Source organism: Orcinus orca, chromosome 8 (genome assembly GCF_937001465.1).
Source record: "Orcinus orca chromosome 8, mOrcOrc1.1, whole genome shotgun sequence".
NCBI lineage: Eukaryota > Metazoa > Chordata > Mammalia > Artiodactyla > Delphinidae > Orcinus > Orcinus orca.
In genome coordinates, this window is record NC_064566.1 from 9,470,565 (window position 1) to 9,747,040 (window position 276,476).

The 276,476-nt window shown below is 55.8% G+C and overlaps 10 protein-coding genes across 23 annotated transcripts in view; 5 read left to right on the top strand and 5 right to left on the bottom strand.

Annotated features, from left to right (window-relative positions):
* The first annotated feature begins 3,414 nt into the window (after positions 1-3,414).
* FTH1 (ferritin heavy chain 1) lies at positions 3,415-6,374 on the top strand. The gene is made up of 4 exons (XM_012537246.2): positions 3,415-3,755; positions 5,368-5,514; positions 5,829-5,954; positions 6,051-6,374. The coding sequence occupies exons 1-4, from the start codon at positions 3,642-3,644 to the stop codon at positions 6,213-6,215; spliced, it is 552 nt and encodes a 183-aa protein (XP_012392700.1). The 5' UTR covers positions 3,415-3,641; the 3' UTR covers positions 6,216-6,374.
* Positions 6,375-6,420: 46 nt separating this feature from the next.
* On the bottom strand, positions 6,421-15,086 carry BEST1 (bestrophin 1). The gene is made up of 10 exons (XM_012537782.3): positions 14,905-15,086; positions 13,587-13,681; positions 12,774-13,007; positions 11,995-12,149; positions 11,524-11,601; positions 11,072-11,224; positions 10,772-10,852; positions 10,336-10,487; positions 7,956-8,597; positions 6,421-6,846 (listed from the first exon to the last, which is right to left on the bottom strand). The coding sequence occupies exons 1-10, from the start codon at positions 15,054-15,056 to the stop codon at positions 6,828-6,830; spliced, it is 1,761 nt and encodes a 586-aa protein (XP_012393236.2). The 5' UTR covers positions 15,057-15,086; the 3' UTR covers positions 6,421-6,827.
* Positions 15,087-20,555: 5,469 nt separating this feature from the next.
* RAB3IL1 (RAB3A interacting protein like 1) lies at positions 20,556-62,531 on the top strand. 5 transcript variants are annotated; one of them, XM_049713121.1, is made up of 12 exons: positions 20,556-21,123; positions 52,933-53,179; positions 53,579-53,674; positions 53,766-53,843; positions 54,512-54,730; positions 55,320-55,466; positions 55,968-56,096; positions 56,191-56,303; positions 56,580-56,603; positions 57,777-57,876; positions 60,590-60,656; positions 61,484-62,530. In XM_049713121.1, the coding sequence occupies exons 1-12, from the start codon at positions 21,095-21,097 to the stop codon at positions 61,564-61,566; spliced, it is 1,332 nt and encodes a 443-aa protein (XP_049569078.1). In that variant the 5' UTR covers positions 20,556-21,094; the 3' UTR covers positions 61,567-62,530. The 5 variants fall into 5 exon arrangements, with proteins under 5 accessions (XP_049569078.1, XP_049569079.1, XP_049569076.1 ...); XM_049713119.1 differs by lacking the exon at positions 20,556-21,123 and adding an exon at positions 44,494-44,782 and having other exon boundaries at positions 57,777-57,989; positions 61,484-62,531; XM_049713122.1 differs by lacking the exon at positions 55,320-55,466 and having other exon boundaries at positions 57,777-57,989; positions 61,484-62,531.
* A 7,467-nt stretch (positions 62,532-69,998) lies between these two features.
* Positions 69,999-85,567, top strand: FADS3 (fatty acid desaturase 3). 2 transcript variants are annotated; one of them, XM_004264201.3, is made up of 12 exons: positions 70,002-70,437; positions 79,543-79,653; positions 80,151-80,348; positions 80,731-80,832; positions 80,965-81,087; positions 81,352-81,412; positions 81,970-82,046; positions 82,530-82,627; positions 82,978-83,074; positions 83,186-83,265; positions 83,450-83,575; positions 85,242-85,567. In XM_004264201.3, exons 1-12 carry the CDS (start codon positions 70,231-70,233, stop codon positions 85,291-85,293), a joined length of 1,332 nt encoding a protein of 443 aa, XP_004264249.1. In that variant the 5' UTR covers positions 70,002-70,230; the 3' UTR covers positions 85,294-85,567. The 2 variants fall into 2 exon arrangements, with proteins under 2 accessions (XP_049569073.1, XP_004264249.1); XM_049713116.1 differs by lacking the exons at positions 83,450-83,575; positions 85,242-85,567 and adding an exon at positions 83,326-83,404 and having other exon boundaries at positions 69,999-70,437.
* Positions 85,568-90,374: 4,807 nt separating this feature from the next.
* On the bottom strand, positions 90,375-155,580 carry FADS2 (fatty acid desaturase 2). 4 transcript variants are annotated; one of them, XM_049713117.1, is made up of 13 exons: positions 125,086-125,216; positions 124,674-124,791; positions 115,859-115,969; positions 114,139-114,336; positions 113,918-114,019; positions 107,625-107,750; positions 99,092-99,152; positions 98,605-98,681; positions 93,805-93,902; positions 93,446-93,542; positions 93,059-93,138; positions 92,474-92,599; positions 90,375-92,119 (listed from the first exon to the last, which is right to left on the bottom strand). In XM_049713117.1, the coding sequence occupies exons 1-13, from the start codon at positions 125,091-125,093 to the stop codon at positions 92,068-92,070; spliced, it is 1,254 nt and encodes a 417-aa protein (XP_049569074.1). In that variant the 5' UTR covers positions 125,094-125,216; the 3' UTR covers positions 90,375-92,067. The 4 variants fall into 4 exon arrangements, with proteins under 4 accessions (XP_049569074.1, XP_033270097.1, XP_004264245.1 ...); XM_033414206.2 differs by lacking the exons at positions 124,674-124,791; positions 125,086-125,216 and adding an exon at positions 155,116-155,580; XM_004264197.4 differs by lacking the exon at positions 124,674-124,791 and having other exon boundaries at positions 125,086-125,857.
* Positions 155,581-155,592: 12 nt separating this feature from the next.
* On the top strand, positions 155,593-167,192 carry FADS1 (fatty acid desaturase 1). The gene is made up of 12 exons (XM_004264199.3): positions 155,593-155,784; positions 157,706-157,816; positions 158,385-158,582; positions 159,251-159,352; positions 159,456-159,584; positions 161,271-161,331; positions 162,449-162,525; positions 163,435-163,532; positions 163,701-163,797; positions 164,048-164,127; positions 164,236-164,361; positions 164,715-167,192. Exons 1-12 carry the CDS (start codon positions 155,593-155,595, stop codon positions 164,764-164,766), a joined length of 1,323 nt encoding a protein of 440 aa, XP_004264247.1. The 3' UTR covers positions 164,767-167,192.
* A 1,927-nt stretch (positions 167,193-169,119) lies between these two features.
* On the bottom strand, positions 169,120-171,986 carry FEN1 (flap structure-specific endonuclease 1). The gene is made up of 2 exons (XM_004264196.3): positions 171,714-171,986; positions 169,120-171,017 (listed from the first exon to the last, which is right to left on the bottom strand). Exon 2 carries the CDS (start codon positions 170,997-170,999, stop codon positions 169,857-169,859), a length of 1,143 nt encoding a protein of 380 aa, XP_004264244.1. The 5' UTR covers positions 171,000-171,017; positions 171,714-171,986; the 3' UTR covers positions 169,120-169,856.
* A 58-nt stretch (positions 171,987-172,044) lies between these two features.
* Positions 172,045-175,525, top strand: TMEM258 (transmembrane protein 258). Its single transcript, XM_004264195.4, has 4 exons — positions 172,045-172,171; positions 174,099-174,208; positions 174,675-174,811; positions 175,419-175,525. Exons 1-3 carry the CDS (start codon positions 172,169-172,171, stop codon positions 174,799-174,801), a joined length of 240 nt encoding a protein of 79 aa, XP_004264243.1. The 5' UTR covers positions 172,045-172,168; the 3' UTR covers positions 174,802-174,811; positions 175,419-175,525.
* A 554-nt stretch (positions 175,526-176,079) lies between these two features.
* On the bottom strand, positions 176,080-209,595 carry MYRF (myelin regulatory factor). Its single transcript, XM_033414179.2, has 28 exons — positions 209,440-209,595; positions 197,184-197,271; positions 196,732-196,995; positions 194,235-194,296; positions 193,081-193,339; positions 191,762-192,012; positions 191,545-191,668; positions 189,777-189,890; positions 189,423-189,504; positions 188,025-188,101; positions 187,731-187,841; positions 187,245-187,335; positions 186,690-186,890; positions 186,330-186,441; positions 185,731-185,840; positions 184,883-185,043; positions 184,738-184,810; positions 184,374-184,462; positions 184,014-184,082; positions 183,498-183,578; positions 183,257-183,342; positions 182,968-183,147; positions 182,461-182,712; positions 181,041-181,146; positions 180,721-180,795; positions 180,246-180,351; positions 178,798-178,872; positions 176,080-178,617 (listed from the first exon to the last, which is right to left on the bottom strand). The coding sequence occupies exons 1-28, from the start codon at positions 209,483-209,485 to the stop codon at positions 178,537-178,539; spliced, it is 3,426 nt and encodes a 1,141-aa protein (XP_033270070.1). The 5' UTR covers positions 209,486-209,595; the 3' UTR covers positions 176,080-178,536.
* Positions 209,596-214,395: 4,800 nt separating this feature from the next.
* The window catches only part of DAGLA (diacylglycerol lipase alpha), a 62,448-nt gene continuing 367 nt past the window's right edge, over positions 214,396-276,476 (bottom strand). Inside the window, exons 2-21 of one of the 6 annotated variants that reach the window (XM_049713403.1) lie at positions 250,297-250,435; positions 241,217-241,355; positions 240,600-240,811; positions 239,120-239,221; positions 238,186-238,324; positions 234,280-234,367; positions 232,252-232,386; positions 231,573-231,650; positions 229,560-229,684; positions 225,745-225,898; positions 225,075-225,158; positions 224,883-224,960; positions 224,333-224,413; positions 223,342-223,484; positions 222,953-223,021; positions 222,545-222,617; positions 221,147-221,343; positions 220,208-220,337; positions 219,506-219,693; positions 214,396-218,069 (exon numbers count right to left, since the gene is read on the bottom strand). In XM_049713403.1, coding sequence (XP_049569360.1) covers positions 217,118-218,069; positions 219,506-219,693; positions 220,208-220,337; positions 221,147-221,343; positions 222,545-222,617; positions 222,953-223,021; positions 223,342-223,484; positions 224,333-224,413; positions 224,883-224,960; positions 225,075-225,158; positions 225,745-225,898; positions 229,560-229,684; positions 231,573-231,650; positions 232,252-232,386; positions 234,280-234,367; positions 238,186-238,324; positions 239,120-239,221; positions 240,600-240,811; positions 241,217-241,311 — 3,123 coding nt within the window. In that variant the 5' untranslated portion in view covers positions 241,312-241,355; positions 250,297-250,435 and the 3' untranslated portion in view covers positions 214,396-217,117. Of the gene's footprint in view, positions 218,070-219,505; positions 219,694-220,207; positions 220,338-221,146; positions 221,344-222,544; positions 222,618-222,952; positions 223,022-223,341; positions 223,485-224,332; positions 224,414-224,882; positions 224,961-225,074; positions 225,159-225,744; positions 225,899-229,559; positions 229,685-231,572; positions 231,651-232,251; positions 232,387-234,279; positions 234,368-238,185; positions 238,325-239,119; positions 239,222-240,599; positions 240,812-241,216; positions 241,356-242,453; positions 246,645-246,688; positions 246,941-250,296; positions 250,436-276,476 lie in introns of those variants that run through there. The other 5 variants (XM_049713404.1, XM_049713405.1, XM_004264193.3 and 2 more) reach the window with 5 other exon arrangements.

The window sequence follows — 276,476 nt, forward strand, 5'->3', positions numbered from 1 at the left end:
ACCAAGGCACTCTAGTAACATTCTGTTTTGCAATCTTGCTTCATTTTGGAGCTCTTTCAGGAATTGTAGTGTCATCGATTTTCTCTGCTTTGGCATATTCTTTGTTTTCTGAAGACTTGGACTTTACTTTTGCTTTGGTGTAGTTCAATAGTTGGTCCTTCTTGCTCTGCCATCGTCCAGATTTTCAAGTAGTCATATCTGCCAACTGGCTTCTTTTTTTAAGGCAGCCTCAGAAGAACACTCCCTACCCCCTAATTCTAAAAGATAATTTTCTATACATTCTTCTAATGACTTCATAGGTTGTTGTGTTTTTTTTTTAAGGCAGCCGCAGAAGAACACTCCCTACCCCCAAATTCTAAAAGATAATTTTCTATATATTCTTCTAATGACTTTATAGGGGTTTTTTGGTTTTGTTTTTTAAGGCTTGGATCTTTAATCCATCTGGAACGTATTTTTGAAATGCTGAGTCATTTTTCACCACATGACTATCTATTGTTTCAACATCATTTGTTGAACCCATTCTCTCTCTCTCCTAATTGAAATGCCACTTTAGCATGTACCAAGTTCCCATTCATATGGGGGTAGGACTGTTTAGTTGCATTGATCTACTCACCTTTTCCTGTGCCAGTACCAACTGCTTTATAATATTATATTTATACTACTGTTTTTTTTTATATCGGGGAGGACAAATCTAACCTCATAATATTTTTCCCCCCAAATGCTTATCAGCTTTTCTACACACTCTTCCAAATGAACTTTAGAATCATTTTGTCAAGGTTCCAAAAGACCACTGAGTTTTACAGAAATTGCACTGAATTTATAAGTTAATTTGGGGAGAATTGACATCTTTGCAAAACTGAGGTTGGCTATGTAGAAACATGGTGTCTCTTCATTTATGCAAGTTTTCTTTTCTGTCCAGCAGTAAACATTTATAGTTTTCTTCACACATTTGGTAACTTTATTCCTAGGTACTTTAAGCGTTTGTTGCCATTGTAAATGAAGAAAATTTTTCTCTCATTTCATTGTCTAACTGGTTACTGACACATAGGAAAACTTTGCATCTGGTAACTTTGTCATACTCTTACCCTAATAGTTTTTCTGTTGATTCGGTGTAAGATTTCTAGAAACAAAACTAACGTGGTTATTTCTCTGGCTAGAAATCCTTTAGGGTCTCCATGTCCTCCAGGATAAGATTTAACCCCTTTTTACGACACACAACCCTTCCTGACCTTGCCCCTATACTACCCTCCCAGGCTTCACCAACATGGACTCTACTTTCAGGCCAACACATTTTCTTAAGGTGCCTTGGATAGGCCATGCATTTCCACACCTTATACCTTTACATATGCTGCTCTCTCTGCTTGGAATTCCCTCCTCATCTCCCTCCTCCCTTTCACCTTTCTTTTACTTTTCTTTCTTTTACTTTTCCTTGAACTAAGTGACACTTAGTTCAAGTGTCACTTTCTTTTCTTTTTCAACATTTATTTTCCTTTTTTGTGTGTGTGGCTGCATCGTGTCTTAGTTGCGGCACACGGGATCTTTGTTGAGGCATACGGAATCTTTTCATTATGGCCCTCAGTCTGCTCGGGTTTCTCTCTAGTTGCGGCTGTTGCGCTTCTCTCTAGTTTTGGCAAGCGGGTTTTCTCTTCTCTAGTTGTGCTGTGCGGGCTCCAAAGAGACTGTGCTCTGTAGTTTGTGCCATGCGAGCTCAACAGTTGTGGCACGTGGGCTTAGTTGCCCTGCAGCATGTGGGATCTTAGTTCCCTGAACAGGGACCGAACCTACATCCCCCGCATTGGAAGGTGGATTCCTTACCACTGGACCACCAGGGAAGTCCCCCTCAAGTGTCACTTTGTTAGGGAAGCTTTCCCTGACCTCCTATCTCAGACTGGGTAAGGCACTCCTTGTCTGTATTCTCCCACCACCCTTCTGCTTACTTTATCTTATGTAGCTCTAGGCCCACTAAAAACTTTTTTCCTTAAAGTAACACATGTTCGTTTTGAAATGAATAACAGATGCAAGACAGAAACTGCCATAATTCCATCAGCAACTTAATATTTTAGTAAAGTTCCTTCTTTAAAGTTTTTAAAATTGAAATATAGTTGATTTACAATGTTGTGTTAATTTCTGCTGTACACCAAAGTGATTCAGTTATAGAGACATACATTCTTTTTTTTTATTCTTTCTTTTAATTGAAATTTTTAAAAAAATGTTTTTTAAAGGTTTGTAAGTCCAGCTTCCAGTTGCATGTTTGTGAACATCCTGAAAAGGTTCTTGGGTAGGTCTCCCACCCATGCGTTGAAGAACCTGGCTAAGAATAGTGACCCTGAGGAGTGCAGACTGGGGCGCAGGCGCTCGGCCTAGCTCCGTCCAGTTCTGCCATCCATGAATTCACACCCATTCAGTGCTGGGGACACTGCTGCAAGCCACACGCAGTGCCCCTGTGTCCCCCCCCCCCAGGGTCCCTGGCATCTGTCGCGCACATTCGTTCAGTGCCATTAGCTTCTCTCCAAGGACAACCTGGGGGTGGCTCCCTGTAGGGCCTGCTCAGCCCGAGGCTCCTGGGACTGGGGCCAATAAAAGAGGCCTTTTCAAAATGGCCTCGCAGCATCCTTTCCAGACCCAAGCGGCTTCTTCTCTATTTTCTAATCCCTGGTCTCTGAGCTTTAAGCTACCGGCGATTTCCTCAGAATTCAACGGCTCATCCCCACGTTTCCCTCGGGAAGGCGATCACCGCAGTCTCTCGGGAAACACGACCCGCCCAGCCTTTGTTGTATCAAATGCTGCACGAGGAGCCATATTTGCTTTCAGCAAACGGCGGACCAGGTCGCCGGAGCCGGAAGAGGGGCCGACCCGCGACGGGCCGTGGGCCCCACCCGGCCTGCATTCGGTCTCTTTCTAAGCTTTGAGGAAGAGAAATTGAGCCCTTTCCCAGCCCGACCTCTGACTCACTCGGCCTCCTCGGGCCCACGTTCACCCTCCAGGTTCCCTATTTGCATCACGAAGTAATCACCTCGGGGTGTGGCAACTGCGGCTCTACCGCTCTGATTTTTAACATGCCCTTGGCCAAGAGTCTCAGGGTGCCTTCTGGGACCTCGCAATCGCCCTGACGCCCCCGGCGCCAGGGGCAGTTTCCTGTCGGTTTCAAGACCCAGGACGCCACCGGGGTCAGGGCTCCGAACTGGGCTTCCTGCCCCCGCTCAGGTTTTCTCTCCAACCCCACGAAACGAGCCCCACGTTCCACGGAACAAGCTGCACCCTCCAGGCCACCCAGACCCCGCACCGCCACCCCCACCCCTCCTTCCCCACCCACCCCCAGCGGGGCGGAGCCGCGCCTCCACCGGAAGGGGCGGGGCTCAGCTAGGCGGGCGGGCGGCGTGATTGGCCGCGGCGGGCCTGACGCCCATTCCCGCTATAAGAGCCGGGCAAGAGTCACCTGCGCCACAGTCCTCGCGGAGAGTCGCCGCGGTTTCTTGCTTCAACAGTGCTTGGACGGAACCCGGCGCTCGTCCCCCGCTCCGGCCGGCCGCTCAGAGCCAGCCCTCGCCACCACCTCACGGCGCCCTCCGATCGCCCCAAGGTCCCCGCCGCCGTTACAGCGCCGCGCAGCCACCGCCACCGTTTCACCTCAGCCGCCCGCCATGACGACCGCATCCCCCTCGCAGGTGCGCCAGAACTACCACCAGGACTCGGAGGCCGCCATCAACCGCCAGATCAACCTGGAGCTCTACGCTTCCTACGTCTACCTGTCCATGGTGAGCGCGGGCGGGCCCACGGGGCACGGGCGCGGCCTCCCTGGCTGCAGGGTGGGGGTGTGGCTACCGGGAGGGCCCTCCCGCCTCCCGCCTCCCGCCTCCCGCCTCCCGCCTCCCGCCTCCCGCCTCCGTGCGCCCTTCTGCAAAATGAAGGGTGCTCGGGGTCCTCTAGAACTCCTGCGCAGAAATTCTGAGCAGTTGTCCCCTGGGAGTGTTCCCTCGCGGGCCAGGGCCGCCTCTGCGCACCCCAGTTTATTTAAAGAGAGCTGAGTTTCTTCCCGGGGTTGCCACACTTGCCACCAGTACGACCCTGCAGTTAGGAAGGTGGATTTTCGCATTTCCATCCCTTCTGCATTCGATCACGTGATGGGGGCGGTGCTGAGGAGGTCCGGCTCCCATCCCCCGAGTCAGGCGGAGCCTGCTGGGTAATGGTGTCCAACTGTGGGGGCTGGTGCGAAGTGGTTTATTTCTCGTGGGCCGAACAGCCGACTCCACCTCTCCGCTCTGTTTATCTCGAAGTCTCGCTTGAATTGAAGCATATCTCTAGAAATCTCCCTTTCAGTCTCACCGAGTTGTCTGCCACCCGTATTCTTTATCTTTTTTGTGTCTAAGGGTTGTGGCGTAATTAAATCTTTAGTTCTTGGATATAGTCCACCAACAGTTACGGGGCCTGAAAATTTTCCATGCAGTAATCGGTGGAATCAGTTTTCCAAAATCCTGGTTTTAATCGGTGTGGTAGGAGTTTTAGTTATAATTGTCTTATTACGTTTTGCAAATCATCCAAGAATAAACGTGTTCCGGATGGGTTTGGAATACGCCTGGATTTCTATGACTGTCACTCCATTTCAGGAACAACTGAATACAGCAGGGGTGTAAAAGGGACTAAAATTTTTGCTTTCTACTGATAACATGTTTACATGGTAAACAAGGTAACAACTGTTACCTTGCCTAGTGGGTTAATTTTACACATCCATCAGCCTGCTGCAAGCTGGCAGCTCATGTTTTTTGTTTTTGTTTTGCTTTTTTTGCGGTACGCGGGCCTCACTGTTGTGGCCTCTCCCGTTGCGGAGCACAGGCTCCGGACGCGCAGGCTCAGCCGCCATGGCTCACGGGCCCAGCCGCTCCGCGGCATGTGGGATCTTCCCGGACCGGAGCACGAACCCGTGTCCCCTGCATCGGCAGGCGGACTCTCAACCACTGCGCCACCAGGGAAGCCCGCAGCTCATGTTTTAACGTGGATTACCCAGGGAGGAGGGGGAGAAGGCACTACTAACAGTGCAGGGTAAATACTCCCAACATCTCTTCAACCAGATTTCACAGGGGCTGTAAGAACTTTACTGTGCACTTAAACAGATGCTTAAGATGTTCCATGGTGGAGGCAATTCCCATGATATTCTAACGGTTCCTTGTAGCAAACTTCCAGTTTCAAGGACCAAGTTTCATTTTTGTGTTTCAGAGTAGAAACTAATTACTGTCGTGTTCAATCCGGGAACACACCTTGCTCTAGTCTTCCTGTGCTCAGACCCTTTCTTGCTGGGCTTTGAGAAGGAAGCCTAGACTAGCCGACTGCCTTTCTTTGGGAATCCCTAACATGTTCATGTACTGTTTTCAGTCGTACTATTTTGACCGCGATGATGTGGCTTTGAAGAACTTTGCCAAATACTTTCTTCACCAATCTTCTGAGGAGAGGGAACATGCTGAGAAACTGATGAAGCTGCAGAACCAACGGGGTGGCCGAATCTTCCTTCAGGATATCAAGGTGAACTGGAGATCCTAGGGTCGGCATGCCTCATCTGTCTAGCAGTCCTCTGACGTCAGAAATCACTGAGCTCAGCAGTTGCCCTTATCAGATGAGGATACTTTGGGTTTTTGTCTTTTGCGCTTTTTCGGGCCTACCATCTAAGCTAAAGTTGGCAGACTGTAATGGGCAAGGATATTAAATGGGAAGCGGTTGTCAGGGGGAACTTGGCTGTTCCTTTTGCCAAGCGCGGTTGTTACACATTAGATGCTTGCTGATTTGTGGTTTAAGTGGTAGAGGTTGCAGATGCACTGACTTAACCTCCTCTCATTCAGAAACCAGACCGTGATGACTGGGAGAATGGGCTGAATGCAATGGAATGTGCGCTACACTTGGAAAAAAGTGTGAATCAGTCACTACTGGAACTGCACAAACTGGCCACTGAGAAAAATGACCCCCATGTGAGTATTGGCAACCTGGGAGTAAATGGAGGAAATCATTTGTCTTAGGGGCTGGGGAAGCTTCCCAATAACTTTTTTCCTTGTTCTCTTTTCTAGTTGTGTGACTTCCTTGAGACTCATTATCTGAATGAGCAGGTGAAATCCATTAAAGAATTGGGTGACCACGTGACCAACTTGCGCACGATGGGGGCCCCCGAATCTGGCATGGCACAGTATCTCTTTGACAAGCATACCCTGGGAAACAGTGATAATGAGAGCTAAGCCTTAGGCTGGCTTCCCGTAGCCACAGGGGTGACCTCCCTGGTCACCAAGGCAGTGCATGCATGTTTGGGTTACCTTACCTTTTCTGTAAGTTGTACCAAAATATCTACAAGTCCTTTCCTTAGTACCGTTCCTTCAAATAAAGTAATTTGGTACCCAGCTGTTGTCTTTGAATTCTCGGGGTGGGCTAGGAATGTATCCAGGCCATCTTTATTAAACTTGTAAGTGCCACCATGGCTCAGTCACACTCACCAAAGTGAACCGCTTAGGATCTGTATTTCCGTACGAAATTCCTTAGTTTGCGAAAGATACCAAGGCTTGGGTGTTTAGAATTCAGACAGGACTTAAGGATTCCTGATTCTGAATTAGGTGTTTTATACGTTTCCAGCAGTTCTGGCTTTCACAATTTATATGTACGGAAAGCATTTTGAGGCTTAAAGTAGACTGGAAGCTACTGATTCTTGTTCTTCATTAAGGTAACCATTTAATTCAGGCTGTCGTAGGGACATGTTCTTCAGTGTGGACAGCTATATGGCTATGACTGGATCAGTGTCCTGCTGGTGTACACGCAGGTAGGACCAGGCCGGTGAAGCATCCCCCTTGGGAAGCAGGCTAGGAATGTGCTTCATCCCTAGTGAGAATTTGAGGAAAGTTTACATGAGTATGGAAAGAGACCTTCGTTTCAATAGGAAAATAGCTGCAGTAGGAGGGAAGAGGTTGAGACATCTTGAATGTTAACCAGTGGGGAGCCGTCTGGGTCCTTGCTAACCAACTACATTAACATTGTTTCCTAAACCAGCCACAGTGATTTGTAAGTTTCCAGCTAGCCCTGAGAAGTATGACAGGTGGTAGGCCTTTTCAGCCTTTTCAGTTTTCAATACAAAGCTAGGTATTCTGACCTCAGAATAACTGCTTGAGAATAATAAGAAATGAGAAGTTACACTTCCCTTTCACATCGTGATGGGGGGCTGGGGTGGGGGGCTGGGTCTAATTGGGTGAGTGAGCATCTGGGGAATCTGGAATAAAGGCAAACATCTGGTGGTACTGTGACAACTTTAGGTTGACCTCAAAAATGCATGAAGAGCTCATTTAAGTTCAGAAGTCTTGGTGAGGTCCCCAAAGCAGTAAGATGCCCCAAGGGACCTGGATTGTCCCCACCTTACCATCTGCCAGTTCCCAGGAGTGTGGCACCCTTCCCAGGAGGGCTTCAGAGCCACCACTGGTTATGGGGGAGGGCTCATGCGACCTCCCAGCTAAGCCTGGCCAGTAAGTCGAGTTCTTGGGCTACAGTCTAGAGCCCCGAGTTCTGCCTGTGTTTCTGTGTCTGCCACCCCTGCTTAAGGTGAGCTGGGCCCACTGGTATCGTCAGCCCATGTAAGCCTGGCCTAGTGGCCCTTCGGCGTTACTCTTGCCGGTGCGAACCTCGTCTTCCTATCCCTGGGGTGCGAACCTCGTCTTCTATCCCTGGGGTGCGAACCTCGTCTTCTATCCCTGGGGTGCGAACCTCGTCTTCCATCCCTGGGCTCCGAGGAGTGTTGGTGAGTCAGGCTCCCGGGTGAAATATGCAGAAGTCGCCAACGCTCCCCTAGAGCCCCTGCTGTGGCGGCCAGCTGTGTGCCCCAAGCCATAGAGCCATAGGAGAACTGGGAGTAGGGTGGGCTTCAGAGCAGGGGAAGCTGGCGGGGACCACCCCTGGTGGGCTGGGGGCTTCAGTGACCCTGGTGTGGGTAGAGGACAGACCTGTTGTTTTCCAAGGCCCAATAGGGATCGCCACGATCTTTGAGTATAGTATGTATGTTGCTTGTCGACTGTCCCAAATGCGGTTCTCTGAGATGTTCAGGGGCCTCTGACATGTCTGTTAGGTTAAACTCAACAGTTTTCCTCCTCGTGTGACTCACTTCCGGGTGGTCCGTTGAGGCCCCAGCACTCTCTGGGAGCAATTCAAAGCTCTTCTTGGACCTGGGAGTTGGAGGCTGAAGGCTTTGGTCTTTGACGGTGTCATCCATGCCTGAGACTTTGCGAAGACTTGAGGGTGCTGACTGTCCAGGTGGGAAGACCATAGGGGTGTGGCTGAGGGGTGTCTGGGGGGCACTGTGGTAGCCTGACCTCCCATATAGCACGGTGGACTTGAAGGCATCCTCCCCTTTCCAGGCCCTGACGTCTTCCTGATCACTGGTGTCCTGGCCGTCTCCCCCGAGGTTCTTGGGCTGGCCCTCATGGGAAAGGACTTCTGTCTTCGGCCACAGTAGTTTGGTCTTTGAGTTTGTCCTGGGGGGCTGGCGGTCGTGGGATTGCAGCCCTCGGAAGCGGCCAGCGATGCCAGTGTGAGCACTTTCCTCCTCCTCCGGATCTGGCTGGAACTCCAAATCCTCCTTATCCAGACTGGAAAGAAACAGGAGACTCGGGGGTCAGTGGGCGGACAACGGCCTGAAGCCTGACTTGACTTCTCCCTTACCCTCTCTTCTCCCTCTGGCCCAAGGCCCAGGACACAGTCTTCCTCGCCTCAGCTTTGACTCGCCTCTCTGCTGATCCATCTTGTACCTCTCAGTTAATCCCTCCTGGCCAAGCTTGCCTCACTGTTCTGTGGCTCCCTCTTGCCCATGTTAACATCCAAACTCCCTAGCCTGGTATTTAAGGGCTTCCTCTTCAGCACCCACATTTTCCCTCTGAAACCCCTCACTCCAGGCTGTCTGAACGGCTCTTCCCCAGGTATGGAGGGTCACGTGAGGCCCAGGAGTGACTGAGTGAGCCAGGGGTTTGTGGTTCCCGCTGGGGAGCAGTATCCCCCCAGAGAGAAGTCTGGCTTCCTGGGAGCCTAAAGCCTTTACTCTGCAAGAGAAAGCCTACCCACCCGTGAATGTGGCCACCTTTGCCCATGTCCAAATTCTCCCCATGCTTCAAGGCCCAGCTCCAGGTACAGCTGGAGGCCAGCTCTCAGGCAGCCAAAGGTGATCTCTGTTCTATACTCTGTCCCTTGCCCAGGCATCGAGTACTTTGTACCTTGTATCCAGAGTCTGGGCCCTGGGTTTGAACTCCCTCACTAAATTGTGTGTTTCTTGGAGGCAAGGTCTATGTGTTACTATTCTCTGTTATCCTCCTTCCCCAGCAGCTGGGCTACCAACCATGGAAAACTCAGAGGCGACCTCCAGCAATGTTTCTGACCTAAGCAAGCCTCCATCCTTGATCATTTGATCTCTTATCCAAACCTTCCTCACACCAACTAGAGACTCTAGCTAATTCTAATTACAGCTGAATAGGATATTCGGTTCTTAAAAAGAGAACAGCGCTTTTAATACTGTGGAAGAACACCTTGATGGGATAGACCCCGAGATGCAGCAAACACTCTCCGAAGTCCTCTCCACTCTGTCATCCTAGGGAGAGAGAGCTGTCTGGGGCGCCTCTTCAGCCAGCCATGGCCCAGCTACAGCTCAAAAGGGATTCTAACCAAATCAGGGAAAGAGGACCCATGTGGGGGAAAATGTGGCTGCTGTGGGCTGACCTGAGGCCCGTACTCTGTAGCAAGAAGTCTGCTCCGAAGGTCCCTGTGATGACCCAGCCTCTTGCTCGCTCCCTTGCCCAGGGAGCCCCACTCCCACTCCCCATGCCAACACCCTGGCTTATCAGGACACATAGCTCTGAACCAGAGTCAGGAACCAGGCCCTGACATCCCAGCTGCATCACTAATCACTGACTGCCCTTGAGTAAGTCCCTTCTCTCTCTAAGCCTCAGTTTTCAACTCTGGATAAGGGGTGGGGCTTAGATTGGAGACTACCTAAGAGCCCTTATAGCTTTAAGAGTCCTTACACAGCACAAGGTAAGGGTTAAGGGTGTGGAGTTGGACCCAGACATACCTGGCCCACCTGTGCTGCTTGCTAGCTATGTGACCTTGGGTTGGGCAACTGACTTAACCTCTCTGAACCTGGACTTAATCATCTGAAAACTGGAGAAAACAAACCAAGTTTATTGGAGGGGGGGGAAATAGCTAATATATGTAAAGAGCTTAGTACAACGCCCAGCACTCAACAGGAACCCAATATGCATTAACTAATATATTCTAAGCTCTCAGGCCCTTGCACTTGGGGTTTTCTACCCACCGAAGTGGTTCCCTGGCACTTCCCACCTGATGTTGAAGGTGGAGCCGAAAAAGGAGGGCCGACGGGACTGGGCAGAAGCGGCTGTGTAGGGGGGATGTGGTTCTGGCTCATTCCAGTACATATCTCGCTCCATCGGTGGCAGGTCCTGGTGCATCTCATCTACAGCCAACAGGGACACCTGGTCATCGGGGACAGAAGGAGAAGTCCAACAGGTCAGCCCAAGCAGGACCATGAATTTGCCAGGTGACTTGGAGAGGTCACTGCTCTCTCTCTGGGCCTCAAGTTTCCCTTCCTGTGAAATGGAGAGACTGATGCAGCCTGTAGCCTCAAAAGTTAGGCTGAGAATCCTGTGAGTAAATGGTTGGGCAATTCACTGTGAGGCCTCCCTACAGAACTGTGGGCCCCCCCCCGGGTCCAGTTTGGGGAGGGACTATGGGGCAGGCTCTCTTCCTCCCGTCATACCTGCAAACTCCTGTCGACAATCCAGTTGGTCTCAAAGTCATCATCATCCTCTCCGAACGGGTTGATGAGCTGCTCTGCCACCTTGAGGGTAGGTGAGGCTCTGGAAATCCTCAGGTGGAACCCCTTGCAGCCTTGCTCCCACCCTTAAACCTTGGCTCCTGCCATGTTCACCTCTCCACCCCCCTCAGTGATGCCCTTCTCCCCTGACCACTGTCTCCAAAGCCACTATGTAGGGGCCCTCCTCTCCTAACTGGCCATGACTCCCTGGGCCACAGCTGGCCTTGTCCCGGGGAGGCCTACCTTCAGCCAGCCAGCATAGAAGAAGAACTGCAGGAATGTGAAGAGGGGTACAACGAGGTCCATCTCGTGGCCGGGGTAGGCCTTGGCTGGGTTCAGAAACTGCCGTCCCACCAGGCAAGCCAGGAAGAAGCTGTACACCGCCACGGTCACCACCTGGGAGGCAGAGGTGGCGTCGGCAGAGATGGGCTGCGTGGGGACCGCGTGATCAGGAAGCTCCCCAGGCTCTGTGGTCTCCCCTTTAGAATGGGGATGATCACACTGCCTCCACCACCTGGACCAGGCAGGGACCTGGACTCTTTGAACTTGGCACTAGAGACAACCTGCAAAGTCCAGACCTGACTCCCCAGGGTGAGCCTCTTCTTCAGCCTCTGAGTGAGCCCTTCCCATCATAGGCTGCTTCCCGGGTCCTCCTCAGTTTCCCAAAGGGGCAGCTTCACCAGCCTAGTCCTCACCTGAGTGTACACCAGTGGGATACTGATCCAGTCGTAGGCATACAGCTGTCCACACTGAGTACGCAAGGTGTTCATTTCCTAGGGGGGCAGGAGGGAAGGTTGGGCCTTTGACCATCACCTGCTCTCCCAGGCTCACCCCCCAGCTCTTCCGCAGATACCAGGGTCTCGTGCTCATGGTCCAGCCCTGGCTGTGTGGTCATGGACAGCTCACTTAACCTCTCTGTGCCTCAGCCTCCTCAATATCAAAAAGGAACCAGGATCTCAGAGGTTCACTTTAGAGAGGGGAGGGGAGGGGAAATTGGAAAGGGGCCACCTTGGGCTATGGAATCCTGTTGGAAAAGATCCTACAGTCCCAAGGTAGGCTCTGGGAAGACCCTCAGAGGCTCAAACTTCCTCTTTGCAGAAAACCTGTTCCACGTGGGGCGTGACCCTCCCCGCGCTGCAGCAGCCCCATGTGTGTAGCGGGCTCACGTTGAGCAGGCTCTGGAGCAGGACAGGGTCCCGGATTCGACCTCCCATCCAGGCCTTCGTTGACAGGTTGGCAAACCACACCCAGGGCATCCAGAATGAGTTGTGTGCCAAGCTCAGTTTTTGTAAGTGCTTGTGTTCCGAGGGGGTCATAAAGCCTGCGGGGTAGAGTGGAGAAGACAGTGGGTAGGGGAACCTGCAGAAGGGGTGGCTGGCCAGGCCCTGCTGGGTGGGACCCAGAGTTCAAACCAAGTCCCTGCTGAGCCCATAGGGACCTCAGAGCTCCTTTGCGATCCTCTTTCTTTCAACAAATGATCACTGCGTCGTATCTACTATGTGCTGCTCTGGGCTGAGTACGTGAGAGGGATCTGTCTTATTAACCAGGATCAGGTCAGGCAAGGCCAGAGAGTGAGACTGCTGACGTACAGACTGGAAACCGGAAAACAGGAAGGGGAAGGGCAGTTGCCAGTTCCCAAAGCCCCACTCTGGCCCTCAACCCTCACTCTTCCCTCATCCCTCAAGAGGCCTTAGCCCTATCTCAAAGCCCTATCCTCCTAGAGTCTGTTCCTGGCCTCTCCCCACCTTTGGACCCCTGACTTCGCCCCGCCCAATTCAGGTCCCCGCCCCCCACCCCCACCCCGCCATCCCAGGTCTCGACCCCACTCCGCTCCTGGTCCCACCCAATCCTCAGCCCTGGGGCCTCTGACTCCTCCCATCTGCAGCTCCGGCCCCGCCCTTGTCAGCCTCTGGCTCCGCCCACTGCTCCGCCAGGCCCCGCCCACCTGCTTTCACCAGGTGTTGGGGACTGGGAAAGCGTTTGTAGACCGCAGCACTGACGCTACGCAGGATGAGCACGTTGCCCAGGTTGGCGTAGCGCATGAGCGTGCGCCGCAGCAGCCGGCCCTGCTCGTCCTTGCCCTCGACGAAGCACGACACCAGGTTCATGAGGCGGTCGGGCCATGGCAGGTTCTCGTATTGGTTCCACCAGCGGGTCACGACCAGTGTCACGTAGAAGCCTGGGCGGGAGGGGGGCGGGGGCGCGAGGGGCGAAGGCCCACGCTGCGACCAGAACCCAGCGAGGGCGACGCCTCGGTTTCTCCATCTTTCTAATGGGGCTGGGCCCAGCACCAACCCTCCTGGAGGGCGCTCGGGAAGGGGAGACCATCAGAGCTTCGCGTGAAGGCACGAGAGACTTGAGTTCTCTCTCTGGCCCCGCTTGCTTTCCCAGAAATCCGCCAGATACCTCCCCTCCTGCGCAAGGCTCCAGAGACTACTGTAATGTCGGCGCTGCCCTCAGAAAGTGGGGTCTTAGCAGAAACTAACACAGCAATGTAAAGCAATTATACTCCAATAAAGATGTTTAAAATAATAATAATAATAAAATTTTAAAAAAGAAAGTGGGGTCTTGAGTGCTAACAGCAGGACAGCCTTCCTAATGTCTAACTTCAGTCCCTCTGGCTGCAGGCTCCCCGTTTCCCTGAACCACCGAGAGGCGCTGACATGCCACTGGCCTTCCCCAGCTAGCTCTTCATGATCTGCCTGTCTGGAGCCTGGAGCAGCCACTGGGACCCCAACACGCGGAAGGGGGAGCTCACCCAGCACGAAGGAAATGGGGATGAGCTGGATGTAGCTGTCGCAATATAGAGTCAGCTTCTCAAAAATCACCTGCTGATCGTCCGTGAGGGCCATCCTGGGGGAGGCGGGGGGTGGGGGGAAAGGTGTGTAGATACTGGGAGGGGATGGCTGAGACCGGTCCCAGGTCCAGCCAGGCCCGGGGTAGGAGAGTGGCAGCCTCACCTCCCTATCCCTTTCACTGGCCTGCCTGGGGCCCCTCCTCTGGCCTGAGCCAGGTCCCCCTCTTTCTCCCGCCGCCCTGAAACCCCAATGGGGCCCTCTGCTCCATGCCTGGAGGAGAAACCCTCAGGAGGTTTTCTATAAGGTGGAGGAAGGAAGGTCCTGCTGAAGGGGTCAGCTTTAGGCACCACTGACCTTTTTAAAGGATCCAAAAGACAGTTGTTTGAAAGCAGGTTGAAATGAGTGTTTGGTCTTTAAAAAAAATATCTGGTAGGGAGGGATGAATCGGCAGAGCACAGAGCAATGAAATTGTTCTGTACGACACTGTAATGGTGGATGCAAGTCATTATGCATTTGTCCAACCACATAGAATGTACAACACCAAGGGTGAACCCTAAGGTGAACTATGGACTTTGGGTGACAATGATGTGTCCGTGTGTGTGGGTTCATCTGTCATCACAAATGTCCCACACTGGGGTGGGATGTTGATAATGGGGGAGGGCTGAGTGGGTGGGGCAGGAGGGGTGGGGTATATGGGAATGTTCTGTACCTTCTGCCCAGTTAAGCTACGAACCTAAAACTGCTCTAAAAAATAAAGTCTTAATTTTTTTTAAGTATATTGACACCCTAGTAACAACCAAAGGAAATGAACATGCTTTGTTATTAGTATTATCATTATGAACTCAAGAGGTTTATGTGTTTGATATTTGTCAATGCATTGCCATCATTAATGCTTTTTCCATTAAAAATGCTATCATATATTCTGTGGTTTTAGCTGTCTTTTATTGTTTAAATACACATTTTTATTGGGAAAAAAAAAGTATGATATGGGCCTGTGAGACTATGTGGGATTCAGGGAAACAGGCTGACTGAGTGGGACTAGGTAAGGCCTGGGTTCCCATGCCCCTCCCTCGATTTGAGGAAAGGGTGTTTGAGATGCTCCGACCTACACTGAGCTGCCCCCCAAGGCTGCCTCCTTTTCTCTCCTCCCCAGCCCCCAGGCCTCAGGCCCCACGGTTTGACCACAAGCCCAGTTCAGCCTTATCTGTCTCGTGCATTGGCCGCCTAGATGGCTGGGAGGCACCCAGGAGCTCCAAGCCCTGGCTTGTCCCCCCGTACCTGTAAATGAAGCGGATGATGTAGTAGCAGATGAGGAAAATGAGGAACTCGCCATAGAGCAGCTTGTAGATGCTGCCTCGCCAGCACAGAAGCAGGCGGGAGAAGGAACCTAGACGGGCATTAGCCACTTGGCTCGAGTAGGTGACGGTCATGGCCAGGCACTGAGCTGCAGCAGGTGGGCTTGGGTGCTGGTGAACAGACAGAGAGGGATACTGACGGGGGGGCCAGGAAGGAGTAGGGACCTCTTCAGAATCTGTCCAGGACACATGAGTGACCTTATCCAGGACCCTTCTTCTCTGGGCCTCAGCTCTCCCATCTGGACACTGGGAGGGGGGCGGTGAGGTGACCTCCAAGAATCCAGGAAAGTGAGCTCAGGGACCGTCCATAGCCTTGGCACAGAAGACACAGAGAGGTCTGTGCCCTTAAATTGTACCACAAAGGCAACAACAGAAATGTCCACACGCTGGGCTCCTTCCTGAGTTATGAGCCCATCATGTTCAGTAGCTCCCCCAGCTCCATCAACCACCCTGGAGTGAGAACTGGTAAGGGGCGTGGTCAGCCTTGGCCACCACCCTGTTCCCCGTGCCCAGAACAGAGCCTGGCTGGTGGAGATGTTTACTGAATGGTTGCCCCAGGGCCTTTTCATATGCTGATCCTCCTTCCTGGGGGATGCTCGTCCTAATCTAACTGTATGGCTCACTCCCACTTCAGATCACCTCCTCAGAAAGGATACCCCCAGCCACCCTACCTGGAAATAACATCCTAGTACCACTGGCCTGCTCTTCCCCTCGCCTTGCTCCATTTTTCTACATAGCACTTATCATGTTATAACTGCCATTATATTTTGCATGTTACGTGCTTGTTTACTGCCTATTCCCTCCTGGGAATGGAGCTCCTATTGTGTACTCATAGGTGGTGCTCAATAAAAATTGACTGAAGCAATGTTTGGCACCCCATCCTCCCCCTACCTGCTCTGATGCAGCCACACTGGCTGTCTCTGTGCCTGGCGTTCCCTAAGTTCATTTCTACCTCAGGGCCTTTGCACAGACACACGGGTGCCCGCACACCTGCACGTGTGCTGCCTGTGTGTATCCATCATGTGCACATGTACAGGTTATCTACCCCAAAGGCTCTCAATGTCCCAGCCCAGCCTTCTGGGGTAACCCTTACTCACAGTTGGGGCTCCAGGCTGGTCAGGCGATCCCACAAAAGGTCTGGCCACAGGACTGGTGGGACTCTCTGGGGTCCTCTGGCCAGTGCCCCTGCCCACTTAGGGGTTGGCACTGCCCACGTGTGTGCTAAGTGGTCACTTGACTCCCTAAGCCAGGGCCTCCACAAAGGAACCCTTGTCTTGGCCCCCTTCTCGTAATCTGCCCATTAAGCAGCAGGCAGCACAGTCAGGCCTCTAATTCCTTCCGGGGGTGAGGGGCATTGAGCTGAGACCAGGGCTGAGATGGGGGGCAACCCCCCTCCACCGTGGGCCCTGACTACCCTGCCATTTCCTCTGGGCCCTAGACTCCGGAGACTGAGGGATCTGTTTCTGACCCCTGAGGTCTTGCAGGGAGAGCTGTGGGGAGGAGGGGCCAGGGCCTTGGACCTCACCTCCTGTGCCAGGAGCCATCCAGAGAGGGGAACCTCCGCCCAGGCCCTGTGGGCTTTGGCAGCACTCTGGGCACCCAAAAGAACATTGGACCACAGGCAGAAGTCCTGGCTTCTAGTCCTGGCTCTGCCACCTGGTGAAGTGACCCTGCGTGGGCCTCTTCTCCTCTCTGTGCCTCAGTGTCCCTCTGTGAAAAGCATAGCGTTGCTTTAGAATTCCATCACCTCATTAAGATGACAGAATTCAGCATATACTCGTGAGGAGCTCTGATTGGCTGCTGGTGACATCATAGGTAATTCGGGCTGTGATTGGCTGGCAGGATCCAGTGAGGTTGGTTTATAGTTATGGAAGGAGAAGGGGGGCAAGGGGGCTGCTGCTTGGGGGCCGGGCCTGGTGTGGGATGACACAGCAGTGTTTCTGCATTTCCCAACTAGCCTGTGCAATAGGGAAGTATGTGCCCAGGTCCCCAAGGACAGCTGGTTGATATCTCAACAGTGGGTTTCATACATTTTAATACATCAGTCCATATGTGAGAACCCTCCCCTAAGTCGCTAGAAGTGATGGGGGTCTAGGATGTATTTCCTCTTGTATTAAGTGAAAGCTTGAAGCAGCAGTGGCTCTTGGTCTTCAGTGGCTGTAAGAAGAGCCTGGAATATTTGTTAAACATGCAGCTTCTCAGGATCTTTCTCCAGAGTCTGATTCTGAGACCTGAGGGATGCTGCATTTCTCACAAGCACTGTGGAGATTATAATGCCAGTGGTCTCTGAGCCACACTTCCGCAGCCCTGATTTACAATGTGACCTTGAGCCTTACAATAAATCCGCTCCTTCCCTCCTCCCTCCCTCTCTCCTTCCCTCTCCCCTTTCCTACCTGTCCCCACACCCCCCACCCCATACTCCTCATGGTTAACAGTGCTGAGATTGCAGGCGATTTTTGTGCACAGTATTTTGCCTTTATAATTCTCTGTCTGGAAAAAAAATTATTTGACAACAACCTTGGGTACTTTTCTTATCACAGCAAACAATCACACCATTATTGTTATCAGGGAGTCTCTTCAGAGATCAGGGACCATCTTTTAGGAGTATTTGCTGCATCCCTGCTGCCTGTGCTGTGGGAGACATATTCCCCACAACTGTCCTTAACTGAACTGGGGAAAGGGGCAGGTTCACTTGAGCCTCAGTCTCCTAATCTGTGAAATGGGAGAATAACACCTACCTCAGCAGCTGGGTGAGAATGACGGACGGGAAACGTTTTAGTCAACTCTCCAAACCAGAGAGTTCTCGTGCCTGTTCACTCTTCCTGGGGAACATCTACAAACCCCTGGTGCCTCTGCCCCACCCTCCAGAGTCAATTGGTCTGGGTGGGGCCCAGTGGTTGGTGTTTTTTCAAGTTCCCCAGGTGAGTCTAGTTGACAGTGTAGGTTGAGGATCGCTGCTGTGAGGGAATTTCTCCCTTCCTTGTATTCCCTCTTCCCCCACCCCACCCCAGCGCATATCAACGCTCAAGAGAGAGCTTTCCATTTACCAGATGATTAATAAGTATATTTTATTTTATTGTATTTTTTTAAAATTTATTTTATTTATTTTTACTTTTTTGGTTGCACTGGGTCTTCGTTGCAGCGCACGGGCTTTCTCTAGTTGCAGCAAGCGGGGTCTACTCTTTGTTGCGGTGCGCAGGTTTCTCATTGCGGTGGCTTCTCCTGTTGCGGAGCACGGGCTCTAGGCGCGCGGGCTCAGTAGTTGTGGCTCACGGGCTTAATTGCTCTGCGGCATGTGGGATCTTCCCAGACCAAGGCTCGAACCCGTGTCCCCTGCATTGGCAGGCGGATTCTTAACCACTGCGCCACCAAGGAAGCCCAATAAGTATACTTTAAAATTAAAATTGAAACATGTGCCCAGCACCAAACCCGGCATGAAGATGTTCAATTAGGTGGAATAAATGAACCACCTGCCTTTGTGGAGTCAGGTTCCTGCCTCCCCTGTGGTGGCCACTGGAGGGCGCCCTTGGCCAGCTGGCTTTGTCCTGGAAAGCCTGGTCCACTGGTCAGGGCCTGGGTGGACGGTGGAACTGGCACTGGATGGCACCTTCATCTCCTTGAGCCTGACAAGCAGCTATAGAGAGGGAGTTGGGGGACACTGGAGTCCTCCCTCCCTTTTCCTGAACCACAGGTTCCTTGGCAATTCCCCCAAATCCCAGCAGGACCGGCTGACTGTGCTACCCCAGCCCCCTTCCCTCCCAGATGCCCCAGGATATCCCCAGAGACACCCCATGAGCAGCTGCTCCTGGCCACACCCCACTGCTAAGACAGGCACACCCCAGGCATGCCACTGTCTTTCCCACTGGGTCTTGGCTGTGAAAATGTCCCCAGCCAGTCAGGCATGGCTCAGGCACACAGAAAGGCCACAGCAAGCACTGATTGACTCAAGCCATCTCGGACAAAGGCCCTAGGATTCACCCCTGCAAGGATGGGGCCCAACCCCATCAGTGTCGGTCTCTTCTGCTTTCCATTCCGCAAAGTAGTCAGTCAACAAACTATTTCCAGCAACAGAACTGAGCCTAATCTGATTCCTGCCTCCAAGAATTCACGCTTAATGAAGCAAGTCAGACAGAGAAAGACAAATACCATATGATATCACTTATATGTGGAGTCTAAAAAAAAGGCTACAAAGAACTTATGTACAAAACAGAAATAGTGACAGGTGTACAAAACAAACTTATGGCTACCAAGGGGGAAAGGGTGGGGAGGGATAAACTGGGAGATTAGGATTGACATATATATATAACTAGATATAAAATAGATCACTAATAAGAACCTACTGTATAGCACAGGGAACTCTACTCAGTACTCTGTAATGACCTATATGGGAAAAGAATCTAAAAAAGAGTGGATATATGTATATATATATAACTGATTCACTTTGCTGTACAGCAGAAACTAACACAACATTGTAAATCAACTATACTCCAACAAAAATTAATTAAAAATTAAAAAATAGGGCTTCCCTGGCGGCGCAGTGGTTGGGAGTCCGCCTGCCAATGCAGGGGACGCGGGTTCTTGCCCGGTCTGGGAAGATCCCACATGCCGTGGAGCGGCTGGGCCCGTGAGCCATGGCCGCTGAGCCTGCGCGTCCGGAGCCTGTGCTCCGCAACGGGAGAGGCCGCAACAGTGAGAGGCCCGTGTACCGCAAAAAAAAAAAAAAAAAAAAAAAAATTAAAAAATAAAAGAACTCATGGTTAAGTAAAAACCAGGAAAACACTTAAATAACTAACACAGAGAGGCAAGGCCTAATATCTGTGCCAAGTACACAGAGGTCAGGGAAAGTTTTTCAGAGATGGGAGCATTTAAGTTGGGTAATGAAGCATGAGTAGGAGTTTGAGTTGAGAAGGATGGAAGAGCACAACACATCAGGGGTACAGCCCATGAAAAGTCACAGAGGCATTACTGAGGGACAGTTAAGTATGGCATTATTATCCACATTTTATAGAGGAGGACACTGAAGTTCAAAGCCCACTTTTTTTTTTTTTTTTTTTTTGACCTTGGCCGTACGGCTTGTGGGATCTTAGTTCCCGGACAAGGGATCGAACCCCGGGCTTTTGGCAGTAAAAGTGCAGAGTCCCAGCCACTGGACCGCCAGGGAATTCCCAAAGCCCGCCTTGTCCAAGGTAACGCGGTTATAAAGGGCCAGGTTGGAATTGGAATCTGTGTCTTCTGATTTTGAATCTGTGCCTTTTCCACCACCCATCATCGCCTCTCCAGTGGAGGTCAGTTTCTGAGGGGGAGAGTCTTACCAGTTAGGGTAGTGGTCTCTGTTGGGGTTGAAGGGAGGTCCAAGGGATGGGGGATGCCTGGAAGAGACTTTGACTGCAGTAGAGCCCGTGCTCTCAAGCCCCCCAACAGAGAGCCATCTCCGGCGGCAGGCAGAGCAGAGCTGGTCAGATGGGTGGAGGTTCCAGAGGCAGAATGTTATGGCCTTCTTATCTAGGATAACCATGGCAACAGGAGCATCACAGACGGCCTGCCACTGTGCCCTTCCAGGCCCTGTCTCAGCCGGGCAGGAAGGAGGGGACCCAGCTTGGCTGGGGGCAGTGACAGGGGGCCCTGGGGTGGGCCAGCCAGGCCTGGATGCTGCCCAGGCTCTGTGTAGGGCACCTGCCAGCCCACAACCCTCTCTTGGGCCAATCACAGTACAAACAGGACAGAAGCCAAGAAAGAAAAGAAGAGGTCTTGGCACAGTTGGACAGGGGTGGTGAGGGAAACTGCCAGCCTGGGGCCTGGAATCAAGACAGACAACACCTCTACCCTGGGGCCAGGCAGCCCTGATCCCTGAAGGGCCACATAGACTCAACATACAAAGATATGAACACGTGAGCTCTGATTCCTGCAGGAAGACGACAGAGACCAGGAGAGGCAGAGAGAGGCTGGGACACGCCCAGGTCCAGCTCCACCAAGCCCAGTCCTGCCAAAGACAACAGAATAGCCCGAATAGGAATTCTGGGATAGGCCAGAGCTGGCCCAGCTACAGACACAAGGCGAGAGCATTCACCACAGCCTTCGGGAGAACACTGGGATCTCCAAGCTACCCCGTCCCCATGGACTCTACCCCCCTGAGGCCAGCCAGGTGAGGCACAGACGCCAACCACACCCCCAGCCCACCAGCTCAGGACCGGGGCTAATGGGCAGGGGAGGAAGAAGAGGAGCGTCCCAGGGCAGGGCTCCCCGAGGGTACTGCACTGGGTGTGAGAGCACAGGATGCTGTCATGCATTCACCACAAGTCAGGAGCCTCAGCTTTCCTCATCTGTCCAATGGGCATGTTAGCAGTTTCACATGCTGTAGACAAAGAAAGCAAGGCATAGAGGCAGAAGTCGACTTGCCTCGAGTCACAGAAATTAGAGTTGGAGCTGGGAGGTATAACACATCATGGTCTAGGTCAGAGCAGTGTGTCTTTTCACTGTTCCAGCAGGTTCCTGAGTTTCAGTTCCACAAGCAAGCACTAAATACCAGCTGAGCTGAGTGCTGTGCTGGGTATCGTGGGAGGAAAAGGGAACAAGAAACAATGGCTTCTCCGGTGACTCGAGCACTTACTGGGTGCCAGGCAGTGCACTAAGTGCTTTTTAGAAATGATCTCAGCTCGGGACTTCCCTGGTGGTCCAGTGGCTAAGGCTCCCAATGCAGGGGGCCTGGGTTTGATCACTGGTCAGAGAACTAGATTCCCCAATGCCACAACTAAGAGTTCACATGTCCCAGCACCCTCAGCTAGGACCCAGTGCAGCCAAATAAATAAATATTTAAAAAGAAAAGAAAAAAAAAAAAGAAATGATATCGGCTCATCGTCAGAACTGGGGAATAGGAAGTGTTTTCTACCTGTGACAGGTGGTTGTCGAGCCCAGAAAGAAAGTAAGTAACGTGCCTAAGTCTCCACTCAAACCCAAGTCTGTGTGGTCCCCAGCCCTAGAGGTAATGACTGTGAAAGCTGTCTCCTGGCCCGAGGTTGCTGACCACCGGGCCGCCTGGGGTAAGGCCGCCTGTCAGGGTTGCCCTGGAGGGGGATTCCTGTACCAGGTGGGCGACTGGACCAGGCAGCCTGCTCTGCGTCTGCGTCTTCCAGGGGAGCCTTCCTCAGGAGACGGCCAGACCCAAGGGCAGCGGGGGAGGACAGCACAAGGGCAAGCCGTCGAGGAGTGAACCACGGGGGTGACTGTCTGCTGGGCCAACAGGACGGCCAAGCAAGCGGCCTTGAGTTGTCTTGATGGGCCTCAGACACAGGTTGCCTGGCGTCCGCAGCTCCAACCTCTCTCTACCCCAGGCCAGGGCTCCAGAGTTAGCAAGTAAAACTACAGGACAGTCAGTGACATATGAATTCCAGATAAATAATGAATAACTTTTTAGTGTAAATATGTCCTGCACGACATAAGCTCCCTGGGGAGGCGTCCAGAAGCAATGGTCCTTTCTGTGCTAGCCCTCCTGCAGCTGACTTCTAGAGCCTGGCTGCCTGGGGCGTGGGAGTGGAGGGTTGGGAGGTGTCTATGGACCAGTTGCAAAAACATCATTTGGAAGCTTTTTTTTTTTTTTAAACAAACTTGTTTATTTTTGGTTGCGTTGGGTCTTCGTTGCTGCATGAGGGCTTTCTCTAGTTGAGGCGAGCAGGGGCTGCTCTTCGTTGCAGTGCGCGGGCTTCCCACTGCAGTGGCTTCTCTTGTTGCGGAGCACGGGCTCTAGGCGTGCGGGCTTCAGTAGTTGTGGCTTGCAGGCTCTAGAGCGCAGGCTCAGTAACTGTGGTGCACGGGCTTAGCTGTTCCGTGGCATGTGGGATCTTCCCAGACCGGGGCTCGAACCTGTGTCCCCTGCATTGGCAGGTGGATTCTTAACCACCGCGCCACCAGGGAAGCCCAGAAGCATTTTTAGAAATTAAATAAACTAGACTCCCAGAATCCCAGGCCCCACCCTGGACCTACTCAATTAGAATCTGTATTTTAACAAGGTCCCCAGGAGATTTGTGTGGACATGAGAGTTTGAGAGGCTAGCTTCAGACGATGACAACAGAGATAAGGGAGATTTATTATTGTACTAAGTGTTTATTGTAAACACTTAGGAAAATATAGAGCAGCAAAAAAAACCCGCAAATCACCAAAGGTATCCTTTTGATGTATTTCGTTCCAGTCTTTTTTTTTTAATATTGAGGTAAAATTCACATCCTATAAAATTCACTATTTTAATCATTTTAAGTGAACAATTCAGCGGCTTTTAGTTTATTCAACCATCACCACTATCTAATTCCAGGACATTTCTGTCATCCTGAATGGAAATTCAGTACCCATTACTCAGTCACTTATTCATCCTTCTCTCCAATCCCTAGCAACCATTAATCTGCTTTCTATCTCTATAGATTTGCCTATTCTTGACCTTTTATATAAATGGAATCACACATATTTGCCCTTTTGTGTCCGGTTTCTTTCACTTAGAGTAATGTTTTCAAGATTCATTCATTTCCTAGCATGGATCAGTGCTTCATTCCTTTTTGGGTTGAATAACATTCAGTTGTATGCATGTATCACAATGTATTTATTCATCAGTTGCTGGACATTTGGATTGTTTTCATTCTTTGTCTATTATGTATATTCATGTACAAGTTTTTGTTTTTAAACTTCCGTCTTCAATTCTTTTGGGTATGTACCTAGGAGTGGAATTGTTGGGTCATATGGTAATTCCATGGTTAACTTTTCAAAGAACTACCAAACTGTTTTCCACAGTGACTGTATCATTTTACACTCCTACCAGCACTCTATGAGGGTTCCAATTTCTCCACATCCTCTCCAACACTTGTTATTTCCCCTTTTTTTTTGAAAAAATAAAGCCATCCTAGTGGGTGTGCAGTGGTATCTCATTGTGGTTTTGATTTGCACTTCCTTAATGACAAATGATGTTGAGCATCTCATGTGCCTGTCATTTGTATATTTTCATTGGAGAAATGTCTATCTAAGTCCTTTGCCCATTTTTCAATTGGATGATGTTCTCATTGTTGAGCTGTAAGAGTTCTTTGTATATTCTGATTACTAAACCCTTATAGGATGTATATGTATCTCATAAGATTTACAAACATTTTCTCTCATTCCGGGTTGTCTTTTCGTCTTCTTGAGAATGTCCTTTGATGCACAAAGATTTTAACATTTTGATGAAGTCTAGTTTATTTTTTCTTTTGTTGCTTGTGCTTTTGGTGTTGTATCTAAGAAACCATTGCCAAATCCAAGGTTCTAAAACTTTACCTATAATAAGTCCAAAATATTTATTTAAAAAAACAACAAAATTATCCTTAAGTTTTTTTTGAAGAGTTTCAAAGCATTAGTGCTTACATTTAGGTCTTTGACCTATTTTGAGTTAATTTTTGTATATGGTGTGAGGTAAAGGTCCAACTTCACTCTTTTTTTTTTTTTTTTTTTTTTGCTGTGTTGGGTCTTCGTTTCTGTGCGTGGGCTCTCTCTAGCTGTGGCAAGCGGGGGCCACTCTTCATCACGGTGCACAGGCCTCTCACCATCGCGGCCTCTCCTGCTGCGTAGCACAGGCTCCAGACGCACGAGCTCAGCAGTTGCGGCTCACGGGCCCAGCCGCTCCACGGCATGTGGGATCCTCCCAGACCAGGGCTCGAACCCGTGTCCCCTGCATTAGCAGGCAGATTCTCAACCACTGCGCCACCAGGGAAGCCCCCAACTTCACTCTTTTGCATGCAGATATCCAGTTATTCAAGCACCATTATTTGAAAAGATTATTCTTGCCCCATTGAATGGTCTTGAAACTCTTGTTGAAAATCAATTGACAGTAGTTGTATAGGCTTATTTCTGGACTCTCAACTCTATTCCTTTAATCTAAAAATCTATCCTTATGTCAGTACCACACTGTTTTTATTGTGTAGCTTTGTAGAAGTTTTAAAATCGAAAGCGTGAGTCTCCAACTTTGTTTTACATTTTCAAGAATGTTTTGACTATTCAGGGTCCCTTGAAATTCCGTATAAATTTTCAGATCAACTTACCTATTTTTGTAAAAAAGGCAGTTGGCATTTTGATAGAGATTGCATTGAATCTGTAGATCACACTGCTTTCTTTTCAATATTGTCTTCCACTCCATGAGCATGGGATGTCTGTTATTAAGATCTTCTTTAATTTCTTTCAACACTGTTTTCAGTGTATTTGTTAAATTTATTTCTAAGTATTGTATTATTTTGATACTATTTTAAATGGAATTGTCAATTTTAAATGGGAATATTGTCTTAATTTTAAGATTGTTCATTGCTAGTATAGAAATATAACTGATTTTTGTATGTTGATCTTATATTGTACAACTTTGCTGAATTCACTTACTAGGTGTAATAGTTTCTGCGTTAGGATTTTTAAAAATAAATTTATTTATTTAACTTATTTACTTTTGGCTGCGTTGGGTCTTGTTGCTGTGCACTGACTCTCTCTAGCTGTGGCGAGCGGGGGCTACCCTTTGTTGCAGTGCCCAGGCTTCTCATTGCAGTGTCTTCTCTTGTTGCGGAGCACAGGCTGTAGGCACACGGGCTTCAGTAGTTGTGGCACGTGGGCTCAGTAGTTGTGGCTCACGGGCTCTAGAGCACAGGCTCTGTAGTTGTGGTGCATGGACTTAGTTACTCCACAGCACTTGGGATCTTCCCAGACTAGGGCTCGAACCTGTGTCCCCTGCATTGGCAGGTGGATTCTTAACCACTGTGCCACCAGGGAAGCCCTGAGTTAGGATTTTTTTTTTTAATATTTACTTATTTATTTTGGTTGCTTTGGGTCTTAGCTGCGACAGGAGGGCTCCTTAGTTGTGGCATGTGAACTCTTAGTTCTGGCATGCATGTGGGATCTAGTTTCCCGACCAGGGATCGAACCTGGGCCCCCTGCATTGGAGTCTTAATCACTGTGCCAACAGGGAAGTCCCAAGGATTTTTTATCCATAAGATCATGCCATCTGTGAATAGAGATAGTTTTACTACTTCCTTTCCAATCTGGATGTCTTTTAATTCTTTTTCTTGCCCTAGTTAAAACTTCCAGTAAAATGTTGACTAGAAGTGGCAAAACCAGACATCCTTATATTGTTTCTGATCTTAGGAGGAAAGCTCTCAGTCTTTCACCATTAAGTATGATATTAACTGTGGGTTTTCAAAGATGTCCTTTATCAAGCTGAGGAAGTTCCCTTCTAGTCCTAGTTTTATGAGTGTTTCTATCATGAAAGAGTGTTAGGTGTTTTTTTCCCCACCTTTTTTTATTGTGGTAAAATATCTTTAACATAAAATATACCATCTTAACCATTTCTAAGTGTACGGTTCAGCGGTGTTAAATATATTTATAACGTACAACCATCATCACTCTCTATCTCTGAAACACTTTTCTTCTTGTGAAATGGAAACTCTAAACCCATTAAACAATAACTCCCCACTCCCCCAGTCACTGGCAAACACCATTCCACTTTGTCTCTCTGATTTTGGCTACACTGAGTATTTCATATAAGTGGAGTCATACAGCGTTAGTCTTTTTGGCACTGCCTTATTTCACTCAGCATAATATCCTCCAGCTTCATCATAAGGGTGTTGGGTTTTATCAAATTATTTTTCTGTATCCGTTGAGATGATCATGTGGTTGTTTTTCTTCATTCCGTTAACACAGTACATTACATTGATTAATTTTTATATGTTGATCCATTCTTGTAATTCCTGGGATAAATCTCACTTGGCCGTGAAGTATGATTCTTTTAATATGTTGCTGGATTCAATTTTCTAGTATGTTGGGGCATTATAGTGGTGGTGGGGGGGGGAAGCGTTATTATGGGGTTATATGAAACCATATGTGTGAAACTTTTGAAAATTGTAAAGCACTATAGAATTTAAAGAATCTTTTATTCAATTAAAAAAAGAGGGGCATCCCTGGTGGCGCAGTGGTTGAGAGTACGGCTGCCGATGCAGGGGACGCGGGTTCGTGCCCCGGTCCGGGAGGATCCCACATGCCGCGGAGCGGCTGGGCCCGTGAGCCATGGCCGCTGAGCCTGCGCGTCTGGAGCCTGTGCTCCGCAACGGGAGAGGCCACAACGGTGAGAGGCCCGCGTACCGCAAAAAAAAAAAAAAAAAAAAAAATTTAGAAGTTTTCAGCTATTATTTCTTCAAATATTCTTTCCCCCCATTTCTCTTTCTCCTCTCCTTCTGAGACTTCCTTTATGCATATGTTAATAACATATGCTTGGTGGTGTCTCACAGATTAGGCTCTATTCATTTTTTTCATTCTTCTTTTTTCTGCTTCTCAGACTGGGTAATCTCAATTGACTTATCTTCAAGTATGCTGACTCTTTCTCCTACCTGCTCAAATCTGCTGTTGAACTTCACTAGTGAATCATTTCAATTAGAATTCTTCAACCTTAGAACTTCTATTTGTTTCCTTTTTATAACTTCCGTCTCTTTATTGATATTCTCTATTTAGTGTGATGTTCTCATGGTTTCCTTTAGTTCTTTGCACATGGTTTCCTTTAGGTCTTTGAAAATATTTTAAATAGTTGATTTAAAGTCTTTGTTTACTAAATCCAATATCTGTGTTTCCTCAAGGACAGTTTTTTTTCCCCCATATATAGGTCATGCTTTCTTATTTCTTTGCATGCATCATAACTTTGGTTCTAAACTGGACATTTTTAGTATTATAATGTAGCAACTCTGGAAATCAGATTCTTTACCATGCGAGGCCTTGTTCTTGCTGCTTGTAGTAGAAATTGTTTGTTAGTTGATTAACTTTTCTGAACTAATTTTGTAAAGTTTATTTTTTGTTGTCTGTGGCCACCGAAGTCTTTTCCATTAGCTTAGTGGTCAGCTAGTGATCTGACAGAGATTTCCTTAAATGCCTGAAACAACAGGCATGAAAGTCTTTGCAGATGAGCCTGTATGTATGTTGGGACATACCTTTAAATACTCAGCCAGGCAGTTTACAACTGCTTCAGCCTTCATTTCCTGCTTGCTCAGAGCCTGAAGATCAGCTAGACATGAGATCTTAGAGCCTTCTCGTGTCTTTTCTGAGCATGCTTCCAGCCCTGGGCAGGCATGTGGACTTCTAGTCCCATGAATAGGTAGGTGCTTTTCAAAGCCCTTATCCCTAGAGCATCTCATTCTCCAGCCTTTCTTCCTAAGCTTTTTGGTTTGTTTGTTGTTTTCTCCAAATGTTACCCAGATGACAGCATCTAATACAATAGACTTTGTATACGTTCAATAAACGCTCCCAAGGTAACAGAGAGTTCTGAATTGGGAAAAATAAGGTTAGCCCTTTGAGCCAGACGTCCAGGGAACCACCAGAGAGGTCAAAACAAACAACCACAGTTCTTTCAGTAGAAGGTCCATTCCACTCCCTCTAATGCTAAGAACAGGAATGCAGGCTGTTGTCTTCAAGGCTGCCACAGAGCTGGGGAGTGGGGGATGGGCCAGGGTGAGTTAAAATATCATAAAGTTCTCTTACTGAAATTCAGCTACTTATTTCTTGATTAAGTGTTCACCTGGTTGCTGTAAACTTTATTTTGTTTCCAGAGTTCTGATAAAGTTGATTCTGACAGTTTTGCAGTTTATTAGCTGCTTCTGTGAAGAGATGAACTCTTGGAGTTCCCTACTCCATTTCCACTGACCTCCTCAGTCTTTTTTTTTAAACACAGAATATTTTTACATAAAAATAATTATTTGGTATTTCAATGTTTTGCGTCTTTGTCACTTAATGTTATACCATAAATATTTCTGTTTACCTGTATTATTCTTCATTATTATCCATTTTAGTAGATCATTTAGCAAATAGTTCTTGGGTACCACTTACCTGGTGGCCACTCTATGGAGACTGAGTATACAAAAATGAGTAAAACAAGGCCCTGCTCATATGGAGCTTATATTCTAGAAGGGAGAGAAATAAGAGTCATATAAATATTCATTCTTTTGAATGCTATATAATATTCCACCATAAGAATATAACTCTGATAGGATGAAAAATGTCCCCCACCCCCGTAATATCAGGCCCTAATCCCAGAAACTTGTAAATGTTGCCTTATATGGAAATGGGGTATTTGCAGATATGATTAAGTTCAGGGTCTTGGGATGTGGAGATGGTCAGGATTATCGGAGTGGGCCCTAAATGCAACCACATGTGTCCTTTTAAGAGGGAAGAAGAGGGAAATTTGGCACGTACAGAAGGGGAAAAGGCAATGTGACAATAGAGGCAGAGACTGGAGCGAAGCCAACAGATGTCTGCAGCCACCAAAAGTTGGAAGGAGCGAGGAACGTATTCTCCCCTAGACCCTCCAGAGGAGCACAGACCTAGCAACATCTTGATTTTGGCCTACTCACACTAATTTTGGCCTCCAAAATGGTGAATCAATTTCTGTTGCTTGAAGCCACCTAGTTTGTTACAGTTACCATAGAAACTAATACAGATGTTTGGAACTGAGAGTGGGCTGCTGCTGTAACAGATAGCTAAAACCTGGAGATGGCTTCGCAATTGGGTAATGGGTAGAGGCTGGAAGAATTTTGAGAACCATGATAGAAAAAGCCTAGATTGCCTCGAACAAACTATTGGTAGAGATATGGATGTTTAAGGCTCTGCCAGTGAGGGCTCAGACCAGAATGAGGAAAATGTTACTGGAAACCGAAGGAGAGGTGATCTCTGTTATACAGTAGAAAAAGTCTAGCTGAATTGTGTCCTACAGTGGTGAAGAGCAGCATTTTAAGTGATGAACTTGGATTTTAGCTGAGGCAATTTTGAAGAAAAATTTTAAAGATGTGACCTGGTTTCTTTTTGCTGATTATACTAAACTGTAGAAAAAAATATATTGAGAAAAGAACTGTTATGCAAAAAGGAACCAGTACTTGATTTTGGAAATTTGCAGCCTATCCAAGTTGCAAAAGATGTTAAATTAGGTGATTTACTGTTAGAAAACTGTGCTCTAGAGAGAAGGCCATGGGTGTGGTTGGACAGCCTTCTGCCAGTGCTGAGGATATTAGGTGTATGACCCGTGGAGCCACTCAACCATCTCAGCAGAAGCCAGGGATAAAAGATGATACTTTCCAGGAAAGATCTGTGGGAGACTCTAATGATGTGAGTCTCTGTGACATACAAAGGCGACCCATAAGGCCTTGGAGAATGTTATACCGGCAGAAATGCTGCCAGCTTGAACTGAAAAGAACAGAGGCAATGAAATGAGGGAAGGCCGTTGGACTCCCAAAATTCTATAGGCAGGAGATGGGTTTATAAAACTACTCAGCTTCAACCATTTGCTTGCCTTTAAGAAAAAGGAAAAATGACTCAAAGGGAAGAGCCTCAGGCCCAGAGGGCAGAGCCTCAGGCCTAGAAATCAGAGTCAAGGATGCAGAGGCTAGAACTGTGAATGACAGATTCACCTAGGCCTTGAAAATACTAATGAAATTTGCCCTTTATCTCTTCCATTTTCTTTCTTTTGGAATAGGAATGTCTATAACTGTTATACTGTGCCTGTCCCACCATTGTATTTTGGGAACAGACAACTTATTTCTAGTGTCACGGTTCCAGAGATGGAGAGGAATTTTTTCCCCAGAATAACTCATACCCAGAGTCTCACTTATTCTCGGTTTAGATAATGAGATTAGGGATTCTGAGCTGATTATAGTTAGATGAGATTTTGGATTTGAGTCGATATTTTGATGGATTAAGACTTTCGAAGATGTTGGGATGGGTTAAATGTATTTTGATTGTGTGAAGGGAGAACGTTTTGGGGTTGGGAGCAGGCTCTAAATGCAATCATGTGTGTAATAAGAGGGAGGCAGAAGACAGACAAAAGAGAAGGCAATGTGAAGGTGATGGAGAAATTGTGAGGCTGTGAGACAAGGAATGCCAGCCACCACCATAAGCCAGAAGAAACAAAGAACAGGTTCTCCCCTACAGCCTCCAGAGGAAGCATGGACCTACTGACATCTTGATTTTCGTCCAGTGATACTAATTTTGGACTTCTTGCATCCAGCATGGTGGAGGACGAAATTTCTGTTTTAAGCCTCTGTAACTTTTTAGAGTTGCTATAGGAAGCTAATATGATACCACAATGCATTTATTCAGTCTCTGTTCATTGGACATTTGGATTGCTATTATGAATAGCCTTGTACACGTCTCCTGGTGCAAATGTGCTTGAGTTTTACCAGTTTACACTCCTACCAACGCTATAGTTCCTGTTGATCCACATTTTGTGTATCATTTGATATAATCAGATTTCTTAATTGTTGCCAATCCTAGTGAGTATGAGATAGTGTCTCACTGTGGTTTTATTTGAATTTCCCTGATTACCAGGCTTGAGTATCTCTTCAAATCTTTATTGGCCATTTGTAATGACTCTTCTATGAAATGCATGTTCATGTCTTTGCCTATTTTTCTAATGAATTATTTTATGTATTTTTATTGACTTATAGGAGTTCCTTTTATAGTCTAGATACTAAAATTTTGTTGGTTATGGCTTGTCTTTTTACTAGCTGTTCCTTCTGGGCTTTACACATTTTTATATTGCTAAATAACATGTGTATACTGACAACTTTTTAAAAAATTTATTTATTTTATTTATTTATTATTTTTGGCTGCATTGGGTCTTCATTGCTGCACGCGGGCTTTCTCTAGTTGCGGTGAGCAGGGCTACTGTTCGTTGCAGTGCGCGGGCTTCTCATTGCGGTGGCTTCTCTTGTTGCAGAGCACGGGCTCTAGGCACGCGGGTTTCAGTAGTTGTGGCTGGCGGGCTCTAGAGCGCAGGCTCAGTAGTTGTGGCGCACAGGCTTATTTGCTCCGCGGCTTGCGGGATCTTCCCAGACCAGGGCTTGAACCCGTGTCCCCTGCATGGGCAGGTGGATTATTAACAACTGAGCCACCAGGGAAGCCTGACAACTTGTTATTAATTGTTTAACCTATTGACTTATTTAGTAGATGAGGATTTAATTATCTGATACCACTGCGGGTTAAAAATTAGTGTTTAAGTGAACATTTGGCGTTTACATATTTATGCCTACTCAAATATTATTCATAGCTGAGCACTAATATGACTATATTTTGTACTTTTAGTTTTCTCTAAAGTTAGTAACTGTCATTTTTTAAAATTGTTCAGGTTTCTTTGTACCTAGTGCTCATTCTTCCCACACCTTCCAGTATTTTCAATCACATCAGTTAATCTATCCATTCCAATGATTTTTCCTTGGAGACATTATTCCTAGTGACCATGGTTCTCCTCTGTCTAGGCGGGTTACTCTCCATACTGCTACACAGCCATTGTCCTGGGGCTTTGCCGTCGTCCTTGGAATAATCTTCCCCATTCACCTGGGTTGGAGTCCTTGTTTCCCTGTATCCTCTTTCTTTCTTATGGTTTTACTCTTCTGTTTTGGTGGAACACACCCTGTAAGAGTTCATGAGTTCAAAATAGTGGTACAGTGGCAGAAGGCATGGTGATGATTGCTCTTAACATACCGACTTCTTGATCTTCTCTCTTCCAGTTTGGTCTGATTGCCGTCGTTGCCTACACAGAATCCCAGCATCTGCTCTCACAATCATCCTGAAGATTCCCTTCCCTTTAGTCCTTTGTTGGCTTTCCAGTCTCCTGACCTATAGGGTTTTTTCCTTGGTTCCCCCCTCATTTTGCTGAAGTGCATCCTTCAGTGGTTCTTGAGAAAGAGTACGTGAAAGTTAAAATTTTCAAGACCTTGCACGTGAACTTGAATGATAGTTTAGTTGGCATAGAGTTCCAGGTTGGAAATAGTTTTCCTTCAGAATCTTGAAGGCATTTTTCTCCATTGTTTTCTTGCTTCTGGTGTTGCTATTGAGAAGCCAAAATCCATTCTGATTCTAGGTCCTTTGTTGTGGTTATTATTGTGTTTCTGGAAGCTTGTAAAATCTTCTTTTTGCCCCCAGTTTCCTGAAAATGTACAATGATGTATCTTAGTGTTTTCATTGACTCTACTAGGCACAGTGTGGGCCTTTTCGGTTTGAAAAATCCTATCCTTCAGTTTGGGGAAGTGATCTCAAATTATTTATTTGATGTTTTTATCTCCATTTTCTTCTGTTCTCTCTTTCTGTAGTCCTTGTAATGCAGATAGTGAGTTTCCTAAATTTCGCCTTGAGTTTTCTAATCCTTTTTCTATTTCTTTATTTTTATTTTATTTCTTTATTTTGGGGGGATATTCCCTTAGCCCCTCTTCAGAGTTTTTCTTTTCAGCTGTCATATTTCTTTTAAAAAGGTTAATTTTTTTTTTTTTTTTTTTGCGGTACATGGGTCTCTCACTGTTGTGGCCTCTCCCGTTGCGGAGCACAGGCTCCGGACGCGCAGGCTCAGCGGCCATGGCTCCACGGCACAGGGGATCTTCCCGGCCCGGGGCACGACCCCACGTCCCCTGCATCGGCAGGCGGACTCTCAACCACTGCACCACCAGGGAAGCCCACCAAGAGTTCTTTTTGTTCTCTCAACTTTCATTGTATAAAATCATGTTCTTATTTCATGAATGCAATACCTCCTTTTGCTCTCTCTGAGGGATATTAATGATAGGGGGGATTTTTTGTTTGTTTTTTGAGGGTTTTTTTCCTTCTCAGAGTCTCTGTTTCCTGCAAGTTGCTTTTTTTCTGCTTACTAGGTTTGACTTCCTTCATGTTAGAGGTTCTCCTTCGTTGTCTTATAGTCTTTGGTTGTCTGCTCATTATTATTTTTTTTTAATACTTTCTTTCTTTCTTTCTTTCTTTCTTTCTTTAGGGCTGCGTCAGGTCTTACTTAGTTGCAGCAAGTGGGCTTCTCTCTAGTTGTGGCGTGTGGGGTTTTCTCTTCTCTAGCTGTGGTGCGCAAGTTCCAGAGTGCACGGGCTCTGTAGTTTGCAGCACGTGGGCTCTCTAGTTGAGGCGTGTGAGCTCAGTAGTTGTGGCGCGCTGGCTTAGCTGCCCTGCAGCATGTGGGATCTTATTTCCCCGACCAGGGATCGAACCCATGTCCCCTGCATTGGAAGGCAGATTCTTTACCACTGGACCACCAGGGAAGTCCCTGTCCGTTCATTATTAAGAATGGGAGCTTAAAAATTGATGGGAAGCTCTAAGCATGTTGACTTTGACCTTCACAGTATGGTGTTCCGATGGGGCATTTCATGGGTAACACTAATCTTAGGGTCTTTAGTCCTCTCTTCTTGGGCTGGCCTGAGTCCCCAGGGAAGGTTCATCCAACCTGCTGCCTGGAGGGTAAAAATCTGGCTGCCAGTATTCTGACTGCTTGGTAAGGGAAGAGGGTTTAGGGCCAGGGAAGGGGGTGGTGTCTCAGTTTTCAACTTGTATGCAATCACTTAATCCCCTTAGTCAGCTATTGTCCCAAAGACTGTTTTACCGTCTCCAGAGAACAAATTTCCAGTCTTCTGTTAGACTCAGAAAGGGGAAGTTGCTTAGTGGCATGAAGTAGGGGAGAGGATACAGGGATCTAATTTCTTCTCAATCAGCTTTGATCGAGAGCTTCACGTTTTAGCCTTTACTACCAATGCTAGAGGTCTCTGTTGCTGCCAGTTTCTGATACTTTGCTTCCTTAAATCTACTCATAATTGAGAGAGATTTGTTGATACCTCACACTGTCATGACAGATTTGTCTAATTTGCCCCTGTAGCTTTAAGGATTTTTGCTTTAAATATTTTTAGACTTTTTTATTTTAGGTGTATACTAATATAGAATTGTTATATCTTTCCTGGTGAATTTCACTTTTATTTTACTTAACATTGTCATCACTTCATCATTACTGCATAGTGACTACCTTTAATAATACTTTTTGTCTTAAAGTTCAGTTATTAATATAGATATACCACCTTTCTTTTGCTCTGTATTTTCTTCATATAACTTTTTTCTTTTTAATAATATGTTTTATTAAAATATAGTTGATTTACAATGTTGTGTTAATTTCTACTGTACAGAAAAGTGATTCAGTTATACATATGTATACATATGTACATATATACATATATATACATTCTTTTTCATATTCTTTTCAAGTATTGTTTATCACAGGCTATTGCATATAGTTCCTTGTGCTATACAGTAGAACCTTGTTGTTTATTCATATAACTTTTTTCAGTCTCAACCTTTTCATATTCTTATGCTTAAGTGGGTCAGGTGTGTGGGTTTTTTAAACTGCTTTAAGCATTTAAATGTACAGTTTAGTGACAATAAGTACATTCATATTGTTGTGCAACCACCACCCATCTCCAGAATATTTTCCTCTTCCCAAACTGAAACTCTGAATCCATTAAACAAATGTTGATGTCTATCTGCGCTTTACTTTCTTTTTTTTTTTTTTTAAAGAATCAATTTTATTTATTTTTGGTTGTGTTGGGTCTTCATTGCTGTGCTTGGTCTTTCTCTAGTTGCGGCGAGCAGGGGCTACTCTTCGTTGTGGTGCGTAGGCTTCTCATGCGGTGGCTTCTCTTGTTGTGGAGCACGGGCTCTAGGCACGTGGGCTTCAGTAGTTGTGGCACACGGGCTTAGTTGCTCTGCAGCATGTGGGATCTTCCTGGACCAGGGCTCGAACCTGTGTTCCCTGCATTGGCAGGCAGATTCTTAACCACTGCACCACCAGGAAAGTCCCTGTGCTTTACTTTCTATTCTTGGATTTTATAGACCTCATAAGTCTATGCTCTATATCTCTTTTCAACTTCTTTTTCAAATTTTCCATATCTGTGTGTACTTTTCTGTTACTTTTTGATTATTTATATATATTTTCCAGGACTCTAATTCTCTCTTTGGCTCTGTCTAATCTATTTAACCCATTCTTTTGGAGATATACATCTATATCTACACTTCATTTGGTCATTCAAAAATCTGTTTGGTTCTCTTTAATAATCACTTGTTTATTTATCTTAAGTTCATACATAACCTTTCTATATTGTATATAGGACCTGAGTATCCGGGGTTCTATAGCATCTAAATCTGTTCTATGTTGTTTCTTCTGATTCTCACTCATAGTGGCTAGCCTCCTTCTGTGCTGGCGATCTCTGATTGGGAGCTCATTACTTGGTATTAACCAATGGGAATCTTCTTACCTGTATTTGGACACGTCCCTCCAAAGGGGATTTGCCTCTGCTTCTGCCAGGAGCCAGAGGGTGCCACCAGCATGGGACACTTCAGTCCTCCTTGAGGGCCCTGGCTTCGTATAGTTGCCCAAGATCCAGCTCCCCCACCCTCTCCTGGCCAAGCTCCCAGCTTCATTCTAACTTTTCTTTTGGAGGCAGGAAGTGAGTTTTGGAGATCTTGGAAGACAACAGGGCCTCAAGGAATCATGGCCTCTCTTTGCAGGATATTCTTTTTCTGTAGCAAGAAGGTTCCTCACTGCTCTAAGTCCACCAAATGAGAAGAAGCAGAAATTTTCCAATCCAGGGACTTCCCTGGCAGTACAGTGGTTAAGGCTTCGTGCTTCCACTGCAAGGACGCAGGTTCGATCCCTGGTTGAGGAGTTAAGATCCTGTGTGCCGCAAGGCCAAAAAAAAAAAAAAATTCTCCAATCCATTCCACACACGTCTATAGTAGCCACCTTTTGGACATGCAAATCTGATCACATCACACCCCTGCTTAAACCCTTCAATGACTCCCTTTTGTCCTTAAGTATAAAGTTTGAACTCCTTGGGAATTCCCTGGCGGTCCAGTGCTTAGGACTCGGTGCTTTCATTGCCGGGGCCGGGTTCAACCCTTGGTCGGGGAATTAAGATCCCACGAGCAAAAAAGACAAAGTTTGGGGCTTCCCTGGTGGCACAGTTGTTAAGAATCTGCCTGTCAATGCAAGGGACACAGGTTCGAGCCCTGGTTCGGGAAGATCCCACATGCCACGGAGCAGCTAAGCCCATGAGCCACAACTACTGAGCCTGCACTCTAGAGCCCGCGAGCCACAACTACTGAGCCCACGTGCCACAACTACTGAAGCCCACGCGCCTAGAGCCCATGCTCGGCAACAAGAGAAGCCATGACAATGAGAAGCCCGCGCACCACAATGAAGAGTAGCCCCCGCTCACTGCAACTAGAGGAAGCCCGCGCACAGCAACGAAGATCCAACACAGCCAAAAAATAAATAAATAAGTTTATTTAAAAAAAAAAAAAAGATAAAGTTTGAACTCCTTGCCCAGCTTACAAGGCCCCACCTGATCTGGCCTAGTTGCTCAATGTACTTCCCATCCTTGTACCTGTCACATTGTTACAATTAGATGTCTGAATCCCCCAACACACTCCTCCCCTAAACTGTATACGTCATGAGTGTAGAAACTTTGTCTTGTCCACTAATATCTCCTTGGCACCTGGCACAGGTGCTTATTAAATATTTGTCGAATGAATGAATGAATGAACACATTTACTGGGTGCCCAGTGTTTTTCTTACTGGTTTCTGTGAATTCTTTATCTTAAAGATGTTAACATTTTGCCATTCGTTGGGAATATTTTCCCCAGGCTATCTGGCTTTTAATTTTGGTGACTTTTTGGTGGAGGGAGGAACATAGAACATAGATAAGTTTTACATTGTCATGTAAACAGATCTTCTTCTTTTGAGGGTTCTTCAAACGCTTCTAAGTTCAGAAAGTCTTGCCCTCCCTGGATGTTTGATGTGTCCCTTCTATTTTCTATGCACGCTGCTGTCGATTTCTTCTTCCCAAAGCAGGGCTCCAATCATGCCACTCTCCTGCTTAAAAATGTTTAACTGTCTCCTTGGAGCCTTTAGTATAAACTTCAAACTCTTTAACTTGGCCTCCAAGGCTTTTCATGATTCATCCCGAGGCGGTCCATCTGATCTTTTGTTTACTGTCCCCCAACTTAGCCTGAGCAGAATGAAGGGATCCCTCCCTCTGTACCCTGCTCTCTCCCACCTCCCAGCCTTCGTTCCTGATGCTCCCTCTGCCTAGAATCCCCGTCTATCTATTTAATAATTATTTATTCTATATATTCATAATTATTACATATTAAACTCCTGCTTATTCTTCAAGCCCTATTTTCTCTAAAAAGCCCCCCCTTACCCCTCCTCCTGAGAGGATGAATGATGGAGGGATAAGAACATGAGCTTCTGGAATCAGATAAATCTGGATGAAAATCCTCGCTCCTTCCCTTGTTCACTGTGACCAAACCCTTTAAACTTTCCACATCTCAGTTCCTTCATCTTCGTTTTGTTTGTTTTCTCGTTTTTGGCTGTGCTGCATGGCTTGCAGGATCTTAGTTCCCTGACCAGGGATTGAACCCTGGCTCCCTGCAGCAGAAGCATGGAGCCATAACCACTGGACCACCAGGGCATTCCCCCCTCCTTCATCTTTAAAATGGGAACAGAAAGCAATGAGAGGACCGATGGGTGATTGCCAGGGTGAACGAAGTCTGATATCATGAATGCAAAAATCCTAGCATGGTCCCTACCCCACATTTTGGAAGGGAGTCATCTGCTGCCCTAGGGTCATACTCTCCCCCTCTAATCGTATTTGTCCCTCAAGGGCTGGCTGGTTCTAATCCCATTAGGTGGCTGAGCTTTCCTGCTCTGGACCAGGGAGTGGGCAAACAGGTTCCACCTCAAAGAATCCAGCCCAGGCCCCCAGGCACCTTTGTGGGACACCCACACCCCTCTGGGGCAAAAGGAATCCCCTCCTTCCTTTCTTGTGAGCTCCAGTGGTTTTGTCCCTGGGAAATATTTAAGTCTCCGAAGAGGCCCACCAGCCAGCACTCTCTGCCCCTTGCCATCAGCACCCAGGACGACGATGAGTCAAGTAGAGCAAGAGTAATCCTCCCAGTTTAAAGGTGGGTAAACTGAGGCTCAGGCTATCTTCCAAATAGCTGGGTCTAGAACTTGTGTGGCTTCTCAAGGGGCTCTGGGAGGCCTGGACGGCTGTGGTGGGGAACCTGGGGAGAGCTCTGACCCCAGAGTAGGAGATGGTACAGGAACCCTGGCTCTCATGGCCTCCACCCCTTGTGCTAGATGGGTTAGTGCCACTCTCGGAGGCTGGTGGGGAGCTCAGTGTCTGTGTAAGCTTCGTGAACCTAGAGTACTAGGCTTGAGTAGGTTGTTTTGTCTGTGTTGTCTGGGGAGAGCAAGGATGACAGTTCATTGGCTGGAGCGTGTGTGTGTCTTGGGGGCTGGGGGTGAGGGTGGGGACAACCTGGACAGAGAGGAGAGTGAGCTTAGGGTCAGGAGCCCTGGGTTGCAGCTCTACACCCAGCATGCTGACACCTGGGATGAGCGCCTGCCCCCTCTGGACACCAACTGCCTTATCTGTAAAATGGGGGTGGTGGTAGATGGGCCGATCACTGCCAGGGGATCAGACGGCTGCCCTGGGCCCGGCTCCTCCCTGAGCCCAGACCGTCTTCTGGGCCTGACTTCACCCGATTGGCCCCCACAAATCTCTGACACCATTCTGCTGCCTCTTCCCTCTGTCCTGTCCTTCCCCCAGTGGCCTGGGCCGGACTCTGGCTCCCCACCATGGCGGGGGCGGGGGGAGCTGGGCAGGCAGTGGTGCTGGTCAGGCCTGGGCGGGGGGCCTCCAAGCCCACAGCTGGCCTCTCAAGCCTCTTCCTGGAGCCAGCATCCTCTCCTCCCTCCCTCTTGAAATCTGAGCCCGGGGATCCAGGGAGCTCTCGCCCTGCAAAACATTCCATCCAGTTGTCCAAACACTCTGCACAGCTGGCGGAGGGAGGGGCCCGAGCCTGGCTTTCAGGGAAGCCTTGGGCTGTTGTTTTCATGGAAATGGCTGAGTCCTTACTCAGAGGGCCAGTCTGGGATGCTGGAAGTGGGTTCGCAGGGCTGAGAGGATAAAGAGCCCCCAGCACGCCCTCCTGGGCTTGCCCAAGGCCTCCCTCACCAGGGCCCGGCCGCTGGTGGGAAGGATCCAGGCTGCCTCATGCCGATGCGAGGTGGCAGCCGGGCGCTGGCGGCCTTGTGACCGTCCCCTCGGAACTGGGCTTGGTGCGGTGGCGGGGGAAGGGCAGCAGGAATGGCTGAGAGAGCAGCCTGAGAGGTGACTTAGGGCAGCAGCTTTTCCGGGCAAGCAGTCCCAGACCTGGCTGCCTCTTGGTTCTGACCCACCAGTGACCCGGGATGAGTCCACAAGCCTCAGTTTCCTCACCTGCAACAGGAAGGGGTTGGGCTCCTTCTGCCTCTGATTTTCCTAAGTCACAACGAAGGACAAGGTCCTCAGAGCTTCCCGTGCAGTCCCAGCTGTGCCTAAATGTCCAGAAAGTAGCCAGATTTTCTAGACAATCCCCAGAACAACTCTGACTCAGTTTCCCCTCTGAGAGGACAGCTGGGGCTTGGCAGGGAGGAACCATAGCCTGTACACTTTGTCACCAGCCAGGCTCAGCCCCTTCACCTCCCACCACGTCAGGGTGATGGGGAGACCCCCCCCCCGCCCCTTCACACATCCTGTTTTTCATACATTGTTTCCAGGTGGGCCCAGAGGAAGGTGGAGGCACGGGAGAATCTAGCAGGAGGATCAGTGAGGAGCAAAAACAGGAAGGGGTTGGGAGCAGGCCATGGAAAATTCACTGCCAGGAAACAGAGGCCAGCATCTGGTTTGCGTTAGGCTGAGAGAGCTTCGAAGCCCAAAGCTTGAGTGAGAGATATTGTTATCCATGCGCAGGGCAGGCGGGGTGTGACTACCCCTCAGGAACTGGCAGCTTCTCCCAGCGGGAACTCAGAGGCTGACAGGAAAAAAGAGGGAAGGCGAGGGAGAAGGGGACAGGAAACTCAGTGTCCACTGTGGCTGCCACCTCATGAATGTTATCTTCTTTGATATTCACAACTTCACAGGGGAGAATTGTTCCCATTTTTATAGTTGTGGGGATTGAGTCCCAGAGAGGTTAAGTGACATACCCAAGGTCACACAGCCAAGGGAACGGCAGAACTCCCGATTAGAATGCAGGCCAAATGAGATAGGGTGGAACACTCAAACCATCCCACGGGTGGATTGAGGCTGACTGTGTGCCAGGCAAGGGGCCACTGAGGATTTGGTGATGAGCGCGGGCCAGCCTCTGCCCATGGGGTCACTCAGTTCATGTGGGGGGTGTCTGACAGTGCCATGGGGCACTGTTCATGACACAAGGTGGACCACGTGTCTGAGGGCTCCAGCCCAATGCCTGCAGAGGAGAAAACAATCCAGAGGGGAAGGCTTCCTGGAGGAGGGGGTATGAGCAAAAGAGAATTTTATCAGAGGGGGTGGGTTGGAGTGGAGGATGCAGAGAGGGGGTAGTGTGAGGAATGTGGGAAGAGGGGGGTGTAGGGCATGTCTGGGCAATAGCAGCTGGCCTGATGTGCCTCAGAGGGAGAGATTCCATTTTATAGTTGGGGAAACTGCAGCATAGAGCCTAATGTGCGCAAGGGTCCACAGTCTGGGAGTGGGGTTGAATCCAACCTCTCTGACTCCATCCAGGTCTGCGTTCCTAACTGCTACACCATCTGGTCCCTTTTTGCTGGTGGTTAATAGTTTTAAGGGGATATCGAGGCCAGGGACCACAGGGCAGCGGGGGCCTTGCCCAAGGCCACACAGCCAACTAGTGACAGGGTCAAAGCTGGACAGGCTCTTTTCAACTTGCCAACCTGAGTGGGAAGAGGACAGGCAGCCCCATCCATGGGCCCGGTAAAAACCTGGGGCCTTAGGTATGTAGAGGGAGGCTCTCACTTCCCTTCAAGGTATCTCACCTTCCTTAGGAGGGGGGCCCAGCCTCATATGCTGTCTGCTGAGCCACGGGAGTTAATAATTACTGGGTTTAAGGAGATAGAGGCCTGTCTGGGAGGCGCCTCCCTCACTGGCCGCTGCTCCTCAGAGATAGCAAAGGTTAGTGTGAGTCTCAGCCTGGGAGCGGGGAGAAGGCTCCTGCCACCTCCCCGCTTGGCAGTCTCCAGAGACACTCTCGGTCTGGCCCTCCAGCCATGGACCCCGCTAAGGAACGCACTGAGTGCCCTGCTCGAGAAAAATGCCCTGTGTTCCTGGCAATGAGCTCAGGGACTGTCCGCTACGCCCCATCAGGTTTGGGCCTTGCACTCAAGGGCAACTTGGGAGAGCAGCCCTGGGACACAGACAGGTGAGCGGAGGGGATGGTGGAATCTTGCCACTCAGCAGGGGCATTGGGGGAGGGGTGAGAGGCGGGGCTCCAGACAGGGGACTGGCATAGAACTATGAGGAATTTCATGAGCATTCTACAAGGTCGGCACCAGGGGTGGCCCTGATTGTCTTGTCCAACTTGGTGGTTGTACAGATGTAGAATCTGAGGCTCAGAGAGGGCAAGACACTCATTCTTGGTCACACAGTGAACTGAAGTCCAGAATCAGGGCCTGGGTCATCTAGGCTGGCAGTCTTCTGGATGGGTCTGTGGCCAAGGCTGCCAGGCTGGGGATAAGGATGGCAGGGGTGAGGGGGAAGTTTGGGAAGGGCAGTGGCTTGGGGGCAGAGGACACACCTTTTATATTTTCCTCCCCACCTGCCAGTCAGGCACCTAGTAGGCTCCTCTTGTTGCCCGACAGCATGTAGCTGGGGCTGCCAGAGAGCCCCTCTGGTTTCTGGGCTGTCTTTTCAGAAAACCGGTATAAGGGATCACAGCCCCTCCATCCCTGGCTGTGTGACATTGGGCAGGTTCCTTAACTTCTCTGAGCCCATCTTTTTCAACTGAGGAGTTGTGGGAGGAGCTAGTGAGGCCTTGGGAGTCCTAAGCAGCTGCATAGATCATGGGATATTTTTGGCTAGTAATTGGGGTGGTGACAGTGACCCCACACTTGTCCTTCAAAGCCTCCCTCAAGAGTCTCCCCAGCCCACCGGTCCTCCCGGGCTGAGGACCCTTCCTCTGGGGCCATAGCCCTGGACTGACACCCCCTCCACCCCTTATCTCCCACCAGTCCGGGTTACCACGACTTGGACCAGGTCTTATCTCCTGCCTGGGCTTGTGACGACTTGGAGGGTAAGCGCCCTGTTCTGAGCTCCTTTTGTGTCATCCCCTCCCCATTCCCCTAAAGAGTGAACAGAGCAAGGTCCAGGAAGACAGCAGTTGCTCAAGACTATTTGGAGAAGGATTCGTCAACAAACATAATGACATCTGCTTTGGGCCAGACCCTGGGCTGGGCTGTGGTGGGTGGAGAAGCACAGCCCCAAGGAGGACCTGGTCCCTGCCCTTGGGAAACCACAGCTGTGGAAACAATTGCCCTGCAGAGTGAAGGAGGTCTGGGCAGAATGAAAAGGACATCACAGAGGGCTGCCCAGGTTGTTCACTGCACAAGGTACCAGCCAAGAGGGCATGAGAGCCAGACATCAAGTCTGGCTTGCCCTCCACTCACCAAGTCCTGTACCTTGGCATGGGCCATGCCCACCTAGGAAAGGAGTACCGTTCTCTAATTTGAACTAAGACACCATTCACTTGGCAAGGTGTGCCCTGGGCAGGCAGTGGCCCTGGAAGTGGAGGTCCCCACCCCACATCTCTCCACTGTACTGGAGCCCCAGGAGGACAGAGCCTGTGTCTATGCAGTTTCCTTTTGGGTCCCCAGCCCTTGTATGGCCCACAGTTTGTGCTCAGAAGGGGTGGTTGAATGCATGCATTCAAAATGCGTGCCCCAGATGAAGACCTGATAAAACTCAAGCCTGGGGTCCCAGCTCGGGGTCTGAGGGTAGTGCCCCAAGTTCTAGCAATATCTGGAAGGGAAGTACTTCCTCCCATCCTCCCAGGCCTCCTCTAGACACGGAGGCTGGGAGCCATGGTCCCTGGCAGGAGAGAAGCGGGGTTATGCTCTCACTGGATCAGCCCCAGGCTGAAGTTGAGGCTGATGGTCAGGGCTCAGGAAAGGTGACAGAGGGACAGAGGGGTGGAGGGACAGGCTAGACCAGCGTTCAGGGAATTTGCAGAGGATGTGGGACCTGATAGAGGTAGGGGTGTGTGTGTGTGTGTGTGTGTGTGTGTGTGTGTGTGTGCGCGCACGCGCGTGCGCAATTCTCCCAGAGAGTAGATGGTGGGCAAAGGTAAGGATGGGCAGTATCTGTTCAGAGCAGGAAGGGAGGCCCCTGGTTGGGGTGGGAGGGGCGGGGTTGGGGTTGAAGACTTGGGCCAAAGGTGGGGCCTCCCTCAGAAAATGCACTCAGTAGGAGTGAGAAAACTAGTTTTGGGGTCAGCCCCGCTTCTCACCAGGAGGGAAGTTGCCCAGAGACAGGCGCAGAGCAGGGAGGCCAGGGAAGGAGTGATGGCCGGAGGGCCGGGTGAGGGGGTGGGAGGGTGTCTGCCGGCCTTGAGTGACAGTCCGCTAAGAATCTGGGAGCTGAAAGCCCGGAGCCATGGTAGGCTCTTGAGCAGGGGTGGTCCTGGGAGGGTGCTGCGCTGGGCCGCGCTGGGCGCCGGATGTCTGGAGCAGAGTAAGCTGGGAGCGTCGGAGAGCAGTGCTGGCCGCAGGATGATGGGGACCCGCTCCTCCCCCACTCGGGCCGTCGCACTGTCCGGGGAGGGCGGCCGGAGCGGAGCTGGGCCGGGAGCGCGCGCGAGCTCTCCGCGTCGGCCGCCGGAGGGGCGGGGCAGGGCACGTGTCCTTGGGCCACCCCTCGGCCACGTGACCCGCCGAGGGCAGGGTCGCAGAGGGACTGGGGGCCGGGGCGCAAGCCCGGGCCGCACAGACCCACAGGCAGCGGGCAAGACTGACAGGCGGCGGGGCAGCCTGGCTGGCCCGGGGCGGAGTCGGCTGCGGGCGGGGACGCGGCGGGGGCGGCGCGGGGAGATCGCTGGGCGATCGCGGCGGCGGCGCGGGGAACCGACGCCCGGGCGCCCCGAGTCGCCAGTATGTGGAGCGGGTAGGTCCGCGCGGGGTCGGGCCGCGGCTGCCTCCGGGGGTGGGACGGTGCGGGGGGGGGGCTTCCCTGCAGTGTGTGCACCCCTACCGGGAGGTGCTCTACGCCCCCATCCCTGCCCGTGCTGTAGCACGAGGACTGGCGAGCCGGTTTGGGGTGGAAGGACATTCGGCATGGAGGGTTCAGGGGGTCTCTCTGGGGGCAGGAATTGTGAAGGGTGGGCTGCTGACCGTCCCGGAGTGACAGCGCCAACTCCTAGCTTGTCCGGAGCGCAAGTGAGATGGGGGCAAGGGGGTGTGCGGCGGAGTGCAAGCCAGAATAAGCCTGGGATAAGCACCTAGAGGAGGGACCCCCAGGCTGAGTGAACCCTTGAAAAGCAGTGCATTTGCGAAAGGGGGGACTGGGTCTCTGCCACATTCGCTTGCAAGTTGGTGAACTTCCATCTGGGGCTCCTGGAACCTGCTGAGCTCAAAGGTGGGTAGGACCTCCCTGCAGCCTGGAGGGGTGCAGCGCAGACTCTGGGCCCTGGACTAGTGGCTCCAGTACCCATATCTGTTCCTTGATTCTTAGGGGTGGTCCCACTCCCTGGGCAACCAGGTGTGGGACCCTTTCCCTGTATGTGCAGAAAAGCTGTGGCCTTCTCATGGAGTTGGGTAAACACTTCTTCCTCCCCATAGCCTGGAAAGACCAGGTCCTGGCGGAGATGTGGCCAGAGTGGGGGTGGGTTGTACTCCTGGAAAGAACGGGGCCAGATGGGTGGTCCCAGGACAGGGCTCCTCCCAGCCACAGCCGGGGAGTGAGGGAAGCCCCACTGGAGAGGCTGGCGGGCTGGAGAGCTCTGATGCAGGCTAGATCCACTTTACTCCCTGGCACCTAGCGAAGTTCGAGCTGAGATGCTAGGGGAGGGCTGGGGAGTCATCCCCAGCAGGGGCTCCTGAGAGAATGGGCTCCTGGTAGGGGTGAGGTGTGGAGACACGTGAGACTCTTAAAGGGAGAGAGTTAAGCAGAGCCTGGATTCTTGTGGAATTGCGCCCTGGGGGAAGGAGACTGAGCTTATGGAGAAGGTGGTTGATGTGGGTTGGTGACAGCTGGAGAGGTCAGGGCGATCCCACCTGGGGTCAACCGTGCTTGAGGAGCTTCTGGAGGAAGCTCGTGACCCCTTGTGTTGGGTGCGCCCAGGCAAAACACAGCCACCGAGTTGCTGTGTGATCTTGAGAGTATGGCCTCACTGCCCTGAGCCTCAAGGTGAAATGTGTGGGTTGTGTGGTGGAGGTAATCCAGGCCCAGAGAGTGTCCTTTCCTGGAGGCGTCCAGGCTGGAGCCAGACAGACAAGTCTGGGAGGTGCCAGTAGACGGATGCTCACTTTAAAGACTGGATCCAAGAGTCCCGGGACCGTTCTGGATGGACCAGGCTGCCAAGCTGACGCCCGCTTGATCCTAAGTGTGGCTTACTTGGATCCCCCAGGGTGTCGCTGGGTGCAGAGCACACAGTAGGTGCTTCATAAATGCAGATGGAAAGCATGAGGGGCAGGATGAGGAGCTGGGCATCTGGGGAGTGAGAGGCAGAGTCTTGGGGTTACCTTGAGCTCTGCCTTTTCATGGCCCCCTTACTTGGATGTTGGAGGCAGGGGCCAAGCTGCCAGCACCTGCTGGGGTCCTGGGGTCCTACGAGCTCACGCAGACCCCAGCAGCAGCTGGGAGGGACGCTGCTCAGGTCACACTTGCGCAGGTAACTGACTGAGCTGCTGTGACACCTCTGGGCGAGGGCATCCTTGAGATTCTTCCTTCTAGACTAGGAGGGGTGAGGAGTTGGTGACTCTGGCTAAGCCATTGATGTCTCTGGGGCTTGGTTTCCTTACCTGGAAGACAACAGAGCTACGTCTCTTGGGTGACTGCTCTGTTAATGGCCAGGTCGTAGTGCCAGTTCACCTTCTTGGCCCTGGACTCAGGGCTGCTCCCCTGGGGTGGGTGGAAGTGGCAGGACTCTACAGGAGCTCAGGTGGACCCTCTTCCTTGGGACTCCTTGAGTGTGGGCCCTGAACTCAGAACCCAGAGGTGGCTCCCCCAAAACAGGACTGCTCCCCTCCCCCTCCCCCACAGTGTCCCCTGTCCATAGTCTTGGGTGCCAAGCCGGCTTCCTGGTGATGGGGTGAGGATGGTGACTGGGGTACTTCTGCTGCTAACACAGTGCTGGGCACTTGAGACTTGGTCATCAGAGCCGAGAGTTTGGGTTCTGGGCTCGTTTTCTGCCACTAAGTTGGCACATGACATTGGTGTAGCCCGTCAGTCTCAGTTTCCCCATCTGACAGATGGGGCTAATCATATCTCCCTAGAAAGGGAGGGACAGGCTCTGATAGACGCCCAGGAATGAGAAAGACCACCCCAACCTCCCAGGGATGGGAGACTGTGTCTTTGCTGCAGGCAGGATGCTGGGGAGCTGCAGGGCTACAGATGGGCTGTGAGATCTTGAGAAAGTCACCTAACTGTTCTGGGCCTTGGCTATCGTAAGGAGCTTGGATCTGTGAGGTCCTGCCTTTAAGGAGTAAGTCACAGGGAACTCCAGGCTCTGAAATGGCATCTGAAATATGGCCTAGGGGCTCCAGGAGAAAGGGGTTTTGCGACCTTCACTGTCACCTCCTCCTGGAAGCCCTCCATGATTTAACTACCTCCCACCTTCCCCTCAACAGATGGAAATGTCTTTCCTGCTGTCCCTTAATCAGCACATCTGTCTGTGGCACTCAGTAGAGTCCTGCTTGTCCTAGACTCTCCCCACACGGGATTTGTGCTCAACAGGGTGGGGGAAGGGAAGCAAAATGAATTCAAGTATGATGAGAAGGGGGCTTGGTGATGTGGCTGCCAGAACCTGTGCACACTGGGTGGGTCTGGGCCGGTGGAGTGCCTGGCACACGATAGGTGCTCGCTGCATATGTGTTGGATGTTTGAGGGCTTGGGGTGTCAGATTCTTCTAGGACCAAACAGGCAGATGTGAGGTGTGTGCCATGTGCCCTGCTCTACCTCAGTAGAGGAGGGAGCCCTCCACCCTTTCAGGCCTTGTGCCACCTCCGGTGGAGACACAGGGCTGGATTCCCTCCCTCATCAGGGCTGGGCTGCGCTGGGCTGGGCTGGCAGGCCTGGGGCTATGGCAGGGAGAGGCTTGGCCTGGCCCCCCTGCCTCAGGTGTTCTGACCTCCCTGCTTACCACCCTGAAGCTGTTCCTCACCTCCTCCTCCCTCCTGCTGCCTGTCCTACCAGGCACACACCTGCTTCCCCCTTCCTGGAGCGGTCCAGGCCCACCCTCTCCTATGCTGGGGGTCCCACTTGGCTCACTTCCCGGCATTCTTCTGGTGCCTCATATGACCCTGTTCTCCCATTCTTCTGGGACCCTCCCCTCCAGCCCCTCTGATGGCTCGTGTTCAGGTCTCCAGGCGGGCTCTCTGGCCCTCAGCTCCTCTCTCACCCATCCCTCATCCAGGCTCAGGGCTGCAGCTGCTCCCTCTGCGCTGGTGCCTCCCCTCAGCCACCACTTCCCCAATGCCTCAGCCACGCCCCTTACCTTCCCTGAAAGACCCCCTCCCAGTTCCTCAGTCGTGTCGTGGGCACTGATGTTCTCATTCACCTTGGCCTCCGTTTTTCATTATATTAATTACTGCAACTTTTGTTCTGTTCCCCTCTCCAGCCCCTGGTCCTCCCCTGATTTCCTCCCCACCCCCGCCCCAGTCTTTTGTCTCTGTGTGTCCCCTCTGTGTGTCCCCTCCCAGCCCAGAGCCTGCCTGGCTAGAACAGCAGCCTTGGGCGGAACCGTACCGCCACCACTCAAGCACTATCTCCAACTTCCTCAAACCCCCGTCTGCATCCTGCCTCACTTCTCTGAAACCACCATTCATCCCCTTTCCGCCAGTCCTGAATTTTTTGGGTGACAGTTCACATGATGCGCTAGTGCCTGGACTCTGGGTTCAGTTTCCCCACTGCCACTTCCTTGCTGTGTGTTCCAGCCAGGTCGCCATCCCTCTCTGAACCTCGGGTGCCTCGTCGTTCAAACTGGGCTGGCGAGAGCATCTCCCTGTAGCAGCATCGCAAGTTGACACACGATGACGTCTGTGGGGATGTGGAGTGGTGGGCTGGCATGGACGTGAACAGGAGCTTGAGAATCTGATCTGTTTGTGGGTCTGGAGCTGAAGACTTGGCCACTCTGTAGGCTGAGCCTGGCTGGGCTTGCTGGTTGGTTGGGGACCCAACACACGAAACCTTTCCTGGGACCCCCTTGGCCTCGTTACGAGAGTCACTTGCCTGTCAGCCTCAGTGTCCTCAGGGCTTACGGGACCGCCCATAAGTGTATGAGCGTGATTCTGAACTGGGCCCCTGTGCCATGGCTGTTCCTGAGCTGCGCCCTGGGTCAGAATTCCTGCAGACCAGACCAGCTGTAGTCGCCCTGGAACCCGGGCTTGGTGGCCCCAGGCAGAGGGTGAGGGTCGCAGTCTGCCCTCCCAGCCCTCTCCTTCCCCGGGTTTTCAGTGCTTTCTTCACTGGCTTCCCCGCTGCTTGCTTAATGAACCCACTGTGCCTGTTAGCACAGGGGAGGGGTCTTTAACTCAAAGAGGTGACCTGGGCACTGGGGGGCAGAGAAGGGGAGGTTAGGGCAGAAGGACCCCATGGCTGGCTGGTTGGGCTGGGGCTGGGAAACGGTATCCAGGACGCTACCTGGGTCCGTCTGGCCCCGGGAGTGGGCTCCGTTCAGGCCCTCCTGGCCCAGTGGGGTTGCTGGGTGACTGGGGACCGTAGAATCCAGGGTGGGCCGCATTTCGCCATTTTTTCTGCTTGGGGACAAAAGCCCTGCTGGCCCTCCTAGGGGTGGCCTGGGGGGTGAGGACTGAGGTTACTGCTTTCCCCTGCCTTGTGTGTTTCCTGGGGAAGTCACCCAGTGGGGCCTTTCCTGTATGAACTGCCCTGGGCTCTAGGCCGCAGGGCTGGCTTCGGGATGGGGGATGTTGGCTGCCCCCACCTACCTCTGACCTTGACTCTTAGTATCTCCCACCCCCCTACCCGAGCAGACCCCTTCCTAGCCGGCCCTGCTGTGTGTCCTGGACACTGAACTCTGTGTCTGCAGGGAATGGGGTCCGAGAAGGTTTGTGCACAGGGCCGTGGACCTGGACTGGGAGGGGAGGTGCACGGCAGGAGGACTCCAGTGGTAACCCGTGCTCGCCCAAGGAGGGAGCTCCCCAGCCCCCAGGCACTCACACCCGGATTTTCGGGCCTCTGGTCTAGGAGACTGAAGCGTGTGGGAGATAGCAGATGCTGGCTCGGGTGGACCCGAGGGGCCTGGGCTCCCTCCTTCATCTGAACTTTGAGTCACGGGAGCTGGCCTCATAGCCCAGAAATGTGAGGGGCAGGGTCTGCAGACTTCAGTACAGGGTGGACCCTCCTTCCCTCCAGCTTCTGCGCCCCTGGCCCAGGCATTGGGCATTTGGTGACCACAGGGTGGTCCTGCTGTTCCCACGCCTTCTGCAATGAGGATTTGCTCGTGGGCTTTTCCACCAGGGAGAGGGGGAGGGTATCACACTCTGTCTCAGGCCTCCCTGGACCACTGTTTCCTCTGGCTGCAAAATAGGGCGCCATCCCCCCAGAAGTAGACCAAAGTGAGCCTGTTAGGAAAACGATGGGGGCCGTCTGGACGCACCCCCAGCCCGTGCCCTTGGGACCCGCTGGAGAGTCCTCCACTGTGGCCAGAGGCCCAGACCACCCTGGTGGACGAAGCTCAGGCCTCGTGGGAGGGGCTGGCGGCCTTGTTCCCCTAGGCAGGCGGTGTTGGCAATGTCAGGGTGGTCCTTGTGGTGGGGCTAGGTGTCTGAGACCTGGGATCCTGCCCTGTGCCCTGTGCTGTCCCTGAGTCAACCCCTGCCCTTGGCCTGTAGTTCCTGCTCATTCTATTGTAGTGGGCAGTCCCGAGATGGGGTCCCCACCAAGCCTGAGCGACTGTGGCCATTCTCTCAACTGAGGAAGTGGGGCTGGGGCCCAGGCCTCCAGGTTCCCACAGTGGGTACATCCCCAGGGCCTGGGGTTTCAGGTGCAGGACACAAGAGCCTGGGCAGGGATGGTGGAGGTGGTGGAGGTACCTGGCAGATAGCCCACTGTTTACCTGGCGCTGTAGCCAGTGACTTCCTCATTGGATTCTCAGTGTGTCCCTGCAGGTTTTAACCGCCACCCCACAGGCGGGGAAGCAGGTTGAAAGAATTTCAGCAACTTTCCCAGGGGCTCGCGTGGACCCCAGGTCAGAGGCTGGCATGGACCCGGCTGTGCCCGACTGGCCTGTGCTCTCAGCCACAGCTCCCCCAGTCCTGGCCTCCCTCCTGGGAGGCAGTTTCTCTGCCTGAGCAGAGGCTGAGAAGCCAGTTTGGGCTGGAATTGGGTCAGATTTTCCTGTCACAGCCAGGGAGGAGCCTCCTGGATGCCCCTGGGCCCAGCGGCCCTTGATCCCAAGGCAGATGCAAAATTCTGTAGCCCACACCCCACCTGCCTGTCCGCTGTGGCTGGAGAGCTTTGGGCCTGGACTGAAGACCTGGCCGCCTGTCCCACCAGTGCCACCGACTAGCTGTGTGGCCCTGGGCAAGTCCCATTACCTCTCTGAGCATCCGTCCCTCAACTGTAGAATGGGAACAATACCATGAATGCTGCTGAGAATTTTAAATGAGATAACACGGGCAGAGCACCCTCATGAGTCCCCTGGGTGCAGACCCCAGCTTGGGGCTGCCACAGTACTGCCAGAGACCCTTAAGCTTCAGGGACCGCCCCCCTTCCTGACTAGACCCCCCCCAAGCAAAGTATTAGGAAAGATCCCTGTCCGGCATAAACACTGTTGACGGAGTGGTGGGTGTGTGTTCCCACTTTATTCATCAAAGCCCCACGTCCTAGCAAGGCAGGACCCAGCCCCAGGAACCTTGAGGCCACACTCGGGGCCAGTCCCAGCAGATGGCAGGCTGGGCTGGGCAGCTGGACAGGGCCATGCGGAGGGTCGGGAAATGGGCTCATTGCTGGGGTCCCTGGGTGCCCTCTGTGTTACCTAAGGGCAAACTGAGGCTCCGGGGCCGCTTAGTGACTGTCCCAGGGCCCAGAAGACAGGGAGGTGGGACCGGAGAGACCCTGGCCTTGTGTTACTTCCCGTCCGCCATCCTGAATTTCATGACCCCTTGGCCCTGTCTTTCCTCCCTCCCGTGTGGGCCCCTCTTGGCCCCCTCCCCTCCACTTCCCCACTGCTATCAGCAGCCCAGCCCCCAGCCTCGGCCCAGCCGCTGCAGCTCAGAAGCTGCTGGCTCAGGAGCCGCCAGCTTTTGCTGAGTGAGCGAGTCCAGGGTGCTGTCTTGGCACAAACCGCCACGGCCCAGCCCGCTCCTCCCCTCCCTCCTCAGGGTCTGCTGCGAAGGGGGGCGCGTGGATGGGAGGTGGGCAGCGGCTGGCGGCCCCCAACCCGCACCGCCTCTAGGGTCTTCAGCTTCAGAGGGAAGAGGGTCCTGAGGCCCAGAGAGAGGGGGTGTTTGCCTGAGGTCACAAGGCAGACCAAGCAGAGAGCTGGGACTGCCCCCCTGCATGGTCCAGAGAGCAGGAAGTGGGGCTGCCTTGCCTAGGCTGTTTGCAGAACCTTCCTGCCTCAGCCGGCCCTGCCTGCCCTGGCTAGGCCCTTCCTCTCTGGTCCACCCTAAATGGCGTCGAATTTGCATAAACTATGCATGAGCCATAGCAATGAAGGCAGTTAATCACCTCGTGTGCCAAGGTTTTCTGCACATCGCTGATCCACTCAGTGACCCTTGAGGTAGGGCCATTGGGATTGTCCCCATTTTGTACAGGGGGAAACTCGGGCTCTCGACAGGCATGCATTTACAACATCTGCTGGGCAAACAAGCACCTGCTGTGTGCTCAGCACCTCCTGTGGTCCTGGGCTGGAGGGGATGGTTGACAAAGATGAATGAGGCCTGTCCTTGCCCCCAGGAGACCCTGTGCTTGGTCATTCTGCCCTTGTGACGACCCCCGTGATGGCCTATTTTACAGATGGGGAGACTGAGGCCCAGAGTGGCAGGTGCATTGCCCAAGGCTGGTCCCTGGCCTCAGCTCTCTAGCTCTCCAGGCCTCGGGACACCACCCTGTATCTGCTCTTTGCCTCACAGCCAGCCCCACCCGGACGAGGGCCACCCACCGTCCCCTGAAGCTGTCCCAGTCCCCTGGAAGAGTGTGGGCCCCTGCAAAAGCCACAGGGATTCAGGCCTGGTGGAGACCCCTGCTGGGAAGGAAGCCCAAGGCGAGGAGGACCCTGCGGCCACCCGGCTGGACGTGTTGCGTCTGCGCAGCTCTTCCATGGAGATCCGAGAGAAGGGCTCAGAGTTCCTGAAGGAGGAGCTGCACAAAGCCCAGAAGGTGGGCTCTGAGGGCGGGGGCGGAGTGTGGGGGGGGGGGTGAGGGGCCGGCCTGAGGGGCCGTGGGCTCTCACCCAACGGCCAGAGACGTCACGTTCCTGTCAAGGCCACCTACATGCCAGGCCTGTGCTGGGCAGGAGGGCAGCCCAAACGAAGGAGAAACAGTTTTTCTTGTGACTTTTAAACGACTTTTAGAAGTCATGACATCTCTGAAAACCGTTGCCAGGCTCTAACAAACTGACAGTTGGGGTCCAACTTCACGCTCTGAGCTAAATGGAAGCACAGAGGAGGCAAGCTCGGGGCCCTGAGGCTTACGTAAGGCGGCCCCGGGAGTGGCGCCAGGCCCGGGGCCGCTGGGGGGCTCACAGCGCCCTCCCTCGTGCCCACGCCCGCCCCGCAGGAGCTGAAGCTGAAGGATGCGGAGTGTGAGCGGCTGTGCAGGGTTCGCGGGCAGCTGGAACGGGAGCTGGAGGAGCTGACGGCCAGCCTGTTCGAGGTGCGGGGCGGGGCGGGGCGGCGGGCAGGGGGCGGGGCAGCTGGGCGTCCGTCCGCGCCTGCCCCTCACGTGGAGCCCGCCGTCTTCCCAGGAAGCCCACAAGATGGTCCGAGAAGCCAACATGAAGCAGGCGGCGTCAGAAAAGCAGCTGAAGGAGACGCGGGGCAAGGTGAGGCACGCGCCGGCCCAGACCTCCTGCCCACCTCTGAGCCCTGCGAGCGCCGGCCTCCGCCACCCGATCGGACCCTCGCATGGACTGGGGGGCCAGCAGGGAGGGGCAGAGGCATCCGAGATGGCCCCACTGAAACGTTCCCGCTGGAGTGGGAGCCCAGCTCCCTGGGACTCGAGCTGTGTTTCTGCTGTACCACGGAGACCCTTCTGGGGGCCTTTTCAGGGGCTGGAAGGATCCTGTGGCCATTGTAATTTCTTTTCCTCCGTCCCATACCGCCTTTACAAAGCAGAAACCTCAGGCTGGCTGTGTGAGCCTGGGTAAGCAGCTTTATCCCTTGGAGCCCGTGTACCCATCTGTAAAATGGGAGGGCTGGGCTGTTCCTGGCTCCTGGGGGCCCCTCAGTGGGAGACCCAGCCAGCTCCCAGATACGTGCACCTAACAGAGTCCTGGCTCCCAGTATGACCTCAGCCAGGCTGTGTCTCCTCTGAGCCTCAGTTTCCCTATCTATGGAAAGGGTATCTCAGCTCCCAACCCAGAGGCTGTTCCAAAGATAACGGGTGCAGTTAGGTGCTCAGGGTGGTCTTTCCTGAGCTGGGGTGGCAGGCAGTGGCAGCCGGGGCAGCCTCAGCCCTGGGGTAATATTGACAGCCGTCTCTCCCGGCCAGATCGACATGCTGCAAGCAGAGGTGACAGCCTTGAAGACACTGGTCATCACGTCCACACCAGCCTCTCCTAACCGCGAGCTCCACCCACAGCTGCTCAGCCCCACCAAGGCCGGACCCCGCAAGGGCCACTTGCGTCATAATAGCACCAGCAACGCCCTCTGCCCCGCCGTGTGCACCGCGGTAGGACACGCCCCCAGCCTGGACAAGGAGGGCAAAGAGGTGAGGGGCAGCGGGCAGGCAGTGGTCACAGGAAAGGGAGGCAGTGCCCACTGTCAGCCAGGCAGCGGTGCCCAGTGGGGACCCGCCTGGACCCCGCTGTGTGACGGGGAGCGTGTCCTACCCTCTCTGGGCCTCTGTGTCCTCTGGCTGTGAGGGCTGCCTGAATTCCCTGTGATAGGAGGTGTTGGGCCCTCAGTAGGGTACGTGGGGCACCTGGTCCAGGCGGGACAATGGCTGTGATGTCCTTGGCCACGGGTCTTTGGGCAAGTGAAGCCGCCCGTCAGCACCTCAGTCTCCTCGCGTAAATGGGGTTTCCTGGGGCCACAGGACGTGGGCGTCAGGAGCTCAGCTCAGGGCTGCACCCAGCGGACGCCCCTGAAGGCTGTAGTGGGATTCAGCTTCCTGGAGTCTCTGATGCCAAGGTGGCCCCAGCTCTGCCCTGCCCCAGGCCTCCCGAGCACCCAGGGAGGAGGTGCGGGCCAGGCCTCTCCATCCCCTTCTGAGCGCTAAGCTTCCGGCTGGACTCTAATAATCTCCTTCCTCTGTCTGTCTCTGTGCACCTGTCTGTCTGTCTGTCCTGCCGGCCCAGCCCGGGCTGCCCCCTCTCCTCTCCCTGCTCCTCTGCGTGGTCCCCAGCAAGGCGGTTCACCTCACCTACGAGCCGGCCTGGCAGCTCCCACCTGGGGAGCTGCCTGTGGGCCCCACCTCTGCTACCTCTCTCTCCTTTTCCCGACAGGTAAAGGCTCCGGAGAGGGGCCGCTCCCTCTGCCCCCTCCCAGCCTCTCCCTCTGCATGTGCCCCAGGGCAGCCAGCGAGTTGTGTGTGTTCCTTTCCGTGTGCGCATGCCTGCGTGTGCCGTGCGTCCCGTCAGGTCCCTGTGTGTACCTGCAGGTACCTGCAGCGTCACTCTTCAACTTACCCTCCTCAAGGAGGCAGCGAGGGTCTTCAGAATGAGACCCTGGACCCACGTCTAATTCTCTAGGCCAAGAAACTGGCAACACACCTCCAACACACTTGGAAGTGAAACTTTTGAGTTCCGAATCTAAATTCTTCTGTGCAAGGGGAAGAGAAGAGTTCTTCTTTGGGACTCGGGTCCCCTGCATGGCTACAGGGGACAGGCCCACTGGGGCCTGCACTGCATCCTCCCTGGCTCCCCACCTCCTGGGGCTCTGCCTGTCTCTGCCATGCTGGCCCCCCAGTGCCCTGCCCCCCACCACCAGCTCACCTTCCCCCACAGGTGGACACGACCCTGTTTGCAGAGTTCCAAGCCTGGAGGGAATCGCCCACCCTGGACAAGACCTCCCCCTTCCTGGAAAGGGTGTACCGGGAGGATGTGGGCCCCTGCCTGGACTTCACCATGCAGGAGGTGAGGCAGACAGAGGGTGGCCCGCCGGGGGGCCCAGCCCCGCAGCCGGTGGCCAGCCCCTCACCACCTCCCACTCCTCCCTGCTCTACCGCAGCTCTCAGCCCTGGTCCGGGCCGCCGTGGAGGACAACACACTCACCATCGAGCCCGTGGCTTCGCAAACACTGCCCGCGGTGAAGGTGGCCGCTGTCGAGTGTGGCCGTACCAAGTAAGCTTAGTACCCTGCCCCCGGGAAAGGCCCGCGTAGCCTTGGGCTGCACCAAGGGGGTGGCCAGGGAGGACTGAGCCTCAGGCCTGCCTGCTGGGTCCTGCAGTGGGACGTGGGGGTGGGCAGGGGCACCTGACCAGAGAGGGACAGTGGCTGCCTCCGCGCAAGGCAAGGAGGCATCTTTGGCAGACATGCTGCCTCTAGTCATGGAGCCGGGGTCTCCTCCTTCCTGGCTGGCCTGACGTGCATCTCTCTCCTACCCCCTCTCTCCCACAGTGGGTTCCGGGCCCCGATTGACACGTAAGTGACGTCATTTTTCACTCCACCTCCTGACAATGACCCGATGGCCCTGGCATCTTGTCCTCCCTGCTTCTCAGCTGGCATTGGGCAGGGCCAGCAGCAGAGCAAAGCTGCCAGCATGGAGCAAGGGCAGGGACTGGGGCCTGCGAGGGAGGCCCCTGGGTGGGAGCCTTGTCACAGAGGGGAACATTTGAGCCGGGTTTTGAAAGATGAATAGCAGTTTGCTGAGCAGGGAAGGACCTTTCAGGCAGAGGCAACAGCATGAGTGGAGGTATGAGAAGCTGGAATATTAATGGAAACACCACTGGATCGGTTGGCGGAGCAGTGGGGTGGGTGGGCATGGGGTTGGGGCTGAGGCCACAGAGGGTGTTTGGGGCCAGAGTGTGAAGGCCTCAAATGAGGTTTGGGCTTTAACCCACTGAGGCCAGCATTTCACAAATCATCGATTAACGTTCCCTGAAAAGAGGGTTCCCTGGTCCAATCAGAGGCACAGTGAACCTGGAGGCAGCAAAGGCTCTGATAAGTCCTGCAACCAAGGAGCCTATTTAACCTTCCTTTACTCGGGATTCTCCATAACTATTTCCTGGGCAGTAGGGAAGCAGCAGGGAAAGATAATGGGCTAGATGTGGGTTTTTGGAGTAGCCCCTGGCTGTAACATGGAGAAGAAAAGCAGAGATGAGGCAGAAGTCTGGTTGGAAGGAACTGAGGGCATCTGGGCAAAAGGTCCTATTGGCAGAACCTAGCCTGGGGACTTGGTGACCTAAGTGGAGGAGAGAGAAGACTCCTGCTTAGGAGGAAGGGATGACTGGGTCTGAGGGCCCTAGTAAAGTAGGGGGCAGCATTTTTAGGGGCGGCAGAGGGTGGAGCTTTGGTACACCTGGCCTGAGGTTGACCAAGCTCTCCTGCCCAGCAGGGGTGAGGTGAGGGGTTGAGGGATGGGGTCCAGCTTGGTTTAAAGGTCTCCCCCAGGGACTTCTGAGACTGCCCTCCTCCTTGGCCTGCCTCCAGGCTCCTTGGGAAGCTGGGACCAGGGGAAAGGATGCCAGGCCCCACCCTGATGTGTGTTTGCCTCCCCCTCCCTCTGTGCCTTCTCCGGCTGCTGCGTCCTCCCTGGATGAGCTGGGTGGGCAAGCCCCAGCCGTCCCCATGGTCCTGAGGTCTGCTTCTCCCTAGTACATGTGCCCTGAGTGGCCTGGCCTGCGCCTGTCGTCACCGAATCCGGCTTGGGGACTCCGAGAGCCACTACTACATCTCACCGTCCTCCCGGGCCAGAGTGAGTCATCCAATGGGAGTGTTACCTGGCTCCTTAGAGGCTCCCTGGGCTGGGACTCTGAGCCCCAGGCTGCACAACCTACAATCTACAGAGCAGGGCACAGGCTCAGAGAGGTACGAGAATGACTTGGGCCACACAGCCAAGCCGGTGTATTTGTTTGCTGTTGCTGTGTGACAAGTTACCATAAACTTAGTGGTAAACTTCGATTTAGTATCTCACAGACTCCCTGGGTAGGAGTCTGGGCACAGCTTAGCTGGGTCCTCTGCTCAGGGCCTCAGGGACTGCAGTCACAGTATCAGCGGCTGCATCCTTCCTGGAGCTCAGGGTCCTCTTCTGAGCTCCCATGTTGTTGGCAGAAGTCAGTTCCTTGTGGTTGAAGGACTGAGGTGGCCATTTTCTTGCTTGCCGAAAAGTACTCATGGGAGTGGCACCCCTCAGCTCCGTCGTTTAATATAACCTAATCAGGGGTGACACTAGAGCTCCGGGCTCCTGGCCCCTGGCTCCGGCCCCAGGCTTTGGAGGAGGTTCTGAGGCTTGTCTGTCACACAAGGCTGACAGTCAGCTGTGGGCTCTGAGGGGCCTCCAGGGATCCCAGCTTCTGCCCTCACCTGCCGAGTGACCAGGTGAGGCTCAGTGGATCAAGGGGCCTCACTGAGCTGGGATGAGGGTGGGGTGGACCCCTTTCCTCTGTCCTTTCAAAGACAGTGAAGAAGATTGGAAAGAACAAAAGTTTGGAAAACTCTGAAGCTTGGTGCAAAGGTGACGTGGTGTGGAAGGTCCTCTTAGAGGAACCGTCTCCTCCCCTTGACCTACTAGAGGTGCCTGATGGGACTAAAGTGGGCAAATGGCCTCATCATCAGGCAGTAGACTGACCAGCACAGTCAGTTTGTCTGGTCCTGACAGCCTCTGCAGGGCAGCCCAGCATGTTGTTCTGGCAAATCCCCCAGCAGCGAGCTGAGCTCCCGTTAGAGAGGGAGTCTGAGCCTTAGAAAGGAAAGGGGTGCACCCCAGGCCACTCAGCCTAGACCGGAGGTCTCCCCATCCTGGATCCAGTCTCTTAACTGCTGCAGTCTCCACCCCCTGCATCTGTGCCCAGAGCCTTGTTCGGTGGCCATGGGTCACCTCTGTTTTTTTCTGATCCCAACCAGGGGATCTGTGCCAGACGCTCCCATGCCTAGAAAATTACATCTAGAACGTTGTTCTGCCAGGCCTACGTGTCTGCTGTCCTGGGCAGAGCTGGGAAGGCAGAGGGGAAGGGTGTGAAGTTCTCGGATGTGGTCCCCACCCTGATGAGACCAAGGAGTGTAGAATCCATAGGGAGAAGAAAGTTCTGTCCCCAAAGCGCAGCCCTGGGGAGAGAGCCCCACTGCTCCCCACCATTCCCTAGTCACGGACCTCTGGTAGGGCCTACTGGCCACTGAGCAATGCCAGGGCCTGGGACCCAAGCTTCTCCTGCCCATCCCATCCGGCCCTACGCAGCCCCTCCTCAGCCCTCCCAGGCGGCACCTTTGCCACACTGGGTTAGTCCCCTCACCTGGCCTCTCTCACACCTCCCTGCCTTTGCCAGGGCCACCAACCCCCTGCACCCAATTTTGTCCTCCTGGCAAGGGCTCCTGTGTGTTTGAGGGCCCAGCAGGAGCATCGCCCCTCCCTCAGCTTTCTCCACTCCCCAGCCTGTGGCCCCCACACACTTGATGTCCCTCCCCCAAAGTGCTGGGTATTCAGCATGGGCAGTTGTGGGCGCAGCTGCCAGCTGCCTTCCACCCTGCTTTAGGTTGGGTACCCTAGAAGCAGAGCCTAAGATGGAGATGGTGTGCAATTCTCAGGAGGCAGAATGGGGGTGTAGGGAAGGACAGGCAAAGGTGAGGCTTCAGCTGGAGTCTGGCTTCAGCCTGATCCACAGGGGCCCTGGAGCCCAGAGTGGATTCCACCCTGAGGCACGGGCGTGGCCTTTTATACCCAAGATGCCTGTCAGTCATTGGCTGAAGTCTGTGAGGGTATGGGGTGCAGAGGGGCACCAGCAGCCAACATTCTCAGCAGTGGGGAGATGGGGCCCCAGCCTGGGGAAGGGGCCTGGGAAGGGCACTAACAGCGCCCTCTCAAAGGTATGAGAGTCTTCGTGACAGAGCTCAGGTCTGAGCCAGCTCGGGGTCCCCAGTGCCTGGCGCAGGGCCTGGCTGGGAGCAGGCCTCAGGTCAGACTAGGGGCTTCAGGTGGGGATCCAGGGCAGCCAGGTGAGCAGCTTCTGATCCCCTCACCTTTCCTGGCATTACGAATAGCACCTGGTAAGGCCTGGCTGGCCGGGGCCTCCAGTAGCCAGAGCGAGCAGGCCCCTCCGGGGAGCGTGGGTTCTAGGCAGCCTGCCCGGTTTCATCTTTGCAGCTCAGCCACTTAATAAGTGGAGGCTCTGTGGCCTCCGCAGTCGTTGTGGGGTCGTTCCTGGAGCCTCAGCGCTCCCCACGTGTAGACTGGGAATGATAGGCACGTCCGGCGCACCGGGTACGCGTACTTGATTACGCTTAGTGGTCGCTATCGTTTTTATTAGGAGTACTAGTGCTGCTGTTGACTGTAACGTTAGAGCCCAGAATTATCTGAGTCTCACAGAACGTGGGTCTTCCCGCTCTGGTCTGCGATCTACCCTGGCTTTTTTTTGGGGGGGGAGGGGGCAAGTGTGAGGGCCGGGGGGGTCACACCCTGCCCCCTCTGCCCACAGATCACGGCCGTGTGCAACTTCTTCACCTACATCCGCTACATCCAGCAAGGCCTGGTGCGGCAGGACGGTGAGCGCCCCCTCGTGGCCGCTGGGGGTGGCGCCCGGGAGGGGAAGGGCGGGGCGGGGCGGGGCGGGGCGGCCGGGCCAACCCCAGGGCTTTGCTGCACCCCGTCGGAGGAGGACTCTGCGAGAGAGAAGGTCGTAGATTAGCAAAGCGATCCGGAAGCTCCTGTTGCTGAGCCCTGTGGAGAGAGGAAGAGCGGAAGGAGCCTCCTGGGCTCTGCCTTACCGGGAAAACCAGCCTGGTGCCCCCACATACCTGGATCCAGCTGCTTTTTCCCGTTCAGAAACCTCTCCAGCCCCCCGGGCCTGTAGTGACGGCATTCCTGTTACTGGCCTGGCCTACACGATGGGGCCTCCCCTGTGAATCTCCTCCCCTCTCCCGCCGCGTGGACCTCCAAGTGGTGGCTGGACACGGCTCGCCCACCTCCCCCTGTAGACACTCCCCGCCCTTGCCCAACAGGTCCTCTGTCCATCCGTTGTCCCCCTGCCCCCATTCTGCCAGGCCAGGGACGGGCCCTGTGCAGGGTCGCTGGAGAGCCCCGGGAGCAGGGGTTGGAGAGCATTTGTAGTCTGTCCAAGTGTGTGGCAGTGTGTACGTGCGTGTGCGTGTCAGGCTGTGGAGGTGACCGTCACCTCCATGCCTCCCGGGCTGCAAGCCCCCAGAGTGGAACCTCAAAGACGTCCGGCTACTCACTGAGATCTGTCCTCAGGGACTGGGGAGTCCTAGGGTGCCCACCAGCTGCCCTGCCCAAAGCCGGGGGAGAGGCCAGGCCATCTGCCTGAGGCGACCCTGAGCGGGCACTGAGCTGTCCACCCTCTGTCTGCCTGCAGCGGAGCCCATGTTCTGGGAGATCACAAGGCTGAGGAAGGAGATGTCGCTGGCCAAGCTTGGCTTCTTCCCCCAGGAGGCCTAGGTCATGGCCCAGGCCTGGAGGGGGGCTCTGAGCTGGAGCCAACACCTGCCCCAGGAGAGACAGACAGACAGACGGGGTCCTAGAGCCAGCCCTGGGCCAGAAGCTGAGCAGAGGGACAAATGGCCAGGCCGTGGAGGCAGCACTGAGCCGGCAGCAAATGTCCATCCCAGGACAGGACCTCAGGAGGTGACCTCTCCCCCCTCGTAGTACTACAGCCACCAGGAGACTTTCAAGAAAGCACCAAAGACCAAGGAGCTGGGAGCCGTACAAAGGGGCTCAGCCCTTGGGAGGGCACCCCTGGGACAGCCAGCACCCCCTCCCCAGTCCCAGGAGCTGCTGCCTGCAGGTGCCTCACTGGCGAGATCTCCAGGGTATCTCCGCACCCCCGCCTTTCCTAAGCCCTGGGCACCAGCACCCCCTTGTGGCCATCCCTCACCTCGTTCCCAGGTGGGCCTGCTGTGCCCAAGGGCCAGAGAGCTAGGAGGAGCGGGCGGGGGCGGACGGGGGCCTCGCTGGCTGTCTTCCACTCCATCCTGCATCTGCCTGACAATGACCCCAAAACATCCTTAAGATGTATCAGGGGCCCTCCTCCCGCCCGCCCGCTCGACCTTCCTCCTTCCCGCCAGCTGAGCCCGATGCTGCAAGGAGCCTTCGCCCCCACCACTGCTGGGAGGACCGGGGCACTTTCCTCCCAAAGTAGAACACAGCCAGGCCTCAGGATGCCCTGTTTTCAGCTGTGGATGGCCGTTCCGACGACGGAGGCTGAGATCGCCCAGCCCGGTACACAGGACTGGGGTGGGGCAGGCGGGACCCGGGCCCCTCCTCCCCCCTCGCAGCCTACTCAGTACCGGGGTCCAACCTGGACACATCCCTCACCACGTCCGATTTCCTCCTCTGAATGGAATGTAACGCGATCTCTATTTAATAAAGGACGGCTTTGTTGGTAGAGGCCAGGCAGCCACGCGCCTTCACTCCTGCGCCCTGGGGCTTGGGCCAAGGCTTGGGCATCTGAAGGAATGAAACAAAATCCTTTCCTTGCTCACCCTCGTGCTTGGGATTAAACCCAAATCCTGAAGGGATTGCTGGAGGGAGCACCAACCGAGTCCTCCCCAGTGTTCCTGGGGCAGTAGGTTATTGGGGGATGAGCCCAGCTCCCTCTCCCGAGAAGTGGTTTGCTGTCAGGAGAACGGGGGCTCTGTCGCTGCCTCACAGGGGATCTTGGGCAGATCCCCTTGCCATCTCCCTGCCAAGTGTCACGGAAGCCTGGAGCTCAGAGTCAGAGCGTCAAGGCTGCCTGGTGCGTGTGTGCGTGCGTGCAGGGCAAGGCAGGATTGATTGGTGATGTCTGCCAGCAGCACAGCAAGGCCTGTGGTAGCTGTGGTTTTCCCCACCCTGGTCAAGGGACAGTAGTCAGAGGTGGAAGAAGGTGGAGTCGCCCGGTCCTCTGAGAACCCAGGGTAGGCCTTGGGAGGTGCCTTGTGGGGCCTGATCCCCTCCCCACAAGTAGGGATGTGGGCCCAGGCCAGTTGGTGTCCTTCCTTGTGGGGGTGGGGCGTACCAGCTTCTGGGTCAGTATTTACTGGGGCTGGTGATCCCTCGAGGGGACTTCTCTGTTGGCCTGAGACCTTGGGGCCACTCAGCTGGTAGGTCGAGGCCCCCCCACCCTATCACTCTCTCCAGCCAGTAGCCTTTTCCCTCTCGCTCTCCCGCCTCTAAGACTCTCCCTCTCTTCCCAGCCCTCCCCCCACTCCACTTGTGATTTGAATCCCTTCTATCTCCGCAGCCCCCTCGGATGTTCACTGGTTAGGCCTCCTGTCACAGATGTTCATTTATTCACTCAACAAACGCTGGGCAACTCATATGCCAGACACTTTTCCTGGTGCGGGGGTACCTCGCTTGAGCTGAGACGCTCACGGGGAGACTGGCAATAAAAACAATGCACGGGTGACATCCACGGTGTCAGATGGAGGAAGGAAAACAAGGAAGGCGATGGAGGATGTCAGGGAAGGGTGTATCCTGCCACATTATATGGGGTCACCTATGTCCTCTCCTGCATACCAGTCTCTTTCTGTCCTGGGTCAATCCTGGGTCAGCCAGGGGACAAGGGAGGATGAAGGTCTGGGCCCTGGAGCTGCCCGTTCCTGCCCTGAGCTTCTGTGCTCCCGGTCCAGCCACACCCAGCGCCAAGGAGACACCAGGCAACAGTTCAGGCAACCTGGCAGAGAATCCCCACGGCCAGATGTGCTCAGCCTGACCCTGCCAGGTGAGCAAACAGTAGCTGAGATGCCTGGGGGGTGCCTGTGACCCTTACACTCTGGCGTCAGTACATAATAGCTGAGCACTTACTGTGTCCCGGGGCTCGTTCCACACCCTTTACGTGAACGCATTCACTTAATCCTCAGGACAACCCTAGGAGGTACTGTTTTCCTCATTTTGCAGATGAATCGACCGAGGCACCACGAGGTCATACGGGAAATGGTGGCCCCAGAATAGGAATAGATGAGCCCAGCTCCAGAGCCCACGGTGTGAGCCAGCTTCCTAGACGCTTTATACTCACCACCTGCCACGTCCCGGATGCTGCGTTAGGTCCTTCCCTGTTTTTCAGGGATGTAGGCTCAGGCAGTGGCGGAGCAGAATTTGAATCTAGGTTTGTTTCTCACCTTTACCCCGTGAGGGGTGCCCTCACCCCTGCTCTGCAGGCTTCTGGGGGTGGGTATGGGGGGAGCTCAGGGCTTTGGCTTTTGGAGTCGGTGGGGGGGAAGGTTAGCTCACATCAGCCACACAGGAGTTGTAACTCTTAAGTGAATTTTCTAGATAACCCACTCAGGCCTCTCTAAGTAGTGCCGCACAGGTGGCCACGTCTTACAAGCCAGCACCAACCACAGTCTCCGAGCCTGAGCCCAGCCCCACCCTGGCCTCACACGTTGCGCTGCTGTGTCACATTTTGCCATCTGCCAAGCCTGTACCGATTGGGTCCTGCCAGGGTTGTGTACCTGGGCAAGTCACTCCTCTCTGGGCTTCAGTTTTCTCATCTTTGACTTGGGAATATCAGACTAAATGACCTTTGCAGCCCCACTCTTTCCCTTTTTTTTTTTCCATTTATTTTATTGTGGTGAAGACCCACACAGTTGACCATCTTAGCAATTTTTCATCGTATAGTTCAGTAATGTTAAGTATATTTGCATTGTTGTGAAACAGCTCTCCAGCGCTATTTTTTTTTTTTTTTTTTTTTTTTTTTTTTTAGCGGTACGCGGGCCTCTCACTGTTGTGGCCTCTCCCGTTGTGGAGCACAGGCTCCTGACGCGCAGGCTCGGTGGCCACGGCTCACGGGCCCAGCCACTCCGCGGCATGTGGGATCTTCCCAGACCGGGCACGAACCCACGTCCCCTGCATCGGCAGGCGGACTCTCAACCACTGCGCCACCAGCACTATTTTATCTTGCAAATCTTAAACTGTGTACCCATTAAACAAATCCCCTCCCCCATCCCTGGCCACCACCATTCTATAACTACTTTAGAGATTTTATATAAGTGAAGTCATGCAGTATTTGTCTTTTTATGACTGGCTTCTTTTATTTAGCATAATGTCCTCAAGGTTCATCTGTTTTGTAGCCTGAGACAGGATTTCCTTCCTTTTTAACGCTGAATAATATTCCATTGTATTCATAGACCACGTTTTGTTTATCCACCCTCTGTTGATGGACATTTGGGTTGCTTCTACCTCTTGGCTATTGTGAATAATGCTGCTATGAACATGGAAGTACAGATATCTGTTTGAGACACTGCCTTCACTTCTTTTGGATATTTAGAGGTGGGATTCCTGGATGATATAGTAGCTCTTTTTTAAAAAAAAATTTATTTATTTATTTGTGGCTGCATTGGGTCTTGCTCTACACGGGCTTTTCTCTAGTTGCGGTGAGCGGCGGCTACTCTTCGTTGCGGTGCGCGGGCTTCTCATTGCGGTGGCTTCTCTTGTTGTGGAGCACAGGCTCTAGGCGCGCGGGCTTCAGTAGTTGTGGCATGTGGGCTCGGTAGTTGTGGCTCGCGGGCTCTAGAGCGCAGGCTTAGTAGTTGTGGCACACAGGCTTAGTTGCTCCGTGGCATGTGGGATCTTCCCTGACCAGGGCTCGAACCTGTGTCCCCTGCATTGGCAGGCGGATTCTTAACCACTGCACCAGCAGGGAAGCCCCCATATAGTAGTTCTACTTTTAATTTTCTGAGGAAACTTCATACTGTCTTCCGTAGCAGATGCACCATTTTACAATGCCACCAACAGTGTACAAGGGTTCCAATATCCTTGCTAACACTTGTTGCACTGGTGTTTTTTGATAATAGCCATCCTAATGGCTGTGTGATATCTTATTGGTTTTTTTTAATTGACGTATAGTTGAATTCCAATGTTGTGTTAATTACTGCTGTACAGCAAAGTGACTCATTTATACATATATACACATTCTTGTTCATATGCTTTTCCATTATGGTTTATAACAGGATATGGAATATATTCAATAGTTCTCTGTGCTATACAGTAGGACCTTATCCTGCTGTTGTTTATGCGTTCTATATATACCAGTTTGCATCTACTAATCCCATACTTTTCCACTCCTACCCTCTCCCACCCCTCGGCAACCACCAATCTATTCTCTATGTCCCTGACTTTGTTTCTGTTTTGTAGGTAGGTTCATTTGTGTCATATTTTAGATTCCGCATATAAGTGATATCATATGGTATTTGTCTTTCTTACTTCATTTAGCATGATAATTGCAAGTTGAATCCATGTTGCTGCAAATGGCAGTATTTCATTCTTTTTTATGGCTGAGTAGTATTCCATTGTATATATGTACCACATCTTCTTTATCCATTCATCTGCCAGTGGACATTTAGGTTGTTTCCATGTCTTAGCTATTGTGAATAGTGCTGCTATGAACATAGGGGTGCATGTATCTTTTTTTTTTCTTTTGTATAAAACACAGTCCCTACCATTTATTTATTTATTTTTATAAATTTACTTATTTTATTTATTTTTGGCTGCTTTGGGTCTTTGTTGCTGCATGCGGGCTTTCTCTAGTTGCAGTGAGAGGGGGCTACTCTTCATTGTGGTACACGGGCTTCTTATTGCAGTGGCTTCCCTTGTTGCAGGGCACAGGCTCTAGGCACGTGGGCTTCAGCAGTTGTGGCTCGTGGGCTCTAGAGCACAGTGTTAGTAGTTGTGGCACACAGGCTTCGTTGATCCACTGCATGTGGGATCTTCCCAGGCCAGGGATCAAACCCGTGTCCCCTGCATTGGCAGGCGGATTCTTAACCACTGCACCACCAAGGAAGTCCCACATGTATCTATTTAAATTATAGTTTTGTCTGGATATATGCCCAGGAGTGGGATTGCTGGATCATATGGTAATTCTATTTTTAGTTTTCTGAGGAATCTCCATACTGTTTTCCGCAGTGGCTGCACCAACTTAAATTCCCACCAACAGTGTAGGGGTGTTCCCTTTTCTCCACACCCTCTCCAGCGTTTGTTATTTGTAGACTTTTTTTTTTGTAGACTTTTTAATGATGGCCATTCTGACTGGTGTGAGGTGGTACCTCATTGTAGTTTTTTGTTTTGTTTTTTAAATTAATTAATTTATTTTTGGCTGTGTTGGGTCTTTGTTGCTGCGTGCGGGCTTTCTCTAGTTGTGGCAAGTGGGGGGCTACTCTTCTTGCGGTGCACAGACTTCTCATTGCGGTGGCTTCTCTTGTTGTGCAGCACGGGCTGTAGGCACACGGGCCTCAGTAGTTGCGGCATGTGGGCTCAGTAGTTGTGGCTGGGGGGCTCTAGAGCACAGGCTCAGTAGTTGTGGCGCACAGGCTTAGTTGCTCCATGGCATGTGAGACCAGGGCTCGAACCCGTGTCCCCTGCATTGACAGGCGGATTCTTAACCACTGCGCCACCGGGGGAAGCCCCCTTCATTGTAGTTTTGATTTGCATTTCTCTGAGATTAGTGATGTTGAGCATCTTTTCATATGCCAATTGGCCATTTGTACACAGCCTCTTTTTTTTTTACTACGGGGTATTCTAAGGAGCTCTACTGTTCCATCATAGTGATGCCTCCAGGGAGAGTCTTTCATGGCTGCTAGGGCTCTTGAATAATGAATAATAACTCTTCACTGAGTAGTTGTGTCTAGGGCCTAATAACCAAGCTCGAAAAGTGGTGAGCTTTAACTCAAAGCCAAATCGCAAAGCTCTGACTTGGGTCCCCTTTGCGCGTCTGCTGGAGAACAAACGCCTGGGCTTTGTGACTGCTCTTTTTGGTAGGCGCAGAGTTTTTCGGAAATTTGCCCGACTGGGCCACTGTCGCCCCTACGCGGCCTACACAAACATCATTTGACCCCAGGACAGTGGCTGGTGGCACTGTAGGGGTGTGGAGACTTCAGTGTGTCCAAGAGGCTGTGTAGCAGCTCGTGGAGAAGCCCAGCAGGGGCTGGGACAGGGGCTCTCTTCAAACCTCATGTGCCCCCCCAAAAAATTGCTCCAGCTGGCCAGACCCTCCCTTGCCTTTTGTATACTTCCCCCTCCCCCTGCCTAAACCCTGACAGTGGCCCCTTGGCAGCTCAGGAATGTCAAGTAGTCCCTCACTCTTTCCAAGTAGCCTGAGGGGCCTCGCTGCCCTGATGGGGGTTTGGAGACAATGGAATCCCTAGTTTCCCCAGGGCCCCTGACTCCAGGAAAGTTGCCAGCTCCACTGGTTTGAAGCCCAGAGAGGCTATGGAAGTCCCTAAGGCCTGCAGAGAAATGTGGGAAGCTGCTGGTTGGGCTCTGGGGAGGAGACGTAGTTCCGGCTTTTAGCCACTCAACTCCAGGTGGCAGGAGGGTTCAGCCATCTCTCTCCCCCTGTTGGGATGAAGTAGCTGGAGGCAATGGCCTGGCCCTGAGCCCTGTCCTTGCTTTACCTCCAAGGGGATCCTATGAGGGCCTTCATCTGCCTCATCTCTCTGGGGGCAGCTGGGGCAAGTGAAGGTTCTAACCCACTTAATTCCCCGCTACCTCACATGAGCTGACACCAGGCTCGGGCCCAGGGAACGGGTCAGGTGTCAGCAACTGACCACTGATGGCTGCTGAAGACAGGGTGAGGGCCACGCCTCCTCCATCCTTGTGCCCATGTGTGAACGTGGTGGGGGCAGGGGCATCTGCCGTCACCTCCAGCCTTAGCTGCCAACCACATTCCTCTATCCCTGCACATGCTCAGGGAGGGGGCTCGAGGATGCCTGAGTGGAGAGGGCTCAGGCCGCCTATGGCTGTGCTGGCGACAAGGCCTTACTGGTTGTCCTGGCAACCGAATGCAGGTGCTCCTGGTACCAAGGAGAACCCACACGACCCCTCAAGCCCTTCTTTGGGTCCTGCCCAAGCTGTCCCACAAACGTTAGTGACAATGATTTCCTACAAAGTGTTAAACGAAAATAAAATTTTAGCACATCAGAGAACTGTACTTAGGGTTCTCAAAGTGTGTTCCCCCAACCAGGACATCCGCATCACCACATCAGCATCACCTGGGAACTTGTTAAAACACGATTCTCTGCCCCCAAAGCAGACCTGCTGAGTCCCACTCCGGGGATGAGCCCAGCAGTCAGTGTCTTGACAGGCCCTCTGATGATTCTGACGTGCACTCAAGTTTGACACTTCCTGCCCTGTAGCATAACCTTAGCCTGATTTCATTCGCTGTTAGGTGTGAATTCTTAACTTTTAGGAACACGTACCTTTGTCTCAAAAAAACTACAAAGTGTAGGGGAGCAACCTACACTCTCAGAAGGAATTTAAGTAAAAAGTAGGCAAGGGTACCGCAAGCCAGCCAGTAGAGCAACCACATCCGGTGAATGACAGCACCCCACTCCCCACTCTGGCGCCCCTGCTCCCCTTCTGCCCCAATGGCCATCCCAAGGCATCACCGACCCTGCAGCTCCAAAGGCAGGAAGCCCACCGACTTCCATAGATGGGCGGGGCGGGGGGAGGGCGGTCAGGCCAGTAACCTCAGCCCCGATAGAGGGGCCTCGCTGAGCCGATTCTGGGGACCCATGGTTTGAGAGCTGTTTATGGTCACCCCTAGGTAGTGTCCCCACCTCTGAGCGCTCAGGGTTTAACGTTCTAGGAGGCGCGGCGGGAAGCCCATTCTTCGCAGACTCTTGTTCTGGGCCCCACTGGGCGCGGACCGGACCCCCGAGGGCGCGGCGGACGCCGGCTGTGGGCTTTCCGTCCCTCCGGCCCCGCCCCGCCCCCGCACTGCCGAGCGCAAAGCCCGGCTGCGGACGGTGCCCCCCGCAGGCCAGGGTGTTGTGGCCGCGGAGCCTCGCGGGCGGGGCTCGCCAGCCTCGACACGGCCCTCCCCGCCAGCCCCGCCAGAGCGCGGCGCAGCCAATGGGGGCCAAGGCGCTGCGCCGGGATTGGGGCGGGTACGGGGCGGCGGCAGGGGCCGGGGTGCGGGGAGGGCGAGGCGAGTGCTGTCAGCGCGATTATAAGGGAGTGAAAAGTTGCCGGCAGACAGCCCGGCGCACGCTCGTACGGCGGCCGCAGCGGCAGGGCGGTGCCGCGGAGCAGCGGGTGGCGGCGGAGGAGGTCTCTGAACGCGGCCTCGCTCCTCAAGAGGTCTCGTTCGGCGAGGTCCCGGCTTCGCGAGGACTTTTGCACGCAGCCATGGGCGGCGTCGGGGAGCCCGGAGGGGGACCTGCGCAGCTGGGGGCGACGCTGCCCACCTTCCGCTGGGAGCAGATCCGCCCGCACAACCTGCCAGGCGACAAGTGGCTGGTCATCGAGCGTCGCGTCTACGACATCAGCCGCTGGGCACAGCGGCACCCGGGGGGCAGCCGCCTCATCGGCCACCACGGCGCCGAGGACGCCACGGTAAGGCCGCCCACCGCTGGCGGGGTAGAGCCCAGCGCTCGCTGGGGCCTGCTCGTGGGCACCGTGCCCTGCTCCACCGGCGGGGCCTTAGCATCCTTCTTACTCTCGCTGACCTTTGACCTCCCGGCCGGGGACCCAGAGTTGGGATCTACTAGCCGGGGCCTGATGTGGAGTAGGGAGACCACATCAGCATGGAGGACCCATACCCCCGGCAGTGGACCAGGGCTGGTCTGGAGCAGAGCTGTGCGGGGAGGAAGGGGCTCTCAGAGGTGGGTGTGTCATGGCAGAAAGCACTGGCCCTTGGTGAGGGGGCTCCCTGATGCTCTGAGGTTCCTCCTCTCAGTGCTGGCTCTCCCAGACCAGGCTCTTCATGCCGAGCGCTTGCTGGATGCCAGAGGTAGGGCGGGTTCCCCAGGGGCTGGCAAGGATGTGCCTGCCATCAGAGGCTGGAGGCTGGGCAGCAAAGCTTGAGTGAGGCCTAGAGGTCTGTGGCTCCCAAGAGCTGCTGTAAATGGCTCTGAGGAGCTGTGACTCACCTCTCCTGGGCTAACAGCTGCATGGGGGAGAATTTCGCTTGTCAGGCTGGGTGGGCCTCTTTGGGAAGCACGTTCACCCCAGGAACAGGCTGGCCCCTGTGGACCCCAGCTTCCCCTTTCCAGCCACGTTCAGACATGTTCTGGTCAAGGAGGAATGTGGCCTGTCCAGTGGGACCATCTGGCAGAGCAGCATCAGAATGAGACTCCTCACCAGCTCCTTTTCCCACAGTCCCCCATCTGGACAATAGGACCTGGGGCCGTGACACTCTGTCCTTGACCATCCAGAATTCTAGGCTGGTCACACTGGGTACCAGGAAGGTCTTCAAGATTCCAGGGGATGAATCCCTAACTGGCGGAACTTCAGATAACAAAAGCGATTGTGTCCCGTCGCAGGAGGGTCAGTGCCCCTGTTGCCAGAAACATCTGCTCTCTGCCCACTGCCTTCTCCCGTGGCTTGCGCAACCTTCCTGGGACTCTTTTAGGGGGGAAAGTGTCTCTTCCTCACTTCCCCAGGAAGCTGAGAGGTTAGGGTCAGAAACCTCCTGAAACTCTAGAAGCTGACCGGGAAAGCCTTGTGGGTAGTGCCGGGCGGCCCGGCGGTGGCCACGGCGTTGGAGCTGACTGTGGGCCAGGGAGTGCGTGACCGTGTTAGGCCTGTACATGTGCGAACGAGGCATGTGTTTGTGCGCGTGGTTATACATGTGTGTGTTGCTGCCAGGGCGCGGGGGGCGTGAGGTGCCACAGCCCCTCCCCCCTCAGCCTGGCTGAGCCCTGGCCACCCCTCCGGGATGCTGGGGGCAGCTACTCTGGCCTTTTTTCAACCTCTGACCTGTCGGACAGGATGGAGGCTGGCAAGAGGAAGACGATGGAGAATATTTACGAATCGTTTTTTCCCGCTTGGTGCCCAGGTCTGTGCTGGGGGCCCTCCCGTGTGGGAACCCCATTTAGCTCTAGACCCTGAGACCCCCCCCCCCCCCCCCGTGACAGGTTTCTCACTGATTCATCACCAGTAAGGTCTGTTTTCCCATTTCCATTAAAACACTCTGTCCGTTCCCTGGGGCCAGGTCCCGGCTCTGCTGTTGGAGGCTCTGAGGGACCTGGAGCCAAGGCATATCACTCCTCTGAACCTCAGTTTCCTCATCTGTAAAGTGGGGACAGCTGGGCCAGACAGTGAGCCGGCGGAGGGCAGGACTGTGCCTTCTCAGCTCCGTGGCCCCGGAGCTGCTATATAGTTGTTCCTGGTCAGTTTGCGTTGCCGGCTGAGAAGTGGGAGTGTGCCCTGCAGACTGTAGAGTGCAGTGGACAGCCATGGCATAGCCACGTCTTTGCTGGGTGACCTTGTCTGGTTCGTTCATGGCTGTAACAGGACATGATGTTAGGCCATCTCTTAGCTTCCCCGAGGCCCCAAACCCTGGGCTGGAGTTGCCAGAAATACCTGGTCTGTTCAGGCCAAAGGGGTTGTAAGGAGGCTGGGGTTGGGGGACCCCAGTCTTTGTCTGTGGTGGGCCCACAGGGCAGAGCAGGGATCAGATCACCCCAGTGCCCTGTGTGGTCCAGCCCAGACCCCAGGCACGCCATCCCCGGCCCTGGAACACAGGTGGGGGTGGGGCAGCCATCTTGCCGGGCTCTGTTCCCGCAGCCACCTTTTAGCAGCCCCTGCTGCCCATCAGCTGTTCTCCTGTTCACGCCACAAAAGCCTTCCTGCCAGGAAATGCCCAGAGTTCCTGCGCCGTGAAGTCAGTCTGTGGCCATCCTGGGATACAAAGCCGGGTACCCTGGGGAGAGTGCTCTGGGCCTTGGGCCAGGTTTGTCTAAGAGTCACAGGCGGCCTGAGACTAGTGGAGCCAGCCATGGAGGGGTGAGGCCCAGCCGCTGCTGATCGTGAGTTTACCAGGCCTGGGTGCCGAGCACCTACTGTGTGCCGGGCTCTGAATTCAGTGCTTGATTTATAGATACTCCCTCTCTGAATCCTCATGATACCTCTATGGGACAGGTACTGTTACTGCTATTTCCATTTTAAAGATGAGAAAACAGACTCAGAGAGACAAAGTGACTTGAAATTAAATGATGGGTCTGGGATTTGAATCCACAGCCCATGCTCTTAACCACCCGCTTCACTGCCACTTAGCTGTTTATTTCATTCATTCATTCATTCTTCAATTATCAAATCATTAAATCCAACAGCAGATATGCAACGAGCATATCTTACGTGCCAAACCCTGTTCTAACCTCTGAAGATACAGCTGTGAACAAAAAAATGCGCTAGGAGGGACTTCCCTGGGAGTCCAGTGGTTAGGACTCCGCTTTTCCGCTGCAGGGGGCACGGGTTTGATCCCTGGTCGGGGAACTAAGAACCCACGTGCTGCGGGACAAAAAAAAAAAAAAAAAAATCTGCTAGGAGGATGTTCCTTGGCAGAGGGACCAGCTAGGGCAAAGGCTCGGAGGTGGGACTCCGTGCATTTAAGGAACAGCAAGGCTATCAGCTATCAGCATGGCTGGAGCACAGCAGTGAGGAGAAGGGCAGGCAGTGTGGTCCAGAGGTAGCAGGGGAAGCAGGACTTTTGTTTTATTCTAAGGGGAGCTTGAAGGGCAGAGCCGGGAAGCCAGGGGAATCTGATATACATTTAAACAGATCCCTAATGAGGAGGGGGAAGGCAGAGCCTCCTAGGAGAAGGGGGAGGCATTAAGAGAAGAGATGGTGGGGACCTGCCCTCCCCAGGGGAGGCCGCTTGGAAGAGGTGGCCATTCACCTGGGCCGTGGCGTGCAGGTACGTCCAGGGCAGGGGGCAGGTGATGCTGTGGGCTCACGCACACCAACAGGAACCATTAGGATTTAGCTCAGTGTGGTCTCGAGAAAACAAGCTTCAGAGGTAGTCCTAGCGTTAGCCCACTTTGCAGATGAGGAGACTGAGGTTGAATACGGGTGATTTGAAGGGACCTTCTTGGAACCCTCAAAGGGCAGGGCCTTTGTCCTTGGGCTTGGAGGGTGGGGTTTGTATCTGGGAGATCTGGGCAGATCTGAGGCTGTGGAGCGAGGGTGGGGCCGGAGACAGGGGCTGGCCAGGAGCTCAGACAACCTGGCTCCAGAGCTGAGGAAGCCGTACTCTGCTTCCGCTTACCACGCCAGCTGCCTCGAGAGCTGCCTAAGCGCCACTCCCCGTGGAGTGTGACCTCTCTGGGCTCTGTGGGTGTTTTCTGCAATGTCCCCACCCACCCAGGCCCCTGGTGGGGCAAGAGGGGGATGGCAGTGCCCTGGGGGAGGCGTCGGATCATATGGTGCTGGGCAGGAACTTGGGGAGCAGGGGTGGGGATGCTAGTATCCTAAGCACGCCGGCAGTCCCTCTGCATTTCCTCCCAAGGATGCCCAAGTGGCAGCCATGGGTTTCTCAGGAAACAGCAGCGGGAAAGAGCCAGAGCTCAGTGGTGGAGAGAGGACCCAGGGCCAGAGGGCCTGGCCACTTCAGGCCACCGCGGGGTCAGTGACACCTGTGAGGCCAAGGGTGCTGGATGGAGGAACCCCACCACCACCACCACACCTGTCACCAGGGACCAGGGGTGCTGGGGGGACAGGGGCAACTTCCTGAGGACATTCGTCCTTGAGCTGGGCTCTGCTGCTCCAGCGGGAGTTGATGCTCATGTTCAGGGCTGTGTGCCCTTTGGCCTCAGTTTCCTCATCTATAAAATGGGGATACTGATAGTGCCTCCCCATTGGCCTCCTGTGAGGAGACCCAGGGAGAGGATGGGAAGGAGCATCTGACCTGGGCGTGAGATCCTGCTTTATCTTCCCACCCAGGAGAGGGAGGGAGGAAGAAATTCCTGGGTGTGTCCACTCTCCCATCCTCACAACCCCCTGCTGCCTCCTGAGCTGAGGTTAAGAGGAGCAGACCCAGACCACCTGAGCCCCCAGCAGCCCTGCTTCCTTCCCTGCTCTACCCCCTTCCTGATCTGGAACATTCCAGATTCTTTGGAGAAGTCACCAGAAATGCTCCCCGCCCCTACCTTATCTCTGGGGTGGAAGGAGGCTGCCAGCCCCTCCTGTTTCCTAGCCTCAGGCTGGCCAGGACAGTGACCAGCAGGGCGCACCTCCACCCTCCTGCCTCAGGCCTGCGGGCCTGAATCTCACGGGACACCAGGCCCATTCTAAGTGCTCTGCCTGCACTGACTCAGTCCTCCCAGCAGCTCCACGAGATGGGTATTTGTGGTTCCCGATTTACTGAAAAAATATAGGATGGAGAGGGGGTGCGACCTTGTCTGTGGCTCCAGGGCTCAGCTCCTAAGTGGCGGCTCAGATTCCATCCCCTGCAGGCTGGCTCCTGAGTCTCCCCACTCCCACCCTTAACCAGCTGCTACCTGGAGTTCAAGGCGGGGCTGGGGGCAGGGCAGGAGCCACTCTGAGGCTTCCAGGGACTGAAGCAAGGCTGGGTGGGAGCTCTGTCCTGGGAGAGCAGGGACGTCACAGAAGATAGACCTGGATTCGAATCCCAGCTCTGCCACTACAAACTCTGACCTGGGCAGGCCAGAGCCTCTGTTCCCTCACGGGCAGAATGGTTCAGACGCCTGGCTTGTGAGCTCCTTGCCCACTTACGCACACCTGCCATCCTGCCCCAGCTCCGTGCAGGGCTCTGAGGCCACCCCTGTGAACAAGGGCCTGTCCCTGTCAACCGCAGCTTATGTTTAGAGACATCGTTTGAATTCTACAAGTTTCACCCAACTCTGTTCCAAGAACCCGTGAGAGGCCTCAGTTGCCATCCCTGTGGGGGAGGGTCACAAAGTTTGCACCTATGCCCCTAGGAGGACGTTTCCAGGCGCATCAGGGGTGGGGCCTCCTGCAGTACACTGAAACTTGGTCAGTGCAGCCCCAGAAGCACCAGGACCACCGTCCCGACCCCCACAGCCCGGTCTCCGAGCAGCCAGATCCTTGGCTCCTCGGGATGGTGACCAGCCTCGTGACGAGGGCCCCTTCCCTCCACCTAGGAGACCCACTGCCTCCCCTCTGACCAGGAGTGGCCACCCTGGGGCTACTGCCGAGTGGCCACAAGCACAGTTTTACGGTCAGACCAAGTTCTGGTCCAACCTCCATCAAATGGAGCTGTGTGACCTTGGGTAAGTGGCTCAACCTCTCTGAGTCTTCTGCCCAGCTCCTGAATCCTTAAACAGAGGCCAAAGAGGACCGAGTCACATGGCCCCAGCCAATGTTCCAGGAAAAGCTGTTTGCTGAGGTTTTGGTCTGCGGCCAGGGACCCACCTTGTTGGTACTCAGACTGCAAGAAGCGTAGGCTCAGCAGTGCCCACCCAGCCCCAGGAGCCCGAGCTGCTATCTGAGGACCTGGCACAGCCCCGCGCTTTCCCACCCACCAGCAGAAGGCTTGTCCACCAGCTCTGGGATGTCCCTGCCCGGACCTGAGGGGGCGCACAACTTCCGTCCTCAGTGCAAAGGACATGCCTGGCTGGGGGTCCCTCGGGCAAGCCTGGCTCTGTCCTCCTTCAGGGCATTTCCAGGCCTGGCTTGGGTGAACCAGGACCAAGGGAAAGGAGTTGGGGAGGGAGAGCTGCTCCCGCAGCTCCTCAGCATGGCCCTGGAGCATCTGAGGTCTGCCGGGCGCTGGGGCGGCCCCAGAACAGACACAGAGGTCGTGAGAGCGCGGGGCTGGGAGAGAGGGAAGCCTGGGGCCGGAGCCACCGCACACACATCTGCTCTGTGAGTCTGTGTGTGTGCCAGGCCGTGTCTGTCTGGGTGTTCTTGTGGCCTTGCCTGTGCGCGTATTCCCAAGCGTGTCTGGGAGCCTTAGTGGGTCGGTGGTGGTGTCTGCACGCGTGGAGGCGCACCCTTAAGGCACTGCACTTCCGTGACACGTGTGCACCTCTGGTGTCACGCTCTTTGTAGCATGCCGTGTGCCTCTGTGTGCCACCAGGGCGGTTTCAAAGAAAACGAGAGGTAATCAGAGTCAGCGCTCGCTCAGCCTTAAAAAGGAAGGAAATTCTGACATGCCACTCATGGATGAACCTTGAAGACATGATGCTAAGTGACAGGTTCGTCACAAAAGGACAAATACTGTATGATTCCTCTTCTACGAGTCAATTGTTCTTTTTTCGGCCGCACCTCGAAGCAGGTGGGATCTTAGTTCCCTGAGCAGGGGTGGAACCCGTGCCCGCTGCAGTGGAAGCGCGGAGTCTTAACCACTGGACCGCCAGGGAAGTTTCTGTGAGTCAATTCGTAGAGACAGAAAGCAGCACGGTGGTTTCCAGAGGCCGGGGGGAGGTGGAAATGGTGAGCTAGGGTCTCATGGGGACAGAGTTTCAACTGGGGAAGATGAAAAAGGTTTGGAGATGCATGGCGGTGATGGTTGCCCAACAGTGTGAGTACACTTAATGCCACTGAACTGTACACTTCAAAATGGTGACGATGGTCAATTTTATGTGTGTTTGACTATAAAGAAAAAGAAAAAAACCTTAGTGCTCTATAGTCCAGAGCCCGAAAGGCCCTGGGGGTGCGCCCCTTTGATGTTCCCCCTGGATTTGCCTAGTTCCAGGCAGGAGAACAGACTCGCTCAAGGTCACAGTAAGCGGGGTCAACCAACCACAAGAGCAATCTTCCTCTTAGCTCCCCAGCCAGTGCCGCTCCTGCGGCTCCCCAGTAGGCCAGCGCCCGGGCAGCTTCCTGTGGGGCCAGCTTCCCCTCCCCCCCCTCCCAGGGGCGCTGCCCCATCAAGGCTCTTCCGTTGTAAGGGTGAGGTCTGTACCTATACAACCCCTTCCCCTATTATGAGCTCCGCGGAGGGGCCCCAAGTCAGCCTTCCCAAGGGCCTAGGTTATCCCAGAAGCTACATCCTCTGAGCCCCCAGGTCCTCAGACTGCCCTGCGCCAGTAAGAGAGCAGGCAGCAAGAAAGGGGACCCCTCGGGTGAATCCTGCAGGGGTGGCCTTCAGGTGGGAGCTGGAGGGGCCTGAGGTGCTTCTGTCCCCGGGGATGGGACGGTGTGGGATGTCCTGAAGTGAGTACAGGGGCCCTGCTGTTTTAACACCCACCAGGCACTGCTAGGCTCACTAGCAGCCAGCAGTCACCTTCCCCGGCCCAAGGGGACCCGCCACTACTCCAGGTGCTGCTTCCACAGTTCAGGCTGCTGGCCGGCTGGGGGTTGGCTCTCTCAGAGAGAGTCTCCGAAAGTGCAAAGATAAAAATGGGTTGAAGAGCTGTGAACAGCAATGAGCCAGTGACACCAGGGCTAGATCAGGAAGACTGAGTGAGTCCCAAGCGTGAAGTTCAAGTTTACTCACACTTCAGAACTGCCCGGTGCTAGAGGTCGGGGTCACTTCCTGACCGGTCCCTTTCCACAGCCCTTTATCTTTCCTGGGGTCGCTCTCTTCCTCCAACCCCTTCTCCTGCTCTGCACCCTGCCCCCATGACAGAGAATCACAGGAATGTTAGATTGTTTATTTAACTTACTGTTTAAAAAACTTATATTTTCCACTCCTGCTTTTAAAATCAAGCGAGTTTAACTGTTTGAGCATCTTCGGGCTGTGTGGTCCTCGACTGATTGTTTTTTCTCCCGGTGGCCCATTGTTCGTCAATTGCAAGTTCCCTCACCCACGTTTTACCCACTGCTTGTGTTTGTGAAAGGTGATTAATCTGATGTTTGTGACCCAGTAGAAAAGCATATGATTTCAAGAAAGCTTTCCAGTGATCTTTTTGGAAAAGTCAAACCCTTTCAGGAAAGGAATCAGAGTCTTCCAGGGAGAACTTTCTGTAAATCCTGATTTATTTTTTTAAATTAATTAATTAATTTATTTATTTTTGGCTGCATTGGGTCTTCATTGCTGCGCCCGGGCTTTCTCTAGTCGCGGCGAGCGGGGGCTACTCTTCGTTGCGGTGCGCGGGCTTCTCATCGCCGTGGCTCCTCTTGTGGCGGAGCACAGGCTCTAGGCATGCGGGCTTCAGTAGTTGTGGCGCACGGGCTTAGTTGCTCCGTGGCACGTGGGGTCTTCCCGGACAAGGGCTCGAACCTGTGTCCCCTGCATTGGCAGGCGGATTCTTAACCACTGCGCCACCAGGGAAGTCCCAATCCAGACTTTTAAAAAATACATTTATTTATTTATTTATTATTGTGGCCGCGCCGGGTCTTAGTTGCAGCACGCGGGCTCTTAGTTGCGCCATGCGTGTGGGATATAGTTCCTCCAACCAGGGATCGATCCCGGGCCCCCTGCATTGGGAGCACAGAGTCTTACCCACTGGACCACCAGGGAAGTCCCCTGTTAGTCCAGATTTTAAAATACCCGACCAAATTTGGGGAAGGGCCCCATGGTGGCGTGAAACAGCTGGATCCTGGCAGGCGAGGGGTGTCTGTTGGGGCACCCAAGGTCTGGGGAGGACCAGGGAGGGCTCACAGGCAAGGCTGACCCGTGTGGTCCTATTTCTGTGACGGCTGAAACACCAGGGGACTGCCTGCCTGCCTGCCTGTCCGTCTGTCTGCTCTGCCCTTGCATCAACAGCCCTTCCACTTTGTCTCTGCCTGCTGCCTCTGGGTGCTACTCCAGCCGTCTGTCTGTCCACCTGACTGTCTGCTCTCCTTCAGGATGCCTTCCACGCCTTCCACCAGGACCTCAATTTTGTGCGCAAGTTCCTGCAGCCCCTGCTGATTGGAGAGCTGGCCCCGGAGGAGCCCAGCCAGGATGGACCCCAGAATGTGAGAAGGGCCCTGGTGGAGGCTAAGCCCCCAGTGGGGGGGGCTGGAGGGGATGGAAGGCGTTGCCAGTGGCAGCTTCATTGGAATTATCCCAAGGGGCCCTGGGGCCAAGGCTGGCTCTGCCATCCCTTCCTGGGCAGACAGTTGCAGGCAGAGCTGTAGGGACACCCGCACCAGCGTTTGCCGGGCGACCCCAGGCAAGCCCCTTCCCTGCTCTGGGCTCTGCAGCCCCATCTATGATGAGGATTTTGATGAGCTGCACTCTCGGGGTTCTCCCTGCTTCTCAGGTACCCCACACCTTTTGTGGGTGGCGGAGGAGCCTTTGCCGCCAGCCAGCAACCCAGCTCACACCCCAGGCTGGGCACTCTGGTCCCTCCGTCCCCTTCGGCCACAGACCCACGGGTCCTGACACTGGGAGGAGTGGCTGTTGGGGGGGTTCCGGGGACGCCTGGGGCCTCCCTCGCTTCCTCGGCTGACCGGCCGTGCCGCCGTGGCAGGCCCAGCTGATCGAGGATTTCCGAGCCCTGCGCCAGGCGGTCGAGGACATGAAGCTGTTTGAGGCCAAGCCCACGTTCTTTGCTTTCCTGCTGGGCCACATCCTGGCCATGGAGATGCTCGCCTGGCTCGTCATCTACCTCCTCGGCCCCGGCTGGGTGCCCAGCACCCTGGCCGCCCTCATCCTGGCCGTCTCCCAGGTGACCCCAGCACTGTCTTGCAGACACCTAAACTGACCAACAGACACAGGGCCTGGCACACACGGACACTCGGGACATACTTGCTGAATGAATGAATGAATGAATGCCCAGTCCCATAAGTGTGTATCTGTGGGTCAAGCTACAGTTTCAATATGTGAAGGAAGCTCTTTACTTAATAAGCCCAGAGGGAGCACACGGCTGGGAGCTGGACGGCTGCCGCCCACAGCTCCATGACAGACCCGCAGCCCCTGGACCTCCCGAGGAAACTGGCCTACTAGGCTCTAGAGTGGAGTGCCAGCTTTGGGGGTGCCCTGCGAGCTGGGAGGGCTGGCCGGGGCCCAGGCGGCTCCCTGCCTCGGCTCCTGACCCTGCGTCTCCCCAGGCCCAGAGCTGGTGTCTGCAGCACGATCTGGGCCACACCTCCATCTTCAGGAAGTCCCGGTGGAACCACGTGGCCCAGCAGTTTGTGATGGGGCAGCTGAAGGTGAGGCTGGGGGCAGGTGGTGGGCAGCCAGGGGCTTAGTGGGGGGGCCACACTGGGTCTGCGCAAGTGTGTGGTTGCCATGGAGAGGGGGGCGCGGCCTGGCCCCACTCCTGAGAGCCCCCTCCCCTGCAGGGCTTCTCTGCCCACTGGTGGAACTTCCGCCACTTCCAGCACCACGCCAAGCCCAACATCTTCCACAAGGACCCGGATGTGACCGTGGCGCCCGTCTTCCTTCTGGGGGAGTCGTCTGTCGAGGTGCATGGGGGACACGCTCGGGCTGGGCCTGCAGCAGAGGGGAACTGGTAGTCCCTGAACCCCCTGCTGTGGCCCAGCCCCTGACCCAGCCCCCGACTGTAGCTCCAGGCTGAGCCCCTGCTCTGGTGGTACCCCTTCCCCCTTTCCCAGTTGGCTAGAATCCAAAGTTGCCTTGGCCCCTGGGCCCCAGCCGGCCCCCTGACCCTGCCTGGGACAAGGAGGGCCTGGAGAGCCACCCTCCCCAACGGCTGCCTGTCCCCACAGTACGGCAAGAAGAAGCGCAGATACTTACCCTACAACCACCAGCACCTGTACTTCTTCCTGAGTGAGTGTCCGCTTGTCCCCCTGGGGGTGGGAGCCATGCCGGGGCCTGCACGGTCCACCTGACGCTTCCAGCCCCCTCAGCACGGCACCTCCAGGTCTCTCCCGGCCTCTCTCTGGTCGCCCTAGCCTGCAGCCCATGCCGACTTCCATCGCCAGGCCTTTGCCCCAGCCCTTCCCTCTGCCCGGGGTACCTTCCGGCAGAAGGGAGCAACCACAGTCTTGCCTGGAGCTTTCAGAGTTCTTTCCTACCCTCACCGCAGGGCGAGCCAGAGCTCTAGGGCAATCGTTGGGGCAACAAGGTGAGGATTAAAGGGCGCGGATGTATAAGGCTGGGGCCGACCTGCTGAAGAGGCACAGGAGGTGGCGGGGCGAGGACCAGCCTGGAGAGGCTCAGACACGGAGGGAATGAGTGAGGACCGGGCCTTGTGGGTGACGCGGGCTCATCCCAGCAGGATGGGACCAGCGCCAAGTGCCGCTGGCCTTCCTGGGGGAGCAGAGCCCCGCCCCCAGCCCTGTGCCCCGCCCCACCCCTGAGCCCTCTCACGCCCCTCCTTGCAGTCGGCCCGCCGCTGCTTACCCTGGTGAACTTCGAGGTGGAAAACCTGGCGTACATGCTGGTGTGCATGCAGTGGATGGTGAGTGGGGGCCCCGCTCGGGTCCCCTGGGCGTACAGCTGTGGTGGCAGGAGGTGGGGCGTCAGGGGGCAGCCCCTCTCAACCAGCGCAAACAGGTGTGCCTGTGATGGTGCGGTAGGCGTGTGCACCCGCGCAGGGGGCGTGAGTGTGTGCCTGTGTGTGGTTGCAGGGGGAGAGCGGGTGTATGCACAGGGCGTGCTGTGGGTCTCTCACGGTGGGGTGTCCTCCCTGGGGCTAGGGATCCACTGGGCCCCTTCTGCCAGGCATTTGTCTTCCCGGGCAAGGCTTCCCTCAGCCCGCGCCCCTGCACAGCACCTTCACCTCCGTGGTCAGCCCCCTGAGGCTGGCAGGGCAGGGATCCTATCCACTTACTGGGCTGAGACACCCAGGCCCAGAGAGGGGCGGTGACGTGCCGTCCAGGGTGACCCAGCTCCCCTTCCCGGCTGCCTCGAGGCCTCTGCCCTCCTCCTCCCTCCTCTACAGGACTTGCTCTGGGCCGCCAGCTTCTACGCCCGCTTCCTCTTTTCCTACATTCCCTTCTACGGTGTTCCTGGGGCGCTGTTCCTCTTTGTGGCTGTCAGGTATGGCCAGGTTTGGCATGGCGGGGTGTGGGGAGCTCACACACGGGCGGCAGGGGCCCCTGACCTCAGCTCTCCATGTCCCCATCTGCAGAATGGGGACAGTACTGTCTCCCTGGGCTGTCGAGTGGCAAGATCCTGGGGCTGGCAGGCCTCAGGGAAGCGGCCCCGGGGGTGTCCCCCGTCTTGAGTAGGGCAACTCTGGCAGCCTGGCAATGGCCCCTGCACCACTCAGCTGCTTTAAACACTAGCGGGGAGGGCTTGCCGCAATCCCGCAGTACAGATGGGGAAGCCGAGGCCCAGGTCTGCGTGGTCAGCTGGACGCGGGGTAGCGCCTGGGCCTCCCCTCACAGGGTCCTGGAGAGCCACTGGTTCGTGTGGATCACGCAGATGAACCATATCCCCAAGGAGATCGGCCACGAGAAGCACCGGGACTGGGCCAGCTCTCAGGTGGGCAGCAGAGGCGGGTCCCAGCGGAGAGGCAGGGGGGCGCTGACGGGGCTGCCACGGGGTCGGGCTCCGTGCCAGCCCCCTCACGTGTGCCCCGCCCGCTCCTGGCAGCTGGCGGCCACCTGCAACGTGGAGCCCTCTGTCTTCCTTGACTGGTTCAGCGGACACCTCAACTTCCAGATTGAGCACCAGTGAGCGTGGGCCCTGGGGGCCCACGGGGGTGGGAGTGAGGCCTGAGCCTCTCTGTCCAGTCTTCCCCCAGGGAGGCCGAGACGTGAGCCCTGGATTTCCTGGAGGGCCCGGGAGAGGTGGTGAGCGGGGCCCGGGGGGCGATGGGTGGGTGGGGGTGCCAGCACACGCTCTCCCCGCCCCCAGCCTCTTCCCCACGATGCCGAGGCACAACTACCGCAGGGTGGCCCCGCTGGTCAAGGCCCTGTGCGCCAAGCACGGCCTCAGCTACGAGGTGAAGCCCTTCCTCACCGCCCTGGTGGACATCATCGGGTAAGGGTTCTTTGCTCACGGTGGCTCCCTGGGGGCCCCTGCCCACCCTCGGCCTGGTCAGCCCCGTCCTGAGCACCCACCTGGCTCTCTGAGCTCACATGGGCTCCTCTGTAGAAGCTGGCATCCAAGGCCTTTCCGATCAGCCTTTCTGCCCTCAGCCCGTGACCTCCCTTCCCAGTGTCCGCCCACGTAGCCAGGGTTTAGGGAGCACCTACCATAGGCCCAGGTCCTGTCCTTGGTGCTACAGATATATCAGTGAGCAAAACAGGCTGACATCCCTGCCTTCCTGGAGCTGACATCTGAGCGGGGGAAACAGAAAAAAGGCAGTTAAAATAAGTAAATTACAGAAAATGTGAGAAGGGGAGAAGTGCTTCGGCAAAAAACAAAACAAAACCACAAAACCTGAGGGTGGGGGCAGGAGAGGGACTGGGTGGTGCAGGCAGGGTTGCAATTTTTAGTGGGGTGGCACGGTGGGTGGTATTAAGAAGGCAATGTGTGAGCAAGACGGGGAGGAGGGGAGAGGGCTGGCCATGGAGAAATCTAGGGGAAGCAGATTTGGGGCAAAGGAATAGCCGTGCAAAGGCCCTGAGGCAGGAGTGTGCTAGGTGAGTGGGAGAGTTGCTGAGTAGAGGAGGGGGACGATTTTGGAAAGATGCTCTGGCTGTGGGAATGTACTGATGGGGCAGAAAGAACAGAGTGGGGGTTCCTGCAGCTGTCCAGGGATGACATGGCTTGGCCCTGATGGTAGCCTTGGCCGTGGGGAACAGAGGCCGGATTCTCAGCCAGAGCTCTTCCACCTCTGTGCCTTAGCACATGCTGTTCCCTTTACTTGGATGCCCTTCCTTCTATACTGGTGTTGGAACACCTACTTCTCCTTTTTTTCTTTTTTTTTAATTAACTAATTAATTTTTGGCTGTGTTGGGTCTTTGTTGCTGCGTGTGGGCGTCCTGTAGTTGCGGTGAGCGGGGGCTACTCTTCGTTGCAGTGCGCGGGCTTCTCACTGTGGTGGCTTCTATTGTTGCGATCACGGGCTCTAGGTGCGCGGTCTTTAGTAGTCATGGCTTGCGGGCTCTAGAGTGCTGGCTCAGTAGTTATGGCGCGCTGGCTTAGTTGCTCGCGGCACGTGGGATCTTCATGGACCAGGGCTCAAACGCGTGTCCCCTGCACTGGCAGGCGGATTCTTAACCACTGCGCCACCAGTCCCGCCTACTTCTTCATGGCCCTTCCCAGCCCAATGCTTGGGGCCACTGCCACTTGGCATGGCCCCTTTAGGACACCTGGCATAGGGTTTCCTAGCAAGTTCTTGATGTTTCTGGTTCCTCTGCCTGATGTCAGGCTACTGGTGGGCAGATCCCAAGCCTTAGCGGGGCTCAGCAGGAGGAAGCAACAGAGAGAGCTGGGTGAAGGAGAGACAGGCCCACCCTGGTTCCTGCCTGGACTTGGCCTTGGCTGTCCCCCTCCCGACTCAAGGTCTAGGTCCCGCTCCAGTTAATGAACGTGTAGCCTCCTCTCCCAATCCTCCCTTCCAGCCCCACCCAGCTGCCTGCCCCAGGGGACAGGGACTCACCGGGAACGGGGACATCTCTACTCACACTCCTCATCGTGGGGGGAAGGGGTTAATATTTGCACTTGAGTCCCTTACCTCTTCCTGCCCCCCGCCTCCCAGGTCCCTGAAGAAGTCTGGCAACATGTGGCTGGAAGCCTACCTCCACCAGTGAAGGCAGCGGCACCCAGGGCCCCAGCGCCACCCAGCCACCCAGCCGGGCTCCCCCACCTGCCCCCACCTTGCCCTGCCTCAGCCTGAGGACCCTGCCCGCCGTCCTGGGCCCCCTCCCCGCCTGCTCCACGCCCCTGAGGCCATGGCTCTAGACCCCACGGGACCAGGGCTGGGGGCACGGTGTATAAAACCACACGGTGAGCATGGCATGTTTTCCTAGCGCAAAAATTTAGGGGAAAAGGTTATTTTTATATAAAAACAAACCCAGATGTATTGTGGAGTAGAGTATTGAGTTCGCATGAATTTTGGAGCTGGAGTGCAGATCCTTGGGCCGTCAGGGTCTTGGTGGGGCGAGGGGGTAGTGGTGGATGGTGGCTTTCCGAGTTGCGCTCCGCTCTGGGTCAGGGAGCTGGCATCTGCCTTGGGCTCAGGTCACCTGAGGGCCTGGTTCCTTCCTGTTCTTCACCCACTCACCAGCAACCTTGGCCGATCACGCTGGGCTCCCCTCACTTTACTCCTTTGCACAGTGGGACAGGGGCTGGCAGCAGATGGGGCCTCAGGGCTGAGCGCCATGTCTGCAGGCGCCCCCGGGGGGCACAAGAGGCACCCCTGTCCTGGATCTGCACTGGTTTCTTGCAGCCTCAGCCTCAGCGCTGAGGGGCCTCAGAGGACCACGGGCAGTGGGTCCCCCGCTGATCTCCAACCCACACTTGGCATCACACCTGTGGAGGTGCAGCTGACCATGCTCAGTGACCTCAGGAGGTGATCCCGGATCCCCCCAGTGCCTGCCCAGGGCCAGGTGCTTGCCTGCAGTGAACCATTCAGGCGGGACCCCTGGGAAGGGGCTGTTTCCGTCCCTAGAGTCTGAGAGCACAGCGCTGTCCTTCACTAATAAGCCTTGGGCTCCTCATCTGGAAGATGGGTGTGCTTGGCCTGGGCCTGTGGTGTTTGGACACTTCTGGGGAGGGATTTGAGTTGCCTCTTGGGGCTTCCTGAAGGTGGGAAGAAGGGCTTCCTCCGCTCCCAGTACACACACACTTCGGCAGCTCCAAGCTGAGCAGAAGGTTTCATTTGAAGAAATGCCAGCAGCTTAAAAAAAAAAAATTGAAATGCTGAGCTAGAATTTCTCTGAGGGACTTTCTGGAGTGGGAGCCGGCATCTCCCCACCAGCTGCAGGATTGCTCCCCACTCTGTCTGGGCTCCCATGGCCCCAGACTGGGTTCCCTACAGGAGGTGGAAGAGGTGCAGGTACCGCAATTCTTGTCCAGTCTTTCCAGGGACCACCCAGCCCCACCCTGACCCCCTCCACGCAGCTTCCACCCCCTCTTCTCTGGAATCAGGCAGCCAAGGGAAAGACCTGCCTCTGCCTGGACTCTGGGCTGTGACCTTGGGGAAGTTATGCAATCTCTTTGAGCAATAGTATGACCTCCTGGGGTGATGGAAGATCAAAGGGATGCTTTGGAAAAAAAAAAAAGGGATGCTATGTAGGGCTCTTTGCTTAGGGGCTCCAGCAATAGGGCTTAGACATTTATTTTTAAAATGTTCTGCACAGAGTCCATGGCCCTGGGGCCGTCACCTGCTCTCACCTGAGAAAAGCACTTGGCTGCCTCCAAGCCTGTTCTGACCTTGAAAGGTACTTCCTGCCCTGAGAGCAGATCCTTGTGTCTAGGGCAAGTCCCACTTCCAGGGCCCCCGCACAGGCTGTTCTCTTTGTGGGAGTCCCTCTTCCTGTGGTCACCTGCTGACTCCTGGTGCCTTGTGGGCCCTGGGATGGCAATCCCCCTGGGCAGATGGTCAGTGCCTTTCCTGCAGTGACTCTGATGCCCTTATCAGGGAAATGCTAACACACTAGACTCAGGGACAGCGGGTGCCCACCCAGCGGGAACGCTGAGCCTGCAACGCCCCCCAGAGGTACCTGGAGTATCTGCACCAATGTGGGGCAGGCCGAGCTCCGTGCTGCCCCTGGTGGTGGCTGAGGGCAGTGGGCCCTCACAACTGCAAATGGGTAGTTGCCTAGTAACTTGCTGAAAAGACCATTGGGAAGGCCCCCTGGCCTCAGTTAGCCACCCCACTCCCTATTGCCTGAAATTCTTCACTGGGGGGTCATCTTTGCTCTTGTCCCTCTCTGTCCCCCATGCTGGAACCCCTGAGGACAAGTCAACCACCCCTCTGCCTAGTTGAGTTCCCCCTTCTATGCCTATAGGTTTCTTATGCAGTCTCGGGGCCTGGGCTGGGTCTGTACAAGGAGGGAGGGGGCCTTGGCGGAAACTCTAAGAAAGGCCGTGGCCCTGCTTTACAGTCTGCAGTCTTGGGCCCAGAGGAGAAGCAAAACTCCTTAGGGAAGCCATGCCTTTTGCCCCCTTCAATCAACCAGCATTTAATCAGAGTCTTCTGTGAGTTGGCCTGGGCAGATGGGGGAAAAGGAGATTCACAAGACCAGCCCCTGCCTGTAACGTTGGGAGCAGCTGGTAGGTTATGTGACTGGACAGGTGGTGGGTCTTTCCCGCCCCACCCCTCCCCCACACACGTCCTGGAGCGCCTGGCTGCCTCCATCTCCTTGGCCCTTTCCAAGCCCCTGGTACGTGTCACTAGTCCTCCTGGATACTTGCTCTTAAACCAGATAATTTGGAAGAAAGACCCAAATGCCTTCAAAACTCAAAGAAATGTATTTATAATAGCAGAGGACAGTAGAGACATGATCTTTAAGTCCTAGCCTGCTAGGTGTTCTCTTGTTCTGTTTATGCACGGGCTAGTAGTTCCAGACCTGTCTGGGCCCTGCCTTCCCCCTCCAGGCCTCGGTTTCTTCATAGATGGTGTAGGTACCCTACTGGATCCACAGCTAATCATTTCCATCTCACACTCAGACCAGGGGTGAGAAGCTGCGTTCTGTCCAGAGGGGCACACCTCTCCAGGGACGGCGTGGCTGCGACAGCTGAGGAGTCCCCGAGGCACTGTGTCACACAAGCAGTAGCCTGTCACTCCTGAGGGCCGTCTGTGCCCAGTCTAGGTGGCTGCCACCTCCGCCCTGCCCCTCCCACCAAAGGCCTCCTCTCTCCTCCCAGTGGGCCAAGAGGGTCTGAGTGTCCCACTGGACGCCTGAGGAACTTGTCAAGCCAGTGACCACCTCTGGGGCTCCAGGTCCACAGGCTGCTCTGCCAGCCCCTCCTCTGGGCCCGGTGCCCAGCACATGTCCACGCCACCCACAAAGCTGATAGCCTTATCAGGGTAGCCACCTGCCATGGGTGAGCTCTTATCCCCTCCACAGGGACTAACTCCCTGCGTGTCTCCACCCCGTCCACCCAGCCGCTGGGCCTCTCAGGAGCAGTCTGACGTTTGGCCTGATGGGATGGGAAGAGCCGATGGTCTGGGAAATGGCCCTTCCCTGGCGGCGGTGAAGGACACACCAGGCGGAGTGCAGGGTGAAGAGCCGGGCTTCAGCTGCTGCGCCGAGTGCCCTCAAGCCAGTCCTTTCCCTCTGGCCTCAGCCTCACCTGTGAATGGAGGTTTGGTCCTGTGACCACTCAGGGCCTTGCACGTTAGGGTGTCATGACTTTGGCAAGGGGTGGGGATCACAAACCCACGATTCTGGGCTGGGCAAGAGCCTCAGCAGGGTCTGGGGACAGGAGGGGCGCTTGGACAGAGAGCACGTATGGGTGTCCCCAGTTTCTTACCCCAAAGGTAATACATCAGGGCAAGGTGGGAAGTTGGAGGGGGGGAGAAGTCACAGAAGATCCAGGTGCCCATCAACCTGGGCCAAGTGCCCATCGACCTGGTGCCCTCAGAGCCACCACTCTCCTCCCCCTCCTGGGATCCTGGTTGTCACTGGTGAGGGATGCTGGACTTACAGCTGGCAGGGGTACAGAGGTGTGTGTGTACTCTACCATCCTGCGAGCCAGGGTGCGAGGCCCAGCCCAGGTAGGAGGCAGAACACAGGCACAGGTAAGAAGGATGAAAGGTCTGTTCCCCAGTGTCTCCCAGATTTGAAGGCTTCTAGTGGGTGTCCAGGCAGGGCGAGGCCAAGGGCTCAGTGTTGGGAGATGACAGCATCCTTGGAGCTCTGTAGCCCACTGCCTTCTCTGTACAAATGGGGAGACTTCAGCCTTGAAGGCTGGGGCGGGCAAAGGACTCACCCAAGGCCACTCAGTGAGCCAGGGCTGGGTCTTTGCCTCTTGGCTCGAGGCTTCTGGAATCCTAGGTCCTACTCCACAGTCTGTGCCCACTGGGGAATCACACACACCCGCTACCTGGATCAGCTGGCTGTCCCTGCCGGGGACATACTGAGGTCATAGGCGAAGCGAGAGGGAGGGCAAGTGTCTGCTGTGGAGCCTCCCCAGCCCTGCTGGGAGGGCGCAAGGCCAGGTGGGGCGCCCCCGGGACCCCCGTGAACCTCTTGGTTCTTCCTGGCACAGCCAGCTTGGCCTGCCAGCTGAGCCAGCCCAGAGCAGGGCCATCAGAGAGCAGTGTGGGAGCCACTGGGAGGTAAAAGCTGTACGAGTGCCCCTGGCGCGTTCCTGTGGACTCTCCAGCCTTGGGGACTGAATGAGCCACTGCACGGGCGCAGCGGCCACAAGACATCTGGTCCCCAGGGCTTTCCCCAGCCCCTTGAGACTCTGCCCCCAGCGCTCGGTACAGTGACCAGAAACGGGTAGAGGGGAATCCAGCAGAAGCCAGCTGATGTGGGCCTGTGGGCAGACAACTGGTCCCTAAAGGAGGAGGGGGATGGGAATGAGGATGTCAGGAGGTGGCCTGTGCCAGCCCCCTGCTGCCCCCCGGAGACCTTCCGGAAAGCCTCACTCCGGTGGTGGTGGTTTTGTGGGAGATGCGGAGAGTCCCCAGCCCCCAGGAAGAGGAAGGAGGGCTCATTTATTTGGGCCATTTGTCCAAAATTCCTGGCCTGGAGTGCACTGCGGGGCAGGGGAGAGGAAGTCCTCTCCCGAGAAAAGGCGTGGCGGCGGGAGGGGGCTGGGGAGGGGTGGACAGAGGGAAAGGGCTCCCAGTGCAACATGGGCCCCCTCCTCCACCCTCCACCGACATCCCGCCCGGCATCAGCATGCAGGACGCGGCCAGCGCTGATCACGGAAGTGAGAATAAAATCACTTCATTTATTTCCAAAAATGTAGGGGTGGGGAAGCAACATGATAAAAATTAAGATCAGTTCCCTATGGATCCATTCTGCCCCAGGGGAGGGACAGCGGCTCTTCTGGCCAGTGTGTTCTCAGTGGGAGGGCCTCAGGCGGACCCTCGTTGCCATGGCAACCTGAAGGTCCATCACCAGCCAGGGCGGGTCCCTCTTGGCTGGCCAGCGGCTGGTTCCTGTCCCGCCCTCCCCTGGAGCTACATAATGGTTAGTGGGTTAATTTCCAAATGCAGCAGCTCTGGATCCTCCCAGGGGCACCAAGCTCCCCACCCTCCCCTCTCACTTTCCTGTCCCCTCAGCTGTCTGGCCTCCAGCCCCAACCCCTCCTTGTCCCACTAGGTCCCCCCCAAACCCCCGGCTCCTCAGGGTCACCTCCTCCGGGACTCCTTCCTTCTCTGCCTCCCGACACTCAGGGCCACCGTGGCCTCAGTGAGTGAGCCCAGCTCAACCCACTGTGGGGCCTGGGGAGGCTGCGAGGGGCGGCTGGTAACAGGCAGATTGTCACATGGCCCAGTCCCGTTGCCGCCCCCGTCAGAATGCCTCCTGTAGCAAAAGGTTAAAAAGCCAGGAAAAGACACGACAGCATAGAAGATGGTGAAAGAGCGTGTCCACGCGGGCAGCCCCAACCTGGGGAGGGACTGGGATGAGCCCCCGGGCTCCAGTGCCCGCTTGCAGCCTGTGGGACCCAAGTCTGCACGGGCCAAGCAGCCAGGGACTGGCTGGCACTGCCCGGTAGGTAACGGAGCACTCTGGGGAAGGGTCTGATTGCTCCGGAATTTTAGGCCTCTCAACCAGGACAAACATCTGAACAGGGATGGGGGGACAGGGCTGAGCCTACAGGCTGGCTGACCCCTGACCTGGCCATTGCTTCTGCTAAGCCCATCTGTGGCACTGCCCCCTTGGACCCAAAGTCCCAGGCTCTGGAGCTGGGAGGCAGCAGGGTGGAACTGCTTGAGCCCTGGGTCAGAGGGCTCCAGTGGGGCCAGGAGGACATTTCCCTGGGCCCCGAGGCCTGAGCTGGCTGCGCTACAGGCACCGGGAGCCTGGCGTCAGGGCCCAGGGGCTGAAGACATCTGAAGAGAAAGTGGGGCCTGCAGGGATGCCCCAAATACCGATCCTGGCGGTGGGAAGGAGACCCAGGCACAAAGCACGCCACCCCACATAGGGGCAGACGGTGGGCGGCCATCAGAGAGGGTGGAGCCAGGCTTGCAGGCTCAGGGAGCCGTCCTGCTGGCTAGGACCCAGCCCTGCAGACCTCAAGAGCATCGGAGGGAGAACAGAAGGCGGTGTGAGGCCTGGAGGCCAGGTGCAAGGGGGTGGGGGCCACAGGCTGCACCTGTGCACCTCTGGTCTGCAGATGCTTAGGGGCAGAGGGTAGTGGCCAGGCTGCAGCCACCTGGCTCTGCTCCTAGGTGGGGAGAGCCGGGCTGACCGGGCAGGCCCCAGGAGGGAGGGTGCTGGGGGGAGGCGCAAAGGCAGCGAAACCAGAGAGCAGAACAGGAAAGACCGAACCCAGAGTCTGTGAGCCAGCAGGTACCACAGCCTCATGACACCCCCCTGAACCAAGTCCCACCCTTCCCTTTGGCCACCATCCCCACCTGGTCCCCCTTCCCCATGGGCACCCGGAGGGCTGCAGCTTCATTTGTGGAGGTAGGCGTCCAGCCACAGCTGCCCAGACTGCCTCAGGGACCTGGGAAGAGAGAGGGATAGGGACAGTCAGGGACCAGGGAGCCTCAGGAAGCGGGGGGCTGGGAGCATGGGTGCCTCCTCTCAGCTCTCAGCCAGGGGCCTGCGGGCCTGCTAGCTCAGGGCTCCCCGGGAGACCCCGTGAAAGGACCAAGGGAAGGTCCTCATCCAACCCACACAGAGGCCAGGCAATTCCTGGCGACAGAGGGGCCGGCTGGGGGCACCAGTGCCAGCAGGGCCTCGGCTCCTCTCGTCACCCGTCTTCACCATGGGTGGTCCCAGCTACATGCCTCTCAGTCTCCCCCCTGTGCCCCACGGACCTCCAGGGGCGCCAGCACCCGTGCCCGCCAGCCCTTACCTGATGATGTCCTGCAGGGCCTGCAGCAGCGGCTTCTGCTGGTACTCAATGCCATGCTTGGCGCACAGGGACCTCACCAGCGGGGCGACCTTGTGCAGGTTGTGCCGGGGCATGGTGGGGAAGAGGCTGGGGAGAGTGCGGGGGGCCGGGCGTGAGGAAGCACCCACCTCCTCTCACAGCCCACTTGGAGGCTGGCCGGGCCCAGGGGACCCCGTCCATCTCTCCCTATGTGCCCACAGGGGCGGCTGGCATGTGGAGGGGGAGGGCTGGGCCTCGGGTTCCCTGGCAATAAAGGGACCAATCACCTGCCCTGCTAGGCTCACGGGACCAAGGAAGATGCCAAGCCACACGTGCAGGGGTGGGCGCCACTATACCATGTGGCCCAGGGCAGGAGAACCCCTCTCCAGGCTTCGGGGGGCGCTGGGGTGGAGATACGCTCTAGGGTCGGTGGGGGGACCTCACTGGGGAAGAGAGAGGTAGTCCCCAACTGCTGCCCTCTGCCGGGGAGGCTGGTGGCTACTTCCCTCCACTGTACGGCCTCCACCCTCCACCCACCCCCACCTCCCCGCCCGCGCCTGCGCTCACTGGTGCTCGATCTGGAAGTTGAGGTGGCCGCTGAACCAGTCATTGAAGAAGGACTGCTCCACGTTGCAGGTGGCTACCAGCTATCAGGGAGAAGGGGGATGAGTGGCCAAGAGCCAAAGCACAGAGGGCCCCGTCTCCTTCCCACGAGGCCCAGCCTTACCCAGGGGTCTCACCACCCTGCCCAGATTCCCCACTGGTCCCTCCAAAAGCTCCCCGCCACTCTCTCTTGCCCAGCCCTGTTCCTCCCAGCGGAAGGACACAGGCAGCCCCAGAGAATCGCAGGACGGCGCCGGGCCCACTGGGCAGCCACGTTCCCGGGAACCAAGGACATGGACCTCGGGTCCAGGCTCCGCAGGGCCCCGGTGGCCCAGCTCTGGCCACCCTCACCTGGCTGCTGAACCAGTCACGGTAGGGCTCCTGGTCAATCTCCATGACGATGTGGTTCATCTGCGTGACCCACACAAACCAGTGGCTCTCCAGGAACCTGGAAGCGAGCTCGGCTCAGCACTGGAGCCCGGCGTGCTCGGTCTCCACGGGGCCCGGGGAATCGGTGGGAACAGAGCCTCCCTCCCGACCCCGCACAGCCCAGGGCGGGTGGGGGGTGAAGCGAGTGCAGCCCCTGATGAGGGGCCGGGGCAGGAAGTGGGGACCTCTGAGCCTTTCCTCTTGGGGGCCTCGCATCAAAGCCCCCATCAGTGCCAGTGCTCGAGGGGCCCAGGGATTATTAACCAGCAAAGCACAGGCACCTGATGAAGTTGAGGAAAATGATGGCCCCCAGGACACCATAAAAAGGGATGTAGGTGATGAAGAAACGGGCATAGTAGCTGATGGCCCAGGCCAGGTCCTGCGGAGAGAAACAGGTAGATGTGGGAGTGTCCCGCCCGCCCCCCGGCACGGCTTCCCGACCACAGGTGTGTGTACACAGCACCTCCCTCTCACTGCTGGGCCAAGGAAGCTCAACAGGCCTCCGTGAAACTGGGCACCAGGCCCACTGAGGACGCGACGCCTGCCAGTGCAGGGTGTGCACGACTGTCTTTATATGTCTAGGGAAATGCTGAGTGTTTCAGCAACAGGAAGGGAGCTGCAAGCTCTGCATTTAGGGAAGTAAACAGGGATGGGGACCAGCAGATGCCAGCCATGGGGAGGGGCCGGGGGTCAGCAGCTCTTTCATGGTCCCGAGGATTCTGAAGGTGCATTACCATCTGCACGCACCCCTGACACCTGCAGGTTCACAAACTGCTCATCAGCACCTGGGTCTCCTTCCCGGACATTCACTCCAGCACAACAAAGGCCAGAGACACCATCCATCGCCCGCCTCTGGGCCCTCCCAGCAACCTCTGACACTGCTGGCCCTCTTCCCACACCTGATTCTCCTCCTGGCCCCTCTTCCTCTCGGCTCTCCTCCCTTCCTGGGCAAGCACCTCCCCCAGCTGCCCAATGGCTCCGTAACCATGGCAACCAGAGCGACCATCTTAGCTCCAAGCAGGCTCTATCTTTCCCTAAGCCCTCCCATCCCACCCAGATCAGCCCACAGGGATTGGGGACCACTGTCTTCTCAGCCACCCTGACCCAGCCTGTTCCCACCTCAGGGCCTTTGCACTGACTGTTTCCTCTCCCTCATCACTTCTCCCAGACACTCGGCAGGGTAGTGATGAGAGCAGAGGCTCCGGGTCAGGCTGCTGGCTGTTAATTATAGCTCCACCCTACTCTGTGTAGCTGTAAGTAATTTTCTGAGCTGTGCCTCAGTTCCTCCATCTGCAGGATGGGAAGAGAACACCCCCACACCCCCTGAGATTCTACATGGCTTGAAGGTGTTGCAACAATAAGAACAGTCCACAAGTCTGAGCTCTAAAGACTCCAATCTGGTCTCTGCACCACTTTGCTACCATAGAGACTTTCCTAACATGCAAGCTGGACCACGCCACTGCGATCCTCAAAGCCATCACGGGCCTCCTTCCCCGCCGGGGGATAAAGGGTAAAATCCAGCCCCTTAGTAGCTGCACGGCCCTCGCATGCCTGCCCACCCACCTGGCCTCATCCGCAGCCCATCTCCCACAGCCAGGCTGCGCTGCAGCGTCTGCGTCTCGCTGCATCCACCTGGAAGCTCCTCCCCTTATCTGCTCAGCAAACTCACCCTTCAAACGAGCTCTGTTCAGTTAAGCTCCACAAACACTCAGTAAATGCCTTCTCTGTGTCAGGGACCGAGTTAGGTGCTGGGGGCAAAAGGAAGTCCTTCAGAGCCCCTCGTCTGGAAGGACAGACTTATACAGAGATCCCTTCAATATCATACGGAAGGGGACACACAGTTACAGGGGTGATGGGAGTGTGGCGTGACGTCCCGACCCGATCCTGATTTAGGAAAGGCCTCCATCAGGAGGTGGTGCCTGTGCTGGGCTGGGAAACGCGGGACGTCAGCTAAGCAAAGAACAGTAGGATGGATGTTTGCAGAATGATGACAATACGAAGAAAAGCCCAGAGAAAAGACCGGGCAAGGGCTGTGTTTGCATACAGATTATATGCTCCATATACCCCAGCCCAAGTGCTCGAGGTGGAGGCGGGACACCAAGGCCAGGTCACGTCCGCCTGGGGGGACTGGCCTCTACCTTGCCGGCAATGAAGACCCACTGAGAGCTTTAAACAAGAACATGGTCCCTTCTGGACCTTAAACTGGATCCCCGCCAACTGGAGGTGGGGAGATTCGGTTATTCCAGTAGCTCAGGAATGAAATGACAGAGGCCCAAACCAGGACCCACGGCACTGAGGAGGAGATAACAGATTCCAGAAATATTTAAGAGGCAGGGACAGCTCCACCTGGGGACTGCTTGGTCATGAGGAATCTGGGCTGGTCCCTGGCGTGGGTACCATCAGCTGGGGTAGGAAGGGGTTGGGGGGCGCGGCTGCGGAGGGGAGTCGAAGGGCCAGCGGTGGGCGGAGGGCAAGACCTCAGGACCGAAGCGGTCTAAACATTCATTTTAATTCCGTGTTTGTGCGTAAGCAGTGCAGTAGTATGTACGTATATATTAACGGAGGTGCGTTCTTAGGTATTGTTGTGCGGAGCGATACGTGACTGTGGGACCACTGGTTTCACAGGTAGGGGATGGAGGAGATGCAGGGAAACAGAGGTGGAGGAGAACCAGCAGAGGCGGCACTTGGAAGCTGACACGGAGAATTTTAAGAAGGAGCAGTAAGTGGTATCGGATACAGCGGACCTCCAGGAAGTTGAGGCCTGGGAAACATCCCCAGGATGTAACCACTGGCAACGCTGGCTGGCATTTGGGGCTGGATAATTCTCAGCTCGGGGGGGCTGTCGTGGGCACGGTAGGATGCCCACTAGAGGCCAACAGCTCTCCACCCCCCCTGAGTTGTGACAATCAGAAATGTCTCCCAGGACTTCCCTGGTGGTCCAGTGGTTAAGACTCCGAGCTTCCACTACAGGGGGCACGGGTTCGATCCCTGGTCAGGGAGCTAAGATCCCGCATGCCGCGGCCAAAAAAAAAAAAGTCTCCCAGATGTTGCCAAGTGGCTCAGTAGAATTGTGCCTGTTGAGGACCACTGCCCCAGGTCACAGCCACACGTGGCACCCAAGCTCACTGTTACCATGAATCAGAAAACCACAGCGCAGGGCATGCCTCTGCCCATGTGGGCCCCTGAGGGGAGCGCTGGGTCTGGCGCCATGCCTGGCTGCAGTCAGCTACAGTTTTGTACTAGAAACCCAAGCTTGAACCCTACTCCCCAGCGGGAGAGCTCTGCCCTGAGGGGCCCGATCAAATGTCCCTGGCGGGGCCACCTGAGCCGGTTCAGGTACAAAGTCTGATTCCCTTTCCCGCTGTCCCTATGTAATGCTTTGTTCCTTAGGGAACAAACACAGTTTAAAAAATAAAAAAAGGATTAAATATTCATGTCAGGAGTCATTTGCCATGAAAGCAGATTCAAGTACCCCCGGCAGCAGCAGCGAGGTCCCTTTCTGCTGTGACCCCTTCCAGGGCTCAGGTGAGCTCAGGTGCAGGAGACCTGGATTCCAATTTCCACCACTTAACTGATCCAGAAACTCCTTCCCTCTGGCCTGTACCTGCCTTGCTGGCAAAACAGGGTTAGATGACACGACGTAGGGGGCAGTGCTTAACCGTTCCCGGAACACAGCGGGTACGGATAAAAGAGCGTGTCTTAGAAGAGTGTAGTACAGGTTTTACCAGCACGGGGCTGGCAGAGACCTCAGACTCCCACCTCCTCCCCAAACAGCCCCACCTGCTCCCGAGTCCCAGGCCTGGCCCTCTTAGCAGAATCAGCAGGCACCTTTGCCAATAACGCCAAGGACAGAACGTAAGACAAAGTACTTTGAAGCGCTTCCATTGCTGTACAAACATGGACAGTGGTGGTTGGGGTGTGGGGACAGGATCCAGGCCGTGGCATCGGGAGGTCTGGGTTCTAGTGCCTGACCCACCCCTTGGTGTCACCTTGGGCAAGTCCCAAACTCTTAGAGTTTCAATATCTTCATTTATGAAACTAGGTTTTTAAAAAAAGACCAGCAATACTGACTCAGTGGCTCTCCGCTTGGTCCCGAGGGCAGGGGCCCTGTCTCCGCCCCAGGGAATCCTGCTCTGCCCAAAGCAGCCTCTGCCGAGGGTCACTGCTCCACCCAGGGCATCCCACCACGGGCACATCGTCCTCTTCCACAGAACCACGCCTGCACATCTACATCAAGCCAAGGACCTCTGTGCGCCACGCGGCCCTCTCCAGGGTCCCTTCCTCTCTCTGGAGTTACGGGCTGGATCACGGCCCCTAAAATGAGTATGTTGAGGTCTTAATCCCCAGGACCTCACAGCGGGACCTTATTGGGACATAGGGTCCTTGCAGATGTAATTAGTGGAAATGAGGTCATTAGGGCGGGCCCTAATCCACTAGCATTAGTGTCCTTATACAAAGGGGGAGACCTGACACAGATACAGACACACACAGAGGAAAGATGAGGGACACAGGGACGAGATGACGGTCATTCACAAGTCGGGGAGAGAGGCCTGGACTAGATCCTTCCTCAGAGCCCTCAGAAGGACCAACCCTGCAGACACCTTGATCTCGGGCTCTAGCCTCCAGAGCTGCGAGACATGCGATGCTGTCGCTTAACAGAAACGCCACTCGGTTTGTGGCACTCTCTCATGCAGCTGTAGCAAACTAAGTGCCCGGCGGCTCTCCATTTACCAACCAGAGTGCAGTGTGGCCCGGTCCACCGGGTCTTAGGGGCCGCACGGGGACACAGGAGGGCGATGGCTGGAGCAGAGCCTTGGATGGGCGGGCTCATACGTTGCCTTCAGGAACTTTCTGAGGAGCTCTGCCAAGGCGGTGGCTCTCCCAGTGGGTGCCCTGTGTGGGGGGATCTTTAGGGTTGGGGTGCTATGGCCTCCCTGGCTCCTGGCAGCCTCAGAGCTAGTCCCTTCCTGAGGGTGGCAAGGCAGCCACCCCAGGAGGAGATGCCAGGGGCCCTGCAGGCCCCCAGGGTCCACTCGCCTCAGTCGCCCCCCTCCCCACACTCCCGGGCCCCCTGGACTCACCACCCAGTCTCTGTGAACGATCATGGACATGATGATCTGGTACTGGAAGTATAGGGGGATGAGCAGCGGTGGCCCAACTGCAGGAGAGAGAGGAGAGGCACTCAGAGGGCCTGTCTCACCCGGGTGGGCCTGGAAGATGGGAGGGAGCTGGGGGCAGAAGCCGGAATGTGGTGTCAGCTCTGCAGCTCCCGGGCAGAGGCGGCCGGGGCCCCGGTACCCGAGGAGGGGCTGGGAGCAGACAGCACCTGCTGGCACCCCGCCCAGCGATCATGAGTGTGGGACCCTGGGCAGGTGTCTGGGCCCACATCCCTTCTGCATCATGGGCCACGTGGGGTTTGCCTGGGATGGCTGCTGTGGTCCCTTCTCCTCTCACAGGTCTGGTGTCACTTTCTGGGTCTGGAAGGTTGTCAGGTGGGAGGGGAGACAGAGGGCCACACTGGGGTGAGAAGGGGGTCCGGGTGTGGTGGCAGGGTGTCCCAGCACTCACTCAGGAAGAAGTACTCGTGCTGGTGGTTGTAAGGCAGGTATTTCAGCTTCTTCTTGCCGTACTGAGGAGAGAGTAGAGACCGTGAGCCCCCAGCACCCCTCAGGCTCCAGCCTCCCGTGCTCTCCTCCACCTGCTCTGCAGCACCGTTCCTTCCTCCTGCCCAGGGGGCTTCTGCCCTCTGCACCCTGGGCTCCCAGGGCTGGGCCCCTGTGGGCTCCCGGCCACTCTGGCCAACACTTCCTCAGCCCTCGCTGGGCGTGCCGATGCCAAGCTGCATCCCGTGCTGACCTCAGCTCATGCGCTCCTCTACGAGCGGTGCTTCCAAAGCTGAAGCTCTGGGTCAAATCACTGCCCGAGGCCACAGGGCCGGCTGGGATCTGGACCCAAGAAAGTGGACGCAGAGCCCATGCGACAGGCACTAAATAAATGCTGAGTGAATGCACAACTCAACAGTGCACGTGGGGGGCACAGACACCCAGAGGGAGCTCCTTGGCCAGTTTCCAGCCCTTTGGGAGACAGAAAAGCTCCTGGGTCCCCCTGAGAAGCTCCCTGGAGCCCGCAATGGGCAGGAGAACTCAGGTAAGGGCCTGGGGAATCGTTAACAGTCACCAGGCCAGACGCATCTACCTTCTCGGAGCCTCCTACAATTCCCAGGCCGAGACTTTTCACTTGAGGTTGCCGGCGGGCCAGAAGAGGTCACCACGAGGACCACGTGGACTCTTCAGGCCACACCTGGTCACCTGGTCCTACCCAGGGCACCCTGACACCCAGACATTCAAGTGAGATGGGCTGGGAGGGCTGGCTGGGGCGTGGGCATCCTCACTGTACCAAGTGGCTCAGGCCACACTGACCATGAACCCGGGTGAGGGGACCCACGGCCCCACAGGGCCCCTGCAGCTCCTTAATTCAAGGTCCACCCCCACAGGGACCAGCCCACCTGGCCCTTAGGGGACTGAGACCAAAAGATGCTGCTCGAAGAGGGGCACCAGCGATGCTGGGGGTCTGTGTGGGGAGCCTGGGCTTCGGCTCTGCGTCTCACCTGCGCTGAGACACCGCACAGGTCACGGAGCCCGCCTGAGCCCTGTTTGGCATCCAAAATCACTGGTTGTCAAGAGGAGCCAATGAGAACAAGGGCGCAAATGCCAGGGGCCGACCCCTGGGCCACAGCTCCTCAGCCCCCCTCCCCCAACCCCACCCCCGGCTCCGGAGGCTGGCGCGCTTTCATCCAATCATGTCCACTGCTGCTTCCTTCAGCTGGGAGATCAAAGCATGATATGGACGGCGAAACCCTGGACGTCCTCTAGGCCTGTGCTCCTGTTCTTGAGGTGAGAACACAAGAGGGGAGGGATTGCCAAAATCACAGGGAGAGCCCACGGACAGAGGGGCCCCGGTGGGAGCAAAGCCAAGCCTGTCCCCAGGACGTGCATCTTGGCACAGAGGCCATGGCCGTGGCCCACCCAGCTGAAGCACCACCAGAATCAATCCCTTTGCTCCGTGCGGCCCCCTGTGCCTTGGCAGGGGTCTCACCCATCCCCAGAATGCACGTCCTTTGCACGAAGGCTGTCAGTGAGATTGCGGCTGGCCTTGGAGAGGTCCCAGCCGGGGGACACCAGACACAGTTCTGGACAACTTTCCAGAGGAGGGAGGGATTAGAGGCGCCCCTGAGCGGCCGGTCTGGTGGTCTGAGTTCTGGGGAGCATGGGGCCCACAGAACAGGCCCCCAGGTCTTGCTCTAACCTCCTCCCAGAAGCCAGGAACCGGGCCCAGACATTGTCTGCAGGCTTCTCCAGCCCTGGACAGGAGGCCTCCTACATCTCTGCCCCACAGGTCAACCCAGTGGACAGCCCCAGGCCCAGAAGACCCTCAGGCTGGTCCAACTCTACTCGGGGAGTGAGCACTGAAGGCAGCGCAGGCTGGCTGGCAGAGGGACCCCACGGAAGGTCTCAGGGGTGGGCGCAGCTGGGGAGTTGGTTTGAAGCTGCATTTGCACAGTAAGCACCCTATTTGCACTGATCCATGGTGCCCTGTAGGGGGTGACAGGAGATTACACGGGGCTGATGCTCCCCAGCTGCCCCTGGCCACTTAGCACTGCAGGCTCCCATGCGTGTCCCCTCAATGCCCCAGACTGTCGTGTGGGAGCTGCCGAGTCCCTGCCCCCAGGCAGCGGCAGGCCTCCCCTGTCCACCCCTGAGGGCTCCCAGCCTTAGAGAGGCAGGGGCTCAAGATTTGGAAACAACCTGTTATTTGAGCAAATTGCTTTGCTGTCCCCGCGCCCTCCCACCCCATGAGCTGTGGGCTCCTTATTTGTCAAGTGGAGGTATGATGGGTACTTCTTAGTACTTCTTAGGGCTGTCGAGGGCCCGTTGGTGATGGGGCCGTGAAAGCACTTCAGAACCGTGGGGGAAGGCCAGTCACGGTTACACGTGCGCCCGCGTGTGGTAACGTGCGAAATGTCACGGGACGCCTGTTCCCGTCTTGATGACCTCAGTTAGGGGAACTGCAAGGTCGCCTGTCAGGGTAAGGCTGATCCAGGGCACTAGCTTTCCTCCGAAAACCAGCCAGGCACAGCTGTGGTTTGGTGATGCCAGGCCCGGCCCAGGGCCAACCTTCTGGTTTCTTGACTTTCACACGCTCAGTTCTTTGCAACACTCAGTTGTATGTCATGGGCACAGGGAAGGGATGGGGAGAGCTGTTTCAGAATGTACCAAGCTAGGAGGAGGGGCTCCTGGCTTCTTAATTCATCAGGAAGCTGGAGGGATCCAACAAACACAGGCCTCTAGTGTCCAGCAGGTGGTGGCCCCAGGCAGGGCCCCACAGGACCCGGAAGCCCTGGCTGGGAGCCAGGCAGCCTGGGTTTGGATGGCGGCACTGCTCTTCTAGCTGTAGCCTTGAGCAAGTTATTTCTCTCTCAGTCTCAGCTGCTCCATCTATAAAATGGGTTTGATGAGGGCTCCTGCCTCCCGGTTAAGCAAGGATTAAGTGACACCCCACGTGCAGCGCTCGGCACAGTGCTAGGCCCGGGGACTCAGTAAGAGTCACCCTTCCTCCCCAGTGGGGACCAGAGGCCTCTGCCCTCCAGGACAGTCCTTATCACACACAGGGAGAAAGCTCGGGTCATGAGGCCATCACAGGGGAGTTGCAGGAAGATGGGGGGTGCTTCCACTCGAGCTGCGGGCGAGGATCCGGGTGGCTTGTCGTGTCCAGACCCCAGGGAGTGGCGGCACGTGCAGATCCTGCTTTGACACGTCCTCAAGCCGAGGCTGAAGGGAGCAGAGGCCCGAGGCAGAGGGAGGTGGAGTACGGCCAGCCCCGGCGGCCTGTCTTCCCGGAGGCCCACAACCCTGGGCCCCGGCCAGCTGACCCTCCTGTGCTCAGCCTCTGGAAGGACCACAAGGCCGGGCTTGGATTACGGGCTGAGGGGGTGCCAGGGGCATGTGCAGGGGACTTTTCAGCATTGGAACAAAATGTCTGAGGATGGGCTTCCCTGGTGGCGCAGTGGTTGAGAGTCCGCCTGCCGATGCAGTGGACACGGGTTCGGGCCCTGGTCCGGGAAGATCCCACATGCCGCGGAGTGGCTGGGCCCGTGAGCCATGGCCGCTGAGCCTGCGCTCCGCAATGGGAGAGGCCACAACAGTGAGAGGCCCGCGTACCGCAAAAAAAAAAAAAAAAAGTCTGAGGAATGACCAGGCCCTTCCTTGTCTGTCAGGGGAAGGGGGAGGGGAGCAGTTGCAAAGCCCTGCCCAGACTCACACACAGAAATGAGGAACATGGCCACGGCAGGCATGCAAGGTGGCAAGACTCCAGCCCGAGGGCCCTGAGAGGAGGGCCACAGGTGCTCCAAGGGAATATTTGGCCTGTTCAAGAAGGAAGCCTGGAGGGTCAGCTGCAGACAGGCCGTGGGGCAGGGAGAGCCTCCCAGATGGGCGGGAAAAGCAGGATCTCAGGCAGGAAGGCAGAAACATCCCCAGCTTCTGAAAGCCCGTTTACAGAGCTACAGGGCTAAGGGCCTCCTCGTTCCCCCCCATGATATGGAAAAAAAAAAAAAAAAAGTGGGTGGTGGAGGGGCAGGATGAGCAAAACAAGACCGTCCTTGACATCACCACGAATTCTGTTCTGAAGTTCCAGTAATGCCATAAAACCCAAGCCAGGAATAAGAGTGTAGAGCGATTAGAAAGAGTCTAAATTTTCATTATTTTCAGGGATGTGACTGTCTACCCGGGAAATTCAAAAAAATCAACTGAAAAACAACTAGAATCATAAGCAGACATAAGTGGACACCAGCTGGACATAAGATAACTAGCCAGACATCAACAGGTTTCCTGAATACTGGAGAAACCCCTATCATAATGACAAAAAATAGAAGTTACCTAGGATTTAATTGAAAAAAAAAAAAATTCACAAGACATATAAAGAAAAGGAGGACTTCCCTGGTGGGGCAGTGGTTAAGAATCCGCCTGCCAATGCAGGGAACACAGGTTCAAGCCCTGGTCCGGAAGATCCCGCATGCCGCAGAGCAACTAAGCCCCGTGCGCCACAACTACTGAGCCTGCGTGCCACAACTACTGAGCCCACGTGCGACAACTACTGAAGCCGCGCGCCTAGAGCCTGTGCTCTCAACAAGAGAAGGCACCGCAATGAGAAGTCCGCGCGTGGCAATGAAGGGTAGCCCCCGCTCGACGCAACTGGAGAAAGCCCGCATGCAGCAACAAAGACCCAACACAGCCAACAATAAATAAATACATAAAAATAATTTTTTTTAAAAAAGGAAAACCTTTCTAAGAGATATAAAAAGGAGACTCAAGCATAAATGGAGAAAGATGTCTCATTTCTGGATGGAAAGGTTGAATGTAAAGATGTAAATGCTTTCCGGGAGGGACGTCGGCCCACAAGCTTGCAGTGAGCTCTAAGGAGCCATCGTGGATGGGTCGGCACGGATCGGCATGACGCCCAAGTCACCCAGACAGGGTCCCGTGCTGACGCTCAGCCCAGACCAGGTGCTGGGGTTCAGGAGAGGATACCCTCCCACTCAGAAGGGGTGGCGTGACCCGGTAAGGGGGAACCAGGAAAACTGGCTGACTCCTGAGAATTATCAAGGTTGACCAGCAGTCTTAGCCAAGTCCCATTTGGCAAGAGTCAAGCATTCAAAAGTGACACCAGGGGACCTCCCTGGCGGTCTAGTGGTTAAGCCTCCACGCTTCCACTGCAGGGGGCATGGGTTCCATCCCTGGTCGGGGAACTAAGATCCCACATGCTACAGTGCAGCCAAAAAGAAAGAAAGAAAAAAAAAAGAGGTTCAGGGAGCCAGGCTCTGATGGGGCTCCACCACTTCTCGTCCACAGCCAGACCCTCTCCACCTGCAGACCCCTCTCAACCCCGTAGAGCTCTCCCCCTTCCCTGGGTGCAGATCCCTGCTGTCAGCACTCCCTCGACTCCTAACACCCTCAACAGAGCTGCTGGCTTGAAGTCTCCTGCTACCCCCTAGAGGGTAACATGCCCATCTGAGGGCGCGTCTTGGCTCCTTCACTGGGCTGGGAGTATCCTAGGAAGAGGGGCAATGGCCAGCTCCGAGCCTCCAACACCCAGCACAGGCCAACACAAAGCAGCTTATTCATTCAACAAACATGCGCTGAGGGCCTACTATGCACAGGCCCTGGGGACCCAATGGAGAGCAAACCATATTACTTTTTGATTATTTATATATATTTTCCAGGACTCTAATTCTCTCTTTGGCTCTGTCTAATCTATTTAACCCATTCTTTTGGAGATATACATCTATATCTACACTTCATTTGGTCATTCAAAAATCTGTTTGGTTCTCTTTAATAATCACTTGTTTATTTATCTTAAGTTCATACATAACCTTTCTATAATGTACATAGGACCTGAGTATCCAGGGTTCTATAGCATCTAAATCTGTTCTATGTTGTTTCTTCTGATTCTCACTCATAGTGGCTAGCCTCCTTCTGTGCTGGCGATCTCTGATTGGGAGCTCATTACTTGGTAATAACCAATGGGAATCTTCTTACCTGTATTTGGACACTTCCCTCCAAAGGGGATTTGCCTCTGCTTCTGCCAGGAGCCAGAGGGTGCCACCAGCATGGGACACTTCAGTCCTCCTTGAGGGCCCTGGCTTTGTATAGTTGCCCAAGATCCAGCTTCCCCAGCTCCTCCTGGCCAACCTCCCAGCTTCATTCTAACTTTTCTTTTGGAGGCAGGAAGTGGGTTTTGGAGATCTTGGAAAACAACAGGGCCTCAAGGAATCATGGCCTCTCTTTGCAGGATATTCTTTTTCTGTAGCAAGAAGGTTCGTCACTGCTCTAAGTCTACCATATGAGAAGGAGAAATTCTCCAATCCCAGGTCCAGGAACTAAGATCCCACATGCCACGTGGTGCGGCCAAAAAATTTAAAAAATTAAAAATTATAAATAAATAAAAGTGAAACCAGGGACTTCCCTGGCGGTCCAGTGGTTAGGACTCCACGCTTCCACTGCGGGGGGCACGGGTTCGATCCCTGGTCAGGGGACTAAGATCCCACATACCATATGGCCAAAAAAGAAGTGAAACCATGAAACACTGAAAATATATGAAGAACTTTCTAAGCATAAAAGAAAGGTCCCTCCCAGGCAGCATGGTCCTGTGGACACCAGGGTATGGCTCAACCAGGAACCCAGAAACAGCTGGCCTTTCCCCCGAGTATGTGAGAGAAAGGATTTCATGGAGCACCGTGGCCGTGGCCATGGTCTTTCAAGGCCACTGGCAACTGGATGGCCAGATCCCCAAATCCTCCCACCACACCCCCTCCCCAGAAGTCGGCATTCGAGAGGCGTCTAGGGAGAGATGTTGGAAGAAGTTTCGCTGGCCACCCCACAGAGAGGAGAGACGCCTTGTTGCCAGCATCACTGGTGAGACTAGATTTCGTTTTCAGGGACACAGAGAGCATTTGTCAAGCCCGTCAACAGCTCTACAGCATGAAGCCTCACCCAGAAAGGGAAGCCTTTGTCTTCTTATCAGATGGACCCAGGTTAATCAGTCCTGCTATCTAGACACCTCAAATCAAAGCGAGCAAACTCTTTCCTAGAAGGAAAACGTAAGCATGTATTTTGGCAGAGAATAAAATCCTTGCCCAGCCAGAGAGCCTCCACACTTCCAAAGTACTGAATTTTGGCTAATTTCCTCTGAATTGACAACGTCACAGAAAACCCACGTTTCTGCTCAGATATTCTGTCAGATAGATATGAAACAGGAGAGGGGGGTACCAACCAGGATTGAGGGGACAGGCTCTCTTCTCTCCCTGCTCCAATCCTTGGAGGCCAACACTACTGGGACTACGACCAACTAAAGACACTGCTCCTTACTGAGGGTAAACATGCCTCTCTTGGCAAACGCTTATCGGGCCCCTACTCTGCGCGTCACACTTAAGATGTACATAAAAGCAACAAGGATCTTCTAAACTTTAGTTTACATCACCAATGTATTTCTGAAAAGTAAAGCATATGTAGATTTTTTTAGAGGCTGTCACATAGAGGCTCTACTTTTCACAGAATGTTAAATGAGGACAGTCTTTACATTCTTTAAAGGCATTGGTGGGGGGGCCTTTATTCAAAGACTTAGCAACACCAATTTTTCCTGTCATAAAATACTGTGGGTTACATTATGGTATAGAAATACGACAGAGCACTTGGACACCCCAGGTGGAGGTCCATACACTTCTGACTCCAGCAAGGAAGTGTACGTTTGGTGACGCAGCAAGTTGCAGAAAAATTGTTTAAGTTTTAATTTTTGTTTTTAAAAAAAGATATGTGTGTGTGTCTACACACATAGAAAATATCTGGAAGGATTTTGTAGTATGTTGTCCACAGTGGTCACCCTCAGGGGCATGACACTAGAGGCAAAGGGGGGATGGTAGAGATAATAGGAGACTCACTTCTTAGTTTGGTCTATTTCCGTTGTTATTTAAATGCTTGTAACAGGTATGTTCTATATTTATAATAATAATAATTTTAAAAAACTAATGTAAAAACAAGGCAGTGTGATGGAGTGGAAGGAAATGGCCTAGCTGTCAGATCTGGGGCCTCATCCTAGACTGGCCAAAAAATGATGTGACCCTGAACACACACCCTCCTCCTGCCAAGCGTCGCTTGGCGTCTGTGGTGAAGCAGGTGGGACCAGACCCCGTTGAGGTCCCTCCCAGCATCGGGGACTGTGACCCTCCAAGTAAGTTTTCCTGGGGCTGGTCTTCGGGGACCAAGCTTGAGCTCTGGAATTGTGCCTTCCTGCTAAACTGGAAGGAACAAGCCAGGAAATGCTCTTCCCCGGCCCACGGGAGGTGGGGAGGCATCGACCACTCTGATAAGGATCTGTATCCATTATTTACACAGGACGCCGTCCCACAGACATTTCAGCTTGAATAATTCGGGGTGTCCAGGAAAGGTTTTCGTGTAAACATCAGACACTCTCCACCCTACGGGATTCCTCCCCTGATCCCTGCGCAGGCCAAACACTGCCCACGGCCACTTGGTCCCCTTCATCGTACCTCAATGGGCTGCCATTTACCCAGGACAAACACATGCAGCATGTTCACATCCGGGTCCTTGTGGAAGATGTTGGGCTTGGCGTGGTGCTGGAAGTGGCGATGGTTCCACCAGTTGGCAGAAGCACCCTGTCGGGGGAGGAATAGGGGGTGAGCAGTGCAGTCCTCGGTGTGCAGGAAGGGGATCCACGACAGGCCCAGCTCAGGACCAGTTCCCAGCAGGTCCAATACTCAGGGCTGACTTCTCTCTTATACACAGGGCCTCGGGCCCCTGAGAGTCAGAATGCAGTCCTGCAGGTGCTGAGTCCAGAGTGCTTCCGTATGGAGCCAGGTCACTCCCCCCCTCCAGGCCTATTTCCCTGATCATAAGACGGCGCTGGGGATGGACGGAGAGGCACGTGCTTCAGCATGTGTGGTGGAGTCTCAGCTCTCTGCCAACACCGGGCGTGAGGCTCCACCTCCCTCAACCTCTGCTGGCCTCCTGTTGGCGTGTGTTGCGCAGAGGGGAACCCTTCTGTTTTGGGAACAGTAAGAAGGGGTCCCTACCATATGACCCAGCACTCTGCCCCTACGTGTGTACCCAAGAGAAATGAAAACAGAGCCACACAAAGACTTGTACACAAACGTTCCAGCAGCATTATTTAAAATAACCAAAAAGCGGAAACAACCCAAAGGTCCATCAACGGATGAATGGATAAATACAATATGGCAGATCCGTACAATGGAATACGTTTGGCCATGCCACAAAAAAGTGTGAAATACTGACACGTGCTACAACGTGGGTGAACCTGGAAAACACGATGCTAAGTGACAGAAGCCAGACACAAAGGATTCCATTGATACGAAATGTCCAGCACAGGGAAACCCACATTCAGAAAGATGAGTGGTTACCTAGCGCTACGGCTGGGATGAGGGGGTTGGGAGGTGATGGCTAAGTGGTGTGGGGTTTCTTTTGGGGGGGATCAAGATGTTCCAAAACTGATTGTGATGGTGGCTGCACACATTCGGTTTGTACACTTTATTTTTGCCTTGCCTCGCAGCATGTGGGATCTCAGTTCCCCGACCGGAGATGGAACCCACGCCCCCTGCAGTGGAAGTGCAGAGTTTTAACCACCGGACTGCCAGGAATTCCCTGGTTTGTACACTTTAAATGCGCAAATTGTATAGCATGTGAATTAAATCAAGAAAGCTTTAAAAAAACAAAAACAAAAATGAACACAAGCGATCCCTGCTCTCAGATGGCCAAGAGACAGCCCAGCAGCCAGATGTGCCACTGCACCGAGAGGTGACAGCTGAGTCACACCACGCCCAGAGCTTCATAAGCAATCACCAACAGAGCTTCCTGGTTCTAACGGTCTAGGGACTTCCCTGGCAGTCCAGCGGTTAGGACTCTGAGCTTTCACTACCAAGGGCCTGGGTTCAATCCCTGGTCGGGGAACTAAGATCCCGCAAGCTGTGCGGCACGGCCAATAATAATAATAATAATAAAATTACAATTCTAGCAGACAAGAAGCATCGCATGAGTATTTCTTTCAAGGCCACAAATTTCTGTCTCACCAGCTCCAGCTCTGGGCACATTCTGAAGGCACGTCCCTCTGCAAAGTCACCCAGTGACGCAAAGAAGGAAACAAGACTCCTCTGACTCTTCAGCATGAGGACTTCACTGTTGCTGGATCAATCAATGCTTTGGCCAAGGGTCTGGCCATCTATAAAAAGGCCTAACTGCGAAAACAAATATTTTACTTGGAAGACGTTTTGATACAAACATAGTCTCTGGACCCTAACGGACAAGGGCGGAACAGCTCTGAGCAGCTGTGGCCTTTGCAGTGACCTCAGGCCCCTGTAAGCAGGAGGGCCTCAAAACCCAACAGGGCAAAAAAAAAAGTCAGCGAATGAGAGCTTAGAGGATTAAGAAATCAGATGACACATTGGCCTTTCTAGACCAAAGGAACCAAATTCCTGGGAAGAGCTCAAGGGAGTCCCTGGCACAAAGAAATCAAGGGGCAAGGCGTGTACGCACGATGTTTACAATACACCAACCAAGAGATGTTTGTTGAATAACTGGAGGAAAGACAGGCTATGAGCACCACGGGGATGAGAGGAGGCAAGGTGGGGCCATCCCCGAACTTGGCATCGGCTGTAACGACAAAACATTTTTCGATGGTGCTATTCTCTGCTGTGATTCTTCTCCATCCTTCTTCACTAGGCTCAACCCTACGTATCCTTCCTGGGCACCGGGAAGCCCCGCCTGCCCTGGAACAGCGACTCAGTGCTGTGCTCTCGGAACATGGTGCCGATGTTGCCTGCCCTGGGGATGAAGTGGGGAAGGAGGCGAGCCCTTGTCGAGCAAGGGAGAGTAGGGTATCATTCCACACTGGGGTGGGCTGACGGAGCTGGAAAAGTTTCGGGAGGCCACTCAGAAGGCCTGCCCTTGGGCAGCAGGCTAGGCAGGAGCGGGCCGGCCAGAATGAGGGTCCCTTTTCTGAGAGAGGGAAGAGCCTAGGTGAAGGCCTTGAGGGAAGGGGAGCGTGGAATGTTCCAGAAGCCAAAAGAAGGCCCCCCTCAGTTGGTCCAGCAGTGCTGGACAGAGCCATAGCAGACCCTGAGGCAAACTCATCAACAATATTTCTAAAAATCTACGCTTTTGCCCATCCCATTTTCAATTGAGAGAACCGCCAAGTTTGACAATTTCTCTCAACCAAGTGACAGTCTTAAATAATTTTTAAAAAATATTTATTTATTTATTTGGCTGCGCTGGGTCTTAGTTGTGGCATGTGGGATCTAGTTCCCTGACCAGGGATCGAAGCCGGGCCCCCTGCGTTGGGAGTGCAGAGTCTTAACCACTGGACCACCAGGAAAGACTCTTAAATAATTTTAAAAAAACTTTTTTTCTTTTTTAAAAAATTAACTAATTTATTTTTTGGCTGCGTTGGGTCTTCGTTGCTGTGTGCGGGCTTTCTCTAGTTGTGGCAAGCGGGGGCTACTCTTCGTTGCGGTACACAGGCTTCTCATTGTGGTGGCTTCTCTTGTGGAGCACAGGCTCTAGGTGCGTGGGCTTCAGTAGTTGCGGCACATGGGCTCAGTAGTTGCGGCACATGGGCTCAGTAGTTGTGGCTCACGGGCCTAGTTGCTCCGCGGCATGTGGGATCTTCCCGGACCAGGGCTCAAACCCGTGTTCCCTGCACTGGCAGTTGGATTCTTAACCACTGTGCCACTGGGGAAGTCCCTTAAATAATTTTTAATTAACTTAAACTGTAAAATAACAATAAATTCGGTTTCAGTATAAACAATCAATTTAAACTTCATATTAGGATTTTTAATATACCACCTTTCCAATTTCTAAGTAGTTTCCAACTATTTTAATGCTCTGGGAAAAAAAAATCAACCATCAGGATTTCCCTGGTGGCATGGTGGTTGAGAATCTTTCTGCCAATGCAGGGAACACAGGTTCGATCCCTGGTCCCGGAAGATCCCACGTGCCGCGGAGCCACAAAGCCCGTGCGCCACAACTACTGAGCCTGCGCTCTAGAGTCCCCGAGCCACAACCACTGAGCCCACGTGCCACAACTACTGAAGCTCGCGCGCCTAGAGCCCGTGCTCTGCAACAAGAGAAGCCACCGCAGTGAGAAGCCCGTGCACGGCAACGAAGAGTAGCCCCCACTCGCCACAACTAGAGAAAGCCCATGCGGAGCAACGAAGACCCAACGCAGCCAAAAATAAATAAATAAATTTATATTTTTTAAAGAAAATCTACCATCAAAAAAAGAAAAACACGAATACATACAAACATGTATGTAAGCTACAAGTTGTGCTTTAGCTTCAGATTCCAATATGGCTCAACACAGTCCTGAGCTTTATTTGAAATGTTGGTATTTTGTTCATTGTGGATTGTTTTGCATTAATTTTGCTTTTTTTTCCTTTAAATATTGCATTAAAATGTTACTTATCTCAATTCCTGACTCGTTTTGGTGTCCCCTTAAATTCTGTGCCCCTGGGACACACTTGTGTGCTCACTTGCCTCACCCTAGTTCTGGCCCTGGTGGCCCCAGATAAGGTTGTGAAAAGGCTGTGGGTTCCGAAGATTTCCATCTCCAGATGTAGAGCCTAGATGGGGCCAGGCCTGGTGGTTTGCATTTTATCCTCAGTGCAGTGCCAAACAGAGATTCGACCTCTCAGCACTGTCTCTGTACAAGATCACCCTTGGGAAGAAATGTCCAGCGGAAGTGACATGGGCTGAGGAAAAGGGGGAGCTGGGAGGTGGAGGGCTCACCCGTGGAACCCTACAGCAGCGCAGGCTGACAGTAAGAAGCGGGTCCCAACATCTCGAAGCTTGCAGCACCCTGTTCAGTGCCCTCACTGTCTTGAGCTAAGACATCCAAATTGGCAGGGCACCTGAGGACCTCCCTGCAGCCAGCTCCTTTCTGTCCCAGAAAGGGACAGAACAGCTGGACCGACAAGGCTTGTCTGCAGCCGTGTGGCCACTGGGTGCCAGAGCGATTCCACAAAAGCTGTGATGCTCCTCGCTCTGGGGCACCCCTGCCCAGCCACACCACTGGCCTGGACACAGCACGAAGGACACAGCTCGCAGCGGGCTGGGAAGCCATCCGCAGAACCCAGGTCCCTGACCTCCTGTAGCCTCCCAGCCTGAGTACCCTGTCACCCCAGAGTTTACAAGTCAACGTTCTACATGGAGGCCAGTCTTCCGTCCTGACTGCATCTTCCGTCTGATCCAAGAGCTGTGCCCCAGGGCCCTTCAAGGACCGAGAGACATCAGGCGGGAAAGGCCCTCCTGCCCAGAGTCTGAAAACAGGACACAGTCCATCTTTGTTAAGTGTGTGGGGATAACATGGGTCCGGAGTGAAATGTTACTTTCAGTACCCAGGAGGGTTTTCTCCAACAGAAAAGAATATAAAATGAAACAATGTACTCAACTATGTGCAACCTTCACCCCTGAAATTCTGGAAAGAAACCAGGTTCTCAGACAGCTCCAGGCTCAGGTCCAGGCAAACTGTCTGCTGAGGAACTGGTTACTAGTTCAATGGTAGTTCACGCCCAGCCAGATCCGCAGCCGGCAAGCCAGGAGCTGGATGGGGTCAGGTCGCAGGGAGAGACGATTAACCCGGACACGGAGCTCTTCCGAAGCCAGGGTGGGGAGGCATGGGGGTCTTTAGGACACAGCTTTTCTTAGGAAGCAGCTGAATGATGTAGAGGCAGGGCTGGGGTGGGGGATGAGATCTGTTTCCAGGTGAGAAGTGGCAAGGACTTACTCCCGAAACCAAGGAGATAACGCCTATCACAGCAGCACAAGGTCGCTGGCAAGTCGAGCTCGCCTTTTTACAAACTTGCCGAGCTAGAAGGCTACTGCAGGTCTGCCTCCTGATCTGGAGGGTGGTGAGAGAACTACCTTCCCTTCTGAGTTTGAAACAACTCTTGCCCTTTGGCTCAGCTGATCAGTACACTGTTTGATTTCCCTTATCTAAAAAGACTTATATGAGACAATATTCCCTTTTCATGGCCCCATATACTTCCAAAACGTACTGGAGGTGGCTTCTGATAAAGGACTCATCTATAACAGAACGCTTAAAGATAAAAGTGTAAATGACAGGTAGTGGGAGGGAAGGATACATACAAGGAGGACGAAGATTAGGGACAGTTGCTGTTTCATGTTTTGCTTCGTGTTTCCTGGCATCCAAGGGGGAGAAAACAGCAAAACACAATGTATCAGATAGCAAACATTCCCTGATGGAGGGAAGCAAACCGATTTATCAAGAGAGACTGTTTCTTCAGATGCAAACCATTCTATATAGAATGAATAAACAACAAAGTCCTACTGTGTAGCACAGGGAACTATATTCAATACCCATAATGGAAAAGAATATGAAAAAGAATGTATATATAAGAATGTATATATACGTATAACTGAATCACTTTGTTGTACAGCAGAAATGAACACAACATTGTAAAACAACTCTACTTCAATAAAGGAATTTTAAAAGAGACAGAGACTGCTTATCTACTGGCCCCAAACTGAAAGGAATTTATTAGTAAGTCCTTAGGTAAGGAACAAATATAATCAACTAAGAAGCATGGGCTTGTTTTTATAACTAGGACACTGGTTTTGCATGTTTCATGTGGTTAGGAGACAGGGCTTGGAAGTTCAGAGAAGTGGAGGGTTGGCAGGTCCTGCAGGTCAGCCGGGACACTGACCTGACAGTGGACCTGGTCTGAGTAAAGTGAGATGGTGCTACGCCAACCACTAACTGAGAGGACAGATGCCCAGGGCGGCTGACATTTACCTTTAAGTGACCAATCATGAACTTGTGGGCTATGTGGTTCCACGTGGACTTCTTGTAAACAGAGAGGTGGCCGTAATCGTGTTGCAGCCATCCAGCTTGGGCCTGGGGAGAGAGGGCCATGGATGCTTTCCCAGCGTTGGCACCCAGGCACCAGGCCTCTGCCAGCTGGGGGAGTCAGGGGGCGGGGGCTTCGAGTGACAGGTGAGAGTGTCACGCCTCACCTGGGAGGTAGCGAGGACGAAGGCCGTAATGACGGTTGGAATCCAGCCGTTGCCAAAGTAAAAGATGGTGAACCAGGCGATGCTCTCCATGACGATGATGTGGGCCAGGTAGAGAAGGAAGAACAGGTGGCTGCTCTTGAAGAGGTTCATGTCCTCAGCCGTCTTCCTCAGCGCCCGGAAGTCCTCAGTGATCTGGGACTGTTGAGCCAGAGTACCGGGAAGGAGTCAGCCTCCCAGCTGCTCCAGAGGGGACCAGTCGACACACCTAAGCTCCACAGGAGGCCGGCTGCCGTTCACTGCAACAGCTGCCGTCACCACATACCTGCCTGAGCCTGGCACAGCCCTGGGGCTGTGTGTCTGTCCACAGCCAGTTCAGTGGCAGAGAAAGGACTTAACTCAAAAGCTTGCATTTTACACGGGAGCATTACTCAAAATAGGCAAAAGGTGGAAACGACCCAAATTCCACTGATGGATGAATGACTGAACAAAATGTGGTCTATACATACGGTGGAATATACAGCTTTCAAAAGGAAGAAAATTCTGACACTTGCTACTAATGAACGAACCCTGAAGACATTAAGCTGAGTGAGATTAAGCCAGACACGAAAAGACAAATACTTATGAGTCCTCTCATATGAGGCACCTAGACTAGGCAAACTCATCCATAGAAAGAATAGTGTTTACCAGGGGCTGGGGGGAGGGACAGATGGGTAGTTAATGTTTAATGGGGGCAGAATGTCAGTTTGGGGTGATGAAAGTTCTAGAGATGGGTGGTGGTGACGGCTGCAGAACAACGTGAATGTGCTCGAAGCCACTTAGCTGTGCGCTTAAAATTGGTTAAAATGGGGAATTCCCTGGTAGCCTAGCGCTTAGGATTCCGCACTTTCATTGCGGAGGGCCTGGGTTCAATCGCTGGCTGGAAAACTCGGATCCCCGCAAGCTGCCCAGTGTGGCCAAAATAAAAAAAAAAAAAAGTTAAAATGGTGAATTTTATGTTGTATCTATTTTACAACAATTTTTTAAAATACAAGGTTTATAGCAAATGTTTTCTTTCCTTTTTTTAAAAAAAAACATTATTTATTTATTTATTTGGCTGCACGCGGGATCTAGTTCCCCGACCAGGGATTGAACCAGGGCCCCCTGCATTGGGTGTGTGGAGTCTTAACCACTGCACCACCAGAGAAGTCTCACAACAATATTTTTTTTTTTAAAAAGCTTATTTTTCCACTACCTGACATGCACCAGTTGTTCCGGACACTCTATCAGGCAGGAGAGGGCTGGGTGGGCACTGGGCATGTGGGGTCAGGGAGACAGAGGCAGAGTCAAGGGTGGCTCTGGGGACAGGAGGGCATCACTGGGACAAAGAGGGAAGCTAGGAGGCAGGGGCAGGGCAGGAGGGGGAAGAAAGGCCAGATACAAGGGCAGGGGGCTGGGCAGGACGGAAAGACCCTGTGCCCAGCCTGGCACCGCTGAAGCCCCAGAGGTGGAGAGGCTGGGAATGAATTACTCCAAGGTGAGGGCCAGCCCAGGCTGGCAGCAGGAGGGGGGCTCACCAGGGCCATCGGAGGCTCTGAGTCCTCCTTGACCCTAGGTGATGAGCAGTGGCTCCCCCTGGACTGGCATAAAGGCTCCTTTGCCCCACGCCCTGCACTCTCCTTCTTGGGGCGAGACCCCCTCCCCCCACAAACCCTCCCCTTCTTCCTTGTGAGGCCCGACTCACATTCTTGCTGTGGTCCTGGCTGGGCTCCTCAGGGGCCAGCTCGCCAATCAGCAGGGGCTTCATGAACTTGCGCACGAAATCAAGGTTGCGATGGAAGGCCAGGAAGACATCCTGGGGAGCAGGGGACAGGTGGTGAGTGGGAGACCCCGACCTCGGCCAGTGCCTCCACCCCAGGCAAGACGGGGCTCGCCAGCAGAAGCTCTGTCCCACTAGGACATCAGGACACCGAACGGGGCTGCAACCATCCGACCCCAAATGCTCTCTCAGCCTCATTCCGGCAGGTCCCTAAGTGCCCAATTCTAGTGGAGGTGTCACTTCGGGCTCTGCCCTGATGAGGGGCCGCTGAACTCGCCATGGGTGTTTACAAAACCGCAGAGACGTGCGGCCTGCCGCTGGGCGAGTCATGAAAACGCGCCCCTGCAGAGCTACACGGCGCGGGCACCGGGCGGGGCACAGCCGGGAACCCGATTCTCCTCCAGCTGCTCCTGCGGCGTGGGCTGCCCGGTTTCCGGCGAACTGCACCACCCACCACGTGGTGCACACGCCTATCAACAGAAAGAACAAGTCTGGAGCCTACCGCAAGCATGCAAAATGTGCTTAGCTCATGTTAAACCAGAAACAAATGCAGAATTCCGTAAAACGCATTTCTGGAGGGGTGGGGGCAGCATTTTCATACTTTGAAAAGGTATGAAAATAATTGTGTAGATTATGAAAACTTTTTTATGTAGAACTCTAAACTGTTATGTGTTAAGGTGGTGGCATTATGCCTTGTTTTCTCTTAGTTTTTCCAAACTTTCTCTAACATTGCTGTTATTGCTTTTAAAAATTTTTTTAAATTAAGATTGTGCCTTTTAATCTTTTTTTCCAATTATAAAGTAATGTGCATAGTTTTGGCAAATTTAGAAAATGTACAGAAGAATAAAGAGGAAAATAAATACCACCCAGAGAGTGACCACCATTGCTAATATTTCAGGATTTTGTTTTCCAGTTTTTTTCTATACATGCTATGTAAATTAGATAAAACAAATACAGCATCTCCACTAGAGATGTGCTGACCATAGACCGCCCCGCCCCCCACCGCATGGGATACAATATGATGTCGCAGTGATAAACAATGTTCACCTAGTATCACACCAAGCTTCAAGGTGAAACTCACATAATATTGTCCGTCAACTATATCTCAATTTAAAAAAGTTTTTTAAAAACAAGTCTTGAGACTTTGCTAGGAGAGAGGAACAAGTTGCATGATACCACGAGAAACAATCAGAAAAATCAATGTAGTGGGGAAAAAGAAGTGAGGGTGCACGTGTGTGTGTGTGTGTGTGTGTTGGGGGAGGGGTCCTAGATTAAAAGAGACAGAAAAATATATAACAAAAGGTTATAAAAACTGCAGAAAGGCTCCCATTGGAGGGCGAGAAACCCAGCAGTTATCCAAGACATTTTGGTATTGAATGAGAGATTTTGGATATGGACAGGATATCTGATCATATTAAAGAATCACTATTGGGACTTCCCTGGTGGCGCAGTGGTTAAGAATCCGCCTGCCAATGCAGGGGACACGGTTCGAGCCCCGGTTCAGGAAGACCCCATATGCCACGCAGCAACCAAGCCCGTGCGCCACAACTACTGAGCCTGTGCTCTAGAGCCCGCGAGCCACAACTGCCGAAGTCCTGCAATGAGAAGCCCGTACACCGCAACGAAGAGTAGCCCCACCTCGCCGCAACTGGAGAAAGCCCACGCACAGCAAGGAAGACCCGACGCAGCCAAAAATAAATAAGTAAATAAAATTTAAAAATAAATAAGTTAAAAAAAAGAATCACTATTAATTTTCTTAAATGTAACTAAGGTATTGTGATTATGTTAGAGAATTGTCCCTATTCTTAGGAGAAGATGGTGAGGTGGCATAATGATGCAACTTATTTTCATATGATTTGGCGAAAGACAATGCATATATGCATAAAGAGGAATATAAATGTGGCAAAACGTTGGGATTAGTGAATCTTGGTTGAGGATATACAGGTGTTCGATTCTTTCAACATTTCTGTATGTTTGGAAATTTTCAAAATTTTTTAAAAAAGAGGAAGGAAGATGCTGACAACCATGAAAATGTGCTCAGGGCTTCCCTGGTGGCGCAGTGGTTAAGAATCCGCCTGCCAATGCAGGGGACACGGGTTCGAGCCCTGGTCCGGGAAGATCCCACATGCTGCGGAGCAACTAAGCCCGTGGGCCACACCTACTGAGCCTGCGCTCTAGAGCCCACGAGCCACAACTACTGAGCCCGCACGCCACAACTACTGAAGTCCACGTGCCTAGAGCCCGTGCTCTGCAACAAGAGAAGCCACCGCAATGAGAAGCCCGCGCACCGCAACAAAGAATAGGCCCCGCTCGCCGCAACTAGAGAAAGCCCGTGGGCAGCAACAAAGACCCAACACAGCCAAAAATAAAATAAAGTAAATAAATTTATTTTTGAAAATGTGCTCAGCCTCCCCTCCCCCCACCCCACCCCCCTGCCAAAGTATCTCACAATTGCCCTGGCACCAAGCCTTTTGCCTGGTCTTTGTTCTGTTTGTGTCTAGAACAGACTTACAAAGCAACACTTTGTGCAGAGGAAAACTGGGCCCAGAGTCTTTTAAAAACGTCTGCACCCCCCTCACTGAACAGAAAGGGATGGTAGCAGAGGATCAGAGCAAGTGTATCTTCAGAGGAGAGATGGGCTGCTATCCCAGGGGTCCTGAGCGGGCAGCGAGGAGCCTGTGGTCCACGCTGGGCCAGCTGCCACCCAGCCCCCCAGCCTCCGTCTCCTCTGCAAGGGAGGACCCTCCCAGCTCCAGTGTTCAAAGGCCCTGGGAAAGGGCCCACCAGGAGCTTCCAAAGTCAGGGCTCAGGCATTGGTGGTAGGGCAGTGAGCACAGCTGCCTTCCAAAGTCAGAGCCGTAAAAGGCCCTTTCCTTGGCCCACCTCACAAGACACCACGGCTTTTGAGAAACGAAGGGGGACGTTCTTGGTAAGGCAGTTTCCTGAGGAACGACGGCTGATAATAAATAACGAAACAATCTCTACTCTTCACTGGGAGACAGACAGCCTGCAAGCGCATCACCTCTCCTCCGGCGCCTGCTGCCCCCCACCAGGTCCAGGTCCCACCTCCAAGCCTCTGCCTGGGCTGAGGAACCTGGCGGAGCAGACTCCTGTCCTGACTGAGGCCATCCCTGGGTCAGTTCCAGAGAGCTCTTGGGTGGCGTCATCTCCCTGAGGCCAAGGGAGAGGAAGGGCCACGTGCCAGGTGGGGAGCCAGGAAAGTTGTCTCTGTTACCTCCCTGATGCCTCAAAGCCCCACTTTACAGTTGAAAGCACTGGAGCCCAGGAAGCTGACACCCAAGTGGCAGAGTCAGGGTCAAATCCAGGTTCACCCGATCCAGGGACCGCAACCCCACAAGCCTCACGCAGGTTTAGAAAGCCGAGCGCTGTTCAATTATCTCATTATCCATGTTAGATCCAGCAGCTTTCCGAGCAGACCTGGTGGAAACCACACTTGAACCCACCAAGCTGGTTTCTACACCGGGGCCTCTGGCTCTTCCTTCTGCCTGGAGCCCTGCTCCCTCAGCGTCCCGGGGCTGGCTCGTCCCAACCTACCACCCTATCTGAAAGAGCCACCCTCCAGCCTCACGCTTTCTGGGACATCACCCTGTTTTAACAGTTATCAAAACCACAAGCTCTATTATGTGCTCACTTCTTTATTGCCTGTTTCCGCAACTAGAATATAAGCTCCACTAAAGGGCCAAGCCTGTCTCGTTTGTTGCAATAACCCCAGTGCCAACAACGATGCCTGAGGCTCACAAGACCCCACAGCTGTGCACCCTCTCAGCCCAGGAAATTTTCCACTCTTCGGTCATTTTGCACAACCCGGCTTGTGCTTCTGCAACATCTTCACCTGCTCAGTGGCTGAGATTACACAGGTCAGCCACTGAGCCATGGGCTTTGTGTACGTAACCCAAGAATCTTTACCAAACTCTGTGAGGCAGGTCCTATTTTAGAGGTGAGAAAGGAGGCTGATGGAGGTGAAACTACTTGCCCACGGGTCACACTCCAGGTCCGCCTAACTCTAGACTTTTCTGCTGTTCATACAAAGGCCTCGATCAAAATGAGCTTCCTCCTCCTGAGAGTTGATCACTTTTTGTGTCTCCCCCTTGCAAGTGTCACAGATGTGCCTCACAAACTTGTAGCGGGTTCCCAAAAGTTAAGGTGTCTGGCTGGCACAAGGCAGGACACGGCCAATCCAAACGTTGACTTTGGAACAAGAATTGGAAGCAGGCTCTATCCTCGTCCGACAGGGAGATTGGAGGCAAAGACATTCCAGGAAGAAGGCCGGGGACACAAGTAAAGGGGAGGGAGTGGCCAACAGTTACAGCGGGGGCAGATCCACCCCCAGGAGGGTAGGTGTGCCTGTTGGGTGCTGGGGAGGTCAGGCTGAGGATGGAGGGACAGAACACCCAAATTCTCAAATGCAAGACCTTCACCAGTTCCTGCTTCTGCCATCGCCCGGCTCCCATGCCAGCCCCTTCTGCATGAAGACAGCCTCCCTGCCTGGCTCCCAGGCGCTGAACAGAACTCACAGCTCCTCCTGCACTGAGCATCAGGCGTCACGTCTCGTTTCTGGCTGTGTCCACCTTCTCTGCAGAGCAAGGCGAATCTCTAATTCAGCTTCTCACATCTGGGCACACGGCCAGGGACTGGGGAAGCGCAGGAGAAGCAAACTCAGGGCAGACAATGCTGCTGGCAGCAGCCCTGGGAACCAAGACTGTGGAGCACGGGGTTAGGGAGGGAGAAGCAGAGGAGGGACCCTACGTTCTCAGCTGGAAATAGGGATGCTAGCTTCCTTTCCATGGCGGAGAGATGTGGGCAGGATGTCCCTTCCAAGGGAAAGAAGCGATGGGGGGGGGGTAGTGCTTTGTGGCCAAAGGACCCTTGGCGAGAGCGTCCCTGCTGATGCCATGCACAGGCAGCCTGGGCATGAAGGGATTACAGCAAAGGAAACACACCTCGATAAGATGCCAAAGATACCAGGGATGCTGGGCTCGGTATGGGGTCTTCTGGGGGCTGCAAGGAGTCGACTGCTCCTACCAAGATCTAGCTGAGGGGGTGGGGCTGCCCTCCAGGCACAACCACAGGAGGGATTTCAGGTAAACACCTTTTACCTTTGGCGAAAAGGAGGTCACCAAGGTTCCTCTGCTTCACCCTTGTTCTTTTCCTGTTTACTGAACCCCCTACTGTGCGTGCTGGGAACATGCACACAAGTGCTCAGGAGGCTAAGGGTTCCAGGGTAATGTCCCCTCACACCTGCAGAGAGAATGATCTCATCTACAGCCAATTTGAGCCTGATAATAACCTTCCCATTTCCTAGACCTGGAAAGTGAAGTTCAGGGTTAAGTGCCTTGCCTAGAATTCCTAAAGCTGGGACTCGAACCCAGGTCCTCTGCCTCTCAATACCTCGACCCTCCTGCCCTAAGGAGGCCAGAGATTCATTCCATTTTCAACAGTAAAACTCCATTGCATTTCCCAAGAACGGCATCGGAGCAAGTTCAAAGATGGAATGAATCCTGATCTCTTCTCGCCCTCCCTGGGTTCCAAGGGGCGACTGACGCAGACAGGGCAAAAAAAGTCACCGAGACGAGGGCGGCAGAGGTGGGGAAGCTGGTGCCTAGAGGCAGAGGGTCCAGATTCAAGTCCCAGTTTGAAAGGAGAGAAGCAAATCCAGCAGATGCACTCACTAGCTGTGAGTTATTCATCTTTGTGCCCAGGGCCAGCTCGGAACCACAGAGACACTGGAATAAATGTGTGATGAGTCTCTGCTAGAGATGAAAAGTTCTGGGGAACTTTTATAACTCTGTATATAACTGAATCGCTTTGCTATACACTTGAAACTAACACAACATTGTAAATTAACTATACTTCAATTGAAAAACAGAAAAAAAAGTTCTGCAGTGGTGGGACTCTGCCCTGAAAGAGGAGAGACACCCCTGGGACCCAGGCGAGGGCTCCCTTTGCCCACAGCAAGGCAAAGACCAGGGAAGTGCTGGAGGAACAGAGGGGAAGAAACCCAAGGTGTAAATAGGAAGGAAGGAGGAGAGGAGGAGGGAAGGGAAGGGGGGCTGGGAGGTCTCTGTGTTGGTAGATCCTGAGTTGAGGTCTGAGTGCTGCGAAGACAGCAAGGTGTTTAAACCCAAGGGAGCTACTCCCTACAGGGCTGATCGCAGCACTAAATGAGGTGATCCGTACAATGTGCTTTGTGAGCTGTAAAAATTTAGTTTCATTTTTTATTCTTGCAGAGAGAAGGACCACATGACGATTGGCCTTACCCTTCACTAAGCCACCCTTCTGGGGAGGAGGCCGTCCTGACTTCTGAGGTCTTCTCTTCTTCAGTAACAGGAAAATCCCCTATTGAGGCCCCAGATTATCGGGCTTCCTTGACTGTCAGCCTCTGGTGAGGATACCACTGCATCAGGATTGGCTCATAACAGTGCATTCAAGTGCTCCCTGGAATCTAACCTCTATCTGCAGATCAGTCCTTCCCACACTTCACAGGACCATAAATACTCACTCCCCCAGATCTGAAGAAGTCCATGCCCCAAGGGCGAAACCACCTGCTCAACAGCCCAAAAATAAAGAGACAGAGTCTCTCCATGCCTAGCCTGTTCCTGCCCCTCTCAAGTCCCCTGCCCAGAGACCCCACACTTCCTGTGGCCTTTTTCCAACCTGGTCCCAGAAAATAGAGAAAGAGGGAGAGGGAGGGAGAGGGAGGGAGAGGGAGAGAGAGAGAGAAAATATCCAGTTGCTCCGTCCACCATTATTCAACTAGATTAGTGCATTTCATGCCCCCAAAGTTTTATCTTGGAAGGCAGTAAGCTCTGGGCATAGGGATTGTCTTTATATCTTGCTACACCAAATAGAGCTGGCCTGGATTTAAAAAATTTTCCTCCAAATTCCTCTTTGTTTACTTTACATTCTAGCTGTTACATAATCCTCACTCTTACCGCTCACTTATCTGATAATGTAATACGGAAGAACCTTTTGCATTCTATTACAAGTTAATCACTAAAGGGATGTTGTCTATAACCTTAAATTATACATAATGGCCTATCTCTGGGAACCCTGCTTCTCAGGTAATGAACATTAAGCTACAATACCTTTGTTGAGCTCACAGGAAACATCCTGACCAGGCCCACCTATGACTACAGGGAGGAAGAAATGAACACATACATCCCCTCCAGAGGCTGACGGGAACCAGGAAATGTTTGATTTTACTCCCTCCCCTTTTAGTATAAAAGGAGCCTGAATTCTAAGTCAGGCAAGATGGTTCCTTGGGCATGAGCCCACCATCTTCCCAGTTTGCTGGCTTTCCGAGTAAAGTCGTTATTCCTTTGCCCCAGCAACTCGTCTCTCGATTATTGGCCCGTTGTGCGATGAGCCATATGAGGTTAGACTCGGTAACAGTAAAACTCCATTGCATTTATCTAGTGCTTAGTTTAGGAAATGCCTTGCCGCAAAAGAAAATATATTTATTTCACACTACGGAATAAACAGACCAATCCACTGGATTTGACTTTTCCTTCTAGGAAACATTTCGGTGAAGGCTCAACCAGGACAGGAACCTTCAGAATTCACCTATGAAAGATCTCAAACCAGGTCTTTACTTGGGAATCACTCTTACCCCACCTCCTCACAGGGCTGTGGGAAGGTCCCAGTGAGATAATATACTGATGGTGCTTGAAAATCTTATACCCACCTAAGTTACAATCAGTATCCCAGCCCCAAGGGCTCAAGGCGAGTTCACAAGCAGGTAAAACGGGATCGGGCCCAAAGCTGTAGGCGCTATTGCTGACCCTCTGCTCGCCAAAGCAGCGAGCCAAGCAACAGCTTACACTATAGCTGCCTGCTCTGCCCCCCAACACTTGACTCTGTCTGTCCCAATTAGATAGAAGAGGTAGGGAGATCTAGAGTTCCACCAACTGACGGCCCCATACAGCTTGCCCAGCAAAAGCCCAAACAGGTCAGCATGCCAGACCTCCAGGTGGAATGAGCTATGTCAAGCTGATCTCTCCCTAGTCACCCTTCCCAAATTCTCCATGCCACCAGAACTGCTCTGCTTCCAGCTCACTGCCACCAAGAGTGGCCCCTTCCTTCCCTCCCAGCCTCTGTTCTTCGAGGCCATGGGGTGGGGATGGGGGGAGCAGATCCAGCTGCACCCGAAGAATAAGCAAGGATTTGGGGCTGGGGGGTAGGGGGCGTGGTGGGGTGCTGTGTCATCGCAGAGCTGCAGGTTTGGTGCGCAAAGGTGAGGGTAAGATGGACAGCCCCGGCTCCAGGAAGATCCCAGAGTCCCACTACCTTTCCGAGGGCAAGATGAGGGAGGGCACTCCTGGCCGGATTTGGGAACAGAGGACCATTGAGTTGAAGTCCCAGAGTAACCTCGAATGCAGCTGGACCTGTTGCCAAGCTAGCCTAGTGCTGCTAAATCGTCCCGTCTCAAGGCCCCTCTCCACCTGGGCTTTGCAAATTCCAGCCCTTTTTCTTTCCACCAATTCCCACCCGGGGCCCCCAAGAAGGCCGGCCCTCGCCGGGGGGGGGGGGCGGGGGCAGGGGGTCCTGGTAGTCTCTGAGAGCGTGGGAACAGGAGCTACCAGGCGGTGTCTCCGCGGCAGCCATTGCGGACCTTCTGAGACTGGAATTCCGGCAGGAGCGAGCCCTGGCCGGGGACGAGCTTTCCTTCCCCGCCCCCTAGTCTGGCTGGCGAGTGGGGGACGCGCGCGGAGTCCCACACCTGGCTCCTCTCCCGCTCCTCTCCGCGGGGCCCAGGGGCGGCCATCTTCCACGCTGGGGGCGTCAAGGCTCCAGGGCCCCGGCGCCCTCTCTGGGGAGTCCCAGGCTCCGGCTGAACTCTGAGGAAGGAACGGACGCAAGGATCCCAGTGCGCGCGGTAGATCCTGCATGATTCTCCACCGCTCGAATATGCCTCTTGGGCTCCAAAATCCGACCCCCACAGCACGTTGGCCCAGCTGTCCCAGAGGACGAGGATTCGGGGCGGGGGATGAGCGCAGTAGACTCTTTCCTTCCCTCCAGGACGCCCCAAGCTCCACTCAGCGCTGGAGGTCTTGTTTGGCGCCCTGGGACCCATGACTCCTGATTCCCTCCTGCAGCAGAGAAAGGTGGCGGGAGAGGCCCCAGACCCTTACCGTAGCATCTTCCCCTGCGTAGTGCCCGATGACCCGGTGGCCCCCCGGGTGCCGGTGTGACCATTCGGTGATGTTGTAGACCTTGCGGTCGATGACGAGCCACTGGTCCGTGCGCAGGTTGTGCTTCTGAATCTCCTCCCAGCGGAAGGCAGGCATCGGCGCCTCGCGCTCGGTGGCCCCCTCGCCCTGGTTCCCCCCCTTCCCCATGCTGCCTGCCGACAGGGTTGCCCCGTGCACTGCGGTGTATGCGGCCCGGGGCCTCCTCGCTTTCGGCTTTTGTCTTCTCCTACTCCTCCCCCCACCGCGCCCCCTCCCCCAGCCGCCTCGCCTTCGCTCCGGAGTATCCTTGCCTTCCCTCCAGGCTTCCCAGTGCCCCCAAGCGGTCCCCTCCTTCCGCCCCTCCCTCCGCCCGCCGGCCCGCAGTGGACTTTTGCCTCCTGTAAAAACTCCTCGGTAGCTCAGGGCCTCGAAGCCTCCTCTTCCCGCCCCGCTGGCTCCCCCCGTCCGGGGCTTCGCATCCTCCCGCGTTCCCCTCCGCCTGGGTTTCCACAGTGATCAGCAGAGCGCCTGCACCAATCCGGGCGCGTCGCCCCGCCTGCCATTGGCCCAGGAGGATCTTTCGAAGGCCAGCGGGCTGGAACAGCGGTCCCCGGCTCCCCCGCCTGCCCCCCCACGCGGAGTCGAGAGGGGCCTGGAGGTCGGTTACGTGTCCGAACTCCTCCCTCCCCCGCTCGAGCTGGGGGGTTGGAGGGGGGGACCCAAGGATATCCCAGGGTAGCTTGGCGGGCGAGCTGGGGCGGCGGCTGAGTTCCGCGCTTTCCGGGCGCTTGCGCGCACACCCACGGCCCGCGCTCCCGGGTTTGCACCTGATGCCGGCACGTAGAGGACCCAGCCGCTCCGCGCGCTCTGCGGTGGGGACCGGCCCAGGGCCCGGCTGGCGGGCGCGCAGGCGGCGCCGAGCCGCCGGGCTGGCGAGTTCCACTCTGGGACTGGCCTGGTTAGGTGACGCCCTCCCCTAACCCGCTGGAATCCGGACTCCAGTATATCCACATTGTCCGTGCTATCCACATTGGCGCCCTTCTGCAGCCTCCCTGGGGGAAGAAGCCGGCCTCCGGCTGGCCCAAGGCCTGTAATCAGTGGATCTTAGAAAAGAATTGTGGAACCTCTGATGTACTTTCCTGTGTTAGGCGCCATGGTGGAGGGAAGCGGGGGGGGGGGGGGGGCATGGGAGTGGGGACTCCAGGACTTGGTTCTTTGCCTGAACTCAGGAATCTCACAGCCGATTTGGGAGAGGTACCATGGAAACAATACAGGACCTCATAGGATTAATTGTTCAGTGATGTTATAAATAACAGGAAATAAAAATGGGGGTATCAAAAGTGTTGTGGTCCGCGCGCGGGCTGGAAGAAGAATTTCGAGACACGAAGTATTTTAGAAAAGAGTGAGTTTATTGAGAACAAAGAGCAGAGTTAGGGGCGCTGCAAATACCGCGGGCGACTTCCTGATAGACCAGGGCGAGCCGACCCCCTTTGTGGGCTAGTAGCCAACTTTTATAGCCTCAAGACAAAGAAAATTCCTGCTGGCAGGATGGCATTAGGTGATTGGTCAGGATGCTACAAGGTTACTACATGGCGATTATTTTGCCTAATATGGAATGGGGGAGGGGGGCTGTCTGGTTTAGATTAGGAGCGCGCATGGCAACAGTTGCTATGGGGGCTAGGTTAATTCCTGAGTTTTTGTCCTGTGTCCTCGATGTAGGGTGTCCTTGAAGTAGGGCTCCGCACTTCCCAGGGAGGAAGAATGGCATGGAAGCCTTACTGGTTGCACGGGACAGAACGCAAATTGGCTCAGAAAAAAGGAGGAGTTTGTTGTCTCGCTAAACTCAAGGAGGGACTTCCCTGGTGGCGCAGTGGTTAAGAATCCGCCTGCCAATGCAGGGGACACGGGTTCGAGCCTTGGTCCGGGAGGATCCCATATGTGGCGGAGCAACTAAGCCCGTGCAGCACAACTACCGAGCCTGCACGCTACAGCCCACGAGCCACAACTATCGAGCCCACTTGCCCCAACTACTGAAGCCTGCGTGCCTAGAGCCCATGCTCCACAACAGGAGAAGACACCACAGTAAGACCGCGCACCGCAACAAAGAGTAGCGCCCACTCGCCACAACTAGAGAAAGCCTGCTCACAGCTACGAAGACCCGACGCAGCCAAAAATATAAATAAATAAATAAATAAATGTATTTTTAAAAAATCAATAAGTTCAAGGAAAGGTGGGACAATCTGAACACAGGAAGGTGGGGATGGAGGGGCTCAGGAACCAGCAGATGCAGGAACTTGAAGGCTGCCAGGTCTCTCCCTCCTCTGTTCCTCCTTGATGTCACCTCTTTCTCTCTCCTTGCAAACGAGGGTCTGGTGGAGAGACAGCTGAAAACTACTGAGTCTTAGGTCTTAACGGCTGGCTGCGTTGGAAGGTAGGCCTACTAATCTCTCGAGGTATAAACTCAGACACAGAAGGAAGAACTCTGACTGGCACGCCCTTCTTGGATCAAGTACCCATGCCTGGATGAGTCAACTATGGCCTGGAGATTAATCTCAAAGAGTCCACATGTTGGAGTGGGGAAAGTGTCAAGGTATGAGCGCAGGTTGGAGAAGAATTTCCAGACATAAAGCAGAACGTAAAGAAGATAGAATTTATTAGAGGAAAGGGTCGCTGCCAGAACAGTGGCCCGAATTCCTAGTAGTCTGGGAGAGTCGAGCCCGCACATGTGTTATTGATCAGTTTTTATAGCCAGAAAACAAAGGAATGGTCCAAGGTGAAAATTTCATTTACTGATTGATCGAGGCACACCTACCTTCCTTCTGTACAGTGGGAGTAGGACAGGGCATATGCCTTTCCTTATTTGGGACAGGTCCCATTGCCCAGGTGGGCATCACCCAGGTGGGCTCAGGGATTTCAAAACCATCTCAACATGGTGGGGAGGGCGATTAAGAGTCCAGTAACTTTTTCAGGCAGGGTCATCCTTTGTCCTCGAAGCACCATTGTCCTGGGAGCACCACACTCCCCCTTCTCTTTATGTGTAGGGCCAATTCCTTGGCCTTATTGAATACCCTACTCATATCTACCTAACTGCCTAATTCCCTCTCAGGCATTCAGGAAGCCCTTTTGGGAGGAGAAGGGGCAATGAACTCTCTCTGGCCGCTTCCTGCTGAGTGAGGGCATCGTGGGGCCCTGGGATCCCTTGCCTGCTCTCTGTCAGGGTGCATCTAGGGAGGAGTGTGGGCCCCACGGAAAGAGATGTTGGCTTGTTCAAGGGTTGTACGAGTGTTGACTGTCCAGTATTCTTTTTTTCTTTTTAATAAATTTATTTATTTATTTTTGGCTGCATTGAGTCTTCATTGCTGTGTGCGAGCTTCTCATTGTGGTGGCTTCTCTTGTCGCAGAGCACGGGCTCTAGGCACGCGGGCTTCAGTAGTTGTGGCACATGGGCCCAGTAGTTGTGGCTCGCGGGCTGTAGAGCGCAGGCTCAGTAGTTGTGGTGCACAGGCTTAGTTGCTCCACGGCATGTGGGATCTTCCCGGACCAGGGATTAAACACGAGTCCCCTGCATTGGCAGGCAGATTCTTAACCACTGGGCCACCAGGAAAGCCCTGTCTGGTATTCTTGTTGTATCACCATTTGGAGGTTTATTTGTTGTATTCTGGAAGAGACAAACTTAACAAGAAGGTTAAAAATACATGGCCCAAAGATTGGGCTGGACCTTGCCCGGATGGTTGACCAAAAAACAGCAATCCTCCTTTAATGTTGCACAAGTCCCTCCCTGATAAGCCTTTAGGAGGTCCAGAGCTCTTTTATTTTGTAAAACTACTCCTGCAGAGAAATTATTTGTCTTGTAGCATGTTAATTTGAGCTGCGATGTTGGCAGTCTGTTGTGTAAGTTCAAGAGAGAGCTGTAGGGATGAAAATAGGGTTTAAGAGTCCGGCTAAGCCTGTTCCCATCCCTGTTAGGAGGATCGAGGAAGAGCGAGTGGGACCAGAGGAGGAGTTTGGGGCTGAATAAGTAGCCGCTGTGTCACTTCGAAAGGTTATAGCAGCCCCTGCCCCATCCAGGGTTACCTGGGGCTCCTCCGGTCTTCTGGGGAACATAGGGGCCTGTAGACTGAGACTTGGGCACCTTCAGTCATCCGCATCCAGGAGCCCCAGATCTTGAGCGTAATCCCGTTCTCACTCCTGGTAGTCAACTACCACCAACAGGGGCCATTGGCCTTGACCTCAGCCAGGGGGCTGGGACCCGAGATACCCCAGGTGTTGGGTGGTTGTGGTGTTGGCCTACCAGCTTGAGGGCGGCAGGGACAACTCCTCTTCCAGTAGCCCTTTTGATGACAGTAAGGGCACGGGGTGTCGGGTGGTGGGGTGCGGCCGTTCTTCACTGTGCGCCCCTGCTGACCGCACGGGTCGCAGGTCAGCTGTGGTTTCTGCGACGGGAGATGGGCTGCCTTGAGTCCGTGCTGTGGGAGGGACTGAGTAATGACAAGAGCCGTATATTGAGCAGGTCGTGTCAATTTTTCCTCCTCTCTTTCTCGTCTATTGCTAGAAGCCTCCTCCCTATTCGTGAAGACCTTAAAGCCCTGTCAATGGGACGGAAAATGGGGTCTGTGGCCCTTGCTCTAGTTTCCGTAATTTCTGTCTTATGCTTGGCGAAGCCTGGCTTATAAAGTGAACCGCAATACAGCCTGAACTTCAGGAGTCTCAGGGTCTAGGCTGGTGTATTTCCTCATAGCCTCTGCCAATCGGGCCTGAAAAAGGGCTGCCTTCTCCAAGGGTTCCTGGGTAACTTCTCCGAGTTTCTCATAATTGTGCTGTTTGATGACTGGCCTTTTCATACCTTCAGTAGATATGTAGTCATGAAGTTTCTCCTAGTGAGCCCTCCTGCTGGCCCATTTTCATTTGCCTGGTATCTCCATCCTGGGCCTGCCCGTGGAACTGTCTCTTCCCCGGCTCGGTTCTCATTAGGATCTCGGGCGTGTGCCTCACCTGCCCAGGCCTGAGCCAAGGCCCCGATCCCAGCCTTGTCTTCGTGATGCAGCAGGTAGTTAGGACACAGGAATATCTGGCCAGGTTAAGTCAAAGGCTATAGTTAGGGCCTGGAATTCCCTGATGAAGGTGGAGGGGTCCTGGCTAAGGGGCCCAGTTCCCCTTGAATATGAGAGATCAGACATGGGGAAGGGGACATGAACCCTGATAGTACCTCGGTCTCCATTAGCGACCTCTCGTAGGGGAACCATGTTGGGACTCGATTCGTTGGGCTGCTCATGACCGAGTGTGGGGAGGGGAGGGAAGGTCTGCTTGCAGGTAGAGAGGCGGGGGTTGGGGAGCAGCAGGTTGGGGAAGAGGCTGGTGAGATGGGGGACAAGAAGGCTCATCCAAGGGCTTCCCTGGTGGCGCAGTGGTTGGGAGTCCGCCTGCCGATGCAGGGGACACGGGTTCGTGCCCCAGTCTGGGAGGATCCCACATGCTGCTGAGCCTGCGCGTCCGGAGCCTGTGCTCCGCAACGGGAGAGGCCGCAACAGTGAGAGGCCTGCGTACCGCAAAAAAAAAAAATTTGGTTACTGATTGGTCGAGGCACATATACCTTCCTTCGTAAGGGTGGGAGTGGGACAGGCCTTATGCCTTTCCTTATTTGGGACAGGCCCCTTTGCCCAGGTGGGCGTTGCCCAGGTGGGCTCAGGGATTTTGTAAGCAGAGCAACATTATGGGGAGGCCGATTAAGAGTCCAGTAGGGGGTGTAATGGTGAAAGTTCTTCAGACAGGGTTGTCCTTGTCCTTGAAGCACCATTGTCCTCGGATCACCACGGAAAGGAGCCACTTTCAGAGGAGGAGAATGTTGCTACCAGAAGAAGAGAGCATGCTAGGCAGAAAACCAGAATCTGAAGGCAGAAACAATATGGGCTTTGGAGTCAAGACCAGCTTGGGTATGTGTCCTGGTGCTGCAACTGCTGTAGCTGGACTCTGACAGGTTACTCTGTCTTTCGAAGCCTCAGTTTTTTTGCATCAATGATAACCTACCCCATGGGGTTGTTTTAAGCATTGGCAATAACATGCTCAGCATATATATCAGGGACTTGGGCCCTGACGGTTATTGTTCACTGTTTGCTTAGGTCCAGCACTTTGGACATTTCTGCCACACCAACCTACTTGTGCAGCAAGCCTCAGAATATTAGGTTTGGAAGATGTCATTTAGTCATTCCACGTACTGGTCCACAAACTGGTTCCAGATAGCATAGAGTTTTCAGCAGTTAGTTGAAAAACTAGAAAAATAAAGAAAAATGTAGAGTGTTTCATAAAACTAAGGGTATTCAATTTAAGTGACTGCCTTTTAAAAAATTCTGTCCTAATTTTCTGTACTAAAATGTTTTTCAATAATGAAATGGTAACAGTAGATGGTGGAGTTTTGAAAATATGTTTATTTCACGAAATGAAAAGTGGACAACTCTACACTCATTTCCATATTTAATTTACTTCTTCATGAAAAATTCAAAAGCTCGAGAACCGCTGATCTTGCCCAACTCTTTATTTTCAAGCAGAAAATAAATCAAGCCCTGGAGCGTTCACATAACTTGCTCACATCCCAGATTTAGAAAGTGGGTACTTTCAGACACCACCTCGCATTTTGACTCAGCGTGGGATTACCTCTGACAGTTGGTTTTTGATTTTTAAGGTCTCTTTCATTAATTTTTTTAATACACTTATTCTTTTTTTTTTTAACAAAAACACCTTTATTTTTGTCTTCAAAGAACAAACTGTTCTTCTTTTTCCAGCATAATCATGATTAATACATTTATTCTTTACGGTAGTTTGTGGTTCACGGCAAAATTGAGTAGGAAGGTCAGAGAGTTCCCATATACCCGCTATATGTCCACACACACACAGCTTCCCCCATTATCAACATCCCCTACCAGCGGTACATTTGTTACAACTGATTACCAATATTGACACATCATTACCCAAAGTCCATTGTTTACATCAGGGTTTACTCTTTGTGTTATACATTCTATGGGCTTTGACACATGTATCTACCATAACAGTATCGTACAAGATAGTTTCACTGCCCTAAATATCCTCTATGCTCTACCTATTCACCCCTCCCTCCCCTCTATCCCCTGGTCTTTTACTGTCTCCATAATTTTGCCTTTTCCAGAATGTCATATAATTGGAATCATACAGTATACTGTGCACTGAATATCTGTGTCTCCCTCAAGTTCGTCTGTTGAGATCTAATCCCCAATGTTATATGTGTGGAGATGAGGCCTTTGGAGGTGATTAGGTCATGAGGGTGGAGCCCTCATAAATGGGAAGAGTGTCCTATACAAGAAGTCCTTGACCCTTCCACCATGCGGAGTTAAAGCAAAAAGACAGCCATCTAGGAAGTGAACCCTCTCGCCAGACACCCAATCTGCCAGCACCTTGATCTTGGACTTCCTAGCCTCCAGAGCTGTAAGAAATAAATTTCTGTTGTTTACAAGCTACCCAGTCTATGAGATTTCTGTTATAGTAGCCCAGATAGACTAAGATACGTCTGCCACCTCACATAGTTCTTTTTGTGTGTATATATGGTGAGAACTTTTAAGATCTACTCCCTTAGCAGTTTTCAAACATACAGTACAGTATGGCTAACTGTAGTCACCATGCTGCTGTATGTTAGATCCCCAGAACTTATTCATCTTATAACTGGAAATGTGTGCCCTCTGAACACCATCACTCTTTCTTCTCCATCTCTCTGGCTACCACAATTCTACTCTCTGTTACTGAGTTTGGTTTTCTTAGATTCCACATATAATTGAGATCATACAGTATTGGTCTTCCTCTGACTGACTTATTTCATGTAGCGTAATGCCCTCAAATTCCATCCATATCCCAAATGGCAGGATTTCCTTCTTTCTTATGGACAAATAATATTACATCGTGTATATATACCATAAGACACAAAACCATAAAACTATAAGATAACCTGGGAGAACATTTAGATGATCTTGAGTTTGGCAATGGCTTTTTATGTACCACACCAAAACCATGACCCATGAAAGAGATAACTGATAAGCTGGACTTCATTAAAATTAAAAACTTATGCTCCGTGAAAGACACTGTCAAGAGAATGAGAACACAAGCCACAGACTGGGAGAAAATATTTGCAAAAGACATAGCTGATACAGGACTGTTATCTAAAATACAGAGAACTCTCAAAACTCAAAAAATAAGAAAACAAATGGGAGAAAATAATTGCAAACCATATATCTGATAAGGAACTCATACAACTTAATAGCAAAAATATATAAGGAACTCATACAACTCAATAGCAAAAAAATCAAATAATTCAACTTAAAAATGGACAAAGTATCTTGTGAGGTAATAGAAAATCTCTATTGGTCTCTGTCCCCAGTTCCTGAAACCCTTGTAATTTTCTGGGTGATACGAGTGTCTTTTGTTCTAATGAGGTGACTCTGGGTGGGCTACTGGATGAGGGCTGGTCACCAGAAAGATCAAACCATAATCAGGGGCTTGGAGTTTTCAGCCCATTCCCCCATCCTCCAGAGAGGAGAGAGGAGCTGGAAATGGAGTTAATGATTGATCTTGCCTACGTGAGGAAGCCTCCATTAAGTACCCTAAAAGTATGGGGTTTGGAGAGCTTCCAGGTTGGTGACCACATGGAGGTGTGGCGAGAGTGGCGCACGTGGACGGGGCATGGGGGCTCGGCGCCACTTCCCGCATACCTTGCCCCCTACACATCTCTTCCATCTGGATGTTCATCTGTATCCTTTATCACATCCTTTTATAATAAACTGGTAAACAGTAAGTAAACTGTTTTCCTAAGTTCTGTGAGCCACTCTAGCAAATTAATTGAAACCAAGGAAGGCATTGTGGGAATCTCTGATTTATAGCCAGTGGGTCAGAAGTGCAGGTCACCACCTGAACTTAATACTGGCATCTGAATTGGTGGTGTGTGGGACAGTCTGGTGGGACTGAGCCCTTACCTTGTAGGATCTGATGCTATCTCCAGGTACACAGTGTCAGAATTAAGCTAAATTGCTGGTGTCACAGAATTGCTTGGTGTGGGGAAACCCCCTTCACATTTGGTGAGCAGAGTGTCAGAAGTGAAGTGTTCTGTGTAAAAGAAAAGGACACACATAGGAAGAAAGGACTACTGGGGGGGTTTAAAATACAGACTGGAATAAACATTTTTTCCAGAGAACGTATACAAAGGTATACAAATGGCCAACAGATACATGATTTGACTTTTTTGCTATTGAGTTGTATGAGTTCCTTATATATTTTTGCTATTAAGTTGTGTGAGTTCCTTATCAGATATATGGTTTGCAATTATTTTCTCCCATTTGTTTTCTTATTTTTTGAGTTTTGAGAGTTCTCTGTATTTTAGATAACAGTCCTGTATCAGCTATGTCGTTTGCAAACATCTTCTCCCAGTCTGTGGCTTGTGTTCTCATTCTCTTGACAGTGTCTTTCACGGAGCATAAGTTTTTAGTTTTAATGAAGTCCAGCTTATCAGTTGTCTCTTTCATGGGTCATGGTTTTGGTGTGGTACATAAAAAGCCATTGCCAAACTCAAGATCATCTAAATATTCTCCCAGGTTACCTTATAGTTTTATGGTTTTGTGTTTTACATTTAAGTCTATAATCCATTTTGAGTTAATTTTTCGTGAGGGGTCTAAGGTCTGTGTCTAGATCATTTTTTTGTACGTGGATGTCAAGTTGTACCAACACCATGTGTTGAAAAAATTCTCTTTTCTCCACTGTATTGCCTTTGCTCCTCTGTCAAAGTTCAGTTGACTGTATTTGTGTAGGTCTATTTCTAGACTCTCTATTCTGTCCCATTGATCTATCTGTCTGTTCTTTGCCACTTCCACACTGTTATGATTACTGTAGCTTTACAGTAAGTCTGAAATTGTGTTATTATTTTTTGTTATTAGGAAAACAAGAGATGTTTATTATGAAAATCAGAAAATATAGATAAGTATTTTAAAATATTAAAATAATGCTTATCCTCTCTACTCAGAAACAATCAACTTTACTAGCAGTGTGTACAAGATCCGTGTGTGTGTGTGTGTAAACATATGTATAATTAAATAGAATAGCCCCTGGTCCCATGGAGCTCCCAGTGTGGAGAGGACACAGCAAATACATAACACTCACAAGATAGTGAGTTAAGTGCAAAGGAGTCAAGGGCTAAGTATTAAGGAGAGATACAGGTTCTAGAGTGACAGAGAGCCCAGAAGTTTGCATGGAATTAGCCAGGTGAAAAGGGACTGAGGATGGCAGAAATGTTTCTGGAAGTGAGAAGAGACTCCTGTAGGCACAGAAATCAGAGAGAAGTTGGCAGCTCCTGAGGAGCTGAAAGAAGTTCAGTAGGTCTGGAACACAGAGACAGACAAGAGGTGGGGAAGTGGAAGGGAGAATTTCCGGCAAGAAGAGTGAGATTTAAGGTCCGGGGTTGGGTGGGGTGGGGTGGAGGCAGCAGGCATAGCTCAAAAGGGCCTTGCAAGTCATGTTAAGGAGTTAGACTTTATGTCAAGGTCATTGAGAAGCCAGGAGATTGATTGGCTGCAGATACTGTTTGTCTTTCTCTGTCTGACTTACTTCACTTAGTATGATGATCTCAAGTGGCATCCATGTGGCTGCAAATGGCATTATTTCATTCTTTTTTATGGCTGAGTAGTATTCCACTGTATATAGTACCACATCTTCTTTATCCATTCATCTGTTGATGGACATTTAGGTTGTTTCCATGTCTTGGCTATTGTGAATAGTGATGCAATGAACATTTGGGTGCATGTATTTTTTTGGATTAGAGTTTTGTCTGGATATATGCCCAGGAGTGGGATTGCTGGATCATATGGTAATTCTATTTTTAGTTTTCTGAGGAACATCCATACTGTTGTGGGGTTTTTTTTAATTTTTGAATTTTATTTTATTTATTTTTTATATAGCAGGTTATACAGCACGCCCACCTGCCACCGCTTTCCCCGCCTTGGTGTCCACACATTTGTTCTCTACATCTGTGTCTCAATTTCTGCCCTGCAAACCGGTTCATCTGTACTCCATACTGTTTTCTATAGTGGCTGTACCAACTTACATTCCCACCAACAGCGTAGGAGGGCTCCCTTTTCTCCACACCGTCTCCAGCATTTGTTATTTGTAGAGTTTTTAATGATGGCCATCTGACAGGTGTGAGGTGATACCTCACTGTAGTTTTTTTTCTAATAGTTTTCTTTAAATTAATTAATTTATTTGGCCAAGTCGGGTCTTAGTTGCGGCATGCAGGATTTTTAGTTGCAGCATGTGGTATCTAGCTCCCTGACCAGTGATTGAACCTGGCCTCCCTGCATTGGGAGCATGGAGTCTTAGCCACTGGACTACCGGGGAAGTCCCTCATTGTAGTTTTGATTTGCATTTCTCTGTTAGTGATGTTGAACCTCTTTCCATGTATATGTCTTCTTTGGAGAACTGTCTGTTTAGGTCTTCTGCCCACTTTTTAATTGGGTTGTTTGTTTTTTTGTTATTGAGTTGTATGAGCTGTTTGTATATTCTGGAAATTAAACCCTTGTCTGTCACATCATCTGCAAATATTTTCTCCCATTCCATACGTTATCTTTTCATTTTGTTTATGGTTTCCTTTGCTGTACAAAAGCTTGTAAATTTGATCAGGTCCTATTTGTTTATTCTGCTTTTATTTCTATTATTGCCTTGGGAGACTGACCTAAGAAAACATTGATACAATTTATGTCAGATAATGTTTTGCTAATGTTCTCTTCTAGGTGTGTTATGGTGTCATGTCTTCTATTTAAATCTTTAAGCCATTTTGAGTTTATTTTTGTGTATGGTGTGAGATATTTTCTTTTTTTCTTCATTATTCTTGCTAGAGATTTATCAATTTTTTTCAAAAAACTAATTTTTTATTGTATTTACTTTCTTTAATTGTATTTTATATTTCATTGATTTCATACCTTTTCTAAAACAAGCATTTAAAGCTATAAATTTCCCTTTAAGCACTGCTAGTAGTATCCCATAAATTTTGATATGTTTTCATCATCATTCATTTAAAAATATTTTCTTTTTTAAAAAAAATAGATTTATTTCATTAATTTATTTATTTATTGGCTGTGTTGGGTCTTCGTTGCTGTGCGCGCCAGCTTTCTCTAGTTGCAGCGAGCGGGGGCTACTCTTTGTTGCGGTGCACGGGCTTCTGATTGTGGTAGCTTCTCTTGCTGTGGAGCACAGGCTCTAGGCACACAGCCTTCAGTAGTTGTGGCACGTGGGCTTCAGTAGTTGTGGCTTGTGGGCTCTAGAATGCAGGCTCGGTAGTTGTGGCCCATGGGCTTAGTTGCTCTGAGGCACGTGGGATCTTTCCGGACCAGGGCTCGAGCCCGTGTCCCCTGCATTGGCAGGCAGATTCTTAACCACTGTGCCACCAGGGAAGCCCCTAAAAATATTTTCTAATTCCTTGCAATTTCTTTGAGCCTGTGGATTACCTGGTAATATGATAATTTCCCAATATTTGGAGATCTTCTGAACAGTCCTTTGTAATCAACTCCTAATTTAACACAGTTGTCAGAGAATATACTCTGTATCATTTTATTTTATATTTAGTGATATATATTTACTTTATGGCCTAACATATAGTCTATCTTGAAGAATGTTCAATGTACTCTTGAAAAGAATGTGTCTTCAGTAGTTGGATGCAGTGTTTGATACATGTCAGTAGGTGAAACTGGTTGATGGTATTGTTCAAAATTCTATATTGATTTCTTTGGTCTGTTTTATAAATTACTAAAAGGAGGTGTTAAAACCTCCAACTATGATTATGGATTTATCTATTTCTCTTTTTATTTGGTCAATTTTTGCTTCACATATTTCAATTATTAGATTCATACAAATTTTGGATTTTTATGTCTTCTTAATGATTTCCTTATTATGAAATTCTCTCTGATAATACTCTCTCAAAGTCTATTTTATCTCATATTAATTAATTTAGCCATCCCAGCTTTCTTATGATTACTCTTTTTTAATTTAATTTTTTAAATACAGCAGGTTCTTATTATCTATTTTATACATATTAGTGTACATATGTCAATCCCAATCTCCCAGTTCATCCCACCCCCACCCTGCTTTCCCCCCTTGGTGTCCATACATTTGTTCTCTACAACTGTGTCTCTATTTCTGCTTTGCAAACCGGTTAATCTGTACCATTTTTCTAGGTTCCACATATATGTGTTAATATACGATATTTGTTTTTCTCTTTCTGACTTACTTCACTCTGTATAACAGTCTCTCGATCCACCCACATCTCTGCAAGTGACCCAATTTCCTTCCTTTTTGTGGCTGAGTAATATTCCATTGTGTATATGTACCACATCTTCTTTATCCATTCATCTGTTGATGGGCATTTAGGTTCCTTCTGTGACCTGGCTATTGTAAATAGTGCTGCAATGAATATTGGGGTGCATGTGTCTTTTTGAATTATGGTTTTCTCTGGGTATATGCCCAGTAGTGGCATTGCTGGGTCATATGGTAATTCTATTTTTAATTTTTTAAGGAACCTCCATACTGTTCTCCATAGTGGCTGTATCAATTTACATTCCCACCAACAGTGCAAGAGTGTTCCCTTTTCTCCACACCCTCTCCAGCATTTGTTGTTTGTAGATTTTCTGATGATGGCCATTCTGACCGGTGTGAGGTAATACCTCATTGTAGTTTTGATTTGCCTTTCTCTAATAATTAGTGATGTTGAGCACTTTTCAGGTGCCTCTTGGCCATCTGTATGTCTTCTTTGGAGAAATGCATATTTAGGTCTTCTGACCATTTTTTGACTGGGTTGTTTGTTTTTAAAATATTGAGCTGCATGAGCTGTTTATATATTTTGGAGATTAATCCTTTGTCTGTTAATTCATTTGCGAATATTTTCTCCCATTCTGAGGGTTGTCTTTTTGTCTTGTTCATAGTTTCCTTAGCTGTGCAAAAGCTTTGAAGTTTCATTAGGTCCCATTTGTTTATTTTTGTTTTTATTTCCATTACTCTAGGAGGTGGGTCAAAAAAGATCTTGCTGTGATTTATGTCAGAGTGTTCTTCCTATGTTTTCCTCTAAGAGTTTTATGGTGTCCGTCCTTACATTTAGGTCCTTAATCAATTTTGAGTTTATTTTTGTGTATGGTGTTAGGGAGTGTTCTAACTTCGTTCTTTTACATGTAGCTGTCCAGTTTTCCAGGCACCACTTATTGAAGAGACTGTCTTTTTCCATTGTATATCCTTGCCTCCTTTGTCATAGATTAGTTTGACCATAGGTGCAACTTTCTATTCTGTTCCACTGATCTGTATTTCTGTTTTTCTGCCAGTACCATACTGTCTTGATTACTGTAGCTTTGTAGTATAGTCTGAAGTCAGGGAGTCTGATTCCTCTAGCTCTGTTTTCTTCCTTCAAGATTGCTTTGGCTATTTGGGGTCTTTTGTGTCTCCATACACATTTTAAGATTTTTTTGTTCTAGTTCTGTAAAAAATGCCATTGGTAATTTGATAGGGATTGCATTGAATCTGTAGATTGCTTTGGGTAGTATAGTCATTTTCACAATATTGATTCTTCCGATCCAAGAACATGGTATGTCTCTCCATCTGTTGGTATCATCTTTAATTTCTTTCAACAGTGTCTTATAGTTTTCTACATACAGGTCTTTTGTCTCCCTATGTAGGTTTAGTCCTAGGTATTTTATTCTTTTTGTTGCAATGGTAAATGGGAGTGTTTCCTTAATTTCGCATTCAGATTTTTCATCATTAGTGTATAGGAATGCAAGAGATTTCTGTGCATTAATTTTGTATTCTGCAATTTCACCACATTCACTGATTGGCTCTAGTAGTTTTCTGGTGGCATCTTTAGGATTTTCTATGTATAGTATCATGTCATATGCAAAGAGTGACAGTTTTACTTCCTCTTTTCCAATTTGTATTCCTTTTATTTCTTTTTCTTCTCTGATTGCCATGGCTAGGACTTCCAAAACTATGTTGAATAATAGTGGTGAGAGTGGACATCCTTGTCTTGTTCCTGATCTTAGAGGAAATGCTTTCAGTTTTTCACCATTGAGAATGATGTTTGCTGTGGGTTTGTCGTATATGGCCTTTATGATGTTGAGGGAGGTTCCCTGTAAGCCCACTTTCTGGAGAGTTTTTATCATAAATGGGTGTTGAATTTTGTCAAAAGCTTTTTCTGCATCTATTGAGAGGATCATATGGCTTTTCTTCTTCAATTTGTTAACATGGTGTATCACATTGATTGATTTGCATATATTGAAGAATCCTTGCATCCCTGGGATAAATCCCACTTGATCATGGTGTATGATCCTTCTAATGTGTTGTTGGATTCTGTTTGCTAGTTTTTGGTAAGGATTGTTTTTCATCCATATTCATCAGTGATATTGGTCTGTAATTTTCTTTTCTTGTAGTATCTTTGTCTGTTTTTGGTATCAGGGTGATGGTGGCCTCGTAGAATGAGTTTGGGAGTGTTCCTTCCTCTGCAATTTTTTGGAAGAGTTTGAGACAGATGGGTGTTAGCTCTTCTCTAAATGTTTGATGATATTCACCTGTGAGGCTATCTGGTCCTGGACTTTTGTTTGTTGGGAGATTTTTAATCACAGTTTCAATGTCATTACTTGTGATTGGTCTGTTCATATTTTCTATTTCTTCCTGGTTCAGTCTTCGAAAGTTATACCTTTCTAAGAATTTGCCCATTTCTTCCAGGTTGTCCATTTTATTGACACAGAGTTGCTTGTAATATTCTCTTATGATGCTTTGTATTTCTGCGGTGTTGGTTGTAACTTCTCCTTTTTCATTTCTAATTTTATTGATTTGAGTCCTCTCCTTCTTTTTCTTGATGAGTCTAGTTTAAGGTTTATTAATTTTGTTTATCTTCTCAAAGAACCAGCTTTTGGTTTTATTGATCTTTGCTACTGTTTTCTTTGTTTCTATTGCATTTATTTCTGCTCTGATCTTTATGATTTCTTTCCTTCTACTAATTTTGGGTTTTGTTTGTTCTTCTTTCTCTAGTTCCTTTAGGTGTAAGGTTAGATTGTTTATTTGAGATTTTTCTTGTTTCTTGAGGTAGGATTGTATTGCTATAAACAGCTCTTCCCTCTTAGAACAGCTTTTGCTGCATCCCATAGGTTTTGGATCGTCTTGTTTCTGTTGTCATTTGCCTCCAGGTATTTTTTGATTTCCTCTTTGATTTCTTCAGTGATCTCTTGGTTATTTAGTAATGTATTGTTTAGCCTCCATGTGTTTGTGTTTTCTACGTCTTTTTCCCCCTGTATTTATTTCTAATCTCATAGAGTTGTGGTCGGAAAAGATGCTTGATATGATTTCAATTTCCTTAAATTTACTGAGGCTTGATTTGTGACCCAAATGTGATCTATCTTGGAGAATGTTCCATGTGCACTTGAGAAGAAAGTGTAATCTGCTGTTTTCAGATGGAATGTCCTATAAATATCAATTAAATATCAATTAAATCTATCTGGTCTACTGTGTCATTTAAAGCTTGTGTTTCCTTATTAATTTTCTGTCTGGATGATCTGTCCATTGGTGTAAGTGAGCTGTTAAATTCCCCCAGTATTATGTGTTACTGTCAATTTCCTCTTTTATAGCTGTTAGCATTTGCCTTATGTATTGAGGTGCTCCTATGTTGGGTGCATATATATCTATAATTGTTATATCTTTTTCTTGGATTGATTCCTTTATCGTTATGTAGTATCCTTCCTTGTCTCTTGTAACATTCTTTATTTTAAAGTTTATTTTATCTGATATGAGTATTGCTACCCCAGTTTTCTTTTGATTTCCATTTGCATGGAATATCTTTTTTGATCCCCTCACTTTCAGTCTTTCTGTGTCCCTAGGTCTGAAGTGGGTCTCTTGTAGACAGTATATATATGGGTCTTGTTTTTGTATCCATTCAGCGAGCCTGTGTCTTTTGGTTGGAGCATTTAATCCATTCACCTTTAAGGTAATTATCAATATGTATGTTCCTATTACCATTTTCTTGATTGTTTTGGGTTTGTTTTGGTAGGTCCTTTTCTTCTCTTGTGTTTCCCATTTAGAGAAGTTCCCTTAGCATTTGTTGTAGAGCTGGTTTGGTGGTGCTGAATTCTCTTAGCTTTTGCTTGCTTGTAAAGCTTTTGATTTCTCCATTGAATCTGAATGAGATCCTTGCCGGGTAGAGTAATCTTGGTTGTATGTTCTTCCCTTTCATCACTTTAAATATTAAATATATCATGCCACTCCCTTCTGGCTTGTAGAGTTTCTGCTGAGAAATCAGCTGTTAACCTTATGGGAGTTCCCTTTTTATGTTATTTGTCATTTTTCCCTTGCTGCTTTTAATACTTTGTCTTTAATTTTTGCCAGTTTGATTACTATGTGTCTCGGTGTGTTTCTCCTTGGGTTTATCCTGCCTGGGACTCCCTCCAGTTCCTGGACTTGGGTGGCTATTTCCTTTTCCATGTTAGGGAAGTTTTTGACTATAATCTCTTCAAATATTTTCTCAGGTCCTTTCTCTCTCTTCTCTTTCTGGGACCCCTATAATGTGAATGTTGGTGTGTTTAATATTGTCCCAGAGGTCTCTTAGGCTGTCTTCATTTCTTTTCATTCTTTTTTCTTTTTTCTGTTCTGTGGCAGTGAATTCCACCATTCTGTCTTCCAGGTCAATTATCCATTCTTCTGCCTCAGGTATTCTGCTATTGATTCCTTCTAGTGTATTTTTCATTTCAGTTATTGTATTGTTCATCTCTGTCTGTTTTTTCTTTAATTCTTCTAGATGTTTGTTCTTTAATTCTTCTAGGTCTTTGTTAAACATTTCTTGCCACTTCTCGATCTTTGCCTCCATTCTTTTTCCGAGGTCCTGGATCATCTTCACTGTCATTATTCTGAATTCTTTTTCTGGAAGGTTGCCTGTTTCCACTTCATTTAGTTGTTTTTCTGGGGTTTTATCTTGTTCCTTCATCTGGTACATAGTCCTCTGCCTTTTCAATTTGTCTGTCTTTCTGTGAATGTGATTTTCATCCCACAGGCTGCAAGACTGTAGTTCTCCTTGCTTCTGCTGGCTGCTCTCTGGTGGATGACACTATCTAAGAGGCTTGTGCAAGCTTCGTAATGGGAGGGACTGGTGATGGGTAGAGCTGGGTGTTGCTCTGGTGGGCAGAGCTCAGTAAAACTTTAATTTGCTTGTCTGCTGATGGGTGGGGCTGGGTTCCCTCCCTGTTTGTTGTTTGGCCTGAGGCGAAGCAGCACTGGAGGCTACAGACTCTTTGGTGGGGTTAATGGCAGACTTCAGGAGGGCTCATGCCAAGGAGAACTTCCCAGAACTTCTGCTGCCAGTGTCCTTGTCCCCATGGTGAGCCACAGCCACCCCCCGCCTCTGCAGGAGACCCTCCAACAGTAGCAGGTAGGTCTGGTTCAGTCTCCTATGGGGTCACTGCTCCTTCTCCCTGGGTCCTGATGCGCACACTACTTTGTGTGTGTCCTCTAAGAGTGGAGCCTCTGTTTCCCCCAGTCCTGTCGAAGTCCTGCAATCAAATCCCGCTAGCCTTCAATGTCTGATTCTCTGGGAATTCCCCCTCCCATTGCCAGACCCCCAGGTTGGGAAGCCTGGGGCTCAGAACCTTCACTCCAGTGGGTGGACTTCTGTGGTATAATTGTTCTCCAGTTTGTGAGTTGCCCACCCAACGGTTATGGGATTTGATTTTATTGTGATTGCACCCCTCCTACCATCTAATTGCAGCTTCTCCTTTGTCTTTGGATGTGGGGTATATTTTTTGGTGAGTTCCAGTGTCTTCCTGTTGATAATTGTTCAGCAGTTAGTTGTGATTCTGGTGCTCTCACAAGAGGGAGTGAGAGCACGTCCTTATACTCCACCATCTTGAACAGACTGTCTTATGATTACACTTTGCATTGCATATATTTTCCATCCTTTTATTTATTTGTGTCAGTATATTTCAAGTGCAATTCTTGTATATAACTGAGTCTTGTTTTTTAATTCAGTTTGACAATCTGGAATATATGGTCTGTTTACATTTAGTGTATTTATTGATATGGTTGAGTTAAGTCTATGATTTTGCTCTTTGTTTTCACTTTGTCTCATCTATATTTTGTTCCTTTATGCCTCCTTTCTTGCGTTTTTTTTTAAACTCTGTTTTTCTTTTTTCATTTTAACTCCTCCACTAGCTTTTTAGATATACATCTTTGTTTTAATAGTTGCTCTAGGGAATACAATACACATCCATAACTGATCACAGTCTACCATGAGTTAATATATCACTTCACATATAACCGAAGAACTTTACATTATATTATAAACCTCATGATACAGTGTTATTATTTCTTCTTTGAATAGGTTTTTTTTTTTGCGGTACGCGGGGCTCTCACTGTTGTGGCCTCTCCCGTTGCGGAGCACAGGTTCCGGACGCGCAGGCTCAGAGGCCATGGCTCACAGGCCCAGCCATTCTGTGGCATGTGGGATCTTCCCGGACCGGGGCACGAACCCGTGTCCCCTGCATCGGCAGGCAGACTTCCAACCACTGCGCCACCAGGGAAGCCATGAATAGTTATTTTTAAAGAAATTTAATAAATGAGAAAAAAGTATTTTTTATTTATCTACAAATGCACCATTTCTGGTGCTTTTCATTCCTTTGTATAAATCTCAGTTTCTACCTTACTTCATTTTCTTTGACCTGAAGAACTTGCTTTAACATTTAATTTCTTGTAGTGCAGGTCTACTGGTGAATTCTCTCAGCCTTTTTGTCTGAAAATATATGTTTTTGCCTTCATTTAAAAAAAATAGAGCAGTTTTAGGGTCACAGCAAAATTGAGTGAAAAGTACAAAGAATTCCCATATACCCTTGGAACCACCCCTCAACCCCACCCCCACCATCACAGGCCTTTGTTTTTCAAGAATATTTTCACTGGACATAGGTTCCCAGATTAACAGCATTTTTTCATTGTCTTCTGAGAGCATTATTTCTGGTGAAAAATCAGTGATCATTCTTATTGTTGTTCACCTATTTGTAATGTATATTTATTGTTGTTTGCCTATTTGTAATGTATATTTCTCCTCCAGGTACTTTTAAGATTAACTCTTTTTCATCTTTAGTAATTTGATTGCTGTGCCTAGGTATGACTTTCTTTGCATTTTTTTTCCTGTTTGTGGTTCACTGAGATTCTAGGATCTAATGAATTGATATTTTTCTTCAAATATGGAAGCACTTTTGGCCACTATTTCTTTAAATTATTTTTTTCTACCCTAGTCTTTTTCTCCTCTTAGTCTAGGACTGCAATTATACACATGTTAGACCTTCTGATATTATCCAGTAGCCATTGCTTTTTTCCCTTTTTCCAGCCTTTTTCCCCCCACTGTGAGCATTACTCTGGATAATTCTTATGTTCCTATCTTCAATTTCACTGATCTTTCCTTCTCTAGTTTCCAGTGTGCTATTAATTCCACCTGGTGAATTTATATTCCAGATGCTACATTTTTCATATCTAGAATCTCCATTTCTGTCCATCAACAGATGAATGGATAAAGAAGATGTGGTACATATATACAATAGACTACTACTCAGCCATAAAAAAGAACAAAATAATGCCTTTTGCAACAACATGGATGTAACTTGTGATTATCATACTAAGTGAAGTAAATCAGAAAGAGAAAGATAAATACCATATGATATCACTTATATGTGAAATCTAAAATATGACACAAATGAACTTAACTACAAAACAGAAACATACAGACATATAGAACAGACTTGTGGTTGCCAAGGGAAAGGCGGGGGTGGGGAAAGAATATAATGGAAGGCTGGTGTTAATAGATGCAAACAATTATATATAGAATGGATAAACAACAAGGTCCTACTGTATAGCACAGTGAACTATATTCAATATCCTGTGATAAACCATAATGGAAAAGAATATGAAAAAGAATGTATATATGTATATAACCAAATCACTTTGCTGTACAGCAGAAATTAACACAACATTGTAAATCAACTATACTTCAATTTAAAAAAAATAGAATTTCCATTTCTTTTCTTACTGTTTCTATTTCTTTAGTGAGCTTTTCCATCTCTTACCCAGTATGTTAATCTTTTCCTTTAAATCCTTAAGTATATTTAGAATAGCTGTTTAAAATTACCTGTCTGCTCTTTCAACATTTGTCATCTATGGGTAAATTTCTATTGCTTTTTTTTTTTCACTCTGGTTATGGGTCACATTTTCCTGATTTTTTTTTCATGTCTAGCAATTCTACGTTTTATGTTGGACATTGTGAATGCTAAATTTTTTGAGTGTCAGGATTTTGTTGCTTTCCTTTAAAGGATGTTTTGTCTTGTTCTGGCAAAGTTAATTTACTGGCAGATAAGTTGTTCTTTTAATGGTTTATTTTTAAGCTTTATTGGAAAGGTCTAGAGTAACCCTACTCCTAATGCATGGCTAGAGTAACCCTATTCCTAATGCATGGCCTTTCTGGGGTCTCAATTGAATGCTCAGAGTATTTAATGATGTCTCTTGATTCCGCCTAATAGGAACTCCTATGTCTCCCAGTGCTGTGAGACCCAGTAGCTGTTCTCTGCTAGGCCTGTGAGGTCTCACCCTAAACATAGTTATGTCTTTAGTGCTTGGCTAAAGACTTAAGAAGATCCATATGCAAATTTCTGGAGCTCCTTTTCTGTACACGCTTTTGTCTAATATCCCGACCTACAATTCCCAGCTGTCTCAACAGTTTCAAATGTTAAATTAGGGACTTGCCTGGTGGCGCAGTGGTTAAGAATCCGCCTGCCAATGCAGGGTACCCGGGTTCGAGCCCTGGTCCAGGAAGATCCCACATGCCACGGAGCAACTAAGCCCGTGTGCCACACCTACTGAGCCTGCGCTCTAGAGCCCGTGAGCCACAACTACTGAAGCCCGCATGCCTAGAGCCCGTGCTCTGCAATAAGAGAAGCCACCGCAACGAAAAGCCCCTGCACCGCAACGAAGGGCAGCCCCCGCTCGCCGCAACTAGAGAAAGCCACGCGCAGCAACAAAGACCCAATGAAGCCAAAAATAAATAATAAAAAAAAATTTTTTTTTAATGTTAAATTAACCTCTGCTGTTTTCTGCTTGAATTTCACCTCATTACAGCACCAGAAAGTGCCATCAGGCAGAAAGCCAGCGACATAGCGGGGTCCACTTTGTATGCCTCATTTTTACTTGGCGAATCACACTGCCGATTGTGCAACGGCCAAAAACAGTCACTTCATGTATTTTTCTCCGCTTTATAATTGTTTATGGTGGGAGGGACACACCCTGTGGAACTTCACATACCATATTTATGCAACTTGTTCCCTACTTAAACAGATATTTAGGTGGTTCTAAATGATAGTACAGCATAATGATCGAGTGTGCAGCTCTGGGTTAAATTCTCAGCTCTGTTACTTACTTGTTGTGGTTCCTTGGGGAAGTTGCCAGCTAATTACCCCACTTGCAAAATGGAATATAATAATAAAAAGCACTTCATAGAGTTGTTCTGTGAAGTATATGAGATACTGTCCTGGAACACAGTGAGTACTCAAAAATGTCAGCTGTTATTATTCCACATTCTTCCTATTACAAAAAATGCTACAATCAGGAATTCCCCGGCAGTCCAGTGGTTAAGACTCTGCGCTTCCACTGCAGGGGGCACAGGTTCGATCCCTGGTTGGGAAACTAAGATCCCACATGCCTAGCGGTGCAGCACCCCCCCACACACACACAAAAAAGCTACAATAAACACTCTGGAGGATACTTATTTGCATTCTTATGTAAGTGTATCTCTGGAATTCTTGGGTCTATGAATATATGCCTTTTATAATTTGATAGATATTGCCAAATGCTTTCTAAAAAAAACACTGGGGCTTTCCTGTTTTTCCAAACTCTCACCAAGGTTAAGAGATATGGCCAAACCTCTAAATTTTGGCACTCTGATATATGAAAAGTGCAGTCTCCCTCCTTTTAAATTATGGGACAAATTCTGGGCATCCTCTTATGTTTATTGGCTCTCTATACATTTTCTCCTATGACCTCCTGTTGGTATCACCTCATTTGGGTTTTTTTTTTCTTATTGATTTTATCCATTCATCCAACTAATTGTATTGAGTACATATTAGGCATACAACAGTGAACAAGACAAGTCTCGTCCTTATGAAGCTTATAGTTCAGCCAGGGAGACAGAAAATCAGCAAAGAAAGAATAAAATAATTACAATTCCCGTGAGAAGAAAACAAAGAGGATGTTAAAATCGTGAGTAAGCAGCAGTAGGGATCTTCCGTAGAAAGAGTGGTAGTCATGGAAAGAGTATTTAAAGAAATGAACTTTAAGTTGGGAACAGATGGTTGAGAAGGAGCGAGTCATGGAAGGAGCAGTGGATCACGTTTGAAGCAGAAGGAACAGCCATATGCAGAAGCTCTCATTCAAGAATGAATTCAGCATGTTTCAGGAACAGGAAGGCCACTGTGGCCATAGTGTCCTTGGTGAGGGGAAAAGAGCCACCAGATGAGATTGGAGATGTAGGCAGTGCCCACAGGAATATGAATTTATTTATTTTTTGCTGTACGTGGGCCTCTCACCGTTGTGGCCTCTCCCGTTGCGGAGCACAGGCTCTGGACGCGCAGGCTCAGCGGCCATGGCTCACGGGCCCAGCTGCTCCACGGCATGTGGGATCCTCCCGGACCGGGGCATGAACCCGTGTCCCCTGCATCGGCAGGCGGACTCTCAACCACTGCGCCACCAGGGAAGCCCAGGAATATGAATTTTATTTCCAGTGCTATGGGAAACCAATTACAGGTTTTAAGCAGGAAACTGACATGATCTTAAATTCTCAAAGACCACTCTAGCTGTTCTGTGATTGGATAGGAGGGAGTCAAATGTGGATGAAGCCAGAAAGGCTAGTGAGGAGACTAATGCAGGAATCTGAGCAAGTGACAATAGCTTGGATAGAGTGGAGACACTGGAGAATGAGGAAAGGGAGGACATTTATGATATTTTTGGAGGTATAACTGGCAGGACTTGGTAATGAATCAACCACGGCAGCTCATTGGAGAGTGAAGCTTCAGAAATGACTCCCCGGTGTTTAGCTTGTGCCACTGAGTGAACAGAGCACTTATAACGGCGGGGAAGACAACAGAAGGGGAGGTTTGAGAGGTGAAGTGGGAGATGGCAAGTTCAAGGCTTGGACATGCTAATCTGGATACGATGGTAAGACATCCTAATGGAAGTGGCCACAAGGCATGAGCTACATGAGTTAGAAGCTCAAAAGAGTGACCTGGACTAACCACATCAATTTAATGGCAAATGTTCTTTGTGTTTTCACTGTGAAGCCTGAGGGTAATTAAATGTAATGATGTGAACATTTAGAGTTTTGCAATCTAAAATGATTTAGCTGCTCATTAGACTGCCTGTGGTGATCATTTTGCAATACATAGAAATTTCAAATCATTATGTTGTATACCTGAAACTAACATACGTTATATGTCAATTATACCTCAATTATTTTTTAAAAAGAGCAACAAGTTAGAAATTTTTAAAAAATGACTTAGCAATGAAAATATCTTGCACTTATATCAGGCCTCTCTCTCAAAAATTCAATGCACATCATCAAATCAGAATGGCTGATAAAAATAAGGAAGCAGGGACTTCCCTGGTGCAGTAGTTAAGACTCCACACTCCCAATGCAGCGGGCCCGGGTTTGATCCCTGGTCAGGAAACTAGATCCCACATGCGTGCCACAAGTAAGAGTTCACATGCCACAACTAAGGAGTCCGCAAGCCACAACTAAGGAGCCTGCGAGCTGCAACTAAGGAGCCCACCTGCCGCAACTAAGACCTGGCTCAACCAAAGAAAGAAAGAAAGAATGACGGAGCAGTAAGCAGGAAGGAGGCAGGGGAAGGACCAGCTCCTCCATCGTAGAAGAAAAGTGTGCTGCAGTCTGGAGCCCTCCCCCCACAGTAAGGTACCCTTCTCTACCAGGGCAGAATTGAAACCCAGCAAGGGCTCAGGCACCCGTGGCACAGAAAGCCCAACTCTGACAGCGGGAATTTGCAGCAAAGTAAGGATTTACTGCAGGGCACCAAGCAAGGGAATGGGAGACAAGCCTCAGGTGTATTCTAACTTGGTCTTTGAGTGAGGGGTTTTTTTTGGGGGGGGGGGGTACGCGGGCCTCTCACTGTTGTGGCCTCTCCCGTTGCGGAGCACAGGCTCCGGACGCGCAGGCTCAGCGGCCATGGCTCACGGGCCCAGCCGCTCCGCGGCACGTGGGATCTTCCTGGACCGCGGCACGAACCCGTGTCCCCTGCATCGGCAGGCAGACTCTCAACCACTGCGCCACCAGGGAAGCCCGAGTGAGGGGTTTTTTTTTAAAAGGGGAAGAACAAAGAGGCTGGGATTAATCATCGTCTTGTGAAAGTTCTATGGCATTTCTTAAACGTAGTTTCAGGAGCCAGGATGTCTCTGGTTTACGATTCTCTGGACAAGTGGTCCACGGCTCAGGGATCTGTTAGCTCATGTTGCCCTGGAGAAACAATCCAGTTTGTATGTTTAATGATGATATTTAGAATAGCAATTTCAGTACATTAATGATGTTATCAACAACAGTAAGTTTAGTCACCTGACTCTGGTTGATGACTGTTCAGTTAGCACAGGACTGAGGTCAGAGGGGACAAGAAAGGGAATAAGTTTTGGATAAGATTAATCGTAAACTCGGTAAGGGAACTCGGTTTTAGGGGAACTCGGTTTTAGGGGAACTCGGTTTCAGAATCACTTGGCCACACTTTTACAAAAACTCTAATCTCCTCAGTCCTTAAAAAGATAGGTCAGATGCCACGGTACCTGAGGAAGGGGTTTCTCTTTTCCAAGGTCCCATATTCAGCCTTTCTGGATTGACTTTAGTTTGGGTCCAGTAAAGAAGTGACGTGTTTAGCACACTGCCTGGCACACTGGAGGTGCTCGATGACTCCCTGCTGTTATTAACATTAGAAGAAAGGGCCCTGGGGCCTAAGAGCCAGAGGTTCTAGGTTCATTTCCTGGCTGCAAATAACAAAAAAAGGAATTCTAATTAGTGTAAGGAAAAAAAAGAAAGTTACTGGCTCACCTAGCCTGGAGGACTAGCCAGACAGGTCACGGAACTAAACAGCTTCAGAAACCAGGGCCTCTGGAAGCAGCGATTCAACACTTGATATTTGTCTCTGCTCCTCGTTCCCTGTTGCCCTGCTTCTCTCTTACTGCAGAAAGGTCGTCTCCATGGAACAGACAAAAATGGCTGCACTTGCTAAGCAACCCCAGCAGAAAGAATGTTTCCCCAGCCCCTGCTTCCTGCACTAATCCCCCAGGAATGGCTCTGCTGGGCTTGAGGTCACATTCTGACCCTTGGGCCAATTACAGTTGTCAGAGGAATGAGACATTCTGCTTGGCTAGGCCTAGGTCACAAATGCAGCCGTGGCTCTGGGGTTTGGGGAAGAGTGTCTGTTCCTTCTTGTGGGAAGTCCCAGATCAAAAGCAATCACAGGCCACATGAATATTCCTGCTCCATCAATTACGGCCTGATGTTAGGTCTCCCAGTCTCTCAGTTTCCTCATGATAAAATGGAGACTGTAACTTCGGACTTACCATACTCAATTTTTTTTGTTTGTTTAAATAATGAAGATCAAAGGACACAAGTTGTATGAAAAAAAACGTACACATACTATCTTAGCTAACAATATTGGTCAGGCCAAGATATTTTAACTAAGTACATTAGATAACAATTTAATTTGCAGCCAAAGTTGTTAACTATTAAAAAAATTCAAGAATTTTCAACAATAAAAATGGCGTAAACTTAATAAGGCTGTCAAATTCAGTTGCCTTAAATGACAGGCAACTATTGGGTAGTCTATCTAAGAAACGAGTTGTTATCAAAAGCATCAGGGCTTCCCTGGTGGCGCAGTGGTTGAGAGGCCACCTGCCGATGCAGGGGACACGGGTTCGTGCCCCGGTCCAGGAAGATCCCACATGCCGCAGAGTGGCTGGGCCCGTGAGACATGGTCGCTGAGCCTGTGCGTCTGGAGCCTGTGCTCCGCAACAGGAGAGGCCACAACAGTGAGAGGCCCTAGGGCAAAAAAAAAAAAAAAAAAAAAAAAGCATCATCTCTAGGTGAATGTCGACCAGAGATATGGGATCTTGAGTGACATTTTCATCAAAAAAGGCAGGAACTGCTAGTGCTGGAAGGAATCTGGCCTCTTTACTTTAGATATGGAATCTGTGACCAGAGAGGCTAACATGGCATCCAACATTGCACAGCAGCCGGTGGAGCAGCAGGACTTCCCCAGGTCTCTCAAGTAGCAATCCGTATTCTTCCTATTCTATCACATTGCCTCCCTCCGTGATCACATCCTGCTGGAACTTGATAAAGCCTTCTCTAACTCTGAAATGCATTTAGAATAGAACTTGCTTGTAGGTTGATAGTACAATTATTTGGATAAAATGTGGGGGGTTGAGAGACTCCCGGGAGAGACCCCAAGTGGTGGTGCTTCATTCCTGAATGTTTAGAGCTCACAGTATTGGCGGGGAGGCAATTGGCCAGGGAGCAGCAGATCAGCATTCCTTTCTTGTTCTGGTGACAGCAGCTGCAGTGAAACTAAACAACCCACAGTAAATGCTCAGTAAACCAACTTTGCTGAGAAGCAATGTGGCAACACATAACAGGAGCCCAAAAATGTTCTTACTTAGTGCATTAATTACACACATAGAACTTATCCTAAGAAAATGCTCATAAATATAACTAATATCTATGTTTAAAATTTTTTCAGCACTGCAATTTTTTTTTTTTGGCCGCGCTGCTCAGCTTGAGGGATCTTAGTTCCCCAAGCAGGGATTGAACCCGGGCCCTAGGCAGTGAAAGCATGGAGTTCTAACCAATGGACCGTCAGGGAATTCCCCTTTTTGCTTTATTTTAAATGGAGATCCTTTGTACTGTGAAGTTGCATTAGAAGAGCAGCAAAAAGCTGACATCAATGGCTGGGGCAGTGCAGACCAATTTCCTGGGGAAATCCGAAGGTCTGGGGCTTACCTGTTCAGGCCTGCCTTCTCCCATTTTATAGAGGCGGGTCTAAGGACCTGGAAGGAAGAAGGTGCCCAGAGAAGCAAGGACAGCAACACTGACACTGCCGCCTCTTTTTGGAACCAGGGAGGACTTATATCAAACACGTTCATTGAACCCACTGTTTAGGAACTCCCGCAGAGAGGAACTAAAAGGTATAAATGAGTCCTAGGGTAAATTCCAGCCCCAGATGTCCTATTTTCAAATGTGTGGCTCCCACGCTTTGGATCTCAGTCATCTTATCTGTTAAATAGTAAGTTTAATATACTGGTCTGTAAGGTGTCTATTCTCTATACAACAAAAAGAAGACAACTGCATTACGGAAATCCCATGAGTTCATCCCGCACGAGCCCCTTGTCCCCCACCTCCTGTGTTACACACCGTGAAATTGTTCAGCAAAGTCTTTATTTAAGTGGAAAATTGGCTGTCCGGGGGGCAGCTGCATGGACCATCATTCCTGAGCAAGGTGCAGTTGCCTGGCATTTAACTGGAGCTTCCCCTTGGGAACTTGGGAAGTCCCTTCCCCATTCTGAACCTCAATTTTCATATCTCAAGAAATGAGGGATTTGGGTTGAATGGATGAAGGTCCTTTTCTACCAGAAATTTGGCTGTATTTCTCCTAGTCTCCTGACTCCTAGGGGCAAAGACCCTAGTTCAAGTGCATGGAATAAAGCTTGGCCTCCTTTCCCCTGGCTGCAGAATCCCATTAGTATAATCAGAGGAGAGACAGCAGAGCTACACGCTGCTTCGAAGCTCAGTCCTGCCACTCACTGTGTGATAAAATTCTTCACCTCTCAGTGGCTCCATTTCTCCATCTGTAAGTGAGGTTCCTACCTCAAAGAGTTCTTATGAGAATTAAATGAGTTAATGTTTGCAAAGCACTAAAAACAGTGCCTGGCACGTAGTGCTTTGTAAAGTGTTTTTTGAATAAATAAAATTTAGTATGTGAACTGAATCTCTTCATAACTCTAACAGCTTCTTGACTCCCCCTCCCCCCAGGCCCCAGCCTCTGTGTTCACCCCTTCCTAAAGCTCAGAGCTCTGAACCCCCAATCTCTCTACTTAAAGGCCTCCTACGGCTCCCAGGTTCCTCCAGGATGGAGCATTGATGCCTCAGCTGGAGACCCAGGCTCTTCACACAGGCCCTCCCAGAGGTCCAGAGATGCTAGGCCACTTCCTTTTATTTAAGGATCCCAGTTAATTGAAAAAAAATAAAAATAAAAACAAGCAAAAAAGGCACACAGAATTACAAAAATTGTGAGGCATTTTTTTTCTGGTTTTTTTTTTTTGCGGTACGCGGGCCTCTCACTGTTGTGGCCCCTCCCGCCGCGGCGCACAGGCTCCGGACGCGCAGGCCCACCGGCCATGGCCCACAGGCCCAGCCGCTCCGCGGCACATGGGATCCTCCCGGACCGGGTCACGAACCGGCGTCCCCCGCATTGTCAAGCGGACTCCCAACCACTGCACCACCAGGGAAGCCATGTGGGGCATTTTTAATGTTATACTGAGCAAAGTCAAGCGTTAACCACTCCCACACCCCAGCGCAGATAAACCGTAATTACTCTGTTTCAAGATAATTGCCAAGGGTTCTCAGGCTCTTAACTTCCAGCCGCACAACTGGTGGAGCGGCGTGGCAAGGAGGCGGGAGTTCATCAGGTGGATCTCTGGAGGGTCAGCGTCGGGAGACTGGCGAGGACGCCCCCAACCCAAAGACGAGGCCCCTGGGACAAGCCCTCTCCACACACCCCCCCCCCACAAAACCCCTCAATCTCCAACCCGCGGGCCCGGCAGGCCTCCCAGGCCGCGAGACCGGCCCTCCATGCACCCACTCACCCGGCTCGGCCGAGCCCACCCTACCTTAGTAGCCCAGGGCGCCCGCGCACCCGGTGCCGCCGCCCCGCGAGCCGGGACCCGCACCCAGGAGCCTCCACAGGAACCGTTATCTTGCCCGCGGCGCCCCCTGTGAGCTACAGGCGTGAGTCGGAGAGTGGGGTCCGGCGGCGGCGACCCCCGCAAAGAGCCCGCGAGGGGGCGCGCGTCCCCGCGCTCAGCCGGCCTGCCACGACCCTCCTGCAGCGCCCGGCCGCGCGGGGCCGGCGGGAAGGCGGGGACTCGGTCCCCGCGCCACGCGGCTCGACCAATAGAAGCGCGCGCAGCGGGGCTCGGCGCCGACCACCTCGGTTGCTGAAAACCCGACGCGCGGGCGGCGGGCTCTAGGCGGGCGCCAGCGGACCGGCTCCCAGAGCACTCGAGGCCGGTGCGCGCTACCCCGCGGGTCCCGTGCGCGCGCCTGACCTCCCTTGCCCAGTCGGTGCGCGGCATCGCCCGGCCCCGATGGCCCCCGAGACCCCGGCCCAGGGGCCTATCCCGCGCTACTTCACCTGGGACGAGGTGGCGCAGCGCTCGGGACGCGACAAAGAGCGGTGGCTCGTGATTGACCGGAAGGTGTACAACATCAGCGAGTTCACCCGCCAGCACCCCGGGGGCTCCCGGGTCATCAGCCACTACGCGGGTCAGGACGCCACGGTGAGCGCTGCCAGTCCAGGGAACGGAAGGAGGTGGGGCCGGGCGGTCGGAGCCTGGGGCTCAGCGCGCGAGACAAGAGATTTGGCACTCAGGGCCGAATACTCTAATTCGGGGAAAAGCCGGGAGGCGCAGGAGCGTCCCGGTTGCCAGGTGATTGGGTGTGCTGCGAAAACGGGATGCAAGAGCAGGAGAGAGGCTGCGAAAAGTGGAGTCTGGGGAGTAGGGAGGGAGGGAGGCCGGCAACGTGCACGCACAAACAAAGGGCCGCGCCATCTGTCTGTGCGCTCCGTCTGCTGCCCGGAGTCTGCGGTCTCCAGGCGTGGGCAGTCCCCGGAGCAGGGGTAGGAGAGAGGACAGCGGGGATGTGGAACCCCCGGACGGCGGCACTGCCGAGACCAAGGGAGGAGGGGTCAGTGGCAGGGAGAGGGATCAAGTCTTGACCTGACTTGGTGGCTGGGAGGGAAGCGCAGACGCGTCTGGGCCGAGCATGCCGGACTAGACTGGCGAGCGTGAGCAGGGCAGAGAACGAGGGAACCACACTCGGGGATTTTCCTGAGCGGGGAAGCCACCTAGTGCCCGCTGCCTTAGGAACCCCTGCACAGGGTGAAGACCGGAGGGTGGGGAAGGGGCAGCACCGGCCAGAGAGGGCTAGCGCCTGCTCTTGCACAAAAAAGAGTGGGAGCAACGTGCTGAAGGGGGTGGGGCTGCATCAGCATACACTTAGCGAGGGCCCTGGAACAGTCCTGGAATCCTGTGGGGAGGTCACTCAGCCTCAGGCCAGCAGCTGTTTGCAGTCCTGGGCTGTAGGCCCCGTGCTGGGTCGCATCCCTCCTCCCTCAGGCCTCACTGCGGGCCAGCGCGCGTCCCAGCCCCGATTCTGTTGCTTCCCTCTCTAGACGACCTGCTCTCGGAACTAAAGCACCTAGCATTTCCCTTCTGGGTTTGAGAGCTGGGGGTCCACTCCTTGGGACCCAAACATTGGAGCGTTCGCTTCGCCGTGTCCCCTCCCCCTATATCCTTCCCCCATCCTTCGCCTAGCGGCGTGACCCCTTCCACTGTCCCCAGCTTTCTCCCTGCCATCTCGGAGCGCGCCTCGGGCCACTAGGGTTCCCGTGATGTGGCGGTGCAGCCTAACACGGTAAGGACCCGCCGGTCCCTCCGACGCGGCTGGCCTGGGAGTCGAGGCCTGAGCCTGTGCTCGTCTCAGGAGTGACCACTGGGGAGCTCAGGCAGTGGCCGAAGGTGAAGGTGTGGACTGGCGCATGCGTAGACGGAGCAGGCTTCCTGCAGTGTGATGTAGGGCCGGGGCCAGCTGGAACGGAGACCGCGATTGGTCCGGATGTGTGGTGCCACCGGCCGCCGGCTCCGCCCCGGCTCCCTCCGCCTCCAAGCTTGTGGCTTTGGGCCTGGGGCTGTCTGACCTTCAGGACATTAATCTCAATCTAGTCGCTGAGGACCCCGCCTTGCGTAACCAAAATTAGTGCCCTAGGGCAGGGGGTGTTCAGAGTGGGAAGGGAAATATGGAACCCCAACCAGAACAGCAGCGGAGGGAAGGGGGAGAAATGCAAGAGTCCTCCAGTTGGACACAGGGAGTCTCCCTCAGCACATTTCATGAGACACCTAGAGGAGAGGCCAGCCCAGGCAGGTCTTTCTGTGGTCGCCCTACCCGTGCTTCCTATTCCTTGGCATGGTACCCTTCTTCCTAGAACACAGTTGTTGGGTGATCCTGAGCTGTGGACACCAGGGACAGGTCTGAGCACTCTCAAAGGGCAGCTGCCTGGAGGGGGGTGGGGTCTGTTTGAACTTGGGTACAGCCTCCTTGCTGGATCAGGAGGATGGTCCTTGGTGTGAGCCCTCCACAGATCTTGGGGGGGGGCCGGGCTGACTTCCTCACTGTTCTGCCTTCTCCCCAAACTTGCAGGATCCCTTTGTGGCGTTCCACATCAACAAGGGCCTTGTGAGGAAGTATATGAACTCTCTCCTGATTGGAGAACTGTCTCCGGAGCAGCCCAGCTTTGAGCCCACTAAGAATGTGAGACCCCGTCTGCTGTTTGGAGATCCTGCAGTTGTTGAGGGGCAAAGGGTAGAAGGAAGCCCTAGATATGATCACAGGGGACCACAGTCAGTAGTTCTTGGGAATCTCGAGATCCTTGCTTCTCCTGCATAGTTATTGGGTTGCAGGGCTTTGGAACCTGTGGTTCTCACAAGGCCACCACCACCATCCCCATCCTCAACATGAGACCTATCGACCGAGCACTTATTCTGTGCGAAGCATAACATCATATAATCCACACACAGTTACAGATGAGAAAACTGAGTCTCAGAGAGGTTAAGCAACTCGGCCAAGGATCACACCATTACTAAGTGGCAGAGCAGTGGCTTGAATGAATTCTGTTTAACTCCAAAGACCACATGCTCTTAGACTTAATCCCATATCACCTTCTGTCATCCCTCCTCAGCATTGTGGTATTTTTACCTAGGACCATGGGCTTCCCTCAGCTACCTTGGTGGGGGGGCCTTGAGCTGAAGAGGGTCCTTGGCTCCAGTGCTGGGTTGCATCTGGGGAGAATAACACCCTTTCCATCTCCACTCTTCTACAGAAAGAGCTGACTGAGGAGTTCCGGGCGCTGCAGGCCACAGTGGAGCGGATGGGGCTCATGAAGGCGAACCCTGTCTTCTTCCTGCTGTACCTGCTGCACATCCTGCTGCTGGATGTTGCTGCCTGGCTCACTCTTTGGCTCTTTGGGACATCCTTCCTGCCCTTCCTCCTCTGTGCAGTGCTGCTCGGCACAGTTCAGGTGAGAGCCCTCGGCTTGTCGAGAACACAGCCAGCTCAGCTTCCGTGGGGAAAATTCTTTGTACCCCTCAGGAGGCCAAGGAGCCCTCTGTCCAGGGCAGAGCTGAGGACACATGGTAGAGTTGGTGCAGAAAGAGCACACATTGCGTCATCTGTGGCTTTCTTCTGCTCGTCTTCACCACATGTGCACCTTCCTTTCTCCCACTGCCTCTCCAGCCGCTTCTCCCAGGGCTCCCTTCTTCCCGTGGCATTTCTCCTCTGAAACTTCACATTCAGGTTCTGTCACAGTCCAGGTGTGCCAAGAACCAAGATTCTGGTTTCTCAGCTGGGGCCCTAATACTTGGCTGTCAGAACCATTAGTTAAGCCTTCTACTTGCCTGAGTTTGTCACTCTGTCCTGTTCTGTAGTTTGGATGTTCAGTCCATCGGAAGTCACAGAACTCCAGAGCTGGGGACACCAAAGAACAGGGAAGGGGTAGTGATTTGCCCTAGCTCTCGTGTGAGTCAGTGGCAGAGCCAGAAGCAGGACCCAGGCTTCCTGACTCCTTTCCTGATGTGCTCAGTTAGGCCAGCACAGGCCTAGGTAGATGAAGGACGAGGGAGAGGCCGAGTCAGTTGAGACAGATGCAGGGCTGGTGGGCTGCTCTCAGCGCTAGCCTTTCTCACCCAGGCCCAGGCTGGCTGGCTGCAGCATGACTTTGGACACCTGTCCGTCTTCAGCACCTCTACATGGAACCACCTGCTACATCATTTCGTGATTGGCCACCTGAAGGTCAATGGGACGGGGAGGGGCTCTGTGAAACTCCAGTCAACAATGGGCTGCCTGTGGGAGGGGGGGCACCAGGCTTCCATACTCATGCCCCGCTTTTCTGTAGGGGGCCCCTGCCAGTTGGTGGAACCACCTGCACTTCCAGCACCATGCCAAGCCCAACTGCTTCCGCAAAGACCCGGACATCAACATGCACCCCTTCTTCTTTGCCTTGGGGAAGATCCTCTCTGTGGAGGTGAGCAGAGGTATCGGTGAAGGTCTCGGAGAATGGGAACCAGGCAGCACACAGGGCTTGCAGGGAAGTGCTCACAATGCTGTCAGTGTGGGCAAGACATTGGGGGCCGGGCTGGCTGGCTGTTTGGAAGTTGTGGGACGCCACAGGCAGTAAGCAGGCTGCCCAGGACACTCACCTGTCCTCCCTCATGAGTTCAAGTCAGCAAATAGCTGTTGCAGAAAGGTACCCCACGCTGCTAAGGACCCAAAGGATGACCAGATTGCTGTGCAAACCCTGCTTGGCCTTGAAGGTGATGGATGGCCCTCCTTGCAGGTGCTTTTTAGACACTCCCACCCCAGGCAGTCAGCCCCCTGCACTTCGTAATCCTCTCTCTTACACAACGGCTACACTGGCTTACTCTTCTCTGATGCCCATTATCTAGAATATTCATTCACTGAGTAATTCTTCCCACCCGCCTGATCCTAGCCTGACTTTCAGGGTGGTCAGCACTGGGTTTGAGGTGTCATCTGAGGGTGTGAGCAACCATTATAATGCAGCTGCTAAAGCCTGGGGGTGGGTGGAGAGCTGGTGAGCCTTTAGTGAGTGCAAAGTGATGGACGCTGGGAGTGGGCAGGGGAGTTCTTTAAAAAGTTAATTTAGGGCTTCCCTGGTGGCGCAGTGGTTGAGAGTCCACCTGCCGATGCAGGGGACATGGGTTCGTGCCCTGGTCCGGGAAGATCCCACCTGCCGCGGAGCGGCTGGGCCCGTGAGCCATGGCCACTGGGCCTGCGCGTCCGGAGCCTGTGCTCCGCAACGGGAGAAGCCACAACAGTGAGAGGCCCGCGTACCGCAAAAAAAAAAAAAAAAGAAAGAAAAACAGTAGATGGACTCATGAAAGAAGGGTGAGCTGGCATTCTGCTCTGGGGTAGAGTCCCTCCTGTGCCCTGTGGTCGTCTGGTGGCCAGAACTGACCAGGACACAGGGAACAGAAGGAGCCATGACTCGAACACGAGTGCAGAGCTTCGCTGTCATGGTTGTGAGAGCTCCTGCTAGGGGACCCGGACTGACCGGCTGGCCTGGCAGCCCCAGCCTGTCTCTACGGCCGCTCATCTTACAAAATCACCACCAGCCGCTGGGGAAAACCTTGCCAGAGCCTTCAGATTGCCAAGCTGATTTTGGTAATCTTTCCACAAATATTTGCCAAACTGTGCTTAGCTTTCAAGGGATTTTATAAAGCTCATGTTGACATTTGAAGAGACCGAAAGATTTGGAGAAGGTCAGGGGCTGGATGTAGAGGGGATCCTGGCCCGTGTAAGGGTAAAAATTGTTGTCTGTGGAGACCCTGGTGTCAAAAGAGTACCAGATGGAGAAAGGAAGGGGAGGTGGAGGGGCCTGGAAACCTGACAAGGGCGTCTCGGGCTGAGCACGAGGTGTACTGAGGACCTGCAGGCTCCGCTGTGCCCAGGCCTCGTGTGGGTGTGGGCCACCGAGCTGCGTCCACGGTGTGGCGCGCTTGGCAAATCCAGCAGCCCGGGCTTCACGCGCCAGGATCAGGAGGTAAGGCTGGGCTTGTTGGAGCCTTCCGTGGCGCCAGCAAGCTGACGGCCCCCGCAGGAGGCCTCGGCTCCTGAGCGGGGAGAAGCCAAGGTCACGGGGGGGCAATGGGTGACTGGCCTGTGGGTGCTGATTGTTTGCTTTCCTTAACAGCTTGGGAAACAGAAGAAAAAGTACATGCCGTACAACCACCAGCACAGATACTTCTTCCTGAGTGAGTGTCCTCGTCCAGCCCCGGGGGCGGGGCTTGCGACGCTGCCGCGGGACTGCGGTACTTGAAGTGAAGGCTGGAGGATCTCCACCTGGAACAGGGTGCCCCCTGCAAGGGGGCAGTCTACCTTCTCAAGGGGCAAAGGCAAGAGTTAGGCTAATGTTTGGTCAAAGGTCACTTGTGTTGGGGGCAAACTAGTTCCTCCAGGCCCACCCTGGCTTCCACAAGGGAACTGAATGGTGGGGGGCCATCCCGACTAAGCCTGAAACCTCACTTTAAATCTTGTCAAACAGGCCAGGGCCAAGGTGACGCAGTGGGACACAGTCTAACACCCAGAAGGACAAAGGTAGATAGACTAGCAATGGGAGGATTGGATCTGAAGAGGGAGCTGGGGAGAAAACATTGCTGTGGTTGTCTTAAGCTCTTTCTCAAGACTGCTGTGTATATTCCCTGCTTTAAAAATCTCCATAATGTCTAAAATTTTTTAAACCCTTTTAAAAATTAAAATTTTTAAAGGAAAGGAGGGGATGAGTCCATTGATCCCATTTTCGTTCAAAGGAATTTTTTTTTTTTTTTTTTTTTTTGGCGGTACGCGGGCCTCTCACTGCTGTGGCCTCTCCCGTTGCGGAGCAGAGGCTCCGGACGCGCAGGCCCAGCGGCCATGGCTCACGGGCCCAGCCGCTCCACGGCATGTGGGATCTTCCCAGACCGGGGCACGAACCCGTGTCCCCTGCCTCGGCAGGCGGACTCTCAACCACTGCACCACCAGGGAAGTCCCAGAGCAGTACCTTTTTAAAGGCACAGGGGCAGAGCAAGTTCCGTGCGTGGAGCTTGTCTCCCCAGCTATCCTTTTCCATGGAAGAGAATGCCACGTTCCCCCCACCTCACCCTCTCAGCATCCACTGGGAGATTCTGCTTTCTTCAGACCTGCATTCATGCCCACCTCCAGCGCCCGTCAGTTCCAATGGATTGAGGACTGCCGAGGCAGCTGGAGGGGCAACAGGAGGAGATGGCAGAGGGGCAGCCCTGTGCTGGAGGCCATCTGTCCAGCACCAGCTGGCCCTTTAGTGACACTTTAGTGCTGCTCACACCTCCCCCCTTGTGTCCATTTCCTCCCCAGTTGGGCCCCCAGCCTTGCTGCCTCTCTACTTCCAGTGGTATATTTTCTATTTTGTTATCCAGAGGAAGAAGTGGGTGGTAAGTATCCATGGCCCCCAAATCCCACATCCTTTGTCTCCAGTACCCTGAGGGATGGGAAGGGGGTTCTCCAGGGGAAATCCCACTGAGATTTACTCCAGGCCTAATTTAGAGCAAAGTAACAGAACCAGGTATAGACCCTTCCTTATCTCTAGGTGAGATGATTTGGGCTCAGCAGGCAACCTGACTCCTGATGCCCTATTTAATTCAGCGAGTTATCTCCTGAGGTTATTGTGTTCGGCATAAAGCAGGGGCCAGGCTGGGGAGGGGAAGATGAATAAGAGACGGCACCTTCACTCGGGAAACTTCTGATGAAACAGGATGTGGTTGACACCAGACAGGAGGTACAGGCAGCAGCTTTGGGGATTCCGAAAGGGGCCTGACCGCCTCTGGCTGGATGGGAGGCATCAGAAAGGACTTCGCAAAGTCACTTACCTAGCTGGCCTTGGAGGACAGGCAGAGGCAGGGGAGAAGGGATGGACTCTGAGCAGAGAAGCTGGGAATTAAGGGGCGAATCTGGTCACCGGACATGTGGTGGAGGACTCGGGTGTCAGGGGAGGAGGGTGGTGCAGAAAACTCATCAGCGATTTGATCAGGGCACTGGCACAGACTGAGCCACGATCCTGGAAGACTCACTTGGCAGCGTGATGAAGGGGTGAAGGATGGAGACGGGTTGGGAGGAAGTGGAGGCAGGGAGACCTGGCACCTGTGAAGGAAACAGACAAGGAGGGCTGGGGGCGCCACTAGGAACGGAGCGGAGCTAGATGGTGCCGGACGGGGCAGCTGGGAGAGGCTGCCGTGAGCACTCCAGTGTCAGGACCGGGGAGGATGGCTGCTCCACGCAGAGGAACAAGTGCCGTGAGAGGAGAGGTGCTTTGTGCCGTCACAGGGCTCTGCCTCTCGCTGCAGGACTTGGCCTGGATGATCAGCTTCTACGTCCGCATCTTCCTCACTTACGTGCCGCTGCTGGGACTGAAAGGCTTCCTGGGCCTTTTCTTCATGGTCAGGTAGTACTTGATGGGGGAGGAGAGAGCGGCGCAGAGATGTGTGGGAGTAACCAGTGTGGTCTGGGGGCGTTGGCTGGGGAGGGTGGCGGGGTCGGAGCAGCTTCTGAGCGAGAGTCAGAACTCTGGGCTCTGCTTGTACTGGTTTTGTCTGGGTGCCATGTCCACCAGGTTCCTGGAAAGCAACTGGTTTGTTTGGGTGACACAGATGAACCACATCCCCATGCACATTGATTACGACAGGAACGTGGACTGGGTCTCCACCCAGGTGAGGGACAGTCACTTGGAAGACCTGGGCACAACTAATAAGAAGGGTGGGTGGGCACAGACCCAGGGTAGGGGGTGGGCGGTGGTTGACAACAGACGCTCCCAAACCTTGCCTCGTTAGCCTGAAGCTTCTCTTCTGCCACCACGTGGAGAAGGGAGTGACCAGGGACAGGCCGGCTTTGCCTGGAGAAGGCTGGGCTGGCCTTTCCATCTGGTACCCAGAGCCATGCTCCCCCAACCTTCTCCTCCAGCTCCAGGCAACATGCAATGTCCATAAGTCGGCCTTCAATGACTGGTTCAGTGGCCACCTCAACTTCCAGATTGAGCACCAGTGAGTAGGGAGGCCTGGGAAGCAGGGACCTGGGGAGGGTCCACGTAGGAGGGGGATGGGGGGGCCACAGGAGCTGGAGCCACTGACTGTCCCCTGTTCTCCGTGAAGTCTTTTCCCCACGATGCCTCGACACAATTACCACAAAGCGGCTCCCCTGGTGCAGTCCCTGTGTGCCAAGCATGGCATAGAGTACCAGTCCAAGCCCCTGTTCTCAGCCTTTGCCGACATTGTCCAGTGAGTATCTGAGCCTGGGAAGAGGGCTGGGAGGGCTGGAAGAGGGCAGGGCAGTGGGGTCAGTGGTGAAGTATGGGGTGGGAGCCACAGGAAGGTGTCCCCAGGTCGTCTGGAATGGAGGTCACCAAGGCCAAGGCCAGGTGCTCTGTTGGTCTTGTGGCCAGTTTGGGCCTTTGCTCTCAGTGCCATGGCCCAAGCCCTTTCTCAGAAGCAAAGGGGAGGCGAGTGCTCAAGTCAAGGGGGCCTTACATCACCTCTGGAAGGGCCTCACTGCTGCACTTCTGGTGGGTATGGCTTTGGGGCTCCTCTCCACTCTGTCTCCCTCACCGCCTGCTCCCATCTTGTCCCCTCAGCTCACTGAGAGAGTCCGGGCAGCTCTGGCTAGATGCCTATCTCCACCAGTAAGAGCAGCCTCCCATCTGGAAGAAGAGCCTTGGAGCCAAAGCAGAGGGGGGCTTGGGGACAATGCCACTACAATCCTAATGTTCAGAGGGGGTGGGTTTGAGGAGATAAAGGTTCTGACTCAAACCCCTCCCCTTTATCTTCTAGGCACAGATCTAAGACCCAAAGAGGGGTGCGCAAGCCCCCTAGAAGGAGGGGTGGAGCTGTTGGGACAGGGATGTGAAAGTTTTGTTTCCTTTTTTGTTTAGCAGATGCAAGTGGTTGGCGGGCAAAGAGGGAGTCAGGAGGGTGTTAGAATAGGGAGGGTCTACTGAGCCCAGAAATCAGGAAGAGATTTAGCACTAAAATTCCACCCAGGGGACTTCCCTGGTGGTCCAATGGTTAAAACTCCGTGCTTCCAATGCAGGGGGCGCAGGTTCAATCCCTAGTTGGGGAACGAAGACCCCACATGCCGCACGGTGTGGCCAAAAAAAAAAATTCCATCCAGGAAAGGGAGGAGCTCATCCCACTGGTCCACTTCTCAGTGCCTTCTCCACTCTTGCTTGCAAACCTCAGAAGTTCACAGGCTGGAGGAGGACAGAGCAGCTCAACCTTCTGGGCAAGATTTAGAAAGGAAGCATTAGCGCCTGGGGCCTGGCAGCTTGGCTCACTCTAGGGCTAGGTGTGACCCATGTCTGCCTCAGGCTCCTGGAGAAGCAATTTTTCCACTTTTAGAAGCAGGGAGGGCAAAGGCCAGGGCTGTGGTGTCAGAGGCATCTGGCCCTGAAGGATGCTGGCACTGCAGGATTTGGTCCCGCATTCCATCCAGGGTACCAAAGGAGCATAAGGTCCCAGGGCTTGCCAAAACAGCCAGCAGAGTCGCTGGCCATTAAAATCCTTTCAGCTTTTGATTCACCTCTTTTGACCACCACCCGAGGGAGAGAACACTCCTAGGATGGGAGTCTACTTCTCGCTCCATAAGCAGGTGGGCAGACGGGCGCTTAGTCTTCTCCTCCATAGAAACAAACGGGGGCTCCCAGGGGTTTCCCTTTGCTCCCCGACCTGTAATTCCAAATTTAATAAAGTAGCAGTTAGTGAGCACAAGTGACCAAGCTGGGAGAGGGTGAATTAGCAGTCATGACGAAAACACAGGGTTCAGTCATAAAGAATATAAGGGCCGCAAGAGATTTTCCATCACCTAAATTATGTTACAGCATTACTTCTGAGCAGGAGCAATGGGTTAAGTGTAATGACTTCATAGTTCTAACCGGAAACAGGAAGGGAAAAACGCAGACGTTTGTGATCGTCATGGCTGCCCTTCAGCATCCTTCCTCTGGCAATTCTGTCCAAGTACCTTTCTCTGCTGGAGACCAGGTAGGAATTTAGGAGAATCTCTTAAAGGTATATCAGTCTAATACTGAAATACAATTTTTTTAATCTCCAGTTTTTTTTAAAAGATAGAAACAGTTTAACCCATCTCTAGAGAGTGAACACAGGACTGTGCCCCATGGGTTGCCAGCGTTCACACCCTTTCCCCTTCCCACACCCACAGCCTTGCAGGTGAGGTGAGGGGATCATTCACTTGTCCCAACAGCATCTACTCGAAGCATATTGAGCATTTTGGACACTGGAAAGAAAGTACCTTAAACTACAAGGAAAAAGCAGAGACCTGGGAGAATTCATATTTAGTTTAGGAAAGGAACGGCAAGGAGATGAGAATGGTAATCAGGGAGATGAAGGTCCTAAGGCATGTTGGGGTGGGATTAGAGGCACCACCTAACGGGAAGGCTGTTGTGATTACTCAGAGGTTTGTCAAAACAAAGACAGACTTAAACACACACACGCACACACGGCAGAACAGGTTACAGAAGATTTTAGATCTTTTCCATTTGGGCAGAACCTGGCTTGAAACAGTCTGGGTAGAACAATTAGGAGCAGAATTGGAGAGTTCTACTTTCACTGGCGCCTTCATTCCAGAACAGGTGCTGAACCCAGCCCATCAAGCCATCTGGCTTTGGGCCCAGGCTGCCCGATCTGAGCAGAGCCAGTGAAACTTACTGAGCCAAGTCCGAGCCCTCAAAGCACCTCAACCACTGTGGCCTTCTCTCCTTAGCCTGGACCAGTGTGGTCTCACGTGGCCACCAAGGGACAGACTAGTGACAAAAAGCTCAGACGTCGCAAGGTAACATGAGTGATCTCAAATCCAAACAATGACATGAGAAAACAGGATTAGAGAGGATAAGCTGCCTCTGGTCATAGATGTGGCAGAACTAACATTTGAACTCACTTTGTAAAAACTCCAACTTCTATGCTTACCTTTGTGACTTTCATCTTCCTACCACTTTGCCAGAGGCATTTTCATCAGACCCAATATCATCCTTTCTGTGTGTGCCAGTTTTGTTACCACATGCCAATGGAGTAAAACAGAAATAAAGGTAATTTTGACCAAACGAAGGCTGTTATAATCCACGATCCTCTCCTGCATCTGTTGACAGGAGTCCCTGTACCTCTGCTACAAGTTACTATCCGACTCTCTCACTTCTTTCTGAATATGAGTCCCCATACTGACTCCCCCTTGCCTAAGCCCCTTGGGGCAGAGGGAGGGTCATCAGGCTGCTGTAGAAACACCAAGGCACAGGTGGACTGTGGCAAGGAGAAGAAAGGCCAGCCCATTTCCATGATACCTACATGTTCCAACGCTAGACTGCCTGTGTGCGCTAGCCCATTCTAGTGTTTAGTGCACTGCTTCCTACTACCACGAGGCAATGCCCTCACCCTTTTAAACTCTGATAGTCTGTGTAGGTAGTCTCCGTAAGTTTCCTTTTTGCCTAAATCTCTGTAAGGCGTAATACCTCAGAGCTGGACTGCAAAGCAATGCCCTTTTAACACTGCCCTACTAGAACAGCTCTCCTCTCCAAGCGAGAATATTAGAAATGTGCTAGGGCTTCCCTGGTGGCGCAATGGTTAAGAATCCGCCCGGCAATGCAGGGGACACGGGTTCGAGCCCTAGTCTGGGAAGATCCCACATGCCGTGGAGCAGCTAATGCGCCACAACTACTGAGCCTGCACTCTAGAGCCCGCGAGCCACAACTACTGAGCCTGTGTGCCTACAGCACATGCTCTGCAATGAGAAGCCACTGCAATGAGAAACCTGCATGCCGCAACGAAGAGTAGCCCCTGCTTGCCACAACTAGAGAAAGCCCGTGCAGCTACGAAGACCCAGTGCAGCCAAAAATAAATATAAATTTATATTTTAAAAAATGTGCTAAATAGGATTTGCAGGATTGATTTTCCCTGCAGAGGTTAATAAACTGGAAAAGACCAGGTAACTCAACTTCAAATATAAGAGGAAAACAAACCACACGCTACCTGCTACCACAGGGGACAGGCCCTTAACTAGAGCTACTGCGCTGAGGTGGTAACACCTAAGTCTTCCCACCTCTGGGCCCCATCACCATTACTGCAGGCTTAGAATTGAATTACCTGAATGAGAAAATGGAGCTCAGGAAAATTCCCTGGCGGTCCGGTGGTTAGGACTCCACGCTTCCGCTGCAGGGGGCACAGGTTTGATCCCTGGTCGGGGAATGAAGATCTTGCATGCTGCGTGGTGCAGCCAAAAAAAAAAAAAAAACAATAAAAAAAACGGAGCTCAAATAAGTTGTGTGGCTTGCTTCAATCTGGAAAACTGGTTTCATTTGTCAACTGCTAGAGACAGAGCAGTGAACAGATACTAAGATCGAGAGTTTGAAAACTACTGGTCTTTAGTCCTACCTGCTTAATCTGTTGAAATATTGTCAACTTAAATTTCAGACCACTTAAGTGTCCTTGGTTAACTTTAAATGGCAGTAAGTGATAGGAATGCTACAAAATTAGAAACTCAAACAGGACAGCCCCCTATCAAGTTTTATTAGGATTATAAAAATTTCAGAGTACAAAAACATCCCACCTCTACGAAAAACAGTAACCTGAAGCTGACGTCACAAAGGGAACAAAAAGAGATTTTCGAATGGCAGCTTTCACGATTTACAAACTGGTAAATGCTTGGATGCTATGAAGTAGTTGATCTAAATTGTGAGGATTTCTCAGAGGAGCTCCTTTATCTCACACAGTAGGTGGAAAACTAGAAATTCGTTCAATTTATTAAAACTCCTTTCCCAGCAAGATAAGGTAGGCATCATCCTCTAAATGGCTGAAGTACTGCCAAAGCCGCTTTGACCATTCTATGGGGCACAGTGCCATCTTGTGGCCACTCAAACCACCCATTACTACAGTGCAATTGCAGCATGCTAACTTGGAGTGAAAAGAACATTTTAAACTGCCTGAAACCTGAGGCACTTGAGATGTCTTCAAATGTTCTCAAAGAACAGGATATTCTGGTTACTTTTATAATTTTATTGACTCTTTTCTCCTCATATCTTTCAAAACAAAAAACCCAGCATCTTATCCCAAAGTTTCAACTCAATTAACTGCCTCAGAGAGGCCACGTGAAGCACCACCACTTTATGCCTCTGAATAACCACTGTAAAGACTAGAGTTATGTACATAGCAAGTTCAGGTTTCTGCCCACCTTAGGACACACAGCTGGTAATCAAACCCTTGTTGCCAACTCCAGGGACTCTGCCTGTCTTATATCTCAGCAGCTCTTCCTGCCTGTTTAAGACTGCATCTTCCTGATGGCTACCCTTTAGGGTGGGTCAAGGCTGAGCCAAAGAGCACAGTCTAGTCCCCCGGTCACCTCCCACCAGCCCCCAGTTGCCCAGGCAGGAAATCATTTCCAGTCTTTTGTCTCCACCATTTATCTCCCTCTTTCTTCTTCAAAACTTGTTGCTATCACTTTCATGTAACAATGGATTCAGTGTCCATTAAATGGCCTGAGAGGCGGCTTCAGCCTGACATACTTTTCCTGAGCTAAAAAAGAAAAAAACAACAAACCTCTGTGGCCTTTCTGCCATGAGATCACGTAACAAAGGGAAAAGCACTACTGAGCAGGGTGGTGCTAGGGAAGCAATGCAAGGCCCTCCCCACCCCCACGGAGGTTTCTCCAGCGCCAGCTCTTGCGGGGACAACACGGCACATATTCTGGGGTCAAGGAGGTATAATGAAGGGAAACCCGTTTATTTTCCCCTTTTGAACTTCCCTGCTGCCCCAGTCTTGGCCTTCTTCTTAGCGGACCCCTTGGGTTCTGGCTCCTTGCGCTTAGCTGAAGAGAGGGAGCCGGTCACCTTGAAGAAATCATCCAGGCGGCCCTGGGTGCTGCCCTGGCGGCTCTTGCTCAGCCTCCTGACCCCGCTGCGGATTCGCTCCTCGGAGAACTGCTTTTCACCACACATGAACTTGACGAGCTCTTCTTCGTTCGGCTCGCTCCACTTCAGCTCCACAGACTCCGGGTCCAGCACCTCGGGCTCCAGGAAGAGCTGCTGGGCCTCCTTGTGGAGCCAGTTTTCCGGCACAGGGTACTTGTTGGGGTCGAGCCGACGCAGGATCTCCTCGATGCTCTTGTGCTTCTGGATGAGGTCCACGGCCCGCTTGGGCCCAATGCCCCGAATGGTCTCACAGTAGTCACTGCCCAGCAGGATGCACAGATCCACAAACTGCTCCTGGTTCAGGCCCAGCTCCTGCAGAACCCGGCTCAGGTGGAACTCCTGGATGGGCAGCTTCTTGGCCTCGCTAGCAGTCAGGTGCCGCATGAGCACGGGGCTGCCAAAGGTCAGGCAATCCATGTCCTCGGTGGCCGCGGCGTAGACTCTGCCGGCCTTCACCAGGGCGGCGCAGCTGGCCTCAGCCTCGCTGGGCGCATCGAGGTATGGGATGCCCATGAGGCTCAGGAGATGCTTGCACTCATCGTTGTGCTGCTTGGTGACCTTCACCAGCCGCTTCGTAAACTTCTCCACCTCCCCTTCGGCCCCAGCAGCCTGGGCCTGCTGCAGCTGCTTCTCCGCCTCAGCCCGCCGCTCGCTGCGTTTGGCCAGCTCCCCTGACTTCAGCTGTGGCGGCTTGCCGTCAAAAACGTACACGGGCTTGATGCCGTTCTCCATCATTCGGATGGTGCGATAGAACATGCCCATCAGGTGGCTGGTGGTCTCACCCTCCTCATTCTGCAGCACATCCCCCCCTTGGCGAACAGCTATTAGGAACTGATAAATGCTCATGGAGGCATCGATAGCCACCTTGCGGCCAAAGTAGCTCTTGATGTCATTCTCCCGGATGGCACTGGGGGCCACGTCGGCAATCAGTTTGGCCAGTCCTTGAATTCCCATAGCAATACAGAGGGACAGCTAAAAGAGAAAGGCAGGTAAGACAAGGAGGAACTTAAAGGATGCAAAAGGAGGAAGGGTTACCAGGGGTGCTATCTCACCCACTTCACGCCCTCGGCTAAACGTATCTAGCACAACAAAACGACACCAAGTCAGCACCTCGGAAGATGAAAAGAACAAGACAGGCTCCCATCGTCAGGAAACGTACAGTCTAGTAAGGAAGTCCTCTCAATTCATACTAAGGCCTCCTGAGAGTTAACTAATAGACAAAAACCCCGACAAAGATTAAGTGCTCCGTAAACGTTTTCCCTGCAGAACCCACTCGATCCTTTGGTTCGTGCCTCAAGCTGCCTGCTTTGCTAGAACGTGTACCGAGGGGACAATGCCTCGTTAGCCGGGGCATCCTCCCCCTGCGTCCGACAAACGCAGGCAGGAAAGGGATGTGAACGAGTGTAGCTCAAAACAATGTCTCCCCTCCAGGAGCTTAGTCACAATACACAACGACCTCATGAGCTGGGAATTATCTTCTTTCTACAAATGATGAAAGAGGCTCGGAAGTTAAGCGACTGGCCCCGGGCTCAGAGCGGGAAAAGTGGCGGGCCCGCCTGACCGCGAATCCCGCGCTCGCTCCGCCCCGCCCGCGGCAGCCGCCGGCCTTCCCCAGCACCCGGGGCAAAACGGCCCGCCGCTCTCGGAGACGCTTCCGGAAGGGCTCACCTGGCCTCTGGAGCGCTCCGGCGTGGCCCAGGACAGATCTCAGCCCAACTCGCTCCTCAGCCCCGCCGCCTCCTCCGCACTAGCCGCTGATACACTCTAGCTCCGCCGCCTTCCAAAGCCCGCGCTCCCGTCACGTGACCTGCCGCGGCGCACAGCCTCCTGGGAAGTGTAGTACAGGCCCCGGCCCTCTCGGCCAGCTTCTCTCACGACAAACAGTCCCGCCAGGGTGAACGGACTCGCTCAGCGAGCCGACCTTACCCTTCTCTACCGCTTGCCCCCACTCCACCCCGGTCGCCCCGCAGGCCTCAAATCCCGCCACACCCGAAACCACACGACTACAAATCCCACAATGCCACCTGTGCAGCTGCACTTCCTCTTCCGGCTGAACAGCGCGCCTGCTCGTGCCGACGTGTTCTTCCGGTGGCTGAGCGGCGGATTACCCTGTGTCCGGCAAAATGGTGAGAGGTTTGAGGGGAGTTCCGGATGGGACTTTGGGGACCCCTCGGGGCCCGTCCCGCGCCCTGTTTTTTCTCGCAGAAGCCTCAGATGTCCAAGGTCCAGAGGGCTGGAGGCTCCTGGATCCTTCGGCTTGGGCTGAGGGGCGGGGAAGGGAAGCCCCTTGCCATGGACTCCTTAGGCTGAGGTTTTGATGGCATGGGCTTCTGATCTAACGATTTATAAGGATGAGGAGCATGGGGAGCATTTCTAATACCTTCGAGCTTTTATCTCTGTTACTTGTGATCAATCTGTTACCCCTGTCTGGAAAGTTTTTCCCGCCTGCCGAACTCGTACTCATACTACACGGTCCCGGGCAAAAGTCACCTTCTTGATGAAGTACTAACAACTGTCTCGGGCACTTGTCCTCTTTCTCCTGGGAGCCCCGCAACCTATGTACAGACCTCTTGCCACGTGTCATGGACTTCTTTGTTATTTGCCACGCCTCCTAGTGACCACCATCTGACGTGCCTCTGGCCCTGGGATGATGTCTATTCATCTTTGTATTTCCAGTGCCAAACACTGGGGCCGGCAATTGGAGGCTCAATCAATGGCAGCGATTGTCTTTATCATTTTTAGGGGGGCATAAATGTTTACTGAATTGAATTCCAGTGTCTCTGAGAACAATGAGGTCAATTTACTTCTCTAGAGTTGTTGTGTTCTGAATTTTAGAAGCGTTGGCTGGTGGGTGACAATGGAAGTTAACATTTGTACAGAACTTTACGTTTACAGCCCTCTTTCACAAGCATTATCTCATAATCTTCCCTATAACCTTGGGAGGGAAACAAACACCTATTGAGCAACTACTCTATGCCAGGCAGTGAGTTAGATGCTATTGCGTTTGTCGCCTTTCTTAAATCATACGTCAGCCTTGTGAGAGAGTTATTATTATAATCACTTTACTGAGGCTCATGTTATTCAGTAGAGCCAGAATTTTATTTATTTTTTAAAAATATTTTTTACTTGTTTACTTACTTATAATTTATTTAATTTATTTTATTTTTGGCTGCCTTGGGTCTTCATTGCTGCGCTTGGGCTTTCTCTAGTTGCAGCAAGTGGGGGCTACTCCTTGTTGCAGTGCCTGGGCTTCTCATTGCGGTGGCTTCTCTTGTTGCAGAGCCTGGGCTCTAGGCACGCAGGTTTCAGTAGTTGTGGCATGTGGGCTCAGTAGTTGTGGCTCGCGGGCTCTAGAGCGCAGGCTCAGTAGTTGTGGCGCACGGGCTTAGTTGCTCCACGGCACGTGGGGTCTTCCCGGACCAGGGCTCGAACCCGTGTCCCTTGCATTGGCAGGCGGATTCTTAACCACTGCACCACCAGTGAAGCCCCAGAATTTTAAGTTATGTCTTTTGCCTGTAGGTCCTGAGATTCCTTAAGTGTGTAATGGGAAGAATACAAGATTAGGAGTTGAGATCTGGGTACCAGTCCAGAGTCTGTCTTTCAGCAGTGATTCTGAGCTTGACGTCTACAGACATGGGTTCATAAGGCTTCTAAAATTATAAGCAGACTTTTTCTTGTATGCGGTTTGTCCCAGGCAGAGTCCATACCTTTCATCACGTGATTTTCATGGTGGCCGGTGGCCTCAGATAATGTTAAGGACCATTGCATTGATCTGTAGCTAATCAGTCACCTTCTGTGTGCCTCAGCCTCTGACTCTTAGCTGCCCATCTTGTCTCATATTGAAAAGACAAAGTGCCACCTTAGTTTAAGATGTAATTGTTGTCATTCCCAAACGGAATCATTTGACGGTGGTTCTGAAGGATTTCCACATTTCCCAAGCTGAAATAAGCTCCTAGCAGTCACAGCAGCACGAGGCTCCGTGACAACCCCATAGTGCCCCCAGATTGAGGTCATGGGATTCTTTGATGGCTCTGATCTCACGCCTTCCCTTAGGAGCTTGAGGCCATGAGCAGATACACCAGTCCAGTGAACCCGGCTGTCTTTCCGCATCTGACCGTGGTGCTGTTGGCCATTGGCATGTTCTTCACCGCCTGGTTCTTCGTGTATCCTTTCACTGAGCAGCTAGTGGGCCAGAATTAGTGAGGTGGGAAACTGAGGGAGGGACCATGCTGGGTACATGCACCCTGCCAGTTTTGTTCCGGTGTGGGGATGGGGGATGGTAAGGAGGTTGAGGGAAGGCTATTTGACGTCCAAAGTCAGGTTGTGGCCTTATTTTCCAGGTTCAGGTGAGCTCAGTTCGCTCCTCCGGTTTCCAGGACAGTGAGCAGAGGGGCCTGGCTGGACTGGAGGCTAGGTACGGGGCCCTGTGGTGTGCTCAGGTGTTAGGAGGTACGAGGGCTAGTCCCGGCTCTGCCGCTCATTAGCTGTGTGACCTAACCCCTCTGGGCTTCATTTTCTTCATGGGTGCTGGAAGGGTGGTAGGAGCACCAGAGTCTAGGTCACCTCTTGGGCCCCTCTGCCCGGAGCCACACCAGCCACCCCTTTGCTTCTCCTTAATTGCCCTGCCAGTTACGAGGTCACCTCCACCAAATACACTCGGGATATCTACAAAGAGCTCCTCATCTCTTTGGTGGCCTCGCTCTTCATGGGCTTTGGAGTGCTCTTCCTGCTGCTCTGGGTCGGCATCTACGTGTGAGCTCCCACGGGTAAGAGCAATGGCAGGGTGGGACACTGGAGAGGCCTCCCCACGCCCACATCAGCGGGGTCCTTGGGCCTGCATGACCCCTTGGTTAATGGAGTGAGACTCAGCAGAGTGGATAGGGACGCCACACACAGGTGCCCCTTTCCCTGTCTCCTAATGGGGATTTGAGCCAAGTGGGACCACTTGTTCTGAGGTCTCCACACTGTCCAAGGCCTCGACCTGGCTCTGGGATATACTACATAGGGCTGTGGGCACAGGCTTCCCGTGGTTACACATCTGCATTCTTACCTGTCATACGCAGTGATTGGAGAGCCGCTGGGGAGTGACCCAGCAAGGGGCCAGGATCTGGGACTTGCTTCCAGGAGTAGCCTTTTAGTTAGTTTCAACGTTTTCAGTCATTGAAATAAATTTTGACTAAGCGACAAAAAAAACCACCCACAACCTTGCTGCAGATGACCCACCAAACAGGTCGCTTAGCATCAGTCGGCTCTGGTGGCCCTGCTTCCAAGGACTGTGCCCATCAGCGCTTGCCCCAGGAGCGTAGGGGTTCGGTGAGAAAAGCGGATGGAAAGAAGGGTCACTGCTCTCATTTTGATACCCCTCTTTTTCAGGTACCAGCCAGGCGGCTTCACTGAATCCCTGCTTTTGTAAATTAGTTTTTTTTTACTATGCCGAAAATGTCCCACCTGCTGCTCACAATAAAGGCAGATGTGTGACAGCCCTGCCTGGTGCCCGTCCTGCGGGTTGGGAGTGGTGCAGGTGCTGGGACCCACGACTTCCCCAGTCCCACCCCTTCCCGTTTCACCTGCCTTTCAGGTGGTTCCTGCTTGCTGGGAAGCCCTGCCCTCTGCCTATGAGAGGGCTACGGGGAGTGTCTTATCCTTAGAATTGAGGGCTCACCTGTGGATAGGAAGGGGCTTGGCCTGCCCTCCACTGTGGCTTCTAGTGTAAACTTCTGTAGGAACCCATACCAGTCAAGTCTGCCCTGGGCCAGTCCCCTCCTCTGAGTGGTGCCCGGGACCCTCGAAAGGCTCAGCTTTTCCCTAAGGTGGCTACTTTTAACCCAGCCAGGGCAGCAGTAGGTCCGTGGGGTGTGGCTAGGGGAAGGGGCTGCTGCATCTTGTTCCCAAGCCGGGCCTGAAGCTACGAGGGATAATGGGGTACGAAGCATCCATTGGGCTCAGGGGCCCCAGTTGGTCCCAGGCCCACAGGCAACCCCATCTCCCACCAGAACAATCTCAAGAAGATGGCGAGGCAAGCTCAGATACAAAGCAGTATTTATACATTTATTTATATACGTATATTTACTTCAGAAAAGAACAGTTCAGGGGACAGGAAGCAAGCAGGCCTGGGGCTGCTCCCCTCTGCCCACTCCAGAGTCAAAGCTCAGGGGCCGGAAGGGGCGGTTAAGTGGGAGGGAAGGGGCGCACTCTACACACGCAGGCTTTCCGGGGGGGCGGGGGCACTTGTGCATTGAGAGGCGCTGTGTACAGCTCGAAGCCTGGGGGAGATCGGCCCAGTGGCTACAGGAGTAAATGCCAAAAGGGAGAGAGGAAGGGAGGGGTAGGCTGCTGGACCCGGGGTAGGGGATGGAGCCACGACACCCACTCACCGGCACCCGCCAGGCAGCTGTCAGCCTCCAGCAGGTGGCCCACTGGCCTTCCCTGAAGCCCCTTTCCCTCACTGGGCTTAAGGCAACTTTAGTCCAAGGTTGACCTCCCCCCGCCCCCCGCCTCGGCCCCAAACTCAGCACTGAGGACCCCCTCCCCAGGCATGGAAACAGCCAGCTGCCAACCAGATTGGGGCGATGCTGTGTCCAGATGGCTCCAGGGAGCAGTGGAGGGTCACCTTCCAGTTAAGCACAGGGGGGCTGCGGTCCAAGAACTTGTACCCCCACTGAGGAAGCCCCAGAATCCTATTAGAAGGGGCAGGGCTCGGTAGTTGTATGGCATTTAGGGAGGGTTCTCCCAGTGGGAGGAAGGAGAACAGAGCAGCGCTAAGTAAGGCGCGGCCGCCAGCATGGTGTGGGCAGCCACGTAATTCCTATGTCGGAAGGAGGAGCCACACTGGGGAGGGGGCTGGGAGGCTAGGTATCCTTGCTACCCTCATTCCCCCTGTGTTTCCCTATCCCTAGGAGAAGTGCTTTGACATCCATAGCAGAAGGGGGCCCGCGGTCCCTAGGCTTTTTCAAGATTCAGGTCTCCCACAGAAAGGCCTCCCACTCAAAGCTGAGAATGAGAGGTAGATGGGGCAAGGCCTGGCTCCCAAAGCGGTGGCAGAATATCACAGGGCAAGGATGGCATTTCCGTCCCCATTTCTGAACCCATGGCAGACACGACGAAATGATTTCCACTCTCCTTCCATGAGCCTGGATGTGGCCTCAGAAAGCTCCAGATACCCACTAAGAAAGGTTAACGTTGGCACTTGAGATAAGACTTCTTCCGTAACCCAAGCCCACCACTCTGCTCCTGGGAGGAGTGGGCAGAACTGGGACTACTGCCGAGCACGGGGCCCCCAGCCTGGCTGTCCAAGCCCAGCACAGGAGCCCTCGAATCTGGGGAGGTGAGGCCACCAGCAGACAAGAGTGGAGGGAAAGGCCAGTCCTGGTGGTCGGGAGTGGGGTGGGTGTCTCAAAGCTCCCTGGGACGGATCAGAGCCAGGGCCTTGCCTTTCAAGTGTCCCCCCGGGGCTCTGGCCCACTCCGGGCTTTCCATCTCCATCCTTCGACTCCTGCCCGGGTTTAAGTGCATTTTAGTAATTATTTCATTAATAACAGCAAAAGCTATTTGCATCCACCCACCAGACGAGACCAGCCTGCTGCCTCGCAGGGATTCCCGCTCCTCTGCTCAGAGACCTCTGTGAGCTCTGGAAGCTCCCAGGGGCCCAGGCCGCGGGGCCGCAACGCCATCTGGGGGCTCACAGGGAACTTCCTTCCCTTCGGGATACTCCAGGTTCAAGGGTCCAAGGCTTACCTGGCCCACTGGCTCCCCTGGTTCAGCCAGGCACTAAGTGTACACAAGGCACGTGGTCGGTCGCCAGCCCATCCAGGGCTGGCTTCAGCTGCCCTGGGAGCTCTTGGAGCCAAGCTCTCCCAGGGAGAGGAGACCTCCTGGGCCATGCTTAAAGCTTAGAAGTCCGAGTCCAGTAACAGTCAGACCCTAAGAAGTCCACTACCTAGCCCTCCCCAGGGAGCAGCTTCAAGGGTGAGGGCTGTCTGCCCTCCACTGACTCGTGGGTCCAGCCAAGTCTCTGAGGGCTCGAGCCAAGCCCCTGCCGGTCTCGAAGGCGGACGGGTCCTCTCTCCAAAAGAGGGGTGGCTTCCAGTCGCAGAAGGGGAGGCAGGAAGGGTAGGCTCTGGGCCGAGTCACGGGCTTCCCCCGCCTCTGGGGCGCTGCCGCCCACCAGCCCTCCATCGGCCGAATCCGGACACAGGTGAATCGGGCCGGCCTGGGCCCGGCAGGTCTCCCTCCAGCGCCCTCCGTGGTCTGGGGGCGCCGCCAGCAGGCCCAGCAGCTCCAGTGTGAGGACTTCCAGTTTCACCAGGCACGGGGAGGGCCGAGCCGCCTCAGTCCCTCCAAGGAAGTGTCAGCGGCGGGCTCCAGTGTAACACCATGGCGTCCATTGTGGAGGGGCGCCCGGAGCCCCGGGCCCAGTGTAACACCATGGCGTCCAGTGTGGAGGGGCGCCCGGGACCCCGGGCCCTGCTGTGGCACTGCCTCCCTGGGCAGCTCAGTCACACAGGCGGTAGAAGTGGAAGTAGTAGTCTGCGGCCAGCCAGACCGGGGCCTCCAAGCTGCAGTTGGCCTGACCCTGGAGAGAAGGGCAGTGGGAACCAGTGAGGTGGCTCCGGGGGGGGCGGGGGATGCCAGAGCGCTCCCCGTGCTGACGTCGCCTGACACTGCCCATGTCCCGCCATGTGATCTTCAGTCCCCCCCCTTCCCCCAAGCCCCACCCTGAACCTCTGGGGGCAGACAGGGCGCAGGTGCTCACCAGCAGTGCCACCCGGAAGTGATAGGTGAATCTGCGGAAGGACAGGATGGTTACTGGCCACTGGTGGGAGGTGCCCTGGGGAGAGAGGGGGGCAGAGGGGTCAGGACAGCTGCACAGCCCCCCACCCCCTGTCCCATCCCAACTGGCATCCCCCGCCATGGCCGTCGCAGCCCTGGCTCTGTGGCGTGGTTTACAAAGCGGAGAAGCAGAGATCTGAAGAGAGATCGCAGGGCGCACTTTCTACTTCGGGGAGCAACAGCGCCCACCGTCTGTGTGTACTCCGTGCCAGGCACCCGGGGGCCCACAGCCGCTGCTCTCTTACTGCCTTCCCTCTCACCACTGTGCTCCGGGCACATCCAGGTATTTCGCTCACCCCATCCGCACTTCAACCCACTGAGGCAGTGCCGCTTACAGACGGGGACAGCGCTGAGTTACCTGCCTAAACACCGGGGACAGTGCTGAGTCACCTGCCTAAACACCGAGGCTGCGCAGAGCTGGGATTCCAGCCCTCCCCGCCCAGGGCCTGAGCCTCTTCAGGGCTCTCACCCACTCCATCCTCTACTCAGGCTACTTTCTGCACCCCTTTTCTCCCCGGCTAGAGAGTGCATTCTTGGAAGGCAAGGCCTGTTTCTTCCCTACCTCTGTCTCCCCTCAGCTGGGCCCAGCACAGGGCCTGGGACAGAGGAGGCCCCAACAGATATTTGTTGAATGAACACACGAGTGGGTGAGAAGAAATTCCCTTAACTTGTGTTGAGAGTCACAACTTCGGGTCACGTGGCCAGGGAGGAGCCCGACGGTGACAGGTTCCCAGACCAGGAGGCAGCCCCCTCCACACAGCCCAAGAGATCTTCCAAAGTCACAGATGGAACAATGCCACTGCCCCCGCCCAAGCTTCAGGTCCAGCCTCCTTCCCATCTACCCGGGCGCACAGCCCTCGCCACGTTTCCAGCTCTAACAGCGCGCCATGCTCTCCCTGGCCGCCAGGCCTCCGCACCCGCTGTTCCCCTACTCCTGGGACGCTGTCCCCTTTCCTTTCCCCAGCTGATCCCGTATTGCTCTTCAGGTCTCATCTTAATCAAACATGACTTGGGGGCAGCTGGCCTGACCCTGAGGCCACACAAGGCCAGCTCCCTGCCACGGGCTCCCAGGACGCCCTCCACACGCCCTCCCCGTCTCCACCACTGCGCTCACCCCAGGTTAGGCCTTATGGAACTGTTTTCCTCCCCAGGCCTTCGTCAGGGCAGGCACAGGGCCGGGAGACACTCAGTGGTGAGCGGTGCACGCATGCCCCGCTCCCTGCGACACAGAGGCCCAGCCCCCAAAATGTCCTCCGTGGAGATGCCTGCACTCTTGACTCCAGCTCCCTCTCCTCTCCCGCTTGGGAGCCCAGATGTGCTGGCGCGGAGGAAGCTCCGGCCTGGCTGGCCCACAGCTTCCCAGTCTCCTACCTGGGTGTCCTGGTGGGCATGGAGGCTCTGTGGAAAGCCCCCCTCCTCACACGGCTCTTCCTTTGACATCAGGCTGCACAGCGCCACGGACACGGGGGCCGAGGAGCTGGGAAAGACCCAGTTAGCAGGGAAGTGGGGTTCTGAGCTCCTCCAGCCCAGCCCGCTCCCAGCCAGCCCTCCACTCTACCTCCCTCACCCCGGTGAGACAGGGCACTGAATCCTCACAGCCTGAAAATGATGCATAGCCGTCAAGGCTCCGGACGGCTACAAACCCTTTCCCATCCACCGTCCCACACAGCCTTCACAGCCCCTGGGAGGCAGCAGCCCATTTCACAGACGAGGAACCGATGCCCGGAGGTTGCCAGGTCACACAGCCAGTGAAGCATGGAGCAGGCAATAAAGCTAGCACCCCTCCTCAGCCCCTCCCCCGGCTGCCTGGGACCACTGGGTCCCCATCCCCCACGGCGGCACTCACTTCATCTGCAGGGTCAGGCGGAGGTGCAGTGGCGTGCTGCTGCTGATGGGGATGTGGTAGGTGACGTTTCCAGGCCTGAAAGGGCAAAGCTGGCTCCTCAACAAGGCCACCCTGCCCTGCGCCCCCCACTCCCATCAACTCCTCAGCCCCCAGTCTACAGTGGAGCCCTTCAGGGGCCTGGAAAGGGGCTGCCCCACCTTGAGGGGAAAGTTCCTCCCTGAGGGGAGCAAGATCTGAACACCTGGACCGCCTGGGCTCATGTTACCAGAGGGAACCTGTCCTGGGGCGGGGGGTGGGGGAAGGGAGGTAGCCAAGCCCACCTGCAGGCATCCTCTGAGGAGCAGTACTGGGACGTGATGGGCATCGAATTCTCCAGCACCTGGATGGAGGTCAGGGACGGCACTGGGTCTGCAAGGAGAGAGGCCACTGGTGCAGGAAGGAGGGTGACAAGACAGGACACAAATGAGAAGCAGCCAAACCTGTCCTTGCCCGAGACTCGAATCAGTCATTCACACCTCAGCAGGAATAAATTTCAGGTTATTCTTTCCAGACTCCCACAACGGCTGGGGTCACGCCACCATCTTCCCCAGCAGCCCTAGGACTACACAGTTCCCATGAGCCTGAGGTGTGCCTCCCTGACGGACCCAGGACACCCACAAGTAGGGATGGGTCTTCCATATCCCCTGCATGGGGCGTACAGGAGCCCGCTCTTCAGGCCCCTGTCCCTGACTGCACACATCTCTTCCCAACTCGGGGTACAGTGACGTCAAGTCGGTAGCTTGAAATCAGCCATGGCGGCAGTATTCACACACACAAATCAGGGCCCCACTGTCCTTCGAAGACTCAGCTTCAACGTCGCCTCCTCCAGGAAAGCCTCCCCGATCATCTCCGCGCCTCAGTCCGGATTCTGTGCCCTCCCCAGTCGCCAAGCTGCCTGTGTGTCCCCTCAGAGCCTCACCACGCTGCTGCTTTCGTGTCTGTGAGCCCCTGGGGGCAGGACACATCCATCTCCATCACCCCCGGTGCCCTGTACGGAGCCAGTCACAGAGAAGGGGCCCAGGAAACGGCTGCCTGGTAAGCATCTACCCCGTGGGGTTTCCCCATCACTCTGAACTTCAATCTCAGCAAACCAGTTTCTAAGCTTTTTTTTTTTTTTCCTCTTTAAGCCACAAAACCCATCAAATGGAAGTTGCTGAGGAAGCCCAGTACCTAGAGCAGAGGCGCCTGGTTGAAGCCAGGAAGGTTCTCGGCCTCCCCTTCAACCTCCAAGGCAGCCCTGGGGATACTTCAGAGAAACCCGGTTTGAAAACCAATAAAGGGTTCTCTAGCTTTGTTAAAACCAAAGGTTTGAGGTTTGGAAAATTGGGGGGACCCTGAACAGTACCCTTCTTGCCCTGGCATGGTGACATAAAAGGAGCCATGTGGACTTGGGATCAAATTCCACCCCTGCCGCTAACAGGCTGTATGACCCTGGGCAAGTCACTTCACCCAAGTTTCCATTTCCTCATCTGAACAATGGGGACGATTCCTTTCTCGCAGGAGTGTTGTGAAGATTAAACGAGGCGATGGATATAACGCTATATAATCAGCCTGGCCTGACTCCTGGGACTTAGTAATGCTCAGCAAATGTCTGTCAACTGACGATTCTGCACCCAGGTATTCTGGTGATGGGCTGAAATGGGCCCCGGCCAGTGAGCCTTGCCGGGTTGGGCTGAGCGGGGGAAGGGGTAGGGCAGGTACCTGGCTGGCTCCAGGCCTGGGTGGGCTGAGCAGAGCTCAGGCCAAGCTGAGGGGCCCCTCGGCGGCCCCGGACATGGAGACCAAGGCTTGGGCTGTTCTTGGCTTTGCCCTGGCCTCCAGGAAAGGGGACCGCAGGGCTGGCCACAGGGTCCGAGTTCTTTGGATGCTTGAAGTAGCCAATGCCGTTGGCTGACAGGCCCCAGGACTTGGCTCTGATGTTGGTGGCTGGCAGCAGGGCCATCTGGCTGGGGCCTGTGGAGAGAACCAGGCACAGGCTGAGAGGCAGGCACGGGCTGCCTCCTGCCCAGCTGTCTTGAGGGCCCGACTGGACTCTGGGTGGCTCCCTTCTATCTTCTGGTCTCCTCAGGGGGAACCCCCAGTCTTTCTCCAGAGCCTCATTCTGGGCTCCAGGAGACCAGACCCTCCCACCAATGAGTCTCTGGGGCCTTTCTTAGGCCTCCTGTGAAAACCCCTCCAACCCAAAACCTGGCCCCAAGCGAGCCATACCTGAGCGGTTGGTGGAGGGGCCGGGACTGGGGCTGAGACCACGGCCAGGATTAAAGCTAGGGGCAGGGGTGGGGCTGGGGCTGGGCGAGGAGCAGCAGACGACTGGGCAGGGGCGGCTGGAGCACAGGTCCAAGGTGCGGAGGGCTGGAGCTGGGGCCGAGCTGGTCAGGCCAGTGGTAACTGAGGAAGCCAGAGGCTGTATGAGCTGGAGTGGGGCAGCAGAGCCCCCGACCCAGAACACAGCCACCGCTCCCCATCCCACCCCTCCAAAGCCACGCCCCGCACTCACCCAGCAGCAGAGAGGGCTGCGAGCCCGGCCGCCCAGTGGTCACAGGGGACTGTCGGAGCTGAGTGGTCCCAAAGCTCTGGCTGGACCTGCTGGGGAAGGGTGGGCTGAGCTCAGAGGGGCTGGGAGAGCCTGAGCAGGAGGCCTGGGAGTCCCAGAGCAGCGGGAGGGGCACGAGGAGGTGGACAAGGAAGGCAGAAAGGAGGCAGAGGCAGGCGGGAGAGGGCTTGGTCCAGACACGTACCATGGGCACATGGCCTCACTCCCCCCAGGGTGCTGGGGCCGGAGCAGGGCCAGAAGACAGGAAGTGGACACGGCAAAAGAGCTAAGGGGCGGCAGAGAGGAAAAGAGGGGGCAGGCACAGGGGAGGAGAGAAAGAGAAGACACGGTCAGAGATGGCCCCAAGGACTGAGGGTGATGGTGGGCAGAAGAGCCCAAGGCCCCACCCTGGCCCTCCTTCCCCTACCCCCTGTTCTAACCTGGGCTGCTCAGATGCCCCCTGCCACTCAGAGGCCCAGCCACCTGGAGGAGCACTGAGTAGGCCAGGGAGAAACATCGGCTTCAGTGCGACTGCGAAGCAGCTGCCCCCCTTCCAGAGAGGCCTTCCCACCCACCCCCACAAACTCCTGGCGGGCTAAGAGCCTGAGGTGGAACCCCCTTTAGAGGAGACAGCCTCCAGGGCTCCTCCGACCCTGGGCTGCTCACCAAAGCCCCGCCCGGCCTGGCGATGGCCCCCGCAGCCAGGCCTCCAGGGACATACCCATCAGTTTCCACCAGGTCCTCCTCGGTGCGCAGGCTCAGCACATACAGTGTAGACATGGACACCACGCTGGGAGCCACAGGAAGGGGCCACTGTTAGAGCTGGAGCCACCACCCGGCGCCCTCTCTCCAGGGCGGGGCCTGTGGTTTTTGCTCCCAGGGGCTGGACTCCCAAGTGATGCCTGTACGCGGGTCTCCCCAGTCCCAAGGGGAGGAGACAGAACGAGGCAGCCCCCCTTCCTTCCCCGAGACCTCAGCCACTTCATCTCCCAGGCCCCGCCCTCCTCTTCCCCCAGGACTGGGCCCGTGGGCAGCCCGACATCCCTGGCCAGCCGCCCCCAAAGTCTGGGGGACAAGTCACCTGAAGGCCATGACCACCACCAGGGCGATGATGGTTCCCTGCAGGAAGCGCTGGCTGATGCAGGCCTGGTCTGGGACCACAGACGATGACTGAAGACCAAGAAGAAAGGGGGAAAAGGCCCAGACTTAGGGAGCCCATGGTCTGACCCACGGTGGGCTCTGCTGGAGGTGGGGTACTCATCCCCTCGGGGGGCAGAGGGAGAGGAAGGAGAAACCAGGGGCTGGGAGGGCTAGAGGATCCAGAAGCGAGGGGAGGGGAGGGGAAGCGCTTGGAGTCAGTGAGCCTGGAGAGGCGCCAGCTGGAAAGGGAGGCCACGAGGATGGGGAGGCCCCAGTCCCTGGCCCCCATCCCTGCCCACCCTCACCTTGCTGGCCACCTTGGGGGGCCTCTTCTTGTGGGGGACGCTGCCCGCCCGGCTGAACTGGCTCCCTGCGTGGCTGCAGCAAGAGGGCAGGGTCAGAGGTGCCTCTGGGAAGGGGGTCTTGCCCTCCCCGGCCCCGAGCCCCCACCTGAAGGCGCCTGAGCTGCCGGTGGACTTGAGGCTGTCGAGGCGCCGCAGCTTGGCCAGCTTGTGGCTCCAGCGCTCCAGCTCATCAATGCGCGTCTCCAGGTTGTCCGTCAGCTTGCACAGCTCCTTCACAGCACCCACGTTCTCCATGAAGATGCGCTCCTGCCGCAGGCAATGGCCAGGTCGAGGGCACAGTCAGCCCCTGGGAGCCCCAGGCTATGGGCCCATTGGGGCGCCTGAGGAGGGCACTCAAAGGCTCCCTACCCAGGCCAGCCTTGCCTCTCGTCCAGCCTCAGCTCCCTCGGCTCCCTGTGCCTGCGTCCGAACAGCATCCCCCCTCTGCACCTTTCCCCACCCACGGTCAGAACCCGCTGTCTCTCAGAGGCTCCCACCCTCCATCTCCCCATCTGATGAACACAACGTCTCAAGACTTCAGCAGAGGCCAAAACACATCACATGCTCGTTGGTGCCCATCCTCATGCCAGGAAGGTTACAAACATTATCCTCACGACAAACCCCACGTTTAAGCTTTGCCATAACCACATTAGAACTTCTTAGCGGTAAGTGTCGTTTCCCTCCTTTTGCAGGGGAGGAAGATGACCCTCAGAACGTTCCTCTTGCTCTTGATCGCACAGCCGCAGACTGGCAGAGTCCCCACCTCCCACCTCCACCTCTCCCAGTGGGGTGGGGAGGGGGCTCTGGAAGCAGCATGAGAGAAGACTGGGGGGCAGGGGGAATGCTCCTGTTCTCTGCACTTCAGTGTCCCCGGTCTCCACGGAGGGCGTGAACGCTCTCCAGCGGGTCCACCCCTCTGCCCCTTGGGCTCCCTTCAGTCCCTCCTCCACAGACCTTGTTCACCACCAGGAAGTTCTCTATGGTTTTCCCATTGGCAAAGACCACGTCTCCAGTGTCCTTCACGGCCTCAGGCAAGATCTCCTTCACCTCCTGAGCGATGACACCTGGGGAGGGGCAAGCCAAGTGTGTGTTGCGGGGAGGACTGCCCACAGCACCGTAATGTAAGCAGGGGCAGGGATCGGTGAGGGTGAAATTCTGGGGGCTAGAGATTTGGGATCCAGGGAGCCCCGGAGCAGGGGGCTCCGAGGCACAGGGTCGCAGTTCCAGGGATCAAGGTGTGGGGTTCCCTGGGCTAGGGATAGGGGCATATTCCAGGGAGTAAGGACTCCAGGGGAAAGGGAGCAGGGATCCAGGAGAATAAAGGCAAGATTCATCTAGGGAACAGAGGAGTGAGGATCCCAAGGCCACAAGTCCCAGGCTTCCAGTGTCAAAGGGCAAGGGGTCCGGCCCGAAGGGCAGGTCTTCCGGAGGGCCGGGATTCCTGGGGGCAGGTTTCCAGGAGTCATGGGAAGGGGTTCCCGGGAGTAGGGTTTCCAGAGGACAGGGACAGGGTCGGGGTTACCAGATCCCAGCCTGCGCACGTGAATCCTTACCCGTTTCTGGCGCCGCGGCCTCGATGCCAGCAGTGGCGGCAAACTCTGGCTTGTATCTGTAGTGGACCAGTCGCATGCGCGAAATCCTCTTCAGCTGCTCGGTGGTGTCCACCTGCGCGGGAGCCAGGGCCGAACTGAAAGCCTCCCGTCCTGGGCCCGTCCGGAGGCAGCAGTGTGGAGGGGAGACCCTGCTACTAGGGTCGCGGGATCCAGAGATCCAGGGCCAGCCTCCCCCAACTCCTTCCTTTGCAGCCCCGCCCCCTACAGAGCCCCGCCCACAAAGCAAACCCGCCCCCCGCGGGCAACCCCGGGCACCAGTTCCTCCCGCTCAGTTGTCCCCGCCCACAGCCCCGCCCCCACCTCCTGCAAGTGCTCCTTGGCCCGCAGATCCGAGGGGTGCATGAGCGAGCCCATGACCTTGACGTTGCCGTGCACCACCAGCGCCTCATCGGGCCGGTCTGTGTTGATGCCCACACGGCCATGGTGGAAGACGGTGTCGGGCACCTGCGCCCGCTGCCACAGCACGTCGCTGTCACTCTCAAACTGGCCCGGATTGGAGGCCTAGCAGGAGTTGGGGTTGGATCAGTCCTGGGGGATGGGGAACCTGCAGCGCCCTGGGAAAGGGGGAAACCCCGCAGCCACCTCTCCAGCTCCAGCCAGACCTCCTCACCCCACCATGAGGGGCGGCTTAAACTGTCCCTCCCATTGTGGCAACCAGGTCCAGGTCCTGGCCACCTCCACACTTTATTGTGACCCGGACAGGGTGGGAGCCTTGCCCAAGGCCACACAGCGAGTGCCCAGCAGGGTCAGCATTCCAGCTCCTGACTCCTGAGGACCCCTGTATCTCTCCTGGGTCTTGGGGAGTCCCCAAGTCTGGGGAGGACTCTCAGCCCTCTGCGGGGAGGTGGCCCTCACCCGCACGATGATGCGTTCTGAGATCTGGGCGGCCAGCGTGTAGTTCTGGTTCTGTGCGTGGGCCTGGAGGGCCACCACCAGCATGAAGTACCTGGGACACACAGGGGTCTTAGAGGCACCCAGGGGTCTGCCCCACTGCCTCCCCACCCCCCGCCAGACTTCCTGGGTCAGATGTACAGTGCCCACTCGGTCATCTCGCCCAGGCTCCCACCAGCCAGGAAGAGGGCATGAACACCCCGTCTTACAGAGGAGGAACCTGAGTCTCCACTAGGGGGCGGAAATTCCCCAGGGCCCACCAGCTAGGAACCAGGCTTCTGCTCTCCCATCTGTAAGTCATTAAGGAAGGGCTCTGAATCCCAGGTCCCTTTTTTGTGAAATGGGTGAGTCTGTGGGACTCTGTGCCTGGCATGCTATGTGGGGTGGCACCCTCCCGCCCCTCGTCCTCAGAAATGGAGCGGCTCCAGGGCAGGGGCACAGCCTGCTCACCTCTGGTCAGGGTTGGGCTTGCCCTTCTTGCGCATGTTGTTGGCGGTGGTCTCGCTGAAGTGCAGCCTCCCCACAGTCACCTTCGTGACCTGCTCGGGGGGCAGGCTGACCCTGCAGAGGAGGGGCAGGGTACTCAGGGCGCAGGGAAGGGGGCTGCGGAGAGCCAGGCCGCAGTGGGGCACTGGGGTCAGGAGTGTGTAGGAGGTGCACACTGTGGGTGCACTCCCGCACTCCCCTCAGCTCCTGCCAGGGTGAGCCCTCCTGGGGACCACCCGCCACGGGCCAGGCACTCACGTGACAGGGTTGAAGGGCCGCTTGCTTCGGTCCGACTGCGACTGCTCGATGTTGATGGACTGGTTGAGGGCCTCCAGCTGGGGGAGGGGCAGAGGCCAAAGGCACCTCAGGGCCCAGGTTCCCCACCTGGTTCCGCCCTCCTTTGGCCTCTCGGCCCAGGCCTGGCCCAGCTGGGGCTCGTGAGGAAACCGAGGCCCTGCCCTCCCCTCAGCCCACAAACGCTGGTGCCTTCTCCTACACGCCACACATCCCACAGCCCCACACCCACGCCACTCCCCCACCTATGTGCACACGCATGAGCGTGCACACACACACTCACCCTCACCGGCCCCCACTCCCGTCCGCACACCTATCCCAGCCCTGAGCACACACCCCAAACCGGCCTCCACAGCCACCCGCTCACTCGCCACCCAACATTTCCCAGACCCCGTCCCACACCCACTTCCCCTCAACCCCTCCACGAGCGCTGGCTGCGCTGCTCGATCATGACACTGAAGGAGTCGCACCCGGCCGACCCCCCTGGGAGCTCACGGGCTCAAAATCAACCACCACTGTGGCGGTGCCGGGGGATCGCAGGGGAGGGACCTCAAGTCAAGATGGGCCTCAGGGCAGGTGTCCCCGAGGACGCAGCAGTGTGAACGGTGAAGGTCAAGGAACAGCGGCGAGCCGGCAGAGGAGGGATGGAGTGGTGTTCAGCGGGCGTCCCCGAGAAAGGGAGCCGCCTGGGGGAGGCGGGGCTGCGACTGGGCACAGCGAATGGCGGGAACGGGTGAGGCTGGGGTCCCAAAGCCCTCTGCAGGCCCAGCCTAGCAGTCAGGGCTTTGCTGGGGTGAGGGAGATGGGGTCCCGGAGGCCTTGGAAGGCAGAATGGGAAAGATCTCAGGCAGGAGCCACAGAGGAAGCTGCTGAGGACAGGTCAGACAAGGAGGTGGAGGTGGGGGAAGGAGGAGGGGACCAGGCAGAGGGGAGTTCTGGGCGACAGGAGGGCCTGGTGCATGGTGAGGGGTGGGCAAGTGGGCCCCAGATTCATGGCTCAGGTAACCAGGGCCCTGGAGCCCCGTTCCCAGAGAGGGGGCCCGGGAGAGGGGCAAGTTCCCAGGGAGTTCATTTGGGGGTGTGGCACCGAGACGGCTGACAGCGGGGTCAGAAGAGGGGTCTTGGCGGGGGGGCGCAGGCTTGGGATCACGGGGTAGAGAAGGAAACGGGAAGCGTACCTGAGAAGAGGGCTGAGGGGCCTGACGCTTAAGGGGCAGGCACGGGAGGACAGGCGGAAAGCGGGGCCTGGACTTAGCCACGAGGGGTTTCCTCAGGACACACTCACCTGGCCTCGGGCTCTTTCGACTCCCCCCAGCCTGCCTGCCCTGCTGCCCTGCCCTCCTGGCCGAGCCCCAGACCTGCCTTCACTCCGTGCAGCTTCAGGTAGAAGCAGTCGAGGGGCTTGAGGCCTTCGGGCGTCTTGACGTACTTGGGCTCCCCCAGCCTGCCTGCCCTCCTGCCCTGCTGCCCTGCCCTCCTGGCCGAGCCCCAGACCTGCCTTCACTCCGTGCAGCTTCAGGTAGAAGCAGTCGAGGGGCTGGAGGCCGTCGGGCGTCTTGACGTACTTGGGCTCCCCCAGCCTGCCTGCCCTCCTGCCCTGCTGCCCTGCCCTCCTGGCCGAGCCCCAGACCTGCCTTCACGCCGTGCAGCTTCAGGTGGAAGCAGTCGAGGGGCTGGAGGCCGTCGGGCGTCTTGACGTACGTGGGCTCGCCCCGCAGGCCGATGTACACCGTCACCTGGAAGTGGTTCTTCTTCTGGCACACGAAGGCGTCGTCGCCCACCGAAAAGTTGAAACCCTTGTCGGCGTCCACGCGGTAGGTGAGCATGGGCCTGGGGACAGGTGGGGGCAGTCACCCGAGGCCCCGCACACCGGGCTTGCCCTGCCCGTCCCACCCACATGCCTGCGTTCCAACGCAACTTCCCACGTGGCGCCCCCACTTCTCAGAGATGGAAACTGAGTCCCCAGGAGGATTGGAGCTCAGGTCTGCCAGTGCCTCAGCCCATATTCTTCCCACTACGTGCCTGGGACCACCCCACCCTGGTGATGGGGGCAGGTGGATCAAGACACTTGGACGGGAGGGAACTCCTGAGGAGGGGGCCTGACGGCCCCTCACCACACTTGGCTTCTTCCCAAAACGCCGCCCGAAGCCCCCTCCCTCACGGGAGCCGGGGTGAGAGGGGATGCGTCTGTGGAGCCTCACTGCGCCTGACAGCTGGTTGCCATGGAAACGGTGGAACCAGGCGCCGGCTCTGCGCTGGCCCAGCCCCTGCCCACCAGCTTGCTCAAGCCCCCAAACGTCCTCATTCTGACTCCACCATCTGCCCGGTTGGGGAGGGGGCACTCTGGGCAGCCTGGCCTCAGTCTCAGTTTACACATCTGTTGCTGGCAAGGTGTTCCAAGTCTGGACCCTTTGGGGGACCTCCAGGTGGACTGAAAGGGGGTGATTGTTGGCCCGCCCTCACCCAGGTCCCCAGGCACAAGCAGTGCCCCGGATGCCCAGGGCCCGCCTGGAGGAAGCTGGGCAGGGACAATGTTTCCAAACTTGTGGGGAGAGGCCTTTGGGCCTGGCTAACATCCACGGGAAGGCCCGGAGCTCACTACTTCTCCCTCCCTGGGCTCCACCCACCTGCCTGACCCAGGGGAACACCCAGGAAGTGCCTGGGCCACACTGGGGGCCTCAGCTGCCAACTTCCTGGCCTTGGGACCTGGGGTGGCAGGGCTGGCCCAAGAAGTATAGTAGTAGGAATGGGAGCTCCTCACCAGGCCATAGGGCTGGACAGCCAAAGACCTGCCCCCGCCACCCAGACAGGGCCTCAAGGGACCCTTTCACCACTACCTCAGCTGGACGCCCCCTGCCCCAGCCCTGAGGGCTTGTGGCTAACAACCCGGCATAGCCTGGGACACCCAACTCCAGGAGGCTGGTCTAGCTGCGAGAGGGCCAAGTCCCAGACACCCTGCCCAGGCCTGGCAACGTCCAAATGAGCTGATGGTGAGCCATGCTCTCATCCCTCACTGGCCTTCCGTGGGAGTGAGGGGACTGGTCCCGGAGTGCTCCTGGCCAGGTCCCAGGAAGCTGAATCCACATGGGTGGGTGCTGAAGGAGAGCGAGGAATGCCCGGCCAGCCTCTGACCCAGTCCTCCCCCACCCACTCATCCCTCCCCTCCAGGGAGGGGGCTGCTGGAAGGGCCTTGCTGACGCTCTGCTTCCGGCTACCTTCCTGGAATGCAGAAGGAGGAGTGGGGGAGGGGAAGGGGGGGCCAGAAAACACCCCTCCACCCACCGGCCCCTCCCTGGCGGACACCAGCTTCTTCAGGAGGCCTCGGGCTGGCTCCGGAGTCAGGAACCCTGAGCGCCAGTCCTAGCTCTTCCCTGAGCCTGTCTGCTCTTCTGTGAAACGGGACCATCTCGCGGCCGGTGTGCTCCCCAGCCCTGCTCTAGGACGGCGTGGCCTGGAGGGGTTAGGGGGAGCACAGGTCACTCACAGCTCTTTGTAGTTTGCATCGTACAGTGTCGCCCACTTGTTCTGCTGATGTGGTTGCCACTTGATGGACTGGTAGTTGGGGTCCAGGTAGGAGCCACTGAGGCTATCATTGTCCTGAAGGAGACCTGGAGAGAGAGAATGGCCATGGGCCACGGGCTCTGGGCCCCGGCCCCCCCCCACCCCCCCACCTTGAAAGCTTGAGCAGGCCAGCCATGTACCTGGTGAGGGTGCACCTGGGGGGTGCCAAGGTGGCGTCTGGACCCGGGCAATGCTGAGGGGCAAGGAGCCAGGGCCGGGTGAGAGCGGGCCCTGGGGAGGCCAGGGTGGGGATGGGGCTCGAGCTGGGTGCGGTGGCAGGGATGTCACGGTCCCGGGCTCCTGTTTGATCATTCCATTCAGCATCTGGGCATTGAGGGTGTTGGGGGGTGATTCGGAGTGCTTCCTCTTCTTGGAGGGGTGTGTGGGGAGCCTGGGGGGGACACAGGTGTGCACCATGGGGGGCTGGCCCTCCCCGAGCCCCCTCCCACTGGGCAGTACCCCCGCTCCCCTCTTCACCCTGTTTCAGCAGGATACGCCCAGCCCAGGGGATACCTCCTGCACGAAGCCCACGCCTTTACCTCTGAAGTGCTCCCCCATCAGTCTGTGTTATCATTCTCTTTCTGTCCCTCCACCCTACCCCCAAGACTGTGGAATCCAGGAGGGCAAGACCCACACCTGACTTGTCTGTGTGTTCCCATCACGCCCAGCAACTGGCCCGGCACACAAAGCGCTCAGAATCGTTCGTGGAATGAACGAGTCTGTCCCTTCCCTGTGGTGTCATTCTCAGTGTCACTCTTTATAGCGACAGCTCTTTGGAGAGCAGCCTCCATGGTTAGAAACAAGCCACAGAGGGCCTGGGCCACAAAGGCTGGGAAAGAGAGTTTCCTGGGAAGGGGGCTGACGATTTGGGGGCTACACAGCACCCCTTCCCCTTCTGGTTTACAAAAAGCTTTGCCAGTGGAATCTTTCCTTGAATGAAATCTTTCACGAAATCTCAATGTGCAAAACAGATAAAAAAGACAATTCTACGGGTTGGAGTCAGAGCAGGAAGCTTGGGTCTCCGCCTAGAACCTCCTCAGAAACCCGAGGACTCCATGGTGACTGGAAAGTCACTGGTGTCTGGGTAAGAGCACAGTCCCAGGTTCAAGTACTGGCTCAGCTCCCTCCTACCTCCGTAGGGCAAGCATCCCACCCCCCAAGCCTCAGTTTACCTATCTGGGCAACAGGGGTGGCCATGCCCGCAAATAAGGTACTTGTGAGCACTTGACCTTGGCCGTAAGTGCCCGATGCACTGCTCGCACATACATATACATGACACTGACCCCCATCTCTGGGGTCAGAGCCTTGGTCCTTCCTGGGTTCATTCATCCCCGCCCCTACCTCCATCTCTATCCTACCTGCTGCTGCCCTGAGTATCCCCCCCCCCGCCCCCACCAGCCCATCTCCCCGCCCACGCCGCCCACGCCCCCCACCCTGGGGGAGGCTGCCCAATTCTTACTCGGCTCCGGCTCCGTGTTGCTGCAGCAGCTGGTGCAGCATCTGGGACTGCTGGGTATGGTGGAGATCGGTGGGCACCAGCCCCTGCCCCATGGCAGCGTAGGGGGGCATCGGAGGCTCAGCCTTCATGTACAGATCCCGCTGCAGGACGGGGTAGTGAGGCGGGGGCGGCGGGGGCGGTGGTGGGGGGTGCTCCGGGCGGGAGGGCACCCCCACGTGGCACAGGCTCTCAGGGGTTAGGGTGCGCAGGAGATGGGGGTCTGTGGGAGAGATGCGGGGTGGCCATTAGGTTTCCCGGCACCAGCTCTCCCCGGGGTGGGGTCTCCTGATACCCGCCCCCTCCTGAACCCAGCCTGGGGGCTGCCCTCCCACCTACCCCACGTGGGAGGAGGCTGGGCAGTCTAGAGGCTGGCCACTACAGGCCCCGGCGGGGAAGCCAGACCCTGCCCAGGGGGTGGGCAGCCTTTCACCCCATCCGAGCCAGCTCCTTCCCCTGGGCCGCCGGGCCTGGCCCGGCTCCCTGGGGAGGTCCCTCATCCCCAGGTTCTCCCCCAGCCCCTCTCAGGCCTGCTCCTCCTCTGAGCCTCAGGAAGGAGTCTCCGGGACCCCCAGCGCCGTCCTGCGGGGGGCCCTCCTCCCTCCGGCAGGCCCCAGGGGCCAGCCCCCCAGCCTGAGGGGGGAGGCCCCAGCTCCCTTTGTTCCCCAGGAGGCATTCCAGAGATGTTTTTGGTAAGATAAACAGAACTCTTGACCCCTCTCTGGGCTGTGGGGAGACGGCTGCCCGTGATCCCTCTGCTCTTGGCCACCTGGGGGCCACTGCACCCCTGAGCACCTCCCAAGGGGAGGTGGGCCCGGTGGCAGCCAGGCCTGTGTCCAGGCTGCACCCAGCCTCCCCCAGCCGTCCACTTACCGCCGAAGGGTGCGTCCATGATGGCGCAGGCGGGCAGGCGGGTGGCATCCCCGGCAGGGACACTTGCTCAGAGGCAGGGCCAGGCTCCCCACCCGCCCATGGGGAACAACAGCCAGCGCCGGGGAGTATTTGACCAGCGATAATCTGGGCCTGCTGGGCGGCCGCTGGCCCCCTCCCTCCCGATAAGGCCGCCCCAGCCACTTGCCCAAACCCCAGAGGGGGAGGGCGGTGCCCGCTGGACTCACCATTCACCTGCTGGGGGGAGTAGGCCTCGGAGCCAGAGTCTGGGGGGGAGTCTGGCAGCGTGCTGGGAAGCAAGAGGAAAGGGTGGTTGGGGGGGCAGCCGAGCCCCTGCCTTCCAGCCGGGCAGCTCTTCTGCGGGGCAGGGTCCCGGAGACCCAGGGGCTGGAGGCTTCGAGGTTTCTTCGCAGCCTCCGTTATGGGCATTTCTCTGTACCAGCTACCTTGGGGTGCCTGGCAGGGCCCAGTTGTGGGTGGAGGCCTTGGGCTCTGGCCCAGCATCCCCTCAGACCTACAGGGCACTTGGGAGCGTGTCACCTGTGTCCCTGACGATGGCACAGGGATTCAAGGACTCCCTCTGCAGCCCGAAGGGCCAGGCCAGCTCTTTCCTTCCTGCACCCACAGAAGTCCCACTTCCTGGAGACTCTAGGGGCCGGGCCTGGGAAACTTCAGTGGGTCACCGGGGGGGCTGCCCTGCCACAGGCAGGTGTAGGCTGGGCAGGGAGCCAGCTCGCCAGGCCTGCACTTATTTTTTTCTTGCAGGTTTTGTTTTATCAGTGGTTCGGGCAAAAGAACAAACTCAACTCTGAGAGGTCAACACGTCCTGTGTGAGCCCTGAGTCCGCCCGGGGGGGCGGCTGCGGCCACTCTCTGAGGGAGCTGACTCTTCGGCCACCCTGGTCCCCACATCTGGAAAGGCTGCCCACCGTCATGCCCAGGCAGCTTCTGAGGCGGCCCAGCTCTTGTGGACACAGCCCTGGGCTGCTTGCAGGGTCCCCCAGCTCCCCTGGACAAGCCACCGCTCACCCAAACCCTGCAGGCCGTGTGAAGATGACAGGAAAAGGTGATGGGGACTCGGTCCTTGCTGCGCCCAGCGGGCCGACCGGGGCCTCTCCAGCTCCGGGTCCACCATCTGCCCCCACTCCCTGCGCTGCCCTGACAGCGGCCTTGAGTAAAGGTCTTTCTCACCCTCCGGCCCCTATCAAATGTGCCACATCCACAGGACCTCGTGTTCTTCCTCGTAACTCCTCACGGTGCACGAGTCCTCGATTTGCTGATTTATTGGTTAGTCACTCCCTCCCCCACTAGACCGCAGGAGCCACTATAGGAGGGATGTGCCTGCCTTGTTTACCACCTAGAACAGGGCCTGGCATGGGTGGGGGCAGTGGCCCTGGAGCGGCCCGGGGGCCACAGCGTGTCTGAGTGGTTCTGGACAAGCACTTTCTCTCTCTAGGAAATGGCCCCAGTCTGCCATCCGAATCCTGCCATGAGCGGGGTGGGGCTTTACTCGCAGGCTGGCTGGTTTTGGGGTTCCCCAGGAGCTGGTAACTGGGGACAGTCGAGGGGCTCTCGCAGAGGCATGGAGAACAGCAGCGGGCACCCAGCAGGTGCTTATGATGTGTCAGTTCCCTTCCCGCCCTGCCCTTCGGGGCCTGTGGCTCAGGGACAGCCTCTGCGCCTCAAGCGGCCAGCTGCCCTGCAGCAATGGCTCACCCCTGGCTGGCACCCCAGCTCCCCTCCACGGCCCTCCCCCTGTAAGTCAAGACACAGCCACTGTCCCCCCAGTACTTCCTCTGGGTTTCCTCCCCTGACTTCCACAGTCACGCAGGGGCGGACGCATTCGGGGCTCCCTTCACAGCCGGGATGCCGAGGTTATGGGTTAGCACCCAGAAGGCTGGAAATGGTGGAGCTGGAGACGGAGCCAGGCTGCCTGGCCGGCGTTGTGCTCCCAGCACCCTGTCATCCTTCCACCCAGAGACGGGGTCACCTGCCCCCTGCCTGAGCCCGGGAACCCAGAACTTTCTCCGAGCCCCTCTGCAGAGCCGAGCAGACCCACGCTCCCCGCCTCTCCCCACGAGCATGTGCCTGTGGACTGCCCTGCAGTCTGGCTGGGCTGGTGGCCACCTGGAACCTTGGGTCACAGCCGGGCCCAGGCTGAGCCCTTGGGTCAGGCGCTGACGTGGACTCCTTGGAGAGGAGCCAGGGAGCACGTCGGGGGCCGGTTTGGGTAGGGTCCCAACACCTGCACCAACTTCAGGTCCTGTACCTGCGCCATCGACCAACTCCCTGAGGCCGTGGGAAACAGCAGCTATAAATGCACGAGCGACTGGGTAGGCCTGGTGCAGGGAGGGGTTTGGGTGCCCTGGGTGCCTGCATGCGTGTAGAGGTGCTCCCCTGAACGTAAACAGTCCTGCCTCCAGTCCCACTCCCTCCCCGCCACTCTCCACACAGCTCTCGGGGATGGAGATCTTTCTAGCACTTAGGTCAGCCCTCATCACTCCCCTGCTCAGAACCCTCCGTGGCTGTCCACTGCCTCAGCACAAAGCCGTGAGCACCTCCTCAGCCTGGCCCTGGTCCCCCAGCCATCTTACCTACCCACAGGGCAGCCCGATGCCCACTGCCCAGCCTCGGCCGGCACCTCCCAGGCCCCCAGTCACTGGTCCCACGGGCCGCCTGGGCCTGGGTCTCTGCATCTTACCCCACCCCCACTGCCCTCACTCACCCGGGGGCATAGGGAGCCTTGGGCTCTGCCTTGATGGGGGGCCCAGAGCCCCCCAGGAAGGGCTTGGGAGCAGCACCCATGCCGTTGTTGTTGTTGCAGTTGAGCGGGGCGCTGTAGTTCGGGGGTGGGAGGGGGCCATGGCGACCCGGGGAGGGTCCGCCCCCGGGGGGGCTCAGGTGGTGGACCCCGCTGGAGCTGGGGATCGCTGGCTGCCCGTGGGGGTAGGAGGCCGCACTGGCTGGAGCAGAGATGTCAGGGAAGCAGCTGCGGAGAAGGGTGGAAGCTCAGCGCCAGCCCGGCACCCCCGCCCTTCCCGGGGCTCCCACCTGCAGGGCGGCTTGGACGCTGCAGTGGGCTCAGTGGTTGGGAAAGGAGCAGCTCTCAGAGGCGGGGCCACGTCACCCCTCCCAGGTGGAGGCCAAAGGGGCTGGGGTGCCGCGGAGGCCACTCACAGGTCAGAGGCGTCCTCCTTGCTGATGTACTCCTCCAGGATGCTGGTGTCTATGTTGGAGGGCTCCAGAGCGCCGTTGATGTCGTGGCCTGTGGGGGAGGGGTGGACCTGAGAGATCGGCCCAGCCCGCCAACTCTCTGCAGGCTGGGTCCTCCCCATCTGTGCATCCACGTGGAGGGGGAGTCCCTCATCACCCCCCACCTGCCAGCCCTCCAGGAGGTATTGATGGTGCTGCCCTCAGTCCACAAGGCCAGCTGGACTCTGCAAGGAGGGGCGGGGCCCAGAGTGCAGGTCTGGACAGACCGGCCGCTTCCTGCCCCTCCATCCTCCTTTCCAGCTTCGTGACATGAGCAAGTCCCTTTGTCTTTTCTATAAAATGGGGTAACCGTGTCCCTGTCTTGCGGGGTGCTGTGAGGAGCAAATGAGGCGCTTTATTTAGCCAGGTGCCCAGTGGATACCAGCCCCCTCACTGACTCAGACCCAGACTCACTGACTCTGTCCTGCCCTGTCCTCCAGGAGGCGGTTCCAGATGGCCCAGCTGCGGGCAGCCGGGACCAGGAGGCCTGGCGGGGCTGGACCACACATCCTGGGGGGCCCATGGGGCTGGGGGAGACTCCTGAACCCCGGGCCCCAGCTGCAGGTGGCGAGGGAGCAGGGGTCGGAGTCAGGAGTGCCCAGCCCACCCTCACTGCGTGTGCCCATCACCCCCACATCGAGGGCTAAGCCCAGAGGAGGAAACAGCCCCAGAGAGGTTCGGTGGGGAACGATGGTGGCCTGAGCGCTGCTCCTCTGCCTGACCTCTCCTGAGCCCTCCCCGCTAGCCCCAGCCCCACCAACGGGAGGGATTCACAGAAAAGGCAGCCCAGTGCTCTTGGGCATCAGCAGTGAAGGAGAGGGGGAGGCGCTGGCCTTTCCCCTCCCGGGGTCACCTTGCAGGGGGAGCTGGAGTGCTGGGTGATAAGGGGGCTGACGTGGGAGATGCGTCAACTCTGATAATGGAGGACGGCCCCACCCACACTGCTGACCTGGGCTGGCCGGCCCCACTGAGGCAGGAGGCACCCCTCCCATAGGCCCCAAGGCCTTGAGTCTGGGGTCTGCGCCTCATGCCCCCTCCCCTGGTGAACCCTGGGAACAGAGCTCAGGTCCAGTAATAAATCCTAGCTCACCTACTCCCTGCTGTGTGACCTTGGGCAGGTCACATACCCTCTCTGAGCCTCAGTCGCCTCAGTAAAATGGGGACATGAACAGCTAACACTTTACAGCGTTCTTCTGAGGATGAAACAGCTCAAGGTATATGAAGTGCCCGGAACACAGTGGGTGCTCAGCAAACAGTGGCTGTCCCCACTCCCCAGAGCCCTGGGGTCCCCAGGAACCCCCAGCCCAGGCCCCTCCCTGGCCCTGGCCGGCATTTCAAGAATGCTGAGCCCCGCTTAGGTGATTAATGAGTGGCTAAGCCCTCCTAGGAGTCACGCGCTGCCTGGGACAGGCCCTCCTGCTGGCCCCCACACTGGACTCACCCGGCCAGGAACAAGGGACACCCACCAAGCACCGCCAATGGCCGCCCAGGGCAAGGGGAGCTTCTCGAGCTGGGAATGACCAGGCTGCATGCCGAGGTTCCAGGACCCCCACCCCGTCCTTCCCTGTTAACCAAAGGTCCCATTTACTGAGCGCCTGCTGTGTGCCAGACACTTTCAGAGCCAAGTACGTTAATAATCACAGGAGTTTATGATACGTAAGGCATCCTGCAGGCTCTTCCTGTGCACTGTGACATAATTCTCCCAACCTATCACGGGGACGATGACAGTGGCTCACACTGACTGAGTGCCTGCCAGGCCCCAGCACCATCCTAAGTGCTTTACGGGTTCACCTCCCAATCGCCCCTGCAGACTTGGTGTCTGTTATTAGCATCATCCCCTTTGTTCAGAGAAGTCAAGCCTCTTGCCCAAGGCAACCCAGCAAGGAGAAGCCAAACTCAAGTGCAGGGGCCCGACTCCAAGAGGGAAAGTGTAGTTGGTGGTCGCTGAGGCTTCCCAGCCATGCTGGGCTGCCCCACTGGATGACGGGGAGCGGGTGGTCCCGAGGGCACAGGAGGTGGGGAGGGAGGGGGTACTGGCGCGTCACTCCCACCTTGGCTGCTGAAGCCGCAGGGTTTTGAGACTGAACTTGGAATCCACAGTGAATGATGGGGTGACAGAGTCCTGGTGCTGCTATTTATAACAGGCCAGGCCCCCTCCTCCCCCTCCTCCCCCTCCCCCGGCCAGGAGCAACTCCTAATCACCCCTAATCCTCCTGCCCCCCTCCCCCGGGGTGGGGGGTGCCTCCGACAGAGGCATCTTGGGAGACCCTAACGAGAACCAGATGTGGTTGGGGGGAGGAGAGACCCTCGGTGCCAGGGGCCGGGCGGACGGGAGGATGGAGGAGGGAGGGGGGAGCCACTGGGGCAGGGTGGGGGTGGGCCAATGGGTGGGAGAGAAGTATGAGGTTTGGGGGGTTGGTGGGCCTCCTGAGGACCACGGACCCCACACCTCCTCTTTCTCTGGGAGTCCTCGCCGCCTGTCCCAAAGGGTCCAGCCACCCAGGAGATGCCCCCCGCCTATCCCATGAACCACACTGGAGATCTCTAACCCAACGTTCCAGCAGGACAGGGTGGAGTGGCTCCTTGACTCCTGAGGCTGGGGCAGAGCCTCCAGGAACCCAGGAGAAAGGCATGGCCCCCTCCCCCACTGCTCCCCAAAGAACGCTGGAACATCCTGGAACACCGCTGAGCGGCAGGTACAGTCAGGAAGGAAGCTGAGAATCTCATGCTGATCCTCAAGACCTCCCTGGGAGCTGGGGAGGCTGCCAAGGTCCCACAGCCTGAAGGCGGCACCACCAGGCCACAAACCAGCATCCCCGCCCTCCCTCTCCCCAGACCCTTCAACTTCCCATTGCTCGGGATAACCAGGACCCTTGTCCGTCCAAGGCCTGGCCCGGTCGACCCCCGCCTGCCCCCGTGGCCGCTCCTGCCCCAGTGCCCCTCCCTGCAACTCTCCACAGTCCAGCCCCCGCCTCATTCCATCCTGGGACAAACACCCCCTTGCACATCAGGGCCTTTGCACATGCTGTTCCCTCATGCTGTTCCCATTCCTCGTGACTCTATAGGCTTTGGCTTAAATGTGAGTTCCTCCGAGAGACCATGTCTGACTCCCCCATTCTCCTGAGCGGCCTCCCTTCTACTTTCTCATCAGGCTCTTTGCTCTCCTGCCCAGCACACACCTCGGGGGAAGAATCAGTCCTCTGCCCACCCACTGCCCGTAGCACACACTCACCGAGCGGCCACTCTGCCCAGCCACACCACACACACTTTATATGGCTCGTATTTAATTCCCATAACAACCCTACGGGGTAGGTGGTTTTCTTGTTCCCTCTTTCACAGATGAGGAAGCTGCGGCTCAGAAAGGATAAACGCCTTTCCCATAGCTTAGAGGTGTGGCAGCTGGGCCGTGAGTCCTGCCCCGTTTTGTCTCTCAGCGGTGTAAGCATCTAAGCATCCCGCAGGCACACGACGAATGTTCATGGGATGAATGAGCAAAGTGGCAAGCGGGGCCCTGGGACCAGGCCTGCCCGAGTCTGGGCACCTCCGCCCGGCCATGCTGTGGTCAGGGTTCAGGGCTAGACAGGGCGCCTCCAGGTACCGCCCCTGCCCTGCTGCGCTATGCACCCCAGCTGCTCCTCATTAATTAGGCCCTTTATTACCTGCTTTTAACAGGAGCCAGACACTGCTCCTTCCCAGGCAGGCGGGATCGGGGCTGTGGGAAGGAAGCCCCTCCCCTCCTGTCTCCTCCTCTCTTTAAGGCCACCCAGCTAGGCAGAAGAGGAACCGAGGCGACACAAGCCAGGTGCGGGATGAGGGCGGATGGGGCCCAGGTGGTCCTCCACCCTGGACCCTTCCCTTCCTGCCCCCTCGTGCTCATGCCCCCCCCCCCCACCAGCTGTGGCCACTGGCTGAGTCTCGGCCATTGTCTCGGGGAACGGGGGAGGGTGGGGACCCGGCACAGTGGGAGGCTTGTGCCCTGCCCACACCCTCCCCCTCAACCGTCAATGAGGCACTTGTCAATTCATGCCCCAAACATGGCGGAAATCCCGTCGGCCACGTGGCTGTGGGCAGGGCAGGCCATGGCCTAAGGATGCCGGCCAGGCCTAGCTGATCTGAACCTGGGGCTAACAGGATACAGGTCTGCCCCCCTGCTGTTGAGTGTCCACTCCAGGCATCTGAATCTGAGGGGCATCCTGCCTCCAGGCAATGGCTGGGCCAGGGTAGCAGTGCTCAGGGGATTGCCCACCTTGGCATCCCCATAATGCCCTAAGGGACCCCTGGGGTCAAAGAGGCCTGGTTGCTAACGCGGGTCCCCCTTCATTGCTGCGTGACCCTCGGCAAGTGACCTGACCTCCCTGTGCCTCAGTTCCCTTCCCTCTCAAGTGAAGGAGGTCCCTGCATCACGGGGTGGTCGTGAGTCTCCAGTGAGATGGTGGGAAAGCTCCCCACCTCTAGAAGGCCATTCCTCACCTTGCTGTTTCCATCCCTCCTGGGCTCCCATCTCCTCTCCTGCCCAAGCACAACCTGTGCCATGTTATTCTGGCACACACATGGCACAGTCCAGCCTCCAGGACTTGGCTCTAGCCATCCCCTCTCCAGTGGGTAAGCCTTCTGTGACTGCCTGCCTACCCTGGCAGTCCCTCCTCGATCGCCCCAGTCACAGAGGGCCCCCAGTGCTGTGGCTCACTTCCCCATATTGACTGAGCTGATCAACGTGCACCAAACTAGTTCACGCTGGGACAGGGCACAGAGGGCTCTCACCTCCCTTGGTTTGGACTTTCTATCTTTATTAATTGATTAATATGACAACTACTTCAGGCTTCAAATTGTGACCAGAGCCTTCTCACCCAAAATGCCTTCAGGCCAAATGCTTGATTCTGCAAGCTACGCTCTGCATCTCTGCATCAAATCCCCAATCATCTTGGGGCTGAGTGACAAGGATGTAGCTCTGGAGTCATTGCCATCAGGTCCTGAAATCTGATCCACAGTTGTCTTTGTTCCCTCTCAACTTCTTGCCAAAAATGCGGCAGAGCCCTGCCTCCTGCCTGCAGAGACCCAGATCCTCCAGGGGACCTGAAATCTTTAGCCACCCCTGGGCTATAGCTATGTCCTCCCCTAGTCCCCACACGGCTGCCACCCTGTCCTCAGGTCCACACAAGGCTGAACTCACAGCCCGAAGACGCTCCGAAGCCAGGTCCAACAGACCTGGCCCAGCAGTTGTGGCCTCTTCTTAGGGAACCCACATGGGTCCCTAGGGATCTCCACTTTGCTCTGGGGGCCCCCAGCCCTCTCCCACAGGGACTAGGCCAGGCACGCTGGGGAAGGCCCCTCCCCACAGAGGCAGAGTAGAGACCCTGCAGCTTGGGGTGGGAGCAGGTCTCTACCAGGGTTACCCATGCCCACCTGTGTTCATACACCAGCATGCCCCACAGGCATGTGCACACACAAGGGCACACTCCCAGGCGTGTATCCACTGGCACACACATGATCGTGTACATCCGAACATACACGTATACAGAGGCACACCCCCCGCACACTGACACACACATGTGCACATACCGGCATGCTCCAAGTGTGCTCATTCATTCATTCACACAATTATTTACTGAGCATCTACTGTGTATCAGGCACAATTCTAGGCTCTGGAGATAAAGCAGTAAACAGACAAAACCTACTACCTCCATGGAGTTGACATCCTGGAAGCAGAGTCAGATGACAAGCCAGGTGGGCAAAATCCACAGCATTTCAGAAGGTGACAAATGCTACGGAGTCAATAAAGCAGGGAGAGGGGCTGGGGTGCTAGGAGGGTGGGGAAGAGTTGCAATTCTAAACAGGGTAGCAGGGAGGGCTTTACTGAGCAAAGATACGAAGGAGGTGAGCCACATGGACATCTGGGAAGCGCATCCCAGGCAGTGGGAAGGCACTGCAAAGGCCCTGAGGCATGTTCACATCTCAGCACACCTCACAGACTTCTACATTTGTGCCTACCAATGCTCGCTGACCCAATGGCAGGCCCAGGCCAACACACCTCCCCATCAGCTCTAGGTGGAGCCAGTCCAGCTGCGCGAACTCGGTGTCACAGACCCCAAACTCCACCACCAAAGGCAGCCCCCTCCAAGTTAGCAAAGCAGGGGATGGGGACTGCCCCCTACCCCCCAGCCCCCGCCAAGGCCACAGACCCCAGGAGGGAGAACCATGGGGGAAGAAGATAGCACAGGGGACTGAGATGATGAAGAGGGGAGTGAGGGAGGGCCCCAAACCCTCCAGAGAGACAGAGGCTGCGGTTGTGCATTGCGGGGCTGGAGGGATCTAGGTCAGATGGAGGGAGAACTTTCGCACTGATGCAGCCTGGAGTCAGGGGGAGGCCAGGAAGCCCTGAAGCCCCCTGTGCATAGTCCAGGCCAGTGGGGGCTCAGGACCCAACTTCCCTCCCTCCCACTCCAGGCCCTGGGGGGTCTCACTGCTTATGTCACACAACCTAGATCATCTGAGTGAGGGCTCTGAGGCCCAGAGAGGTCAAGGGGCTGGACGGCAGTCACCCAGCACAGCCATCACTGGTGGGTCAGGACCCTCAGCACGCAAGGAGGAGAGGCTCCCTCCCGCCCCACTCCAAGCTAGCACCCAACTGTGACGGCTCAGGAGACCCGGGATCCCAGCCCAGCTCTGCCGTGGCCGCCCTGAGTGAGCCTGACCCATCGCCTTCCCCTCCTGCCTCAGCAGCCCCCTCTCGGAAGTGAGGGGGCACCACCCACACTTCCACGGAGGCCCAGGACTCCGGGGAGACACCACATGCGAAAACCTCTGGCCTGGGTGTGGCAGGCAAAGACAAAGGACAGTCAAGACCCTTCCCCCACCCCTTACACGCCCCCCCACCCCTGCCCCGCCATCTGCCCAAGGGCTGAGTTCCGAATCTCTGGGGTAGAGGGCGGGGCAGGCCCAGCTGGAGCAGGCAGCAGGACCAGGCAGGGCCAGACCTGTCATGGAGCAGAGTTCTGGAGTACAGAGTGTGCTCATCCCTGGAATAAGTAGCCCAGAGAGGGTGAGGGGTTTTCCCAAGGCACACAGCGCCAACCACAGGCTTGGGGGCACTGACCTACCCATGGACCAATAAATCCTCCAAGTGGGAAGCATAATACCTGTTGTAAGCCTCCCAGGGGAGAATAATCACAATCCAGGCTGCCATTCATGGAGTGGAACCGTGCCAGGCACTGCATGAGGCCCTGCTCAAGCCCCTTCTACCTAACCCCCATGGAAACCCTGAGAGGCAGGTACTCCTACTGCAACTGTATTCCCATTCTACAGATGGGAAAATGGAGGCACAAAGAGGTGCAGTGATAGGCCCAGGAGAAGGACCGTGGGTAAGCGGCAGAGCTAGGGACCGACCTTCAGCCCACCCCAGGGAGCGCACATGACCAACACAGACCGAGGGGCTGCCCAACACGGTGGTAGCAGGGGCTGGAGACGGAGGTGAGAGGGGAGGCCCCCCCATACACACACTCAGGCTGTGAGGAAAAATGAGGCCCAGAGGAGGAGGCCGTGAGGAGGAAGAAGGTGGGAAAAAAGGGCAGGCAGCCTGGGTGGGGCGGGGCCATCCCTGGTTAATAATTTAGTTAATGATTTCTTCTCCCCGTCCTTATCGAGTGGGCAAAGTCCAAGGGCAGCAGCCAATCAGCAGCCCTGCCGGGCTGTTACCCAGCAGCCTCTGCTGCCAGGGCCCCCCAGTCCTGTAGGCCCTTGGGAGTCAGGGAGCGGGGGCCAGGCCCCCAGGAGGAGGCCGTTCTGCCCAGAGCAGCCTGTCTTTCCCCCAGACACACTGCTTGGCTCTGCCTAAGACCCCCAGGGGTACTCTGCCCAGGCCCCCAGACTCAGGAGAGGCCCTGAGGCCCGCACGTCGGAAGCGGCCGGCTCCGGTGGCTCCGCTCCCCTGTACCGAGCCAGGCCCTCACAGAGAGTCAGCTTCCTGGGGTGCGCCCCCCACCCTGCCTCTGTTCACACAGTCATTGTTGCTTCCATTCCTTGGGAACATTTCCTGCCCCCCTCCCACCCCGTGTGGCCCTGCGCTGTGTGTTGGGGACAGGGCGATGAGTCAGACCCCTGGCTACCACTTCCCCTCCAGCTGGAGTCAGGACCTTGGGAGGTGGGGCTGGGACAGGAGTCCTCTGGGGAGGCTCTGGGTGGACCCAAGAGGCACTCCATCTCATCTCCTTGAGAGTCAGGGGTCTGGCGGTCTCCCCCATCCACCTACTCCCTGGTCGCACTGCAGACAGACAGGCGGACACAAGGCACAGTGCCATCCCATCACACACGGCGCCTCAGCCCCAGATTCCTGTCCAGGGTGGGCGTCCTCTCCCACAAGCGGTCAGGTGGTCTCCTCCTGGGGCCTCCTCCTGCCCTCTGGAGGCAGAGATGCTGGTCCCCATAGGAAGGCCACCCTCCCTCCCCCAAAGCCCTGGAGGCAGAGGGGTGTTCTGAGGCCTGGGTGTCAGCCCTGGCTCACGCTGGCTAACTCCCTTCTCTCAGAGCCGCAGTCTCAGGCCCTGGGAAAGGGGGCCAACGCCACCGCTCCCCTCCCACATCCCAGAGCTGGGGAAGGGTGGCTTTCAAACCAGGATCTGGAGTCTGGGGTCTGTGAGGAGCCCATCCGCCCTGTGTCCAGTGTATATGTCCTATTCGGAGGCCAGGAGTTTGTCTTTGCTTGGTGGCCATAAAGAATCACATTGGAAGTCCCTGCTCTGGCCCAGCGCACCTGCCTACCCAAGGAGGGGACATGAGGCCAGAGAAATAAAGTCACCAGGCCAAGGCACCCATCAGGTATGGAAGGAGTGAAAACCCGGCTCCCACCTCCAGCCCTGGCGGGGCTCTAGAGGCCAAGGGAGGTCCCCCAACCTCTCGGTGGCCCTTCCAGCCCAGCTCCCCTCAGTGGCTTCCTCCACATCCACCGGCTTACCGAGTGCTGATCGCTGCTCACTCGTGCCCCGTGTGCCCCCGGAGCCAGGGGCCAGCACCCTCCCCCTTCTAAAGCGTCCCTCTTCCCCAGGGCTGGAGGACAAGGCTCAGCTGCGGGCATCATCAGGACCTGCTCCGCCACCCACTCCTGTCTTGCAGGTGAGGAAAAGGGGCCCAGCGAGGGCAAGAGCTCTGCACAGGGTCATGCAGCTCTCAGTGGCCAAGTCTGCACCAGAACCTCTCAAGTCCTATAGGGATCCTCTGATGCTGCCTTGCCCTGTCCCTGACGCGCTCTGAGAGTCCAAGGCCCCAGCCGGTCAAGGTGATGAGGGGAACACCTGCCACTGTGCCCCGGTTACCTGCTGGGAGCCAGTGCATCCTGCCCGGAGGGTCCCCTCTCTGCAGGCCCTGTGCCCGCCGATCTGGGCGGCCGCAGCCTCCCTCTAGGGGATTAGCAGGGCAGTCACGGGGGCCCGGCTGTACCAGCCTCGAGGGGGCCGCCCTGTCCCAGCCTCCCACCTGAGGCCCAAAGCGCCTTAGCTTCCAGCCCACCAGCCTGAGGCAGGGTACAGCCAGGCCCACCGCACAGGACCAGGCAGGACCCAGGGCATATGCTTGGTGTGCCTGGAGAGTGGGCCACGTCACACGCGGGGCCTGGGCACGCCCTGCCCCCTTCAGCCAAGCCCTTTCCCACCTCCAAGTCCAGAGCTGAAAGCACAGACCCTGCCCGCCATACCCACTGTCCTGGGGAGCGACCAAGGCCAAGCGGGAGCCAGGATGAGCGCTCAGGTGTCCCCAGCCCCAAGTGCGAAGCACCCTCCTCCTGGGAACTACATCCACGTGCGCAAAAGCACCGCTGCACTTCCACACTTCCACTCGTGAGCACACTCAGCAGCGCCCCCGCCCAGGGGCGCCCTAACAACCCCACTACGTCCCCCACGTGTCGCTGCCCACCGGATTCCTGGCCAGGCCTTCCCCACCAAGTGGCCCCGGAGACCCCAGCCCTCAGCGCCCGCCCCACCTTCCCCCCATCTCAGGCTCTGGGAGCACTTCTCCAGCCCCTGGCTCCCTCCACAGACATTCTTGAGTCTGCTCTTATCTCTCTGGAGGGAGCAGCGCAGCCTCCCCGCCAGGCCAGCCAGGCCTGCCGCATGGCTGAGCTGTGGCGTCAGGCCCCACCCCCACCCCCACCCCCCGCCCACGGCCAGGAGGGAAAGTTTGGCTCAGGAGACAGGGAGCCTGGGCCAGCCAGGCCCACCCCTCTGCCCAGGCCCAGGGTCCTCGGGGAAGGGGGCACAGGGATTTCTGCAGGAAGCAAGGGGGCCTGGTCCGTGAGTCATCTGGGATGTCCGGCGGGCTCCGGGCACCCCCAAAATAGTGGCCCCCAAGCAAGGACTAGTGTCCCCTTCCTACCTCCCCAGAGCCCCCAGCCCCCATAAGGCCCCTCAAGGCTCTTAAAGGAGGAAAAGGATCTGGGGAGAACAAGAGCCCCTGGGACTGACGGGGAAACGCCTAGGACCCTCAAATGGCCCAACTACCTGAGGATCAACCACTTCATCTAGTCCAAACCTGATTTCTTGGATTCTGGGAGTGTCCAGAATCCTGGAGTGGGGAGGCCGGAGGCTTGGGGATGCCCTTACCTGGGCTGTTCGGCAAGCAGAGTGCACAAAGGCTCCCCCCGCCACACACACACCCCCTGCAGTCACAGACAGGGAGAAACTAAGTCAAAGAAAGGCCTTCCTTGCTCCCTCATGGGACGCCAAAGGGCTCTGGGCGCTGGGCGCTGGGCTTGAAACTTGGACCCTAATTCCCTGCCCTGTGGCCCAACAGCTGCAGCACAGTGTGCCCCGTGGGCCACCGCGCATCGCCATGGGCAGGTTCACACTAATGGAAGGTTCTGGATCATTGAGTTTTGGGTTCTGAAGGCACTGAGGTGCTGGAGATGGACTTAGGGACTAGGGGGAGGGTGGGGGCAGAGGCTGGGCTCCCGAGGTTGGTGGAGAGGGACACAAGAGCACCCAGAGGGTCTGAGAAGCTGGGAGAGTCAGCCTGCACCTCTGCACCCCCTCCCACACTCTGTCTCATCCCTGGTCTGGCTGGATGTTCCAGTGAGGGTCTGAGAAGCTGGGAGATGTCAGCCTGCACCTCTGCACCCCCTCCCACACTCATCTCATCCCTCCTGAACCCAGAACCCAAGAGGGGGACAGCCTCAAGGGGCAGAGATTACTCAGGAAAGGGGAGTGGGTGAGATGTAGGAGCAGACCCCCAAATCCACTGGCCAGGAGAGGGGAGAGGGGAGAAGAAAGTCTTGTAGGGTGTGTGTAGATCCCAGCCCTGGGGAGGGTCCTATCAGGGTCAAGGTGAGGGGATGAGGTCACTCCTGGGACGGGGGCACAGCCAGAGGAGGCACAGCTCCAGGGACAGGTGTGAGCGAAACAGCCCCAAGGAGCCACACAGAGCTGGCAGGATGCAGTTCACAGCTTTGGGAGGGTCTCGGAGTGCGGAGGTGGCTAACGGGGGGGATGCCAACTTCAAGAAGGTTCCAGAACCAACGAGAGTATTCCAGGGTGGGAGGTGGGGAAATCCAGCCCACAGAGGAATGCTGGGGAGGGGTTCCCAGCCCCAAGTAGGGGAGAGATAGCCGCTTCAAGGGGAAGTTCAGCCGTGGGGGGGGGGGAGCAGCCTTGTGGAAGGTGGGTGACAGTCTTGAAGGGGGTCCCTGTCTCAGGGAAGCACTGGTGGGGAGGCGCTGGGGGCAGGAGTCAGGCTGGGAGTAGGGTGCCAACCTGAAAGGCACATAGGGTGCCTGAGTCTCTAGGCGGGGGTCCCAGTCTCTGGGAGGCATGCTGGGGGCCCCCCGGCCTGGATGGGGTCCCAGGGAAGCACAGTAGAGGGTCCCGGCGTCGGGAAGTGCGCTGGGGGTGGGAGGTGTCAGAATTTAGTGGGGACTGCAGGTCCTGGAAGGCATGAAGGAGGACCGAGCAGGGAAGGGGATACAGCTCCAAGGAAGTTGTGTGTTGGGGGACGGGGAGTGGGGATCCCAACTTCAGCGGAGGTGGGTAGTAACCTCCAGGAGACAGAGGAGGGCCCCAGCCAAGAGGAGGTGTTCTGGGCGGGGGGTGGGGGGGGTCCCAGCTTGATGAAAGCACAGTCGGGGGTCCCAGTCCCCGGGGAGATCGGCTGCGGGTTCCCAGCGCGAGACGGTCGCTGCCCCCGCCGGCCCGCGGTCCCTCACCTTCGAAGAAGCGCTGCAGCGCCTCCGTCTCGTCCACCACCTCCATGTCCGGCCTGCCCCGCGTACACTCCACCCCGGCCCCGCTACAGCCCGGCCCGGGGGCGCGGCATCGCCGGCGCGGCCCGCGCGACAGTCCCGGCTCGGCTCCGGCTGCGGTCCCGCCCGGACCGCCGCAGCGCTCGCCCCCCGCGCGGCACTGGCCCGGCCCCTGCCCGCCCCACGCGCCCCGCCCGCCCACCGCGCGCAGCGGCCCCTGCCGGCCCGCCCCATTCCCGCGCCGCAGCCCCGCGGCTGGCAGGACGCGCGGGGCTCCTGCAGGGGGCGCTCGGCGCGGGGTCCTAACCAACTTGGGGGTCGAGGGGCGGCCCAGCCTCTATGCCGGGAGGGCAGGGCCCCCGCAGTCCTCGGCAGCCCCTTGGGCAGGGGAAGATAGCGGGCTTCTGAATCTTAGATTTTCAGAACCAAACCTCAGAGGCATCCCCCGTTTCCTCTCCTTTATCCACCCCCCTCTCAGCAATAATAATAATAACCTGCATTTCTCGAATATTTGTTATGTGCCAGGCCCACAGTGAGCTGCTCCACAGGGGTTATCTCACGTTGTCCTCTCAGGTACCCTACAAAGGAGAAACTATTATGTGCATTTTACAGATGAGGAACCTGAGGCTCAGTGAAGTTCAGTACCGTCTGAGGAAGTCTGTCCTGTGTAACCTTCCGTGACGATGGAAATGCTCTCTGCGTTGTCCAGCATGGTCGCCGCCGGCCACATGTGGCTACTAAGTACTTGAGATGTGGCTGCTGAGACTGAGAAACTGACTTCCCAATTTTAGTTAATTTTAATTAGTTCAAATTTAAATAGCTATGTGTGGCTGCGGTATTGAACAGTGCAGGTCGAAGGGTTTCCAAGTAATTAGCATCAAAGGCAGCATCAGTGCCAGATCCTGGCTGACTTGGGAAACTCCCCCTTCAATCATCCAAGAGGGTCCTGAGTGAATCCACCAGCCTTGTCCCTCTGCCTCCACCCCTGTGAGTGCCCCCTCATCTCTCTTCTGCCCAACTGCACAGCCTCTCTCCCCACCCAGTCTCCTCTATCATCCTCCCAAATTACTCTCTTTAAAATGTAAATCAGATCATTTCACTTCTTTGCCAAAACCTGTGGTTTCCCTTTGCACTCAAAACAATATCTAGGTCCATCCATGTTGCTGCAAATGGCATTATATATGTATAACTGATTCACTTTGCTGTACAGCAGAAACTAACACAACATTGTAAACCAACGATACTTCAATAAACATTTAAAAACCAATATCTAAGCTCCCGCCCTGGTTTCCAAAGCCTTGTATGACCTGCCCCTGCCTGGACCGCTGACCTCAGCTCCTATTTTTCTCTCCATTGCTAAGTCACAGCCACCAAAAGGCCTCCTTGCCATCACTCACATGTGCCAGACCCACACCTGCCACAGGGCCTTGATTTTTTTTTTTTTTTTTGTCCACACAGCATGCAGGATCTTATTTCCCTGACTAGGGATCGAACCCGTGCCCCCTGCAGTAGAAGCGCGGAGTCCTAATCACTGGACCACCAGGGACTTCCCTGCCTCAGGGCCTTGGGACATGCTGTTCCGTCTGTCTGCAGGGTTGATCGCACACGCCTGGTTCCTTTGTAGTAGTCAGTTCACTCATCGCCTCACTGACCATCCCATTGAAAGCAATTCCCCCTACCTAGGCCTTTCTTTCTCCCCACATAAAAGAGTTGTATCTACTCTTTGTTATTATCCTTCTCCTCGCTCGAGAATGGAAGCTCTATGAGGGTAAGGGATTTTTCTGGCTTGGTGATTGCTCTAGCTTCAGCACCAAGAACACTACCTGGCACACAGTAGGTGCTCAATAAATATGTGATGAATGAATGGATGGTAGCAGCTTCACACTGCAGAATCCTAGACCTCTGAAACCTTGGAAGCAGAGAATTCTGGAATCCCGGACCCAGCGAATCATCGCACTACAGAGTGGCTCAGCTCGCAGCCTCCCCGGGTCCTCAGACACAGCAGGTTAGAGCTGGAAAAACCCATCCCACCCCAGAACTGTTTGACAGAAGACAAAACTGAAACTGAGGCCCTTGGGGGGTGGGAGGACTCACTGGCAGATCAAGATGCCAGCCTAGCCAGCCCAGAGCTCTCAACTCTGCCCACCAGTGGCCCCCCAGAGGAGAGTGGGGTACGAGTTGGGCTGCCTGGTAGGGGTGGGGGTGAGAGCCTGCAAAGTGGCTTCCTCCCAGGTCACCCTCCCCCTCCCCAGCGGCCAGCCACAGGGGAGGGACAGCCAGGGCCTGAGCCCCAGATGTGGCCCAGTCAGCAGGCTTGCGGTGGCCCGCCGAGGAGGGTCAATGCCACGACAGTTCTGGGGCTGGGGGAGGGGACGCCCAGGCCGGCGGGCGCCTCACAATGAGGTTTTGTGCCCCAGGGGCCGCTCTCCGAGCTGTTGCTCTTAGATATATAGAATGGGATTTTGCTGGAGGCCCCAGCTGTGTGCGCTGATCAGTGCTGCCCCGCAGGGGCCGGGCCAAGCGGGGGGAGAGGGCCACACTGAGACGCCTATTCTTTTCCAGCTGATACACCCCAGAGGTTTTTCCCCCTCTGCAGCCTCCCTTAAGACAATTGTTATTCTCTGCTCTGCCCCCTCCCACACCCGGGTCAGGCCTGCCTGTGGACACAGTAGACACCGCCTACGCTGTGTGATATTTAAAAATGAATTTATTTTAGCAGTTGCCCAGGACTGGCTGGAAAACCGGCTTCTTTATAAGCTTCCCCCACGAGCAGGTCTTTCTGCCACATCCCACAGGGTACCAAAAAGTCCGCCATCAGAGGGCCATCCCAATGAGCTCTGTGTTGCCCTTGCCATGGGTGGGTGGGCTATGCATATTTTGGTCCCGACACCCAACTTCGCAGGCTGCATTACTATGTCTCTGGGTCAGCCTTGAAGTTGTGCGGGGTGGGATGCGGCTTCCTGTTAATCCCGTGGCAGCTGGCCTTGCTCGGAGGTTCTAGCCCTGCCGTCTCCCGACTCCACTGGGCCACTGAGCAAAGGAGCAACGGTCCCCAGGGATCTTCATCTCTGGGCTGGGGGAGAACGGTGGCTGAAAGGTCCCAGACTCCAGGGCTCAGCTAAGAGTTGAGGCTGCCACCCCCAAATCCATAATGAAGGAGGTGAGCCTTGCACAATCAGGACCTTGAGGGGCTCATCAATGGAGAGGGGTCCCCATTGGTACCCCCTCCCCACCAAGCCACATGAGTGAGGGACCGAGACTTCAGTCCTGGCCCAGCAGACGTGGCTGTCCCAGCCATTCTCCAAGCCCTGTCCTCTGGTCCTTGGAGACCTCATCTCTAAATCAGCCCATTATTGCTACCTCACGGTGTAGGTAAAGTACCAGGGAAGTGATTGATAAATGGTGTTTTCTCTGATTCCAGGTCAGTTTCCAGTGCCCAGTGCTGGCCTTTGAGTGCCAGTAGGGCCAGGAGGAGCTGGCAGCTCAGCAGGCAGCCCTGGGGAAAGGGGGGCAGGGACTTGAGGGTTAATGAGTAACGGGCTGGAGGCCAGCCCAGGAGAGGGTGGGGTTCTGTGGACAGAACCCTCCCTAGCGCAGCACTCCAGGCCTCCCGTGGGCCCACGCAGCCCTGGCATCCGCCCATTTTGCAGAGGAAGAGAGGAGGGCCCAAAGGGTGGTGGGTGTGAACCCAGGGAGTCAGTGAGGCTGGGGACCCTGCAGGGTAGCCTCTCTCCCACCTCCCTCCCAGTGGAGACGGAAGGGGACATCCGAGGGTCTGGGAGGCAGAGCGCTGCTCCAGCCCTTCCTGGAATTGCTCCTCACGAGGGGCCCTTCCCATTCCTCGCTCTGGCTGTGTGACCTTAGGCAAGTCACAGAACCTCTCTGGTCCTCAGCTTCTTCTGCTCCACTAATTAGATAGGATGATATGCACACCAAATGAGACTACAGGGTGTGAAGAACCTCTGAAAACCATGAGGCGAGGGTGGAGGCCGGAGTCCTGGCCTGGAGGCCTGGATTCTGGTCCTAGATCTGTCCCCAGGCTTGAGTGACCTTGAGCAAGTTTCCACCCTTATGTAGCCTCCGTTTCTTCCATTCAAAGAGGCCTAGGTGAAGACAGAACTGTTCTATCATCCCCTCCAACTCCCCACTCTGGACTCAGGGCTGGGAGGGTGGGCAGTGTGGGGAGGGGAAGGTCAAGGTCCGGTCACAACTTGGCTGGGTCAGTGCCTGGGCTGCACGCTGCAGGTCCCGTTGGGACTGGCTAGAGGAACAGCGCCATCTGCTGCGAGGAGGGGGCAGGCCTGGGCATGGGGCTGGCTGGAGGCCCAGCTGCCTGCCCACCGTGGCCTTGCAGCCACTCCCCAGGCCTCCCTGTCCCGGGGCCAGGCTGGGAGGGTGTCCCTGGGGTGCCCTGGGCCTGGCCAGGTCTTTCGCACCCTCCTAGAGAAGCCCTCAGCAAAGACTTCCAGTGGGCTCTGCATTCCACTGCGACCCAGCCAGGGAGTTTTAGTGCCCTCACCCCACCCTGGCTCTCAGCACTGGGGGGAAGGGGTGGGCACTGTCAGACCTGCCTGGTACCCCATCACTACCTCTGTGGTCTTGGGCAGTTTACTTACCCTCTCGGAGCCCCAGACCCCTCAGGGAGAAGGGGCTAAGAAGCCCCGCCTTTCAAGGCCCTAATGAGGCCAGATGGAGCCCCTGGCATGTACCTCATGCAGGTAGGGCTCAACAAGGAGCTGCCCCCCATTCAAATGGGGCTCTGAGGGTCTTCTGGTCTCTCACTGCGACTCAGAGTGTGGTCCTGGACCAGGGCATCGACAGCGGTGACAGCCAACCTCAGAGGTCCCCTCCTGCCACTCTGCCACTCAGACCCAGCCTCCACCCCACCTGCGGGGAAGAGAGGTCACTCAAGGCGGCCAGTGTGCTTCTCCATCCAGTTTATACACAGCTCTATACAATATACAGAAAACTTTTATATACAGATATATTTATAGAATAAGCTATATTAATTTGTCTCTCCTTTTTACAGCAATATTAGTTTGCATCTTTCATACATTAAGTACAAAAAAAGTCATGGGAGAATGGCACGTACAGTGCATGAGTGTCTGCGGGGCCCAGGGGCTCACTACCGATTGCATATGGAGGTCGCCCGGGCCCCTGGGAGGACAGGCCAGCGTACAGCCGGGAAACCTTGTGCTGCAGGTCTGGGGGACAGAGTGGGGGTCGGTCTGAGCCGAGCTGGGCTGAGGGGGGTGGCTCAGACCCCCCAAGTGTGGTGTGCAGAGGAAGGGAGAGACACGCAGCAGGCCCATCCTGCAGGGGAGAGGCGGGGAGGGGGCGGGTGAGATGTGGGCCGACCCTGGAGCATCCAGGGCTGAGTCCGAGCCTGCCCCAGCCCCAAGCCTGTAACCCCGTGCGGCTGCAGCCCTGGGGGTGGGGGGTCTGTCCCTGATGGCTCAGTCCTGGGCATGGGTGGGCACCACGCCCCCTCAGAGATCCCAGGCCCACCCTGGTGGAGGAGGAGTTAAAAGGCCAGACCCCTGGGCTTCTCTGGTGGCGCAGTGGTTGAGAGTCCGCCTGCCGATGCAGGGGACACGGGTTCGTGCCCTGGTCCGGGAAGATCCCACATGCCACGGAGCGGCTGGGCCCGTGAGCCATGGCCGCTGAGCCTGGGCGTCTGGAGCCTGTGCTCCGCAACGGGAGAGGCCACAGCAGTGAGAGGCCCGCGTACCGCCAAAAAAAAAAAAAAAAAAAAAGGCCAGACCCCAAGTCTCCCTGCTACGGGCTGGGGTGCTTGTTGGAACTTTACTCTGATTTATGATTTGTCTTTTTTTTTTAAACTTTAAGAGACACTGATTCTGTCTTGATTCTGCGGGAAAAGTGGGTGGGCCCAGCAGGGGCAGAAGCCTGATGGGGCTGATGAAGTTTGGGAGTCGCAGAGGGTGAGGGAGGCCCAGCTCCCAGGTCTCTGTCCCCATGTGTCAGGGTGGGCAGGGGTCCCAGGTACCAGTGATCACGAGACGGGGGTCTTGGTCAGGGGAGCCTAGCCAACCCAGGGAGGCCATGGGCGGGCCCAGAGTCGTGGGACCTTGCCTCCAAGGAAATGAAGGCACAAGCGGGCGGTCAACGCCTCGGCACACACCAGGTTTCCAAACCAGGGGTCAGAGCAGCCGGCGAGACGAGGGGGACGGGCCGTGTCCGAAGCCGAGCTCGTCCCGCGGCCCCCGCCGCGCGGTGCCCGTCATGTTTGCTGCCTGTTTTCTTGGCAGGCTGGGAGGGGCAGCAGGCAGGCAGAGCGGGCGGGGCGGGGAGGGTGCCCCAGCAGCCCCTTCCTCGGCACACACTCATGCACATGCACACACACGCCCCGCGCTGGCATGCGCCCCCTCCCCGCTCTGCCTCTGCGGACAGGCAGGGGCTCCACTTCCCCGCTGCTTCTCCAAGCCAGCAGGGAAGGAACCCTCCCAAGTGTGGGCTGTGGAGGCCTCAGGCTAAACTGGGATGGCCCCAGGGCCCCTGGCCCTCCTGGGTCTCTAGCCGGCTCCCACAATACCCCACGCCAGGCTCTACTTAGTGCCAACAGGACATTGTGGGTGGGAGGGAAGAGAGGCCCGCTCCCAGCAGAGAGCCCAGGCCAGCGGGGCGGGGCAGCTGTGCAGAGTGGAGGCGTGTTTGGCTGCAGAGCCCAGGGCCTGGCGTGCCTAGGCCTGGGGGGAGGTGATTAAAAGGGGGTTTGGTGGGGCCCTCCTTCCCTCCAGGGCACTGACTCTGCAGGCAGGGGTGGTCACACCTGTGCCCTCCACCCTTTGAGTGGCCAGGATCCCCGGGGGTAGAAGGCAGGCCAGGAAGTAACGGGGCGCGCCTGGGCACCCAGGACCCATCGACAGAGGGATCAGCATGAGGGATATCAGGCAGAGAAGGGACGGCCCTGACCACACCCTCCTGGAGGCCCCTCCAGGCCCCATGGCTGCCTTGGGCCCTGTGGAGGCTGGTGCCTGCCTGCCCAGAAGAGGGCTACTAAACACGTGATTGCAGCGGGGGTCGGGGGCCTGCAAGCCCAGGACACATCCTGAGCCCAGCCCAGCAGCTTCTGTAAACATACACAGCACTGCGGGCCACCTTGGTGGGGGGGTCACCCCAGGGGGCTGGCCAGCAGGCACCAGATCTGGGGGTGGCCAGGGCAGATGCCAGCCTGGACCACAGATGAGAATACGTGGGGAGGGGGCCGCTCTCCATTTCCATCCTGGGAGAGCAGCCAGAGGGCAGTGACGGGGAGTCAGCGTACTCATGGCCTGTCCCGGAATGGGAGGTACCAGGATGGCCCTGTGGGGGGCACTCAGGCTGAGAGGGCGGAGTGTTGCCCTGTCCACCTGGCAGGCTGCCCCAGGCTTCTCCCTGCTCCACGCCCCTCCCCGTCATTCCCTATCTGGAGGGCCCAGATCCCAGCTGCCTTGGCTCTGGGGGTTCCAAAGCTGAGGTAGGGATGCGGACCCCCAGCTCAGCAGCAATGCCCAATGCCTGAGGCTACACTGGCCCCGTGGGGGCCTCTCCTCAAAGCTGCCCGGCCTGGGGGGCAGCCACCAGAAGCCCGAGGAGCCGCCTGCTCTGGCCCGGGCCTCAGCGGGCAGCAACTCCTGGGGTGCTAGCGTGCCGAGATGACCAGGTCATCCTGCTTGGCGGGGCTGGCCCTGTGGCCGGTGGGGGTGGAAGTCCGGATCTTGTCCACTGCCAGACACTCCTGGCTGCTGAGGCCCGTGGGTGTCAGGTCCATGAGCTCGCCCGAGGAGCTGAGTGGGAAGGAGGGCGACAACGAGATGCCCGAGGAAGGGTCGGCCGAGCCAGCGAAGAGCCTTGGGGGCTTGGGCACCAGGTTGGGCTCGAACTGGGCGCGGAGCAGGATCTCTTGCTGGCTGGGGGACTTTGGGCCCTCGGCGTAGTCGCTGGTGGGGCTCTCGGGCACCACCATGCAGTAGAGGTCCTGGAAAGAGCTGCTCTTGCTGTCCAGGTTGAAGAGGCTGTCGATGAACTCGGCGAACTCCAGCACCTGAGGGCTGGGCGAGTCCCCCAGGCGCCCGTCGTGCAGCGCCAGCTCCCCGCTGCGGGGGGCTGCCCCGCCGCCACCCCCTTCTTCCAGCTCGTCGTGGGCGGCTGCGCTGGGGGGCCGCTCGGGGGTGATGCCCCCGCTGCCCAGGGTGGCCTCCAGGGGCTGCGTGTCCTGCGAGTGCTTGGACAGGCTGTCGGCCGCCAGCAGCTCGGTGCGCGAGCTCAGGGATGGGTTCTCCTCGGGGATGGCGGGGTCGATGTAGAAGAGGTGGCCCTCGTCGCGCTCCAGCACGGCGTGGAGGCTGGGCGAGCCGCGGATGCTGCGGAAGCCGGAGGAGCGGCGCGAGTCGAAGCTGTACAGCGACTCCGTGTCCGAGAGGCTCTCCATGGTGGCCAGCGGCGCCCGCCGCGCCTGCAGCTCGGCCGCCAGCCGCTCCTGGGTGGACAGCAGCAGCAGCTCCACTGGGTCCTGGCGGGCTGCCGCGGCCACAGGGGACAGCAGCTGCCCCTCCGAGAAGCCCTCCAGGCTCATCTCAGACTGGGACTTGCTCCTGAGGGGGCAGGGAGGGGTGAGACTCAGCGGGGCGGGGGCCCACCCCTAGTTCCCCAGCGGGAGGGAGCTTGGGGAGGGGGAGGAAGGGAAAGTGGTTGAATAGTCTGGGGACAGGGAGCCCTCCTTTTTAAAAACCAGACCCCAAGATAGAAGACAAGAGAGTCGATGCAGGGCTGAGCTGGGGAGAGGGGGCCGGGGGCCTGCACTGGTGCCCATCACTGCACCGACGTCGCTGTACCCACCTGGAGACTGAGGCCCAGAGAGATTGGCTGCCCCAGGTCACTGGAGGCAGAGGTGGAAGGGTAGAGAGGGAAGGAGGGAAGGTAGGGAGGGAGAGAGCATGGCCCAGAGCCGCCCCCGCTGGGTTCAACCCCACCCCCGGGCCAGCACCCCCCTGGGCCCCTTCCTGAGCTCCTATCACTTCCTTCCTCACCCGGGGGTTCCTCCCACCTCTCCCATGGGGTGTAGCCCTCTGCTGGATGGGGCCCTGGAGCCCCTTGTCTCCGCACACAGGCCTGCAGGGAGTGAGTGAAGGGCCAGGGTGCGGGACGCAGCAGTCACTGCAGCTGCGAACGGACACTGGCTCCCCCATCTGGTCATGCAGCCGCTATGGGAAATGCTTGTGAGATAGGGAGAGAAGTCCAGGTGTCCCCACCAAGGGCCAAGAAGCAGCCACCGCCTTCTTTAGCAGGCTCTAGGCCAGATCTGTAACCTGGACCCAGGACCTGGGCGGGAAGGGTCCCAGAAAGGCAGGAGGATCCCCACCCACCACAGGAGCCACGACCTCAGAGCCCAGCCCCCAAAGGAGTGCGGGTGAATGTGGGGTGTGTTTGCGTCTGGAAGCGTGTACACGCCTGTGTTTCTGCGTGCAGCCTGCATATTAGGCGTCTGTACGTCAGTCGGCCCATGTATCTGAGAGGCTGGGTCTGGGTACAGGTGCATCCACCATTTACACACATGGCTGCCCACACAAGCGTGTCCTTGTGTCCAAGCGTCTTGGCCTCTGTCTTGGTGTGTGTTCTATACGTGAGTCTGTCTGTATGGGGCTCTGTGCACTTAGAGCTACTGTTTGTGAACACATGTGTATACACGTGTCAGCTTTAATACGTGCGTGCGTGTAAGTGCCTGGGTGTCCATCTGTTTGGGTCTAAACAGCTACGAGTGAATCTGTGTGTTTGTGGTCCCTAGATCCCTGCTAGCCCACATGGGCTTCAGTGGTGGCGGGCTGGGGGACAGTGGGGGCAGAGCAGGAGAGACCCCAAGCAGCGGAGGCAAGTTCAATCCCTCCCGTGCACGTGTACAGAGTGGCGTGAACATACGAGGGCCCGGCGCGTACACAGAATGCACACGTTCACAAGCATTCGCGCGCTGGAAGCACGCGCGCGGCCACCGCACACACCCTCTGGGGCGGGGCTGCGGGGCAACGGCGCTCACCTGACACTGCTGTTTCGGTGGTCTGCGGCGGGCAGCTCCAGGGCCAGCCCGACGGGCACAGGTGGTCCCGTGGGCAGCGGCTGCTGCTGGAAGATGAGCTCCGGAGTCAGGTCCACCTCCGTGGGGCTCACCATGACCTTTGCAGCAGAGAGCAGGGCCGTCTTCCCCTTGTTGTAGTTCTCCAGCACCTGGGGACAGGACGGGGAAGCTGGTGGTGGCGGAGGGGTGACAATCACGTGTGGAGGCAGGGCAGCAGGCCAGGCCTCTCAGGCCCAGCAGAGCTTCATGGGGTCAGCCGGGCCTGCTCTCCTCCCCACACGGGGCCCGGCTCCTCCGGGAAGGTCGGGGCCAGGCCCTGTGATCGTGCCTCGCCCACCCCACAGATGGGACAGGTTGGACTTTTCCTACCCTGCGGTCGGCCCTTCCATGGCCGGGCAATGGCCAAGGCTGCCCCTGCTTGGCCATGTGTCCGCCAAGTGCCAGGTGGCCTTCAGGGTTTGAGCTCAGCCTGCCTCAGGGACAGGTTCCTGGGTGTCTCCTAGCCCCTACCCACCATGGGACCACACGGTGGTGTGGACAGAGGCGGGTGTGGAGCCCAGGAAACGAGTGGGCTCCCTGGCCCACTGAGTGTCCAGGGAGCGTCGCACCCTTGTGAGTAACATGGGGACGGAGACCCAGCCAGCCAGGCGCCGTGGGGCTCACCTTGTTGAGCCCCTCCATGACCACGTAGGGGAGGTGCTCGTGCAGCATGGCTGGCGAGATGATCACCTCGTTGAAGGCCTTGTTGTCGCCCCAGATGGCAAAGTACGTGGGCTCCTCTTGCTCGCAGCAGCTGAGGGGCACAGGGGCCAGAGGGAAGCTGGCGGGTGGGGGGCAGCCTGGCCTTGGCCCCCAGGCCCCTGGCCCTGCTCTCTGCCCTGGCTTGGTGGGGGTGGGGGGGCCTTGGAGACGCCCTGTCCGGCTGGACCAGCAGGGCTGTGTCCCCGGGCTCCTTGCTTCTGCTTCACCTCAGCCCTCGCCACCAGCCCTCCGCAGCCAGGAACGTTTATGCCACGTGGAGCTGGAAAGCCTGACCTTGAGCTGTCACCTGCCTGTGGCCTGGGCCATACCTGCTCCACCCCAGGGAGGGTCCCGGCTCGCAAGCCGTTTGTCGAGGAGGCAGCCCAACCCCCTGAGAGTGCGGGAAGGGGTCGGGGGGTGAGGTGGGAGAGGTCGCCGTACCCGCCCTCTCCTGGTCTCTCTCCTGCCCCCGCCAGCTGTCTACCAGCTCATCCCAGCCGCGATGCCAAGTGACAACTGAGGTGTGAGCTTGGCCAGGGCTTTAGGGTGACCCTCCAGGGCGTCTGCTTTTAAATGGATGCGAGTGGGGACAGCTGTCCTGGGGGACACTAGGGAAGGGTGACACTGGGGACGAAGACCGGGACCATCAAGAGACGAGCCTGGAGTCCTGCTCTGGACTGGCCTGTCGTTGCACTTCCAGGGCCCGAAGCTGGGGCAACCCTGCTGTGGGCGCCCTGGGCCACCGTCACCAGCCTCTGTACCTACGCCCCAAGGGTGACAGAATGAAGGCTGGCCCCACCCTCCACCCCCCTGCCCTGGCTGCCGCCACGTCCCAGCTGACCGGGCGCGGGCAGCACCTACCAGCACTGTTCTGCTGGGTGGTTGTGGACCACGTGGATGATACGGCCGGGGGGGTAGAGAGGGGTGCTGGCGGACAGGGCGATGGTCAGGTCACTGGGGTGGGTCCAGAGCCGCGTGCTGGCCAGGGTGGTCACCTCCAGCTCCTCGGGCAGCTCCGACTTGGGGATGCATTTTGTGGCCCCTACAATGATTCGCCACTGTGGGGACAGGGAGAAGAGGGGGATGGAGCTGAGTGGCGCTGCCCGGGTGGGCAGGGGGTGCTCAGGGGAGCTCACAGGGGACGGGGGGGAGCTGGGATGGCCGTGGGGCAGAGGGAAGGGCAGCGCCCAGTGGAGAGGCGGGGGCTGAGGTGTCCAGCGGCCACGATGGCCGAAAAGGTGCCGAGGACAGATGACGTGGAATGGCTGAACTTCAGGGCTGCAACACCAGTCAGCCGCTTATCTAGCAGAGGGGAAACAGGCCCCTTGCTCTAGGTCGTCTCATAAGTCAGAGGCAGAACAGACCCCGAAGCTCAGTCCAGCTGCACCCACCAGGCCCGGCCACATCGGGGGCGGCTCCCCGCCACTTGCCTCCTGGGCCTGACAGGCACCCAGGACTGGGTCTGAGTGGAGCAGTTCCATGTCCTTAGGCTCCTCCTGTGCCTTCGTTGCCCGCTCACCCCAGCACCTGGTGCCCTGCCTGCCAGATGGTCATGGGCACCAAGGCTGGGAACAGTCCCAACTGGGCTGAGAGGGTGAATGGGGTGAGGGCGGGCCTGGGGGCACAGAGGCCCTGCTGGGCCTGGCCGGCCACCCCCTGCCCGCCTCGGGGCGCCTGGCTGCAGCGTGCCCACCCCCAGCCTGGAACGCTGAAGGCCATGTTACAGGAAGAGCCCCCAGTGTCCTCTGCAGGCCTGAGGAGGGGTTAGGGAGGGCTGGTCCTCTTCTCTCAGCCGCAGGGAAAACCGGAACCAACTGCCCCCAGAGCCCCTCCCCCGGCGACCTCCAGCCTCCCCGAGCCTGGGGATCGCGGTGGGCTTTGGAGGAGGCCTTCCCGTCACACTCGGAGCACTGACCTCGGGACTGCTCTGTCCCGACTGCAGGCAGCTCTGTGCCGCAGGAGTCAGGACTCAGGAGCCCTCGGTTCCAGTCCTGACTGCGTTACGACTTGCTGTGTGAGCAAAAGCAAGTCCCTTGCCCACCCCGGGCCTCCGTTCCCCCATCTGCACAAGGACAAGTAGGGGGCGGATGGCGCGAGCTCGGAGATGCTGAGGGCCTGATGGCTTGAGGTCCCCAAGACATCAACCGTACTCCAGCCTGGCCTCACGTGGCGAGGGGGCCGAGGGGCAGGTGGGGCAGAAGACCAATGGGGAGCCCAGAGTCCAGGGCGCCCCAGCGGCCGGGAGGGGAGTGAGCTCACTTTGGGCTTCGTGCTTCGCTGCAGGACGTCCAGGAGCTGTCTGCGGAAGCCTTCCAGCTGGGAGAGGCCGATCCTGGAGAAGGAAGCCGTCGGGCCGTCAGCCTGAGCTGGCCCAGGACGGGGAGACGAGCGGGGTGAGGGGCAGCAGGGCTCCCAGGAACAAGGAGACCAGGCCGTCAGGGTCACGGGGCGGGTGAGGAGCCTGCAGCTCGGCAGGGCCCAGCCAGGAAGGGGAGGCCAGGCAGGGCGGGCCGACCTTGCCCTCTCACCCTGCACTCCTGAGTTGGGGGGGTTCTGGGGGTCCCTCGAGGAGGTGGGAATTTGAGTGAGAGAGACGGGGCACCTGGGTGAGGCCCCGAGGTGGCAGAACAGCCCAGGCCAGGCAGGTGGAGCGAGGGAGCGACTTGCCTGGGGACAAGGTCTTTGCCCAGGACCACAGCTGTCACAAACTCCTTGGAATACTCCATGGCGTCCTCGCTGCAAGGGAAGCCGAGGGGGTGCCAAGGCAGGGGAGGGGCACGGTGTTCCCGAGCGGGCTCGGCTCCAGCACTCCAAGACCCTCTGGGGAGCGGGGCTGCCTGCTCCCTGCCCGCCTATCCCGTCGGCAAGGCTTTGCTGGGGCTAGATCCCAGGGTCCACCTGGCTTTTGCCAGAACCCCCGCCTCCACTCTCCAGGCCGTTCCCGGGTTCCCTTATGATTGGAACCCAGACTGCCCAGTCTAGCCCCCTGACCAAGCCAGCTCCCAGCGCTGTCCACCAGTCGCCCCCAGCCAAGTCTGAGGCCCCAGACTGCTCACCTCAGCAGGCCCCCTGGCGGGGAGTAGGCAAAGCACTTGAGGGTCGGGTACTGGGGTCGCAGGAGGAAGGAGAGGATGGCAGCGGTGCCTGCGCCCAGGGAGTGGCCCACCACTATCAGGCCGTAGTGTTTGGTTCCGCGGCCCTGGGGACCGAGAGAAGCCCTGAGAGTCCTGCCCCGCTGCCTGCCAAGCTGACACCAGGGAGGCAGAGGGGGCTTCCCAGAGTCCTGGGATCATGTCTGTGCTGTGTGGCTGCTGGGGCAGAGGAAGGGCCAAGCTAGGCCCCCACAGAGCAACTTCTTGGGGAGACTATATAACAAACTCCTATTCATCCTTCAAAACCTTGCACAGAGGTTACCTCCTTGGAGAAGCCCTTCCTGATTTTCCAGGAGAGGCTTGCTCCCTCCTAGATACTGCATCTGCACCTGAGATAGACCTTTAACTATAATGATTACACTCTATTATAATCATTTGGTCAGCTCCTCCCATCCCTGTGCCCCAACCACTAGACTGGGGTCTCCTGAGGCCAGGGACTGCTTGGCTTTGGGAAGGGCAGTTAGGAGCACCTCAGGAGCTGCCTGCCTGCACAGGGAGGAATGGGCAGTGGGCAGGCCCAGATCGCCCTCAACCAGAGCAGCACCCCTTCTATCTGTTCTGCAATTATCTTCTGTGTTCATTCTGCTCAACATTTTGGAAGCCCCAGAACTGAGCCATCTTTAGCCTCCAGTGCCTGGCACCGAGCGGGTGCTCACAACTGCGTGGGGCTGAGCAGGGGTGTTCAAGAGGAGCTGGTACAAAAGAAGAAAGGGCCAGAGGGGGTGGGAGGGACTGAGCAAGTGAGGAGGGGGCTGGGAGCCAGGGATGGAAGGAGAGTGTAGGAGCCTGGCCTGCAGGGAAGGCTCCATCATTCACCTGTCCTGTCCCCAGTCTGTTGCCCTGGGGGAGGGCGCGCTGGGTGTGGCAAGGGCTCATGGCATGGAAAACGCCTCACCAGGTCTCGCCCGAAGGCCTGGGACAGGACCATCTCCTGCTCCAGCTTCTTTTTGATGTACTCAGCGGAGAGGACCATTCCCTGAGGAGGAACAGAGGTGGGCGTCACAGGGAGGGAGGGAGGCCTGTCAGGGACCAGCAAAACCACAGGGATGTGAAGCTCACTAACCCTGTCCCTCCCATCTCCCCCTTTGGTCCTCACGACAAGCTGGCTGGGGGCGCTGGTGGACACTTAAATCACATCATTTCCATTTCACAGATGAGAAAACTGAGGCTCACGGGGATGGTGTGCCTAATAGGAACCAGGGAGATCTCTTCCCAGTTGCCTCCTTGAGCTCTTGTGGGACAGGATCTGCGCCGGGCAGGGCTGTGGGGGTCCTGGCAAGTGGGGGGCAGTGGACTTGCCAGACGAATCCGCACCTCTCTGAACAGTCTCTCCTGGTGAGCCCAGTGACCCCGGAGGAGCCCCCACCCCAACAGGACAGGCCTGCGTGCTGGCAGCGGAGAGGAGAAGGCCAGGGGCCGCCGGGGGAGCCCACGGGGAGGGGTACCTTGTGTCCCAGCCAGGTGCCATGGTGCCCCTCCACAGGGAGGCGCTCGGCGTCACCGGTCAGGTCTGTCAGGGCGTCCTTGTGGGGAGAGAGGACGGTGAGGGGTGGGACTGAGAACGGGAAAAAGGAGGCGGGCACCCTCGGGGGCTGTGAGGGGGTCCACAGGGTGGGCTGGGTCACTGGGCAGCGTACCTTGGGGGACAGGGTTCCCCGGATGCTGATCACCACCTTCTTCTTGTCGTGGTCCACTGCCACGTAGAAGGGGGTTTCATAGACCTAGGAGAAGGGCGGCGCATGAGCCTGAACGGCCCCCAGGGTGGAGGCAGATTTGGGCAAGTGACTGAAGCCGGTCTCCTTCAGGGCCCGGGAATCTGGCTCCACTGGCCACTGGGCCCCTGACGCCTGCAAGGGCCACAGTAGGTCCCTCCCCACCCGGCACACAGCCTACCCGGCCTTCCTAATTCCGCTGACCCGGGTGCCCTGAGTACTGCCGTCCTGCCTGCTCAGTCCTGAGGGGCTGCCCCCTCCCCAGTGCCTCCAGCTTCTTCCCTCTCAATTCCTTCCCCCAAAGGCTGGGGCCAGGAAGCCCCAGTGCCGGGTGCGGGGTTGGGGTCCACTTCCTAGCCCCGGAGCGGATGCAGGCCAGGATGTGGGGGGAAGGAGGCGGCCCATCTCTGGTCTGCCCAGCGAGGGGAGGCCTGGAGGCTTCGGCCGGCCGTGCCAGCCAAGCCCAGGGCTCCTGCCGCTGAGGGGGACGGCGTACACTCTCCAGGCCGCAGCGCTGCCTGCCTCCTGTGGCCTGTGGAGGACCGAGGCTGGGGGGACGCTGCACCAGCCTGGCAAGCCCGCCCCAGTCCCTCACCGCATCATGGCAGGAGGTGTAGACGATGTCCACCGCGGTCATGTTCTCGTCCAGGAAGTGGCGCCGGATGGCGATGGCGTTGCAGCCGCAGCAGTTGTCTTCCTCGATGGTCACTCCAGGGGCAAACCGGGGCCGTGTGGGACACAAGCAGCACCTGGGCGGGTGGCAGAGGGCTCAGAGCCAGGGACCCCGACGGAGCAGCGGTCTCCCCCATCCTCTCTGGAACTGGTTCTTGCAGCCGTACCCCCTCTCCAAGGCCTCCCCTGCAAAGCTCCACCGGCCCGGGCCAGGCCCAGCCCTCATCTTACTCGGCCTCTCGGCAGCACAAGACCCAGTGGGACTCGCCCTCCCCCTTGAAACGCTCTCCCCATTCGGCTGGAGGCACCCTCTCTCCTGGGCTGCTTCTCCCTCGGGGCAGCCTCCTTGCACCCGTCCTCTCACTGAGGACCCAGAGGTCAGCCCTGGAGCTCCTCTTCTCTCCAGCAACACTCGCTCCTGGGGCCTCATCCAGTCTTGGGCTTTGAATACCACCTATGCGCCAATAAGCCCCAGAGACCTGCTCACATTCAACTGCCTGTGCAACACCTCCTCCCAGATGTCCCACAGGATTGCAACCTTTCCAGGCCCCAGTCCCTGAGGCCCCGCCCCCTGTGCTCCGCAGCTCAGCCCCACGCTCGGCACCATCGCCATCGGGTCCTCACCCCACCTCACGTCCCACACCAGTCCGTCAGCACGTCCGCTGGCTCTGTCTTCAAATTCAGATCTGGACTCCGAACGCTTGCCCTCGCCGCCACCCCCTACCCTGCTCCGAGCCACCTTATCCCTGCCTTGGAGTGTCACAGGGGCCTCCTGACTGGTCTCCCTCATTTACACTCGCCCCTTACGTTCTCAACATGGCTGCCAGAGTGACCTTTTAAGATATACGTCAAGCCACGTCACTGCTCTCAACACCCTCCGATGCTGCCCTTCCTGTCCAGTATAAAGGCCAGAGTCCTTGCAAGGGCCGAGGGCCCTGCCCCATCTGGCCCTGGTCCTCTGGCCTGTTGCCTCCGACTCCCCTCGGAGGCGTTGGCCATATTCCTGCCTCAGCCTCTTTGCACCGTGGTTCCCTCTGCCTGGAACATTCTTCTCGTGGTTTCTGTGTGGCCAGATCCCTCAGTCCTTCAGGCCTCTGCTCAAATGTTATGCTATGGGAGGTCCGCCGCCTGGGCCACCTCATCTGACATAGCTTGCCCCTGCCAAGCCTGACAGCACAGACAGCCTAATTTTTCTCCAAAACACTGACGTGCTCCAATGGGCTGCATTTCCTTGTCTGTGCCTTGCCACCAGGCGGTGGGCTCCACAGGGCAGGGTTGGCTCTGCCTGGTTCACAGTTACGTCCCCAGCACCAGGCACCCAGCAGGATTCCCCAAAGTGAACAGCTGAGCGGCTGAGCTGGGCACCCAGCTCGAGTGCAGCGGCTCCTCGGGCCACCAGAGGGGGCCGGCAACCAACGGATGGGGCCCTGGAGCCCCGAGAGCATGTGACCTGTGTCCGCCTGCTTTCTTGGCTTGACGGCTGAGATTTTATTGATACTAAGAATCCTAGATCTTGGTGATGCACAGAGGTTTGTCTTCACCCGAGCAGCGCCTGAGGGACTGATACACACCCCTCAGTGGGAAGAGGCCTCGCGGAGAAAACCCAGGGTCGAGCCAAGTCTCGGAAGCGACCAGGCTTGGGGTGGGCGACCATCTCCATTGACTCTGGGAGACCCCCACACCCCTCGCCCGCCACTGCTGGGCCAAGTGGGGACAGGGCTGGGCCTGTGGGCCAGGCTCCCGTTTTCAGGCAGCTGTGGCCCCTCTGCAACCTCAGCCCCACCCTCTAGCACCGAGCAGGTGGCTGCCAAAGTGTAGGCAGTCTTCGGAGACAGAGACCCGGGCGTGAATCCTTGCTCTGGTAGCCCTTGCTGACCGCGAGGGCCTGGTGGGCAGGTGCTGATAGCTACTCTACAAGGCTGGGGTGGGATCAAAGGCCCAAGATGCAGGAAGCACCTGGCACACAATAGGGACCCAACCTCTCTCCAGGGAGAAGGCTGCCCCTGAGTGAGTGATCTGAGGGCCAGGGGAACCGATGAGAGCAGCGGGGCCAGCAGCCCGGAAGGGAGGGGCCTGCGGCACCGTCGAGGCCAGCACTCCCGCCTAGAGGAGGCTGGGGCGCTGAGGGGCTCAAAGGTCCTGGGAGCCTGAGGACCCGCTTGGCCCATGGCAGGGCCTCTCCTGCCCATAGGAGACTGACCACACGTCCAGGGCAGGGCTGGAGCCGAGTGGGGTGTCCCCAGGGTGGCGGGGCCATAGACAGGCATGGCCTGCCATGCTCTGTGTGGGACGGCAGGACCACTCCAGGTGAAGGGCCTGGGCCTGAGGCAGGTGGGCTGCCCTCCTTCCTCCAGCCAGTGCTGGGACTCTGGGCTGCTGTGGACAGGCTGGGACTCAGAAAAGGGAGCCCGGCCCTCTGGCCTCCATCCTGACACCCTTGGCTGTAGGCCGGGACTCCAGGCCTGCCTCTTCTCCGCCCCCCAGGGCACCGGGCTCTCACGGAGCCCTCACGGGGTCTGAGGTCCTTCTGCTTCCTCCCCCCGCAGCATTGAGAAGCTGCTGCAAGTGCAGCCTCGCTCCTGTCTGCAGAGCCCCTCAAGTGCCCAGGCTGCCAGTGACTCCCCGGCTTCTGAAATACCCCACAGGTGGGCAGGACGAACACTGCCTGCACAAATGACGTCCCCATTCTGCCAGTGAGAAATGGAGCAGGGCTGTCGGAGCCCAGGTCTCAAGACTCCTGGCCCAGTGCTCATCTGGAGAAGCCTCTCAGCCGCTGCAGGGGCTCCCAAGGATGCCGGGGGGGAGAAGCAGTGTGCGGGCTGGCAAAGACGGGGAGGGGTGTGGGCATGCCCTGGTCAGCTGTGTCAGTCGCTGGGGGATGGTGAGGACAAGCCTGAGAGCCGTCCAGCTTTCTGGGAAAAGGACGCTGACGGAGGGCGTGGCTACTTGTGCCCCAAGGGCGGTAGTGGAACAGAAGCTGCCCGCCCAGCGTGCCAGCCTTTCCGGAACAGGGAGCCCAGGGAGCTGTCCTCCTTCTGCCCGGCCTGGGCAGAGCATGGAGACACCAAAGAAGGGGAGGGGCCCTCGTGGAGCCCAGCCCTCCTCTGGCCCACTTAGGAAAGCAGAGCCCACCCCGGCCCCCGGTGGTGGGCTAAGGGCGGCACCCGGCTGAGGCCTTGCCAACTCCTTGTGAAGAGGGCTGGAGCCTTTCACAAAGGGCCTTCTGGCTGCCCTTCCAGAGGCTTCTGTGGATTGGGGCTCAACCGGGAAAGGCCTTTCTTCCAGAAAGGCAGAGCACAGGAAGGGAGCCGGGAGAAGGAAGATGCGGGCAGAGGGGAGTAGTTGAGGGGGCAGGGAGAGAGATGGGACAGGGGTAAGCTGCACAGTCAGATGCTGGGCAATGTCTCATTTCGTCCTCTCAAACATCCCCATTTTACAGATAAGGAAACTGAGGCTTGCAGGGGTAGACTGACTTGCCCAAGGCTGCCAGTGACAAAGCGTGGATTCAAACCTGATACCGTGTGATTCCAAAGCCCACGCCCTTCCCCAACCAGGGATAACACCGAACTAGAAAGGTTGAGGCCCAGAGATGGTGCGGGACAGAAGCAACGCGGGCCGCAGCGGGCAGGGCAGCAGGTACAGTCCGTTTAGGGAGAGCCCCCCATGGGCAGGCCCGGCATCGTGACCACAGCCCCTCTGCACATGCCGCTAGCTAGGGGGACGGGCCGGTATACTCACGAGCAGGACCGGGCCAGCTGGCAGAGGCCACAGGCCGGCTTCCGCATCAGGTACATGGGCCACCCATAGGCAGCCAGGGCAAAGAGCATGTAGTAGCAGACCTCTTTGTAGCGGAGCATCTCTTGCTGGAAGAGAAGAGGCAGAGGGAGGTCACCTCCTGCCCTTCCTGCCTGTAGCCTCAGGGCCCATGGGCTCCCCTCGATGGAGGATGGAGGCAGGAGCTGCCCTCCCAACGGGCTGCAGACCACCCCCACCCCCACCTTGGAGGACCAGCTCCTCCAGATAATTGCATTTCCCTAATTATCTCCATGCAACCAGGGCACGAATCCTCCTAAGACCTGTCCCATTGCACCAATCTCAGAAATTAATGATTTGGGGACAGAAAAGCACTCAGAGCGCTGGATCGATTTCCTCGCCCGTTTTCCCGAAAAGGGAAGAGAGGGGGAGGTTACCGCGACCATCGCCCACCTCGGCAATCAGGCCCCCGGGAAGGGTGATTTAACCCTGAGAGGTCCGGACCCTCCAGAGGGGGTTGCCCAGGCCACAGAGCAGCAGGGCGGGCCCTGGAGACATGGACTGGGGACCAGACCAGTGGCCCACCGTCAGGGCGTCTGGGCAGACTGGGATCTCTGAGAAAGGCGCCCGTTTGAAAGCTGGTGTCTGAGGCCGGTGGCGGTTATCAGCCGGACCGGCTGCAGGAAGGTAAGGAGGCCCAGGTATCCCAGCAAAGCGGCTTCCGGTGTCCCGGTGCCCCAGGCACTGGGGACTCCTGCACTTAGAGGGAATTAGTCACCTAGTAAAAGGTGAAGAGAGTGATTAGTCATCTTGTGAAGTGAGACAAACAGCACCTTCATCAGGGCCCGAGGTGTCTGCTCTCCAGGAAAGCACTGGAGGAGGGAGGGATCCTCTTCGGCTCAGGCAGGAGGGCGGGGCGCTGGCACCTGGAGGCTCAGCTGCCCCTCCCCTGCCCCCCACAGGCGAGAGAGGGCGTGGTGAGAGCGGGCCTGGGCAGCCCCGGGAGGCTGCTCTGGGCACATGCTACGGACAGGCTCTTTTTTTTTTTTTTTTTGCAGTACGCGGGCCTCTCACTGTTGCGGCCTCTCCCGTTGCGGAGCACAGGCTCCGGACGCGCAGGCTCAGCGGCCATGGTTCACGGGCCCAGCCGCTCCGCGGCATGTGGGATCCTCCCGGACCGGGGCATGAACCCGCGTCCCCTGCATCGGCAGGCGGACTCTCAACCACTGCGCCACCAGGGAGGACAGGCTATTTTAAGAAAGGATACAAATGCCCATTTTGGGGAGCGGGGGCAAACGGAGAACAGGCTTTTCCAGGGGATTCAGATTGTGAAGGATGAATCCTTTCTAACGCTGTCCCGACTGGCACCACTGGCGCCGTGCAGGGAATGGGGCTCAGGATGGCTCATCCCCTCCCCACCGGGGCTCTGGGTGAAAGGCAGGCCCAGCACCGTTTATGCTGCTGCAGGAACAGACTCAGAGGGGTCCCGGCTACACTAAATCGGTTTGCTTCTGGGGCAGGGCCGGCCCTCCGGCTGCAGCTTCAGCCCTGGGCGAGGCGCTCCTTTACTGGGACACACACACCGGATTTCTCCTAAAGGCGCTTAAGAGGTTCTGCTACTCAAAAAAGCTTGGATACCAAAGTGCTGTGTCCTGCTGCCTTTTGTAACAGTAACAACCATGGCAATAATAGCAACAGCTCACCCTCCTGAAGCCCTTTATCATCTCAGGAGGCCAGGACCAAGCATTCTGAGCACCGAGAGGCCGATTCAGGGGCCTTTTCTGCAGAACCAGCGTGACGCAGGGGTGGGGGTGGGGCCGCTGGGGGGGACTCGGGAGGAAGGGGGCGTGAACTGAGAAGGGGGGCCGCCTGGAGGGCTGAGGGGGGACCCGCGCAGAGCAGGTGTGCCCAATGCTGCCAGGGCAGGTGGTCTGCTCAGGTCGTCCCGGCAGAGGGAGAGGAGCCGGCACGGGGTGGAGGCGGGTGGCTCGGACTCACCGAGTTCTTGAGGTCGAGGTACTTGGTGTTTCTGGTCACCGGCATCCCAGACAGGAAGGCCAGGATGTCATTGTTGGCCTGGAAGATAGGCGCGTTAGGGTGACTGCCCCGGGCCCAGCTGCACGGCTGAGAAAGGGGTCCAGGCCCCCAGCTCTGCACCCTGCCTGCCTCCCCAGGGCCTGAGAGCCCAAAGGGGCGTGTGGTTTCTAGCTCTTCCATGACCTGGCCAGTTTTCCAAAATCTGAGGTCTCCTCATATCTCCAGTTGCTCCCCTTCCACCCAAAGCATCAATCCCCTGGGATGTCGCTAGCCCAGGCCGGGAGAAAATGTATTTTGCATGGGATGCCGGGAGACCCCAGCTAGGACTGGTGTGTTGGCTGGGGTAGGGCGGAGAGGCAGGCGCAGAGGCTGGAACGTGGGGCTGGATGCTTCATTGGGCCCCTGTGACTAGACGTCCCCTGGGGCCCTGGAGGCAGCCTTGCGGCCCCGCAGAGGGAAGCCACTCAAGCAAGAGCCATGAGTGGTGAAGGGTGAGCTGGGGAAGGGAGGGGAGTGAACGTCAAAGGGTGGCCTCCTGGGCCAAGAGGGTGGGCGGAACCCGGGGGGCAGCAGGGGTGGCAGGGAGGGCCCGGCAGGAGGGCGGTGCGGGGAGGTGGCCTGAGCATGGCCGCGTGCTCACCTCGTCCAGCACGGCGTTGCGCTTGGCCCGCTGCCGCTGCCGGAGCAACACCAGGCCAGCGATGATGTCGGAGGGCACGATGTCCAGGTCTCGGAAAAACTCGGCAAAGAGGTAGGCGATTTCCGAGTAGGCGTCCTACGAGGTCCAGGGAGGCAGGAGGCGGCGGCAGGGGAGCAGGAGAGAGGACGAGACACGGGGCGTGAACGTCCGGGGCTGGGTGTCTGCTCGGGGTCCCCTGTGCAAGTTCCCCCCAGCCCCCCACATGCGGCCCTCTGCAGCCGTGACCCTGAGGGCCCTGTCCTGGGCTCCGGGCCCCTGTAGACCCGGCAGAGGCTGTCCCAGACACGGCTGACCCTTCTCCTTCGGCGCTCACTGGGCACCGTCTACCCCGCACAGATGCCCCCGGGAGCCATTTCCTGCTCTTTCCCCAGGACTAGGAATCAAGGCCTGGGCCTGGCCTGTTTCTCCTTCAGCCTTTCTCTCTAGCAGAGGAGCCAAAACTAAGCTCCTGGCTGCTTTCCCCACACTGAGTTTCTTCCCACCTCCCACCAGCTGTGACCTTGAATGCCCTGCTAAGGGCTGTACGGAGCCCTGGGTCTCAGGCCCCCTCCCCGACCTGTCCACAGTTGTAGGCTCAGGGACCCCTACCATGTGCCTGCAGAAGGGGCATGTGACCTGGGGCCACTGGCCCCCCTAGCTGTCCTGCCAGCTCTGTTCTCAGGACAGCCGTGCTTGGGGCCTGGGGGCGGGAGGCAAGGCAGACAGACGCAGCCCTTCCAGCAGAGTGCCGTCTGCCCTGCCCCACGACAAGCTGAGTCTGGAACCTCTTCCCTGACGGGTCAGGAGAGGCTGCGATGGGAAGAAACTCATGGCAACTGGCTTCCTCTCGCTGGGTCTCACCCTTGAGTGTGCGGCACATGCAAGAGAGGACGAATCAAGGGCTGCGAACTCAAAAGCCCAACGGGGCCAAACAGGGCCTGCCGCTGCTGTGAGAGGCCCGCCTCGGGCAAGCCTAGAGACTGGACTTTCCCTACACTCTCCTGATTTGTACCTGTTGGCCACCAATTCAAATTTTTAAGCAACACAGCATGAGGTGAGCAAAACGTTCTCTGGGCTGGACCTGACCTGACCTGACCCCCAGGCCGTCAGTGTTTGATGGGACCTAGGTTCTGGGGAGCCCCGGCCTTTTTGAGAAAAGACGTTCTGCTTTTTCCCCAGGCTCCAACGCCAGCCCTGAAGCTGTCTGCCAGGAGGGGTGGGTGTGTCCTCTGCACGCCCTGAGCTGAGACCCCTCAGACTCCCCCGAGAGCCCCGGGGTTGGGGGGGGTTGCTTCCCACCCACCAGGGAACCTCTGGGGGTGGGAGGGACTTTCTTACGCTTGATTACTCACTCCACGGCTCACCATGGGCTGCTAGTGGGTAGGAGCCACTCAAGGCTTCCGGGGGCTGCCATGCAGGGCACCTGCTGTCTGGCTTGGGGAGGAGTGGTCTCCTGACCTCACTTGCTCTGCCACTAACTAGCTGTGCAATGCTGAGTAAGTCACTCCACCTCTCTGGGCCTCAGCGGCCTGATCTGCAAAACGAAGGGTGGGACTAGATGACCCCTAAGGGCCCTGCCTCCCCTCCCCAACCCGGGGGCCACCCACCGCTGACCCGCAGCGCCCTGGCGGGTGCGGAAGGCTAACAGTGCGCATCGAGGGACGGATCTTCCAGAGGGACCTGCAGCTGCTGAGATGCTGCTTTTCTGTCTTCGGGTTGCCCTGATATTTGAGTATCTCTTCTCCTAAACTAAACTCTTGAGTTCCAAGGGGGTGGATAAAAGGTCTTCACATGTTTCTGTCTCCTTGACAAAGCAAGGGGTTGGCTGTCTCACATGCTGGAGGGAGTCCTTCAGTGAATAGTAACAGGTCCTCTTAGGAGCAGGCTGTCACCTCACTCCTGCCCCACCCGGCAGGGCTGCGGAGGGAAGCCTCCTGAGTTGCCGACAGCAGGATGTGAGCCCCAGGACGGCGACTTCCCAGTACTTACTGACTGGGAGTCCTTCGTCCGAGTACAGCAGAGGAACACTTTGAGCCGGCGCGACCAGCTGGTGGCCTGACCCTCTTCTAAGCGGTGCCTGCAGTGGGGGAGAGTTGGTATGTGTGAGGCCAGGGGGCCCGGCCAGAAGAGCTGGGCCCGCATTACAGAAACAGGACAGCCTGTTCCCAGGACCCCAGCAAAGGGCTCCCCAGTAGGAGGGTCTAGGGGAGAATAGGCCTGGGTCCGGCCAAGGCTGGCCGGCCAGTGACCTGGCTATCAGCCAGCAGGGCTCTCCCTGGGGGGCTCCTGATGGCCTGAGATGGTGCACTGTTGGCCGAGGCCAGGGCCTACGCTCCCAACTTCTGGCAGACTGACAACAGCACACTCTGGGGGCTTCAGAGCTGGCAGCCTGAACTGGGGGCTGCCCTGCGGTCCACTCCAAAAGCTCAAATCAAGAGCCCTGGGAGATGGTGGCAGGGTGCTGGCCTCTCTGCCGACTTGTTTCCTGGCCTGGAGCAGACCTGCCGGAGAGACCTGTTTCCCCTCTCAGAAAGGATTTCTCACATTGTCTGCTTGGGGAAGTTTAAGGGGCTGAATGAGGCTCTGCATTCTTCAACTCCTTGGATCTGTTGCATTAGAGGGGAGAGGGCCCCTACCTTTCATCTGCATGGCTGGCCCCTGTCTGTTCCACCCTCAACCCCAGCCCCAATGGGTCTGGCTGCTCTGATGGGGAGTCAGGGTACCCAGGAGTCTGCACCCAAAGGGAGAGCAATTGACCGATTATCCACGGAGACCCTTCCAATGCTGGGTGCCCAGAAGTCGGTGTGTTTTGAGCATAAAGATAACAGATCCAATATTAAAAATGTAAATTTCCAGGGCTTCCCTGGTGGCACAGTGGTTGGGAGTCTGCCCACCAGTGCAGGGGACGCAGGTTCGTGCCCCGGTCCGGGAAGATCCCACATGCCGTGGAGCGGCTGGGCCCGTGAGCCATGGCTGCTGGGCCTGCGCGTCCGGAGCCTGTGCTCCGCAACGGGAGGGGCTGCAATGGTGAGAGGCCCGCGTACCGGAAAAAAAAAAAAAAAAAAGTAAATTTCCAGACTGAGCACGAGGGGCTGGCTTGCTTTCGTGACACGTGCCCTCCCCTCAGCTCCTTCAGAGCCTGGCGCTGGGTGGTCAGGACGGGCAGACACGGGTGGCCCTGGGTGCCTGCAAGGCACTTAGCATCCATCAGGAGTGACAGACCGGGTCCCCCCTCCCCTGACTCTCGGCTCCTCTTTGCAACTAAGGGCCGCTTCCTGCTCCCAACCCTGGTTCCACGGGCCACGGGCCACAAGGACAGGGAAAGCCACAGAGACTTCCAGGGCTACAGGAGGGGGTTAGGAAACGGTGCAAGGGATTTGCTATTTCTGGGACCTGCCAGCCCTAAGGGACTTGGGCAGCCTCACATCCTAAGCCAACGTCCCCCCTACTGGGGACTTGATGAAAGGACAGCATGCTGGCCAAGCTGAGTTCCCAGAGCATCACGTTCTTTAACCCTTTCTAACCAAATTGGCTTTTAAACATTCGAAGAGAATTTCCTCCCTTCCCTCCGGCAGATGTTAAGTGCTGTATACTCTACTGCAGTACCCTTTATGACCACCAGGGGGCAGATGGAGCCAATGACACATTTGGCATAAAGCATCAGTTAGGCTACATAGAGCAAGACAGGGAGAGACACACTCAATTTGCACAGAAAGTGGGCTTCTCTGGTGGCACAGTGGTTAAGAATCCGCCTGCCAATGCAGGGCACACGGGTTCGAACCCTGGTCCGGGAAGATCCCACATGCTGTGGAGCAACTAAGCCCGTGCGCCACAACTACCGAGCCCGTGCTCTAGGACCTGTGAACCACAACTACTGAGCCTGTGCTCTAGGACCCGTGAACCACAACTACTGAGCCCGCATGCCACAACTATTGAAACCTGCGCACCTAGAGCCCGTGCTCTGCAACGAGAAGCCACCGCAATGAGAAGCCTGTGCACCGCAATGAAGAGTAGCCCCCACTCACTGCAAATACAGAAAGCCCATGCGCAGCAACGAAGACCCAACGCAGCCAAAAATAAATTAATTAATTAAAAAAAAAAGTCTGGACAGAAAGTTCATGGATCCAGCATCCCCCACCCTGGGGCTCACTAAAGCGAAGGGAGGGCAGACACTCCTTCCGCAAAGATCCAAGGTCAGGCTTCCAGGAAGTAGTGGTGGGAAGAACCCACCCCAAACCCCAGCAGATTTCACTGGAAGGAGAAAGAGCAAAGGACTTAAACAGCTCCCTGACTCCCAGAGACTAAAATAACCCGTTGGTGTGAGGCAGTAGGGCTTGTGCACAGCCCCAAACCTGGAAGCGGATGAAGGGTCAGCAGGCTTGAAAACGGCCCTGTTAGAAAAACTGTCTGTTGGTTTCAGAGCAGAGGGAGGGCGAGTGGGGAAGAGCCTGAGAGGTGGTCACAGCCGCCCAGCTGTGGCCTGGGCTGCCCTCCCAAGCCCGCTCGAGAGCTGGACAAACCACAACAGGTGGGGACCTGTGAGCTCGAGGACCCTCACTACCCACACAGGGCCCGGCACCGCTGGAAAACGTTCTAATTCAGATGACAGCCACCGACAACTCCCAAGTGCAAAGGCGTTGGCTGCCCTGGGCCCCAAAGGCAATTACCCAGAGCTGGGGAGGGGAGAGTTTTTTCCCCAGGGCCCCAGGAGCCCAGAAACCAGGCCAGGTGGGGGCATGTGATTGGAATGAGCAGAATGGTACTGGTGGTCATGGCCAGCTGCACCCGGAGGAACGACAGGCTCCGGGGCCTTGGCTCCAAAACCTGGCATTTGGGGCTGGGAGGTGGCCAGCCCAGGCACGGGTAAGGCTCTGGCTACAGTGCCGAGCTGACGCGGAGGGCCCAGGGGAGCTGGGACACAGAGGTGCGCGAGGGTGGGGTGGGGGCCTGGGCAGCACACTCCCCTGGCTGAGGGCTCCTGACCCTGCTGCCCTGGGCTGGGGATGGAGTGCCAGTTCCACTCCCCACCAGCCTGACCTGGGGCAAGTGACCTGCCCGCTCTGGGACTTGGACCCCTCATCTGTAGAATGGGTGTCACAACCGCACCAGGGTTGGCAAAAGGGTTAAACAGACGGATGGCGGAAGGGGCTCAGTGCAGGGCCTGATGCAGAACAGAAGCTCAATATATAGGAGTCACTGTGACCCACCCTGGAAGCACCCCCTCTCTTTTTCTTTCAATAAACAGGAACCCTGTGAATGTGCCTGGACGTCCTCCAGCATTTTCTCTGCCATGGCACGGCCTCCCCCGCTTCTCCAAAACACTGTGCAAAACATCTCCCCTCCAGGAAGCCTTCCTTGGTTAACCTCCTCCAGCCCCTTAACCCTAGAGGCAGCCTCGCCGAGTGCTTAAGAGCAAGGGCTCTAAAGCCAGGCTGCCTAGGCTTGACCCCAGCCCCACCATTTACCGGCTGTGTCACCTCAGACAACTCACATAAGCTCTCTGTGCCTCTGTTTCTTCCTCTATATTACGGGGATGACGCTAACAGCTACCTCGGCGAGCTACTGTAAGTTAATACATGCAATGCTTGGCTCGCCGTCCGAGCGCTTCCTACCATGACTCTCGTGTTGTTAGCGCTGAAGATGATGACAGTGGCTACCATTTACTGAGCACGAACCTCCCATGAGCACGGTGTTAATCACTCCGTTAAACCTCACAGCAGAGCACGAGGCAGGAATTACTGCGGTTCCCACTTTACAGACCAGGAACCTGAGGTAAGCCTTTGGCCGGCGCCCGGGGCTCACACAGGTTTAGACGCCGGGAGAGAGGCGTGGGGCCGGCCTCTGTCCACCGTCGGCAAACCCCGCGGGGGACGCCCGCCCGCCCGGCCCACTGACCGCAGGTTGTAGGTCCGCAGGTTGCGCTGCCTCCTCTTGGTGGCCCTCAGCTTGACGAAGGTGCGGCCCGTGGGGTCGAAGACGCAGAGGACGGTGATACAGACACTCAGGATGACCACCCAGTTGCAGACAACCATCCCTGTGGAGGCGGCCGTGGGAAGCCAAGGGTCATGGTGCTGGGGACACCACTCTGGCTCTGAAGAAGGGGCACTGCAGCCTCCCTACCCCCAACTGCTTCTGGGGCCCAAGAGCAAGGCTCCAAAGGCCCTGGCCCTAGCCTCTGGCCACACAGCCGTCCCCCCTGGCTGAGCTGTGACCCCAAGGCCCATCCTTGGCACGAGCAGACAGCTGTGTGGGTTTCGGGAGCCCTGGGCAGCGCTGTGCCTGCTGCTGCCCCCGAAACCCAGGGTTCCCCAAGGGGGTATGGCAGACTGCCTGGCGTCCTCATGGAAACTGTTTCCCTCTCACAGTGCCTGAGCTTCCTATTCTCTAACCTGACCTGTTCCCTGCACCCCAGGGCTGCCCTGTCTAACCTGGCCCTGTGCCCTCCACGCCAGGGTTAGGGTTAGGGTTAGGGTTAGGGCTGACCCCGTCCCCTCCATCCCGGGGCTGCCCTGTCTAACCTGGCCCTGTGCCCTCCATGCCAGGGTTAGGGTTAGGGTTAGGGTTAGGGCTGACCCCGTCCCCTCCATCCCGGGGCTGCACTGTCTAACCTGGCCCTGTGCCCTCCATGCCAGGGTTAGGGTTAGGGTTAGGGTTAGGGTTAGGGCTGGCCCCGGCCCCTCCATCCCTGGGCTGCCCTGTCTAACCTGGTCCTGTGCCCTCCATGCCAGGGTTAGGGTTAGGGTTAGGGTTAGGGTTAGGGTTAGGGTTAGGGTTAGGGTCAGGGTCAGGGCTGGCCCCAGCCCCTCCACCCCCGGGCCGACCAACATACCGAGCGTGACGTTTTTGGCAGTGAGGTCATTGCAGGAGGTGTAGTACTGGGTGAGCCAGACGATGCCCACGATGGCGTAGATGAACTCGATCACCAGGATGGCTGCAAGGAGAGGAGGGCCCTAGCTGAAGGACGGGAGGCCCTGGAACCTGGGCCCGGCTCCCCCTGTCACAGGATGCCTGGCCAGCACAGTAGACTGCCCGCCGCCCCTGCCACACAGGCCTCGTGGCACAGAGGGCCCAGGGGGTGTGGCTGTCCCACCACCGGTTCTACTCATGTGCCCTCAGGCCCCGACGTCCCCCTGAGAAGGTGACTGCAAAGGTGCATGACGAAGAGGCGTTTCTCTGTTCGTTCGGGAATGAGAACTATATCCATGAACTCTGGGATCAGACGCATCTTAGGCAAGTTACCTAATCTCTCTGAGCCTCCGTTTCCTCGTCTGTAAAATGGGGGTGACAAGGTCCACGGTACAGGGCTGTGAGAACTGGGTGACGGGGTGTTCATTTCATGGAAACTGCTATTCCCAGGAGGAGGCCTCTGGCACTTGAGGCAGGAGAGGGAAAGGGCCCCAGCAGCCAGCTGCCCAAGGTGCCCTGCCCAGACCAGAGCAGTGGGCCCAGGGCTGAGATGGGGTTAGGGGGGCAGGTGGGAGAATTGACGGCCCCCCAGGGGGCAGCATTGGAAGCCCCAGCTCTACAGCCATCCCAGTGTGGCAGCTGAGAGCCCAGGCTTTAGAGCCAGACAACTTGGGTTCAAATCTCAGCTCTGACACTCATATGCTTTCTAGCCATGTGACCTTAAGCGAGCAAAGTAACCTCCCTGGGCCCCAGATTCCTCATCTGCAAAATGAGGCCAACAATGGCTCCTCCCTGAGTTAACACGGGAAGAGGACTTAGCAGAGGCCACAGGAGCACAAGAGTATCCACCAGGAGCGACTGGGAGAGGCGGCTGGGACCCGAGCCCAAGGAAGAGGAGACAGGCGGGTCCTCCGGGAGCTGGTCCAGGCCCCTGAGGGGCTTCCCCGGGAGGGTGAGGGGCTGTTTGGGGAAGGGTCACAAAGCAGCTGAAGGATATGCACAGCCTAGACGGAGCAGCGGTCAGCAAGCTTTTCTGTAAAGGGCCACAGAGTAAATAATATTTTTAGATGTTGTGGGTCATAACATCCGTCACAACTTCTCGGCTCTGCTGTGGTCATGCAAAAGCAGCCAGAGGCAATAAGTACTAAATGAATGAGTGTGGCTGGGTTCCAATAAAACTTTATTTAAAAAACAGACGGCGGGCTGCGCTTGGCCCTCAGGCCGCAGTCTGCCCACCCCCGGTCCAGAACCGGGCCCAGTAAGTCTGCCTGTTCGCTGCTGGCCCTGGTGCTGGCACAGGGCCCAGCCCATCGCGTGTGGCCGAAAGAACGCTGGGCCCAGGAGGAGGGAGGGGGTGGGGGTGGGCCGGAGCGGCCCCCTCACCCACGGCAGGGGGCCCTTACCCAGGCGCACGTAGAGCACGTACTGCATGGATTCGCGGGGCTCCGTGTAGAGGATGCCGCCGCGCATGCTCAGCCAGATGATGGCCATCTCAGCGATCATGCAGCTCAGCAAAATGCCCAGGTAACCGCGGCCGTGGTCCACCAGGTTCAGGGAGCAGGCCTCGTTCGGGTTGTAGACCAGGCCGAAGAGCACCACGGACAGGATCACAAACCTGGGGGAACGTGCACGTGAGAGGGGCCGGGCGGCCCACGCACCTCCCACGGCCTCCGGCGGGCAGCCGCATGCAGCCTGGACGCGGGGTGGAGGGCTTCACTGCTCTGGGAGCAGGACCCCTGTCTACCTGGCGGCAAGTCCCTCTGAGGACACGGGCATCCAGGGACAGGGGAGCGAGAGCAGGGAGCCCAGCCACCAGCCGTGGGCAGACAGCACAGCGGCTCCGCCCAGTGCTGGGGTCAGGCCCGGAGGTGGCCAGGCGGGGTCTCTGGGCTCCACGGGGGTATTGCCCTAAAGGCGTAGCCGTTTCAGCACCAACTCCGGGGAGCTGGGAACACAACAGGGTTGGGACAGATGGCCAGCAGGCCTCCTTCCAGGCCCGTGGCGTGGCCCCGAGACTCACCAGGTGGTGTGGAGGAGGAAGAGGAAGATGGCTGGCAGGACGAGGTCATCGCTGCCCACAGACCAGCGCCGCCGGAACACCACGATCCCGGGCATGGCTGGCAGCTCTGCAGAGGCTCAGCGGGCCTGGCGCTCACCTCCTGAAACAGAGCAGAGGACCCTGAGGCTGCCCGGGCTGCTGCGGCACCCAGGGCCACCGCGCTCCTGGTCAGGTGTGCCCAGCAGCAGAGGCATCTCTCCCAGGCCCTACAGCCCCAGGGCTTTCAGGCCCATCCCTGGGCAGGATCCACCTCCCACAGTATCCACCCCCTGGAGCCGATATCTAAAACTGTAGCAGCCAGACACTGGCTTCAGTCTTACCCGTGAGGACTCTCCTCCCCGCAAGACTGGCACAGACCCCTTGGGATCAGCTCTGCCTGGGGTCACCCCAACAGGAACTGCTCAGCTCCCTTAAAGACCTGGGCTCACCCCTGCCTCCCTTTCCATGGGATCAGGGAGCCCCCTCACCCACCACCTGCTGCCCAGTTCATTCTGTCCTTGGGGTTGGGTGAGGGCTTCCCAGGCCGAGCCTGAGTCTGTCTCCCGGCATGCGCCGAGCCGGGCAGGTGGAAGGCTGAAGGCCTTGGGGAAGGTGGGGGTGAGGGCATGCGTGGGGCTGGACACATGGAGGATGGGAGCGCCCAGCACATAGTAGGTGTTCAGTAAATATCTGCGGAATGATGTCTTCCGTTTCGTGCTTTGCTGGAATGCTGGGAGCACGCTCCATGACTTGACTTTGCACCCGTCAGACAGAATTCCCCATCACAGCTATGCATCTTGGCAGGGAAGGACGTGGTTGAGACAGGGGGTCAGGAGTGTAGCTGGGGTGCCCAGCCCCTCTGCCGGAAGGGCAGTGGGCAAGCCCTGCGGGTATCCCATCCTCCTGGCGACCACCGCTCCCACACCCACCCTGGGCCATGCAGCCTTTACTGCCCAGATCTCAACTCTCTGAAGTAGCTGAATTCAAGTTAGCCACAGGCAAGCTCAGGGAGGAGGGCCCAGGAATCCGGGCCTCCCCCCCTCCCTAGAGTCCTAGGAACCAGGGCAGGGGCACCGGCTGGTTGGCTCCCCACGGGGGCGGCCCGGGAGACACGGGTGAGGGGCTCCGGGGCAGCCCTGCGCTCAACTGTGCAGAGGAACCCCTGCTGTGGGAGGCTGGGTGCTGGTGGGCAGCTGCCCCCAGGCTGGCAGAGGCTTACATGGCACCTGGTCCAGAGGTGGGCGGCAAGTCCTCCTCTCCCCGGTGACGGCTCCAGGGAAAAAGAGTGTCTGCGGAGACCGGCATCACTCGGGAAGTGGCCAAGTCTCCCCGGCCGGTGGGCGCGGCCCTCAGGGTGGGCGACGGGGTGTGCAACCAGGTGGCCGGCCAGCACGTCCAGCCCAGCCCGTCTCGGTCGCCCTCTCCCTGGTGCAGCCGCTTCATCCAGCCGCTGCCCGGCTGCTCCCAGAGAGGTGGCGGCCTGGCGGGCAGGCTGGCGGGCTAGCCTGCTGGGGTCGTGCCTACTCCTCCCCCCACCCTCAGGAAGTGACATCATCCCACTCTCTCCAAGGAGGAGTCGGAGCACGGATTCTGGGAAGCAGGAGAAGGATGGAGAGCGCGGAGCTGCGTGGCGGGGTGTCCGGGGGGTGGGGGTCTGGGACTGCAGGAGGCTGGGGCTCCAGTCCTGTGTCTGTGACAAGCGGCTGACCGCAACGGCTCCGGTTTGAAAGGACGGACAGGATGGGAGGGGCTGGGACTCCATGGGTGGCAGCAGGGCTGGGAAGGGCAGAGCTGCCAACAGCTGGTATTTCAGCCGCCAGCTCTCTACAGCCCTTCCCTGATTCCAGGTGGCCCACGGAGGGTGAGCTGGAGCGTGGGGTTGGGCTCAGGGGCCCCTCACACAAATGAAGTGACTGAGAGGTCCCAGCAGGTGCTGCAGCACCGCTCTAATCAGGCCAGACCCCGGCAGAGGAAGGGGAGGGCTGTCCCAGAGGGGCTGGCGGGTGAGGGCTGCCCTGCCAGGAGCCTAGAACATCTCGTGCTCAGGGATGCAGGGTGAACCCTTCCCAATCGCCTGCTCTCACCCCCGCCCTTCACCTCTTGGAGTCTAGAATGGCTAGAACTCCCTCAACTCACACGTGTCATTCACTTAACAACCTCGGGCGCACGCGGCCCCGCCCTACCTGCTCTCAGGCAGGAGAGGTGGGGTGAGCCTGGCTCCCCTGCAGAAGTGGCCGAAGATCTGTCAAGACCCTGGAGTGACACGGCCAGTGGCAGCCTCTGTCCCCCGGCTCAGGGAGTGCCCAGCCACCAGCTGTGGTCAGTGCCAGTCCCACCTAGGTCACGTGGCAGGGCTGCTGCGGGCTGACCCCACCGGGTGCCCCATTACAGGCCTGGGGACCACACCCCGCGCCCTCCAGCCTGCACCCGGGCCCAGCCCCCAGCTGGGCAGAATCCTAGGCCCAGCGCTGCCTGGCTTCCGACCCGGGCTCCATCACCCGCTAAAGGTATGACTTACTAGTTGTGCCTCAGTTTCCTCATCTGTAAAGTGTCGATTATCCCCACCTGCTAAGGGTCTAGTGCGGACCATACGAGAGGGCCCAGCAGTGCTGGACAAAGCCAGCGACGGTCTTAGCTCAGGCGGGCGAAGCAGAGGGAGAGTGCGTGAAGCCGGTGGACCAGCGGCCTGGGCTAGTGGATTCTCCAGCTGGTCACCACCAGGTCACGGTGTGGGCTGGGGGGTGACAGCGCCTGTGCTGCTGCTGGGGGAGGATGGGCCACTCTACTCCATGCAGATTCATACATCCCAGGGCTGCTATTTTTAAGGGCCTGAAAGACGCCCTTTCTCTCGAGACCCCAGCCCTTCACAATGGGGGCCTGTTCCCCTGCTGGGGATGTGAGTTCATCCGGAGGAAATGTCTCAGGATGGGGGAGGGCAGAGGCTACTTCCTGGTCCGGGGCTGCCACAAAGCACCACCTCTGGCTCTCCTCCCCTAGGGCACAGGGTCCGTGCCCTTCAGAAACCTCAGTGGGGGCAGCGCCCAGCCTCCCTTCCTTACCCAGACCAGGGGCACTTCCAGGGGAGGTGTGGCGCCCCCGCCGGTGGGCGGGGGAGAACAGGGGCACTGCTGGGCGCCTCCCATGCCCCTGGCTGGGCACCCCCCCAACAGAGGCAGGTGTGAGGGGAGGCACCAGGACAACCCCACACGTGGATGGAATGACTTGAGTGGCACTCCGAGGCCCCCTTCTTCCTCTACCCACAAAGCCCAATTTCCTTGATGGAGGTTCAGGCCCCCGAGTTAAGTATTAACCATTCTCAGAGTTCCTCTCTCTAAAAATGCAGAACTGTTTTCTAAGATGCACGTGCTGATCCCTACTTTAAAAACCTTCCATGGCTCCAGTGGTCTGCAGGATAAAGTCCAAGCCTCTCAGGCAGCAGCTAATGGCCTCAGTAACTGGCAGGCAGGCTGTGCAACCTTGGGCAGGTGCCTTGCCCTCTCTGAATCCTGGAGCAGGAAGATACTCCCCAAGCCCTAAGGATCCCAGGCATAGACAGGCACAGGGCCGCCTTCTGGCTGGGGAGGCACTCCAGCCCCTTCTCACACTGCCTCACCCTCCTTTCCAGACCCCCCAAACTTGCTGCTCCCTAAAAACACCTCACTGGAATCTGTGCTTTCTTTACCCCAGTTCCTCGGCCGGGCAAAATCCTACTCATCTTTCTCGGGCCGACCAAAAGTCGGCCCCCCTTGAAACCCTCCCTGGCAGCACCCCGCACTCCTCTCGTGCAGAACAGGCTGCACCCTATGGGATCCCTCATCCCAGCGTAGCCCTGGCCACCTGCTGATTCCTTGCTGACCGTCCCTGTCCCAGCTCACCCGAGAGTCCCGGAGGGCGGGGGCCTTGCAGCATTGCTCTCCTTCACACCCCCTCTCCCCCTGGGCAGCCCTGGCCCCTCCAAACCACCGCTCCATCCCCCTGAAGCAGCTGTCGTAAGCGCTGGGGGCATGGCTCCTTCCATCTTCGCTCAAATCCTTCAGTTTTGGGGAAATGTCGCTCCCCAGCGCTCTCCCTGACCATCCTCTCCTCTGGCTGTCTTAACTGTGCTAGGGCTTTGGTTTCTTCAGCTGCAAAACGGGGACAACGGCACCCCCATGGAAGGCTGCAGCGAAAGCTGGCTGGGACGAGGTCACAGAGGTCTGCATAGGTCCCGGCGGAGCCCAGGGCTCCATTCACAATGGGTGGGTGGGGGGCATCACATCAACAGGGCTCCTGAGGGGCTTCTGGGGACTTCGTGGCACGGTGATCTGCGACAGGTGCTGGGGTTTGGGCAGGTGCTGCGGATGCCCATGATTGGCTCCAGCTGACCAGCAAGGGCCAGACTGAGCACATACGAGCCCTGACAGGGGCCTTGAGCAGGGGCGCTGCTATTTCAAGTGCCCTGGGCTGGGCCTCACCCCTGATCCTAAGGTCCCCTTGGGCTTGGTCCAGGGAGCAGGTTTCAGGGAGAATGCCCCTTGGCGGTGGGTCCCAGCTGGTGGGGTGCTGAGAGCTCCCAGGGAAGGGAGGAGGGCACAGGCTGCCCCCGGGACAGAGAGTGCCAGCTCGGGGCGGGTGGGACATGGGAGTTCATCTCGTTTGCCTGCAGGTGGGCCAGGACACCAGAGTCAGTGTGAACCACAGAGGACAGGATGATGCTGTAGGAGGCCCGTCCAGTGTCACCAGCAGCCTCTAGGTCAGCCCATGAGATTTCCCACCTGGCAGAGGTGGTTTCAGGCATCCGGGCCGAAAATGGGCTAGAAGTTGAGCCTGAAGGAAGGGATGACAGCCAGGTCCAGGCCACCGGGATACATCTGACATCAGCTGAGCACCTCCCATGTCCTGGACTAATCACCTGCCATCCTCACGGCAGTGATGCAGGGTGACAGCCTCGCTCTCACTCCACATGCTCTAAAAACAGGCTGTGTCTGAGTCCTGGCTCTGCACTTACTGGCTGTGTGACCTTAGACAAGTTACTTAATCTCTCTGTGCCATGGTTCCTTATTTCTAAAGTGGGGCTAAGAGCAGTAGCTGCCTCAGAATTGTCACAAGGGTTAAGTGAGTCATACACTTAGGCCAGCACCCGTCACAGACTAGGTGCTCAGGGCATCTGGCTCTTCCGCTAAATATTTCTACTGAAGAACGAGGAGGCTGAGGCTCAGAGACTCTGCCCCACACCTTCAGAGGAGCAACAGGCTGAGCAGGCAAGGGACACGGGTCCTTCCTTCTGCCGTCCAAAGCCCACACCCACTGCAGGAACGTCAGGGTTAGGAGGGGCCTTGGAAACAGTCCTGGGGCCCCCTTTTACGGGTGAGTAAACCAAGGCTCAGAGAGGCCCCAGAGGCTCCCAGCTCTCCCACCTGGTGCTGAACACACAGTCAGGGTCCCCAAGGTGGCCCATCCCTTCCCCTTCCTCACAGCACGCCCTTCTCGAACTCCCCGAGAGGCACTCCCATTAGCAGTGTCCCCCCAGGGAGCCTGGGCTGAGATCCTCTCTTTTGCACTCTTGATACATAACTCTCTTGGAAGCCGGCAAAATCCACACGAGCTCCCTCGCTGGAGATCAACCCGAAAGAAGGCATCAATCATTTGTACGGATTCACGCAGAGTCATCAGTGGCTAGCTCTCCACCTTCTCGGCGGGTGGGGTCCCCATCACTCTGCAGCTCAGCTGGTGAAGAAGAGGACACCTCAGCCTCAAGCCCACCTTCCCTAGACCCCGTTTAGCCCTACCTGCTGAGGCCTGGTGACTGGGCCAGAGCTGCCAGTCCCAGACCAAGGGCAGCACCCCCGGGCCAGAAAGTCACCACCCCTCCCGACCTCAGTTACCTCTTCTGAAGAATAAGGAGCCTGGACTAAGGGGAGCCTTGTACTTTTGTATTTGTTAATATTTATTTACATCCACAGCTAAGGCAGCAGGTGCCTATACAGGAACCACAAACAATGAAAAGGTGGAATATAAATGTAGAAACAAACCTCAGAACAAAAAGTAAGTAGATTAAAATAGAAGGTTGGGGAAATTGTTGTACGTGTGTAAGGCATAAAGGCCCTCACAGGAGCTACATGCAGAACTATCATTAGACTCGACGCTTCCTGGTGGCCAAAGTTAAAAGGGAAATTGGGTAAGGACTCTTCTAGCTTTTAGTAAGGTGTTGCAATCCTTGGGGCCCTGAGGGGAGGGCCCAGGACTCCCATTCCCATAATGAATGGGATGCCCCATGTGACAGGGCTTTGAAATGAGAAGATGCTTCAAAAACAGTGAAAGGGGCAGGTACCTGCTGCCCGCTAAACCCTCTGGGGCTGTGTCGGGCGCTGGAGCTTGTCTAGTCTTGAGGGGCGCATCTGACTGCAGGGAGACTGGACCCCGGGCAGCCTGCAGGGCAAGTGGTGGCCCCCAGAGGTTCTGTCCCAGCTGGGGCGGGCTCACCAGGGGCTGCCCTCTGGCCTACGTGGGCTGGCAGACGGCTCCTGCACTCTTTAGCCGTGTCCAGAGCACGGGCTCCAGGGATGGTCAAATCCCAGCACCCCCACTTCTCAGCTGTGTGGCTGGTTAAGAGAGCTAGTTCATCTCTCTGCTGGCTCGTGAGGCTTACATGAGGGAGCACCTGCAGAGAGAGGGGATCCGCACGTATTAACTAGAATCATTTCACGAGGCTGCAGGGCGGTTCCAGGGCGATGGAGGAGAGCTCAGCCCACCTGAAGTTGGGGACCCAGGTGTTCTGCTCCCTCCAGCATTTGTCAGTTGCCTACCATGTCTTGGGTCTTGTCTAAGCCCCTTGCAAACATAACTCACTTAATGCTCATAGTAACTGTGAGGTAGGCACTGCTATTACCATGTTTTACAGATGAGATGAAGTGACTTGCTCCAGGTCACACAGCCTAGTTCCAGAGCCCATGTTTTAACTGCTGCTTCTGAGGAGCAGAATTCAGCTAAAGGCCTGTTTCTGAACTCAGGAGCAGGCGTCCCGTGTCCCCCACGGAGTGAGGGGCCATGGCCTCGGGGACCACAAAGAGCTCTCCGGGTCCTTCTGTGGCTCCAGACTCCTGGTCACACCACCACGGGGAGACTGTGGGCCTTGGCCCCACTCTGCAGACAAGGAAAACTGAGCCCGGGGGTCGGGGGTGGGTCCACGGGCTGCCTGGAGGTGCGTGGGTGGTGGGCCCAGAGCTAGAAACTTTGTGTCCTCTTATTCCAGCCTCGTCAGACAGTAGGGGTACCGCCCCAGCTTTACAGATGGAGAAACCGAGGTCACAGAGGGGCGATGGCTTGCCCGAAGATCCCATGACAAAGACGAGGCAGGGCTGGGATTTCAAAGTAGCCTCCTTGAGTTACTTAAAAGGAAAACTCTCTGCCCCTCAGTGCGATTCCTTATTCCCACATGTTCCTTCGGCCCTTCGAGTCCCTCTCCCTCCCAGGTGTGGGGTCCCACACAGAAGCTGGGCCCTGGGAGGCACGGGGAGGGGCAGGGCAGCGAAGGAGGCGACAGAGAAGGAGCGCGCGTGGGCCGGGGCCACGTGCACAGCCAGCCTGGGCCTGGGTGTGTGCAACCCAAGTTAGGGGCCGGAAAGCTGCTGCTTTTCACACGTCAGCTGTGCCGAAGCAGAAGGTAGAGGCGAGCCAGCCCGGGGCTGAGGCCGGATTTCGGCAAGAGGTGGGTCCTCACACGCCCAGGCCCTGGGACTGAAACGGTGGGGGCGGGGGGGATGCTGCCGCCTCTGCTCCCCTCCCCCGCGCAGAGTCTCAGACTCGCAAGCCCCTTCCTGGCCCTCCCCACCAGGGCAGGCTGGAAGGACCAGGGGAAGCACCTCCTGTGCCCCTCACCACGAGCCCATGGGTGGGTATAGCTGTTCTCATGTCACAGATAGGGAAACCGAGGCTCCAAGGTTAAATAACCCGGGGAGTGGGAGGCCAAGTCAGGCTTCGAAGCCAGGCCTCCCTGCTGAGTTCTCTCCACATCCACGTGCTTGCTGGCCACAGCCCCTCCCCACGAAAGAGCAATCTGGGAGCTGGGCACAGAGTTCAGGGAAGAGGATGAAAAGGAGGGGCCCCAGCTACTGGGGGCCACGCCTACGGTCATGCTGGGCTGGACCCGGAAATAGCCCCAACCATTATTCTATCACCAGTTATTCAAAAAAAATTCTTACGTGTCATCTACTACACGCCAGGTACCGTAGGAGCAAGCCACTCACAGATATTACCTACTTCAGTGGCGTCCTTGGAGCAGCCCTATGAGGTAAGTGCTATTGTTAACCCACTTTACAGATGAGGAAACAGGCCCAGAGAAGCTAAGAAACTTGCCCAAGGTCACTCAGCTGGCGAGGGCCAGGCCCGAGGCTCCAGGCTGTGCTCTCAGCCCCTCCCGAGCCCTCCTCAGGGCTCCCTTCATCACAGAGGCTCCAGCTCCTCGTTCTCACACTAATTATTTTCCACTCATCTACAACAAACAGAATTTACCATCTGCCACGGGCCCTGTCACTGACACCAGCCAGCTCCCCGGGAATCAACTAGCTGTTCTGGGAGAGTGGCTGGCTGCTGGGGGACGAGGGCGGAGGGCCCGGGAGGCAGCAGGACCCTCCCGTGGCTACTCCGCAGCCCTCCCCGTGCTCTCCTTGGGGGTGGGGGGTGCGGTTACACCGGGGCTTACTTAGTTCTGGGCCGGAATGGACCTGTTTCCCATAGTGGAAGAGGTTCCCCTCTGGCCAGGCCAGGTTTCATTTCTGAATTCTTCCTTGGAGACTGTTTATTTTCCTGAAACTAGGAATGGCCTTTGTCCCACACTCATTCTGGTGCCCGGGGAAGAGGCAGGCTCTGCTGGCCTCCTGCTGGGCACTCGCGGCACCTGGGTTTCCCAGCCCCTGGCCAGTTCCTCCCGTCTGTCTGTGGACGGATGCAGGCACCCAGCCCAGGTTTGTTTCTGTCCAGGCGGAGTCCTTTCTGTGCTGCCCCTGTGGTCTTCTCAGGGTCCCTCACGTGCTAAATGTCTTTACCCCACCTCCCCTGGAACCCACCCTCTCAAATGCGTGCACCTGGAGGGTGACGGCTCATCGAAGGAGCCTGCCGCTGCCTTCCCTCCGGCCCTGGAGTGGGACAGCCCCGAGTCTGAATCTGGTTCTGTCACTTCTAGTTGCCTGTGACCTTCATTTCTCGGAGCCTCAGTTTCCTCATCTGCAAAAGAGGACAATGGAGGTACCCGCTTCACAGGGGATCGTAAGGAGTAAGTGAAATAAGGCATATGAAGCGCTCAGCTCTCGGGAAGTAGTTGATATCAGTATTATTTATCCATCACCTCTCCTGAGAGCGCTCAGACCTCGTCCTCACTGCCCGAGTTGTGGCAGGGCCGCTGATCTCCGTGAGGGAAGTCAAGCCTCCCACACGGAAAGGCCCTGCTCCCAACCCCTGGCACCAGGCTGACCCATGCCTGCCCTCACCCGTGCCAGCCTACACAATGCCCTGACCTACCTTCTCAGGCAGGGATGGCAGCTTCTCCTAGGAGCCCCACCTGCCAGGCTGAGGCTTCACTGGCTCTGCCTCCTTAATCCACGAAGAGCCACTGAGATAGGAATCACCATCCCACGGCTCAGCTGGGACTGGGGAGCTCCGGCCCAAGGCCACACCTGTGCTCCTGCGGAATGCCCCTGTCTGTCTGTGTTCCCAGCTCAGTGGCTCAGTGGCCAGATGCCCTGAGGGCTGGATGCCCAGTTCTGCATCCTACCGGCAGTCCCCCCCAGGCCCTCTCGCCCCTCACCTCCCCCAGGGCCTCTGCTCTGCTGCGAGCCAGTGCCTGGGGGGCCCCCAGAAGGTAGTTCATCCGCAATGCTCTGGCCGGCTTCCCAAGAGCTCCGAGAAGAGACTCCCCGTTCCAGGTGCGGCAACACCTCTGAGAGGAATTAGCACCCTCCACTTCATGAGGGGCCCCCTAGCGAGGCTGCTAATGAGGATGTTAAGCAGGCACACCTAGCCTGACACCTCCCCTCTGGGAACCCACCCCCACGCCCAGCATACCCTGTGCCATCACGGTCCTATCGCGCCTGCCTCCTCCTGTGCCTGCACTGGGGGAAATGCTTTCCAGACTCCGGGAGGCTGCATGGGCCACGGAGGATCGGCGGAGGGGCCACCTGCCCGGGCGGCACGGCCATCTAGGGCACAGGCCCGCACTCAGGCTATTGAGTTTCACTTCAACCATTCCCTGGGCATCGCAGAAGCAGGCAGGGATCGAGTGACTGCGTAACACAAGCTCTTTCCCGGGGGAGGAGGTCTGCAGAGTTCCCGCGTGTGACCGGAGGGCCGGCGTCCTGTCCCGCCACAGAGCATCGCTGGAGGTGGTAGGTGCTGCTTCCAACGGCCCTCAGGCCTCAGCCCAGGCCCTGCCCCTCTGTGGCCCTCCCCTCCTGTGCCCAGTGAGCGGATGGCAGTGCTCTCCCAAGTGGGTTTCTGGAAACCTCAGACACCCCCAGAGGAGGGGAGACGGTCACAGCAGGCGAGGGTTTGCAGGCTACGTGGCCAGAGCGGCTTTTCCATATTGGGGCTGCTGGTAACACTGTGTTTGAGCTAAACGGTCTCAGTGCTTAAAAACGTTTGAGAGGCCCTGGACAGGATGACCTGTCAGGTCCACTCTGGCCTTGACTTCTAGAGTTCTACTTGCTATTTTGGTGCAGGACGGCTCCACCCAGGAGCCCAAGCTAATTCGACCATCACACGTGTCTGCCTGGCCTGAGCCACACAGGGCCAAAGGAAATACTGAGCCAGGTGCTCAGAGACTCCTACAGGCCCCTCATCCCCTCGCACCTCCCCAGGCACGACAAAGCCAGACCCAAGCACGTGACCACAGGCCTCCGGGAAGCGGTGCGGGCTCGAAGGCCACTGGATGGAGGACAGGGCTGGACCCGGCTTTTGTCCACTCAGACGTGCACTGAGCCGTGACCTTCAAAGTACAGTACGGCACGGAGTCACTTCCCAAGACGAATCCACCACTGCTTCCTCCTCCTCGGTAAAACGGGATGGTGATGACAGCGCCTCCCTCGTGGAAGAGGACAAAGTGAGTTCAAAGCTGTGAAGTGCTGAAAGCCGGGTCCGGCACAGAGCGGGGGCTTGGTAGCATTAGCTAGGCGCACACACGTTTACAGTTTTAGTTAAATCAACCCCCTCCTCAAAAGTGCATTAGGGCTCCCGACTGCCCTTTAAATAAGATTACAACTCCCAAGCATTAGCTACAGAGCTCTCCACCAACAGCCCCCTCCGGCCCTGCCACTGGGCAAGCCTGCTTCCTGCTCCCATGTCCATCTCCTGCTCATCAACGGAGCGGGCCCTGCCCAGTGCTTCCTGCTCTCCAGACGCCCGCTCACTCCAGGGGCTCCTCCCCGGTGAAGCTCAGGGCCTGTCCAGCTGGCCTTAAGCCCCAGCCCTGGTGGGTCAGCCTGTGGCTAACCAGCGAAGTGGCAGCCCACCTTCCCGCAGGCTCCGGGTGCTCCCGCCTCACCTTCTCCGCTACACTGGAGGCCCCCAAGGAGGAAACCTTGGCCTCCCCCTGCTTCTCTCCTGGCCTGGGGGATGCGCCCAGAGGCTCGGGGCCACATAGACTGGAAATGGGGGGAGCACTGGCCTCCACAGTGGGGGCCACCCCATCAGGCACCTGACAAAGGTCAGCCTTCTGCCTCCTCACGCCCTTCGGTCCTGCCCTGTATCTGGGCAGGTGAAGGCTCGGAGAGAGCAGGGCCCGACCTCCGGCTCCGGAGCTGGGTGTCACTTTCCTTCCCAGAGGACTCACCCTCAGGGCCTGGGGCCCCAGCCTCGTCACACTGTCACTTCTGTGGCCTCTGCTTCCTGGCCTCCTCCCTGGGTGTGGCAGGAGGTGGAGCCGCAGCCACTTGCCCGGCACAGCCCTGGTGACCGAGGGCTGGACTGCTGCCCGTCCTTCCAGCCCTGCGTGGCACTCCATAACCACTTAACAAGGTCACGGCAGGGAGCTAATGGGCATTTGGCGGGGCCTCTCCCAGTCAACCTGGGGCAGGTGCCCATGGCCCCATTAACTGCCCACTACCAGTAGGGATGAGACAGGCCTTTCACTGCACCTGCCGGCCCTGGGGAGGTCGGCAAAGCTGCTGGTGACTCCAGGGGACGAACCTTTCAACAAGAGCTGACGGCGCCGTCGAGAGAGACCAGCAGGGCCGTGCACTGAGTGCTAACGGGATGCCCGCCTGGGGTTCAGGAGACAGACAGGGTCCTGGCCAGATGGGCTGAGGCCGAGGCTCCTGCCAGGCAGAAGGTGGCACCTTGTCTCCTCTGGGGCTCGGCGGGGAGTGCGGCAATGCCTGTTCCCTCGGCAGGCCCAGCCCTTTGCCGCTTGCCCAGGAAGGCTCTGGAGTGGGGCGGAGCGGGGGTGAGGGAGTCGGCGAGAGCTAGGGGACCGGAGGGGGGCGGCCTGCGTCACGGCTCCTGCTGACTGCCCCACCCTCAGCGGCTGCTGGCTGCTATAAATACCACTCCTGCCGCTGGATGGTGCAGGAGGTGACCTAGAATCGTGGGCTCAGGGGCCTCCTGGGTGCCCCTCCCTGCCAGCGTCAGATGGAGCAGCCCGACCAGAACGTCCCTGCAGCCCGACAGCCCATCCCCACCTTGAGCGGGGTCCCCGCCAGGGCTGAGGGGACGGCTGCGGCTTCCCAGCCCCGAGTCTCCCACAACCTTTCTACCACCTTGGCGGCAAGCGCCCGGGACACTGGGTCCCCAGAGAGCGAAGGCCTGGCCGACCCACAGAGGAGACAGGAGGCGAGGCCCGTAACCACCCACCACAGCCTCCATCCTCAAGCCCGAAGGCTCCAAGGCCCCTTGACCCCGGGCCCCCGGCCCCCTCCTCAGTCCACGGCTCCTCGGCAACCCCACCTGCTTCCAAACTTGCCATCTCCCCAGAAGCCTCCCTGGATGCACTCGACTGTGACTGTCCTTCTTCTAATCGGTGGCAGGCGTCTGAGTGAGCCCTTCCCTCCTCCAGAGACCCCAGGCGGACCCGGGCCCCAAACCCCAGGCTGGGCTGACCCAGGAGCACAGGATATGAGGCGGCCCCGGGCCCGGCAGCGGTGAGGACCCTAGCCCTCACATGTGGCCAGAGTTTGGTTTCAGACTCCCGGGCTCAGGGTGGCGCCAGGATGTGAGGCGAGAAGAGGCTGGGAACAGCTCCCCAGGTGGGGCCTGGGGGTGTGAACACAGGTGAAGCCTAGTAAAAATTAAGTTCACGCATGCAGCCACCCTCCACCCTCCACCGCACGGAGTGCCCGCTACATGCCAGGGGCCACGGCAGTAAATAAAGGCCCAGGTGGGTCCAGCCCTCCCGGAGCTGACAGGCTAGAAGGAAAGAGGTTTCAAGCTAATCTTCACACACAACGGTGAAAAATTCTACGACCTGTGCTCAGAAGAGGGGTCGTGTCAGAGCCTGAGCAGGGAGGTGAGGGGCAGCTGTCTTAAGAGCTGGGAGCCGGAGCTGAGATCTGAAGGATAAGACGGAGTAAGGCGGCCACAGAGAGAGAGTAGCGGGGGAACACATGGAAGAGGCCCGTGTGCAGAGCCTGGAGGACGCGGATTAAAGACCAGACTGACCAGACGGGAGGGCCAAGCTGGAGACGCTCCTGGGGTCTCGTGAGCCAGGCTTCATCCTGGGAGCAGTGGGAAACTCCGGGCCAAGGCGGGCACGACGGGGGTGGGGAGAGGAGCAGGGCTCAGAATGAGCTTTAGCAGACAGTGGTGACCGACGGGATGGGCGCTGCTGAGGATGCCCCAGCCTGACTGCCGTGCAGCTGGACAGGCGGAGGGGCCGGCACTGCAGCAGCCCTCGGAGCCCTGAGACACCGGGCCGGCGGGCTCTGGAGCGCTTCCTGCAGTCCAGGAAGGATGGACCACGCCCTGCTTCCCCTGCTCCTGGGGGAACGCACTCCCCAGAGCTTCAGCTCAGCCCAGTCCTGCCCTCGGGTGTGCCACAGGCCAGGGTGTCGGTCCAGCAGGCACCCATTCAGGGGTGGTCCCTGGGCTCTGCTCCCACACCTGAGGGCTCGCCACAATGAGCTTGAGGTTGGAGGCATTTCTCCTTCAATGTTCAACTCCTTACTCTTCTGGCCACTGGCTCTGACCACGGATACGGCCACGCGGGGTGGGGGGGGGCGTAACTCAGGCAGAGGAGACCTCAGAGTTGATGGGAACCCCCTACAGGAGGGGAAACAGGCTCGGGAAGAGGGTGTCTCTGTCTGCTGGTCAACCACCACCCCAGCCCCACACCCCACTGAGGGGCTCCACCGCACTGATGAGCTGGCCTATCCGTGGGGGGGTGGCTTGTAGTGCCCACCTGCCACTGGGGGGGCGGGCGCACATCAGCGGGGAGGGCACTGCGGGCCGTGCTCTCGGGACGCAGTGGGCACTCGAGTCCCCTCCCAGAGACAGGGTCCCTGAGGGACCCATGTGCCTGCAGCCCGGGTGGCCAGGGGGGCTCCCCAGGATCCTGGGGCCCGCTGTCAGCGAGGAGGAAAGGGAGCGCCTGGGGAATGACTCCCCTCTTAGAGCCTCAGCGATCTCCCGTTTCCCCAGGACTCGCTTTTTAATTCCCCTGAACGCTCAAGTGCCAAGGCCCTCGGCCTCTGCCTGGGGGACACAATCCCAGGGAAGATGCTGAAATACCGATGCCACTGAACGGCTGCCCTGGGAGGGAGAGGGGCCAGGAAGGACCACTCTAGGCACAGTGTTCTAAATCAATCCGAACCAAGGCCCAAACCTAGGCCGTCAGTGACTTGCCTGTGACCCTCTAAGGCCTCTAAGCCTCGCTCCTCTCCAGACAATGGAGACGGGAACAGTGGCTGCCTCCTGGGCCGCTGGGGGACAGGAGACGACTTGGTGAAGGGCCTGCCCTGCAGATCCTCATTCTGCCTCCTCCCCGTGACCCTCATCTGCTCTCTGCCAACTTCCTAGGAATGTGAGGAGAACAAACAAGACAGAGCGGAGGCTTCTTAGAAGGAAAGCACTATAAAAAGCCTCACAACGAGATTACTTCCCCTTAAGACAGAGCCCTGGGCTTCGACATCCCCCCCCCACATCCCCCCGTGGGGCCCCATCAGGATTCTCCCAGCGTCCCTTCTCCTCCTGGCTCACACCTGCACAATCGGGAGACCAGAGGCAGAGCACAGGCCCACCGGGAGACACGTCCCCGCCCCAGCATCTCCCCTACCAGAGGCAGAGGGCTAAAGGGGGCCTGGACAGCGGGCAGGCTGGTTTCTAGGCCCCGTGGCCCGCTCTGTGCGGCCCTTCCACCACCCTCAGCGCCTGGCCTCCTCTCAACTCTTCTGGGCCTTGGGAGGACACATGAGATCACGTCTGGGAAGGGCTCAGAGTTCCTCAGAGAAAAAAGGCCAGAGGGATCCCAGGTGGGATGAATTATGTATCGATGTGCTCATTTATTAGCACTTTGGTTTCAGTCGGGGGCAGAGGGGGGGACGCATGGGGCTCGCTGTCAGAGAATCCAGGCTTGGTATGGGCTCGGCTGCTACGAACTGTGGGCCAGGTGCAACCTCTCGGAGCCCCGCTTCCTGTAAAAGGGGCTCGAGCACAGGGTACGTTAAGGAGCCTCCTTCTGGATGAAAGGCCTGACGATGGGGCTGTTGAAAATGCCTCCCGAGCTTGCAGACTCTGTGTCCATCCCCAAGCGGGCACCCATCCCTGACCAGCAGCAGGAGAGAGGGCTGGGCAGGGCCTGGCGGCCACTGTGACTTAGAAGGAGACTCCCCTCTTCCATGTCAGCCTTGCTCCCCAGGTAAGAGGTGGTGGTGGAGGGACCAGGCTGCCTCCCCAGCCCCAGCACACAGCCGGCCCCCCAAGGGCCAGCATGGGTGACTTGCAGCTGCGCCCACCTGCGAAGGCTGTCCCCAAGCCTGAGCGAGGACGCTCTCCTGGCTCCCCTCTGCGTACGGAGCTCTTTGCCCATGCTGGGTGCAGTACAGCCTCTTGGCGACAGCCTGCTCTTCCTCACCGCCTGTCTGACAGCTACCAAGTGGTGGAGTGACCACAGGCCACAGCAGTGGGCTTGCTAAAGGCCACAGTGCAAAGCAAGGTGGGCACCCTGCAGTGAGGCGAGATTCCTCATTCTCCCAGGACCGGAGCCACAGGCAAGACTGCAGGGAGGGAGGTGGCGGCTCCCTGCCCAGCTAATGCAGGCGTCTCCCTGGGGTCCCAGCTCCGGGGAAGAAAGGGCTCCCTCTCCCCTGGGACACCAGGCCCTCCCAGCCTCTGTTTACCTGATCTGTTTCCCTTGGCCCCGAGGACCAGGCCCCTGGCCTCAGGGAGCCACCAGCACATTCGGGGTCAGTGAAAGCCACTCTCAGGAGGGCAGGCGGAGGGGAGGGCCCAGGGCCAGGGAAGTTCCTGGGGCTGATTCTTCTGAAAGGGGGTGAGGGCAGGCCAGGGATTGGTTGAATCCAGGCAGGCTCTCCTCGCTGGGAGGAAGGGCAGGGGCCGTGGACAGGCGCAGCAGCCCCAGGAAAGGAAAGGGCAGAAGGGTCTGGTGGAACGCTCCTGGCTTGGGCCATGTGCTCCTCTGACCCTGGCCACACAAAAGTCCCATTGATGCCACCCCTCGCCTCCACACTGGTGCCCTGCCTGACACAAGGGCTCTGGGGACCTCTCTTGCTCCTTGCTGACTGTCCAGCTGCCGCTGCGACTGCTGCCCTGGCACGCCAGGCATGCCAGGCCCAGCACTGCAAAGTCACATGCTCTGCGTGGGCGAGGCCAGGCACTGCTGGGGCAGCATCGCGGACTGCAGGGTGTGGCGCTTATGGGCAGTGCAGCCCTTCTCAGTTATGCAAAAAGGCTGGAAGCCCAGAAGCAGCGGACCACTTGCCTGCCACCCCCATCCAGCCCCACCCATCTTCCTGGAGGACGAACCCTTGGGCAAACAGTCAGCCAGGTGCTGGCGGCGCAGCAAAAGCAGGGCTGGGAAAAGCAAATACTGTGGGTCACCCCCACCCCACCCTGCACACCGAGACTTCTCTAGGGGACAGGGTACGTAACCCCGCAGGAGGCGTGCAAGGGGAGGGTCAGGCTGACCTGGGCCTGGAGCTTGGCCACATCCTGGCTGGGTGACTCTGAACAAGTCTCAGGACCTTGGGGTGATGCCCACGTGCACCGCTCTCGTGAGGGTTAAAGGGGAGGAGGCCCGCGTGGGAGCACTTAGTGCAGTTTGGCATAGACTAGGGTCTCGATTCATGGGGGCTCTGTCCAGTGCCACATGGATGTGGGGTGAAGCTGGGACAGGTCACAGAACGAGGGGCAGCACCGTGGAAGTCTGCACCACACCCTCCGAGGGCATGCTCGTTCATCGCCTCCTGGCCTCAGCCCCTGGGGGAGACTTCTAACCTACGGCTCAACCAGCAGGTGCTGCTTCACCAGTAGGGGATGCTCCACCAGCAGGGGATGCTCCTGCTGGTCCCAAACTCAGGACAGCCATAAGTCAGATCCCAGAACTCCCTCCAGCTGCTTAGGGCCCCACTGGCCCCCATGCAGGGCTCCTGCTTCAGGCTGGCCCTGCCCCACAAGCAGCCAGAGGGGCACTGTCTGCCCCTCCTTGCAGACCCCACCCTGGGGTTGAACGGCTCACGCTGATGAAGTAGCTCGGCCTTTATCTGCTCTACCACTCGCCACAGTCGAGCGCTCTGCAGGGTCTGAGCTCTTCATGCCTCCGTGCCTTTGCACAGGCCCTTCTCGCTGCACAGGATGCCTTTTCTAATCCTATTCTCCTGGGAACTCCTCAGCCCGTCAGGGCTTAGCCTAAACACCACCTCCTCAGTGAAGCCCATGGAAGCCTGCCAACCCCGAGGCAGACCTGATCAGCGCCCCTCCATTCCCGCCCCGGGTACCCTGGTTCCCCACCAGGCTGGGAGCTCCTAGAGGGCGGGGCTGCATCTTCTGCCTGTGTCCGTGGCACCCAGACAGTGCCTGGTGCCTAGCAGCTGCTCAAGAAAAGTCAAACCAGGCCCAGGCCCTTGTTCTTCTGAGATCACGCTGCTGGCCTGTTTGGCCAAAGAGACTTAAGACGGAGTGTGGGAACCTGGGCAAGACGGCTTCCCTGACGAGGCAGATGGGGGCTCGAGGTTTCCCCTCCCTTGGACACTGTCCACGCTCTGAGCACCAAGCTTCACCACAGTCAGAGGCGGCTTCGGGGGCTGCAGGCTGCCTCTCCACCTCCAAAAGCAGAAAGCAGAGTTAACAGGAGGGTGAGCGCAGGGAAGGGAAGTGCAGCCGGAACTGCAGGGAGAGAGGGAGTTGTGGCTGCCATCTGCTGTGAACAAGATGTTTGGAGAACACGCACTCCTCAGCTCTGAGGTCTCCCAGCCAACTCGCGGAGGGCGGGCCGCCCCTCTGCAGATGGGAGTCGGTGGCTCAGCCACGCCTGAACGGGGACAGGACCCCTCCCGCCCGCCCAGACCCTCCAGCTGCCCCCGTCTGCCCTCCTGCTTCTCAAGCAGACTGGGGGCCTGGATGCCAGCCCAGGGCATGGGCCACACCATCCCTTCCAGGGAGCCCCTTGCAGGCTCTGGGGAGCCAACTCCACCACAATAATAACATCTCAAACGTAATGATAATAAGGGTGACAATACCAACTACTGTTTAGCGAGAGCCCAACGACCTGTCAGAGGTCTTGTACTGGAAGCTTGTGGCCATTATCTCACTTCAGCCCATCACCCCAGGGAGGAGGGAGGAGACATGGAGAGTCCAAGAGAGGACCTTTGCCCTGCTCCACGGTGCGGGCGCACCTGGCCACCTAGGCACATCAGGAGAAGGTCCTCGGGCCCTCCCTCAGTCTCTAAGCTGGGGGCTCAGTGAACAACAGGAGAACATCTGGGTGGGAAGGAACCTTCTGGGCCACTGAGTCACACATGCTCATTTCAGGGAGGAGAGTGAGGGCTAAGGATGCAGAGACCTGCCCCAGGCCACACCAAGGTCAGCAGCAGGTCGGGGGCAGAACATGACCCCTGGCCTGCAACCCAGCTCCCGGGGCCTCCGCAGGCTCCTGTGCCGGGCTGCCCTCTGGTCTTTAAAGCAAGCTGCCCTTGGAGGGCTGAGGTGTGCTGGCCCTGTCTCGAGGGCCCAAACCAGTTCAGGCCAGGCCTCCCCCGTGCCCTGCCTGGAAGCAGCCTCCATGCCCGACAGCAGCAGGGGGCTGAGCTGAGAGCCGGGGAGGGAGAGCCCTGCCCTCGTGGCTGTGTCTGCAGCCCCACTGCTCTGGAGGCTGGGCCCGCGAACCCCATTCGTTCCCCGGGCCACCCTGCCCTCAGCCTGCTCACAGAGGGACTAGTGTGGCCAACAAGGCTGGACATGCTGGCCAGGGGGCTAGGCAGCCCGCTCATCAGAGACACTGGAGCTCCCCGCCGGCACCCAGCCAACAAAAACCGCTGCATCTCTCACCAGACCAGGAGGGTGGGTAGGGGGCTGAGAAGCCTGCCCACCTAGACTGAACCGTGCCAGGGTCCTGAATGTCGCCCAGGGACCTCAGCCCCGGCAGCCTGGCCCCCAGGGCGGTGGGGGGCTGCCGGCCCTTGCCATTCCAGCCTGGAGAGGGCAGGGGGCGACTCCCCCTCGCTTCGGCAAGTGGAAGGCAGGCGCTCTGGGGCAATCACCCAGAACGGTGCATCCCATCCCACCCCCAGCCCGGCTTGCCCCACGCGGCCCTGCTGCTGCCGCCCCCACAGGCCCGCTCTCCAGCCGCGCGCTCCACATTCTGTCTGCTCGGTCCTCCCCAGGCCCCCACACGCCGTAACTGCGACACCTTCGTCCCGCGGCCTGCTCTCTGGAGGGCGGCACAGGCCGCTGGCAGCCCGGGGGGCCGAGGCTGTGCTCCGGGGCATCTGTGGGCCCGGAAATTGCGCACAGGCCTGTGTGAATTCTTCTGGAGGGGAGCCGACAATTTTCACCCTTTCTCCAAGGGTCCTTGGTCCCTGGGCTGGGTCACTGTGCCGGCCCCACTTCCTGCCTCTCAGTCCCCCCAGCGGGCCGCCCTGTCTGTGAAACGCCTGGGGATCAAGGGAATCAATGGCTTCTCTGTTCTTTGGCGGGAAGGCGTTTCATCACCCTTGGGGGACTCTTTCAGGGAGGCAGGGAGCGGCCAGGCCCGCTCTCTGGGCTCAGGACCCTCCATCCCTCACGGCTCCTCCTGTGTTGGGAAGTGGGGTCACTATGCACGATGGAGGTGTGGGGTTAGGTGGGGAGGGGCGGGGGGCGTGCCGTGGGGCAGGAGGGAGGCCTGAGGGCTCCGTGGAGGGAACTGCCCCCCTCCCCCCGGCCCCCACCCCCCCGGGTCCCGGGACTCCCTTTGTGTGAGCCGCTCTCGCTACCCAGACACCTTCACAAACAGCTCCTGCCTGGGCAGACGCACAGCCAGGCCGGGGTGAGTGAGTCAGCCAGGGAAATCCTGGCACCCGCACCCACCGCTGGGTGACAGTGCCGCTGACACCTCCGGAGCGGGGTGCCCAGCCCCTCCCAGCAGAGGGCGAGAGAACGCCCCCATTTCCTGCTCCCTGAGAGGGGAGCCTGGCTGCGGGGCAGGGAGGAGTCAGGGCTCAGAAGAGCCCTACAAGTGAGGGCTCAGGCCCTAGGCCTTGCTCTGTGGCCTCTTCGGGGCTCTGGTCCCTTATGCTTGACGCAGCAGTGGGGAAGGGGGTGGGAGCACGGTCGCCAAGGCCACCGCCAGCTCCGGCCCCGTGCCTGTCGTCTCCCCAGCCACTGGGCATCCTGCCTCCCAGGGTCTCAGTGCCTCTAGGCCTTCACGGGCCCACCTCGTTCCTGTGGGGCCCTGGCTAGGCTCCTGCCTGGGCACCTCCACTAAAGGCTGCCCTGAACCCAGAAAGGGCAGGGTCAAGGCTCTGCCCAAGAGGAGGGAGGCGGGGCCCAGAGGAGAGCAAGGCCAGGAGAGGAGCAGCCTGAAAGGGTAAAGACAGAGAGGACAGGCACAAAGCCTGCTCCCAGCAGGACACCCCATCCCTCAAGAAACCCGGCCAGGTCCCCACAAACCCGCCAGACCGGTTGGCGTCCGGCATTAGCGGTCACCTCACTGCTTCCGGCTGCCTGAGTGTGCAGGGGGCCTGGTGGGCAAGGTCCTGCCGGGCCGGTGCCTCACTGTTGAATGCCACCGACTCCATTACTCCCATCCCTTCCAGCCTGACACCTGCCCAGGTAGGACCACCTTCTGGGCATAGGTAAGGGGAGGGTGATGTTCTGAGTCCGCCCCACCCACTGCCTCAGGTGGGCTCCGAGACCAGGGTGGGGAAGCAGACCCGCCCAGCCGAGGCTTCAGATGCGCTCAACAGGATCTGAAGAAGGAGCCTCTGGGGACTTCCCTGGTGGCGCAGTGGTTAAGAATCTGCCTGCCAATGCAGGGGACGTGGATTCGAGCCCTGGTCCAGGAAGATCCCACACGCCGCGGAGCAACTAAGCCCGTGCACCACAATTACTGAGCCTGCGCTCTAGAGCCCGTGAGCCACAACTACTGAGCCCATGTGCCACAACTACTGAAGCCCATGCGCCTAGAGCCCGTGCTCCACAACAAGAGAAGCCACCGCAACGAAGAGTAGGCCCCGCTCACCGCAACTAGAGAAAGCCCGTGCGCAGCAACGAAGACCCAATGCAGCCAAAAATAAAATTAAAAAAAAAAGAAGGAGCCTCTGGGGCTATGAACGCGAAGATGACAAGCCCCAACCTTAAGGCACTCACTGCAGAATGAGGAGGAAATCCACACACAGGTCAGTGAGTACAAGGCTCTGATGGCCAGGGACCCCACAGCAAGGTCAGCTGCTTAGCCCAAGGCAGACAGAGAAGGCTTCCAGGAGGGTGCTCACAGCTGAGCAGGAGTTCACCACCAGGCAGAAAGAGGGGCGAAACCAGGCTCACTCTTTCTGCCACCTCCCCCTGCCCCCCCCCGCACACAGAAGCCTCCCAGAAACCCCGGGGGCCAATGCACCTTGTGCAGGGGCTGGGCCCCAGCCAGCACAGAGCCTGTCTCCCTCTCCTCTGCCCTGGAAGCGCTCTGTGCTGAGCACCGCCGTTAGCTCCCAACTCCTGCCTCTAGGCTGCTGCCAGGCAGGGGAGTTGGTGGTTGGAGAGACCCAGAAACCCACCCATTTCTTTGAAAGAACATTGAAAAGATGTAACCACAAATCCCATGAGTTTACTGAAATGTCTTTAAAACAAATGGCTTGAATGGATTTCTCCCACCCCTTCTCTCCACTGAGCCACTCATTGGAAAACAGCAGCTCAAAGGGCCACACTCGGGGCTGCTGGGGCCTGATGGAAACTGGGTCTCAGCTGCAAAGCCAGGCAAGAGGCACTGGGATAAAGGCAGCTTCGGTCAGGAGAAGATGAAAAATGACACACGGGAGGCCACTATATCAGATCCAGGAACGCTCAGATGCCCTCAAGCCCTCTACTATTGGTGGCTTTCTCAGCACCATGGGTCTCCCTTCTTCCTGCTCCTCCCTTTGTCTCTTGCCTTGAGGGCCCCGCCCTGAGCAGCTGCTTTTGCACACACTCTTACTGGGCAGCTGGAACGGACAGGTGGGGTCTTCCTGGACAACACAAATTGCTTAGAAAATCAGGCAAAGGAGCAGGAGTGGGAAGGTGTGTGACTCACCAGAGAGGAGAGCTGGAAGGGCCCGGGGAACTTAGAGTTCAAGACTCCCTGACTCTTAGCGATGAAGACTCTTAAGCCCAGAGAGGTGCGCCGATGTGCCCAAGGTCACACAGCTATGGGTCCTTGTCCTCTTGTTGGCTGCATTCCAAGCGTCATTCATTCAACCATTACTTCTCAAGCACATTCTATGTGCCTAGATTCTGGAACTTAGGCTTAGGCTCTTAGGCGATGCCCTGATGAAAACTGAACTCTGCCCCAGAGGCTTGCAAGCCGGGGGGGCCTCCCATCCCTCGGCTCTCCCCTCCCCACTCGTTCCTCTTGTGTAAAGAGGAGGACGTGCCCCGCCATCACCAGGGAAGACTCAAAGCAGAGAGGAAGTGAAAAAGTGGGAGAAACAGCAGGAAGGACTGTGGAACACTGGGCACAGCCTGGAAAGGAGGGACCAAGGTGAAGGATACCCCAGCGGGGGTAAGTCGAGCAAGAGAAACACTGTCCTGGGAGTCTGGGGCTGCCACTGGCACCTGTGTCCTGAGGACCCTGGACCAGACATGCTTATCTATGCCTACTTTTTCCTTCTTATCACAAAGTACATGTTCTCCACAGAAAACAGAAACCAAAAAAAGAGAAAGAGAAAGGGAAAGAAAATAGAAATCATCCATGATCCCTCTAGGAAAATTATTAACTATTAACATCTGTCTAGTTTTTTTTTCCCTGTTCAAATATGGGATCATTCCGTACCTACCGCTTTTTTTCACTGAGCTAGAGAAGGTGAACATTTCTCCTCATTTAACATTTTTCCAGCCCTGCCTTCCCTCATTATTGTGGAGCAGTCCATGCACATGGAGTATGTGAGTTTATTCAACCAGTTCCCTACTGGTGGCCCTTAGGCTGTTTCCCTCTTCTCCCTGTGAGAAAAGCCCCACAGCTGGGCCCCAGAATGAGTGGCTCCAGGCCCCCATGGGGTGGTGCTGGAGCCCGGGGCTCCTGGCTCTCTCTAGGGTTCATTCTCCCCCAGCAGAGGCGGGGTCTTGTGCAGAACGTGGGGAGAGGGGTAGGGATGGGGGTCCTGCCCTTCTCCACAGCTCTCAGACAGTCAGTGATTTCCAGTGACTCTCAAACTTGAATCGGCAGGGAGGAGATGGGAAATGCAGGTTTCCAGGCCCTACCAGACGTTCTGAAGCTGTTGGTCCAAGGTAGGGCCATGGAGCCTGTGTCTGAGCCCCGTCATGGCCAACCCCAGGAGATTCTGAACCTCCCTGCACTCAGAGAAGCCCTGCTCTCGAGGATGAAGCCCACCAATGCTCCTCCTACCTGAGCAAGCAGAGGCAGCACCTCGGAGCTGGTTAAACTGCAGAGTCCTGGGCCCCACTCCAGAGATGCGGATTCAGTGGAGGGAGGGAGGGGCGCCCTGAGATTCTGCTTTCCTAACCTGTTTCCAGGGGCTGCGGCTGGCTCATGGGCCACACTCAGGAGCGCTCAGCTAAGCCCGTGTGGGTGCCCCGTGTGGGTGCCGGCGACGGGCACTGTGCCTGGAGGGGCGATCACAGCTGGCACGTAGTAAGCACTTCCTAGGGGTCGAACGCTGTGCCCTGGCTGCTCCAGGTGTGCTCCGTGAGCCACGTCCTGAGGAGCAGATCTGGGGTCCCATCCAGCCTCCACGGGAATCTGCATTGGCAAGCTCTGGGGATCTGTGTGCCCATTAAAGCAGCACTTTTTAATTTTAAAATTTTTTTCGGCAGCGCCTCGAGGCTTGCAGGATCTTAGTTCCCTGACCAGGGATCGAACCCATGCCCCCTGAAGTGGACGCTCAGAGTCCTAACCACTGGACTGCCGGGGAAGTCCCTAAAGCAGCACTTTGCTGAGACCTTAACCCCATCCTAACACTCCTCAGACGCAGGTCAATTATTCCCCTGATTTTCCAGCTGAGATTCTGCAGCTGCGAGGTTAACTGACTTGGTTAAGGTCTCACAAGGGCCGCCCGCAAGAGCTGCAACTAGAAGCGGTACGGTCCAGCTCCAGAGCCCCTCACCCCAAATCACGACACCCCCTGCGGATTCCTGTTCAAGCCCCACAACCACCGTGAGAGGCGGCCTCCGACTCTGCACTTTACAGATGAGACCTCGGAGACGGCGGGGGTGGGGGGGCGGGGGGGGAGTCAGACCAACCGCTCCCCGGGAAACGGCGGGCCGGGTGCGGGGGGGGGGCTCCCTGTCTGCTGCGTCTATGCCTGTGTTCTTCCCTCCCGGCCCACTCGCTCTGCGGCCGAGGCCGGGGTAGGGGTTCCGCCTCCTAAGCCCGCAGGCTCTGCGGACACAGCCGGGGGCAGGAAGTGGGAACGGGGCGGAGCAACCAGGAGTTCAGTTTGGTCTGAGGACATTCTTTCTTCGCAGCCAGGCTCAGCTCCGTGGGCCTTTTGAAAGGCAGCAGAGAATAGCCGTGCTCAGCCCAACGAGGCCGGCCCCTTTGAACCTTCCACTTGCGCCGTTTCCAAGTACAACTCCAGAGGGCTCCTATAATTTATACGTCCCAGGATGCACTGCTGCAGCTGCTTTATGATGGGCACTCGTTACACCATTAAGGTTAAAGTACTGAGCAGGTGGTGGGCTGGGCGCCCGGCTTAGTTACCGCCGCCGGAAGCCTGCTGAATGGGGTTCACCTGGGGTGGGGGTGGGGGTCAGGCTCTCTGAAGGGCGCAAGAAATGGAGAAGGCGGCCCCAGAGCACGGGGGCCCTCTGTTAGCCGTTTATTAAACTGCACGGTAGAGTGCAGCAAGGAGGACAATCTTCAGCAGCCCAGCACCGCTGGCAGGGGGCATGGGGGTGAGAGGAAGCCTCCTGCGCTGCCTGCCAGGGCCTGCCAGGGTGGCGAGGTGCAGGGTCTGAGCTACAGACGGGCCCACACACGGGCAATGGCGAAGGAGTGGGCAGGCTTGTCTTCTCAGCAACAGGGTGGCCATAGGGGGCCTTCCTCTTGTAGGAACCTGTCTGTCCTTCCTGTGGTTCACGGGGTCCCCGAACCTGATGCGAGATGGGGGAGCAAGAAGGAACACCCTGAGAGCAGGGGCCAGACAAACGGGGGTCCGAGGCCCAGCCGGCCAGCTGCAGGTACACGGCCTCTAGCAGGTCCCTTCAGTTCTCCAGGGAAGCTGAGATCCTCAACCTGTCCCTCAGCTGTCAAACACACGTGCCTCCCTCCCAGGGCAGTGCCCCAGCACAGAGCACGGTGAGCGCCCACCGCACGAGAGCGGTCGCTATCCTTCGCATTAAATGAGTTACGGCACATAGAGCACTTAGGAAGGTGCCTGGCAGAGAGGACTCGCTTTGCTATTGTTGCTGTTGTTCCATTTGTCTGTTTATGTGTCAGTCCTTGACCTGGGAACTCTCTGAGGAAGCGGTGGTAACTTTTCTTATTCCCAGCTCCAGGCACAGAGTTAAGCGTGCAGTAGCTGCTGGACAAGTGTCCCTGAGAACGGGTGGACGGGAGTTTACAAGTGGCAGGACTATTCCCTGCTCCGCAATCTGGCCCCAGTCCCAGGGACGGTGTCGGCGGAAGACCAAGTCTTTCAAAGGTATGAGGCTGAAACCACCTCTTGAGAAAAATTCCTTGGCTTCCCAGGAGGAAAGAGACTCCAGATGCGGCTGGTTTTTCTGGCTCCGGGACACTGGGGTTGACTCTGGCCTTCTCCTTCCACACGTCTCTGGAACCGAGGAGGACAGGGAGGGTTTGCTGTCACGGGAACCTGCAGCCTCAGGTGGGGCTTTGCGGCCCTGCAGGCTGGCCTTCTCCAGTCACTGCCCCAGCCGACCGGCTCCCAGGGCTGGAACGGAGCGGACGGGACTCTGGACTTGTCAAGGCTGCCGGTGTTCTTGGCTGTGAGGCCAAGTCACGACTGCCATGCTCGGGACGCACAAGCTCACCCACAGCTGAGGGGAGCGGGAGGGGCTGGGGGGCTGCTACTTGGCACAGGGGGGCCAGAGAGTGTCTAAGGAAAGACCTGGCTTCCCCCAAAGGCCTCAGGGGAGGAAAAGGTGGACCAAAAAAAAAAAGGCAGCCGGATGGAAGAGGCGCCAAAGGGAAGGAAACCAAACTAGGAGAGGGACCAGAGAAGGACGGGCAGCCTCAGAGAGTGCTGGGGCGGGAACAGGGTCAGTGCCAGAGGGACGGAGAGACACTGCCAGCTCTGAGAAGTGCTAGGGGTGGTGCAAGGGTTGCCTGGCTGCAGGGCGCAGCCTCAGGAAAGGGAGGGTCCTCTCAGTTTAGCACTGCCTGTGGGGACAGAAGAGTGGACAGCAGGTAACACTGACAGTGCTCTTGGCATTGGGTGGAACTTCCAAAGAGGTAGCGTCTCATTTGATCCCGACGGCTGCCCGGCGTGCCACATCCCACTAGATCCCCCATTTTAGAGATGAGGAGGAAACCGAGGCTCTGAGAGGTTAAGTGACTTGCCCAAGTAGTAGTGGACTCGAATAGAGCTTTGTGCTAAAGTCCATGTTTGCAGGCCTATGTTACACTGAATTTAAAGAGAAAGAAAATGAATCAGAGGTGGGTGATGGGAGGAACGAAAGGGCAGCATCGTCTTGGAGACTCGGCAGTCCCGAGCGGGCCAGGTGGGCCGTGCCAACTGGGAGGTAGCGCATCCAGCGAGACTGCAAAGGCCAGGACAGTGTCCTCGGCTGCTGGGCCCAGGGCTGCCGGGAGGTCCTACAGCCGGCCTGAAGCTGCAGCAGGGCAGCTGTCCCAGGGCAGTGCAGGAGCGTGGATGAAGTGGAGCCTGATGTAATCCCCGCCTGCAGAGGGTGGAAACTTGGGAAGTGAAACCAGCTGTCACCTCACTGCAGCCCGGCCACAGATTTCCAACAGTCATGCCAGGCAGGCCTCGCCCCTACCCACAGTCTGGGGCCTCTGCCCTCCTCTCCGGGGCCCGGGGGAGCCCTGAAAGCACACGCTGCACTCCCCATGCCCAGCTCGGCGCTGAAACGTGCTCGGAGTAAAGCTGATGAGAAAGCAGAGGGTTTCTAGCCAACGCCCTGGGAAGCCTGCCATCGAGAGGCTGACAGTCTCACCGCTTTCCGGAACAGACGCAGGCTCACCTCTTCACCAGGCTTTCCGCATATTTTGAGGGGTGAGGAGAGGTCCCGGCGGCTGCGTGGTGAACTATCCTCCTTCCTCACCAAACCCTGCCTGAAGCGACCTGGTCAGGCTGCCCAGGCGTGTGGGAGACCAGAGGGGTGGTGAGGCCCAGAACCCCAGGTGGGCCCCACGCACTTCCACACAACCCAAGGCCCCAGTGCAGGTGGGGCGGCCTCCAAGGGCCCAGGCACTGGTCAGCCAACCAGGACACCAGACTGCGGTCTGGCCCCCACTCTAGGGACCTCCTGCCCAGCTCTTGGCCCAACAGGGTCCTTGAGCAAGGCCTTCCAGCTGGCAAACCATGGAATTCACTAGCCCATCCGGGCAACTCAGAGGGTGCGTGCAGATGCCCCGGCCCGGGACTATGCCCCGGCTTAAGCACTCCTGGCCTTCACGCCAGCTCCTGAAGCTCTGAATCTCACACACAAGCAATTCTAACCCTTGATCAGTACAGTGTCTTTCCCATCCAGCATCACCTCTGAGCATGGGGACAGCCCATGAAGGAGAAGAGAGTATCATTGTTGCTCTTATACAAACGGGGCGACCGAGGCTCAGAAAGGCTGAGTGACTCATCTGAAGTTGCCCAGCAGAGCCAGGGGCAGAATCCAGGCCCAGCACCCTCCACTTGCCTTGCTGTCTCCCTAAAATCACCCATCCTGGGATCCCAGGAGTAGATACTCCTGGTCCGCATGGCAAAGGATGGCGCCCGACACATCAGGCCAGACAGGCAAAAGGTTTGAGGCGTTGGATAAATACACAGATATCTGATACACAGGCCGGAGCAGATGGAGAGAGGTGAGAATTACAGGAAGATCGAGACCAGCACCCTGCATCTCAAGGCCGCTGGGGTCCAGGAGGCCCTGCCCTCTACTAGCTGAGTGCCTAGAGCACATCTCTAAACCTCACCTATAAAATGGGTAATACCACCTGCCTCTCGCGTGGTCACGGGGATTAAATGAGCGAACGCATGTAAAGTGCTTAGCATGGCGCCTGGCGTGTGCGCTCAGTAAGTGCTATTTGCCATCACTGTTAGCCTTCAATGAGGACATGGATTAGCGAGGGGAACAAGCCACGAACATTTAACAACACACGCTCAGAGGGGCGCCGGCGCTCTGCCCCCTGATCACGTCAGGTAGGACAGTCCCGGGGTGCAGTGGGGCTGGAAGAAAGGCGTCACGGGAGGGGGGGGCTGTGTGGGCCTGAAGGAGAGGCAGAGCTCACAGAGCAGAGTGAGGGGTCCTGGTTTCAAACTCTGGCTTCCCACCTACTTGCTGTGTGTCCTTGGGCAGGTAACTCACCCTGTCTGAGCCTCCTGTAAGACAGGGGTAGAAGGATGGGGGGAGTAGAGGGATACCTATTACAAGGAGTAAATGGGATCTCATCTATAGTGTATGTTGTGCCAGGCTGAGTTCCCCGAATTCACAAAATGGAAACGACTGCTATCATTACTGTTATTTTGTGGCTGGGCAAAGGCTCCTGGAGACAGATGCCCTGAGGCCTCCCGACCCCCAAACCTGAGAGGGTTTGGCAAAAGCCAAGTACAGGGTGCTGTCCCTGGGGTGGGGGTGGGGGCCAGAGGAGCAGCCCCACCCAAGCTCACCCCACCGTGAGGCCTGCCCAGCCGGGGCAGCCATGTGTTGGGAGGTGCAGGGTAGACTGTCTATAATGAAGAGACATCAATAATAAATTAACCTCAAGTAAGTCCAGGAACATCAATCATAAATTAATTAAATGGCTCCAGGAGACGCGAGGACAAGATCAATTAGAGGCGGCATCCTGCCTCACGTTACACGGCACAGCCCACCCTCTCTGGCCCCGGCCTGCAGGCTCTGTGGCCAGGAGCATCTCCAGGTGGAGGAACTGGTTCTGAGGAGCAGCTCCCAAAACACAGGTGAAGATAAGCCCCGCTCTCCCCGCTCCCTCCCACCCCTCTCCCCTCCCCACCCTCTCTCCCCTCCCCCCCTCTCCCCTCCCCCACCCCCCCCACCCTCCTCCCCCCCCCCACCCCCCAGGCTCAGAGAGCTCTCAAATGCCCAGAGGGATTTTGATGAAACTTCCTAGAATAGTAACCTCCTGGGCTGAACTCAGGCAGGAGAAATTTCAAGGGGTAATTTGGTGAGAAAATGACCAAACGCCTGGAAATAAGTGCTAAGAATACTGGAACCCCCTCAGTGGGTCCTCAGGGACGAGAACAGCCTCCTTCAGGGGATCCCCAACAGCCTCCCACTCCCACTCTGGGCCTGGAACCCACCGGAGTCAAAGCAGCTGAAAGTCAAGTGTGGGAGCTGCATCGGAGGCAGGGAAGAGGCCCTGTTCCAGGCCCCGCCTCTACCGACCAAAGTGACAGACCTTGGGGCCTCCACCTCCCCTCCGCAAATCAGTAAGGGTGGCCTCTCCCCGCCCTCCCCAGGGCGGCCCCTGCCCCAGTTCAAGCCCTCCAAACCCGGCACCCGCCCGAGACGCCAGCTGGCCTCCCCACTCCTGCCCCCGGGTCCCGCCGGCACCGGCTGCCAGGCTCTCGCTCAGAACACTTTAGTGACTGCCCACGTTCACGGGCCAAACCTTCAGCCTCGCTGTCGTGGCTCTTGGGGACCCAGCTGGCCCCAACTCACGATTTCAACCTTTCCTCACTTCCGTTTCCGGCGCCCATAGTCAAGCCAGACCACAAACGGTCAGCCCCTCGCTTTCCCAGCCATATCCCCCGTTGCTGCCGTTTCCTCTACAATCACCTGGCTGGCCCAGGTTAAAGGTCACCACCACTTAAGTCTCCCCTGATCTCCTTTGACCGCCGGTAGCACCCGCCTCTTGACGTTACAGCGTAGACCTCTGTGTCCATCTCATATCTTCTCAATAGATTGTGAACGCCCGAATCTATACCGTAGAGGCGCTAGTGTGTCCACTTCATCTTCATGGCCCTCACTGACCCCAACCCTCAGTGGGTGCTCAAGAAATAACTATCGACTCAGTCGGAGTGGAACCATTCCCCAGGGGCCAACACATTATCTTGCATGTGATTCTATTAACAGATAGGCCAGATTCCATCCATGCCAAGGGTAGGGTGGAGCTAATTTCTCTTTATCGAGAAAAGGGACATGACCTATGATATCTCCCCTGCTGCTAATGTATGCAGATGATGATGTAACTGCTTTTCTGTGGAAAAGATCCTGCCTGCAGGAGCAAAAACATAAACCAAACGTGCTTGCCTCCATCATGATCTCTCCACTCGTCAGGCATGGGATTCTTACAACCACCCCTGTGGGAGGTTTTACTGTCCCCATCTTACAGATGGGGAAACTGAGGTGTAAAGAGATAGCAGGATTCAAACTCGAGTCTGACTTCAGAGTCCCAAGTCGTAAGGCCTCTGGGCTACAGTGCTCTCTTCTGACACCCGGGCGGACTGTCTCCGGCTGACTTCCCAGTGGGCTTGGGGAGGAGGTGGAAGCAGGCGCGTGTGAGTACATATGGGCGTCACAGAGCCACACCCCCAGCCTGGGCGTCCTTCTAAGGAATACTGAGAAAGCAGAAAGGTTGCTCTCGTAAGAATCACATGGAGACGTTAAACTCACCCTCCTGGAGCTGGAAGGAGACCTCCCCCTGACTCCCACAGTTCTCTCCTGCTTCGTGGGGCCCAGCAACACCCCACTGCACACACCCACTGACACCAGGCCAGCCAGACACAGGAGCCCACAAGCTCCCCCACCACCAGGCGCTCCACACCCCCTCAGCCCTCACTTCCCACAGAAACGCTTGCTTACGGGCACACGCGGCTTTGCACACGTGCAATCGCCCGGCAGCCGTGCAGTGACGACAGCCCCACCCCTGCCCGTCTCCACCGTGATCCTGCAGAGGACTTGGGCACTCCTGCCCACCGCCCTCACCTGTGGCCAAACCACTCCCCTCCACATCACCTCCCTGGACCCCCCTCAGCAGCCAGAGGACCCCACAGGGCAGGGGCTTTCCTGGATCCTCCTCGCCTACACACCCAGTGTCCTGTCCACCCAGGGAGATCCAGTCCAGCCAAAGTCGGTAGCAGAAAGGAAAAAGGAAAATCAAGATTAACAGTCTTTAGCCCTACCCGCTGAGATGTAACCACATCCCACAATGTCCTGGGCTCCACGGCTCTAAAAGATTTATCGTCCTCTGACCGCACGCTCGTTGATATTTCCCCAGCGCCACTCACCCGGTCCACTAGAGTGTCATGTAAAGCTATTCCAGGGAGAAACTGAACTCAGATGGAACGTGGGCCAACAGGCGATTAAACCCTAAGGGGGGATCCCTTTCTGGTCCCGGAGAGAGGGACTGCGGGGAGGGTCCGGGCCTTCAGCTGTGGCCCAGGAAGCCTCTGTCCGAAGATGCCCGATTCCCTGGCACCCCTGAAGCTGAGCCGCTGGGCACCATGATGTGTGAGGTGGCTGAGGAAGGAAAGGTTGCCAGGAGCTGAGTTAAGCAACTTTTGGAGAAACACGGACAAAGAAATAGGAATAGGACTGAGGACCAGAGTTGAAAACAATCTCAGCTCCAGACAGCCACTTGCCCTCGATGGCCACTCCTGTGTTACCAGCCCCCTGCCCCCGCTGGCATCTGCTCAAAGTCAGCAGCTGTGCAGCACGACGAGGGGTGGTGGTGACCTGGCTGGGCTCCCTGTGGCCTCAAACCCTGAGGACTCGGAAGAAAGCCCTGCTCTGCTTTTGGGAAACAGAGGCCAATTCCTCCTGTCGATGTCTCCGAGCTGCCCCGCCTGCCACCCAGCTCTGCTGTGCAGGGTCCCAGCATCCCAAGCAGATGGCAAGGGGTGGCTGCAAAGGGGTGGCTCCTGGGTCCCCAAACCATGAGGCTGAGCCACAAGTCAGAACAAACAGGCGGAGGTGTGGTGGGTGAGCTGAGGGGATGTGAATGCGGGATATTCACATCAGGGAGGCCGGAGGCTTCCTCTTAATGGACTTGCACTAGGAGAGCTTTCCAAGCAGGAGCTCAAGTGCTGGCAACTCCTGGGGAGGCAGCCAAAGGGGCCCAGGAGCACGTGGGACAGGCCTCGGACGCCCCACGGATGACCCGGGAACAAGTAGCCGAGGAGGCGCTTGCAGCGCCAGGCAGTGTCCAGGCGGCAACCCCTGGGCAGGGGCCTGGGGGGCCGTGTCCTCTTTCTCTCTTTGTGGCTTGACACTGCAGCATGGACACAGGACAAAAACTTTCTGCCTCGGGACCAAGCTCGTGAAATGGGCTGCTGGCTAAGGCAGACACTCACATGGAATGCTGGAGAAACCGGGCCTGGGTTCACGGAATCGGGCCTTCCAGTGCAAAGCCTTCTAGCCGTGGGGTATGTAATCCAGGCTCTGCAGCCCATTATCAGGAACTAGGCCCCAGTGGCAGAAAGTAAAGCAACTGGCAGCCACCCTCAGCTTCTCCACCTGGGAAGGCCCTTCAGGCAGAAGTGGGCCCGTGTCCTGGGGAATTCCTGCTACACCTGTCTGCCCTCAGAGACCCCCTATGAGGGTGCCCATCACCCCTTCTCCTTGCCCCGTGTATCCGAGGGCGTCCCCCATGGGCCCCAGCCTCCTGCCAACCAGCCTCAACCTCGCTCACAGGACCACCCAGCCCTGCATCCCTCTGGTGACTCTGACCCACTGGGCTCTCTCCAGGCCACAGCCCCCAAAACTCTGATGCAGCTTCTCCCCACCCCCATCCTCTGAACCCAGAGCTAAAGGAAATTCTCAAGAGAAAGTGCACACTTCCAAGTCTCGCTCCCACCCAGGTACCCCAGATCTGTCAGCCAAGGACACCTCCCAGCCCTGCGCGGCCACGAGCACGTCTGCAAGCCCCGGCGAAGCGCTCCCTCTTGCTCTGGCCACTCCTGCAGGATGCTACGGTTGCTGCAGCCACGCTCGGACAGTCCTCGGGAGCCCTGGGGCCTGGTTCCTGTTCGGCAGCTGACTCACAGTGTCAACAGATCCCACTTTCCCCACCAGGAGCCCTTACGCTCAGGGCCTCTAATTCCCTATGACAGGCCCTCGACCTTCCAGCTGCTTTCCTCCCCAATCACATTCCATGCCTCCATTTCCTCTGCCTCCTGCCTTGGTCTCTTTACCTGATGATAATCCCTGACCTTTGGACAGCCTTTCACAAAGGGTTTCCATGGGCACCATCTTTCATCCTCTGCGACCACCTTCTGATGTGTCTCTGAGAGATAAAGTCACCTGCTCAAGGTCACACAGGCAAGGCTGGAATTCAAGTTTTCTGGCTCCGTACGCACTGGACAACCTCTAGCTTTGAGGAACCTCAGCAGCATCTCCAAGCACCCACTTTGGCAAGTGAGCTGCCACCCCCACCCTAGTCTCCCATACCCTCAACTTGGTCTTTCTGGACTCCTAAAGGTCTTCTCCAGGCCCAGCCTCATTTATTCTTCTACCCCCAAGAGAGCCACAAAGACCTAACAAAGTCCCCCACATCCTAAGACTTCTCTGGGGGTCGTAAATTGCCCTTCTGTGAAGTAGAACACAGGTGACGCTGACTGTGACCCTCGCCCAGAGCTTCTCAAAGGACTGGTGAGGGCAGACGCAATCCTAGCACACTCCTGGTGGCTGCAGACTCGTCTTTCAAACATCACCCAAATGAGCCTCTGGGCCCAAAGGCTTCCAAGCGTCATAGAAGAGAGGCAACTCCCAGACACCCAGGAGCGAAGGAAAAGGCAGGGCCCAGGAACTACAGACGGATGCAGCAACACACCTCCCCCCGCCCACCAACGTGGCCCACCTCTCAGCCCTGCACATTCCTCGGGACGCACGTTCAGGGAGAGTGAGAAGAGCTGAGAACTGTCCACCTCTCCTCTCCTCCCCAAAGCTGGATGAATTCATGAGCCCAGGACAATGCTAGGACAGGTCTCCATCTGGGTCACCAACAGCGTCCTCAGGGTTGAAGCATTCTCCAGGCATCTCTCTTTCACGTCCATTATAAAGGACACCAACCTTCTCTCAGCTTTCTGCCTTCCTCAGTCCAGTGCACCCAACACATATTAAAGGTGGGCCCGCAGTGCCAGAGGCAATGCCCCTCATCATCACCACAGTGGGAGGATGGGCATTGACCCTTCCCATCCACCAGGGTCTGAGGGCCATGGATTCTCCCCTCGCAGGGCCAGGCTGCCCCGGCACCACGCTGTGCCAGGGCCATTTCTTACAGTCACGCTAGGAACTCCTGCCATGCTGAGGACACAAATTCTTCAAGCCCCGGGTACCATCACTCCAGACCATGTCAAGGCCAGAACCATCCGACACCTTAGTAATGAGAGCACTTCCTCACACCCCTGCCAGGGGCACCACCATGCGCCCACAGGCTGCCCACCGCCACTCCAGAACCAGTCCAAGTGTTGTGCCCGTCATCAGTCTGCACTGAGGGCTGCGCCCGCCTCACACCTGGGCAGCCACCACCGCACCAAGG

Excerpts from the sequence above, each read along its gene's own strand:
- FTH1 (XM_012537246.2), top strand. The coding sequence starts at position 3,642 with ATGACGACCGCATCCCCCTCGCAGGTGCGCCAGAACTACCACCAGGAC. Across the intron at positions 3,756-5,367 it reads CCTACGTCTACCTGTCCATG|TCGTACTATTTTGACCGCGA; the intron begins GTGAGCGCGGGC and ends TACTGTTTTCAG. Across the intron at positions 5,515-5,828 it reads TCTTCCTTCAGGATATCAAG|AAACCAGACCGTGATGACTG; the intron begins GTGAACTGGAGA and ends CCTCTCATTCAG.
- BEST1 (XM_012537782.3), bottom strand. The coding sequence starts at position 15,056 with ATGACCGTCACCTACTCGAGCCAAGTGGCTAATGCCCGTCTAGGTTCC. Across the intron at positions 13,008-13,586 it reads CCCCATTTCCTTCGTGCTGG|GCTTCTACGTGACACTGGTC; the intron begins GTGAGCTCCCCC and ends CCTCCCGCCCAG. Across the intron at positions 11,225-11,523 it reads TCCCACTGGTGTACACTCAG|GTGGTGACCGTGGCGGTGTA; the intron begins GTGAGGACTAGG and ends TCTGCCTCCCAG.
- RAB3IL1 (XM_049713119.1), top strand. Across the intron at positions 56,304-56,579 it reads GTCGAGTGTGGCCGTACCAA|TGGGTTCCGGGCCCCGATTG; the intron begins GTAAGCTTAGTA and ends TCTCTCCCACAG. Across the intron at positions 57,990-60,589 it reads CAGGGCACAGGCTCAGAGAG|ATCACGGCCGTGTGCAACTT; the intron begins GTACGAGAATGA and ends CTCTGCCCACAG.
- FADS3 (XM_004264201.3), top strand. The coding sequence starts at position 70,231 with ATGGGCGGCGTCGGGGAGCCCGGAGGGGGACCTGCGCAGCTGGGGGCG. Across the intron at positions 82,047-82,529 it reads TGGTGTGCATGCAGTGGATG|GACTTGCTCTGGGCCGCCAG; the intron begins GTGAGTGGGGGC and ends CCTCCTCTACAG. Across the intron at positions 83,075-83,185 it reads GGGACTGGGCCAGCTCTCAG|CTGGCGGCCACCTGCAACGT; the intron begins GTGGGCAGCAGA and ends CGCTCCTGGCAG.
- FADS2 (XM_033414206.2), bottom strand. The coding sequence starts at position 155,580 with ATGCCGCGCACCGACTGGGCAAGGGAGGTCAGGCGCGCGCACGGGACC. Across the intron at positions 115,970-155,115 it reads GGGCGCCCTGGGCTACTAAG|GATGTCTTCCTGGCCTTCCA; the intron begins GTAGGGTGGGCT and ends CCTGCTCCCCAG. Across the intron at positions 93,903-98,604 it reads TCGTTCACAGAGACTGGGTG|GACCTGGCCTGGGCCATCAG; the intron begins GTGAGTCCAGGG and ends TTCTCTCCGCAG.
- FADS1 (XM_004264199.3), top strand. The coding sequence starts at position 155,593 with ATGGCCCCCGAGACCCCGGCCCAGGGGCCTATCCCGCGCTACTTCACC. Across the intron at positions 158,583-159,250 it reads TGCTGCTCGGCACAGTTCAG|GCCCAGGCTGGCTGGCTGCA; the intron begins GTGAGAGCCCTC and ends TTTCTCACCCAG. Across the intron at positions 163,798-164,047 it reads TGGACTGGGTCTCCACCCAG|CTCCAGGCAACATGCAATGT; the intron begins GTGAGGGACAGT and ends CTTCTCCTCCAG.
- FEN1 (XM_004264196.3), bottom strand. The coding sequence starts at position 170,999 with ATGGGAATTCAAGGACTGGCCAAACTGATTGCCGACGTGGCCCCCAGT.
- TMEM258 (XM_004264195.4), top strand. Across the intron at positions 174,209-174,674 it reads TTCACCGCCTGGTTCTTCGT|TTACGAGGTCACCTCCACCA; the intron begins GTATCCTTTCAC and ends TTGCCCTGCCAG.
- MYRF (XM_033414179.2), bottom strand. The coding sequence starts at position 209,485 with ATGGAGGTGGTGGACGAGACGGAGGCGCTGCAGCGCTTCTTCGAAG. Across the intron at positions 189,505-189,776 it reads GTGACGGTGTACATCGGCCT|GCTGGGGGAGCCCAAGTACG; the intron begins GCGGGGCGAGCC and ends GAGGGCAGGCAG. Across the intron at positions 182,713-182,967 it reads CCCCTCCACCAACCGCTCAG|GCCCCAGCCAGATGGCCCTG; the intron begins GTATGGCTCGCT and ends TTCTCTCCACAG.